Here is a 284,620-nt window from a genome sequence, read left to right on the forward strand (position 1 = left end):
GTGTTTAGTCTTGATAAAGAGATTTTAGCTTAAATCAGCTGTGGAAACTATAATTTATTGAACAACTGTATTAAAATAATTAGTAAAGTGGAAAATGTGAAAAAAGGGTGAACAAAATTTTAACATTTACTGAAGACTACAACCAAAGATCTGTCATGAAAAGTGCATGTACACTTATGCATAATAAAGAGCTGAGATCGTTAAAGTCTGAATATATACTTTCAAACATACAGCAACAAAATCGAAAAGTCTACGAAGTCAAATAAATACAATGGATAAATAAATAAAATAAAATATACATACACTTCTAAAATCATTACTTAATCTAAATATCCAGATTAAGATTAACAAGTAGTTATTAGGTATAATAGGGATTTATATTAAAATTGTGTATTTTTTATTTTATTATGTTTTTGTAAACTAGACTAACTAGACTAGTTAGTTAGGAATTTAGAAATAGGTTTTTCAAATATAGCCAATAAAGTACAGCCCCAAAGACTTTATTCAATAGCGCAAATACACTATGATGTTGGATATAATCTGTAAACCGTGGGTCAGCTTTTTTTAAATTGGGTTTCTGCAGCTAGAAAGACCTAAGTCGGGAGTCGAATCGGGTTTTGCGAAGGAATGTAACTTCATATGTGAAGTACAACCACTCAAGTAAAAGACTCACTCTTCGGGGGAAAGTTCTCACTCAATTGTGAGCGTGGCGTAAATTTCTCATTCGCCAGTGAGATTGCCTGAGTGGGTGGCCCGAAAGCCAAGGCAGCAGCAGCAGCAGCCCGCCCACGTCAAATGAGCAACAGTTGAATGTTGTTGGCGTCACGACTTGTTGCTCGAGTCGGCAGCGGTCGGTAATCGGAGTCGGGTCGCTTGTTCGTTGGTTCAGTCATTCGTTTGGCTTGCGCGGCACTCGGACGCCGTCGGGGCATCCATTCCACAAGTGGCCGCCACAGTCTTCGCTTCCGCGTTTCCGGTGCTTGACGTCCGCTCAGTTCTTCATTCGAGTCAATGTATTTCGGTTGTTCGGTTGGTACTGCCGTCGTTGTTTTGGGTTCTGGAAATTGATATTTCAAAAAATAAATTAAGAAAATAAATACACAAAATCGTTATAAAATCTATATTGAATTGCATATTCAAATAGATTTGGTGTGCAGTGAAGAGTGCAAAGTTATTCAGAAAATTGTGATATCGTGAAAAATGGAAAACGTAAAATGGTTGATTAAATGAAAATTAAAAACTCGCTGGTCCTGACAAATAATACTATTTGTTAATAATCCACACGGAGTTTTTTTGCATTGTCAGAAATTTAAAAGTAAGCTTAATTTATTTTATAACATATAACGAAAGTTTTAAAACACTAAAATAAACTACTAAATAAAACAATTTATTATTTATTTTGCGTTTTTCAAACGTTTTTGAAGCCATTCTTAATAGCCATCAAATGTATGCTACAGAGATTGTATCTGAAAGGTTATTTTAAAATTATATAAATAAGAATCAAATACTATATAATTTCTTTAAATATCCAGAATTTGTTTAAAATGTATTCATTAATCATTTTGGATAAAGTTTTTGTGTGGAAAGTTTTCTATATTTTTACAAGTTTGTTATTAATAGTTTATCTTCCATCCTACTCGCCTAAGCTTTTTTATCTGTTAGTGCTACTGAAAGGGGTCATTGAAAAAAGAAAACTATAATTAATTAAAGTAAATGAATTGTTAGCGTTTTAAAAAAATGCATGCATAAACATTGAATACAAAAACTCGAATAAATTCCATTTAAGAAAAATGCATGCAAGACAATTGAACACAATAATTCGAATTTTATGCTTCTATGATGACAGTTTAAAAAAAATTGAGTACCTTTCTAGAATTTAATTTTTAATTTTAAATCTGAAATATTTTGAAAATAAATAAATGAACATCAGTTTAATTTCTTGCTTATTCTACGGGTTCAATTATATAATCCCGCTTTTTATAAATCCCTTTTAGAATCTTAGCCCCAAAAAATAACTATTCTTTGCTTCCTCATATTTTGAAATGGTCTTGAAATTGTAGACTGTTTTTGCAATCTGCAGATACTGAGATATGTATATATCAAGATGATTTATGTTTCTTTACTTTCAATTATATACGGAATAATTTTCAAATTCTTTGAAAAATCTCTAATACGATGTACATTTTGTGTTAATTAAAAAGTTACTCAGCGCTGTAAAATATATAACACATAAATGTTATATAAAAATTCGAATTACTTATACACAAAATATGTAAATCTAATTCTGTTTTAACACGGTAGACTGGTTCCAGAAACAACCGTGTAAAAAAGATGTTGATCATATGCAAAAATAGGTGATTGGTTCCTTAAGTGTATATTGAAATTAGAAATAAACCAACCGCCCGTAGAATCTGCTCAGAGTTAAAATTATAAAAAAATTAATAATTTCAATACTTATCGTCAAAATGCTTGAGTATGTTCAACAATCGACAAATGTTTCTTTTTTAAATCCCTTTATTCACTTCACTTGGAAGCATAAGGCTTCAATCCAACTACCAAGGGCGCAGGCAGCTTTTACCAAAGGGGGGACCAAAAAATTAAAATTTTGATTAAATAATGCACGATGCATTTAAAAAATAACTTATGCATATGATCAATGAAAAAACTTCAACAAATCCAACTCAGATCCATTTTAAGGCGAAATAATGCAACATACTAATGAACGTGTGGTTGACTTTAATTGGGAAAATTTTTTTCTAGGCAATGGCCCCCCTGCCCCCACCCCCCTGCCTACGCCCTTGCCAACTACGACATCTAATTCTATTTAAAGGTAATGTTTTTTACTGTTCTTCCAATGGTAACCAATTCTGCTTCACGTTTTGTGGTGCCTTCCTCTTCTTCTACTTCCCTGGGGATTCCATTCTAATGCAACTCGACTTATATCGTTGTGGATTCTGTTCAAGATATATCCAATCCATCTTCTGATGGTAACAGCAACAGGCTCTTGATTTGTCAGCCAATTAATGCGGTTTAAAGACTTTGCTGCATACTTACTTAAAACAATTTTAATGTAATGTGTCGAGCCAGCCATGAACAAGCCAAGTCTAATGGAAACCAATGATCGCAACGATAAAAAACCAAGAGCCCCAATCATTTGAAAATACAGAGACCAGCGGAGGGCCATTGTTTGCGCCTGTTGCTCGGTGGCTTGTAGTCCAGGAGTCAATACATTGCATTGTGGTTGAAGAATCCAAAATGCGAGTATGTACAAGCACGCAGTAAATGTTTTCTATTTAGTCGCGCTGTACGTTGTTATGGTTATGCTCCTTGGCCTAGAGCATTTGACCGGAACAGCGGGGCGCATTTAAAGTGCAAGAAATGCGGCGACTGTAATGCGAACCGTGCACATTTCTCAACGCTTTGCGTTCCTTTGGCCGCCGAGAAAACAAAAGTGTCGCTATTATTTAACTGCATGTTGTGGCAACATCCTTTGGCGCTTTACGCACCCACGACTTCACGGCATCTTTAAGGGAAATGCTAAAAGAAATTGCAACAACATGCAGGCAAGTAAAGGCATGGGAAAGCATGCCATGGCAAGGAATAAGGTTATGGGGTTATACTCAGGGCAGTTGTGTAATGGCTCTTGGTTATAAAATCATGAACCTCAAACCGTTTTACTACATCTTTGTAAGCAGCAAGACAAGAGGCAGAAGCATGCGATTTGTCGCTCATAATGTGTTGGCAACTCGGCAGCATCTTTTGTTGGCATTTGGACATGCGATGTCGTCAGGACCGTCTGTCTCTCCAACCTTTTCAGCAGATCTGCAACATGTTGCTGTTGCTGTTGCTGACACTGAAAATGCACCGACTATTATGCATGTGTGTGTGTGTGTGTGTGTGTGTGAGTTGGTTCCATGCTGGAACCATCTACAACCCGGTGAGCGCCTTAAGGATAGCTAGCACCTGCGCTTGTATAATATTTATTATGCTTTCTAGAAAATAAAGCATACTTTTGTGCGCTGGAAAACGCACAAGTGTTTGGGATATGCTTTGTGTTGGCTTCTTATACTCACTATAGTCTTCCTATATTTAATTTAGCTTACTTTTCTATTGAATTTACTGCGTGGCCTACAATGCGCCATGCTTCTTAATTGTTGTGTGATGTTAGAGAGCGGCCTTCAAAAAATATTGTTCTTATCGCAGACATACTAAGCACATTGCAAGCGTTTCAACTTTCAGTGGACAAATTAGGCAAGTTACATTTTATCTTATTATTTTCAACTAATAACTATAAGAAGAATTCTTAGAAATGTAAAAAATGTGTAAATGGAGAAACTGAAGATCGTGAAATTTCCAATCAATGCTTTGTATGTACGAGTAAAGTAAGTTTATCACAAGAGCCTACAATAAGTATCAGTGTTTAATAGCAACAGTTGTTCAAATTAAGTCATTTCCATCAACATTTTATAATAAATAAGAAATTTCGGTCAGTAATAATGATTAAAAGGTGACTTCAACTTAAATTTAAGGCGGGAAAAGCGTAAATCTATATCAATCTATAGTAATATAGGTATGAAAATAAATGGATTTATTATTAAAATAGAAATAGAAGACTACTAGTTTTAAGAATCATATATTCAGGTGTTAAATGAATGAGAAAAAATTAGAGAAGTTTCACACGTATTTGCAAAATAAATTCTGGTGAATAACATCTATAAAAGGGTGTTTAAAATCTATTGAAGGAAACTTTGAGATGGTATCAGAAAAGTGGGAAGATACGATTAGCAGGATAAAAACAATTTCTTCAACTACATTAGACTGTTAGATCGGTGGCTTGCCAAGCGAATTTTGAAGTCAAACTTCGGCTCGAACGACAACCTTTTCTGAAACGCAAGTGGCTCCAGACAGACGCAAAAACAAAATACACGTAGTGCGTGGCTCGTTGATACTTTTTCCTTAGAATTTACTTATAACGCAGATGTTGTTGTTGTGCTTATATAATCACGCAATCGTCAGCAGTTCTGCTTATTTAGGATTAGTACACCAATAGCAGGATCACAGGCAAGCATAAATTTATAATTTGCGATTGTTAAAAATATGAGAGTATTTCAAGGGCATACGGTAACGAAGAGGGACGAAGCTGAATAAACAAAAAATTTGCACGAATGTGATAAAAGCGCAGGCGAACGAACACAAAGCTTTAAACGTTTTGCTATTTTTTTGTTTAGTTACTTTCATTAATTTTGCTGTAAAAATATATATGCCTGGGCCTCAGTCAGGCAATTTTGAGGCAATTTTCCCAAAAATAAAATCAAATAGTCGTAAAGCTGAAAAAAATTAATTTTCATTGTCGTTTTCGATAAGATTAGGCATTAATCAGCGACTATTTCAAGTAATAGTTTGTAAATTTAGGTATGCATTTGACTTTATACGATTAATCGACTCTTTAAAAACAAACAAATAAAAATGTTAAACATCTCACCTGACACTCACATTTTTTTCTTCTGATATATACACTTAATTATACTTTGTACTTTAATTATACTTTGAGTATTTAAATAACTAAAATTAAACTTATAGCAAATTACAATTACAACTAAAACTAGGAGCTTAGTCTTATTTACATTTCATATTATTTATAACTGATATTAACCTACATATTGGCTAGGTCAATAGGATGTAACCTCTTCAGCTTCCTGTTCATTATAAAACGTCCTTTTGCTAGAATATTGCATGGGTTCGAAGACGCTTGCTCCTAAAGGACGTCATCAACTTTTTGCATATCTATGTTTGCCGTTTTCATATACGAGGGACACCAGGTAGCAGGCGAAGAGCTTTGGCTTGCAGAATTCGCATTCTTCAGTTCGGATTGAGTGACAGTTTTTTGCTGATTAGGAGTCACCTCATTTTATTAACCCCACCTCATTTTATTAACTCTAACTTGGCGTCTTTGTGACACAGCATATGTGCTTATGAAATGTGAGACGCTTGTCCCAAATACTTGTAGCTGTGGGAATGATTCAATAGCTGGTTCTGGATATTACAGTCCGCTGCTTTTGCATGCTTTTGATTTTGAAACAAATTGTAGACTGTAAGTAAAGTAACGAAATTTTCAGATCGATTGACATCAACATTAAAGGCTTATCAGTCACGTGCTTCGAAATCCGAACACACAAGCTTTTTGATACCGCTCTATCGATTAAAGATAACACGTTGCTGTGTGTTTGTGGTGTATGTTTATAGCAATCGATGCTGATCTAGATAAAAATGTCAGGAGGAAGTCTATTTTATTATAGTATTATGATCTAACCAACTTAATTACGAACGGGCAGAAGAAATGCGCACTAATTTGACAGAAGACTGAAAGGATAATAATAGCAAAGTGTCCATCATCACGTATATTTGTTCGCAGTACTTCAGCGAGAAGCCAAGATGAATGCCACACAGTTGACTGAGTTGATGGGTACTCATGATTTTATGCAGCTTCAGGAGCAGCTGCAACATGGCACCAATAGCTACAACACAGACGGACACAATGGACTATCGCCAGAAACGGCGGAGCGAGCATCGCGTCCTGTCCGACGCGCTACGAGAAGGACCTCACAGGTGAGACAGCAAATGCATTTATTTGTTTATGAATATGCATAAATAAAAAGAGCTTTGCTTTTCTAAAGCATTCTTTATATATTTTCTTTTATTGTTTCCGGATTTTTGTTTTTTTTTTTTATTTGTATTAGCGTATAAATTAGTAGATATTAATTAATTACACCTAATTCTGTTTTTACACGGTAGATTGGTTCCAGAAAGAACTGTGTAAAAAAGACATTAAGACATACGCAAAAAGGGCATTGGTTCCATATCTCTAAAGAAATATATTTGAAATTTTCAATTTTCAAATCGTATAAAAAAGAATTAGGTGCATTAGAGTGTTTTTGTTCTTTGAAAACATTTAAATAATTGGCTAGGAACATTGTTGATGCGCTTTTCTTCAATTGTAGCTTTTAATTACACGCTTAAAGCGCTTGCATTCCTATTACTTAACGTTAAAAAATTGTGAAACAATTATTAGAGGACGCTTTATAGTGACCATTTGATTTTTGTTTACCTCTTTTTGGTTTTTTTTTTGCAGCTAAGCAATACTACATACGATCTGGAGATGACGGACTCAAGCTCCCAGAGCGATGACACAAGTGGCGGCGGTGGCAGCAGCAATGGCGGCAGCAGCACCAACAACAACAATGGCGGTCAGCATCACTCCTCGGCGCGTCCTTCGAGCCGTGGACGGCCCCAGCAGTTGCAACAGACCGCAGCTTCCGCCAACAATAATAATAATAATAACAACAACAACGGCTCCAGTGCTGCCAACGCCAATCGACGCCGCAAGGGAGCTCTGAACGCCAAGGAGCGCAATCTGCGGCGCCTCGAGTCCAATGAAAGGGAACGCATGCGCATGCACAGCCTGAACGATGCTTTCCAGTCGCTGCGCGAAGTCATTCCACATGTGGAAATGGAGCGACGGCTGTCAAAGATTGAGACGCTGACGCTGGCCAAGAATTACATAATCAATCTGACGCACATCATACTCTCTAAGCGAAACGAGGAGGCGGCAGCCATGGAGTTAAATGGGGGCGTTTTGCTCACTAGTATCTCGGCGGAGGGTAATGGCGGCGGCGGTGGTGGCGGGGGCAGTGTGGCAGCAACAGCCGCAAATGTTGTCACCGCCAATGGTCTGTGCTTCGATGATGCGTTGGCCAATGCTGGCGCCTACGATTGTGCATTGCTTGCTGCCTCAGACAACAGTTTGCTGAGCGCAGCTGCCAACAGCACCATGCAGCTGCAACCCATGCACCTACAACAGCAACAGCAACAACAGCAGCAGCATCAGCAGCAGCAGCAGACTCTATCCTTGCCACACCTTCATCATCAGCAGCAACAGCAACAACAACAACAGCAGCAGCAGCAGCAGCAGCCGCCGCCACAGTCCATGCAACAAGCGCAACTCTTGACGTCACACAATCATCTGGGCACAACAATGTTGCTGCCCCAGCCGGCGCCACCCCCTCCGACTCTAATACTCAATGGAGGTGCCTCTGCTGCCAGCTTTGCGGATGTCAACGATAACTTCGATGAGCCGTTTCGAGAGTTCTTGTAAGCTCCATCTATCGTGTAGGCAGCTAGCAAGAACGGAAGCTTTGTATATAGAATGTAATTGTAGCAGGACGATGAATTTATAGGAAATAGCGATCGGAGACAACTTTTCGAATCTTAGACAAATTAATATGGTATGCAATACCAGCTGAAGCAGTTACCGCAGCACAAAAGGATTCTCTCATAATGTCACATTCATAGCTTCAAATAGAAGGACGAACATTTTCGCGTATATCAGCAAAAGCATACATTAATTAAATATATTAGAAACTACTTACATTTACACGTAGAGTGGTCTAGAATTTAGCGCCACGAGTCAATTGTGTCTCCCAACATTTTCGCTCAAGCAAATATAATTTAAATAGGAACAGCATTTTGGAAAGCTTGTGCGACAGCTGTTCTAATTTTCCCATACCTTATTATTATTATTGTAACACTAAACTAAAAACTATATTAGGAATTTGGCTTGGTTGTGGAAGGGGGACTACAAAAATATGAAACTTTTATAAAATAACCACTGTTGCAACAAAAAGATTATTCTGTATTCAATTCGATTTTAATTTACTTTCATTTCATTTAGTTTATTAATGTTACTAAGAATTGATAAATTTTAGATTACCGAACAACAAAAACGCTGTCACGATGATAGACTCGCTCAAAAGAAACACACAAATAATTCTTGCCTCAACATTTTTGGAACAGACTTCTAGAAAACCTCACAAATATTCTACACTGGTTAAAATTTATTTCTTAAAACTAATATGTGTTTTCGTTTTCATTTTCGAAAAAGCATACCAAAAAAAAAAAAATGGATTCAACAATTCTCGCGATATGACAAAATGAAACAATTTTCTTGTTCATTTCATTTTTAATAACAAAATGAGGAACACTGAGTAATGTAGACTTCGTATAAGGACACAATCAAAATAATTGTAATTTATTGGCAGCTTTTTTGTTGGAGTGCTAAGAGTTATTTGTTCCGATATTTGGCTCAATTTTATTTTGTGCTGAGCACGGAGCTCGTGGCGTTATAAAGGCTTACGCCAAAAGTTATTCCTTAGTGCTTAAAACATAACATATAGTAGTACTTCATATTTGTTACATCTAAAAAATGTTGTTAAGAGTTTAAGAACTAATACTTATTAATTAGTTGTGTGTGTAGAATTAGAACAACAGAAACGAAACGGACGAATGGAACACCAAGGCGAAACGAGGAGATGAAAACGCGTAGTACTATGTGTATTATGTGCATACTTGTACATACATACATATGTATGTATGCTTATGCACTCATTGAGGAGCTATAAATAAGAGCAACAACAAGAACAACAGCAAGGGTAACAACAACACAAACAAAGCATCAATTACCGTTAAACAGCAACATTGAGCCAAAGATGGCGTCGCGAGCAAAGTGACGCCCGCTAAGTTAATTTACCACCCATGATCTTTTTAATGCACTTGAAATTTACTATACAAGTATAGTCCAGTCCATCGCATCGATAGGGCAGGGGTGGCGGACGACGACGACAACAACAAGAACAGCAACAACAAAGCACAACAATTAACACACAAAACCGTTGAATGGCGCATTGAAATTGGCACACTTCCGTTCCGGGTGGGTGGGAGCGAGACGCCAATACGTTCTGTTATACATACTCGTATATGTTGACGTTGACGTGCGAACGATAAACAGTAATAAAATAACGGTGCACAGTATGTGTCTCAATGCGTGGGTGCTTGGAAGCTTGGGTCTTAGGAATAATTAAGTGAAAAATAGCGCATACATCCATAGTTTGGATGGATGGGTGTTGTGATGGGCTGGGGTTATGGTGGTAGTGGCGATGATGGTGGTGGTGGAGGTGCGAGCTTAAGCTTGTTGATGATGTTTGATTAGTCAGGATTTAGTGTTTTGGGCATGGATGGGCTGTCGTAATAGCTGTATATTTCTGGGGGGTTTACCAGGTGGAAACTCAAGTCAAAGACAACGAAAGACGCGTGCTACAGAGCAATATGTATGTATGGGGTTTCTACAACGAATACGGGTCGAGTTAAGCCATGGTATGTATAATAAATAAGACGAATAAAAAACTGCATGAGTCGATCTAGTCAAATTCTGGTGCGCAACAAAATCGTAAGATATGTATATGTATGATACTGCAATATAGGCGCATAAATTAGTTGTGTAATTGTGAGCTTTTAAGCTCCGTTTAATATAAATGTTTACTATGCATATGTGTATGTATATGTGTGTATGTGTACTATAAAATAAAACCCATAAGCAAATACATATGTAACAAAATACTTAAACTCCCTACTCGTATTGTACATAAATTATAAGATTGGTTTAATAATGAGCATTTGGTGTGTACAAGCAACGAATTATATGTACATATGTATGTATTGAAATAGGTAAATACATATGTACATATGAACATTAGTTTATTGCGCTATCTTTGATGATAATACTTACATACATGAATGCAAATACAAAAGTTATTGAATAAAGCATACAAAATTACGCATTTCTTGTTCTTAATTGAGGGTACATGGCTAATTGAATTAAAATTGTTCGCTATTTTGGCGCCAACAGTTATGTTTATCAACACACATAAAAATGGATTTCATTCATTGGTAATACTAGCAAGCTGTCCAGTTTCTTAACGAAATACTAATTGTTTAATAAGAAAATGTTTAAATGAAATGTGAAGTATGTATGAATACATGCGAACGTACTATTTCAAATATACCGCGCAGCATATAGTGTGACCAGTTGGCCGAACTGTAACAGTCGCACTGCCTCCACTTCACAGCACTAGAGTTTGAAAATCAGGGCTGACAGATATGCTATCGACTTTCTATCATCGATAAATACTAGATTAGCGGCTAGCAATTGGTACAAAGTCACAGGTACGCTTACATCGGTTGGGACGCGGATTTTTTAGAGCGGACGAAATTTGACAAATAGTCGGTTTCCGCGATTTTGATTCGATTTGTTCTTAATTTGTATAAATAAAATAGAGTTTAACGTGCAGCAGGCAGTGCCAGTGCAACGAATTGAGAGATTTAAAAGAAAAGGTAAATTTTGTGTTATTACCAAAAGCCTGTGAAGGAGTTTGGGGTTTGTTATTGTGTGCGTTCTTGTATGTATAAGTTGTGTTGTTGTGATGCGCAGGTAGGTATGTAGCTGTTGACGGAGGAGAGAGAACGGGCTGCAGTTATTACTTCTTTTCAGGTTCACTGCTGCTGCTTCCGTTCTAGTTTGTTGGCTTTTGTTTTGCTGTCTTTTCTTCTATTCTCAAGAGCGCTGCGTAATAATTGCTTAAAGTAGTAGCAAACAAGTTGTGAAACCTTGCGCCTTGGCTTACCGTTACATTTGAGAGAAGTTACGAAAAACAAAAAGTTGCATTTCGATGCTAGACTTATGCATATGTATGTACAGTACATGTGCAAGCGCATTTTTATGCATAGACAAATATATGTATATGTATGGGTGTGTGTTTTGTGTATGTGTGTTAGTTTGCTTGCGTGCTCTTTTGCTGGTTACGTTCGTTACTGGCCCAGAGTTTATTAACCTTTGCCGTTGTCACTGCAATTTCGCCACACTGTGCGCGCTCAGGCATTGCAAACACTTTCGACTTTTGCGTATCAATTGAAATTTTGTCGAAACACAACACAGGCTGCCCTCCTCCCTAGCTCCCTAGCTCCCATTCCACCCACAAACAAAAGTATAAGGCGACGGTCAGTCAATCAAAAAGAAAACCAACGCCTGGTACTCTGCATCGTTAACCATGTTTATAGGTGAATTTCCGGAATTAGGTAGTTAGTTCTTAGCACGCAAAGTTCGAGTATCATTATGCACACACGCGTCTACAAATATACGTGCATATGTACAGTGAAACCTCAATGAAATGGAAGGCCAATAATTGTATTTTTTTATAATTTTGTCCACTTTTATTAGAAAATAGCTGAATTTTGTGAAACTCTTTTGTAGTTAGTCTTCTTGAAGTGCTTAAGAAGTCCTATTTCACTTATTTCAAAATTGAATTCATATTCTGAAAAGATGTTTCCAGTCAATTCAGAGGTGACAATAGAATAAATGATGAAAATACAGGCAATAAAATAGAAAAATAACTATTCAATCTGATCTTAATACATAGTGTTTATTTTTATTTTTGTGGCCTAAGTAAGCAAGGCTTGACTGTATCTGCAAACAATCACAAACACACACACACCACTATACATTTCTTACTGGCCAGCTACAACACACCCCAATGGTAGTAGCAACAGTAGCTGTAACACCAACAATAATGACGATGCTATAAAATGTGGCACATTGGTGCGCAACCTTTAAATCCATTGTTGTAATCCAACTCTGTCTCTGCTTAGCACTTGTGGGGTGAGAGAAAGTAGTAGTAGACCCTTAAAAAGGTAATTTGAATGAAATTATTGCTTCAAATCAAAACCTCTATCAAAATTGTTACTTAATATCAATTCGATAACTACTTATTAAACAATTGTTGGTATAAATATTACCTTCCTTTTGGGCATTTCAAATGGACTCTCTGACTATGGTTTGAAATGCTTATGATCCAAAAATATTCTGTAACCCACTGTGCCGTCTTTGCTCGCTCCAGCGATGACGCGGTGTTATGCTATTGACAAGGCGTCCTTATTGTCCTTTGGTGTGGGCTCTTATTTGATTGGTCCTTGTGACAGGTGAACTTTTTCACGTCAAATTTTCCGCGTTTTTTTTTAGGCCGTCACTTAACTATGCATGGCCAGTTGGCCCAGTGGCGCTATTAACCACTTAAAGCCGCTGGATGACACAATTCCTAGTCGATCGATTTTCTGTGTTTTTAGCTGCATTAGCTATATTTTTTCAACGCATTTATGCGCAACAACTGTTGAGCACTCAGCATTCCATGCTCCACAGGCACCATCAGCATGAGCTATCAAGTTAATTGGTAGGGCGACCTGCGACCACTTCTAATTGAAGAGTTCAAATTCTATGCTTGTACATTGCTCAGATAGTAGGTAGCCATAGATACATAATGTAGAACTACTTGATTAAATATGAACATAAATTGAAATTGTAGATTGTTTAAATGCGTCGTCATTGATAACAGCTTTAAGCGATAGCCTATTAAATAAATATACAGAAAAAGAATAGACAAATGATTCATTTTGCGATAAGCTACACAAAAGATAGGAAATCATTCATATAGCATAGGTGGTTTCAAATTTCAAATAGTCGTCAATTGACTGTCTTGTTTAAAGTTGTGCCAAAGTTGTTTATACAAAAAATGACCGTGTATAGCTTCAAGGAGTGAGTTTTAAAATATTTAATTTGCAGTTTATTAACTTTTAGCTTTAATCGTGTAATCAGACTTATTGCGTCCGTTAATATAAATGTTATTTTTCTTGTTTGCTGATTGCACGTACGCATGAAATTCAAATAGTGGCGCTTATTTATTTTCTTCGTGTGTATTAACTCCAAATGGCCGGAACCCCAGACAAGCTGCAACGCTGCACCCTTCCAGTGGTGGCAGCCATGTCTGTGGGGAGAACGTCGAGTTGGCCATCGACTTTTTATTGATTTTCGCGGCAGTTGCATTCAGTTGCGAGGCTTTGTCGGATTGCGTCCTTGTAACCATAACTATGCAAGTGGCGGCACTCAAATAAAATGTAATAACAAATAATAATGCAGCAAAATCTAGGCCAGCGTCGACAATAAGCATGAATTGCAAATGGCTGGGGGGAACTTTCGCTGGCCAATGATGTGTGGGAAAGAGAGTGGACATTTGTAGGGTTAAGCCAGCCAGCGAGCCAGCCAGCCAGACAGACAGGGGCAGTGGATTGCGTGCATTGAAGAAGGAGGTGGCCGCGTTGTTGGTGGTGGTGGTTTGGTTTCTCACATGTGTGTATTATCTGTGGGTGAGTGTGTGTGCGGTCAGTTTATTGATTGATGTGTGGTCGAGTTGGTGTCAGGTTTTTGTGCGTGTGGGGCTCACATTAGTATATATCCTTCCATTGATACGACGAGGTTTTGTTTTTTTTTTTTATATTCACAGTTCGTCCACATCCAGAGAAGCGCAAAGTCGTAGCTTTTGGGCTAAAATGGCATCAGGCGGAGTGACATGTGTCAAATACATAACATTCTTTTGTAATCTGCTCTTTGCTGTGAGTATGAGAACCCATTATATACCCATTGATTGTAGAGTATGTAAACCATTGCTTTATATAGCTCACGGGCCTCCTGATACTGCTCGTGGGGGCTATGGTTCAGCTGAACTATGCGCACTATTCGAACTTTGTGAGCGATCATATCTGGACTGCACCGATCATACTAATGATTGTGGGGGCTGCCGTGGCCTTCATTTGTTTCCTGGGCTGCTGTGGCGCACTGAAGGAGAGCAGCTGCATGATACTCAGCTTTGCCATATTGGCTCTGGTCATATTTTTGTTTGAAATAGGCCTGGGCATAGCTGGCTATATAAAGCATGCCGATTTGCCGCAATTGATGGAAACACAGTTCAATTCGACAATGAAGCACTATAAGGAACGCGAGGATTATCGCGATGCCTGGACCCTATTGCAAACCGAACTGGACTGCTGCGGCACCCATGGTCCCAACGACTGGGAGCCCATCTTTGCCAACAAGACATTGCCAGCTGCTTGCTGCACTGTAATTAATCTGAACGAGGCCAAGGAGTGCACCACCGTGCATGCCATACAGGAGGGCTGCCTGCGCAAGCTGCTCGGCATACTCGACTCGAAGACTTTAATACTGGCCGGCGTGGTTTTGGCTGTGGCGGGCATACAGGTAAGTGCTTGAAGTGCTATCTAATTACGTAATGGTAGCTAATTATTTATATACGTGTAGCTCCTTACCATACTCTTTGCCTGCTGTTTGTATCGTTCGTTTCGCCGCAACTACGATCACGTTTAATCTGCGTTCCAATGATCCCGTGTGCCGCCTCTGAGCTAGCGGCCTTTTATGGTAGTTTGTAGATTACATACGCATACGAAATTTGTTGTTGCCGGGTCTGCAACAAACTCACTCACACACCCACACTCTATAATCACATTCCACTCACACACATTATTCCATTTTCGAATTTGTTATTTATCTGAAAACCGCGCTTTTTATTTAGATTTACAATTTTAAGTCGTTAGAGTATCTTGGTCCTTGACCATAACATAAAGATATCCATCCAACTTGTGCAATTCAAACAGCTCATTCGTTTAAAATAAGTCCGTAAAGTTCACAGAAGAATCTTAAACAAATATCTCTTGGCCAAAAAAAGAATCAAATACGAATATATTATAAATATAATATTAAACCACAAGCAGAGAATGCTGCTCAACAACTCAGTTATCATCCAATCATATATCGCTTAAATGTAACTTTTCTAAAATCTCATAACATCAACCAATCATCAGCCCAAGCTTTTTTCATTATGAAAGTGTCCTTGCCACAATTGATAGGATTTTTGAGGAATTTTGAAGATTTTATATGTATATATACATACATATCCGTACATCCTGAATCCTGCTGAATCCTCGATGGCTGCCTTTTTACATTTTTAAAAATTAAGTCTTCGCAGCCAACCCTTGTAACCCACCTTTTATATATTTTTAATTTGATATATTGGCATATTTGCCCTTAAAAACTATTATTATTGTACCCCGAATTAAAGAAAGAAAATCTCATTTGATACACCCGCGCATACACATTATTACTACATATATAATACTGGAAGAAACCAAGAAATTTTAATTGATATTGATATTATTATCGTGTGTGGTATTTACCAGTTGTTTTCACAAGCCTATGGGACCCTTAATTTAAAATGCAATTAATCACAACCGATCTGATTAATAAAAGTAAATGCATTAGCATATTTTTACATACATACATATATGTATTTGTAAGTGTAAGTTTCTAAAAACAAATCTCAGAAAAAATAAAACAATTAAATGGAAAACGAATTGCTAAAATCGAGCATATGGCGGCATCGTGAGGCTTTAATGAAATGCGATTTTATGGACGATCACAAAATTGAATTATCCAAGTAAACTGAATGTTATTACCCACTTATATCACAAACGCAACGTATTGCAATAATAATTGTCAACAAAGTAATATAGAACATAATATAAAATTAAAATTATTTGTATTTGAATATGTGTAAACAACTGTGCAGCACTGAAAACTTAAATAAATGAACAATTTTAAAAGATATTTTTCCGTTTTTTCTTATTCTCAATCTTAAATATAAATTGGTGTTCGATTGGTTTAAAAATTGCGCGCAAGTAAATGCCATTTCCAACACTGTTTAGCTAGAATTCAAATTAACGGAATTTATAGCACGTAGTGTTTGTGAGTTTCCTAACCGACTTTCAAATGGCGGATGGGACGATTATTATTATTTTCTTTTAAAATGAGATTATCATATAAAACCAGTCTGAAGAATTAATTTAACAATGACTGTAGTAAACGAAGTTCTGCAGTGGATTTTAAGAACTGGTCACACCTATTTCAGTGTAACCACATTCCGGAAAGTACAGAATGCCAAAAGAGAAACAACAACATAGCGAAACAGCTGATTTGTTTATGTTATTGTTATTCATAATAAAGAATTCATGAGATGCAAGTTATAAAACAAATTTAAATCCACGATTTATGGATTTACAAATCGCGGATAAAGTGCTGCAAAGTGCAATAAGTTTAACCACAATGAACAATTTGAAGAACAATTTGAATTTGAGAACTGATGAAACAAATCCAAGTACAAGCATAAACGCAAAAGTGAGATTCCAAAATTAATTATTATTATTCATTTAATATAAGTATACGCTTCAGGTGGCAACTGACGATTGTGGCATTAGCGACGATGAAGAGTCTGGGATTGCAATGGATTTAAGCGATTATATTATTAAAGACGGGTCAAGAAATTCAGGCACAAACTCTGACACCGATACCGCCGACGAAAGTCAAGTCAAGAAATTTGAAATTAAAAGCCAGGCTGAAGCTATAAAATATCTGCGTGCCATGCAAAAATATGCGATGTGGCAGGAAAACTTTCAGGCTATTGGACTGCTAATGGAAGCCGAAAATGTTATAGCATACCCACCTGATCAGGCTGACTTCGAACTAAGTTAATAAAAGACGCAGCCTGAAAATAGTAAATAATTCCGAGTTCTAGATAAGAAGAGAGGAAATGTTAGTAAAAACCATAGGCTTAACTATTTACTATAAGTTTTGAACTGAATAAATAATAGTTGTGAAAACTGAAGTCTAAGTTAATGTAGAACCAGAAGAATAACAAAGCTATTATTAATACTACACTTTGTACATACATATAATAATAATGCTGCAAAAATCTTAATTCGATATAAGTTTTGTTGAGAAAAAAATAAAGAATAAACCAACACATTAATAGTAGTTATGGTGGCCTTTGGATGTTTAGAAAACACCAGGCGGATTTGTTATTTCAACTATATTTAATAGAGTCATAGCAACCGTGTGGAAGCTTATACTACTGTGTATGTGAAGTCCGCTTTGTTTGTTCAATAAATATCCACAACAGTAGGCACCGTGCTTATTGTGCGAAACATAATTTTTTTTGAATAGTCTGAGTGAGAGTTGTATAGAAAAACTGGGCCGGCTCACTCATATAAGTTGAAGAACCTATTTGAAAACAACCTACTACATTAATATAAACGATGGCTCAATGTGCGGGGCCATCATCGGCCCGTAAGGAAATAACCGGTCTGAATCGTATGACCCAGAAGGGACTGCGGGATTTGTGCAAACGTGATAAACTCTATCAAACGCCGCGTCTCAATGATGTTCTCTACTTGCACTATCAGGGTGAGTCGGGGTAGTGGGTGGGATAAGCACGAACATTAAATGTAATATTTAATGCCTGCCAGGTTTCCAGTACATTGAATGCTTGGAGGAGTACACTGAGCTAAAATGCCTCTGGCTTGAATGCAATGCCATTTCGGAAATCCAGGGACTCGATCAGCAGTCCAAGTTGAAGTGTCTCTTTCTACAAAATAATTTAATACAGCACATTGACAATCTGGGATGCTGTCCCCAGCTAGATACCCTCAATCTTAGCTCGAACCACATACGCAAACTTGACAATATAGGCTCCGATGTACTGCCCGTGCTGAACACTCTCAACGTGTCCTCCAATTATTTGAAAGACAGCGACAGTCTGTCCCATTTGGTCAACTGTAAGACTCTATCTGTTCTAGACTTGGCAAATAATCGCATTGACGATATATTGGTCGTTAAAGTAAGTACTCTCTGCTATGTTGCTGGGATCTCTCATTCTTTCCTTCCTTTACAATTGTATAGATATTCGAACAGATGCCGAACTTACGAGTGCTGGTACTTCAGGGAAACCCTGTAGTATCACGCCTTCCACAATATCGGAAGACATTGATATTGGCCTGTGTAAGTGAGGAAGGGGGAAGGGGGGTTAAAAATATTTGGGTATAAGTCTTAAATGCTTAACTCTTATGCAGAAAGAGCTCACCTATTTGGATAGTCGGCCAGTGTTTCCCCGCGATCGTGCCTGTGCTGAGGCCTGGTAACTAAGATTTTTAAATTAATCCATATGTACAGCTCATTAGTGTAATTTTTTAACTTTCAGGAAGGTGGGTGGCTATGAAGGGGAGCGAAAAGAGAATCATCGTTGGAATCGAGCAGAGCGCAAAAAAATTCGGGACAGCGTTAATTGTAAACACGATTATAATTAGAAAGTAAATTAATATTAATTGCAAATTACCTTCAGCCACCATTCGTCTGCGCAACCGACATCGCCCACCCGATCAGCAGGATTCACTCCTGACGTCTACGGACTCGGAAGCAGAGCAAGAGGCTGACGAAAGAGCTCACGCGGGTCACACGCGCGCTGCTCTGGAAAATGGGAGTGTTGACGACATTTGGGCGGAAGTGGAAGGCGAGAGAACCAAACAGAGCTCAGCATCTGAAGATAATTCAGATCATTCAGCCTCCAGTGATGAAGGCAGTAACTGCACCTCAGATTCGCTTGCAGATCAAATTGCTGAACAGTCCAGCAACCGGAATTTAATACCGAAATCTGTGAAATCTAAGCTCCAGAAGAACGATTCTAACGAATCACCAATTCATACCGAAACAAACGAAAATGAAGCTGAAGAAACTGAGGAGTTGGGATCAAATGAAGCTAAGACTTGCACCCAATTTGAGATTGTTGCCATAGAGGAAACGAAACAGGAAAAATCATCCAAAGAGAGCAATGAAATTGAAGAGAATTTACAAGAACAGGGGGTAAAGGAACTACCATCTCAGCCTACTAGCGAAGTAGAAGAGCCAATTAGTAGTTACGAATCAGACGTTGCAGGAGAGTTAAAAGAGATCAAGGAGTTGTACGCTGGCTTGGCGGATGATCTTGCAGAAGAAGAAACGATTAGCGACATTACAACCGATTTTAAGCTCGATGACAAGATGTGCTGTGCGGAAACCCCCAGGCCCTGTAACTTTGACCTTAAACAAAGTCCTTTGCCAAAAACTGCGGAGCAATTGGCTTATGAAATAGAATGTGCTGAAGCAAATGACAAGGTCGAGCAAGACCTTAGAGACCTCACCCGTCAAATGGATGAAGATATGGAGTGGGTAAGGCTGTCGATTGAGAATGAGATACCTAGCCTTGAAGAAGAATTGACTGATGATACGGCGAGTGCAGAGGAAGAAGTAGTACAGAGTTCCAGTGCTCCGAGGTCGCTGCGTCTGGAACAAGAGTTTGCGGAACGGCGTCAGCGCGAACTAAAACCAGCTGCTGCTAAGACTGATAGCGTGACGACTAATGTCATATCGGAGCCAGTAGTTGAAAAGACAGATGCCGATGACGACGAGCAAGCGATTGCGTTTGCAAAAGTGCTCATTGACGCTTCCGACGATGTGCCCAAGCGCGTGTTTGGCGCTGGCTGCGATAAGCCAGCTCATGATTGGCCGGCAGAAGAGCGCATGCTTCAGTTGAAGGTCTGTGATGTGCAGGAGATTCCAGAGCAAGCAGTTAATGAACTGCCAACACTTATTGTGACTGATGTTGAAGGCAAGGATTCGGAACCAATTATAGAGCCATTGATAAAGGAAAGTAGCGAACAAGCGGCCGCAAATATATGCGCTCGCAAATGTGAAGCAATGGCCGAAGAAGAGGCCTCGCTACGCAAACTGCTGCAAGAGCTGGAGGATGAAAACGAAATGCTCTATAAGGTGAATACAGCTTACGAGGAAGCCATCAATGAATTAAAGTCCCAAGCGACGGAGCCCAATCCGGAGGAGGTGTGTGTCGCCTTGTTAGATGAGCTTATCAATGAACTACAGTATAATGAGATAACCACTGCGGAGAAGCCAACAAATTTCGATTTTGGTCCGATTGAATCGGATGAGGAATACAGCTACTCTGCCGACCCGAAAGTGGAGAAGATTGTGCCACCAGAACTGGAAGATCCAGCCAAAGGCAAGTCCATACGAGAATGTCTGGATGTGTTCGGCGACTTTCTCACAGCTTTGTCAGATCCGAAGCAAACTTCGAAATTAGGTAAACGTGGCACAACTTGGTCTGAGAAGTGCCGTGCTGCGCAGCAGTTGCTCAAGTCCCCGAATCTGCCTGAGCTCAATAAAGACACCCCAGAGAGTTTGGATGCCGATATAGCTAAAGAACTAGAGAAACGCAAGAAATTTGTTTCAAAATCGGCAGGACGTTGCTTCGCTCAACGTGAAAAGTATGAAGATACTCTGGAAGTTGTAGATAACCGATTGATGGTAGTGAAGAAAGATACTGGCGCTCTAGAGGAACTGCCACCGCCGCCACCACTGATTAGCGACAGTGAGGAGTCTAATGATGACTATGACACAGCGAATGAAGAACAGGAAGAGCAGGCTACAAAGTTCGAGGATGATGGACAGCACACCTCACGGCTGATAAGCACTCGTGGCTTGTGGACCAAGCCGTATGTTCCAAAACCGAGAAAGTCTGCTGAGTATTTGATAGAAGAAGCGTTGCGTCGAAACGAACTACGACAGCAGAGTAGACTGAAGTGGATGGATGATAAAACCGGGTGTATTCAGACAGATGACAAAGATCTCGAATTTTACAACCAGTACAATAACAATCAGGATGACGATGACGATCAGGAGGATGAGGATCAGGACGACAACGGTCAAGATGACGATGGCGAAGAGCACTTCTATTCCTTGGAAACAGAAAAGGCAGTGGGCTGTTTAGATGCTGAGTTTCTTAAAAAGCTTGATCTGAATTTTCAGGAAATGTGTGGAGATGACGCCGAAGTGGCAGCCGAGTGCATGCGTAGTTACAATGAGTTAAAGGCCTGTCTGAAGGCAGGCAGTTCAGCACTTCAGCTCACTAATGAGGAAAACGAGATGTTGCAAGAAATGCGAGAGATGCCATGGGAGGCAGAATCTCACAGCGATGTGGAGCAGGAGAATGACCTGCTGAAGAAAATGATGCAACGTACAAAAGATGAGGAGCTGGCGGAACACATAAAACTGTGTACTGGCACTGAACGACTCTACGAACAACAGAGTAGACGTGGACTTTCAGATGAAGAAGAAGGCGACACAGTGCTGAAGAAAGGCGCTGATGAGATACCATTGACTTTTCAAAGTGAGCCACCTGCCGCAGAGGTTATTAAAGAGCCTTCTGAGAATCCCGAACCATCACTGGAGCAGGAAGTACAGCAGGACGCAAAGAAAGAGGAGGTACAGGAAGCAAGCAGTAAGGTCGCTAGCATTGATGATGATATTATCTCGGATGATTCCACCGACTACGAATCGGAGGAGGAAGTGCCTGTTGTGGAACCGCCCATGTTGCCGGAAGGTGCGCTCCAAACGCTAATATGTAATAATATTGATGATGGTCTGGAGCCATTACGGCCCCGTGAACAAGCCTCACTCCGCGAGATCTATAACCTACAGTATGTGGAAAAGAAAGAGGAACGCAAAAACTCAACCACAGCACTACGCGAAGCCCTAGAGGCCATTGGAGAGCCAAACCCCTTAAATGCTGATCCTGAGACACACGAAAAAATGCAAAGAAACATTTCTAAACTTAGAAAATCAAAAGAAAGTGATCCTTTTATGGAGCTTCAAACAGATGCTAAAGCAAAGTGGGCGAAAATAGCGAACAAATTAAATAAATTTATCAGCAGTGACGAAATGAATTTGCTAGAAAATGGAGAAAGCGATTCAGAAGAAGAAGATTATGAGGAACTCAAAAAGGACTTGGCAAACCTGAAGCAAGTCGATGAATCACAGATTGAAGTTCAACTCATCACTCGCGAGAATATTCTTGACAACGAGGCTAAGCAAGTCGATGTATCCGAGATCGATGCAGAATTGAGCTCAACACAGAAGATTCCTGACGATGGTTCAAGTTCGCTGAGAAACGAGGTTGCAAAAGTAGATGGATCTGAACATGATCTGAACTCAGGGCAGAAGATTTCCGATGGAGGCCTAGAGCAGACTGCTTGTAAAAGTTTACATAACAACGAAGCTGAACAAATATTTAAAAGCGATGACAAACTGGAAAAGAATGAGGACTATTTAGAGACAGAAAAGGTATTTTTCAAAAAAAAAGCCGTTGAAAATAGTGAACACTCTATCGAGCCGTTGGTAAAAGGCGAGGAGGTAGAAAAATTTGTAGGAGCTACTCGTATAAGAACTTTATCACAAGGTAGCGGCCCAGCCCGACCAGATATCGAATTAACAGAACAAGAGCATGATAATTTAGCAATGAAGCCTCCTGAAACTGCTAGTGAGGAGAAAAATGAATCCGAAATGGTTTCGAATTCTAATACGCCACAAATTTTCGATTGTACAAGTAAGATAACAACTGAAGATAAGCAATTGAGTAATGGGGCGGACGGTGATAAAAGTTGTGGCGTACTTAAAACTGAGGAGATAGGCTGTGATCTCGAAATCTTAAACGATGATGGAGATGCAGTCATGCAGAAATTGGACGTTACAGCTCAAGTAACCTATGAGCTGTAAATTTATTCTACAGATCCCTAATATTTTAATCATACATTGTGGATTAAATTAAATTAATGAACATTCCAAAAATCAAAACATATAGCTATACACTATTGTCTATCTATATTGGCATCTATATTTTCATAATTAATTATAAATATCTATTCTAAGCAAATTTTAAGAGTAAGTTATTATAATCATGCTTTATTTAACAAGAAAGATTTGACACTTTAAGAAACTTTAACACACGCCTAACAGCTGAATATTTCATCGAGTTAACCTGCTAGTTGAACTTAAAACAGACTGCATAAAAAAACATGTAAACAGTTTTTAAATTTCAGTCGACTTTATTACAAACCCTATTCCGGCTTAACGCAAACTCGTCTTATGCAGGCACAGGTAGCTATTTAAATTTTGCCTTTTCTCCGGAAGTGGCAAGCAAGCAAGAAAATAACAAGAAAAATAAAAACAGCAACAGCTTAATGCGCCCCCACCTGCATGTGCAAGCAAGCAACTCGCACAGACATGCACACGAACCATTATTGTGCCTTCTACGCGAGCTGCCAGCAAAGAACTTTTCACCACTAAAGTGGGTCAGATTCGTGCGGTTGAGCATTCGACAGATTAAGTTTGATATTACCCCATACTGATAGGATTCAAGTTGTGTATAAAAGGTCATTCCGATATTATAGTGCAAAGCTACTCTAGCATGAATGTGAATAAAGTTAAGGGGAAAACAAGTTAAATAAACCATTTCCTTTATGTAAACACAGGCAAATTCGAGACTAGTCGATTAAAACTCGGATAAATAATTTAATTCAGAGTCATAGAGCTGCATTTTTCATTTATACTTCTTATATGTATTTGAAGTTGAAACTTAGAAAAGTTCGAAAACTCCGAAATTATAGTGCAAAGCTACTCCAGGATGAATGTAAGTATAGCTTTGGGGAAAAGAAGTTAAATAAACTATTTCCTTTATGTAAACACAGGACAATTCGAGACTAGCCGATTAAAACTCGGATAAATAATTTAATTCAGAGTCATTTATCACTAATACTTTTTTTTATGTATTTGAAGTTGGAACTTAGAAAAGTTCGAAATTTTGTTTAGTAATTGCTTCCAACAATAGAAATATTTTTATACCCTGTACCCGTAGGGTAAAAAGGGTATATTAGGTTTGTGCAAAGTATGTAACATACAGAAGGAAGCATCTCCGACCCCATAAAGTATATATATTCTTGATCAGCATGACGAGAGAAATCGATCTAGACATGTCCGTCCGTCTGTCCGTCCGTCTGGATGAACGCGAGGATCTCAGAAACTATAAAAGCTAGAATAACCAAAGTTGGCATCCAGATTCTCCTAGATCCGAGTAAGGACGAGTTTATTTTTTTTTTCCCCCACTGCAGAATTTCGTCACTAGCGTCCACATTTCAAATGCTACCTAAACCAAACTTTGCACACATAAATAATTATCTACTGTTGTTTAAAATTTTATTCAATTCTATCAATTCTAAAAAAAGTTATTAGCGAAACAAATTCTCGCCAGTACAACCCCACAAACTGCAGCAACAAGTTCGCTCTTCTTCTTCATCTTTTTGCTGCTGCTTTGGGCGCATATAACTCAGTGACGGAAGTTTACCTGGGTACAGGGTATTACACTGTCGGGCTTGCTAGACTGTAGCGTTCTCTCTTGTTTAAAATAATTTGGTAACGATGGAGCTATTTGTCCGGCAAGCTATAGGTATTTGATCAAACTACCAAGCCAAAAGATTGGTGTGTGTGTCTCGATCTCCTATTTCTAAAATTTAAACATTTTTCAAATAATGCAGGGACAAATAGATAGACAAAAAGGCTTTAAAGAAGCTCAAATAGATCAATAATTTCGTAGAATATCATTTTCATAAATACAGAAGCCCCTTTGTAATCAATAATCCACCTAAATTTGATCGTCAATGTTTTTTTTACTTAAATAGGGAAAACAATAATAATCTTCAAAAAAATTTTTTTAGGCCAGGGCCTAGTCAATGAAATATTGGAATTAAATTTAAACGATTGAACTTATTCAATGCTTATTTTCCCTCAAACCTATAGGCCTATAGAACCAATAGAACTATATGGCAAACTGTGGTTGTCCCACAATAAATTTGTTTAACTATTGTATAAAATCGGTTGAGCTCATAACATCGACTCTGGAATTTTCACTCTGAAGGACATTCATGATTTCGTTATTGCTATTACTATTACGCTTTCGTGCTTTCGTTTTCCCTTTACTTTACTTCCCTAACCGGTTTACTTTCCTAATGCTGGAAATGGCCATAATTTAAATGTTTAAGACGAGTGGCTATCTTGAACGGTTTTCTGTCATTGCAGCACTATACATCACTTGTTTTCATTGCAACAATATGGGTGTGTGCGTGCTTCGAGCTACATCGCAAACTGTGCTACAGCTGCCACAGAGACGAAGAACGTTGAGTGACAATGGGTCGTATACTTAATGGCATGTGCGTGTAACATTGTAGCTTGTTTTTGTTTTACTCGCTGTTGAAACTTTGAGCATGTCGGTTGACCCGAGCATTCCTTGCAGTATCCTGAAATGCTGTAATTGAATTAGTTTCTGGGCATGTGTGTCCGTTATCCGTTGTCCAATGTCCATTGTCGTTTTCTTGTGGCTTCCGGGGATTTGTGCAGCATCGCATATAGTATATGTGGGTGTGTGTATGTCTCGGGTGTTAATTTTGATTGATTCATGTTGATTGAAGCGTGGAGGCAAACGTGGAGACAAACTGAAAATTAGGATGTCTTTGCTCTCCAAACAGCATAACAGTGTCTTTTCAGGGTATCGAGCATAGGATGTGTGTTAAGAAAAGAAAACTTTGCCACACAAGTAAGTCGTGTGAGGACATCTATATGTACACACATATATATGGTTGTGGTTATTTTTGGATTTGCGTTTTGGGAATAATGAAAAAAAAGCCTAAAAGCACAACATCATTTTGAAAGTAGGGTATGAAATGATGATTGCATCCTTTTTGATCTAGCGTTAGCCAAAGTCCTTTAATCATTCTGGACTTTAGGCTTTCAAGCTATATATAATTTGTTGTTTTTTTTTTTTAATTGAAAAATTTTAAAGTGATTAAATTAAATTGGAAATTGGTTTGAAAAATAATAACATTTGTAATACATAAGAGCAAGAAAATGAACACCTCTTACTATTAACCTAAATTTCATATATATTTTTCTATACTTATTTAATGAAAAGATATTAATAAATTTATTAATATTTTTACGAAGAGAATTCTTTAAAGGAGAATAAATTAAAGGAATGCCTATAAGTAAATAAAATAAAAATAATAAATAATAAAATAAAAAATATTAAATTAGTAAAAACAAACAAGTTAAAACAACTTGCTGATCTGAAACTACTTGTATTATAAAAGTCTTGCTAATTGGATCCACGTTTAAAAATGTACTTCTTTATTTAACTAATTTTAAACTCCTCACTATTTTTCAAGTATTTTTTGTTATCAGCTAAAAGGGGGCAACAATACTATACTCACTCGTTAGTGCGTATTAGAAGTGTTGTATATAAGTGTGTGTGCACATTCCTGTATGCCGCAATAATCGGCGCACTAACTTATGGTTATACAATCCATAAATAAAATGTCCTTCATTGCACAGTTGGGGCGCAAAAGGACATAGGCATAGCATACATAATTCATGGGTGGGGTATTGTTGTTCGGGACTCGACCAAGTATTAAAAGAGCGCTGCGACTTCAACGTAACAGTTGAGTCGTGCAGCATGCGAATGGTCTATTAAAAGCTTAGATAATCCTATTAAGTCTGTGCATGAGTGTGACTCCAAAACTGTGCTTGCATCTGTATGCGTGTAGTGGTTGTTGTATAACACTTGCTGTTGCCACTTGGCTTAAAAACAGCTGAGAAATGACGTAATTTATGCGTGTGAAAACCATCTGCCCACCAGCTCCCACACATACATAAAAATACATCCTCCGAAAAGTGAAACCCACCCAAACTTTTTGGACAACTGTCAATTAGCACGTGACGGCATCAGATTTCCTCTCAAAAGGGCTTTCTTGCCGAAACTTTAGAATTGGTTTTAAGCATCCGCAATGAAACTCCGTTTCGTAAACGAAAAATGTTTCGGTCCGCAGCGAATAATCAATAAATATTATATTACTGAGCTTGGGAATTAGGAGCGACAATTCTCAGATGCTCTTTGCGCCATTGCGCAAGCTGCGGCGAATTCGAAAAGTGGCTGGAAAACGAATATGAAAACTCTGGCTTTGGCTCTGGCTGTGGCTGTGGCTCTGGCCTTTGCACGCACTTAAATATTGTGCTCTGATTTGACTGAAATTGCTCGCAGACATAATATAGTATAGTATGTATATAGTATAGTATGTATGCCTGCAAGGTCTGAGGAGCTAAGACAATTGGCTAGATCCGATTTATATGCAATGTGGGCTAATGTGGTCAGCAGTCGAGTGTGAAATAGGATAATGGAAAGCTTAACTCTTGATTAAGTTTATAAACTAATCATACCTTTTAATGTCAGCACAGTTTTGGAGCGGTGCCCCAAGGGCTGCACAGTTTGAGAGCAGCTGCGCAACAAATAAAAATCACAGTTTTTAATATTCACAAAATTAATTCGCTGCCATTTCTCTTTGTGCCTTTCTCTCTCTCTCTCTCTCTCTGCTGCTTTCTTTGTCTCTGCTGTTAAATGACCGGCTTGCCTCAATGGACCCACTTAACAGATATTTGTATACCCTATATTTGTATACCATATAGCCATAACAGTTAGGGACACCAAACCTTTTTTTTATCTATTGAAATAGCTTAACAAATTTGCTGTTAATACTTATGTTTTGAAAAGTTCATTAACATATTTAAAAAATTTGCTATTTATCAGTTTTTTATAATGCATCCATATAGTCAGAAGATGTATCAAAATCGGTTCACTATACCATATAGCTGTTATGGGAACGATTGGAGCATTAACTGTAGACTGTGGCGGTGAGTCGAGCTGGCGCGACTTAAGCATGCTACAATGATTTTTTTTCATTGGCGCTCAGCTGAGCACAGGGCTGACAGAGAGTGAGAGAGAGAGAGAGAGAGAAAGAGAGCGAGGGAGTGTGAGAGAAAAAGCTGTGCAGCTCAACCGCCCCAACCGTGGAGCGAGTCATCGTCAGCGACTTTGTCGTTTTCGTTTCGTTTCGTTTCCGTCTAGCGTGTCGCTGCAGCTTGGCCGCTCGGGTACTATCATTGGCGTTTTAACTGTGGACGGTTGCTTGTCGTATGCGGATTAACGGCATATAAAATATTATGTACATGTCTACGTAGAAGAAGCAGAAAAGCGCTCAAGAAAATCCATCTGTATGTGTGTTTGTGCGCCGCTGCGAAAAAATACAACATTTTTCATGTATTTTCACAAAACGTTGGTTATATAAAAAGTTCGAGGTGATGAAACAAATGCCAAAATAAAAAAATACATATATAATCTACACATGTCTACATAATCTCAAAGTCTCCCGTTAAATACAAGTATCCTCACCAAAAGTCGCTTGCCGTTTTGGGTGAAAAAGTGTAGTAATATTCATAAAGATATGGCGTGAAAAGAAAAAAAGCAGGAAAAAAATGTTTGCGCTGATTACGTCGCTGTCGACGGCGCAGACAGCGGCGAGAACGTTGTGACAGCGACAGCAAAGATATCCTTGTAAAACTTATGTACATACTGAAATTCGATTTTTTTTTTCGGTACAACAAAAATGTATATTTGCGCAGAGCAGAATTTCTTGAAGAGATAATGTGCTAAAAGACAGCCAGAGATATGCCATAATGAGACAGAACTGAAAAGGCTTTATCTGCGATTAAGTAAAAAAGATTGGACTAGGCTTGAGTGTGTAATCGTCGATTCTAAAGGAAAAAGGAAATTCCTGAGACTGTTCCATGCAGACTTAAAGCGTTAAGCTTGGCTTGACTGAAATCTGAATTATGCAAAAATGCACGATTTTGTAACAGTCCCCCACCCTAGCGCCAATAAGACTGTGTGAATGTGTGTGTCTCTCTCTTTCTCTGTCTCTCTCTATGTGTGTTAGTGAGTGTGTGTGTGTGTGCGTGTTTGTAAGGCAACATATTATTGCCTACATTTGTGCGCCTTGCTTTTGGCTACACTTTCGCCTAACGGTCCCTGCCATGCCTGGTGTTCTTATTACCGTTTTCTAGCTTTGAGCTTTCCTCACCCACTGCGCCTAGTTGTGCGTCTCCGCCCCTCGCCCGCCCTCGGCCTTCACAGCCGCGCATTGCGCAATGTGTGTAAGCGAAAATAGCAGCACGAAACTAAGTCAAACAGGCGAGCGTGGAGTGTGGAGCGTGGAGCGTGTAAGAGCGACGCATTGGTATGAATGCAAGGGAATTCTTATCGTGGCAGACAAAAGGAGAAGAAAGGACAAAAAGGAAACGACATGGCATAATCAAAGTGGAGCGGATGCCATAATCAACATCATCGGTGTATGGCCTCGAGCTTGGCGCGGCTTTCTTCATTTCTTCTTCCTATTTTTTATATCTTTTTCTCTTCTCATTAGTTAGTCCAACAGTTGATGTTGAAAAGCCGACAGAAATGCCTTTTACGGTTAGAGAAAGTAGCCGATGAAAGAACAATTTATCTTGAAAAAATCGAGCACTTTGCAGAAACGGAAATAATCCCTGAAGGCAATCTTTGACATTATGAAGCAACAACAATAGCTAAGGACATTTCGGCCACTTAGGACGAACTGTTGTCAAGTCCAGCTGTCGAGTTTATGGCTTGGTTCTCGACCAAATTTGATTTCCGCCGCCTTCCAAGCGCACACCATATTTCTGGCTAAAAAAAAAAATTTTTCCTCTTGCCGCAGCGAACAATTTTCCAACGCAAGTAGTTCCAAGCGCCCTCTTTGCCCTCCTTCTCTCATTTCCTCTGGCATTCTCTCTTCCTCGCTCTCACCGTATTTGCTCTCTGCGCGCACTCACTTTTGGCAGACTGGAGGCTTTCGTTGTTGGACCGCTCGCTCCGCACTGCACTCGATTACATAACAGTTGGCGGTGTGGCAGTACGGCTGAAAGGCAGAAATAGAAACGCCTGCGATTTTTTACGTAAACTCAGTAGGAAAGCAATTTGGAAAAAAAATTATTGCCAAATATGAATTAAAAATTCAGAGGAAAATGTGGAAAATGCAATAAGTTTGTGCTCAGATTGTGAGAATTTGATTTGGAACCAACAGTCTAGTACCACTGAGGCTGCACGCAGACTTTTCCTCAAGTGTCCTTGTGCTAGTACAAAGAAAAAAAGAAAGAAAAAAAATATATAAAAAAGGAACAAGAATTGAATAAAAACTGCTAGAAGTGAAATGAAAACTGCGCCGAAGCACAATAACAACAACAATAATGTGCATATCTCCATTGTAAATGCCAAATGAAAAACGAAAAGTTTATATAAGCAGCCCGCTAGCCAATCAGTCAGCCAACTCAGCTATTGTTTCCATAAGACAGTTTGAAAAGTGCCCGAACTCCTGCACATACGACAGGTGGGCCAGACTACATTTTCGGCCGTTCTATATTTTCCATATAAAATCAATTTTGGCACGACAGAATGTGAGACTTCGAAGGAATCCAATTCAACATATGTTTCTAGTTCTAAGGGCATTTCAAAGTTCTTAAATAATTATTATCGATAATATTTCAATAATGTTTTCTTCTTCAGATTTTGGCATTAGGGCGTTACATATAATGTAGATCGATAGGTAGCTATAGGTCCTATCCTAACCACACATTTTTTACCATTTACTTATTTCTAAAAAACAATAATGCATGCTTTGGCATCGCTAATCTGAAATTAATCCTAATACCACTCTCTTTCTTTCCAATTTTATCGCTCTCCAATATCTCTAAACAGGTGGCAACAGCCTAAGCACACACCACACGAACATTCTCTTTCAGTGAAATACTAATTTAGCGCAAAACATAACCAATATACTGCTACCAACATTAAAAATAACCATAAAAAATGTTGTACCAACGATAAGCGTTCAAAATCTTACAGTAAAGTTTAAGCCATATAAATAAATAAATATAGTTTACGACTAGTTTAATAGTAAATTAAAAATATATAAAACGAAAGACATCCTCCCCAAAGTGCAAAGTACTTAAAAAAACCAAACCAAAAACAGTTACTCTAACAGACCGCAACAAATCACAAACAAAAAGGAAAAATGGCTGACAAGAAAATTGGTGAATACTACTCGCCCCCGCCAAAAATGGGCAAATGGGAGGGTTTCAGAAAATTCATATGGAACAGTGAAACTAGCCAATGCCTCGGACGTACCGGTTCCAGTTGGGGTAAGTTGAATATAAGAATTTAAACTAACTATATAGAATCTACTAAAATGATACATACGATTTGTCAAATTATAACTATAAAATCTACCTACCTAACTATTATTTAATCGTTAATAATTATATTTGGGCTTGAGGAAAATTTATTGCCTCTTCATTCTGAAAGAAAATGTAAAAAGTTGATACCTTCTTCTTATCAGATTAGTTGACGAAGTTTTTTATTAAAAATACATTTGTTTCGGGAAAAAGTAGTTCTTTAATTTTAATTTTAAATTTAACAATTGAAGTGCCTGTTAAACGGAAAATAGTTATGTTTTTTGAATATGTTTGATTCCTGTTCTAACAGTAACGTTTTATGATTATTATTTTCTTATTTAGGATTTGAAATTCTTTTCAACATCCTTCATGAACCAATATTCTTAGATTGAAAAAACTGAATTGAGTTACTTAGCTTTGCTTGAAGAGTAAGGAAAAATATTGTACAAAATGAAGCATAAACAAAAATCTAATTAGATAGTAGTATTTTTTAAAAGATAAAGAACGTAGAATACAAGTAACCTTCTAATTTGAAATGATTTGACTGCAAATAATCAGTTCTAGAATGTTGTATAGACCACGTTATAAGCGAGTTCACTTCAGCTGGAGAACCCATCGTACAGCCAGTCAGTCTGTGCGATTACATAACGATTATTATAGGCGCCAATGTGCCACATGCCACCTGCCACATACCACACACTATAGTGCATACCACTTACTGACCTCCTCCTTACACCCTTTTGTAAAGTACAAATTTCTATTGATTTTTTTTGGCGGGCTCCGCTAAAGGGCCTACAATTTTAGTTCACGCTGGCTGAGGAGGGGACAAGGAAAAATGACTAATCGTTTGATTTCGTGTGTAAACGCCATGACAACCGCCATAAAAACAAAATAATGCCATCAATTTTGTCGTATAATCGCTGACCTGGTCGCGGCACATAGACAAAAGCCAAGTATTATTTATTTTTAGATTAAGAGATAGTGGCAAGATACGAATTTTGTGGCTCTTCATTTCTTACGAGCACGCATTGTTTTATTTGAATACAATAAAACAAATGTGGAAACTAGCTAAGTAATTAGATAAAGCTATTAAATAATAAAGAGAATCCTTTACAATTGGAAAGCTCTTTTTCAGAGTCTGTGGAGGCATTTATTAGATATTATTTGATAAGATTTCTCCTACTTAGGCTTTTTTAGCTTATAAGGTTTTTTGTTAATAATCTTTATATATTATTTTCCTATGTCGACTGATAAGGCTTGTTGACATAAATAAATATAAATAAATATAAATAAAAATGATAATAAGGCATTTGCTTGTATTCGATTGTCATTATTGAATGTCAAATTCTCTCAAAAATTCCATTTTTGAACACATCCAAAATATAATAAGCCCCTGAGCTTTACGAGCTTTAAAGTTTCCATAAATTGTGTTAATGCACTCGATGAACTTCACCTGAAAAGTATCCGTCTGTATGGAAGGCTAGAGTGTATTCAACATAAGTGATAGAAATAGTTGTGATCAGAACACAACTTATTTCATTTGTATTTGAAATTGCTTAAGAAATTTTTCAAATCACATTATTTGACAAATGAACAATTTCATATTGTCTTATATTCTTTGCAAATGTTAATAATAATGCTCATTTATTTAATAATAATTGCTCGATAAATATAGGCTGCTTTCGAAGATAATAACAAAGGCGAAATGCGAAAATCTATTGAAATTATTGTGAGCTAAATAAATTATAATTATCTAATACCTCTTTTGACTCGTTAGGATAATTTTACAATTTAACAATTTCATATTGTTTTATATTCTTTGCAAATGTTTGTAATTCTTTCAATCGATTACACTGTGGCCAACCCAATTAATAAAATTGATTTAATAATAATTCTCATTTTTTTAATAATAATTACTAGATAAATAAAGGCTGCTTTCGAAGATAATAATAAAGCCGAAATGCGAAAATCTACTTAAATTATTGTGAGCTAAATAAATTTTTATGAATATGTAATAGCGCTTTCGACTCGTTAGTAATTGTATTTAGTAATTGCCACCCGACCAAGACCATATTTTAAGGTGTTAATTTTTTTTCGTATTTTCGTTATCAGAAAGCTTGCAAGTTTCGAAATCACCCTCACGGATTTGCAAAATCACGCGTTATTTCAGTGGTTCTTTTGCTTCACAAGCTCGCCTCACGGTCATCTGTGCCCGCCTGGCATTGACAATCAAATCCCCCCCCAATGCTTGTCTGGCTGTGATGTCGTTGCTGATTTACTTTACAAACTTATTGCAGAATTCCAAAAAAAGATATGGACACTGTATTTGAATCAAGAGTAGACAAGACCGGACACATTGACTGAGCTACAGTGATGAGTTTCGGAGCTCACATACGCACATACATTCCTAAGTATATAAGCACCAAGACATATACGGCCATACAAATGGCATATATGGATGTGTCGATGCTCGTACGTACATATACATATGTGGCTATAAATGATTTTTTTTTGTAGATTTTTGATTGATACGATACTCATGCTTACGAACAATTGAATGGTTCGCCACACCACGTCTCCATTGGGGGGCACGTGCTGTCATTTTATTTTTAGCATTTTCTCGACAGTTGCTCGATTATGTAGTGAATTTTAAATGAAATTGAAATTGGCAAGGAGAAATGGATTTTATGTCGTTGTCATTGTTGATAAGCTCTGTGGACCGGATTAACAAGCTCTGATCGGTCGATTTGATGGTTCGAGACATGCAAGATATAATCAAAAATACAATCAGACTCTGCAGTTTAAAAAATAATACATATCCTCAGCAGGAATTGCATGCTATATTATTATTATTATTGAATTTATAACCGGAATTGTTGCAATATTATCGATATTAGTGATACTCTATGTTTAAACAATGGATGCTAGTATCAAATGGATCCTGGATTCCTTCGAGCTTCGGAAGCATTGATGTGCATTCTAAATCAATTAGCTCATCTTTTCTTATAATTATAAAATAAATTGAAACAAATTGAACAAACTAATCATTAAAGAACACAAAAATCGCTGGCAGAGTCGTGCAAATGTTAGTGGATCGATTGTTGTGCAGCTCTACTAGAAAACCAATTTGTTTGGTATTGTTCTTTCAAATTGAAGACATTTTTAGAATCGAAGTGCCCGCGTAATCAAAGCTTTGCTAGTATGTGAGCCATCGGTATTATTGGTTTTGGCATGACATCTAAAATAAGTTTGAGAGAATTTTGGGGCCACAGACACACAAATGACAATTGTCAATTGTTACGCCCGTTTTGACCTTGTTTTACCCCCGAGACTCGCTTTGGCAAGCCAGTGCGATTGGCAATTGTTGTTCAATTGCCAATAGCCCAGTTAAGAAAAACCTGCGCTATCGTTGCCTGCGACGAGTACTTGGCTAAAAGCTGAACAAAAATCAATTTTAACCTCATTCCAAGGCACGTACATCTACATATACATCTACTCGTACATACATCTGCTGTCGAGGCGCCCAAGGGGGCGTGTGTGGGGCGCTCCGGTATCAACATGGCTTCGCTGTCTCTCTTGTTGTTGCTACTGCCGTAGCCGTTTATTTGATTGCTTTGTCTCTAACCTACTTAGGGCCCAAGTTGCGCTGCTCGTCAGTTAAACAGTTAACACGCCAACACACCAGAGGCCTCACTTAACTATTTATGTATGCATGAGTATGTGCTTATGTATGTATGTATGGGTGAGAGGCAGAAGGCTCTAGCTGCCAACTGCAACTAATGGCATATTGAAGTGACCCCCACAGCCAACACTTATTCGGAAGTTGGCGCCTTCCTCTCTCACATGTCTGCTGTGAGTGTTCTTCGCTTCGCTTCGCCCATTCTCTTATTTCAGTTTGTTTTTTGCCCAAACGAACTGCTGACCAGGAAAGTTTTTATGGTGCGGCACCATAAGCATTCCGGGTCTTAGAAACACAGCTAGTTTTGAAAACTGCGAAGGCAAAAACATAAAACGAAATTAGTGAACGAACTGTTAAGATGTTATATAAAATGTAGTACTTATAGTTCGTAGAATCTAAAACGACAGCTTCCGAATGACAATGTATGTAGAGGAAGTATTCAGCATAATCGATATGTATTATAAGAAGTGTTAATTCTTTTAAAGAACAAAATTAAAGCAACAAAGAAGTGAACTTGAAGAGCTGAATACCACTATGAAATAAATATGCGCATTGTTTAGTTGAATAATTTTGTGAGTTAGCTGACCAAACATATATTTAGAAACAAATAAAATAATGAAAAATAAGTAACCTTTTGATAATAATAATAATTACTTAATTATTATTAACATGTTGTGTCTTGATATCATAATTTTTTTCACAAAGTCTAAGATAGGCCCAAAATTAATTAAATAATGTTTGTTTGTTTTATCTTTCAACCTTACACTTGTGCTAAGATAAATGTATTCGATATTTATGGGATTTTTGGTTGCAAAAATCTGAAATTTTCTATTAATAATATTTCGTCATTCGCACCACAAAACAACAAACAAATCAACATTGATTCGTGTAAAAAAAGGCACATAAATTGTTCGCATATATACAAGTATGTGGGCATACATATATTGAGATATTTGAAGAGACTGCATTTGAATCACAGCGAATTTTTCAATTGCTGATCAATTGAAAACAAAGATTTCGACATCAAGATAGGCGCACAGACATACATTTGTACATTTGTGTAAATAATACTCATTCAATCAACGATATATATCTAACATACATGTATATAGTATGTAGTCTTGTCTGGGTATGACGATCTCAAATTGTGCAATAGAAATGACATAAAGTCATAAAATTCAGATGGGGGCGCTTAAATTCGCACTCGGTCACAAATTGAAGGCACTTCTAAATAACATGCCACATCTCAGGTGGCAAGTTGCAAGCAAACCGATGCGTTGTTAAACATTTTGCACTAGAAATTGAGTTTGAGGGCAAGCAACACGGCAATTAACACACAGCTCTAGACTCTTACATAAGCGAAGAGTGTAGAGCAGAAAACTTGATACAATTTACAATTTGTATGGCAGAAAATTCATTACCATGTTGCAGAAAATCTTTACAACTGACCCGGCCAGTCGAGCCGCAGAAAACCAGAGACTATTCAAATACAAGAATACAATTTCATTTCATGTCTGCTTCGGCAAGATCAAACTTTAAATTGAAAAACTCGCAATGTGCTCAATTGAAAAGCAATTAAGAAAGGGCAACAACTGTCGTGGCATGCTCAGCAAACTCATCAGTTGTGTTATTATAGACGAGGGGAGCGGAATAGACGACCGACCAAGGGAAGGCGTTCAATTGATATATCAGCGTCATCATGCGAACAGGAGGAGAAATATTTTTGACGCGCAGATGCTCTGAGAATTGCAATTTTAGAGAACATGGACTCTTTTTCTTGTTGTTTTTTAATTATTTATTGAAATGCTGACAGCTGCTATTCAATGATAACAAGACATTGGACTGAGGGTAGCTTTTTATTTGGCTTTCTTTTATTTGCTCTTCCATTTGACGGCTATAGCTGGACACTTAATTTCAGCATAATGGCTGAGAGCTTGTGGCTGACATCTCATTCAAAAAGTTTTTGAAGCCATTTTATAAGTTTATGCATCAACTTTTGAGTAGTTCATTTTATTACTAAAACCAAAAGAGTAAACGAAGAATAACTGGAATGTGTCATGAAAAATGTATTTATTTAAATATAGAAGAACGGTGTTTACTTCGGAAGAATTTGATTATATATATTCATGATTGTTTTGTAATCATTTATTTATTTATTTATCGACAAACAAAAAAATCGAATCAACACACACAAATAAACAATACAATTCATTTATTTCATTTTAGACTGTAATTATTTTTTTTAAATGAATCTTTTTATGCGATGATGGTAGCGCAGTGATTCGAACCGAGTCATACTCATGAAACGAACTCACATTATGGGATTCCTTTAGGGTCGTTGAGCTACATTTGGAGTAGAAACTAATAAGCCATTTATGTTTTTAAAACCATTTAATTTTTAATTCATGATTACTTTTACGGACTTCGATTTCACACTTTTTGAGCAAACTCTAAAATGGAATAAAATTGGATGTTTCTTTTCAAAGTGTTGTCGAAGAAAACTTGCAGCATCTGTGTACTTTAGATGGCTTTGCTTGTACCTCATATATAGGTGGTGATTGAAACTATACATAGCACTGATACTGCTATCCACATTTTTATAGCTCTTACTTCTAAGATGTTCCATTTAAGAACGTTTCCTGATAATTTATATAAAATATTAATCTAGCATTGCACACTAGCCGAAAAAACTAAAGTAGGGCATAAAATCAAAAAGTAATATTTTAAAATACAGAAAAAATCTCTTTTTATTTCGAAAGAATATACCTAAAGGGATGAAAATACAAATGAAACAATTTTTGTTGTGCAACTCTGGTATTTTTGCGGCGCCCTTAACGTCAGATGATTTTATGCTTCATTACTTTGAAATTATTTTGCTGCTACTGAACCAAATCGGAAGTCCTTGCGAATCGCATTTTATTTTATGCCTCAACGTTTGGCCAAGTCGAGGCAGACTATTGGCTTAAATCGTTTTTATAACAATGAGAAACGCCCCCATCTGAATTTTGTTTAATAATTACCGATGTGAGCAAATAAATAATTAATTAAATTGTTTTTAATTGATATATATATATATATATATATATATATATATATATATATGTATATCAGATGCTTAGCTTATTCGTATTAGGCCTTAAATATATCGTCTTCTTGAACTCATTCTACTTGTAGGTACATGAATCCGTTCATACATATACTATATACATATACTTGTATTCATATATTTAGGAGTGTGTCTGCCAGCGGCACTCTATTCATGCTGTTGACAGTTGTATGTGTGTACGTATGTATGTACAATGTATTTATGTATGTATGTGCAAATATGTATTTATGAGCGTACATGTGCTATGGGTATGTGTGTATGCGAAGAAGCATTTCTCGCTTAAATATGTATATGTTTTCTGCAACTGTCAGAATGTTACGCCAACGCCAGCAAACTGGCAACGGCGAGGTAAAATTGAAAAATGTGTGTTGCACACACACACACACACGAGCGCGCACACGCACAGATAAACATGCCGAGCTCGTTACATTATTGTGGCATAAAGTGCAGCCGCTGCTGCTGCTGCTGTCGTTGTCGTTGTTGTTGCTGTAATTTGGCGCACTGGCGCTGTGCAAATGTCAAAGTTCACAGCGCGAATGCGAGAGAAGCTCTCTATATTCCCCCGCCCCCTTATATTCACACACACACATTTATACACACAGCTCGAAAAGAGCGCGCACATGCGCACCACACTGCGTATACGTAATATAAAAAAACGTTTTTGCCTGCCAGGTGTGCGAATGGATTTTAAATTCTTTTTCTACTGCCACACACACACACACATGTAGGCTTGGTGTGTGTGAATAAATTTGTGAGCTCCTCGAGGCGTGTACCAAATGGCTGGACGAGCCTATTTTTTACCTCCCATGGTTGGCCTTTCAAAATTCAATCCTAACAGCAGAGCGCACCTTCAAATTAATGAATTACAATTCCCAGTCAGCCTCGTAGGTCCGTGAAGAAGTGAGGGGTGTGTACTGCTGCGCCAAATACATAACGTATTATGTGCATATATAAAAGAAAAGAGACGCACTCTTGTAGGTTGGGGTAGGTCCTGTTCTTTAGAACCCCAGTCTTTATTATTTTATTTTAAATTTCGAGTTTTGTAATTATTCTCAATATGCTCTGAATTCGAGTGTATATGAAAATTGCTGTTTTAATAATAATATTGGACCTTATATATTAAAACACAAATATAAAATAGGGCTTTGGAAAATTATAAAAAAATTGTTAAGAAAATAAAATTATATTTTGCAGAAAATTTGTACTTTATTTTTATTATTAAAAGAGGCATTTTAGAACACAATTTTATTTAAAAAACAAATTTTATAATCATAATAGAATTTGAAAACCAGGTTTTTATTTTATTTCTATTTCTATTTGAACTAAAGTCTGTAGCTTATAATTGTAGTTAGTCTGAAATAATACTTGTTTTTTATAAATCAAATGTTTACCAAATAATATCACTCTATCAATTATTAGATTGAACGCATTTGAAACTTTTAAAATAGCTTATAATATTAATAAGCGATTTCCTTTAATTATGTAAATGAAGTCTGCTAGTGTTCTGTCGTCCAATGACATCTGAATGCCAAGCGCCAGGTAGCCTAATGCTAAGAGAAGAAAAAATAATAAAACTATATCACCCACTCATGTCTACTAAAAAGGCAGTTATCCAGGCCTAGTCCTTGCCTGAGCACCAACACTCACACACCCAAAACATTAAGCTCAAGTAGGCAGCTCGTTAAGTCCACACACACATACACACAGACACACACACACACAAACAACAATATTCGCAAGCTGAAGGAAAAATAAGAGGAAGACCGGGGGAAATTTGTAATAAAAAGCAAAACAGCAAAAATGTGAAGCTTCCAACTTCCATATTACAAGCCATGCCACCTCCCCCCACCACCTTCAGTTGAGTTTAGTTTTTGTGTTACCATGCGAATATAAACCTAACTTTACTGTCACCCTAAGGAAATTATGTAAGTCTGCTCTGTGGAAAGCATATGGTTTGTGGCCGACGAATGGGCTTTGACTTTTTTCAGTTAATTTTTCGCTCGAATTGCCGTGGGAATGTTTGCGGCGGCCTTTAATTGCAGTAGAGCACATGATTTATTGCATTTTAAATGCTCAACGACAAGGCAGAGACAATGAAAAATTGCAATTAAAATAAAAAGGCCTAACCATTTTAAATGTACTTTTATAGAAGAAGATGTAACAAGCAGTATACACCTGCATGGTAATGATTTACTAATTAAATGGGGAATAATTCAATTTAATATTTGCTCTATTATGTTTATTTTTTCAAACTGGCACTAAGGTTACAATTCTATTTAACTCCAAAGAAAAGTTATCTTCAAATTAGATTAGAAAGTGAAAAGTTTTTTCCCTATTTGATTGTCAAATAATTAAGTATTAAATATGTTTTTATTTCAGTACAAATGCACTTATATTCGAAGAAAATATTCTCTTTGAATAACAAGTTTTCATAAGCGCTTTAATGAATGAACGCGATTTATTCTCATTGGCTTGTTACTGTTTTTCCCACGGGCAATTTATTTATGATTTATGACTGGCCATAATGTATGTGTAACGTTTATCTCCTGGAATGATTTATTTCATTATTTCCCGGTTGGCATGCTGATAAAAAATTAGCGCGAATCCCAATCGAAATTGCCGCAACCATGACGTTGGCGGCCAGTTGACCTATTTTGTGGTTAGGGGTCGAAAGCGCTTCTGCAATATTACTCACAAAAATGTCAAAGTTCAACAAAGCTGCGTCTAAAAATACTCACACTCGACCACAGATGCAATTAACAATACTGGAAATAGCAGACTAGAGCAGAACGCAGCTCAAGAGATGGTTTGGGTGAGAGGGTGGTGCCATGGGGGCAGTAGTAGGGGGAAAGGATATAGAGTGTGAGGAGCGCGTTGAAAAGAAGTAGCGAATAAAAATAAATGCAATTTCCTGCACGGAACGACATTTCAATCATTCCTAATTACAAAAAAACGAAATGTCAAAATGACAAACCAGTGAGCGCAGGCAGAAGAGAACGAACGCATAGAAAGGACTCGCCCATGTAACCCCAAACCCCAACACTCAACAATACGCACAGAAACACGCACCTCCAAGGTGAGTACGAGCCGGCAAGTAAATGTCAAAAGTCGAACGTAGGTGTGTGTCTGCTTAAAAACTTCTATTGAGATTTTCTAATGGTTTTATCCTTTTCATCTATCTACTTGTATATCTGCAAGTGTCAATTCGATTGACAGCTAAGAGCTTATTCAACCCAGCTCTTTTTCAAAGTTCCATGATTATTAAAAAGAGCACCTTTTTCTATTAATAAGTTAAATGAGCCAAGCCTAATATTTTTGAATACAAATTGAAAGTTTTACTAAGCTCTCTCTAAATCTACACTCATTCATTGCAAGGTTTTTAAAAGAAAACTTTCTCGTTTAATCTTTAATCTTGGCTAGAGAAAAGATTAAAAAACTGAACAGCAATTTCAAGCTCAGTAATGGAATTTAAAATGTACATTTATAGGAAACTTTGCAAGCTAATTATAACTTTATATACCACACACTCAAAAGCTCAGTTTAAAGAGCTCTCTCCTACTTTTCCACATTTTATTGAAATATATTTACAAAACAAAGTATTTTCAAGTAAACTTTTGAAACTTTTGAAAAAAACTTTGTAACTACTCGAAAATGTTGCACTTTGCATTGCATGCGAAGGCGTGCGTGATCAAATAGAACGGAAATTGCCCAAAGCGGAAGTGCACAAAATCTGTGATCATGTATGCCTGTGTGTGCGTGTGTGTATTAAGTTTATGACAAGGTCCGGCAACTATGATGTTGATGGCAGCATTTAAAGGGCAGCCAAAACAGTTTGAATGGCCTTTAAATAAAATACATAGTATACATACTTGTATGTATATGAATAAATGTATAGAATTACACTAAAAGCATCCTGAAATTAAACTACATTATACATTTTGAAATGAGACCCACGCACAAACACCCATGCACCCACACACACACACACACACACACACATAGTACGCCATGTATTATGGGCCATACAGAAAGCAGCCACAAAAAGCGCTTAGGGTGGTGGAGAACTAAAAAAAAATAATCATTTTATACATCATGTACAAAAGGCCGGGAGAGCAGAGCGCACACATATGGTAGTAGTGGTGCACACACACACACATACACATGTGCGAATGTGTATGTGTACTTGTATGTTGGCACAGCCATTGCGACTAAGTGGCTTTCACATGAAAAGCACATGAAATCAATGCGATGACAAAAATAGCTACAACCTCGCACAAGCTAACAAATGAAAAAGGGGGAAAGAAAATAACGCTTTTGTGTTTCAGTTTGTGGTTTCTGGCATGTTATACAATCTGTTCGTCCATTTTATTCCGTACAGTAACATTTTTTACTCACATTCAACTATAGTTTCTGTTACTATGTTACAATATTTTTATTAAATGCTGCCTGCCCTCTGGCTGAAATAAATGTTTATAAATACTTGAAAGAAAATAAATTCTCATGCATATGTTACACAATCGTTCGTTCATAACCATTTAATTAATATCGCAGATGTTTTCTGTAGAATCGCGACTGTGTCACAGTGTTTACTATCCTTAAATCAGGATAATGTTGAACAAGGGGCTTACGGCCTCCACATTATTTCTCATTTAATTTTAATTCCACATTCCGCCCAAGTGGGGGAAATACAAATAAGTATCTCTGCCACAGTCGCCGCGTCATCGTTATTTAACAGCACTGTCTTCAATGTGGACGCTTGTTATTAAACTTTAATTAGCAATGAAACGCGCGCATATATTGTTTGGAATGTAAATTAATTTTGACGTAAACATGCGGCGCCTGAAAGTATGCCGCGAAGTAAGCATGTGGGCTTGCTGCGTCTGTGTGTGTGTGAATATAATTGCTTTGAAAAAAACATTTTAACATACATACATACATACATGAATATATCTACTTGTATTATATAAATACTATAAATATTGAAAATATGACTAATTCTTCATATTTGTTTTGTACGCTGTTTTTATTTTTAGCAAAAATTCTACTATTCTATATAATATTTTATGCGGCGTTAACTGGATTCTTCGCTGCCATATTTGCGGTATTTTATCAAACATTGGAGGGTGACAAGCCCAAGTGGATGCTCGAGAATGGTTTGATCGGCTCGAACCCGGGTAAGTTTACGTTTCAACAACTCAAATCGAGTTCATTCAACTTGAAGAAAAATAAACACGCCCAAAATTAAATTAACATGTGCAAGTATTGGCAAGTTGGCCAACATTCGGTCTCCAGCCACATAAAATACCTACATATGTATGCATATTAATAATAATCAAGGGCCAAGCCCGACAAAAACAAAAAGGACGATAAAAAGCATACACGCCCAGCATTGCCGCAGGCCAATAAACATCAATGGACACATGTGCTGAATTAGAAATGAGCCGTCCAATAAAAGTGAAATGAATAATTTAGCCTAAATATAAAAGAATATTTAATTTACTAATCGAATGTGCCTAAGGCAACAACGCTAACCAGAATTAAGTGAAAGTAATAGAATTAAGTCGGTGCAACATCGCCTGTTCACTGTTAACTTTTGCCAGCTAGGCAGACTACTAGCCTGCGATAAAATAGTTTACACACTGACTCCACCTCCAGATGACCTTTCCCCCTTGCTGTTTCCGCTAAAAATAATATCGTTCGTATTAATATGACCTTTTCATCCCAAATGTGAATAACACAACTAGAACAGCCCCCTTGATTGAAAAGGGTAATCATGGCAGGATTGTTAGCATTTCCGAGTACTTTTTAAAAGTTAATCGGAAGCAAATGCAACTAATGGTCGATTATCGGTTAAATTGTATATTTGTTTAAAATATACTACTTGTATTTTAATTGAATTTAATTTGGTTTGATTTGTTTACAGGTCTTGGTTTCCGACCCATGCCACCAGAGGCCAATGTTGAGAGCACTTTAGTTTGGTATCAGTCATCGAAGGAAGATAACTATAAGTATTGGGTTGACGAAACTGCAAGGTTTTTGAAATGTAAGTATGCTAATACTTTTCAAATAACCAAGAGTGTTTTTGTCTTTTGAAATCCACAAGAATTTTTTTTAGCAGAATTATCTGCTCATAAAATATGGAATAGCTTCGTTTTTGATTGTTTATTATAAAGCTGAAACATTTCAGAGATATTTGAAATATGTTTATGTGTATAAATTAACAAAATTGTATTTTGTACTTTGTGTTTGGAACGATTGTAAATGTTTTCAGATCATAGTAAGTCAATTTATTTATAATAACTCAGTAAGCTAACGATTAGCGATGACTTGTGCTATTTAATTTCCACGAGTAGCATAAGCTAAATGCCACTTTGCTACTTAACATGCCAAACATATTGCTAGAAAGGAATGTTCATATTCGATACTAAATCCATTTGTATTCCTGCGCAGCTTATGAGGAACTACCCAACAGGAATCATGTGAACTGCTCCTTCGAACATCCGCCTCCAGAAGGCAAAGTGTGCGGCATCGACATGCTTGGATTTGCGCCCTGCACTCTGGATAATAAGTTTGGATATAATGTGGCCCGGCCCTGCATATTCCTCAAGTTGAATAAGGTAAATGGCATTCACTGGATACCCAATATCAACAGTTCTTATAATTCCACTTATTGCCGAACAGATTTACAACTGGATACCAGAAATTTACAACGATTCAAAATCTTTGCCTGAACACATGCCTGAAGAGTTGAAGAATCACATTAAGGAGAAGCAGAGCCTGCGACCAAATGAGGTAAATGGAATGTTGCGGGGTTACAAATTTTGTTTTTAATCGTCCCATCTCTATCACTCTTTTTATTCGCTCTTTCTTTTTTCTGTCGCAAATAGACTGGAGTTGTTTGGGTATCCTGCGAAGGCGAGAACCCCGCTGATGTTGAGAACATAAAGGCACGTGACTATTATCCACGCATGGGTTTCCCGCACTTCTATTTCCCATTCAAAAATATCGAGGGCTATATACCGCCAATTGTTGCCGTGCAGTTTACCGTTGAAAGTAAGTACTCAGCAATTTTCAGCATACTTGTAGAAACGAATGTTCTATAATTGTGTTGGTTTTTGTTTTTGTCCCAACAACGGACACAAAAACACAAGCGACCCAAACTGACCCCTCGCGGCACCTCGGCATGGTCGTAGCATTTTAAGTAGGCAACCTAATCTGATTTTTATGACCACGGGTGCCTCAAGTGTCGGGTGGAAACAATTTAATCCAAATTGTATTTTCTGCCTCTCCAAGCAACATTTTGCACCAGCTGCTCATATCATTTATTTATTTAATTAGTGGAGATATATGTACTTTCACTAAACTTGCAATTTGAATATTTAAAAATATAGCTATTTTTATGGACAAACAAATATTACTTTCCTAGCAATGTTTCTTCTCGAACTTTGCAAAAAACAGCCTTTTATTATATTAGCTATAGAAAAAGTATACAAATAAGCTGATCCTCGTGAACAAAGGGAATAGTATCAGATAATAACATCAAGTATATATATAGCATGTAAAGTGTATGTATTGGCGCTCCATCTTCTCATATTGTTCTAAACGTTTTAGTAGCTTTGAACGCTCCAATAATCGGCAAACAAAAGCCAACCCCACACCCATTCATCCCTACTAAATATTTAGAACAATAGGAGCTGGAATGCTTATCAAACTCATGACAAATGTCCTTTGAAGCGGATAACGGTAGCATAAATGGTTGCTCCCTTTCAATAGTAGTTCTACAGAAGAATCTATTCCAGCGCGGAACAAAATAGAGCCTAAAAATGTGAAGATGAGTGCCGAAGGAGCCGTTGGCAACCCAATTTTGCGGCACAATAAACATTAATAAATGTTTTCTGTGAAAGAGGACGCAAAGGAATAGAATAGTGCCATACATACATACAGATGTCTGTATATTGTGGGGCCACTTGTTCAGTAGAATACTCATAGTTCCGTAGTTTTTATTTGCTTAGCAAGCAATTGGGTTGAAGTCGGACTGGCTTGGGCGGCAGTTGAAATGTTGAGCGATGCAAAGGATATGTAAAATATGCAAGTAGGGCAACAAAAACCAGCTAAGCAGCTTTGAGAACTTTCAATTGTGTATTAACGCATGCTTTTTATTTTCATATAGTATTCATTTAACAGTTTAGATTGGTATGTTGCAATAAAGAAAAAAAATATACCTTCAAACGTGCTATTAGTAAGAATTTGGAAGTTTTAAGAAACGAATATTTTAGTTTATTCAAAACGAACATTATTTATTTATTACCAATTACAAGGTTTTTGTACCGAAATATTTGACTCTTTTCTCATCTTATCTGACATTTGGGTTGTGATATTTGGAGTAGTTATTCTTCAGTTAAAGTTTCGTTCTGAATTCAGAGAGTTTTTCCAACTTTGCAATTATCTTTAAAGGATTATTTAAGTCGAACATTTGGTTCGAACAGCTTCGTCAAACACTTAACCACCTGCTGTTCACATTGCGTTCATATTTATTTGATGTCCTTTGTTTGCATCAATCACACTCATTTCTAAATCTATTTGATGGAAATGCCTCAATATCATTTTTCAGGGCGCACGTCGAATTCGTTATGTAAGCAGTGAGTGGGACTGTTAAAGTATTGGGGTTAGTCTCATTGTGTAAGCCACTCCTTCGTAGAGTGGAGAGAAAAGAATGCCAAGCTGTGAAGGATTTTCAATTTTCTCATAGTTATGCCAAAGGGACCCTGGCAGGCTGACAGAAAGAATGGCGGGCAAGACGCAGGCGAAGGATAACGCGTAGTATGGCCTGCGAGGCCTGTCACTCGTCTGACACATTTCATATTTTACCCAAGTTGCGTCGCACAGTGGGGCCCTCAGCCTTTTTTCGTGCCACATACACAATTAATAGTACTCCAAAGAACGCAAATGGAAATTGCGAAAAAGAAACAAATTTTAACGCCACTTAATGCGAACAATGTATTTTAATTTTGAGTAGTTTTTTGTGAAGAAATTTCATGAAAATCAATAGTTCAGTAATGTCTTATGACAGTTTTCTTTTATATTTGTATTCATATATATATTTGTTTGCTTTCTTTTTAAAATTAATAAAAACGACATATTATCCCAACAGTTCAACAGAATAGTTCCAAGGCATTTAACATAACATAGAGAAGATACAATAAATTAAATGAGGACAAAAATATACATAAGAATGTTGTAGTTCACAGTTAGGTTGGGTTATATTGTCAAGAATTTTGCTCGTTAGCCAAACATCGTGAAAGAACGATCCTTCAAATGACAATTTGACAATTATGTTCAATTACTTATGTATTTAGATTATTTTGTTAGTATTTAAGAAAATCAAAGAACTATTTATACTGATTTATCTTTATCTCACTTTGTTTTTTCTAAATCCATAGCCGGCGTCTTGATCAACATTGAATGCAAAGCCTGGGCACGCAATATCATACATGATCGTTCGGAAAGGAGAGGCTCCGTCCACTTCGAGTTGATGGTTGACTAAGAAAAAACAAGGCAGCAGCAACAGCAACAACAACAACAACAGCAACAACAATAAGAAAAACCATTAAGAACGTAGCGAAAGCAATGTCAGCGCGCTAGAAATTAAAGAAAAAATAACGATTTAAAAAAATATTCAAAAAAAGTATAATAGTGAGGAAAGAAGAAAGATAAACCACACACACACACGCAGCCACTCACACATTACTACACACACCCACACACATATAAAAACACACACACACACATATGTACACACGTAAGTAGAAAAGGCAAAAAGCTTAAGTAATAACAAATCCCAAATGATACAGCAACAACCAAAGAGAAATGAACAAGTAATGGGCTACAAAAGAAATAAAAATAATAATAATAATAACAATTATAATAATAAAGAAGACAAGACACTAGCGCTATAATGGAGGCAAAACTAATTAACGCTTTCAACCACCAAGCTCCTTCATCTTTTAGGTAAATTTTATTTTAATACCAATTTAGGCGAAGAAAAACAAAATGAAAAATAAGGGCAAAAGCCGCAAATTGGCAAGCAACAAAATTTAGCGCAAATATTGTATTGAAATTGTTGTTAACAATTTGACTTTTTTGGTGTAATTTTTAAAGATATAAACGACAACAGCGCAGCGAACAAAAACTTAAAACAAAGCAGCAACTGTACTTAAAACCAGGAGAAGAAGAAGAAGAGTTAAACGTATTAAAATCAACACAATTATTTATATTTATAAAACTAAATATATATATATATATATATATATATATATATATATATATATATATATATATATATATATATATATATATATATATATATATATATAGATATATATAAATTGTAAAATTGAAGACGTATATATATACATATATATAAATAATGAATAGACCCTTACCACTACACCCAGAGCGAGGTAAAACGTAAGCAGAAGCAGCAATTGTTGTACATTTAAGCAGACTTTAAAGGAACCAGCAAGAATAACACCATAAACCGGAAGTAAAGGCAAAAAGAACAGCAACAGCGAAAGGAAAAGGAAAAGCTAAGGCTATGCTGGAAAGAAGGAAAGGAAGGAAGGGCGTTTCATTGAAGGATTTCTAAAGCGTAATATAATTATAGATTTTTAAATAATAAATAATGAAGAAGAAGATGAAGTAGCCGAAGCAAAAACGACGAAGTACAGTAACAGCAGCAAAAGTTAATAGGTGTAATAAAAAAAAACAATGCATTAAATAAATTAATTATAAAATGAAAAGCGCAGAGAGACATATTAAACATGAAAATGAATACTCTTCACTTATTATTGAAAAATGAATATAAAACTAAAAGAAATCCGAAGGTCAAAGGGAAAAAAATGAAAACATTATTGAGGCAACAAACAAATAAAAGATATAGCTGAACGTAAAGTACAGAGTAACTGGTTACAATAAAAACAAAAGAGCATATAAATTTAGAATATATTATGTATACAAAAACCCAAAGAAGAATTCATAATAATAAAGCAACTTAATTCCACTAAATAAAAAACAAAAAACAGAACAAAAAACAAAACCAAACCGTTTGATATTTTTCAAAAGAGCAGCAGCTTAGTTCCCAGCCAGCAACCCACTAACTATCCTGAGGCAGTATCCATCTGTGTGTGCTTAATGCAATGCAATCAGCAGCAGCAGTAGCACCGATCGACGTCTATAAACAGTATATAGTCACAGATACCGCTTCTAAAGCCCACTGATAAGGTTAACAAGCCCAGACACCCACCATCACAAAAAAAAAAAAAAAAAACACAAAACACGAAACGAGAACATAAAATATTTACGAAAATGTAACAAAAGTGCTTAGTTGATAATGAAAAAATAAAAAGTGTAGTCAACACTCAAGTTTATTTATAAATATATTGCATTTTAGTTTACCCTCCCTCCCCCCACACATGCTGACTAACATAAACTTTAAATCGATAACTACTAGTAGACTCTAAAAACAAAACAAAAAGAAAAAAAAACAAACAATGCTAGGCCTCAAGTAACTTACAAACTTTCTCGCTCTTCTTAAAACAAAAAAAATTCAGTAAAAACTCAAAAAAAAAAAAGATCTTAAATTGCATACCAAAACATAACTACTAACCCCTTTGTCCATCCACTCAACTAGTTTAATGTGTAAGAAGCAGCGGTATTAACTAAATAAATACTAAAACTAACAGAAAATGTTATGCAGTTTTGCCACAAAACAAACAAATAACAGCAAGAGCGCTATAAATTAGTTTACATATAAATATGTATACATATACGAGTATAATGCATAAAGATGTTTAATAAAATTCTTCATAAAACGAAATAAATTTCTATGTAACAACAAATATAGGCGAACCAAACATTTTCATTGATTTGAGGCGAACTAAAAACGGGGCTTAAGCCAGGTCCTTTCAGCTTTCGTTCAACCCCTCAACTGGAATTCCAATCCTTTAGAGATTTTAAAGCAAATTGTTCGAATATAAGTCCAGTGTAGGCTCCAGCAAGGCGCATTATATTATATGTTACTTTTCATTTCTTCAGATTTTTGTTAAATAAAAATGAATTTTGAAAGCAAGTGTCGTTTTCTGATTAAATACAATTCAAAAATAATAAATAATTAGAGTTTTTTTTTCAAATTGTGCAATAGAGCATATTTTTCATATGAATAAGCTTAAAAAATGAACAAATTAATAAATAAATGAATAATTGAATGAATGAATAAATGTTGAAAACCAATGAGAGAAGGCAACTAGTTTAGTAGTCTAACGAAACGCTGCGATTTGCATAGAAACCGAATCGAATCACGTGTTGTCGCACTATTCAAGCATATATACTATATGGTAGAATATATACATAAATGCATTAAAAAAAGAAAGAACAACATACATTTTTGGTGCAGTTGGGGCAAGCCAAACCTATTCCGATTTGCTTTATCCAAATTCAAATATATTTCGATGATTATATTCAATTGATGTTCGTTTTATTTGTGGCATTTGTAGCATTTTTTTTGTTTGTGTTTTCTGTTAAAAGGGAGGCAACAAATGTCTACGCACAAAATTCTATTTGAAATCGTTTTGACCCGGCTAAGTGTGTTCCCAAAACCGCCGATAAATATTAGTAGGTTATATAGGTAATATATACAACTTATAATGAAAATACATTTTATTATATATAAATATATAAAATGAGAAACTGCCAAGTAAATGTTTGACCCTCTAGCGCGTGCATCGAAACCCCCCAATAAATGATAAAATATTATTGGCACTCCACAACATTTTAGTTAGCGGCTAGCAACTGGCACCAAAAGTTAACAACACTTGCACACTTTGCGCTGTGCTGCCTGCGGCAAACTACTACCACACAATTAAAAGCATTATATTTAACAAAACAAAAGTATATTATATATATACTTATATATAAATATGTATACATATAAACTGCCATTTTTTACACCAAGTGTATGTGAAACACAGCTAAAATTACTTTTTGTGTGTGGGGAGCGACAGAAGACCAGTAACAGCAACAGCAACGACAGCAACAACAACAACTACAACAGCAAATCCAAAAAGGCCGAAAGCACCTTTGGTAATAATGCAAGTATCTAAATACATCTAACATGTTACTCGTACATACTTGTATAGTTTGGCTTTGCGCCGTTAATTCCCGCAATTATGCAATATGCTATATGTCGAAATACTATTTACTAGATCAGACGTGCAGGCATTGTTGACTGTTTTCCAATTTCGAAAGCGTTACTTTTCCCTTTCGGTCGACTCAACGCGAGTCTATGTTCGCCAGCATTCAACAGTCATGTGGCTACTAAGGCCGTGCCACGCCCACATTTTAGCCAGGCTAAGAAACCTATTCACCTGCAGCATACAGCGCCAAGTGCGCAATTTTCAAAATTCATCCAAAAGCGGCAAGCAACACGTGCGAGACGGCAGCAGAAAAAAAACGAAACCAAAAACAGCAAAGAAATTCAGCAAAAAATCTTATAATAAAAAAATATATACATACATATGTATAATGACACACTAAATTGTTTACAACTATGTTTGCATTTGGTTTTAGCAATTATATAAAATTATTATGGCAAAATTTAGAAGCGCTGTAGAACAACAAAACGCAATGCAAAATGAGAAAAAAAAAACAACAACAAAAATCACAATATATATAAATATTTCAAGTAAAGCTACATAGTCCTAAGGCATAACATAAAGGTATATATATAAATATATATGTAAAAGTTAAAAAGCAGCATGTAAATTATATTTAAGTATGAGTACTAATATTATTAAATTAATGAACAAATCTTGGCAAACTTTCATGCATGTATTGACGTTTCAAATAAAACCCACAAAAAAACGAAAAAAAAAAATTAAAATTGTTCAAAACAAAACGCAATACTTGCAACAGCTTTTCAATGTAAAACGGCTAAGTAAAACATAAGAAAATTTTAGTTAAAAGAAAAGAGAGAAAAGAAAACCAAAAATAACCTTAGTAAAATGCAATTGTAATAGTAGTAAAGCTTACATAACCTACGAGTAAATAAATAACTAATTTCGTTATAATTTGAGATGCGCCGGAAAGTGCAGACTACTATACAAGCGAACATTGATCAAGTTAATAAAAGGGGTACACAATAAAAATGAGAAAATTTAGTCACTTAAAATTATAATTCAAGTAAATGAATAAAAAAAATTACATGAAAACTAATTGCTTTAATTTAAATTAACTAAATTAAATAATACAAAGTGAGAAAAGCTACATAAAAATCATAGTAAAAATGTGTAACAAAATGAAAAACTGCTTTTGTATTAGTTAAGTTAAACAATAAATAAAAGAGAAATTTAAAAAAGAACTTAAGCAGTAACATTAACATGAACATATAAATATAAATGACAAGAAACAGAAGATTAAACATCAACAACAAGAAGATCAACAAAAGGCAACATAAACATTAAACAAATAAAAACAAACAAACGTGTATGACTAATTTAAAATGAGAAATGTTTAAAAAATTTTACTGAATTTAATAAAAATATTATGTTGATATGGAATTATGTAATTCCAAATAAACAAAAAACAAAATCAGAGGTGTTTTTATTTATTAAACTACGATTTTCATAGAAGCCTGAATTTTCTTGCTGAATTTTAAAAAGTTACTATTGCTTGCGCGCTGTTGTTCTATCGATAACCGCACATTGATTCGATAGTTTAAAAGAGCAGTACTCGAGTAGTCGAATACAAGTCGATTATCATGAATCAGCTGACAGCTGTAGTTGGTGCATAGTTGGAAGAAGAAATAGAGAAAAACTTGACAAAGAATAACAAATACGAGTATATTATAATTGTTTTCGTGTGAATCGTGCGAGTCGCACATATAAGGAAAATAATAAGATAATAATAGGCAGCTACTAATATAATCCTGCACTATGTATGTGAAAGCTTCTGCAATATTGTTGTTGCTGTTTTCCTGCTGCTCTAACTGTAAGTTAAACTACGCATCAACTAGCGATAAGCTAAATGTTTATTGATTTGCATAAATGCGGAACCAGTTTTTGCGCATCCTAAAATAATCGTATAAGTATTAGATGTGAGTTTAAGGATATTCACATTCAATTACATATGCATATGTACAAAATAGAGCTGCAATTGTGTATGTGTATGTATGGGGGTGTGAATATATTCTAGAATTAATTTAAAATAAAGTAGAGTTCAAAGTTCAGGACAGATGTACATACATATATCACACATCTGTGGGGAGGACTTGAATATGGGTGTGTTCTGATAAATATCATTACTTTCATAGGTCGGGCGCAGTCTGCAGTTATTGTGCAGCCGTCGGAGAAGCCAGAAATAACAACACCTAAGAGCATGTCCACATCGACTACTATTGGGTCAAATACAACAACCACACCTAAGCCGTTGCCTACAACCACGCACAGGCCACAGCCCTTTCCAGCACCTAGCACGGGCATCTGGAACTCCTCCTGCATAGCTTTGAGAATGGCTGCACAGCTTAACTTGACTTATGAAACTAAAGGTTAGTCAGTAAAATACTTCTACTGTTAAACCTAACTCTATCGCCTATTTATACATAGATGGAAAAGTTGCCACAGCTCTTTACAACATACCCAGCGATGCAAAAGTAGCTGGCGATGATTGCAATAGCGAAACTATTCAGAGAATTGCACTTAATTGGGGACCTGCGCAAACTCCAGCTTCGTTGGCCATGCAATTCGATAAGAAAAACATGAGCATTGTGCTCTCCATGATCAAGATAAATCTACCAATAACGGGCGACAACTTTCCAGATGCTAAGGGTATGCACAAAATTGATTAAGTAAATTAAATTTGTGATGAAAATTTTTCTTTAATACAGACAACGAAACCGTTCAGTTGCTACACTGGGGCTATGAGCTGCGCACTCCCAACAATAACTCGTACCACTGCACACGCGATCAGCATTTCAATTTGACCGAGACAATACAGGATACTGAGGTCGTGGGCTGTATTAGCATAGGAAAGGTGCAGGTTGAGGCCTTCCGCAGCAAGGACAAAGATTTCTCAACCGTATACGATTGCGACAGCTCTGGAACCTCAAATGTGGTTGCCATAGCAGTGGGTGTATCCCTGATTGCTCTGATTTGTATCGTATTGATCTCATATCTATGTGCTCGTCGTTCCACCGCGCGTGGATATTTAAGCTTCTAAGTACCGGAAAATAATTAGATTAGTCAAATGGGTTATGTGTAATTAGAGAGAAATGTAAGATTGATTGACAGAAAAAGTCATCTAAATTTTATGTATGTATAACCAATGTATTGTATCGTACTTTTCTGTGATGCTAAATTCACGAATCATTTTTTATTATGTGTAGTTTTATGTGTGTTAATGTAGTTGAAATGAAATAAAAATAAGTATCACTTTTTCTTTCACTTAACAGAACAGCGATCAAAATGAATGCAGTGCTGTTTTAAAATGCGCGCCATTGGGACAAACTGTTTCGCAGTTGGCAGTACTGCGTTGTGCTCGCTTATCAACACTGATAGCAACGGTAAAATTGCTCTATTGTGAATAAGAAGAATGAAGCCTGAATTTTAATGCGTCTTTTTTTTAATTTTTTTTATTTGTGTTAAATAACAATATAAAGTGCTATATAATATATGTATGTAAGTGTTCTAATCGTGAGGTGAGTGTAACAAATGTTTAAAATACACCAGCACGTTCAAACTGGGGAAGCGTGTAACGAAAAGTATCAACCAGGCGCTGCGATTGAAACATTTGCTCAATTTTCTTTTTTGCGAACTCAGCATCGTTAAAGCTATCGAGATTGTTATCCCCTGTTTGGGCTTTGTCCTGGCTAATGGTTGGGAAGATTCCATAGTTGGCAAAGAATCCGTAACTCTCCCGCCGCTGCACCTCCTTCACTATCTGCTCGTAGGTGGGCACGCGGACGCCCATGTCCAGGCCCAACAGGGTGTCCACCAACCGGGCGTGGTAGACTTTCAAGAGTTCGGGACGCTTGTGCTGCAGTACGTCTAAGCTGAGGCTTGTGTAGAAAAAGTAGTTCAAATCAATGCCCGGACTGCCCCAAATGCTTAATTGAAAGTCAATAAATATCAAATCCTGTGGCTTATGCGCGTGATCATATTTAAACATCATGTTGTTGACCCACAGATCTCCGTGATTAAGCACCTTTATTTCGTCATCAATTGGCGCCTGACTGCGCACCAAGTTTGCGCGATGGTGCTCCAAATATTTTGCGATTTTGTCAGCAATTCGTTCAAATCCGGCCCAATTACTGACCATCGAGTGTAATTGGTTTCCATTGCCGGCAAAGAAGGTCATAAGAAGGCCATCAGCTTTGGCCAGACCCCGCGCCGAGAGCATGCCATCAGTATAGGCATCAAAGATTGTTTTGTTCTGAAAGCAAGTAAAGATTTTACATTATTTTATTTGGTTTGTGTCTTTGGGACTTACGACAGAAGCTAGAGCCATGGATGCAGCATGAAACTCCGCCAGATGTTTCATAACTAGGCGGCAGTGTGTCTCATCTAGACCGGATTCGCGCGAGGCCATTGTATAGCCTAGTTGACTGAGATCCTCAAACACAAGCGAGTTCTCTGGCCGCTTCAGGCAATGAAAGAGTCTGAAAAAATGCCAGCGAATGTACAAATGTTTGTAAATCCGTTTTGAAACACACAATATCATTTATCCATAAGTTTAAAAAAGAACTGCAGTTTTGAAAAAGCTTTAAAAATAATGATGACAAACAGTAAAAAAATTTGTTTCTGAATAAGCTACTCAAGAAATATCCGCTCTGTGTGGAATTACTGGCATTCCCTTTGAGCTGCTTACTCATTCACTCACTTTGGTCCAAAGCGTCGCCTGCAGTGCAGCAGCACCTCCAGCTTGGGCAGTACCTCGTGGTAGGTAATCCTCTCCTTCAGGTAGACTTGCAAGTCCTCTATAAACTCCACGGACTCTAAACGTGGTATGGACTTCACGATTACAGCTATCTCCTCGATTTTATTGCCATTGTTGTTCCTTTCATATTTAATACGCGTGCGATAAATTTGACTGCAATAATTATCGCCAGGACTGCTGCCCAGGGTAAGGCTGATGCCTTTTATCTTGACGAAGGCCGTGCGCAAGGCCGTTTCAACTACTTCCTCGAAGAAGGCCACATCCAGATGCTTAGGCGGCGCTTCTATTAGTTTGTCGTACTCAATGTTGCACATCTTGCGATTGTAAATTGTTTGAAAAGCAACCCGAACGATGTCGGTGCTTATATAGAAATCGGCGGCCTGCTACTGGTTTCATTGAGCGTTTAATCCGAGGTAATTAATAAAACGATCTGTGTTTCATTTCGCTTAATTGCCATTCGGTATAAATCGTACTAAAACGTTGCATTTTTTCGTAATATTCAACATACTGATGCCTTTTATAAATTTTGACGTGGACACACGCAACTTTAGGCTTTCTGTTATGATTGCTTATTTTACTATATTCGTGACTACTTTGCTTTTCTATTTCCTTTTATGACAACTTCCCGCTTGTGCTCATCTTCTTAGTGTTCTACCGGCATATTTGTACTATGGGATCAAAAGACGTTATTTTGGATCCCAATTGTTACATTCGTCATGTTTCACCTTCTCTCTAAATATGCATTTCTGTTCAATTGAAGGAACTGAATTAAATATTTTCAAAATATAATAATTGAAATGGCACAAATTTTAAATTTCAGTGTACAGATTTTCGAATAAAAGGATATTTCACATATTTAATTTACTCTCGATTTGAAATATTTTCACGATTTTAATTGAACTTCAATTCAAACCTAATTAAATTTATGTGACAAACGAAAATTACGAATTCCATTAATTGATGATTATATTTTAAAGAATCAACAATGAAACGGTTATAAAATATAAAAAATAATACGAAAAGATAGTCTCTGCTGAGGTAGAGGAAGTTTTATTAGCCAGTAGAAGTATATATAGTTTTCTTCACCTTTATTCAGTCTTACTACAAAAAGTAATGACTGGATAATAAAATAAAGTAAAAAATAGGGCTTTTGTACGAAATTTCTGCCATCTACCCCATAGTGTTTCGGTAAGTAAGGTTCGCTTTTTAAAGATACAAATAGCTGGGAAGTTGTTAATTGGCGAAAATTACAGTGTATCTTAAAATGGCAAACATATACGAGTACAAATTATTATTATTATTATAATTATCTTATCGCCGTGTCCGCCCTCCGCTTTTTGATTACCTCAGCTAAGTATGTACGTTTAATCACACACACAGTCATGCAGAGCGTGTGTCTGCTTTGATTTCTAATCAATAGTGGATGGGTTAGGTCTGGACTTTCGTAAGTGACGCCTATGACGCGCCCATAGAGTCAATGTATCGGAGAGCAATAAAAACATTCAAGTAGCACGAGAATCTATTAAAAATTCAAATTTATTAGTTTCGGCTCTCTTCTATTTTAAAAATCCGAAAAAATGCTCAATTGAGTTAAAGGGGGTATAAAAATAAGTTTTCTGTTTACACGTATGTTTATATATTATTTGTTTTGATATTTGCTCTCTGGCTTTTAAAATCTCTCTCTTGAGCACGATTCACTGCGTTAAAAACCTCAGACGTATGTTTGTTTTAATTGGTTTGGTTTATGATTTAGGCGGCTATATTTGACATTTTTACAAAAGCGAGAAGTGAAGAGTCTTGATGTAAGGAACCTGTTTTGAGGCCCAGCCGAACATTATCATATTAAGCATTGACATGACTTTATGAAATAATTCACGAGCGCTATAATTTGCATGAAATGCAAATACAATGGAGCATTTCGTTTTTGTTTCTCTAAGGCGTGAAAAGATAAATGACAGCTTTCAATTAAGAGCTAAGTGTATGTGCATTTTATTCTGACGTCTGTCTATTTTCTATTTTGCATGCAACACATACCACATGTGGAAATGATTATATTGAAATATGGCATTGCGTTTTTAATCAAAGAGCTGCAATTCATCGAGACGCTTCAGCGTAAACTTGAGGCTTTCCAGAGTACGGGCATTACCCTCAAACATTAGTTGTACCTTCTGTCTGGCGAATTCCTCGTCGTGAAAATTCTTCAAAGAGTTATCCTCGGAATCAACGCCAATCATGCTCATTAGTGGAAAGAATCCGAATGCCACAAAGAATCCGTATGCTTCACGAGCCCGTATTTCTTGCATAACCGCATCGTAAGTGGGCAAAGGTTCATTAAATGGCAGTTGTTTCAGGCAGTCGATGAGTGCATCGTAATAAGTATCTATAAGATACTGCCGCTGTGTTCTGAGTACATCTAGATCGAGACTGGTGTTCAGAAAGTAATTGATGTCGAACCCCAGACTGCCATAAAAGCACAACTGAAAATCAATCTAAAAAGCGCATAATAAATGAATATGACGTTTAGAGTTTAGTGTTTCTTGTTATCTTCGTATTTCCACACTCACTATCTTTACATCCTCCAGTTTATACTGCTTGTTGTATTTGAAGAAGATGTTGTTGATCCACAGATCACCATGATTGAGAACGTTCAGTGTGCCCCTCAAGGGATAAACGGCCTTGAGTACGCGCTCCGTAAAATGCTCGTGATAGCGATACAGTTTGTGGGCAATGCTGCCGAAACCGTCGCAGTCGCTGACCAGGCCTGCCAGCTTGAGCAGTTGGGTGCCGAATAGCAACTTAAAGGGCTCCGATTTAATGGCATCCATATGCAACAGCCCAAAGGGGTAGCGATCTATGATGGTCTGTGGCTCTCGCTCAGCCATGACCATGGTCAAGGCATGGTATTGGGCTAGTTTTCTCATAACAAGCGAGGCGTGGGCACCGTCCAAGCCCAATTGCCGGCATTTCAGCTGATAGCCGTCGCTGCAGAGGTCTTCAAAGATAATTGTTTGCTCCGGTTGCGTAGTGGAGTAGTAGTGGCTGGATTGTGCAAAGAACTAAGCTCTAGAATAATGCAATACATTCACTTAGGCAGGCGGTGCTCCCTTACCCAGCACCCAATGACCATGGCTCGCCTTTCCCCACATGCCACATAAGTGTTTCCAGCTTGGGTTTGATGTTCAGATAGAACATCGTCTCCTTGTTATAGATGTGCAGACGCGCCAATATAGCCTGCTTGTCCTCCGGCATGCACTTGACTATAAGCGACGTCTCCACCCGCTCGCATTGCGCATTTTGGTACTTGATCTGTGCCCTATATATATTACTGCAGTAGTTCTCTCCGCCGCGCGTCAGATCTTTGAGCTGGACATCCAATACCTTCAAGTCCTGTTGCTGCAGTCCGTGCTCCAGAGTTCGCTTAAAGAACTGTGGGGTTAGGTAGAGCGGCAGCTCCTCCGTTGTGCTCGACATATTGCTCAGAAATGAACCAAATCGATTGCCCTGCACTGCGCTTTATACTTACGAGCCCATTTGAATATTGCACAAAATCAAAGTCGGTGCAACGGCGGCGTTTTTTAATTGGTCTTAATAGGTTAGGCCGATAGGCCGTCTGCATCTTGAGCGGTTTGATTGCCGCAAATGAAAAGCAGTTGGCGCGTCGGATTTGTTCGGATTGTGAAAACTATTTTAGGAATTATTAGTCATAAAGATTTTCGAAAACTAGGCAAACTAGGAACAAACCAAACAAGCGATACGTTCGTTGTGGTATTGTACAGTGAAAACTCTCTTAATAGACACCTCTTTTCTCCAAACACCCCTCTCAGGCGAAAACTTTTCCTGCTGCATTCATTCGGTGTACTAAGTATTTAAGTATCCCTCTAAGCGGACAATCTCCTTGGACGGACAAAGGTTGGCCAATAGAGTTTTCACTGTACAATACCACAACGAACGTATCGCTTGTTTGGTTTGTTCCTAGTTTGCCTAGTTTTCGAAAATCTTTATGACTAATAATTCCTAAAATAGTTTTCACTTTAGAGACTTTAAATGTGTGCTTGTTTTAACTTTCCTACACTTAATCGCTTTAGCTTCTATTTTGAATATATATTACCTATATATATAGTTTTCCAAACTCACTTGTTCAATAAAAAAAAATTATTTTTCTCTTTAATCAATTGCAGAGCTTAATCGTACTTTTAATATTGGTGTATTGTCCTATAATTAAAGCAAGTAAGTACCTGAACTCTTCATTTAGCATATCAAACTTTTAACACATATTTCAAGAGTGTTCAAGTAATAAGTTCCATTCAGCTGTAATTTAGTATTGCAAGTTCAAATGTTCCTATTATTGAATGGGATATTTTGAATTAACATTTTAATACCTCTTAACTTTAATGTATATATTTACAAATCATTGGATAATTGTATCACAAATCTCAATCCCATTTGTTCCCCTAGTAATCGTTGAATACGCCCACTTCCTCAGCGCGCTTTAGCGCCCATTTGTGATAGTCGTTGAGAGTTTTTTGTGCGAAAATTGCTTCGAACTTTTTTCGCTTAAACTCTGGATTGTTCATGTTCTCAATGCTGTTGTCCTGTGACAGCTCTTTGGGCATCGTGATCATCGGCAAGAATGCGAAAAGTCCAAACAGGCCATAGGTCTCTCGACTACGCAGCTCATAGAGCAGATCCTCATAGCTAGGTATTTTTTCGAATCGCGCATATTCTAATGTGTCTCTAAAGGCTTTGTAGTATACTTTGATAAGTTCCTCGCGACGTTGCTGGACTAACTCCAGCTTTAAGCTGGTGTTCAGGAAGAAGTTCAAGTCACAGGCAGGACTACCGTAAAAACTGATCTGGAAGTCCACAAAAATGGCGCGTGTGGGCACCTCTGTTTGAGAGCTGTCGTCGTAGGCGTACATAAAGTTATTGGTCCACATGTCTCCGTGGTTTAGGACCACATAACGGTCGCCCGGCTTTGGCTTGGATGCGGCTACACACACATCCCTGAAATTATCCTTAAATCGCTGCAAATGCTTAGAGATGTGTTCGTAGCCCGGCCATTTGGCCGACGTTTTTACGAGGTACTCCAAGAAGCCACCGAACATGTTCTCGAAGCAATCACTCATCTTTACGGTTTCCTCGCTCAGCATACCTTTGGCATATTGGCCAACAATTGTGGGGTCCTGCAGGGAAAAAGAAGCGTTAAATTAAAGATGTTTTATTTTATTTTAAATTACGATAAATACCTTCTTGGCCAGGACCATTGAGGTGGCATGAAATTTGCCCAGTTGTTGTAGAATTAATGAGCCATGCGCCCAATCTAAGCCGTCCACACGCGATGCCACTTTATACCCGTCCACTTTCAAGTCATTAAAGACGATGGTTTGAATGGGCTCTTTGATTGCGTAGTAGTAGCTTTAATTGGGTCAAATTATCTCCGTTTCTTCATATTATCGTTTTCCCACGCAACTCACCTTGCACCGAACTTGTCGCCATTGCTCAAGACCTCCAACCGAGGCAGCACGCTGGTGTATGTCTGCTTCTCTTTCATGAATACTTTGACATCTTCCAGAAACTGTGTGTCGGGCGTAATGGGTATGGTTTTCACAATCAACGATCGTTGTTCTTTGTGATCCAATGGTTTTCCTTCGGCCCAACGCGTGAAGCTCACGAGCACACGATAGATTGCCGAGCAGTAATTGTCACCTGGATTGCTGCCCCATTCGAAATTGACTTCGTGTAGTGTTATTTTCATTTCATGCAAGCCCTCCTCGAGCGTTTGAATGAAGAACTCTTCGGTAAGGTAATCGGGCACGGTTATGCTCTGCAGGTTCTTAACCACCACCATCTTGCTGATTAGACTCTCACGTTATCCCCAAATTACGGCGCAGTATTTTGGTCGTGTTTCACGAGCAACGCTTTCTTTTCGACTGTGCCGCAAACGACATAGTCCAGCATTATATACTTAATAGTTTATAGTTTTGTATTTTCGGGCACAATTTCTGAAACCTGCGCTCCCACTCTCGCTTATCATCGCACAAAAAAATTGACGACTTTAACAATGGCAAGGCACAGTGGGCTTACGATAGAGAAAAAATTTTTAATAATTTAGTCATCACACGGAATCGAAGAAGTGACAACCAAACTGAATAATAACTCCAAATAATAGACTGGAATGTGTGTCACCTGCAGAGTGGAACTAGTCATTCCGACTGTTAAAAATAATTGAAATAAATTGCTGGAGTTTTTATATATCTAGCTAGTTAGTAATGTACATGAAGATCATTTTAGATAGGTGGACTTGACTTAATTAACATTTCATTCAATTTATTATAAATTAACTTTTGCTGACTCTACTGCTAAGATTTCGCAACAATGTGAATTGTTATCTAAATAACAACGATCTATTTTCGATTAATTCCTAGCAATGTCGAATAGTAAATATATATATATAACTGGAGCGTTTAGCTCACTGTGCAACAAAAAGTTCGTGTAGAGAGCAGGTTTTTTACGCTCTTCACTTTAGTTTTTTTTGTCGCTTTAGCGCACCGTCATTGTTTAAATAATAAAACAATACACTAATGAGTTTTTTTTCGAAAGTATAATGCGACTATATTATAGTCCGTTTGGCATAAAAACATGCTGTCAACTACCAGACTTGACTACCAATTAAAAGTGCGTGTAAACTCATTTATTTCATTCATGATTGACCGAAAAATATGGGATCTATCGGCAATCTCTGGATATAAGTCAAAGTGTCGCCGACAGCTATAGGTCAATAAACACTGATTAGCAGCTACACGATAACAAATTCAAATGACAAAATAGAGAGAGAGAGAGAGAGAGAGAATTGTCGGGCGCGTGCAGGAGAATTGAGAATTTGTCTGGCGATGACGTGACAGTTTCACACGATCTCTCAGTTAGCAATCAAATCAAATTACGTTATGGTACCAATTGTTGTGTTTCTCGCACTGATAAGTGCCTCAGCATGGTACGTAAGCGGTCGATGTTGAAGACGAATATGCATATACTATACTCGTATGTACTAGAAAATTAATTCCGCGTGTGTTGTCTACATCTTGACAATTTTTAGACCATCTTTTGCGATATGAAATGACGTAATAATTGCTTTATAGTCAAGATTAGGACTTGTCGTTATATAGTATGATAACTGTAACTGTACGAGTATGTGCGAATCGGCCAATGATTTCGTGTTTTGAAATATAACTGTCTATATGGTAGCATAAATTCATAGCTGTAGTGTGTATATAGTATGTCATAACGATATGGTAATGAATACAGCATAGTCCAGTTAGGCCAGAAACTGGTTGAGATATTTGTCGGCGCGTGTACCTCCAAAACCTACCCTCTATGTTTGCTCTTTAAAGTAACGCCTAAGTAGTTAACACAAGGTTTTGCTGTTGTTTGCTTTTTTTGTACCATATGTTGACTCATGTTATCTTTTATTGTTTTTTCACATTTATTACCTGAGTTTTTGCAGAAACTTTTGATTACACGTATATTAAAGGTATTATAATTATAACTTTGGTTTAATGTTTGTTATAAACTTTCGAGTCTACGAGTACGTTGCAATCCAAGACTTGAAGTGTCTAGATAAGCGCCTCTGTTTGCTTGTCTGTGTGAACGTGTGGTCGGTTGATTTGTATGTTGATTCGGCAAATCAGCATGAATTTATTTAATTTTTTAATATTTCCCACCTGTCCTTCGCTAATTAATTTCATCGATACTGTAGACAATTATAAAACAACAGATTAATTTATTGCTCTTTTAATTTTAATGAAAATCGACTATATTAGCTATCGCAAGTTATGGCCGCTTTCAAAGCATTGTTGTCATTCTGAAATGGACGCCACGTAGCGGTGAAATATTCGACTGATACAAAGTATTTCCGAGTCGGGAAATATCAACTTTAATTTATATAATAATACATGGAAAACGGTTTGTAAATTTCCCTTTTTTGCCAATTTTGGTGGTGTTCCGTTCTATATAATATCTTGCCCAACCACCCTTGTGCAAATTTCGGAGTTTTACCAGCCAGGGTGCATTTATACGAAATGTATTTCACACTATTTTATGCACAAGGTCGGTCCTTTAATATCAAAATGTCCACCCATTATGAATTTCATAATTATGGGGAATTTTTGTATAAGAAGAAGCCACTGGGAAATTCTTGAACAAGGGTCGATAAAAGTCTAGTACTTTTTAATTCAAGTTTTTTCACTTAGCTGTTGACAAAGTAATGGATAAATCAAGTTTATATTATGTACTTGTATAAAAATCATATTACATTATCAATATGCAGAAAAAATGAACTACAAAAAAATGTAGTTATGCACGCAAATATGCAAAAAATATGTATATACTATTCGCATGATGTTGAAAATCAATTAATTTGTAAAGCAAAGATAATAAAATACATTTTTGATGTAGAAATTACTTAAATTTTACCAATATTCAAAATTACAAAATATTTTAATTTAATAATTTGATCAATTACTTCTTTAAATTGTAATTTAAATTTATTAATTGGAGTATATCATGAATGAAATCAAGGAATATTAAATTGATCAACTCAAAGGGCTATAGTCAGTTATGACATTTGATTTGCATTCATAAAGTATTAAAAAGCACAATATTGGATAGGTTTAGTAGTTTAGTTTGTTTTCATTCCTATCAGATGTACTTATGTCTTTTAAGTTTTTCATTATTTGATTATTATTCATAGAATCTCATAAAATTTTTAGTTTTGAATTTAAGGTTTTAATTTGAACATTGTGTAATCCGATATTGATATAAGAAATTAGATTCGAATACGTATGCTTGATAGTGCGAGGCAAAAAACCAATACCAGTGCATTTTTAAACCATCTCAAAATGTTCACCAGTTGCTTTTTCTGGCGCATGCCGACCGAAGCCATGTGAAAGCCAACTTGTTTGGCGCTTTTTCCTTTGACTTGCCGCAGGCTGCACACACTCACACACACACACATGCATATGTAGATGTAGCTCCATGTCACGTGTTTTTTCAGTTCATGACGGCTTAATTAACTCGCGTGTTTTTTTTTTTTTAGTTTTCTCTTTTTTCCTCCCTTTGGTGTTTTCAGTCTATGGCAATGAATGCTGAAGAACGTGCGCGGCGAGTGCAAATAGTCAAAAGCTATGGAGTAGGGGCGGGGGCGGGGGCGGGTTCTATTACACTCTCACATGCGAGTGCATTCAGATTTGCAGTTGTTGTTGCTGTTGGTGTTGATTTATCAAACAGCGCCGAAAGTTGCAGCGTAAATTTTTCATTACATTGACTCGGTAAACGAATGCATTAATAAACAACAGCGCTTAAATGCGCGATTGCACACAAATTAGTGCCCAGCCACGTTTGTCTGTCTGGCTACTGCTCTGTACCCATACAGCTCCCGTGTCCCATGCATACCACTAACTCCAGGGCCGTGATGTATGCGATTTTAATCGCGCTTTCAGACACAAACATGGCAGGCTGAAAACCGAAAATCCATAGCAACCCTTCGCCCCTGCCACAAACCCACACACATGTAGCGACAAACTTCTGATGCATGACAAACGAAATGGCAGAGTTGGAGTGTGTGTTTGTGTGAGTGTGTGTGTGTGTGGATAGAAAAGTAGACGCACAGGCATAGATGCAAAGCCAGCGAAGCGGCAGCCCAGTAGCAGTAGCCTTCGAAGTACAGCACAATAAATGACCATAATCAAACACTTTACGCCTGAAAGCATGCTAGCAACGACAAAGAAAGCGGTTTAAGTTGGAGTAGAATCAAAGCTTATGCGCCTATCTGTGCATCACTGTCGCCGATACAGACGCCGACGCCGTCGCCGTCGCCGGTGGCCAAATTTAATTAGCAGCCTCTCCTACTTGCTGCTGTTAAATTAAACTTCGTTTGCACGTACCGTAGGGCGACCCTTTAATCACAGTTGGCGCAAAGCAAACACAAACAAATGTCATCATAGTCATCATGGTCATCCTCATCGTCACTGTCATTGTCATTGTCTGCTATTTCTGCTGCCAGTTCCAAAAACTGTTGCATACCATTGGGCGTCGGCGCTGTGCCGCATGCTTTGCATACTTTTTAGCTGCGTGGCCAAGCGAATGAATAATTGATTTCCATTGCCATCGCGACCCTCGCTCTCTATATCTCTCTTTCTCGTTCCCCCAAAGTCTCGCATTCATTTGTCAGTGTTGATGGGCTCCACGTTGGTCGCTCCTGCTCCTGCTCCTGCTGCTGCCACTGGCCCTGCCCTTGCCACATGCCTCTACTGCCACAGAGCACAAAAGAGCGTCAGTTTATTTGACTGTTTGTTTGTTGGTTGGTTTGTTGGTTGGTCGGTTTTGCCGGCTGTGTTGTTTATTTGTTTGCCGTCGTCGCATGCAACATATTTTCACTGGCCAGGACTTTTGCATAATTCGATGCCAGTTGGGGGCTCACTCGCTTGAGCCCCAACGGTCAGCCGACCATTGTTGTTTCAGTCTGTCGCTTATCAGTTTATTTTTGTGCATACCATTTGCGTGTTGTTGTCGCTGATCCGTTTCTTTATTTTTGCACCCCCACACCCCAATTTTAACTCCAACTGCCCAACTACCCATACTGCACTCATTTTATTGGCATATGTTTTGCTGGTCGCGTGTCTGCGAATCAGACCCGGTCCGCCTTAATCCTCGGCAACGCATTTTGCTATACCAGTTGTCATGGCTCTGGCCGCGGCTTATGTAAGTTGTTTTTGCTCATTTCTGGCTAATATATTTGTGCATTATTTATATGCCAAATACAATCAAAGCTATATAGTATATGTTATGCTACTTATACATACCGTACATTTAATTCTATAAGTGCCATTTGGACTTTGGTTGCAGCACAATGACGGCTGATTGCCGGTACTCTACTGTGGCATTAACTCGAGAGTTGATATTAGAGTGCCGTAATTGTGATGGGAAAAATGTCTGGGAAAATGTTGAAGACTGTGAAAAAGAAAAATATGTAATTATCTGACAAAATGCCAGAGCATCAACCGTTAACGATTCTGTCAGTATTAAAACGTTTAATTATCGTAAATTTAAAAAGTTATTGTCAGTCACGTGATGGAAATAGTCGTTTACAAAGTGATGCTAATTCATAAGTTAACTGCAGTTGATACCCTTCAGTAAACGGGACTGCCTAAAAGCTGGGGATGTAGTCAAATTATAAGCACATAAATAAATTATTACGTTCCAAACATCAGATGTAGAGAACGGGGTCTGGCATAGCTCGTTCGTTCTGAGTTTGTTCCTTGAGTAGGCACTCGCTTCAAATCACTCTGCAAACATCATGATTCTTTTATAATAATTTAAAAAAAACGTCAAAGTTATCATAATATTTAATAATTGTCCAACCTAGGACAGATCTTATTTAAATATCTTAAAAAATATATAGAAACTAATTTTAAATAAATACTAAGAAAACTTTCATAGAATTTTTATTTGAGCATGGAAAGTTTAAGGCAGGCACATTAATCAGAGAGGGTCCTTTGTGGCCAGTTGATGTTCACCAAAGGGACAAGTGTGGTTCTACCTTGCTCATAAACGATATCCAGTATCGCCTTATTTATGTATATTGCATTATTCTGGCGAAGGTGCGTAGTACAGGCTTCAATAGTCATAAACTATTTGCCTGTTTCAATCCTTAACTTAAATCTCTATAACGCAGCACCTGCCTTTTTTGAACAGTTCCATCTGCTTTCAACTACGTGTACGAGTAAGTCATCAATTTTTGTGTGTCGTCGCCTCGTCGTTGACAATCTCCGTTAAGGTTAAGCGCAGATCTCGCCAAATGACACGCAAGTTATCACGACAGCTTTGGCGGGATATCGATGCCAGTGCGTCGTTAGCTCCGGCACGGCTAGACAGGTTTGATGTATGCATCGGTACTTCCTGCCCGACTGCATGATGTCCCTGAATGACACACTGGACAGCAATAAATGTCAGGCGGCAATTAAGTCAAGGTACATTGGCTGGCATCCGTGTTGATAGCGCGAATATTTTGTTTATGTCCGTTTATATTCTAACAACCCCTAAGAGAACTACCCCGCAAAATTGTCCATATGACGTCAGTGTTTGAAGGGGTGGCAATAATATCCTGTCTACCCCTTGGCGGGGTATTTAACACCCTCTTCCACTGCGCAGGCTCAGTGCAACTTCCAGTTGTTTTGGGTTATTTAGCTGCTGTGGCTGTGTGTATTTTTCTTGCCGCCAAATGCTTCACCACGATTTCACTTGGCTAGCTCATTGGCTCTTTGTGCGACTATGGCTGTGACTACGACTATAGAAAGCCGTAGCGGCCTCACCGCGGACTTGTTTATAGACTGCATGGCAAAGTAAGTGGCAGCAGCTGCAACAACACTAACCGCCAGCCAGAAACTTGGAGACAGCCGCAGGTGAGAGTGTGTGCTCGTGTGTGTCCTCTATAGTATGTTTAATGGAAACTGAAACACCAGTTGATTGCTAGCCCGCTGGTGTTGCATTTCAAACCGAGCGTCGGAGTATATTGCATGTGGCTTTTGTGGCACGTCCTGCTCTGTGTGGCTATGTGTGTGAGTGTGTGTATGTGTGGGTGTATGGATTGCTTGGAGCGAGTGCTATCTAATTTCTTATGGCAAACAGTTTTGACAAGCCCGTATTAGTTCGCCGTTTCACGTGGCAGAGCATGAGAGCAGAAAATTCCGTCGAATGGTCTGCATGCCAACCAACGCATAACTCGCGGCGTTTCGAGCTGCGCTTTTTTATTTTGCCGCCTATGTGGAGGCCCATGCCAGAGCACAAAATGTAATTAACATGCGATTTGATGTTTGCATTTTAAGGTGTCATAAATCAGCGCATTGTTTGGCTTGCTTCTCCATGGGGTGGCGTTGCTCATGAATTGACGGAGTTGAGAAGTTATAAGGGCGTAAGGGCGTTAGCTTCATTAAAAAGCTCACATTACCGTTGATTTCCTGCAGGCATTAAATCGGTTAACATGTGAATATGAATAGAAATGAACACAGAGGCGTAGATAAAGTTACATAAAATAGATATAGGCGTGAACGTAAAGGCTGAAGAAACATGTGAGTTTTATATCGAAACATTTTAATGAAATTTATTTATTCATTAAATTAATCGACAAACTAAAAGAAATGAAGATGAAGAAATAGAAATAAAGAAGATTACAATACTGTGTTTGATTTTATGTAAAACATTTGCTAAATAGTTCAGCTTGTGCTGTTTCGAAAAAGTTGAATGAATATAAATAAATAATAATAAAAAATGTTGTATATATACTATCTATAATATGGCATGAAAAGTGAATCTGTTGCTGGTAGGATATACTGCATTAGAAAATCATAAAAAAGAGCTGACCAGGATAAATTTAGTGTTATATTGATATTAAAAATGTAAAGTTATTGTATGCGCCTCTAAGTATGAAAACTTCACTTGAAAAAAAAGAAAGTATTATACAAGTCTTAAGCAAGCAAGACTAATTTTATCTAGTGTGCTGTCAGCAGGAAATTAGAAACCTTATTTTCCTAAACTCCACTAATCCCCAAAACATATACAAATATTTAAGTACGTCACTGCTGGGGTTGTCGGTTAATGCTATGTATGAGTGTCGTAAATTTTGCAAATATCATTGATAAATATTTTGGCACTGCCGATAAGCGACGACAGCGACATCCCCCCATACAGAACGAACTAATTAGGTGTTAGCTTTAGTGTAAGAGTCTGTAGTCTGGGAAATCGTGGCATGTTAATTAGGCATTGTCATGCTTTTCAGTCCATATCTTGTTAAGGCATTAGGCGCGATGTGCTTTAAGGCATGGTGGCTTTTAAATTGAATTGTGCCGGCAAGCCAAAAACAAACACACACTCAGACACTTCCGTCTGCTGCTTGCCATTTCCGTTTCCTTTGCGGCGCGTGTCTGTATAATGCAGCCGACAACGTAAGCTGAAAACGCGCTCTGATTTTGATTGCTTTAGCAGCGGGGGCAGCGACATAAGCAAAAACAAAAAGTAAATTTAAAACATGAAAAGCAACAACACACAAGTGGGGCTGGCCGTCTAAGATGCCAGCACCAAATGTCAAAAACACAAGACACAATCAAAGCCTTGAATGTCTTAAAATTTTAAGAGTGCCACTAAAAAAGGCGACTGTAGCTTGGCACCCCTACACTTAGAAAAAATCGTTACAGTCGATTTGAAAATGTCAATTTTTCATATCAAAACATTTCTATTCTATTTTGTTACTCGTATTTCTATTATATTATAAGCAATAGTAGTAAACAACCGTTTTATGAATAATTGCGCAATTTATTTTTAAAATTAAATTAAGTTGCTTTAAAGTATAAATAGTTTTGTAGAAAATAAGGATAACAATTTCTTTCAATAGAAAACAAATTTCTAATAGTGTTTCATGGAAACTTAAACCTAATTTAGGTAATTTAACCTACAAAATAATCTTATATTTAATTCGTAGGAAAATTGATAGTGAAACAAGAACTAGCTTAGATACATTTTCTGTATTTTTGTTAGTGTAGTCAGTACGCTTAGGCGAGAGCCAATAGAGCCATGCCACTAATGCAAGCCCCCCGGCCAAACAACTGGCTGTCCTTCATTTGGCTTAGTGTGAGATCAAAGGCATCAAAAGCATTAGGCAGAGACATTTTTTTAGCTTCGAATTCTCTTTTGTTTTTCTGCATAAATTTAGGCTTCTTGGGGCTCCAACTAAAGTGTAAGTAACAATAATTGTAGCATATTTTCGCTCAGCAGCTTTAAGTTGCCTTGATTGACGAGGGCTAGGACCTGGTGTGTTTACTGAATATTCATAGGTGTTGCGTGCGTTGCGAGCCGCAAAAACCAACAAATGCACGCACACACAGACACTTGAAGTCACCTGCTTGAGCTCTGTGTTGTGGTTTGACTTATGGTTTTGACTTAACTTGACAGGCTGCCTGGCCAGCCCCTACTGCCTGCTTCCACATCACCTACCTGCTGTGAGTTGTTGAGCTATTTTTGGCATATCTTGCATAGCAACATGCAAACCATACTGCAGTAACAACACAGGCAACAGCAACAAATGTTTATGACACATTTTACACATGTGGTTGAACAGATGTGGTGGTGTGCGTGTTACTTAGAAGCCGCACTGAAACACACACACACGCACACACCATGCTAGCGTGTAAGAAAAACCGCCTCAAAAATCATTTGGCAACGCACAACTTCCGGTGCTCGAGCGGAAACAAAGTAATTTTGTAGCCCTGTGTTGTCGGCATTCAAGCGGAAAATTGGCGAAAAATTGTGGCAAATAATTCAAAATGATATAGCATATGAAAAGTTATGCCATATGCAAAGCTATTTTTTTGATAAATGATGCTACGCAGATTAACAGTCATTTGAAAGGGATTAGCCTGGCGGTGCATAACATTTGTCCCAGATTAATAGACAAAGTTGCAAATGTCGCCAAACTTTGTGCAATTATGGCTATGCGCCCAAAAATGCGACCTGTTTTGATGTACGATTATAGAGTCATGATGTGCGGCTAAAAAGAAAAGAACAAATCATTTTTGTTGATTGTACTAGAAATTTTGGCGAGATGGGCTTCAATATTTTGAGGAAAGTAGGCTCGAAAGACCTAAAATGTGTACAATTCTGGTTGTTGTTGGTATATCAGGCTTCTGCTTGATTCCATTTCGATTGATTTTGATTTGACTAGGTGTTTCCATTTTAAGAAAATGAAAGCATGTCAAAAAATCATAGATGACCACTGTATCTATATATTCTTACATACCTATTAGAAACTTGATGCCTGAAATCGGTGTTTCAGTCTAAAATGTATCAGTTTAGTTGCGACACTAATAACATCTCTTTCTCTTAAGTCGTCTGCTTTCGGGCTAAGAATGTTGCATTGTAATTCATGTTTTGACTTGCAGATACATCTCTCGTGTCTGTTAGAGACCGTTATAAGTTTGCCCTTGTGCTCTATTTTGTCCTTCTTACAACAGTAATAACAACGAGAACGGAAAAGGCCGCCATTGCCATTGCTGGCCAGGCGTTGCGACGTCCTTGTCTCACTGGCAGTGACAGTTTCAGTGGCATTCGCATGCGTCTGGCTCGAAATCCGTGATTTAATGGCGTGGAAAATTAGAAAACGTTCGCCTTACTTGCTGACGATGCTGCTATGGATTGTGACTGTGACTGCCTTCTCTTTTTGGACATTGCGCAGTAATGCAAATGGTCTGGCATTTAGACAATTGCTGCACTTTTGAACCGATGCCAAAGTGCCGGTGTTATCGTTGTTGTTGGTATGCTAACAGCTGAGCAGCTCAGGTGGGCGCTTGCCAGTTGAAAATTGCATTTAATGACTTAATAAATTAAAGACAAGTTTCAGGAGTCAGCCACGTGGGCGTTAATGCGTCTCGTAACTTCATTTAAATGAAACTCACAAGGCTTTGTTGCTGCGGTTACAACAACAAGAACGACACCAACAACAGCAACCACTTAGGTGTGCATTTTTAATGAAGTTTGCAGCCAGTTCTTTTGTGGCGCCCACATCTTCAGTGGTTTGCATTTGGCAAAAGGCTTAAGTTTCTCAGTCGCCGTTGCTGCCACTACAGCTGCGTCTTGTTTGCTAATAAATGCGTTGCTGTGCGTGCGTTAAAAAAGTCTACAAAGTGGTTTTAATTAGTAGTGTTAGCTTTCAGCTATAGACGTGTAAAAACATTTAAGCTACAGCTACACTTTTGTAAGCTCGGCTGTTAATTTTATTGAAAGCTTTTTTTAGCTGCATCAGTTGAAAAAGTTAAGCTTGTTGATTAAAGGGGTGATGAGTAGTAGAACCAAATTAATATATTTATTTTGAATAAATACTTAATCCCTCTAAAACAAAGTCAATAATTTCTGCATTATTATTATAGATAGGAAGGAACATACATACATACAAATTATATTTGCCATCTGGCCAGCTATGCTAACGATTCATGATATAAAAGGTAAATTAACGTAATTGTTAATACAAACTACTCTTAAAATGGTTAGAGGCAGAAATCTAAATATCAATTAATTCATTTAAGACAGAATTTAAAATCTTCGAGCGGAGGGGTAAAAATGTATTAACCAGTACGTAAAGCTATGTCGCTATATAGCAGCACAAATCAGTTTTGTGTTTTTGGAAACAAATGTATAAAAACACAACTAAATACAATTTAAAAAAGCGTCCACCAAGAATGGTGTGAAGTGCTGTATCTGTATTTGGTTTTTAAAGGTTAGTTTACGCAACTTTAGACCATTCTCTCTCAAGTTATCTGCACAAACAACCGAAAACGAAAAGTTACAATTTATTGTCTACTTCTTAGCGACCAGCCATACTGACCTCATCTACGGGCTCTGTAGACAATGCAATGAAAGAAAAAATCAAAACAAAAATAAAACGAGATAATTTTGTAGCAAAGCATTAAAAGAAACAAGTTTTGTACACCTTTTAATGTCTGAGGGAAACTTTTTGGTTAGCCAGCAACGTGACGGCAGACGGAAAAGAAAATTTGAAAGAAAAAACGAAGTTTTAACACGTTTCCGTTACCTGACACCCTCACGCTCACATTCACATTCACACTGACAAAGACTTTCAAGGCAACAACTACACCAATAATTTCGTCTCATTATGTCACAGACACGGCAATGCAATTAATTGTCGACGCTCAAAATGCACGCACCGGAAACGACGCGTCGTGGCTTCGTCGTAGACTTTGGAATCATTTGGGCTTTCAAGCTAGCTCTTTCAGTTTAATTAAAAAACTTTCCAATTGACCGAAATGTGCAATTAATATCAGCAATACTCGTTTAGTGCTTAGTCTATCAGCTAATGACATTGAAAATACGGGTGTGAAAAGAGTTTGATCACGAGTTTGCACGAAACTCGTTTCTAATGCTAATTAAAAAAAAAAAAATTGATTGGTTTAATGGGATGTTTTTTTAGGAGTTGCATAATATATTTTATTCTTTTCTATTTTAGTTTACTGTTATTATTATAAATTACATTAATGTGCCTCTAAAAACAAAAACACAATCAACTGAAAGCAAATGATGGAAGTTAATCACTATAGATCTCTCAGCCTTCCCGCCACCCTGACGTCTTTTATTCTGCGCTGACAAGTGCGTTTGGATGGTTTCTTAGGCAATCCATATAATCTTGAGATTGAAGCAGTTTTGCGACTTTTAAATCCGACGCGCATGTACCAAGGAGCACCAGAAAGCAAGCGCAATGTCTTGGCCTGAAGTATCCTGGATTGATATATGATATAATTTTAACTTAATGAATTTGTAGAGTTTTAAAACTTTTTGAAACACCAACACCTTCATGGCTTTGTCCACACTTCTGTTCCCTTCTCATACGCAATACTTGAAAATGTGTTTCACTTAAAGATGAAATGGTGCTTCAGGAACATCTTAACAGCCAGATTATCATCCATAACTGCTCTCTGACTGAGCAGCGAGATTTTTTGAACCATAACAAATAGTCATAATATTTAATATTAGTTATTTGATGTACATGTCATACAATCGATACTATCATTACACTTAACAAAATTTATAGAATATATGTATGTTGCGAAGTTTTCTCAAAATCCAAATACTGTATCTTTCAAAGGATCAGAAAGTAAGTTCGGTAACTTAATAGTTATTGATATTATTCTAAAGTTCCATTAAAATCAGCTGTAATTGTATTTAACGTATAAATTTTGTAGTTAAAGTTGTTTTTTGTGTCTTTTGTGTGTGTAGATAAAATCTTGCAGTACCAAAGAGCAATGAATCAATATATCCTGGACTTGAACATGTGTGGCAATTAACATTGGTTGCTTCATCATCAATAAAAATTGCGACATTGTCAGCCTAAGCGCTGCAACTTGTATGCTTCGAGCAACATTGCTGCTCGTTGGTTTTGCCAAAGTGCAATTCAGCGACAACTTGAACTTTGTTATAGTTGTTGTTGTTGTTGTTGGTGTTTTTGTGTAGTTGTTGCCGCTGTAATTGGTATGCTATGTAGTTGTTGTAGTTAAAAGTTAGACGACGAGCTTGCCGTCAGGTGTAGCTGGCATATTATTTACAGGATCCCGAAACAGGGTGGGGTAGAATGGAAAGCGGTAAGTGGTGAGTGGCGTAGGGCGAGAAGTGTGGGATAGGGGGCGTCGGGTGCATTGTGCACTCACAGGGCACCTATAATTTAGCGCTGTTTATTTGTAAATGTCTGTCGCGAGCTCCTCACGTTATGCTAGGGCTGCGCCACTGACAGGATCAAGTTGCAGTCATCGTCACGCTTCATGTCAACGACGGCAACTTCATTGTCTCCCGGGTGGGCTGTTGGTTTGTCCTTCACTCTCTCTCTCTGTCTCTGTGTGTGTGTGTGTGTGTGTGTGTGTGTGTGTGTGTGTGTGTGTGTGTGTGTGTGTGTGTGTGTCAGTGACATTAAGTGCAGTTGGTTTCGCTGGAGCGTTCACTGCCTGTTTTTGTAATTGTTGGAGTTGTTGTTGTGTAGTCGATTCGCAGAAAAACGTTTTGCAATTTATTAACTGACGTCTGAAGTGTTCGCAGACAGACTAACGGATGGACAGACAGATAGAGAACGACCCTATAGAACGTATGACACTTATTAGAGTGTAAAAACGCCGCTGCATGCATATTTGATTAAGCATGCGGCTAGCGCCGCAAGGTAGGCTATGATATTTGGCCCAACACAACAAAAGCTGAGCAGAAACTTTGCAGACTGCCGCCCGAGGGTGTACAAGCGATTCATATATGCATGGATATACTTATAGCTTGGGCGCGGGTTTAAATTTAAACACACGACAAACAAGTTACAATAATGCGTAAGTTTTTGGGCCACCGAAGAGAGCAAACAAACTTTCAAAACTAGACGTGTGTGTGTGTCTGTGTAAAAGGCACAGACAAAACGGCCGGAAGGCAAAACAGTTTGGTTCATTGCTAAACTTGATATGTAAAAGGCTAAGGGGCGTGTGGCTCGAGATCGACTGAGTCACAAGTAAATCGGTCGGGTCGGTTATTAAGCGCTTATTATGTAGGCAGTTAGTTGAATGGCAAAAATCCGCCGGTAAACGGAAACAGAAATACAACAGAAAGCTAACATAAAAGACAGTGCAAAAACATTGTAGACTGTGTAGAACAGGCAGCTGGCAAAATGCAAACAGCTAGCAAAATGGTTTCTGTCGCTGTTCTTATAGATGGGCATGAGTCCAAGGGGCTTAATAGTAGTTGCCTGTGAACCTGCACAAATGCTCCATGCCGTTGGCCTAATTGTTTATTTATGAAGTGGCATTAGGGACGCCTGTAGGTGTAGTAAGCTGTCCATAGGCGGGCGGTTTAAAGATATGCTTCTTCCACTGGCAAGCTTAGTATCTAGAGAAACAGAGCGTTTCTGTAAATAGTAAGAGGAGTGCGATTTGAATGTCAGGGCCAGTTTAAAGTTGTTTGGAAAACGAAAAACATACAGACGAGTTGATAACCTCCACCTTTTTTGAAGTCGGTCAATAAATAAGTTATAGTTACATAGATATTTTTTAAAATAATGAATTGACAAGAGAGTTTAAATTGTATTTTATTTTAAAAATCAACAAATTATACTGTCGATATAGATATTTTATATTGCATTACAATGAAAATATAGAATAATATTATGTTATAATTTCAACTTGAAAAAAAAACTAAGAAACCCTCAAGAATACATATAAAATACAAATGTCTATGAATGCCTCCTACACGCTGGGCGAATTTTATCTGCCATTTGGCCAGCAATCCTCCTATTTACAGCCATATTTGGTCAGAGACATTATAGACTTAACAAACTAAAAAAAAATAGTGGAGGAGAAAAATGAATTCCAAGAGCTAATTAGAAGAAGTAAGGAGAAGAAAGAGAAAGGGAGAAATCTCCAACCGGGTTGTTACTATTAGTGGAATCTTAACTGAAAAGAAATTCTCATTGGGCTAAGCGTTTTTTCCTGAAAGTTCATCTCAAGCAATCAACAGAAATAGTTCATTTTGTTGTTAAACAATTTTAATAGCAGTATCATCGTTCACAATAAATGTAGCTATATGTGGTGTGAGCGACTTCTTTGACACACTGGAATATATAAGAAGTTATTTTTGTTTTGTTTTAAAAACTGGTCATGCTAATACAAATTTTCTAAACTTAATTCTGAAAATTTATAAAATTCTTCATGACCCATTTAAATATAACTATCTGTATCTAAAACAACAGCTTTTGTGATGTCCAAACATGTCCGCTTTGTGTTTTTCGTTTTGTTCAAATAGCATATTTGTATTCCATCACCTGTTCCCTCATGCCTATTCGATGCAATCTCAGGTGTCATATTGCCGCTCTAATGACGTGCAATCACAAACGAGCCCCAAAAGAGCATGGCCATTAATTTGATATGCATGGCACGGGCCAAAGCGACAACTGAAAGAGCAAACAAGCAAATGCCATTTAACACTTTAATGTCACCGCACAATCGCACATACGAGTACATGCGTACGAGAAGAACTTCAATTAAAATGCCAACGTAACAAAACACAATGGCAATGGAAAGCGTCGGACTCGCACTACCGCTTTTGGTCCACCTTTCGCTTTTCATTTGCAATTTAATGCAAAATAGCCGTAAAGCCACAAAAACAAGCAAGCCATCGACCATGGCGAGCGGGGGGAATGTTGGAAACGAGGTCGAGAATGAGAATGCTTTGCAATGCGCGCAATGTCATAAAACGCAATGGAGCCTTTAACTGTTTGCTGCTACAACACACAACAAAATGGCTGCCTGAGTGACGATGTACTGACAATTACTTCCGGTCGCACGCTCCGCTCCTTCTCGTTGCCACTTGTGCTGCACTCGCAGGCTTGGCTTGGCTTGGCTTGCCTTTGTTTTGCCACTGCCACTGCCTTTGCGCAAAAAGATGCCATAAAAATTTACACTTAAGTGATTTTGTAGCAATTTGCAGTTTGTTGGCATTATAAGTGCGTTGTGGTGAGCAGGTGAGCAGACTGGCGGACTAGCGGACTAGCGGACTGGTGGGCGGACATACGGGCAGTGGGTCGAGGCACGAGTGCCTCGTAAATCTTGAGCAAATGTTTGCCTTGTGCGCGCAGGTCGCGGCCACTGTGGCAGCCAGCCTGTTGGTTGCTGGGCCTGTCGGTAAATTCAATTTATTTAAAAGCTTGTCAACAATAAGTCAAATGAAATATGTGGGTGGCTAGGTGGTTCGGCGGCTTAGTGGTGCTTGCTTAACTGTAAATATGGCGGACATATAATAAAGCTGATTTATTTGTGCAGCTGAGATTTACTCACATAATTGCTGGCCCGGTTTCGAATAAATTGTAAAAACTAAATTCCTATGCATGCATGTGTTTAAGAGAACAGAGCGAATGAAATGAACTAAAATAAGTATACTCGTATAGTACGAGTATGTATATAAGCATACAATTTGTGGTTATTGTGGCAATAAATTTGAATTTAAATTGAAAGACATTTGTTGGCAGCACTTTTTGGCCCAAGTCAGACAAAAAGATAGGGACAGCATTTTAGTATTTCTAATACTTCTACAGTAAATAAATCTTCAAGTGTGCAAGAGTGTGTGTGTGTGTGTGTAAGTGTGTGTTTAAGTGTTTGTGCAACGCAGCAGATAAGCGCTCAAAAGGACAACAATAACAATGGAAACAGCCATAGAAATTGGCTGCATGCTCAAGCTGGCCATCAGTTAGTCCTAACCGTTTCGCCACATGTGCTGCTCAAGACTGACTGCAGTCGCCGGCCCATTTGGCAAACAATATTAAGTACGCCAGCTTTGTTTTTTCAACTGAAACTGTAACAGCTGACAAATAAATAAATGTTGGCTTTATGGATGCTCAAAAGAAAGAAAAAATATAATGATTACAAACAACAATTTTATGTAAAATAAATATTTCATAGGTTTTAAGTGAAATTTGTCAAAACGTTTTTGAACAAAAATGAAATCGCTGTCTTTATATTATTTTAATCTTTTAAAGATATATTAATATTTTAGATAAAGACATATTTTAGTGTACCATTTGTTTATCCAATTATTTGATATATTAAGTATTCGTTCAGTCTACGATTACTGATAAAAACTTATTGCCAAACACTTGCTTTATTTATTGAAATGCTACTGAACCAGTTTAGCTTCCTCACAAAAAGTTATAAATATTAAATTTCTAATGGTGTCACCACAAAATGTGCAATTGAAAATGTTTCATTTATTCTAGAACATACCATTTACATACTTGTATGTGTTGCATGTTCCACACATATATGTATTTCCGCTCCTTGAATTCATAGTTGCAAGTGCAATTTAAGTACAATTGCACATATTAAAAAAGTGGCGGAAATAAAGTTGAAACAATGCTATTGATTGCATAAAATACGCTTGCTGCGATTGACTTTTACGTTCGCTGCCACATCCAGCACTTGCCGCTGCAGCCACTGTTGACTATGCTGCTGCAAATGCGCTCATAAATCTATACAAGTGTTATTGACTGTGCGAGCGTATCTGTGTGTGTGTGTGTGTGTGTGTGTGTGTGTGTGTGTGTGTGTGTGTGTGTGTGTGTGTGTGTGTGTGTGTGTGTGTGTGTGTGTGTGTGTGAGTCTGCACGCGCCGCTTGACGGCTCGCTCAGTTGCATCGACTTAAATTATTGATTATTTTTTGTCGCGTTGCTGAAAAGCCATTGAAACTTGGCCACAATTCAACTGTAGCGCCATTACAAGCGGAAAAACTAAAAAATAAAAAACCAACGACAACATGGGGAGAAGTACGGGCCGGAAGTTCTCAACTGGCAGTTTATGCGCGAGTTTCCGCTTCAATTTGCCACATGCATTGTCATGGCTTTGTGTTTCCATTTTCCATCTGCAACGCGTCTGTTTTATGCATTAATCAGTGCACTTCATTAAAAGCAAATGCTCAAAGTACACTAAAATAAATGACTTTTTGCACTAATTTAAAAAACATGTGGCACGTACGAGTCATACATACGTACAAATGTGTATGTACGTACGTATGTGTGTAATGGTCAGTGGCTCTTAACATCCACGGCCACACCCACACCCATAAACACACACGCTTTGGCTCTCCTTGTCCCTTGACATGTGCGTGTGCAGCGGAAAGCATTCTGTAGGAGGAATACGACAGATAGGGAGAGGAAAAGCGCTCTCTCTGTCCAAAATAAAAAAATATATCCCATTTACAGTTCTTGCCCTGTCATAACAAACAAATTCCCAGCATGTGTGCGACGTCACACTGTCAACTTTGGGGTCGGTCGCTGTTGTACGAGTGGGGGGATGGGATGGACGTGGGAGTCAAGAATTTAATTATACTTTTGATTTTAATGAAAATACAAGCGCACATGCTGCCATTTCTGAGTCTGCCTGTGTGTAAGTCATACATATGTATGTAGAGATGTATCTCTTCGGCTGCTTCTTGGCTCCTTTGGTTCCTTTGCCTTATTTGAAGTCAGCGTTGTCGTCCCATTTGTGGACTTTATTTCATTCCAGTGAATGTCAACGCAGTCGTCAGTGTTAAACATTTAATCATTGTTTTTTTAACATTTAAACTTGGCCCCCAACGGTATTTTATTTTTATATTTTTATAATATATTCAGCACTGGCTTACAGTAACAGAGCCACAGCTTTTAAGCATTTATGTTTGAATTACTGTTTACTGTCTGCCTTTTTAAATTCTTGTGATACGCTCTTAATTCTCCATCATTAACACAGAGATATTATTTCTACGGTTATTTAGATAAAGAACCATTCAGATCATCTATTATAAAGCAACATTTAATCATTGTTTTTTTAACATTTAAACTTGGCCCCCAACGGTATTTTAATTATTTTTATTATATATTCAGCAGTCATTTGCAGTAACAGAGCCACAATTTGTAAGCATTTGTTTTTGAATTACTGTTTCTGAATTACTCTCTGTATTGTTAAATTGTTGTGATACGCTCTTAATTTTCTGCTATTAACACGGAGATATTATAGTATTTCTACGGTTATTTAGAAATTTAGATCATATATTATAAAGCAAGATTGGATTACTGTGGGAGCAGTCCTTTTCAAAGTATATTTGCCAGCATTTTGAGGACAATCGTTGGCATCTTTGTTGGTTTTAACAGCTTTATTTTCCTTACTAGCAAAACTGACTAAAATGAAGCCTCAAAATATTGATTTATATTTTTCTTCAAGTTTATTGAATGAACGGAATACGCACACCGAGTGCTTTCACCTTTTGGGGTACACTGTATGCACGATTAAATACATGGTCCGCTCATTTGGCGTTTTCAACTGTTCCTGCACTTTGTGGTGCACTTTAGTTGCTTCTGTAACTCCAACCCATATAAGGATATTGCACATTGAATATGCAGCCCATGTCTTGGCATGCATTGCCGCGCGGCTGGTCACTTGGAATGCCAAGTACAACATGCACTTGTAATCAAACATGTCGACCGCTTGTGCGCGCGCCATTTGGCAACATTTGCTTACACTACAGGAACAACAATTGGGAAGAGTTGGGGGCAAGACGACGAATGCCGTGCTTATTTGCATATAACACTCCGAAGCATTGTTCGTTCAGAGGGAGCTCCAAGCATCTACAGTGGCAATAACATCATTCATTTTTTGACAAACATATTTAGTGTCTATTTCGTGTAATTGACATATGAACTAAGAAAATACTCTTTAAACGGCCTTGTTCCCGGCTATCTTTATATCTTTACTATTGGGTTTTTGAAGAAATTGCTTATTTATTAACACGAGTCTGTCTGTTTTTAGAAATTGTGATTCCAAATATGTAAGTGGATATCATCTCGCAGGCTTTTTTTTTGTTAACTGCAACAATTTTTTTTCTTTTGTATTAGCAGAGTGTTTATACTCTGTATTTTATTTAAAACTGTCCATCGTGGACAATCATTAACTTGGCTAAATAAACTTGACAAATAATTTATTTCATTTATGATAAGGTTGTAGTATCAGGCTAGTCCCAGGGGCGGTCCAGGTCCTGAGCAGCCTCAGGTTGATCGCCAAATTGTTGGGGTTACACGACCATCTGCATGTACCGCTTGCTGCTTTTCTTATTTTCGTTCCCCACCCAAAGGAAGCTGTTATTTATTAACACGAGTCTGTCTGTCTTTTGAAATTGTGATTCCAAATATCTAAGAGGGCTTTTTTTTTATCAACTGTCGGTATTTTTTTAAAATCTATGTTCCATGCTCCCTTAAATGAATATAAACTACCTGTCAGCCAACGTTGAAATAAATGTTGGCTTGATAACATTAAGTTCTCTTGTTAATACATTAACAACGAATTTTAAATTGCTTTTTATTTTCTCCCAGTTATTTGCTTAAGACAGAGCCTTAATGCTTTGAAAAACACTTTGTATTTTTTAATAGCCACAGAGACAAGCTAAATCAATTTTAAATTTGCAAAAACCAAAAACTGGAATGGAATTGGGAAAAATCTACTAGCTAAATTGCATTTTGCGACCACTGTTCAGCCGTACACAGCCGGTAGAGCACATACTGTGCGGTGGTAACTTTCGTCCGCCATCCAACCACTTGACTTGAGCACTAATTAAAAGCAAATTTAACGATACTCAGACAGACAGGCACACAAATTTGCCAAATGATTACGATTACAAACGGCTCAAGCACAGTGAGTTTACGAGGCGTATGAGTGATGCGGGCCTTGAGTAGAGCGATTCGCACCAATTTTAAGGTGCTTCTCCCTGTAACTATGTATGTGTGTGTGAGTGCTCCGAAATGAGTGTTAATTAATACGATTTTAAGAGCTGGCAACGACTGCCTAGAAACTCGAGTAGACAATCGAACACTGGCTGTTATCATCATTAACCCATTTTGGCAGCAAATCCAATTAGAAAATGGCTGTGAATTTGAAGCCGCTTTGCGCTCAAACAAAGTGAAATTCGAGTAGATGTTGAAGCTAGCAGCGTTTGAGCAATCTGCGTTCCGTTAATTAATTTTGCCTAATTGTGGAGCATAGCAGGTGACATTTGCCTTGGATCTAGCTATAATTCCATAGCTCTTTGAATACTAGACACATTTCATTATGTAACGCACATAAATCATTTGTTTTATGTGCATTAAGCAGGAAGACATTCCCAGCGCCTCGAATGCTAAGTGAAAATCTTTTAAAAGCGCCAAGTAATGTACATAAATAATAAATACAGAGGAAAATTAACTTTCCGGCGTCAGTCGTGCCCTAGACGAAAAAGCGAAAAACCCACAATAGCAAGCGGTTTTTGCTTCACCTGGACGATGGCAACTATTTACGAATGCAAAGCACATTGAAGTTGAAAGCGAGCGACGAAGGGCGCTCGTTGGTTTTGGTTATGGGTTTTTTGCTTTTAGGGTGCCAAAACCAAAGCCAGCGGAAAAAGTGGTAAGACTCTCGATGAACTATGGAATACTCTGTTTTGGTGAACCTGGTTTATCATCTTATGTATGTAGTTGCTTTTCCGAATATAAAATAACATTAGTGAAGGGATTTGTTTTTTTTTAGAAAAGATTTGATTGAAGTATTTCGTTTCGGAAATACAGAAATACGATTCTCAAACTACAATTATTGCACATATTCGTATTAAGCTTTGCACAGGATGAATGCATCCTATTTTCCTAGTTAGCTATGATATTTTAAATCTAGAGATGTTTATTGTAGCAGACTTTTTTATCTTATCCTAACTTATCCTATTTTGTGTTGCTAACAGTTTTAATTGCAGTGAAGAAATTGGTGGGCGATGTTATATTTAAAAAAAGAAATCATATGGAAATAATAATATAAAATTTACTCACTAAAGTGGCTTTAAGCATCTTCAATGGGTGTGTGACCAACAAACCAACTTCATCAAGATGCCCATTTTGCCAAATTTCCGGGCTTAGGGTGTGTAAAATGCAAACCAAGGAGAAACTGTCAACGTACGCGTTAAGTTGACAGCCGTGCGAGGAAAGGCGACGCGAAATCTCAGCCGCCGGCCGGCCGGCCGTCTGGCAGTCTCTGTCGTCTTGGTCGGAGTAAACTGCACGCCCAAGTTGTGTTGGCAGCTATAAAAATCATAAATTTTATTATGTGCAAATGTCTGCGGGGCTGTTAGTAACGATGGCAGCGGCGCCAGCGCCAGCCATGACACTTTTTGTACATTTTGGTGGAAAATATTTTTGAATTATTCAAAAGTGGCAACCACAGTTGGCAGGCGGCTGCCGCTTAGCATACTTTTGGGCGCGTGCGATGTGGCATAAACAATTTGCACGGCGCGCAAGTTTAAGGTCAATAAGCTGAGCTGGAAAACAAATGGTGCATGCTTTAAAAGGTGCATTAGCAATGCCAGTGAGTGCGACTGCATATTTGACAATTTTATGAGATTAAATTTCACATAAATGTGTTGATAATGCCCGCTAGACGTTGTCTAGACTAAGCACACACAAAGAAACATACGGTAAGACAGACAGACAGACAGACGGAGAGACAAAAGAAGCGCTGACATTTGTGACATTTGAGACGAGACCAGACGAGAAATTGAGAGTGAAAGGTGTATGCGAGCACAAGTGGCAGCCGCTGCATGCATAACTTCTTCATTGCATCGCTGCCGCAAATGCCACAAAATCCGCATAGCTCGAGCAATGCAAAATTAATAGTTCCACTGCTCACTGGCTCAAGGTAAATCAAAGTTTGTCTGCAGCCAAGTATGCAAAAAAAAAAACAAGTCAGCGAGCGACTAGCTGGCTATAATTTCAACGTCATCATCATTTAGCAAAATGTCAAGGGCAAGCGTTGCCACGTACGTCAGTGTGAGTGTGTGTTTGTGTGTGTGTGCTAAGAGTGGTGGAGTTGATGGCCGTGTGATTTATGCGAAAGAAATCATATTTGAATTTCCTTAGAACTCACTTCCTAACAATTCCTTATAGCGATTTCTGCTCTGGCTGCATTTGTAAGACTTCAATGTGTCTTGCTAAAAGTGCAGAAAAATTGTGGCAGGAAATTGAATGTACAGACTTTTCTTTGGCAGGCCATTTGTTTGGGGCAGGGTGCCTTTTGTTTCAACTGGCAACAATCGGGTTCTAAGTAGCTGAGGATGGTTGATATATTTTAATTCATCGAAAAATTAATACGAGTATGTTGGTTGAAGACTGATGGCAAAACCTTTGAATTTGCTAAACTGAATATACGTTTACTTATTTTAAAGTTTGCGAAGGACTGACTAAATGTAATTAAATTAAATAATCAAATAAATCACGCTATTGAAATAAAGAAATTGTGGCCGTGGTTTGACATATGTATTCCATTCTTCTATACTAAAATAAATAATTTTGCATTTCTTAATATATTAAATTGGTATAAAACTTAGCCCACACAACTATATGTGATGCATGCAGTAATGCTCTTTACTTCAGGGTATAATAATTATTATTAAATACTAATATGTACACGGGAAAAAAATATCAGAATTGTATAAGATATTGGTCTTTCAATACTTTATTTCTTATAGTTATTTATTTGGAATTTCTATCCTGTTAGCGCTTATTTATCCTTAAATTAGATGTTCATGTTTCAGTAAAAAGTCAACTCTAAATTTAAAAATTGAAATAATATTTTAGAACTCTATATAAATAAATTTACTTTTTCTATTGGAAAATACAATATTAATATTAGACAATAATGATTTGAAATAAATTATTTATACCTTTTTCATAACATTTCTTGCTTTTCCTTCGTTTTGGTAAATCTTTGGTAATATCTTTTTAATTAAATAAGATTAAAATCTGCGCTGCGATAACATGAATCTATAAATCTATAATATTATAAATAAAACTCACCCTGTCTGCCTTTTGACCAAGCGACATTTGCATTTTATTGTTGCATGCCGGGCATTACAACTCGAATTTGAGGCTAAAAGCTTATTGTGTTGCTTCCTCTTTTCCTTTCTCTGCCGTTTTCCTTCTCCTTCTCGGAGAGTGTCTGCATGAAATGGAAGTTAATCTTGCGTCCACTGGGAGCTCACAACATGCACACACATCCGCACCAATAGTCGACTCGCTGGCGTCTTTGAGCTGTAACAGATGTCCTTGATTTTTCATTTGAAGCATAGGGAAGGAAACGCTTACGATATTTCAAACGCAAATACCGGCTGCTTTATTTGGCTGCAATTTTGCTTTTGTACGTCAAGCAGGCACCCCTCCCAGTAATGGGGCTACCATGCGACATCAAAGTGCAACTTCATCAAATAAATCCTCAAACTTAAGCCGATAAGGCGCTCGAGGACATCAGCGAAAGTGCTGCGACGGCGACTGCTTATTACATGCGCTTCTGGGTAATATGCCACAAAGTATGCAATAATATTGACACAATTGAATTGTGCTTCAAAGGCCCCACGGCCCACACACTAGCTGTGCTTTTAATAATATTTTGAAACCAGCAGCCAACCAACTCACACACAATATCATTTTTTCCTAGACTTCTTTTTGGGGAGACTGTTGGGCTTTTTTCATGTTGTTTGAATTTTTCGTATTTATTTATTTTTTTGCTGGTTACCTTAATGCATGACACGCGTTCAACTCCGGCGAGACGTTTTGATGGATGATGTGTTACCACAGCAACAAAAATATGTGACCCTGAAGCATGGAATGGTAGAGTTTTGTAATGTTTTTCTCAACAACTTCTGTATCATAAATCATATGTGTTGGTTGTCCCATAATTATTCAGGACATGATGTCGGCTGTCCAAGCAAATAGTGTCTGCATGTAGATGATGCCACTTGGTGTCGTGTGGCTTATTAAATGTCTTTCCTTATACTTTGTGGCAGTGTATCATATTTTCAGCTTCACTGAAGCAAAATAATTGGGCTAGGTGCCGTTGGCAGGTAAAAGCTGAGACACTGTTGAGGTCAACAGGACAAATAGCTTGTTAGGTATTGATAAATAATATGTTTTTCATACAGCAAATGATTGCAGACGTTTGTTAAAATAACTCAGCTTCTTAGTCTTACAAGTATGTCCAGGCATATGTTTTTATTTGTAGTGGCAGTTTATTCGCAAATAATTAAATTACCCAAAAATAGAGAACCTGCTTAAGCTGCTGTTTAATAAAAAACAGTGAACAGCTTATGTAATATGAAATAAAGAATATTAGAAACAACATTAATTTGAAATATTTAAATAATACTATATGGGTTTTCTTCAAACTGCATAGTTTGGCGCTTCTCCCCACATTAGTAAGTCGTTTCTCGTTTTCTTTAGGTGTATATACTACTCCTGTGTCGCCTGTTTTCAATCTAGCGCTGTAATTGCCTGTGCCACAGCAAAAATGGTCTGTGATAAGCACACTGTCAACAAGCACCAACATGGACGTTAACAAGTACTGGCCACATTCATTGGCCAAACGATAGAGGGGCTCTGTTTGACAAAGCGAGTAAAACGATTGTGAGAATCTTAGCAATTGATTAGGAAGATAAGCAATTTTTACTAATACAACTTTTATCCAATATCGTTTCAACTGTAATCGGATTTAAAATATTGGATTATAAGAAAAAATTACTTCAATTTCAAAATATTTACTTTTTTAAAGAACGATTGTAATACTATTTAATATCTGAAAGAATATTTCGTATGCTTTATGTTATGTTGTTATTTATCAGAATAAATAAATAAAACGTTACTATGAAAACTACATACATACATATTATAAGGAATTGAAACCGTATTTAGAGCCTATAGTAAATAAATATTTGAGCAAATACAATTATTTTAAAATAATACAATCTTTAGTTTAATCTTATCGCTTAATAGTATTGCTTCGTTAGAGTTGGTTAGGCACAAGTTTTCCCAATTTGCACATTGCTACCCATTTCTGTTGCATCCTACAGGATAAATCTCGGCTGCGCCCCTGTTTAAAAGTATCATGAAATGGCTTGTTTTGGGTCTGTTGAGAATTTCATTTTGTCTGCAACGACAAAAGTTTAAATTGCATGCCAAACCGACAAAATCTGTCGCGCTCGATTAACGTTCAGCCGGCGAGACGAGCCATACGCCCAGGCACACATGAGATACCCGGGGCAGTGAGTGTCGGCCTTTCCGAAAACTTTCAATGGCCGTTGCCTTATTTGCATTTTTAATTAACTAACAAGTGCTTGCAATTAAGGCGATGTGTGTCTGCCACACACTCCCATATGCACTTTGAATTTGGCTGTAAATCAATTATGTGACAACTGTACTTGGCATAAATATGGCTGGCCCCGATGCAGCATGTTTGCCAACACTTGCTTGCCCAATTTCATATTTTAATTACTTAGCATTAGCGTTTTATCAAATTAAGACTCATTTGTCACGGCCAAACTGTCACATGCTGGCTTGTGACGCTTGACGCTTTTGAGGCTCGTATCCTGCTTTTTGGCGCATATGCTGCCGCCATGTTGCTTGCATGTCAGCGTGTCATATCGCGTCATGAATATGTTAAAATATTGCCACTCTGACAGTCGCGACAGCTTTTCTGCCTAAGTTGAGGTTGCTTGTTTTGACATTTATTAGGCCCACAGAAAACTTCGAGCGTTGAGTTGAATTTTCTCTCGTAACGAGCTAACACAATTTGACAAGCTACGCGGAACTACGCCAAATATGCGATGACAGCGCAAATATTTAAGCTCAACTAACTTACCTGACTGCACGGCTTTCCTACTGCCTGGCAAACTACAAACACCACTCGTACATGTATGTTGCTGTTCAGAGCCGCCATTGTGTGCTCTGCTGGCGCTTCGAAAGAACTTCCTTGTTGAACATTTCGGTAAATCCATTTCGACGCCTGACACAAATCAAATGTGATAATATTTTTTCGTTCAATAGAGTAAATCCTTCCCTTGATTTCTGTATATTTGTTCGTGCGTAACTAATTTGGTAATCAATTACAGTTATTTCCACACACAGACGTTTTGAATTTCAATAAACGTCAACAATGTGGCCATGTGGCACTCATTGCTCTGCGGTTTCTTAAAAATTCACAACTCGGTTAGGTAATTTTTTTCGTTTTTTTTTTACACAAACCAATGTGGGCGGTAACAGGGAGAAGGAATATTTGAAAATACACGTAATCGGGGCGTATGCTTAACATTGCCGCACTCTATCAATGGTGCATGGAAACGTTGGTAAAGAAAAAATTAATAAATATTTAAATGCATACTGAATTTTCAGGACGTTTTTCCTAATCCGCCGTACATTTATCAGTTCATTTTTAAAATTGAGGATTAATTTATTCACGTGCCCTACTTATATTGAATGCATTGATTTATTGCACAAATATTTGTAAATAAGTTACGGTTAGTGGAAAAACGCTCATATTGCGAAATTTGATCTTCTTTATTTAAAAGTTTTGTTTTATCCATACCAATCGAATGGTTTTAAGATATTGGTTCTTCTGCTTAACCTCACAAAATATTTGATTGCGATCGTAAAGTGCCATTATGAGAATATTTATTCTTGTATTTAATTATGTTCTCGCTTGACCAATAACTATATTAATAACAAATTTGTAAATTATTTTTAGAAATACCTCAACATAATTAAGATAATGTAATGTTTGTTGTTATATATTTGGTAACGTTGTTTCTTTCTTTATTTCCAATTTTTCTAATCTATTATATATCTATTCGTGGTCTATGTTTAAAGTCTGCACATCGCATGTATTAATAAAATGGCACACTTGTTCTGTTGGCGTATTGTACAGCGCATTATATTTAATTTAGTGCCCCTTATACTTGTAGCTTCCCAAGGGAGTTTCTGGTCGCCTGACCTAGGCCAACTTCAATATAGAAAGCCAAACAAACAAACTATGAAATGTGCTTAATTGCTAAGGGCTGGTCTATGCCAGAGAGTCAAGTAAATGTCTCAATAAACTGCAAAAGTTGCCACAGCCAGCGCCAAGGCACTTGGGAGCACGACTTAACCTCAATTTTGATTAACAATGTCTGGCAATGAAGCTGTCAACGTACCCCGTGCGGTTGAGAGCCAGGCAAATACTCAGTCACTCGGATATGCCGAGGGAGATGCAGACACGCAGACATGCAGACAGTCAGGTCGTGTAGGGTTGTAGGCCGTCTGGTTGTGGGTTGGCTGCGACAAATTGCGAGCCTGAAAAATGAGCACAATTTGTTTGTTAGGCTGCCAGCTGCGGCTATGGCTGCGGCTACCAAGTAGCCAACCACTTAGGCTCCCGTAATCAACGCCAATTTCGTTCAAATATATATTTTATTCCTGTACATTATTCATTTGGTAATAGCCTGTTTACTGGGGAGCTCTTGACATTGCTTTTAAATTTCACCTTAGAGGTGTGAAGCTCCATCTGGCTACTCACATTTCGTCGGATATTCGGGGTTGGAGTAAATACGAATCTCATGTTGTCTAGTCGGCAGTGAGATACACAAAAGGAACAATAATCATCACTTAGTCCGTGAATTATCGGGCTTTGGCCAAAGCGAGTGGTAATTGTCAGGTAGATCGGATAAAGCCGTAAACTGATTTACTACTGGATTTTTAGTTCTGCTTTTATGGTCGATGAGTGTGTCTTCAATAGCTTGCGTTGTGCCTCGATTATACCCTGGTTACATTAAATTTAAATTTATATTAGATTCCAAACTTTGGTTCCATTTTCATGTTCAAAGTTTGCAGAGAATTTGAAAAGATTTCCCTTCGTTGTGAGATGATTATTTAAATAACGATTTCATTAGAGCTGTGATTGTTCAGAATTGAGAAATGCACGTTTTTATTGTATTTGTTTGAATTGGAAAAAATAAACAAGTTTGTAGAATAACGTTTTCACGTGTGCACAGGGCTTTAAGTTCGCAGTTTACGTGCAAACCGTTCATTAAACAAGTAAAGTAGAACATATTTATATGGTCAGTGCTCTAAGGACCATATAGAACAGTTTAATATCCTAACGGGACAACAGAAGCAATTGCTAAAAAAGCGTTTTGTGTAACAAATCGATAAGTGAGTAGTCCTTCTCAGTTATTAACAAATATGGTTGCGCACAGAACGACCTGACATTGTGCATGGTTCCAAATGACATTTAATTAACTAACTATAAAACATTTTATTTACAAAATCTCTGTCAATCTCTACGATATCTTAATAAAAGAACGGTTCTGTTTTATGAAACGATGGATTCAACAGTAACTGCTTTTAAAGCATAGTTTTTGTTTGCATACATTATTCATTTGCCAATGTGAAATTTTTGGGCCAGGTTTTGACGTTGTGACTTGCCTAACTTCTTGGTGTGCCTTTGCATGATGTATTGCTCCAGTTGAGTAGACAGGTCGCTCTGTATATTTAGTGTGGGTATTGAAGGGGACATTGTTGCTTGATTGTTCACGCGTCTAGCGCGCCACTTCAGTCGTAGACCCTGCAAAGCAAATGCCGGCACTTCGATGCACAGAAAGTAAGCGAGTTCCATGCCGCTAATGAGCGAACAGCCTAGAAAAAGGCCGGCGATTCCGCCAAAGCTAACTGTGGAGCAGTTGAGTTAGATATAGTGTCGATTGGGCATGTGCTTACTTACCGATCAAATCGACCCAACCAATCACCAAACTGGTACGATAGACCATAAGTGTCTCGAAGCGGTAATGGGCATCCACATCAACATATGACACATTACCGTATACCTCCGGCGGTAGAAAGGAGGGTCGCACGTCGCAGATGTAGTTCAGTGAATAGCAGTTGCGAAAGCACTTGCAAACCATGCCATCGTGGTAGCTGTGCACAAACCGTTCCTCGCCAGGTTGATGGGAGTAGCGAAAGATGTCTGTGACAGAGGGAACCAGGACTAGACCACCAAACCATCAAAGATGCCATGCTTGCTTAATACTCACTGTTATGTTCGCCTAGGCAGGGCAAATCCTGGGCGCGGCATGAGCGATATTTGCCTGCAGAGGGCAAGCTTTTGTGTTTAGAGTGTTTGTGCGGTTCTGAAAACGTGCTTACCCGGCGGAAAGAACAAATCCATCGTGCAATTACAGTAACGCACTAAGTATTCTTGATGGCACTCGGATTGACAATTTTCAATCATATAGATGTATCCCTCCAATGATTTGAAATCGCGACTGTGTCGCTCGTTCTGTGCTTTCCAAAAAGGACGTTAGTTTGTCTATTCTAAATGAAATTCTAATTAATTAGCTTACTTCGAAGACACACTCTCGCTGGTCGGAACTTACGCCTCGCGTATCATTGTCATAAAAATAAATAATTGGTTCCAACTCCAACATTGTTTGAGTGTATGCGGGTATTAGAAATGGATTCTTATGCCACACGTTTGGCTCAGTTACCATAACGCTTATGCCCTTCTCATTCTTCCTGCCCGGCCAATGTTTCTCTGGATGTATCAATACTCGAATAGTCAGCGCGCTCATAGGTCCTGCACTCCCTGTATGCCAAGGCCACATTGGATCCAATAGTTGCATACGTTTCCCCTCAGCCGTCTCAAGCGAATTAAAGGCCCAGCAGAGTCCGTGCTTGCTGCGTCTTTTGGAGAATATTTCGCAACAATTGTAATTGGTGTGTCGCCAAACGCAGTTTGTCAAGAGCTCATCGCATCGCCAAGTCATAAAGTCGACGACTAAACTAAAGTTGATATGACTCATCTGCTGCAGTGGCTGATTCCGCAGTCTCGCAAAGGCCTCAAAACCGCCGAAAAAAATGCTATCGTAGCTACTCAGAATCTGCTCGAACAAAGCGAGCTCAGCTGGATCGGTAGTCTTGTTCATAAAGATCCGCTTGGCTTCCGGCAAACGTTGCCAGTTCAAGCTGTTCCGATTGCAAATGGTGATAACGGGAAAGGGTATTCGATAAACGGGATAGCGAGTGCTGTCCACCACTGTTTGAAAGTGGCCCTCGTTGTAGCGCTTTGAGAGTATCAAGCACACATAAACTGCACCCAGAAAAGCACTTATGAATGTGCACAGCCAAATAAAACGCTCCCAACGAGTGGCGCCCGTGGCCAGTAGTCGATCTAATCCATGAATTGTCGTACGCTTCCCAAAACGAAGTGCCAGCTGCCATCCGCTCCGGCCTAGCTGCGTAAAATACCGACTTGGTTGCAACTTCCATATAGACAGTTGCTTTTGTGGCGCGGTCGCTGTATAGAACAGTGTCATGGCTTCGTAGGGCAGAAATGACTAACCGCTTTCCGTGCTAGAGGACTGCTTTTATATCTGGTTGGGGCAGCAAGCCTTTGGGGCTGCGTTTACACAAAATAAATTAGTTTTTACAAATAATTTGAAGTAGTGGTGTTTTATCATATAAATTGCACTAATAATTGCTCGTTAAAAGCCCTTCTCTTTATCTACATATGTATGTTTATGGAGGTCCTCTATACCTTCCAACGTACCAAAAGCATTTTCTTTCGGTCCGAATATGCAGAAGGTGCTTCAATCAACTAAGTATTTTCTATTTGTAATAAATAAAGCTAGGTATGTCCATGGCTTAATTTTAGCCGCCTATAATTACGAGCCAATAGTCGAAAAGACTCAATTGACGACACAAACTGCTAACAATCTTAACACAAATTAAGTGCGCAGAGTCTAAAGCTATAGATGTTGGTATGGCCAATCCAATCGATGGCATTGGACCCCAGGGACTACCTACAAGTTGATAAGCTGCACAAATGGCGTGTCAGGCTAATTGGGCTAACAAATTGAATGGAATTCAATCAGAAATCAAATAGCAACGATAAAATCTAATGTGCAAAAATCAAACAAAATTAGATTTGCATGTGGAGCTATAAAAAGGGTGGAAGCTACAAGCAGTGGCACAGAAATGAGGACGAAGAACGGCCAGGCAAGGCGCACACGCCTGCCAGTTGTCAAATGGCGCGAGTGCCAGCGTCCAGATGGCTTCACCGCTTGGCTACAATTACTTCATAGCTACACCAAGAGACTGCACATACATGGATTGAATCAACTTCTTCTGCCCACAATGCGTCGACGCATGCGGTAAGCGTCTAAAGATTGTCTATAGGATGCGTTTCAAGTTGCTGTCCATCTGTCCATAGCCTGCTCTGGTGTCTGGCTCTGGTTTGTGCCGGCACGGTTCTAATTTCTGTATGCTACTTACTGGCCGAGCGATATCAACGCAAGCATTTCAGGACAATTATCGCCAATGCGCATGCCCCCATGTATCACATCGCCTTCCCCGTCGTCATCGTGTGCAACAAGAATCGTCTTAACTGGTCGCGTCTAAAGGAAATTAGCCAGAAATACAACATAACTGGCGCTCATCAGCCGTTGTTTGAGCGTGTCCTCACAGCCTACGATGCTCTGAGTTTTCGACACTTTCACGTATTCGACAAATTGTCCAACGATACTTTGCATTCACTAAATCACCTGAACTTTACGGAAATTGTCAGCGAGCTGGCCTGGCGCTGCGATGAGATAATGCTGGAGTGCATCTGGCAAATGAAACCACGTGATTGCTGCAAATTGTTTCGACCACGTCGGCAACCCCAAGGCATGTGTTTGGCGTTTAACGAGCTCGAGCAGAGACATATAGGCGATTCTGGGATTGGCACTGGCTTGATAGTACGTCTGTTGTTGCGCCAAGAAAGCCATGCACCGAATAATTACCGCCCCAAAGGGTTTGTGGTAGGTACACATAGACAAATAGAATAACTTTAGAAACTATATCGGTCTGCTCTTGTGATAAATATGTCCGTCTGTGTTATAGCTTTATATTATTGATCTGACAGCTGGTGTGGTTGAAAACTCGTCTGCTAAATAACTCAGTACTTTCACATTATCTAACATCATGAGGATAATTCCAATATCGATAATTCCAATATTTTCGAATTACATTGGTTGATCTTACCTGCTGACCGCTGTGATTTGTTATTCGGATAAGTAAAAATGTCAATCGAAATTACAAAACACAAAATCTGATACATAGTCAGAATTTTGTCGAGTCCTTTGAGGAAATATATAAAATGGCAAAATGCACCCCAGCAAGTTGTAACTGTTTTGACCAAAAATACTAAAATCAGAATATTTTCCTAAAACAATCATTACAAGCGGTCGGCAGAGGCAAATCGACAATCGATAATCAAAAATCACAAATCGCTACGGCATGCTGGATGCACCCATTGAAATATAAATTAATTATTGGGTCTAAAACTTTCAGTTAAACATTTTGCAATCTTCTGTATGGTCTGGATATCCCATAGAGCTTTTACCAGAGTCAACCACGCGCACCAACATTGGAGTTAGTGCAGTCCTCCATTATTTCGATGAAAACACTTTCGATCTACCCATTCATTGGAGGCGCTGTATACGCGATTACGAGCGGAATAGTCCTGAATTTAGGACGTTGCTTGGTCACAAGTATATGTTGGAAAATTGCATAGCAGAGTGTTATCAGTTGTATATGCTGCGTTACTGTAACTGTACGCTTGACCTCTTCTATCCACCATCCAATTATCCGCCCTGCCGACTAGTCGACCTGCCGTGTCTTGCAGCGCACAACGGCGTGCTGCAAAACTATGAGGAGGTGGGGGAGCGTCCGTATGTGCACAGCTCCAGGCCGGGAATGGTCTGCGAATGCATGCACAATTGCCATTCCCTTGAACTGCTAACCGACTTGCGTAAAAGCGTCCTGATGCCATGGCAGTTTTCGAATACAACAAAAGCTATTACCTTCAATATATATTATAATCGCGATGAAATGCTGATCTATAAAACCGGTCTGATTTATACCTGGGTAGACTTATTGGGTAAGTGGATGGCATTTACCAGGTGGAACTTTCTTTCTTTATCCATAGTTGCAGTCTCTTTTGGCAGCATTTGCCAGCTCTGTCTAGGCTGCTCCCTAATAAGCCTCATAGAGTTGTGCTATTTTGGAATAATTGCCGTACCTCGACTCTGCTGGCAGCATCAGTGTCTTTCCTAAAATAAATGTGTAATTTTTTTTTAAATCTCACCCAATTTTGATCAAATTATTCAACTGCCTTTCATGTTTATTGAATAAATAAATTAAAATGTTAGTTATCTCGCAAGCTTAGCTTGGCTATAATTGATCTACGAGTATACTATTCTGTACACCAAATTTTGTGGCTCTGTCGTCCATTGTCGACTTATCTTGTCGTCAGGCTAGTGATTTTTTCGAGTGTAAAATACAAACGTGGGAATTTCATGCACCATCATACCTTTTTAAGCTTCAGGATATGTACACTGATGCACTGTACTACCGATGGCTTTCGGGAGCTTTTCAAAAGCATTTGCAATAACAGCTCAAAAGACACCCTGAATCCAAACACAAAGCTTTGAACTGCTTTATCATGACATGCAGTATAAAACTTTATACAGATGTACAAGTGAGCAAGCAGTCAGCCACTTTTCACAAATATAACGTGAGATACCCTGAAAACATAGAACACATGAGTAATAAAACATGGAATATAGAACATAGAAAATATTGCAAACATAAAACATAGATAACATAAAGCATAGATAAAATAGAGTGGGATAACATAGAACATAGAACATCGAAAATAGAACATAGATAACATAGAAAATATAAAACAGATTCCACAAATCAACGTAATATCATCGTGCAATTATAAAAATAGTCAACACTGCATGCTTGTGAACGCCTGTTGCCCTACTGTACTACCGACACCGAACATTATATCGTAAATCCTATGAAATAGCCTTACACAGCTAAGGAAGCAGTCGAGTGGCAGTACTATGTGAAGTACGAGTTTGTAGGTCCTTAACTGAAATACTTATTATTTCTTTAGAGATATACATTTGTTTACTGTTCTGAAGTTTTTATTAAAATATTGTAATTTTCATAAATAAATTAAAATGCATAAATATATATAAGTATATAAATCTTTGTCAATTATAGTACAAATTTTGACTATGTAGGTAAAGAGTACAAAACAGCCTTTGAAGTACTTGTGTTAACAATGATTATTCCTACTTCTAACCACGATTTATCGTACTGATTGCACAAATAACTCATACGAGTTTCGGGGTAAAAACTTAATATCCGACCTTGAGTTTTGCAAATCGCCGAATAAACGAGCGAGCAAAGGTAGGCGCCTTTTCTCCTCTACTTAGGTCCTTGTATCAGTCGCAGCAAGTGACTTGTGGGAAAAGAACGTTGTCGGATAGCAGCACCTACAAAAGGAAAAAACGCCGGCTATCTATATATATAAAAATATACTATAAGTTAAATGCAAAACTATTATGAACTTCTCTCTCCCTCTCTCTAAACTTCAGACCAACAACTTTATTTTCTTATTACACTTCTTGTTGAACTAGTTACTACGCCATAAGATTAGGCAATGACTCATCAATTGTAATGGCATTTGAGCACCAATTAGTCATAGACTTTAAACAAGAGCCAGTTCCAGTTCGTCTTAATTATATACTCATTAAAATACGAATTTATAAGTTGAGCAAGATAAGAATTAGATTTTATATTGACGTTACCTTTCGTAAACAAATTACAGTTTCAAGCTCAGTGCGAAAAGATGAAATGTCTTGGGCTGTTGACTCAATAAAATAAATTGTGTTTTGTAAGTGCAGCAACAATATCTCGACTACAAAAGTTAATAAGCAGCTGCGCATCATATGCCAGAACGGAGTGAAGCGGCTCTCTTTCTGATTATCACCCAAATTACGCATAATCACCAACTGTCGGCCAACACACCGACCTACCGTCGCGATTTTGCTTTAACGGACACACTTCCGCTTGAAAAGGCAACGAAACGTAGCATGCTTAGGACTGCCACAGCCACAGCCACAGTCAAGTCCGTGCCACCGATGCGGCTAATCTGTACGTCTCTCCTTCGACTTCTGCTGTTTGAGTAAAATTCTTGAAACGTTTGCGCGCACACCTTGCGGCTGAATTCCTATGTTTAATACTCTACAAAAGTCGGTTGACAAACACATCGTAATTGTATTGAATATATACAATATTATTGATTTTGGTGTTTTTTTTATTATAAGCAATAAAATGTTTAATTCATTTATGCCTATATACTAGATATAAGCGATAATGAGCAAATAATTTCATACCCAAACAATATGAAATTTATACGACAGTATATATAAACTTTCGTTCCGATTTCAGATTTCGTATACAAAAATAATATTTTAAAGAACACATTATAAAAAATTGTAATTTTCCAGTAAAAACTATTAAAAGTGTTAATGTTCCTTTAAATATTATTTTTGGGTATGCGTATGATTGGGTATGCTAAGCGGCATTTTGGTCGAATCATCATTACTGCAGTTTTATAAAATGCCAGTATATGCCTTTTTCGCTAAGGTCGTCACTCAATGGGCCATTCAAATAAATGCCATTTAAGGAGCTCGAATATTAAAAGAAAATAATTTTAACTGAAATGTGTATTACGACTGTTTCCAAAATACTACCAAAATATTGAAGATGTGTGCCAACAAGGACCAACATGGTTCAAAGCCATATTGATAGTCGTTTCAGCATTATCCTTATCGAATGTTGGAAACTTGCTTCTCCAGGGATTTATTGATAAATCTCCTGCATCGCCCGAATACCCTCCTACCTGTAGCAAGGCGAAGTCTTGGCTCTCCTCAGCTTCAAAAGAAATTGACGTTTCCATGAATGCGCCGTTGAATGACAATCCAGCCTACGCCCGCTATTTTGGTATCCCAAGCGACCTCAAAAGGATTTAAGCTGGATACTTGAATTGTCTGAATTCCATCTGCACTGGATAAACTTGGACAAGACGATGAATAGTTTTTTTGCGAACCACCTGCATTCGTTTCCAGAAGCTGTAGAACAATGTCTGCTATGCTGACTTCTTCTAGATAATCATTTTTATTATTGGCTGCAATGTACTCTACTGCTTGGGAATACAGTCCATCAAGCTCGATTTTCAACCTAGAAAATTATGTATTGTTTTCAAGATTACGCCGATTTACATTTTTACCTGACCGGTGTGAAGTCAAATGGTTCAAGTTTCGGTACAACGGAAGCATTATTGTCCTAAAATATAATGCAATCAATAAATCGAATCAGTTATCGTAACATAACTTCTACATATGCAATTGGTATTTAAGAAACTGAATTTTTATAATGGCGAACATTGCAGGTGTATTTTTATGTCCTTTCCACTCTTGGAATGGGATGTTGTTTTGGAAAGTAGTATTTCTTTTGTCTGATTGCAATAAAATAAGTCAAATAGCCCAGGGTCTTTTGGGCAATAACTTTTAACTAATTGTTAAACATATTTCTTTAGAATAATAACAATCACTCATCTTTTTAATACAATTTCTAAGCTTACCGATATTGATTTTCCTGACACAGAAAAAAGGATGCTTGCAACCCACACAAGCGCCGAATGGAACAAAAGTGTTCTCATTAAGACGACCAAATTTCTACTGAGTTTTTCAGTAGATTACTCAAGTTTATTTTATTAAAAAATAAAACTAAGCAATCATATGAAATAATTGCGTTTCCGTTTCTGATACACTTACGAAAAAATATAACTAAAGATTCAAAAGGAATTAACTTTTGTACCCTGTACCCAAGGGGTAAAAGGGTATATTAGTTTTGTGCGAGTGTACATGGAACACACAGAAGGAGGCGTGGCAGACCCCACAAAGTATATATATTTTTGATCAGGATGACAAGGCGAGTCGATATAGCAATGTCCGTGTGTCCGTCTGTCTTTACGAACGCAAGGATCTCAGAAAGTATAAGAGCTAGAATAATTAAACTTGGTATCCAGATGCTCCTGAGCCCAAAGAACAAGAGTTTGATGCAATACTTCGACCCAAAATCTGATCATCATTATTGGAAAAATAATACGAATATTAATTTGAAAACATTTTGTCATAAGGTAGAGATTTTCGATATTGAAAAGTTGTGCTTAAAACGGAATTCTTTTGTGTCCAAGAACGTATAGCTACAAAATTGGAAAATTGTTCAATAATTGAATTAAATCTTTCAATATCTTGAGTACAGCTTTTTCGTGTCCATATACTATATATTGTCGTATTGTGAGCTGGACTTAAAAAACATGCAGATATTGTTAAAGTAATTTTATTTCCTTCCAGTTTTGCTTGCGCATTACAAAAATGCATACAATAATTTTTGTTAAAAAAGCTCAAAAACACAGTTTTATGAATCTAGAATAGACCGATATTTTTCCATAGAACATGAATCTGTACGAGACTAGATACAAAAATACTTATTATAGATTGTATAAAATGAGAAGTTGAGTATCGTTGAGTTTGAAAAGAGTATGCGAGCATCGGTGGGTTGGGGACATCATGCTTGCCTCATATTCATATCGCGAAATCCTGCGCCTTTCATGCTTTCGCTCGTCTGTCCGTCCATCTGACTGTCTGACTGTCTGCCTGTCTGTCCATTCGGTTCTCCGCATCGCGTTCAATGTCATTTATGACTTGGTCTGGGTGTTCTTGTTGTTGTTGGTGTATTTTTAACGGTTTATTGACTGGCCGCAGGCTGCGACTTAACTGCTGCAATGTCGCGCTTTGCCCTAACAAGCGTCATCCGGCCGAAGGAGAGGTGGGTGGATAGGGGAGCTGGCAATAGATGCCGGATCGGACCGAGTCGTTGTGCATTGGTTCTATCCGCCTCTCCTTTCCAGCGCGCTGTCGAAATTACGCTCATAAACGTGACTTGACATAATAATCTCTGGCGCTCTGACTGCGCCCCTTGGCATTGTCTTTTTTCCTTTCTTTTTGTTGTTACTCATTTCTTTTTTGCGGCACGACAAAATTTTTGGCGTCCAAGTGGCGTTAATTTTTGCCACCGCGCTTTGTATTTTCTTGCAAACTTTGCAATGGCGGGGTCAGCAGCCGTCCCCGTTGCCGTTGCCGCTCTGCTTCGGTATCCGGTTTTTTATCTCCCTTTTTTATCTCGTTTTTCTCTAACTAATATTGCAAAAATTTCATTAGTTTTACAAACAAGCAAACAAACAAAGCAAGAAACAAATATTTGTGTTTGAATTTTTTAACAGTTTAGTGGCAGTTGCTACTCTTTTTGTTGTTGTTCTTGCTGTTGCTGTTGCTGTTGCTGTTGCGGATGCTGTTCTTGTTGTTGCAGTTACTCCTGTTGTTACCTTTTGCGTCTTTTATCTACACACGACCAGAAAAGGTATGCCCTGTCAGCTGGGACTGGGTCTGGGGCTGGGACTAGGATTGTGGTCCTTCGACGAACTAAATCTCGGCGCCTTTCTGTTTCTATTTCTGCTGCTTTCCGAGTAAATAAATAGAAATACAAATGGTGGCTACACTTTTTACATTACTTTCATTCTTTAATTGAAAACTGTACGGTTCAGGGTGCGACTTTAAAGCCGCATTGAAATCATTTCGAATGACCACTAATTTGCTTCTCGTAGTTTCCCGAGTATGGCCGGAAGTTAGCTGAATGGTGAAATTGTTAGTCTCATGATTTTACAATTTCCAAACATAGAACGGCATGGGCCTAGGTAATTAGAAGCGTTGAGTTTCAACTTGCCAGCCTCACACTGCCCGCAGCCAATGACAGCGAGCAACTTGGGCAACGGTTTTTTTTTTTTTGTGTGCATGCCAATTGTGCGGCATTTGGTTCTGACTAGAAAGCTTGCAACCCAGAATTTGTGCGGGAAAGCCACTCTTTTTCAATGGCGGGAAAACATCAACAAATATTTATTAAGGCTCTTTCTCTTCTATTTCTAGATAGTTAGGCTTGCATTGGATTGCTTTGAAAAAATTATGCACATAAAAATGAATAGCATTTTGTTTTTTGTGCATATTGGGCTTACAACAGAAATAGGCTTTACAAAGCCTCCGGTGTGAAATATATCAGCTTACCATATGGCTGTTTCAACATTAATTATCAAAATACTTGTGTTATTTTGGAAAACAACTAAAATGGAAAAAAAAGATAGAACTAAAGTTTGTCCGCTCAAGGGGTTCAGATTTCACAAAATTGCTCAGTATATAGTATAGTATTTCAGATTTTCTTCAAATAATATCCCTATTCCATATTTTGGTTGGCAAAGCGCATTTTAAAAACGCTGCGACCTAATCAAAAATCTTGAGGGCCGTTTTTTGTTGCCGTTGCCCCTTATCACCCTAACTCATAAATTATTACGAAGAGGTTACTTTGTAATCAACCAAATTAAGTTTATAGCCGGCAGCGCATTATAAATACATATAAATACACACACACACACACACACACACACAGACATACATATACACATACAGATACGCACAGAGCGGACATGGACATGGGCGCCGCTCTCCTTGTGACCGTCATAAAGCAGACCAGAAAGTCAACTTGTCGTTGCTGTTTAAATGAATTCGCCATTTGCCGTGTACGCGGCACATAAAGCGCAATTTTAATAAATTCATGCCTCGACAACGGCTACGCTAGAGAGTGTGTGTGGGCGTTGGTGGTGTTGCAAACGCAAATCAGTCATTAAATCAGGCAGCTATTTGCCAGTTGGTGGCTGCTCCATTGTTAGATAATCGAAATTTTAATGCCACACTGATGTTGTGCAAACATTTTGGGCCCCCAAAGAAGGCAAAACGCACGCGCCGCTGGATGCAGCATTACTCATACGCACCGTCGACCGCAGACGCCATTTCTGTCGCTCGGTGAGAGTCTGCAAAATTTGCGGCCTTTCGTGGCTCACTTGGCATTGTTTTGAGTCGAACACCCATACGCATACACCTAGCGAAATACTTACATATTTCGATTGAGGCGCAATAAAAATGATGATTTTGAATAAATACAAATCATCTAATAATTAATGCAAATTAAAGTTAATTGCAATAAATATATAATTTAATGAACAGAAAAAGTCAACTAGCCAACTAATTGTACGACATTTTAACAATCTGAAAGCTTTATATAAGCCCAAATGGTGGATTAGTTTACACATTTAAATACCAAACTGGGTCTAATGATTTAAGAAAAAAACAGCTACATTTTCTGAAAGAGTTACAGCAATGTGATTATGTTTTAAAATAAGAAATTGAACCAAAGAAATGGCTGCTTGGCGGCCTGGTCTTAAAATTTGTATATCAATGTTTGAAACGATTAAATGTTTCCCTCAATGTTTATAATTTCTGATGCCTGTTGTACCTTTGAAACAGATTTTTAGTGCACAGTAGCATGCTCGAAAGCTATTGGTAATAAAAGTTGTTGCCATTGTTGATAACTATCTCCAAACAAACAGTGGATTGCGTATTCACCTTTCCAGATCAGCTATCCCTCCCACTTGATTCCAATTGTGGGTCAAATATTTCTCTTAATTATTCCATAGCTGCTTTGTAAAACCTATTTCAGACTCGATAAACAGTTTATAATCCACAATGCCAACAACTTTTAACTTTTTTTTTTTTAAAAAAAGGAAAGATTTACAATTATGTGTTACAAAATGATTCCATGATCACTTGAGTGTATTTATAATCAAAGAATCAATACTATTAAAAAAGTTGGTGGAAATAATAATAAATGCATGACAATTTCAAAATACCTTTTCTAGTTTCTACTATTGAGATTTTGCTTTAAGTGCATAAGCATTGCTTGGTATTTATCGGTCGTCAGCCCTCAGCTGGTAATTTAGCTAATTTTCAACGCTCGTGCTACATTTACATGATAACCAGTTGGTGGGAATGTTGTTGTTGGTTTTGTTGCCGCTGCTGTCGCCAACGCCGATAGTCCTGATTAGATTCCAATAAGTGCTCAACTGTGGAGCTAATCGAATGTTGCCTTTATGTTGTCGCGCATTTGATGAGCTGCCTGTTTGCATTTGATTTTTGTCTTCGTCTCATCTTGTTAAGCAGCTTTGATCCACTAATTTGCATGGCCGTAATGCAATTTTGAAGCATGCAAATTTGCTTTTTATGAGAGCCAAACAAATTCGTTTGAGTGGCAATTTTCATTATGCATTTAATATTTGTCCCTCCCTGCTGACTGCTGACTGTTGACTGCTGGCGAAGCTAGTTGGGCCAAAGTTTACAGCTTGTTTGTTGAGCGTAAATTTTGATCAAAAGTGGCGCGTGCTTAGCGAAAGTTGCCACAAGCGCTTCCAGCACGCCTAGCTGGGAGCGCCCTGCCTGTCCCTGATCACAATTTGTTGTTGAGTTGCAAGAAACGAGCAACATGTGTCATGACAGCTTATGGCCATAACGAAAGTTTATGAAATTGGTCATTGAGCCATGAGATTGGCACAAACCAAATATTTATGCTGTGATTAAGAAACAACAAAAGTCACTTGTCTTCCTCATGCTTCACACGAACGACACTGCTCATATTATTTGTGACAGACAATTCAACTGCAAATATAAAGTAGAAAGGTGCTCCTTTAATAGACAGTTTATGCATTATTTTTGGAGTCAAACATCGGAATATACTATATAGTAAATGTTTTAAAATAATAGTTTTCTTTCAGTCTCATGAAGATTGGATATTTTTGTTTTTCAATGTTCGTGTTTTCATTTGCCCATCATTAGAACTTAATATTAATAGTTTAATCGAAAGTTTAGCAATGCTGCTATACGTAGTGAAATGAAAATGATTTCCCTGCCGCTTACCAATAATGCACTGTATTTATTGCTATCCTTTACTTCTGCTCTCTGATAACTCACACAATTAATAATATCCTTTTAAAATTTCTATAAGAAACTAAGGCTTAGCGCCCAAAGCACATCTGCCTACAACAGACTTCATCCCGACTGTCTGATAGGATCAATTGTCATCCCTCGTCGTTATCTTATCAAGCGATTTCCTTACATTGGTTTTGCTCAATTAATAAAATCCAAAAACCTCTGGCACAAAATTGAAAATCAAACAACTGTCAAAATGTCATGCCATGTGATTTCATTTAGTCTTGGGTCAGGCCATATGCAGCATATATAGTATGTATGTACATACATAAATAGTATGTGCACCTGCCAGACCCAACTCCAGGCGAATGCCAGGCAGCCAGTTGTGGCCGTTTAATAAGACAAGGATTATCGCTTGGCATTATTTCAATCACATACCAAGTGTCGAGTATTTAGCAGACAACAAACATGGGCAACGATAGCGTAGCTGCCTTTTTTTAATACACATACAAACATATATATATATAGTATATACTATATGTAAGGCTTTTTTTCAACGCCAGCAAAAAGCCAATAAAAATACTTTGTTTGACAAATAAAAGCCACAGTGAGAGCGTGGCGATAAAATGTTGTAGATACGTAAGCAGAGGCGACAGGGGGTGGAAGAGGAGCTATGAAGGCGGACAACTGGCAATGGCTGTGTAACTGACAGTCGCATAAAGTAACATGTGTGTATGTGAGTGTGTGTGTGTGTGTGTGTGTATGTCCGTGTGTGCAAGTTCTTCACGTCGTTTGACTTTACGAGGCTGTCGAAATGCCCGTCCCGCCTGCTGTTGACTGCCACTGTCGCCCGCTTTTCTTAGCTCCTCTATTTGACAATAATCAACGCCGACGGATTTCATATGTTTGCCAACACGAGCGGCCGTCAGTGATATGTTTAGCTATCTCACATATTTGCTCATGTGTTTTAAGCTTTAAGATCACATTTAACTTAAAGCCGTTTGCAAAATGGATCTGAAAAAATGGGGTTCGGGCAACTCATTAAGTTGACAGCGACTCAAAGGAAGCTCTCCCTGTTTGGCGTAGGCGTTGAGCCTGGCTGCGTGCTTATGCGCGTTGCTGTCAGATTTTGCTTGGCCAAAACTAATTAAAATTTGTTTGACAGTGTAAATAAATAAATATGTCTATGTACTCGTATGTGTGTGTGCGTGTGTGTGTGTATGGCAGTGTGCAAAATCAAAGCAGCCTTTTGGGCGTCGCTATTAAAATGCAATCAGAGATGAGACACAGCACTCAAGCACGTTTCGGGTTTCAGAAACCGTTGCAGGACGCGCTGTGCGTGCTGTTTGCTTACATCCCCATACACATGTACACACCCGTGTAGAACACACACACGCACATACACAGCCATATATCAGACTTGCCGGAATTATTAATCAACTGACCAGAGCGCAGGCAAAACAACGTCCAGCACCACACACACGAACTGACAGAATGTAATAATGGGCATTATTGCTCATTTGAATATGGGCAGCATTGCGTAATCGTGAATGGCTAAAATATCCGTGAATTGCGTGAACGTGACAGCTGCCACAATTATAATCAATTCCGTGATTCTCCATTCTACGGGTAACTTTTGAAACAACGTGTACACAAATCGTATAATGGTATATAAATAATACTAAGTTATGTGAATGGTAAACAGATTCCTGCTAATAATATAATTAAAGAAATTTTTCTGTGCTCTCTCTGAAAACAAAATGCAAATTAAAACTCTCAGCCAAAAATGTATAAAATAATTGATTATTTTGAACTAATTGCGTTAATAATAAACAAATACAGTATTGATTAAACATGTATGTATGGTTGCATGACTTTATTCCATTTAGCATTTTTTTACACTACTTTTTCTGGAACTAAAAACAGAATTAGGTGTATATATTTTTTGGTATGTCCTGAAAAACAGAAGACCTGAAATAACATTTTTCGTTTGTTTAGTAAAAATTGTTAAAAGCAAGTGGCTTAGCAAGGAAAATTTTATTAACAATATAAATGTGTAATATTTAAAGAGGTTCTCGAATGCCCATAACTTTTGTGTAGGTTTCGAACATCTTTAATATTCATTCACAGCTTGATATTTCATTGGTTTTTTATATTAATTTGACTGTTATTATTGCAATAACTTATAGATTCGATGTTTCCAAAATGTATTTAAATAATTGAGAGAACAGCTCTATTTACCTGAACATTAGTGTATGTGCATATGTAGTGGACGCCGTTTAATGTCGTCATCATCATAAAGTGGCTGCCATTTGGCTGTTATTTAATTGCATATCCTGCATATATATATATATATATATACACACACATGCGCGCGCGCACAGACACACAAGTGGCAGCCACAGGACATGCGTTCGATTCTCGTTTGTGCTCACTTGCTGGAAATTCAATAAATGATTGCATACTTTGAAGCGCTGCAATATTTGTCGGCATTGCAAATATGTTTGCTATTTCCCTCTCGGAATCGTATCGCCACCATCGACGTGGCCACTGCCATCACCATCTACACTGCCAGCAGCGCTTATTTTTGTCCTTGTTGTTTTTATTACTGTCCGCTGTTGCTTTTGTTATTGTTTTCTCTGATTTTTTATATTATTTGATTTTCATTTTTTCATCACCGCAGAGCTTTGTGCAATGCCCTTCGCCACATCGCGGGCACTTAGACTTCACACTAAACTTTGCAATTAAAACATCAGCATGACTATAAATTGTTGGATGGCAAATTTTTGACACTTACCGGAAACAAATTAAAAATTATGCACACTTTGTTGTACATTGTATTTTCTTATTTGTGCTCTGAATCATAAACATTCAACTAAGAGTAAAAACTATAATTGAAATATATCTGAGGCAAGCGGTATCTTATAGCGAAAGAAAAAATACTATGTAAATGGAAAGTTTATTTTTTTTGAGAGTGACGTTTGTACAGGACATAATTTTGAAGGAATTGTTATGCTTTAAATAAGTTATAAGAATTTGTCATTTGTAATCAGAAATTTGGTTTCATGTGATTTTTTAGTGATTTAAAGTACATTACATTTTATTCGTTAAATAAATTTACGAATAAAATTCAGAAAGTTCTCAATTCTGTCTTATGAGTTGTATGTAAGCCTAATTAATTTATTGTCCCTGACCCCTCGGCCAGAATTTGTTCGCACTTCAAAGCAAATAAAGTCAGCTTGTCTTTTTTCTGGTCTGAGGGCATTCCTACGTTTATCAATGTCGCAGTTACCCAATCTCTGCTAACTTTTTATTTACATTTTCTGCCTTTTCTTCTTCTTTTTTAAATAGTATATATACCCATATAAAAATAGCTCGCGCCAGGCGTGTGAATTGCAGCACGTGTTTGTGCTGCTGTAGGAAGAAGGTGCGGCTTTTAGGCGCTGTGCAAACTAACGAGACTGTCTCGCTTGACTCCTCATTTTGCACGGCTATGTGTGTTTGTATTTTTTTTAAGGCATAACAATGACGCCACTAACAATAACAGACAAACAGTCAGACAGATAGACACGCCTTGCACAGTTAGGTAAACATCAACAAAAAACAACAATGAACAGACGCCAGCCGAAACATTTTCACACACTGTGGGAAGCCGCAAAAATGCTCTTGTTGACTTTTTGACCATTGGTTTGGTGTTTGGTTGTGTGTGAAAGGATGGGGAAAATAGTTGTGTCAAATATATACATACATACATACATATATGTATATTCATATTATAAACACATGCTACTGGACAGCTGGGCTTTAACGTCGACAATGTCGAACTTAAAATGTGATATTTCATGAAAATTTGGTTCATTGTAAATCAGTTTCGCAACTCTTTATCAAATTATTTTAATCATCATCATATTTAAAATGTTCTTCATACACCGTACCCGTAGAGTTGAAAGGCATTATGCGAAGGTTTATTTTTATTAAAAAGGAAAGTAATGTTTATTTCGATATTTAGTAATTTTCTTGCCGGCAGGTCTTAAAATTTATTGTAATAAAAAAATGTCCTTAAATGCAATTGATTGATAAGAGGAATACATACTATAGTAAGAGGAATTTAGGCCTTTCAACAATACTTCTACGAGTACCAAATCAATACAATCAATACAATATGCATTGCATACATGGGGGGCTTTATGGTCATTGTGAGCGCCTAACTGGAAAAGATTAGATGGATAGTGCAGCTGGAAAAGAGGAGAAAGGTCAAATTTAAATATTTATAAATTAAGAACTAAGAACTAAGGTTACAGAGAGAGAGTAATTGTATTGTATTGAGAGTAAGTTCATTATTATGAGGAATAATTGAAATGAATCTTATACAAAGCTCATCCCACTTTTTTCCATCAATCTGGCAAGAAGCAGCCGACAACAAGCAGAGACACGTGACAGAGACGGTAACTCGTTCACTTATTTGGTCGCTTAACAGGCTAATTGAATTGAGAGTCAATTGCAAAGCTTGTTGCAATTTTTGACTTCGATTGCGTCACTCAAACACGCGTTCCCGCAGTTTAAAATAAAATCGCCTCGGAAGCAAACTCTGGTCATTTGACTTACATGAATGAATGAAATTAGCCGACGTATTCGCTGCTGATAAGAGCAGACGAAGCGACTCACAAACGCACACACACACACACATCAGCCAATTACAAAAGCCACATCGCATCGAATATCAATTCATATAGTCGGTAGCGCGAGCTCAAACGCAAAAACAAAAACAAAACCAGAAACAGAAACAAAAACAGAGAAATACATATGAAAACCGCAAGCCCAGCATTTGCGCGCCAAATCGTCGAGTCAGCACAAGGCAGCGGGAAATACGACAGCTACAAATGTAAATATGTACTCGCATGTATATACACGTATGTACGAGTATACGCTTACATAGTATTTGCCTGCATATGTACGCATAAGCGATTTTTATTTGCAGCAGAGGAAGCCGCTGTGGCGCGCCGTCTGGGTTGTTGTTGTTGGACTCGTGGACTTTTGTTTAGGCTGGCTGAACGGCCATGCGCTCGGCTTGTCATGTGGCTCACGTGCCGCACCGCCAGCGAGCTGTGGTTAATGGTCTATTAATGCAGACATGCCGCACTCACACCCCACCGGCCCGCTGGCCTGCTGCCCAGGTGAGGCATCGGTGGCGTATGAGTAATGTGGCACGACCTTCAACAAGTTGCCAAGCGAAAAGCGAGAACACAGGAAACGTGTTAATTAGCAAATAAATAAAAAGCGTGCCGGCAAGTAAAAGCCCACGACACAGACACACATACATATATATGTATATATATATATATATATATATATATATATATATATATATATATATATGAGAATCAAATTCTGACACACACACACACAAACACAAATCTTCATATACATATGTGTGGCCACAAAGAATTAAGAAATCTGTTGCTGTGCGAGCCTCGCTTCGTACGCCGCACAGTGTAAAGTATACTGAGTATAAAGGTTGCCGCATAGCAAAATCAATTTTGACAATACATGTAGAATTTATTTTTAGGTATTTATTTTTAGGTACAATAATTTAAATGGCAAAGTGTTCAAAAAGATCAGTTGGTAACAAATACATTTTCTTCACCAATTTAACTCAAAATTAAAAAAAAATCTTTTCTTAGAATAATATGTTTGTGTTTTATAACGACGATAACTCCAGAGAAATTTGAAGATCGCGAGACATAAACACAACTTTGTATTTCACGTTCTCAAATCGAATAACAGAACTCTTGCCAAAAAGAAGAAAATGGCTTTACGTTTGTTTGTTTCACAAAAACCCGTTTAGGCGCTGTGAGGTCGAGATATTCGGAAGTTATCCTTTTTTTAATGCTTTTCCCACTGTGCGCCTTTGATTCGAATGCATCGTTGATGTTGTCACAACGATGTCGAAAATATTCTGCTGTTTCTGCATTTTTTCTTTGAAAATATGTATTTTGGAAACGCCACGAAGTTCGCAAATGAACTGCCGAAAGTCGAGCATATGTGACAGAAGAGACCATATGTGCCTTCATATACAGATTTATATACTCCTAAAGTTGATCCTGAAGTATGAGCGATACTTTTAAAAAAAACAAGAAAGGAATGCTAAAGTCGAGCAGGCTCAACTCTTAAATACCCTGTACCACCCCACAAAAAAGTAATTAAATTAATTAATTAATTTAATTAAATTAATTAACTACATTAATTTAATTAATTAACTAAATATTAACTAATTAAATATAAAATATTCCATGCATGCATACATACATTTACATTTACATCAGAATCGTGCCTTATGCGTGTTTGTGTACTTGTACATATGTATGTATGTGTGCATTGGGCCTGGTTATATGGCTATAACTTTCTTTTTGATCATTCTATCATAATGAAACTTGGTATACGGATATATAATTACTAACCTAATGTGACTACCAAATTTAAGTTCAAAATTCCAAGAATTACGGGAGTTATAGAAAATTGGTAATAGGGGTGGAGTGGGGGGGTGGATCAGAAAAAATGAACAAACTCGTCCTTTCTCGGTCTCAGGAGAATCTGTATACCAAGTTTGGTTATTCTAGCTCTTATACTTTCGGAGATCCTTGCGTTCATACAGACAGACAGACGGACAGACGGACAGACAGACGGACAGACAGACGGACAGACGGACATGGCTATATCGACTCGGCTTGTCATGCTGATCAAGAATATATATACTTTGTGGGGTCTACCAAGCCTCCTTCTGTGTGTTCCATGTGCACTCGCACAAAACTAATATACCCTTGTACCCTTTGGGTACAGGGTATAAAAACCTTTGTATAATGGCACATAAACTGATTTAATAATTTTCCTTTTTGGACAAATCTTAAATAATGCGACACTTTTAAAGCGAATTTAATTGAAAAAAAAAATTCTGCAAAGGTAAAGAAATTTAAATACATATGTACATGTGCGATTAATTGCATTAATTCAACTAATTAGGCCAATTATGCAATTAAATATGGCGTTAGAAACTGCAGAGATTTCTTTTATTTTAACTACCAAGTTGTACATGGAAGTGCGCTAAATCTACTTCACGATTGTATCAGCAATCAGGTTAACAGTTTCAGACCCACAAGCGCAGACCGACAAGATGAAGAATTGTTTCCTATTTTTGGTTTATGAGAAGGGTAATGTGCTGCCTGTTATGTCCTGCTGTCCTGTATTGCATTAGAAGTTCCAGTGAGCCAGCCCGTTTCTACTCGTCCGACTCTCACGTTGCGCACGTAATTGAAAATTAACTTGTCTTCACTGATGTTGCCACTGCTGTGGCTGTTGCTACTGTCAAAGATTTTTCAAAGCGTATGCGTGCCGCATATAAAATAGGAATGGCGCATACGTGGCGTATGAGTGATGCGAAAGACTGGGTATGAGGCTTTCTCATATTTAATTAATTTTCACATTTTATTTACAATACTTGGCGGCCTAACTACAAAGTTAAAGCTACTTTTAAACATTTACACGCCTACATACATATATACATATATTATTAAGTACTAGGCTGCTACCAGAAGCGGCAGCGTTGCGGCGGATTCATGGGCGTGCCCGCCGCACAGCCGAAAACCTCGGCAAATTCTGGCATCTGTGCGAGCGTATAGTTCAAGCGTTTGCTGCCCGCATCATGATACATATCGCTGTCGTTGCCACAAAAAAACTGTGCAAATTGCAGAAAGTACAACTTGCCATTGGCGCGTCTAAACTCTGGGTCCGTCATATAGGTGGCCAAGGCTAGACGCGTTCCACTAATATCAGACGTCCGCTCGTTCAGCACGGGCACAGAGCTGTCGTTCAGACAGTTTACATTTGACACATAACGATCGTTTCGCAGCAGATTACTGCTATAATCGCGCATATTTCCATGTTCGTCGTAGTCCACGAAATATGTATCGAAGGAGTGCAGCAATTCGTGGCCGAGAGTGTTGGCCAAATCGCCGTAGAGCAGGGCGGGCCAGAACTGTGCATCGTAGAAGGGCAGCTGCAAGTAAGCGTAGGGTATAATGATAATACTGCCCAGACAGTAGAAATAGGGCGTGGCATCTATATTGTCCAATAGATCGGGCCCATGGTGATTGAAGCTGTACCACAGCCCCTCACGATCGCCCTCGCGCTCCAGCTCCGACAGATGGGCAAAATAGTGTAGCAGGCTTTCCAGGTGATTCTCATAGAAGTTTTCGCCCACATGCAAATGCTCAACGCACTCGGCAAAGAACTGAAGGCTGGCATTCAGCGGCATGTTACCCACATTGAGGCGCACTCCCTCCAGCTTCCCGAGCATGGCCTGCAATCAAAATTTAGAGTGGGTTATAAAGCATTCGTATAAATCAATAATCATAAGATAAAAGAAAGTTCACATTATAATATAAATAAACAAAAGTACTTCTTCCCTTCTTTTGTATGTAAACTCTCTCAATTTTGTACTTTTTAGTCATTGTTTTAAGCAGAATTATGCGTTTAAAAGAAAAATAGCTCAGACTGCTTACTAATGTTAAATGTTTTCGTTTAATTATAATACTGAATAATACAAGTACAAGTACAAATACATTTCTAAGAATAAATCGTTTAAGAAAAATAGTAAATTTGAAGCACTAATCATCAGTGATAATCAGCGATACATTTTTTATTGGGAACATATATATTAGATTAAATGGGACGAAAAGAACTTGAATTTCTTTTGCAAGCTAGATAATATTTGGGTTTTATTTTCTGTTTGTTCAGACATGACATTATTACAGTTATAATGTGTGTAACTTTAATCAGACAAATTATTTGAATTATATAATGAAATGTCTAATGTTTTACTTTATTTTAAATAAATGCAAAGATGTCGTTTCATTCATTCATTCATTAAAATCCCCCATATCCGATGTCGTTATTTTAACAAATTCTTACAACATTATTACATTTCTGAATCCTTACCTGCAATATATCCGGCATAATTCGCATCTCATTGGCTTTCAGCGTGAGTGCAAATTGGGCTTTGAGCTCAGCAAATACCGCGTGGAGGATCCTCTCATCTGCCGCCCGCTGGGGGGCATAGTAGAACTGTTCGTAAGCATAGTTCATGGCCAGATAGAGTGTCTTTCGCATGTGTCGCACACAGTTGTAGGGATTGGCGCCGTGAGCCTTGGCGAGCGGATTGTGCGGACGCTGCAGCAGATAATGCAGAAAACGCGCCAGCGAATAAAGTCGAAGCAATGTGGGATCAGCGTGGTTTAAATACTGCGCCAGTTTTTTTATTGCTGGCAGTTCGTCCACCAGCAGTAAATGCTGGGGTGCCAGTGCTTGTCCAAACTGTATGCTGAAGGCTCGCTGCCAGTTCAGCTCTCCGCACCCTCTCACCAGCTGCTCCACTGTGTAATAACTGAGGGTCTCATCGTCCGTTTGCTGCGTATTCTGAGTTACAATTAGAGCGAGATCCGCCTCCAGCTTGCCAAACTCCGAGCGCAGCGTGGTTAGATTCAGTCTCGTGGGTATCATGTAGTGCTGGAGTGCCTCAAACAGTTGCTCTGTCAGATTCAGAGATGTGTACGTCTTATGCGGCACAATCACCACATTATGCTGCGTGGTATTGTGCTGACTGACCGCAATACGCACAAAATGTTCGCCATAGCCATAGCGACCGAGCAACGCTAGTAATTCCAGCCAATGCAGGTGAGCCATCTCCGGCAGCTGCTCCAAATAGCCCTGCAGCTTCAGCTTGTCGTGCAGTTCGCTGTTCTTGCAGGTCTCGTAGTAGTGCAGCAGCTTCTCATAGACGGGCAGTAGAGGCTGCTGCGCCAGCTTATCGCGTGCCAGCCGGTCAAAAAGCTGTACGTAGCGTTCGTTGATGCGACGACCACTCAGACTCATGGCCGAATGCTCCTCATTGCCGTGTAGTGCACGCCAATTTCCACAGGCATAGCCGTGGAAGTCCTGGCAGGGATCCACGTCGGGTTGCATGTATTGCTGCAGCTGCTGCAGATGTTCTAGATTGATGGCGTCATTACAGTTGCCCGTCTCATTCAACCGACAGGTTTTCTGCACTCCCAATTCTAGCAGGAGGGGCAGCATTTTGCCCTCGAGCTGGGACAGAAACAGCCACAAGAGTGCTATATAGAAATTTATATAGCACATTTTTATGCTTATCTAACTTGATTTCAACTGTGATACTACTTTTAACAGACACTCTATTTAATGTTGATATCCTGGGTATTTACAATTTGATTAACTGGCTAGCTTTGAGTTCCTCGCGCTATTCAGCAATTCTTGCTCTAGAAACTTGTTCTGCTCAAACATGGCAAACACTTGTCGCGACTTCTTTGCGTTTTCGAATTAGCGCACACTTTGTATTTCACAAGATTCTTTTATTTTCAATTCAATTTCTTGATGTGTTAGTCTCACTCGAAGTGTTGCGCGTTTGCCGGTTGCTAAAATTCAACTAAAAACTCGTTCCAACGTTTCACACGATTTCGATTTTGATGAAATATGTTCATTATACCCTATACCCGTAGGGTAAAAAGGGTATATTAGGTTTGTGAAAAGTATGTAACAGGCAGAAGGAAGCAGTTCCGACCCCATAAAGTATATATATTATTGATCAGCATGACGAGAAAATTCGATCTAGACATGTCCGCCCGTCTGGATGAACGCCTGGATTTCGGAAACGGTTGACCGCACATTAACCAAACCTAGTACCTAAGTTACACGGGTTTATTTTATTTTTCGGATTTTCCCACCCTTTTACCACGCTACAGAATTTCGTCACTGCTGCCCAGATTTCAAAAGCAACATAAACCAAACTTTGCACACCTAATTTATTTACAAATATCTACTTTTATTTCAAATTTCAATTAAGTTCGCTCTTCTTTTTTTATTGCTTCTGCTAGGGGCGCATATAACTCAGTGCCGGAAGTTTGTCTGGGTACAGGGTATTTCACTGTCGGACTTGCTCGACTGTAGCGTTCTATCTTGTTTTAATAATGCGGCTGTGTGTGTGCCCTTTGGTGTGAGTAAAATTCTTGCAGCGCGCTTTTTTTTTTCTTTTTGCTGATCGTTTGCTCAATTATCAGCGTTTTAAATACGTCTTTTCTTTTGGTTCGTGTGCGGCGGCCTTATCGATTCCAACAACAGCTTACACAGTGAGAAAACGCAATGCGAATGTATTTAGCATATGGCACAAGCCAGAAACAAGAGAAAGAACAAACATAACAAGCCATAGCTCAGGAAAGAAAAATTAATTTTCACAAAATAACAATAATAACAAGCAAAGAAGGCAACTAGAAAATGGAACATATATAAACATGACTTGTTTAAAAATTACGCAATCACAAAGTTTTTGCCTTAAACTATTTTGTTTTCAGAACAGAAACGAAGAATTCGAATATTAAGTTCTGAAGCTCTTTAAAATCGCTTGTTAAGGAATAATAATATTTGCAAATTAAATGCTGATAAAGTTCTGAAATTAAATGAGTATGAGGTTACAAAATAATTAAAAGGAAACAAAAATATTAAAACGCTCCGTTTTTCAACAGCTTTTCTAAAAGCGAAGTCTTACTATGAACTAAATTTGTTTTCTCAGAGCTTTGTTTGAAACATTTCCATAACAATTTGGACAACCTTTAAATTAATTTGGAACATTAAGTGATAAATGGTCCGCAATTATGTACTCACAGTGTATTTTAATGATTACTGGTCGACTCATATTAAGAAATTGTTACAATTCATGTTTTAGTTATTAATTGTCGTCGTTGTCGTGGTTCTTGGCGATAAGCCATTGAATTTGTGGATGACGCAATTTGGCGTTGCAATTAATGAGTAGATTTAAGCACGAGAGGTCTGACTGGGGTCAGAGAACTGCGCTAATGATAAGCGTTCTGCGTGGGCTTATGTATGCCATAGCAGCGGCACATTCCTACATACAAACAGCCACGCAGACTGGCACACAAGAGTGAAATTCTATAGGCTATCGTTAGCTGTACATATAGGGGGCTTGGCACTTTGTACTTCTGAAAACGATGCGCAGTTGTTTTTATGTTACATCCCCTACCGATAGGTGTGATATTCCAATATCAATAAAAGCTCCGGCCCATTTAATTGTACAAGTGTTTAATACGTTTCATATTTTTTAAATGCAAATGAGAGATAATCGGAATATATAGCTAGTAATTCAATAAAGCTTTTAGTCTCGCGTTTTTCCCTACTCGAATGAGATTTACTCGCAATCTTCAGCGCTCGTTGTTTTTGTGTCTACCCTTCCTCTTTTGCTTTTGCTCTCTCTCTTCATACTCTTCTTTATTCAAAGATTAAACACATTTTATAATTCATGAAAGCTAAATGCATCATTTGATTTAATGAATAGCATTTTAATTAAAATGCAGTTTAGTGCACACACATAAATCTACTAGAAATCTCTCCGGCAAAAAAGACCAACCATAAAATAAATTAATATATTTCTGAGCTCTGCGACACCTTTAAATGGTAATTGAAAGCTATTTGTCGAAGTTTACATACTCTTTCAAAGACCTCAATGGCCTTCTTATCGCCTTGGTTTCCGGAAATTTCGGGAATCTACTTGTTTTAGAAAAAAGTTATGCAAATATCTGGAAGTAAAACTAGTCATTTTTATGATAGTTATGTCTTCATTTTAATTTAATCATATACTCGTTATTACCCTCACTTAGTTATTAAGCAAAAAATGTCAGGCGTTAAAAAAACTCTGCAAATTACCTTTCTATCAAATATAATGAGTTCAATGTTAAGTGCAATAATAATAAAAATTAATCGAACACGTACAAATCTGAAGCCTTGCTTTACTTTTTCTTTTATACAAGTATAATGCCCGTTTCCATTGCCCGCTGGTTAAGGTAGAAATAAATAAAATACTCTCCAAATAGTAGAGTATGAATTTCAGTTGAAAAAAGCGATTCAAAATTATTTAACTGCTTTAAAAATATTTACCATGCAGATGCGGTGGCATTTTCCGTGCGTCAAAGTGAAAAAGGCACAAAAATGAGTATTATTAAAACGTTTCACTTTTTTCGGTGCAGAATTCATTATGGGAATGTAAAACAAAGTGGCAAAGCGGTTGCCGGCCATAAAGAAAAAATGCCAATTTAATTTATTAATTTATTAACAGGGAAACACGAAAATTAATCTTTCGCATGCTTCGCATGTCTGCCCATATAGTATATCGCATCTGTCCATATCTCTCCGTATTCTCATGCATACGCAAACACATACACATTAACATACATACATATATGTACATATGTGCGAGCCTGTTAAAAACGCCTTGAACGCTTCAATGGCAACAATATTCACTACCCCGACACATCCTCTGTTCTTATTTACATCCACTCGCTTTGCTTCCACCACTGCCTCGTCGAACTTCTGCAAACTTCGGACCGAAATTTTCATATTTTCATATTTTTATTAAACAGAAAAGGCGTTGCAACCAAAAATGAGAAATAAAAGACAGAGACCAAAACGTGGGTGAATGTCAACTTTTCAACACTTTTCGCAAACAGACAATGTGGCTTACCATTAACCTAGAAACCCCGCAACTATAAGACCATGCGAGTCTAACATTATAAATACTTGCTATGGATTAATACCAATTTTTATTTGTGTACATGTTATTTAAAAGTTCTTTACATCCAGTTAATAAAAAATGAAAAATATTCTTCCAACCAAACCTATACATATCATTAGGTCAAGTCAAGGTAAAAAAAATTTGATTTACAAAATGTCATCGTGGATTGTTTGCATGACAACAAAAGAGGTATTTCCATTTGTCCTGAAATAGCATAGCTCCCACTTTTTTTGTAGGGCAATATTGAGAGTAGCACGTAACTGTTAGCCCAACTATTTGCCTTGTTAAATGTTCACTTACGCGTACAGGCTCTTTCCACCCATCTCTTCCCGACCCGCGGCCCTCTTGAAACCAAATACTGCTTGCTACTTTCTCTATAGGGCGCATTAAGTGTCTGCGGTCGGATTTTTTATTACTATTTTTTGCTTTTAAAGTAAGCAATGCATATCCCTTACTCTTTTCTTCCAGCTACTATTTTTCCCCGGAGCCACTCGAGCTGCTTACACTTGAAGTAATTCAATTTCCGCTGTCTGGTTTATGCTCGCGCTCTACACAAATGATATTAAAGTTATTGAAAGCCCTTTTATACAACAAATGCACAAACAACAAATAAATGAGAGAGAGTGATGGCAAGAAATGTTTGAGAAAAATAATAATAAAAAAAATCAAGAAAATAAGAACAACCTTTTACCCATTGAGTTTTTGTGTTCTATTTGCTTGGCAAATTTGTTGTCTAGACAAAGTTTGGCTATGCATAGAAATATGCCACGTACCTCTTAGTAAATTGAAATTGTCCATTTATAAGGTAAGCTTCGGCATAGCTTTCCTAAGTTCCATTCTAAATACAAGTACATATTATAAACGCGAGATGTGTGTATGGATGTTGTCTATTTTCAGCCGCCAAAGCCATCATCCACGTGCGTCTTAACACCTGCGTTACAGCTTGACTGTGATTTGCATACGATGGCAACAAAGTCTCAGCTCACTCGACAACGCTGACAACAACAATGAAAAGAAGATGACGTTGAGGTGAGTTCAAATCGACAGAGTATAGAGCACGCTATGAAATCAAAGCCCACACCGCCCTCACCAGGAGCGTAAATTTTTGCTTGTGATTTTTATTGTGGGTGAGAAATCCTGTGGGTCTTGTTAGCGGAGCTTCAGCACACATGTGGGCTCTTCTGTGTTGAACCACGTTTGCATTAAAATGTGGCATGTTTCGGGGCACTGCAACTGCAACAAAAATTGCTGTCGAGCTAAGCACTTCAGGAGCTCTTGAGCAGATCTACTTAAGAAGAAGGTGCTTGAAAAGATTTCAGCAGCTTGGCATGCTTGACACACTAATTTGCGAATGTTTGAATATGTTTGTTGCTCAAAATTGTTTTATTAGGAGTATAATTGACAAAGGAATGACGACAAAGCCAAACAAATAATCTGCAGGCTGACTTAAACTTATTCACTTGAAACGAACTTAATTATTATTTTGCATGCGCCAAATTTTATTGCATTTTTTTAAAGAGTTCTTTACAAAAGTTTTCAGTACCATGTGCTCTGTTTGATTTAATTTTAATTAAACGTCATACTACAACTTGTTCAGGCTCACCTGCAGAACAAAGAGAAAATTCTTTCGCAACTTCCCATTTAATTTAACAGCCGGCAGTATTTAGATTTTTTGCAGGATTTCTAGTTTGTGAAGATTGTAAGTTCATTTATAGAAAAAATTTTACTAGCTTCAGTTTATTCGTATTGACCATTTAAATATATAGATATGTATACGAGGGATTAACTGATTCCACGTAGAGATTTTGTTTTTGTTTGTGATGTCGCAAAGGGCCGGATTACCAAATGCCGAATTATATTTTGAGAAGCCGTAAGCACATTGCGCTGCCTTCGATTACCCAATTAAAGCGAATTCTCGACAAACTTGCAAAGGGCACTCGCCGTTAACTACCTGCCCACAAGTCAGCAGCTGCAGAAAACTCGCGACCCTAATTAAATTCTAGTTAGTTGGCAGTGTGAGGAAAACCCACACACACAGCTGCTATGGAAATCCACCCCACAGGTCAGGCAGGCATCGTTGGGCGGATTAGCGGGTCATAAAAATTTGCATGGCGGTTGCAACGGTCGGCATAACATGACCTGCTAACAGTACCGCGCAATATATAAAAACCAAACACTTATCGCCTTTCATCACAGTTACAAACTGCAACGTCTAACGTGCACACACACTCTATATTTCCTTTAAGCTATAACGAAGAAAGTAACAATACTGAAGCAAAAATGGTGCTCAGCAATTCTACGCCAAACAATCAGAAGCAAAACGAATTCAAAGTAGACACAGCTCACATGAACAGTGCGGATCTCAGCGAGCTGCTGCAGTTGGATGCGGAAATTGAAGAGCGTCGTCAACACCGCTATTCAATAGCTGGCGATGGTAGTGGCCTGCTAAAGGCCAGAATGACACGTGAGGAACTCTTTGAGATCTCCTCATTGGATGATGATCGTTTTCTCACAGCACTAGAGCATCAAAACTCCTATACAGTGCCTTCACGGGTACAAGTTACCGATCTAGACTTGTCCAGCATTGAGAATCTGATGAAGTATTTCGATGAAGATGTGCCAGTTACGCCAACAAAGATGACAAACACAACGCTTCCATGCCAGGGTAAAGTAGCTAACGCCATAGCCACATTTAAATCAAAGGCGGAACAGCCGGCCACACAAAAAACTTCGCCAGCCAAGCCCTTGAATAGCGCGATTAAGATAAGCGAACTGAAGCAAAAATATGAGATGAAGGTTGAGCCCGAGCCATTGGCTTCGTTGGCAGCGACTATAACTCCGTCACGTGTCACTAAGCCAGCCAGGCTACCGATGAAGGTGAAGGAAATGGCGCAGCTCTTCAACTCCAAAATCAGTCAGGTTATGCGGCGCACCTCGGAGGGACAACAATATGCGCCTTTGCAAAACGAAGACTCACCAGAAGCAAAGCTGCCTCCGAAAAGACCACCACAACCAGCGCCGCGTTATAAGCCAGTCAGCTACCGATTGCCTGGGCTGCCCAGTCCAGTACCCAGTCCTCGTCAACGCCGTAAAGGTAATTCGATAGTCGCCCACAGTCCCTGTCTTGTCGCCGAAGATGTTTTTCGGGAATTGAGTGTCAAGGACAAGGCATTGCTCTTCAACAAATTCGTAGGCGAAATGTCCGCCAAGCATCCAAAATTCAATGCCCATGCTGAGGGCATAAAGGAGCAAGTCAAAAAACAGATTGCACGTGGCGAAGTAGTGACCGAGCATCAGGCAAGTGTCAAGCAAATAACCCAGGAGCTGGAAGCAAAATGCGTCCTTAATACAACTACCTCGCCACCACGCTCCTTGCCCGGCCACAAATCTGTGGTTTCACCATCATCGCCAGTATCTCCGAAATCTTCAGAAAACCTGCATATTAGTACTCTGACCGTGGTACTCAAGCCAAGTCCAAAACGTCGTTCACCATCAAAGAGCAAGCGTTGCGATTTGTCGGTTGAATCCATAACGCAAACTCACAAACGCAACATTTCATCTATTCGAAGTGTACTGCCCACGGAGGCATATGCCCCACCCAAGAAAATTCGGCGAACTCGGAACGAGCGTCTTAGTGGCGATAGCAAGTTGTTTTTTCCAAACGAGCAGCTGGAGAGTCTATTTTACAACTGGCTGCGCGAGGAGAACGGAGTGCTCTTTGATATTACAAGTGCATGCAATAGCGAGCAGACCATTGAGATAACGCTCGAGGATGAGGAAGAGGAGTCAAGCCAAGTAAAAGACAATACAGCAGATGTGACTCAAAAGTCAGCTGTAGAAAGATTGCTGGAGGAAGCTATTGCCAAATTGGAAGAATCAAGGAATAAAGAGCTAATGTCATTTGAGGAAAAGGATATAGATACCGTTGCTGGAAACGAGATGTTGGATTCTGGTACGCCTTCTTCCCCCTTGATAGATACACCTTCAACTGTCACACCTTCCGAGTGCACCCCCCGCAAGGCTAAACGGCGTGCACCACCAATTCCCAAGCCGCGCACAAGTTTACAGACACAGTCGTCTTCCATATCATCGAGCAGTGCATCTGTGTCGTCGTCCTATAAGCCATCCGATGCTGAGGAAAGCGAATCGGGTTTGTCAACGCTACCAAAGGTAAGTCCCTTAAACATATACATTTAAACTACGGGGATAGATAGGTCACCCGATGAAATGTTTAAGTGTTAAATATAAATAAATTATTATTAACCTTTTATCATAAAATTTTTGTTTTGCGATAACCAGATAACCAGCGACGACTCTCAGCCGGAAAATCAGCAAAATCAGGAAACTCTTTCAAAGGACTTTGAATTCGTGAAGCCTTTGCGGCCGCCGCGTAAAAAGAAAATGAGGCGCACACTCACATGGAAGAAGGAAAATTCAATTGTGGAGGCCACGGCTGCTGTGACTAGCACAGATTCCGATTCAGACTATAAAAAGACGTCAGCACATCATATCAAGAAAAAGGCACCTTCGCCTCCCACTACGGAGCAAAGTTACATTGAGTTGGATAAGTCACTGATGCGTCACGTAAATTCGCCGCGCAAAATTAAATCGGCCTATACCTTGACGGTTATGTCTTCACCATCGCCACCGAATGCTGGTAGCGACCATGAACAGTCGCAAACGCCTCGCCCATCATTGAATCAATCGCTTAAAATCGAGCCAAGAGCTCTGGCCGACAGCTTTATAGATCAAGGATTTGAGACAGGATCTAATGAGCCAGACCAGAGTCCCATGCGTCGCTCATCAACGAGACAGCTGGAGAACGCATCACCAGCCGAAAACTGCTCACCACGCAATACTTTGGATAACACCAAGCCATCGTGCTTCTCCACGCCCGTCAAAGGTCATGGACTTCGCGGCTCCGGCCATGCCGGCAGCATGGCGCAGCAACAACTATTCAGCCCCATTCCTCAATCTGCTAAGCAGCAGCGAGAGCCGCGACGCAGCTCACTGGCCATGCAGGTAATACGCGAGGATCATCCGCTGGAAACGCATTTGGATACAACAAACAGCGCGCCTATTACACCTTGTAGCTTTAGCGCCAGCGAGAGTGCGTTCTTTGCCAATGCACCCACGGCTGACATGCCTTCGAACCTGGATGATCTGACCACCAGTAAGCCCGTGTCCATGTTCTGGATAGCTGCCGGCGATTTTACGGTCTCATTGGAGATCTTTCACAATGCACCAGAGCGACTGCGTCTACTCTACGAGATCTTTACACAAAAGAGTTGCGAAACACGCGATCTGGCATTTGGCATCGACGGTCACAAGTTTACGTTGCAAAAGGACCCATCAGATCCTCAATCGCTTCCGCCGCGCCCACCCGGTGTCAAAGGTTGCTCGCACTATTGGTTTGCTAGTGGAGATCTGGCTGTGCCTTTCAGCGGCAAGTTGATGACTGATGAGAAGATACAGCGCCTGTTCCAGTTCCTAAAAACGGAGTTAACCACTTCTGGCAATGAGCAGGAGCTTCGTTTCGGCGTCGACCACATTGAGTTCTCCAGCGTGCCCGAGTTCTGGCTTAACACGCCAAAGTTCTCAATTGAGAGTAGCTACAGCATGCTTGTGGGTCTACAGACGGGGAATAGTAATGGACTTGAGGGACGTAGCAAGTACGCCTGGCCAAACAACAATTCGAACGCCATCAAGACCAGCGATCTCGATCACTCGGAGTTTGAATCGGACAGTTTCAGTAACAGTGGACGGCTCTCCTTCTCGCCAGAAATGTTCAGCATGGACTATGAAAATGTCCCCCTGGATGAGCTGTTCGAAAAAGCGTCGCCAAGAAAGCTGTCTTCGACTGATTCCTCCAAGCAGACATCCATATGTATGCCCCAAATGCTTGAAACCCTACAGCAGCAAAAGTTAAAACTGAAGAATGTGGAGCAGCGCATACGAAGCTACGCCAAGCCGACTAATCTGACCGATGGGTCCCTAAGCCATAGCCGCGAATCGCCGGAATATATCCACAAGTTACGGGCCATCATTCGGGCTATCGACAGCATCGGGCTCAACAACGGATTCCGTACTTGCTCTATGGAACAGCTGGAGAGCTTTATGTATTTCCTTAGTGAGTATGCGGACGTTTGTTTGACTAACTGCAGCGAGCACATGGACAAAATTCTCGACACCCTACTGGATCGACGCGCTGTGGCTGTCTAAATTGTATTATTAATTAATGTTTTATCCCGAGCACTAACATTTAATGTTAAGAATATGATTCGATTGTAATAAACTTCTTTATTTAAAATAAATATAATGCAAACAGAAAACATAAAGTTTTTATTTACAACTATTCAAAAAGAAAATACACTTAATATATTAAGAATATGTTAATGTTTAAATTTAAAGAAGTTAAGGGCAATAATGCTACAATATGTCGGTCATTGCTTAGGCTCGTGACAAATTTAAGAAATTGTGTAATTTGTATTCAAACGCTCACTCGACAAACATCAACAAAATAGCTGCGATGTCGTAGCCTTCAACTTGGGCCCGGTTTCGATTTCACCAGTTGCCCCGGCAGTGACCATAAACAACAACTTGAGCATTAGGATGAAGAGCAGACGGTGAGCGACCGAAAGTAAGCTCCCAGCTGCTTTATCAGTAGCACCACCTCGGCCCGTGAGGGGTGCTCTTCCTCCCGATAAGCCGTGTGACAAAGTCGAGTGGGAAGCGTCAGCGGCGCGCCAGTTTCGTGGCTGTAACGTGCGCTTGCGGTTCGTTTCGTTTTGATTTGGTTCACTGCCTTGATGTGGAATACTGTAGTGCTGCTGTTGGTGGTACGCATGGTGCGGATCGAAGCGGAAGATGTGAACTCGGACCTGCTGCGCACCATGTTCAGCTACATGGACTTGGAGCAGCCGCCGTGTGAACGCTTCTATGAGTATGCCTGCGGCAATTGGGAACGGCAGCAGGGTGAGAACAGCAGCAACAGCTACGTGGACGTCATTGGCAGTTTGGAGTACAACGCCAATCGGCAACTAGCGGAGCTAATAGAGGAGCGAGCCCGGGCGCACAAGATCGAAACGCTGCCGTTGTACGCGAAAGTGCGCGTCTACTACGAGACCTGTCTTGAGAACAGCATCCAAGCTGGACAGGAGCTGGAGCGCTACCTGGAGCTTTTAAAGCCGGCGCACAATGTGGAGTGGCCGGTGGTTGGGGCTACAGCGGATACGGCCAACATTGCATACTTCCGCTGGACCCACACATTGGGGCGTCTCCGCGCCATTGGACTGAATGATGTGCTGATGCAACTGAAACTGGAGAATCGTAATGCCAGTTCGTACATTCTACAATTGGGCCGACCAACTCACATGTCTTGGGACAAGCATGCGCAGCAGGAGCTGTCTTTGCTACAACCGGCTGCGCTGGCCGATCAAGTAAAACAGCTGAACCACAAGCTACAGCAACTATGGCGCAGCACATCTGCATCGCAGCCCCTAACCGAGTTGAGTCTGAGCGAGCTACAGCATCGGCTGCCAATGCTGGATGTGAGCGACTATCTGAAGCAGCTTTATGGTGCACCACTGCCCCCAGAAACGCCCATTCTGGTGCGTAGTCTAAGCTATTTGCGCAAGTTGTCCGACCTGCTAAGTAAAACCTCTTCGGAGACCATATTGCATCTGCTGCGCCTCCAGCTACTCGTTTATCTGAGACGCGAGCAGCCACGCAGCAATACACCTGAGCACTGTGTGGGACATCAGCGCGGACTCATGTCGTTGGCTTTAGATTACATAAATGAGAGAGAGCGCTATCGTTATGTCCGTCAGGAGACGGATGCAGTCATTAATCGCATTTTTAAAAGCATACAGAGCAAATTCATTGAGTTCCTCGAAGAACACACTGCGGATTTAAATGAGGAAGAGCTTGAATTTCTGCAAAAAAAGATGCAGCACATGCAGCTGAACATTGGTAATCTACCCAAGGGTGTGAATGCCGACTATTATTCCGAATACTATGCCGGCTTGGATGTGCTACCGGGATACTTTCAATGGAATCACTTGAACGCCCTGCAACATCGCGTGTTCCGGGAACTGCAGCGGCTGCTCCTACCGTCCACGGCGCCGGAGCACAGCTTCAATATGTGGCCGTATGGATCGCCGGCATATGACCAGCAAAGGAATCGTCTCCTCATTCCACATGCATATTTGCAATTACCTATTTTCCATCGGAAATTCCACGAACTGTTTCTCTATGCCGAGTTGGGCAACACCCTGGGACATGAGATCATGCATGCCTTCGATCCCATTGGTCTGCAGTACGATGCCGATGGCGCACCTAGCATGCTCTTCATGGACGCTGTGCGGAGAAAAGAACACTTGCTCAACGCCCTTCGATGTTTGAGTCGCAATCCCACCTCTAATCTAAATGAAAAGTTGGCGGACTTTAGCGGCTTTCGGCTGGCCTACGAATCGCACTTTGGGCGCCACGGCTTGGTGCCCAAGTTTCGAGCCGAGGGTCTGGAGGAGGCGAATGGACTAACCAATCAACAGCTCTTCTTCATCAAATTCGCTCAGTTCTTTTGCGCCGTCAGTCCGCAACGTATTGTCTATGACAGTAGCCATGACACACCCTTCGAACGGGTGCCTCAGACCTTGGCTAATCATGTGGCATTTGCCCGAGAGTTTAACTGTGGTGTCCACTCTCGCATGTATGTGAACGCTTCGCAGCGCTGTATAGTGTGGTAGGCCCTTCTATTTGTAAATAGATATAATAACAATAATAATGCATGGATATTTATTGCACATAGTCTGCAAATAGTACACTGCTAGTCGTTACTCAACCCTTTGGCGACGCCAAGTAGATTGCAAGTAGATTGCTCAGCAATCGCTGGCTCTAAGTGGCCAAGAAAGGGATGGGCTGTGATCGATGAGTCGCAAGAAAGTTCACTGCCAGAAAAAAAAAGTTAGAAAATTAAATAATTAAATAATTAAAAACAAGAAAGGCAAGACTAAACAAATAAATATAAAGATATACCTTTGAAAGGTGAAAAACATTAATGAGGGTTGGCGCAGGGTGGTCCGAAATCGAGAATGCCGTTTGGTTCATTTGCCCCTGAAAGTATGCTACAAGAGTGGTGTTGCTTATTCAGAAATATAGGCGAGAATTTAAAAGAGAATTGAAAAATAAAAAATAGTAGTAAATATTAATTGCTTTTCAGATCAATAAAAAACAATGAATTAAAGTGTTTGCATATGAAGCATTTATTCTGATTTGTATTATTTTGCTTCGGTCTTTTGATAAATCTTAGTTGTAATGTACATTATCACTCTTACCAATTACAAACACAAACTAAAGCCTATGATATAGGTATGTGTATATATATATAGTTGCGTACATAATTATGCTCATGCATGTATAAATATGTTCCATATAAATACTTATGTCAATCAAAATAATCCGGCAACAACAACACGTTTTGTGTGATGCTCAACAACTTTTTGTATACTATCAAAATGTGTTGAGTTAAATGGGTTTAGGGTTTTGATTAACGCCTAGCAAGGGGCTGCTCCTCATATGTGTGTCTCTGTATGTGTTTTTATGTATATATATAATTAATTGTTCGCTGCCTACATAATTTCATACAAATTAAAGCACAATTAATTGTAATGCTTAATACGAGTAATTTACAATTGCATTGTTTGTTTTACTGTGTGCGTGTTTATTTACAATATGTTTGTGTTTCTATGTGTCTGTGTGTAGGTGCACGTATGCGTGTGTTTTAACAATTTGGCAACATTTTTAATATATAAATAGTGTCTGAATACTGCGTTTATTTGTGTGTCAGACACCTAATCGTCTGTTTTTACTTGGGCTTTGTTTTCAAATACGAGTATGTGCCCATAATTGCACATTTATTTGCATAGCGTATTTATTATTTGTCATACCCTCTCCAAAATCGGCCTTACAATACAATATACAATACCTACATACTATATATTTGTGTATGCAAATTCGTCAATTGAAATGTCCATTAAAAATTTAATAAAAATCTAATTTGTTCAAATGTTTCTCATGAAAAATGTAAATTGTGAAAAATACGAATTAAGGTACCTTCTGGAAAGGGTATTCAGGCGTCGTTATTTAACTATGTTGCACAATAATAATGGACTGTCTTTAATTGTCTAAAATGTTGAATATCAATGTCAATTTGTGGAAAACCGAGTTAACGCCGGGTGCTAGGTAGGTCTGTTTGTTAAACAAAGGAAGCCAATACTTAATAATGTTGCATTTGTTTAAGTATTTATGTACGTTACTTTTTTCGAATTTTTTTCTCGGTTTGTTTTTGTGTCGAGTTTAGTTGATTTAATGGCACTTTAATAATGTAATTCAAATGGAATATTTAAAATCAAAAGTAATACTCAAGAACTGTGTCCGTTGTCCTTCCCGAAGCCGCTTACGCTGCCACCATTAATGCAAATAGCAGTCCACAGAAGACGCTGCCACCCAAAGCGTTTTGCGTGCCACTACCCTTGCCTTTGGGCCAATCGTAGTCCTTGTTATTTTTGCCAGTCAGCTTCTGCTCAAATCTTTCAATTTCATTTATATTCGATTGGTACTGTGTGCCCGCTGAAAAGAAGATAAAACAAAAGTCAAGCGCCTTGCCTAGGCTCGATAACGGCCAGCTGAAGAGGCTTCTTATAGCCGCCACTTACATTTGTCAACGACAACTACGGAATTTGTGGGCGCGTCGCCGCCCTTTCCGCCAGCTCCATTACTTGGCGTGTTCTGTCCATCGTACGCACTTGCTGTTGTTGCTGTTGTCGTCCGCTTCAGTGTTGTTGTTGTGGGCGGCGGTTGCGTTGTGGGCGGACTGGACACTGCAAAACCGGAAAAGCAATGAAACTTTCATATGTGTGATATATTACTGAATAATTGCGCTCATGAAATTCATTATCATGGTGGAGTGCAACGATGACAAATTGTACAGTTTATTATACTATAACACCTGTAAAGGCATATTTGTGTGCTTTTGATTTATTGTTTGTTTTTAGTAATATAATGTAATTATAATAAAACCTAAATTTCATTAAAATTGTTAGCTAAGCTTTAACTTTGATATTAAAAGTGCAGTTTTTTGTTGCTAATCAATAGTCTTTTGGGGCGAAAAGTCAGTTTTTATTTTCATCGCTGTTGAAAGGTGGGAAAATGTGTATTTATGCAGCCTTTTAAGCTCTGCCAGCAGCTGTTGTTGTTGCTGCTTTGGTTCAACATACTCACAGTCTACCATTGAGGTGTAATCGATCATAATTTTTAAAATTTTTATAAATTTATAGATATAATTATTCCACACATAGGTATAAAGGATTTTAACTTCGGAGCACCCGAATTTCTTAACTTAACCGTTATAACTTAAACCTTATCCATAAGTTAGATCGTTTCATGAATGAGAGACTAGGCCAGTAATATAAGCTATATATAATATTTTCCCCAATTATTCCTCTATCGATTGTCAGCTATTTAAGCAGGTAAAAAGCTATGCTTGAAGTCCTTTTTAAATTAATTGTTTTTTGAAACTTGGTAACAGTTATATACCATAACAGCATTAAACTATGTCACGATCTCCACTCTTTTCGCGTTTTTAAAAATTTCGTAGTATTTCTCTATAATCGTATTTGTCTATAATCGTTAACTCAAGACGTATTGTTCAAAACTTTATTTTTGCCATTCTAATACAAGTACACATAAGTACTGCTCTTTTACACTCTTTTAAGTAATAAATTCCATTCTACTTTACTGACTATTTATTGCTATACATTCAAGTAATTCCTTTTCTTAAAGTAGAAGTGCGAGATGCTGAAATATTTCTTCAATAGCTATCAATTTTGACAATTTAATTTTCAACTGGTTACCCTTCATAAAATATAATACTTGTATGTATGCGTTTGCAATGAATAATAGCAAGAAGAAAATTCCGATGCAACTTTATATCTTACACTTCTGGCCAATCTCACTTAACTTAGCTTGCTTTACTTTCCATGCAACTCATAGGAGTCCTGGTTTCCTTTTCTGCCCGCTTTTTCTTCGCCTCTACCGGCACATTCTAGACGACAATTTGTTGGTCAAATTTATGGCGTCAGGCACTTGGCCTTGCCACTGTGCTGAGGGCTGGCTGCTGGCATAGAACGCCACAAATTTTTGGATGCCGAAGGAGCAGTTCGGCTGTCCACTTAATAACATTGTCGAAGGTTCATTGTTCTCATTGTCGTGTGTGTGTATGTGTGTGTTTGTTCCAGAGGGTGTCATCATTATTGCAGCCTTATTATTATCAGCCACTATGCTTCGCTCTTTGTTGTTGGTTCACGCCGGCCGTTGACTTTCATTGTTACCTTTAATTGGTAGCCGGACCTCCCTCCTTGTGCACCCCGATTGTGTCCCGTTCGACCTCCCACAGTTTTTATCGCCCAAAAAATAAATTAACTTGTCGCATTTTCACATTGACAATTTCGGCAGCCATTGGCCGTGGCTTTTTATTGGCCGGGCTTGCCGGCCATTGAACACATTGGTTATATTGTATTGTATATTATTTTATGAACTTTTGTGTCCGACTCGACGTGATATTTCGCAGCATGCTGCTTTAATGGCCCACCAACAGGGAGTGATTTAGCAAATTGACAGATTATGGGTATTTTATAGCATGCTTTCGAATCATTATTAATTGCAAACGCATTGCTAAAAAAAAAGGAATCATAGCATACGAGTATGTTTGTAAATTCTGTCCATGCACCAAAAGGATTAGTCAATATTATGACACATTTTCTTTTAATTGTAAGAGCTCGTTAATTTAAACTATTTAAACACTTATATTTTAGTCGAAAATAAAATATGTTGAAAATATTATAAATATTAGTCGGAAGAATAGAAATTCTTTAAACGAAGTTCTAATCGACTACAAACGAATATTCACAGGAATTGCGTGCTACTACTTCTATTGTTATTTATTTAATAACAAATCCATTGCGATACTTGTTCATTACTGGCGTCGCAACTCTCAGACAAATAATTTATACTCTTTAATCTCATTATTCCCGCCTTTGGCCAAAGTGTAGCTGAAGTTTATAGGGTTATATGAATGGTAATATAAACTGGAACCAGACACAATCTAATCAACTATATACGCAGACAAAGGCATTCACACACACGCACACACACACGCACACACACACGTACACACATAGAGTCGCAGAGCCGCCGCATAATTAAAGCCACAAAATGTGCAGTTTTGAATTTCCAACACAGAAAATATTTAGGCGACTCATGTAATTTATATGTATGGCTATTCCTGGACATGATGCCGACTGCATCATGGACGCACATGCATAGGAGTGTGTGCGTGTGTGTGTGTGTGTGTGCGAGCTGGCTTAATACAGTTTCGGTTTGCAGGCCAATATTAAAAAGTATAAATAACCCATTGCGGCACTTACTGTAGAGCTTTATATTGCCATCCATGTCGCCACGAGGATTTTTGGCGACGCACTTATAGTTGCCATAATCGCTGGTCTGCACGTTGCTGATGGTGAGCCGCATAGTTGCCTTGTACGATGGATTGCCGGGTATTGTTTCCGTTCTGTGAAATCAGAGGAGAGTTAGACCTTTAATATAATAGTACAAGTGGTAGCTGCAATGCTGTTGGCTCAACTACTTAAATATAGTAGCATGGGTTCAATGACTGTCAGCAGTTGCCGCTGTCCACTGCCTACCGCCACTGCCGTGCCAAAGGTCAGTATTGCGCTCTAGGTCAGTGGCGTGAGTAAAAATTGAATGAGGCCCAATCATGAATCAAGGCCAAGGTGAAAACGTTTAAGCTGCCGGATTGATAAGCCGCAACTCGTCGTCGTCGTTTTTGCCTCACTTAAGTCTAATCAAAATGCGACCTGGAACGCAGTTGCGATCGAAATGAAAACACAAGCGATGCGAGAGCGACCGATGAAGACTGACAGGCCAGACTTGAGGCACATGGCAGGCCAATCTTAATACACACAATCTATACCAGAGGGCAATGGAATAGATGTACTTGTATGAACTTGCTAGAGATAACAATTTCTCGCATACGAAATATAACTCGTAAGCTATTAATTACATGAATTAACTTATCTTACATCAAGCAAATCAAATATAGTAGTCCTCTTAATTTAGGCGATTTCCTAATTTATTTTTTAAATCTTAATTGGGTTTATTTTTATTTCTACATAATCTTTCGTCCGAAAGTGTAGTGATGCCGCATTTAATTAATTTAATTTAATTTACTTACAATTAGAATTGCATTTATTTTGTCCACAAACAGTTTTTAGGGAACGTCATTTTGGCATACCTATTTGTATGACCGTCACTGTGTTTGTACCTAGGTAGTGGGTAAACAAGTGCTCTGTTGATAAAGTCGCTCCAAGACTAGCAGATAGTTGCGCAGCTGTTATAGATTTTGCAGAGCCCCCAGTGCGCAGTTTTAATTCGCAATTCGCAAAATGCTGAAGCTCAGCCTGATCGCCTGGCTGCTGTTTTCACTGGCCTGGCGCACTACGCCCACCAATTGCCGACAGACACGGCCCCCGCTCAGCATTCAGCAGCTGCTGGCCCGTAATCTGCAAAGCTATATGGATACGACAGCGCGTCCGTGCGAGAACTTTTATCAGTACGCCTGCGGGCGGTGGCAGCAGCAGCACATCGATCAGCTGGAATTCGGAGACACTCTGGGGCTGCTCGACTACGAGCTGAATCGTCGAGTGGAGCAGCTGCTGCGACGCAACGATACGGAGTTCAATGGCGTGTATCAGAAGCTGCGCATCTATTATCGCTCCTGCAAGAAGGTGAAGCCGTACAATCTGAAGAAGTATCTGCAGCTCATCCAGCCCTGTTTCGAATCGGGCTGGTATCTGCTGGCACGGAATGGGGCGCGTAATTGGCAGGCCTCGAAGTTTGATTGGCTAGCGGCTATTGCCAAGCTACGCCTCTACGGACTCAATGGTGTGCTGATCAAGGAGGAGGTCTTGCCGCGCTGGGATGAATCGAATAGTTACAGCATCTATCTGGACAAGCCGTTTCTGGTCGAGACGGCACCGATGGGCCAGGGCGCCATGATCGAGCTGCTGCTAGACATTGGACAGACGAAGCGCGTGGCCAACGAGGTGGCGCGGCAGGTGGATGCCTTTGAACTGCAGCTGCATCGCCTGCAAGAACTGGAGGACGATGAGGGTCCCAAGGAAATGCAATTGGGTTACTTGCAACAATATATGCCGCAACTGCAGTGGCTGGACTACATTCGCCAGCTGCGCGGACCTGATGCGGGGCTGGACTCCACAGTCATCATACAAAATATACCGTATATGAGGGCGCTTTGCCAACTACTGGAGCGCCTGCCACGCGAGACTATTTGCAATTACATAATGTTGCGGTTCCTGGCCTTCCTTAAGTTGCAGGGCCCAGCTGAAATTTCTCGCCCGGAGTGCGTAGCCAGTCTGAGACGTGCCATGCCGTTGGCTCTCAGTTGGTTCGTTGGCGAACATTTCTATGCGCGTCAAGCCGCCTACACGGATGCTGCAGTGCAGCAACTCTTTGTGCGGCTTAAGCAACGTTTCGATCACGTCATTCGTGAGAATCGACTGCAGCTGGAGCCGCCCATTGTGCTGGCCCTGCGCCAGAAGTTGCAGGCCATGCGTTTGCAGGTCGGCAATTCGCCCAGGAACAGTTCACCCGAGTACTACGAAGAGTATTACGAGCGCGTGGAGCTGCATCCGCACAATTTTTATGTGAATCAACTGAGTCTTTTGCGTCTCAACGTGGAGAAAAATCACGAACAGCTTCAGGCGGTGCGTCTGAATGTCAGCACTGAAGAGCCGAATGGCATTGTCGGCTTCAACGATGTGGCCGGCAATTCGAGTCACATGCTAGCCGACTGGCTGGGCTCCTCATCCTCGCCTTTCTATGTGAAGCCACGCAACGTTATTGTGGTGCCCTACGGATTCCTGCAGGTGCCCATCTATCATCGCAACATGTCTCTGGTGCAGCAGTACGCGGTGCTGGGTTTCACGCTGGCTCACGAGCTGCTGCACGGCTTCGACTCATCGGGCATTGATTACGATAATGTAGGCAACATTATGGGTCCCAGCGAGGAAATCGCTGCAAATCAGCGCTTTATGCAAGGTCTGCGCTGCATGCAACAAGAACTAGCCACCGGTTCCCGTTCACTGAATGAGAAACTGGCCGATTACGAGGGCCTGCGCCTCGTCTACGACACATACTTCAATATGAGTTCGGGACGCACTTCCGTGGAGCCCCGTGACACCTTGCTGCCACAGTTCAGTCAACGACAGCTCTTCTTCATTCACTTTGCGCAACATTTCTGCGGTAAAGTGCATCGTAAATTGCGTCCCAACTCCTACATGGAGCATGCTGTAGACGAGCTGCGTGTGATCCAGTCTTTGGCTAACTTTGAACAGTTCTCTCGAGAATTCGGCTGCGAGAGACGCACGAAAATGCAGTCCAAACAGCGATGCAGATTATGGTGACCCAACTATATATGTACATTTTGTTCCTTAGTTCTAGCGCATAGTTTTGTTATCAATAAATAGACAAACTTTCTCTGACTATATGAAACTAAATACTATACATTTAAGTAAAAAGTTAACAAAAAAAAAAAAACACTTCTAAAAATGTTTAGTCGAATTTATTGATTATAATTTTATTTTAAATAACCATTACATTGTATTTAACGCCAAAGCCGACATTTCTCTGCTGGATGCATGATGTCCTGGCCCTGGCGGCAGCCGTACGTTTCCGCAAAGGGTGGAAAATTGATCAGTAATTGCTTTATACGGACATCATCTGGGTCGTGACTCATAAAAGAAGTGTCTAAACTGCCACAGAAAAACTGTGCCAGGTTCAGAAAGAAAATCTTCTTCAGTGGTAGGGTAGTGAAGGTTGGATGTGCTTGACTGTACTTAGAGCCCGGAGCAAAGTAGGCATCGAAGGCCAAGCGAATGCCCGATATGTCAGCTATTCGCTCATCCAAATTGTCCGTCTCATTGCGATTAATACAGTCTAGAGCTGCAGTGAAGTGCATGTTGGAAATAATATCGATGCCTAATTCATTTGCATTACCTTTCGCATCGTACCCCAACCCCGTGGAGTCGAAACCGTGTATAATCTCATGAGCGATCATAAATCCTAGCAGACTAATCTTGAATATATCATGCATATCGGCATTGAAGACGGGCTCCTGCAGTAAGCCAAAGGGCACAACAATTAAATTGAGCTGTTGCAGATAAAAAGGCGAAGAGCTCATGGCATAATCACCGTCATCGTTGAGTGCGAATTTCGTGTGTGATGGCTGTTGCTGGTCGAGTTTCTCAATTAATCGAGCCGCTCGAAACTGCAGCACCTTCAAATGGTTCTCCTCATAATCAGACTCACTCAGGCTTAATTCTCTATAGAAATTGGTGACAAATTTACGATGATTGACACCCTTGGGCATATTACCAATATTAATATCCATGCTACGTGTCTTGTTCCTCAACAGTTCACGTTGCGTTGCATTTAAGTTAAAAACATTGCCATCCATCCCGGTCAGGAACTGAGCGCGTAGTATCTCGAAAAGTGCAGTCACTTCTTCGTTGTTCTTCTGCCTATTAGATTCGTAGAAGTGCTCCTCATAAAGTAAGTTTATGGCCAGATCCAGGTTGCGTCGTACATCCTGTATGCATTCGATTGGCTCGTCAATGCCCATGCTCTCCTCACGCAGAAAAATTATGAAGCGCACCATTATATAGCTGGCCACCACGTTAGGTTCTTGTCTGCTCAGAAGTTCGACGAGAGCCTCAAAATAATCGACATTGCTTATCTGCACCTTGAAGTCTCGAGGCACACTGTGGCCCAGAACAATTTCAAAGTATTTGCGCCAAGGTGCTTGAATAGTACGCTCCAGCTCATGCAAGGCTAGGTTGTCGTTAGGCAGGTCCTCCCCTTCGGTCAGGTCACGCACCAGTAATTCGAGCTGATAAACTTTGCGTGCCAAATTTAATGCACTACCTTTAGGAACGCCCAGCTGGAGCAAGATATTCTTTGTGCTAAAGTTGCCTCTTAAACGCTGGTTCTTCTCCTTGAATACGGGTCTATCGAGATCAATCACATACTTTCTACTGTTTTTATAGCTTGGTACCACCGTGCTACGCATGAGAACGTTGTTGAGACTGTAGCGTTGAAGCCGACCAAGCGTCTCTAGCCAATTGAACTTGTTCTTCGGCCATTGCTTGCTATTGACGGCGAGCTGAGGCCACGGAACCTGCTCTCCGGGCTGCACAAAGTCTAGATAATGCTTCAGGTTACGCGTGTCCAATGATGCGCCACGACAGGTCTGATAATATCGCCACACTTTGTCCTCCACGCTGTTCGAATCGTCATGGTTGCTGTTCTGCAAACTGACCGCCAACTTGTCCATGAGCTTGACCAAATTTTTATTAACTTTGAGATCCACTTCCCCCATTATCTCGGTATAATAAAGACTCAGATGCTGCTCACTCCAATTGCCGCAGGCATAGTTAAAGAAATCGTCGCAGGCGTCGGCGCTCTCGTTCATATAGCTGAGTATCTCACTCAAATGCTTCTCATTTACATCGACTTGAGCCGTAGGGCTCGCTGTGGCCGCCACCAATAGTCCGACTAGACCAGCGATAATCCAGCGATTCCCCATTCTATGAATCGTCGTTGTCGTCGTTAGCAAGCGCACATCAACAACTGATAGATTGAATTGGGAAATACGTCGCATTTAAGCGACACGGCTTATACTACTTATATAAAGAATAGGTATAGTCGCTGTGTATTGCTGATATTGAGACAACGTCAGCTGCACCAGTCAGTCAAGCAGTGCTAAAGGTGCCTCGATTATACTTGTTTCAGACGTTATCAAATACTGATATTTTGCTGTTCACATAACGGACTGAATTGTTGTGACATCTGTATGTAATTATTGTAATTATTTAAAACTATTTGTTCCGATGGGCCATGGGAACTGGATGAAACCAACTAGAAAGGAAAAGGTACTGCTAGCTAGCTTAATGAAGAACTCTTAACACGACTGTTAGTAACCTAAGCAAGAGGAAACGCTACAGTCGAGCGAGCCCGACAGGGTAATACCCTGTACGCAGACAAATTTGCGGGACTGAGTTATATGCGCCCATAACAGAAGCAAAATAAGAAGATGAAGAGCTAATAACTTCTCTTAGAATTAACCGATTTAGATGAAATTTGAAACAAAAGTAGATTATATTGTGTGCAAAGTTTGGTTAAGGTAGCTTTTGAAATGTGGACAGTATTGACAAAATTCTGTAGCGGGGGAAGGGGGGGGGAAAATTCCAAAAAATAAAATAAACTCGTCTGGTTATTCCAGCTTTTATAGTTTCCGAGATCCTTGCGTTCATCCAGACAGACGAACGGATGGACATGTCTAGATCGGAGATGCTTCCCTCTGCATGTTACATGAGTGACATGAGAGGGTTTAAGCGTAATCAGTAATATTAAATCAATTAATGAATGAATGAGCAGCACACTTTTGCAATAAGTTCAACAGGCCTAGCTTACTTAAATTAAAATTATACTGAATACCATGTGCTATTATATTCAATGGCTTATTTAAGACTTACATTAATTGGTTTAATATTTGTAAATTAATGTATATAAGCTATTAGACTCCTTTGAGCACTTAAGCTAACCGCATTCCTTTGAAAAATGAAACTCAACTCACTTGTATTTGGGCGACTCGGTTATCATTTGTTCGTTCTCGCGCGTCCAATAGTTAAGCGATGTGGGATTCGCCTCGATAAAGCATTCGAGCGTGACGTTGAAGCCCATGGGTGTGCCCACCAACTGATGGGGTATCCAGACCATTGGCGAAACTGAAAACGCGCCGTAGGATTAGAGCAATCGCACAGTGCTCTGCTTCGGGCTATACTCACAATCAACGCTGACTTTAATGCGCTTTGAGACGCTCGGCGGCACGCCGTTCGATGCAATGCAGAGATAAGCGCCCATGTGCAAGCGCGAGATGCGCTCCAGCTCTAGAAAGTCCGCTTCCAGGTCATTTACTGTCAATGGGGAATGAACAATGAATGGGGACGGTGCTGGGAAGCAGGGGCCGAGAATTGAGCTTACCTTCCAGTGTTTTGTTTATGACGATTTTATTACCATCATCTCGTTTCCATTTGATGGCCGGCTCGGGGCTCCCTTTCGCCTTGCAGCGCAGCGTCACGTTGTCGCCCTCGCGTACAATGACGTCACTGGAGGTCAGGGCATCGTCAATGTTGGGCGGCACTGGGGTGGAACATGCAAATGCATATCATTATTATTCTCATTCGCATTCGCTTTCGCATTCTTATTATTTGTACGAGACGAGAGCAACATAAACTCAAAACAAAAGTGCGGGCGAAGAAAAAAAAAAGCCTGATGTAAATGTAAAAAGTTTTGCATTTTGGCAGACATTGCAACTGATGGCACTTGGCGTCAACTTGGCAACGAGCGAAGGAGCGAAGGAGCGAACGACGAATGTAAGCCCGGCAGTGGGTGGATGGAGGGGGCGGGGGGATCCACTGGGCAGGAGAGTTACTAAAAACATTTCACGCATTGTTGACTCCGACTTTTCTGCAACTGTCCGCAGATACTCGTATACGAGTACGTATCAGACAAATGCAATGCCAGAGCTTTTCTAGTTTAAGCCCAATTAACTTTTCAGCACGCTCCGCTTCATTTCAGTTTTAGTTTCAGTGTCAGTTTCAACTTGGGCTCAGTGTTTTTTGGTGGTTTGTTATGCCAACAGTTAATTTAAAAATCAATGCAGGAACCTTCATCAAATTGTCATCAGTCTTTGGATCGGCATTGGCCCCCAACAAAGCATGCAAATGTGTGCCCGTCGCGCTTACATCAAATGCCATTCAATTGTTGGGCCAAACCTTTTTTTTCTTAACTCTTCTCTTCTTTATTTCAGCTACCCTTTCCAGCTGAAAATCTGTAATGAAAAATCTATGCAAATCAAAGCACACAAAGCGTGAGGCGTTCGCATAAAGATGCTAAAGATTTGGCCAACTGATAAACAAACAGACAGATGGACGGACGGACGGACGGACGGACGGACGGAGTGACGGTTGGACGAACAAACACATAGCTATGTAGTTGGACATATGGAACGTTGACAGGCTGCAGTTGGTATAGCTTGTTCGCAACTTTCCTCATTTCATATTCAATGCGCCGCCTGTAATCAAAAGTTATCGCATGCGATTTTCCTCATTTCACAAGAAGGAAAGCCTGGAAAGCGGAGAAAAATCACGTGCAGGGCGTTCAGATGTCTACTGCGGCTCATGTCTTGACCTCGATAAATCAATAATGCAGCAGTGTGTAAATACAAGGGTAAGTAAAACAATTTAAGCCACTCTTCAAATATTAGACTTATGACCTTCTTACACTTGACTAACGACTGAACTCATCAAAACTAATAGTTCAGGGAAAACATTCCAAGAATAGTCCATAAAAACTATCTGTGGCTATACAAGTAAGTTTTTTTTCTTTTTGAACACTGTACCCGGAAAAGTTTACAACAAATTAAATTAGAGAGCACCTACTTATGTAGGTCTAACAGTTTATGCTTTTGAGAAGACAAAGAACGATTAAAAAATTCAATTTAGAATGCAAATCAAAAAACAATACATATTTTGTAAAAACTTCAGGGGAAATTGCAATCATTTCTCATTGTTTTCCTGTTGAATTAATAACTAATTCAAACTCACATCTTTTGACAAATATATACCCTATTGTTTAACCGATCAACATTATTCTTTCAGAATATTTGAGTTTGTTAGTCATAAAATAAACGTTTTCGTTTAATGTGAATAATTAACATTTTAATTACATTGCTAAACTTCATAAATTTAGTGAACAATATTAACTCAAAATTTTTGTAACCTTTTTCCTATATGTGATAAATTTAGGGATTTATGTTAATTGCCGATTTCCCCCAAAGAATTAACAAAACGTTACTCTTATCTATGAATCGACCCGCTTAACGTAAAGTTTCCCGCTAATTCAACCAGCGTTTTTCCATGCAGCCTTGTGGGCTGCGGTGGTGGCAAAAACTAAAGCGTTGCACAAGAAACGAAACTGTAATTAAAAGCTGCAATCACTTGAACTTTTTCGCTGCGCTCTAAACTTTTGTCTTAAGCTCTTCTTCTGTTGTGCTCCATCACCTCCACCTCCCCCTCCAACCAGTCCACCCCCCCTCCAGCTATTCAATGCTCTCTACCGGGCAATGACAACAAGCCCATAAATGTGTGCCCTTTATGACCCAAGTGGAAAAAGTTTTTGTCCTTTCAGTTTATACGTATTTGTTGCCTGCTGCCGCCTTGTGTGCTATTAATAAACGCTTGATGTGCTAATCGCGCTGCCACCGCAGCCACCTTGCCTTGCCCTGCCCTGCCCCGCCCCGCCCTGCCCTTCGCCCCCACACCCTGATCGCATGCAGCTGTCAGCCGTGTGTAGTTTGACATATTAGTTTCTTTATTGATCCTTGCCAGCTGACGACAACAACGACGAAGACTGTGACGACGACGGCGACGACGACGACGATGAGGATGACGATGACGATGACGTTGCAGCAAAGAAAGTTTAGTCGGACCAACTTTGCGGCAGCCGTGAAGCAGACGTGAAGCGTTTTATATTGTTTAGCAAAACTTTTCACATACATGCTGGAAATTTAATTAAGAAAGCACACACACACACGCACGCACACACACAACGTCTTTACAGGGTCTGCAGTTGAAATCTTCTGAACAAGTTGTGTGCGAGTCTGTGTGTGTGTGTGTGTGTGTGTGAACAAGTGTTTTGCCATGGCAATTAAGCATTTGTCGTCGATAAGCCTTCACTAGCAAGCACAAAAACGGTTTAATCGGTCAGTCGATCCCCTGGCCAGGAACTTTCTCTCTCTCTCCCTCTCTTTCTGCGTGTGTGCGTCTATTTATTTGCCATCATTTTGTATCAAATTAGCAATAGCACTTTTTATACCCTGTACCCAAAGGGTACAAGGGTATATTAGTTTTGTGCGAGTGCACATGGAACACACAGAAGGAGGCTTGGTAGACCCCACAAAGTATATATATTCTTGATCAGCATGACAAGCCGAGTCGATATAGCCATGTCCGTCTGTCCGTCTGTCCGTCTGTCCGTCTGTCTGTCTGTCTGTCTGTCTGTCTGTATGAACGCAAGGATCTCCGAAAGTATAAGAGCTAGAATAACCAAACTTGGTATACAGATTCTCCTGAGACCGAGAAAGGACGAGTTTGTTCATTTTTTCTGATCCACCCCCCCACTCCCCCCCTATTAACGATTTTCTATAACTCCCGTAATTCTTGGAATTTTGAACTAAAATTTGGTAGACACATCCAGTTAGTAATTGTATATCCGTATACCAAGTTTCATTATGATAGAATGATCGGAAAGAAAGTTATAGCCATATAACCAGGCCCAATGCACACATACATACATATGTACAAGTACACAAACACGCATAAGGCACGATTCTGATGTAAATGTAAATGTATCTATGCATGCATGGAATATTTAGTTAATTAATTAAATTACTTTAGTTAATTAATTAAATTAATTTAGTTAATTAATTAAATTAATTAATTTAATTAATTAATTTAATTAAATTAATTAATTAATTTAATTAAATTAATTTAATTACTTTTTTGTGGGGTGGTACAGGGTATTTAAGAGTTGAGCCTGCTCGACTTTAGCATTCCTTTCTTGTTTTTGGTTGTAATTTCTTGTAAGAGTTGGCAACTTTTGGCAGGACAGCGCCAATTTATTTAATGAATGCCAACAGCCAACAATAAAGTGTACGTTCACTATAACGAATTTGGTGTAATTTCTTGTCCTTGCGCAAAAGGGGAAAATGGTCGAAAGCGTCCAGCTTGTAGAGTCTAATATATAAGTATGGAGGTTCCATTAATAAACTTAAGGGAGATTTGAGATTGGTTATTGGTTATTTGATTAAGTCTTGTAAGTCTCAATACTCCCATGACAATTGTTGCATCAAATATTTTCATTAGTAAGCGGATTAGTTAACGGGAGGGATAACAAAAGCCGAAGAAAAGAGGCTCTGTTATGGTCCAGCAGGCCTCGAATTGTTCCTCAAGGGCAATCCTTCCTAAATCAACCACCGGTGGTTGAAAACGGCGAGGATTTAACAAACCCAGGCATCTCTATGGCATCTCAACCAAACCTAACCCCCTCCTTTCGCACTTCTTAAAAGCAATGAAAATATTTAAAGAACATTTAAGAGCTTATTGCACATATAATTTAAATGCAACTTTGCTTGTTTCCTATACCGAATTCTCACCGTATTAAATCTTGGCGAACGTAAAATTGTCACGTATAAAATGTGGCATATGGCCGACGCCAATTGTCCTGGCGGTCGCTTCCTTTGCTGTCTAATGAACGGCAATTAGTCTTCATATCCTGCGCCGAGCAGTTCAGTTTATCATTTGGCCAATAAATTTTGTGGCTGCACAAAAGTTACTCATACGCACCGTTGTGCTACATGGCCAACAATAAGCACAGAGGCGGGCAAGAACGAACGGAAATGGGGATGAAACATAGCGCAAAAGCGAAAATAAATGCACACCACTCTTTTTAATGTCAACAAAATAATTGAATTTAATAAATTGCCTCATTATGTGAGCGCAAAAATTAAAAATTATGAGACCCCCGCGCCGGTTCTTGTTGTTGTTTGCTTTGCTGGGCCTGCATTTGTTTTGCATTTTGTTGGCGCTCGGACGTGGACCGAGTCCGCGGACATTTGGGTGCCGTTGTCGGTGTTGGTGCTGGTGTCTGTGCCGCAGCTTTTGTGGCTGCATTTAAATGCATTTTGTATGCGTGGCTCATAAATTCAAACGCGTTTAATGTTTGTTTGTGCCGCCATTTTGTAATTTCGTTTTGTACGTGTGCTTGTGCGTGTGTTTCGTTTGGAGTGCGCTGTGCACTCAGCAATTTAATTTACAAAAATGTTGCCCTCGCGCTATCCAAAATTTATTTATTTATTTACTCGCTTGCCTGACAACATTCTGCTTGTTATATTTCCGGGCCTTGCATTTTTATTTAGACGACAAATGCAACGTTTTAATTTCATTAAATTTTGCCGCACAATGTAATTATGCATGCTGTTATTGTCCTTGTTGTTGTTGCGCTTAAATTGTTAAATTGACTGCCTCTTCTGCGTTTGTTCGTTCATCGAGTGCAACACGGGGCATGTAGGTGGGCGTGTGTGTGTTGTTTAGGCAGCAGTTTTTTTTTTTTTTTTTTTTTTTTATTATTCTCTTGCCGGCATTGCACGCCATTTAATTTTGCACTTTTAATTGGATTTGTCATGTAAATGAAATGCATTTTATGTGATTTTATAATGTTGCATTTGAGTATGGAATTAAGAATGTGGCTCCAAAGGAAATTCGACTAAATGCCATCCAATGAAATTAGATTAAACCAGTTTGCATAACGAGATATTGTTATGTCATCATTCGGCATCACATAGCATTGCAAATTATACTCGTGTCTATGTATGTACATAGAACGGCGTACGTACAAAAATAATTGCAAAGCTGCAATACGATAAATCGTTTAGATGTGCTGAATGTGCTGACAAATCACTATTAAAATCACAACAAATTCCATCGGCGACAACAACTTTAATGTAATATCAATGCGTACTTTAATTGGAATTTGCACAGCTTTTGCTCTTTATACTCAATGTCCTTGAGGCTCTAATTTTAAATGAATACTCCCGCTGGTCATGACCAGCTAAACTAAAATATTTAGAATTCTATAGAGTTCTTTTTGCAATGACAGTCATCATTTTTATCAAGAGTGTTACAAATAGATTTATTTGTAGTTCTTGGAGTACAAAATACACTTAATATAAACAAATATTTTATATTATTTGAAAGTACATTCTATTAAAAAAAAATGGTGGTCGCTGAAAATTATGTGGAATTATTTATTTAAAAAATCAGTCACAAGTGTCGACCGATGTGAGCAATTCTTGTTTATCAGTCAACTTGTGCAGAGCTTTTGATTGATTTTAATAAATTCACATCTTAGGCAAATAATAACAAACGGCCCATCAAGTCATCTCTATTTTAACTAACACAAGAAAGGGATATTTATAAGAAGTCCTGTTTATTTTTAAATACTTGTTGTGCATTAATAATTAATTAATTCATCAACAATACTGCGAATTGCAAATTAATAATGTCTAGTCTCTTACATATATGCCGCAATTGTAAGCCCAATTTCTTTTTTCAAACCCTGAAAGTGGTTGCAAAACTAGACTCAAACCATAGTTAAGCACTTTTCCACTATAAAGATTCATTCACACTCTTAAGTGTTGAATATCATTAATTTTAGTTGGGTACTGAAGACCTGGTAGTGACTTTTTACTTTGTTTAAACAAATACAACTATTGCAATTGCTCATTCTACTCAATTTGAATATTAACAGCATTTCATGTCAACGTTCTGTATGTGTGGAAACGAAATTCTTAAATTATTTACGTATAATCAAAACGAAATACCACTTGCCCCATACATTTTGTCACATCAAAAAGCGAGTTGTGCGACATGCATGCCGCAAATTGTTTGAGGTTTGTTTTGGATGCAAACAAAAGGAATTCATAGTCGATATTTTTTTTTTTGGAAAAAGAAGCACAATAAAAAAAGGTAAACCAGAGCAAATGCACGATAAAAATGTTTCGTGCCATTGTTTTTGTTTTTGATTTTCCCATTTGCATTGTTGATTGTTTGACTATTTGACTATTTTCGGGCAACAATTTTCGTGTTATTTTTTACCGCCTTCTGATTTCATATTTTGCATGCAATTTTAAATTTTTATCAACTCAAATTGCATAAAGTCAATAGTTGGCATATAAATCTAATAACATTTGGTCGAAAACTTTTTATTGGCTGTGTACGGGCCTGTGGGAGCCAGCTCCTGCGCCTGCATGGGCGAGCGAACGGGAAGGAAATGTAAGAATTTGCACGAGATCCGCTTTTCAAGTTGACAAATCAACATCATCCGGTGGACAAACATAGACAGGGAACACAGTGTGGGACACTCATAAAGTTGTACGGGTAGAAATGGTCGATAGGTGGCGCTCATGCACATGCTGACCGTTGTCTCTTGCTCAGCTTGGCCTCGTGTGTGGTGTGCGTGTGCGTCTAACTGTGCATTGCACATAAATCAGTTTTTGTGGCAAAACTTGAAAAATATGTGCGCAAACAAACGGCGGCGAGGCCGAGCAAAAAGCTATGCCATGCAACAGTTAGACTGGCCAAACAGACACAGCAGCGACATGCAAATGTGGGCACAACACACACTCTCACACTCACACTAGCGCACACATTTAGATTTCCATACACATTAGGGTGACCATAATTGCCTTAGACAAGGAATGCCAAACAGTCTGAAGGATCCATTTATAGTAAAAGCGTTCTTGAAATTGTCTATTTCTGTTTCACTTCAATATATCGTCGTCTAGAACTGTAAGTAGGCGAGGTATTATTTTCTAAAGTGTACTTTTTCAATAATAAAAATATTTCATTTATAAAAAGACTACAGAAGACGTTTTAAAAAACATTTTTGTCTCAGCCGAATAGTTAATAAAAATGTACATCCTACAATGCTGCTTTAAATTGATTTAAAATCTGGTCGGTTCTTTTAAAGAAATTGTTGATCCATGCTTACCTTTTTTATAAAAATGTACTTTTAGGCTCTAAGTTAATTAATTTTATTTTAAATATTTTAAACAAAATGAACATATCATAAATAATTAAGTATATAAAATTATAGTGTTGCTTTAAAACAAGAATCGGGACATACTCCATTTGTTCTATATATTTTCTGCTTAGAAATACCTAAACTGTATGTGAGGGCCAAGTATGGTCACCCTGTTGCGCCCCTCGTGCACACATTAGCATGTGGATATGGACATAGTGCACATATGCTGCACGTAGCAGTTTTCATGAATCGGGGCCAGCGGACTGAGCTTAGGCCGCCGACGGGCAAGGCTTTTACTATTTTTTCTCTGTTAAATTTTGACCGTGGCACGCAGCGCTGAAAAAGTTGCAAGTGTGGTCAAAACTGCCGCCGGCATATTTTAATTTTTTTTGTTGTCTCATATATTTTTTCCCTTCACTGGATGTTTTATTTTTTTTTTAGTTTTTTCCCAGCCACGACCAGAGTTGTCATATTTTTCACTGTAAATTTGCCTCGCATTCGCAGGCTGTCGTTTTTGCCACATCAGCAGCAGCGTGCATGAGCGCCACGTGTGTGTGTGCGTGTGTGAGTGTGTCTGCACATGTGTGAGATAAACGTAAGCACCGTGTGTGCATGGTCGAAAAAAAATACACGATATGGTGACAACGTTGCACAAAATCCGTGTAACGTCCTAGAAGTGTCCGCGCTGGTCACGCCGCATCAAATTGCTGGCTGTGCGTGTGAAGCGTGCTATTTGAACATTTTACAACACTGAAGCGTGCTTAACGGCTTTTTGAAAATGCAATCACAGAGCTAAAAACACCACCAGGGTGTTACAATTTTGTATGGCAACAGCAACAAAAAAATACAAGACAGATAACATATGGATGGATAAAAATGTCGAAATAATTACAACAAACTCGTAGACGCACTTTTCATACGCTACACATATAAGCATACGAACTGACTAATATCTGTTACTATTGTCTACGAATTTAGTAAAAATTATTAATCAATACGAGAAAAATAAAAAATAGTCTTGGGATAGAAGATCAGCTGCACTCAAGGAAAGGGAGAACTAAAGGAGGAATGGAACTAACTTTTAATTATCCTGAATATGCTATTATGGTGTTAGCCACGAAAAACCTAGAATATAGATCTACCCGTCGTTATTATAAACAGAATTAAATTTAAATCAATCCTTTAATATGTAACAAACAGTCTTATGGTAAAAGCTCATCTACACTCATGGACTTGGAGCCAAATTGTTAGTAGGATTTGACGACTTAGGTGAAAATGAAAACCCATGTCAGTCTCTTCAAAATCACAATTGTCGAAAAAGCAAAAACGGACTTAAAACTGTATAGATTATTTGAAATATTTGGAGGTTCCCAGAAAAGTTATTCGATTTGTCACTTTGCACATTAAACAATTATTTTTTGAACGAATTGCTTACAATTTTAATAAAGATTAGATTTAGATTTTAGCCAAGGGAACTATTAAGAACATGTTTTTTTTTTTTAATGATTTTAGCACCTCTTTTTTTAAATATTAAATAAAGCTTAAGAAGATTGCAAATTACCATTTAATTCGTGATGGCCGACAGGGAAAGGGTATTTGCATGGCCCCCACACACGATGCGCTGAAGCGTCACAGCGACTGTCAAGTGTTGGCAGGCACATTGTCCACGCTGGCCTGGCCACATAGTCCACAGTCAACGTGGACATGGTGTACACAAACGCACACACACACACACACACACACACACACACACACATGAAAAATGAACAACAAAATCAGCCACACACGCACACAAATGCAATTGTTCATGCTAAAATGTCAGGCATCGGACGTGTGTTGGGGCTTCCATTTGCATGGTGGGGGCATACAAATATTTTAAAGCATACTTTTTTGGGCAGGCGAGAAAACAAAATTCTGCAGGCCGTAAGTTGTTTACTTGGCTTCCTGAAAGAAAGGGGTGGGCCAGTATATTCGCCTCTAATAGAGTGTTCTGAGTGGAATTTCATTATGTGTGCGGCCGACTTGACAAAGTCGACTCAGTGGACATCTTGTCAAGGGCTGCTAATTCCTAAGCGGAGCGCCTTGCTGGCAAATGAAATGAAATATGCAAAAGACATGTGTGTTGGGCACAGCATGCACAACTGTCAGCCGCTCGATTCCCGCCTTTGTGCAACTTGAGACGATTGCCGGCTTTTCAATGCCAAGTGTCAGTGGCGGAGCGGGATTTCGAGTTGGCGGGTCGGCGTGTTGGCTGGCTATGGTAAAGACTATAGTTTCAGTTGACAACTCAAAGGCAACTTACCGACAACTTTGACAAAGCCGTATTGGGTTTTGGCCGTCACCGTGTTTATTTGGCACATGTATCGCCCCTTATCCTCCTCCTGCACGTTGTTGATGTGTAGGAACCAGGTGCGATGCTTGTCGTGTTTGTCGTGCGTCACGCTAATGCGTGGATTACGCGTTATCACATGATTGTGCACCGTCAAGATGGCTGACTGCTCAAAATGCATCCACGCCACCTGTAAATATGCAGATACAGAGAAAGAGTGAGAAAAAGTGAAAGTGAAAAGAGTGGGAAGCGGAAAGTGGGAGACAGTGAGAAGTGAGTGCATATTAATAGTTGTTTATAAATCGCTCATCACGAACATCAAATTATCATTTATTAGCCAGCCGCTGCCCCATCATTAGACGACAAATTCTCGTTTTATTGTCTTTTCATCTTTTCGGGAGCAAACTTTTACAGCTGGAGCTAAAACTGTAGCCGAAGCTGGCCAACTTTTTTCCTATCATCATCAATTTTTATGAAGGATTAACGCTGTCTTCGGTCAAATTGCCAAAGTTGGCGATGCCATCACATGTGACAGCTGCCGCTGCGTGCAGCAAGAAAGTTTCCCAGCTATGAGGCGTTCGTTATGACCACCATCAGGCAACGCCTGTGCTTAGGCAATAGTTTCCTCCCGCTACACCCCACCGCTGCCTTCTGGTAGAACAACAAACAATTTATGCAAATTTAAGCGCAAGACGTTGCCGCGGCACACGAACAAACAAAAACACATTGACAGCGATGCCATTTCAATGATAAATTTTTACAGAAAGCACCAATGCAGCAACAACTCACGGAATACGAGTAGTAGAGAAAAAAATGTGGGACCAGTTCTAGGGTTGGTTGCAAAGCAGAGGCGCGAATAAGGGGGGCTATCATATCTATCATATCATATTAAATACATCTAGCAATAGTTGCCTCTTGGAAAAATCTATATCTAAAATGAATAAACTTTTATTTTAAGTACCTTAGTGATATTTTTCAAAAGAGAATGATTTAAATTAAGTTAGTGTTATCAAAATTAAAGACATGAAGTGTTAGGCATTTTTAAATCATACAGAATCAGATGCATTGTTTTCGTTCGTTATTTATTCGTTTTATTTCCGAAATGATTCATTAAAATAATTTCGAAAGAAACCATAAAAAAGAAAGGAGCTTTCAAAAAACGTGATTCAATAAATAAATAATATCCTAAACATATATTAGAGCATAATTAGGATCTTCTCAAAAAAAAAGCTTATGATTTTTTCAAATTTGAATAAAATGTCTGCAGAACTTGATCGTTGGCAGTTAAGCAGCTAATCAACTGTTCCCTGTAACAGGTTAAATGATGTTGGTATTGAGAAACCAACCTATTTAGCTCAACGGTCATCTGCAATACTTAAGACTAGAAAGGAATTATTTAGCATACATTTTCGAAGCCTAATCAAAAGCCCCATTATAAGACGACTCTGCCGCCGCAGTCGCACTGACATGATTGAGCTGAGCTGAACGGCGTTCGGTTGCCTAAGTTAGTTGAGTTGAGATGTGTTGAATGCCATCCCCAAAGTCAGACCTAGTGTAGGATAGTGGTAGTTCCATTGGCAGCACAGTGTCAGCAACATAGACAGATATCAGTTAATTTTTCAATGTCTGCAATGCTCCGGCGATTGAAGCAGACGAAGACAGGCAGGCAGGCAGTCTGTCGTATCCAGGCTCTCAGCTGGACCGACTATAAGACTAAGAGAAGGGCCTGGAAATGGAAATCGGCATGGGTACGGGTGTGGGTATGAGCATGGACAGAGGAGCAAGCCTCACTGGCACTGCGCTTATTTACATTGGCTGACTTTCTGGCTGGCTGGCTGGCTGGCTGGCTAGGTGGCTGTTGCCTGACTGCCTTCGCCTGTTGTTGCCTCGCCTGCCAGTCGCTGTCTGCCAAGCCTCTGCTGCTCTTTGGCTTCCAGCATAATAAAAATCAAGCAGCTGTAGTTTGCTTAAGTAGTTGCCAGTTCGCTCCGTCGCTCCACGCTCGCCACTCGTCTGCTGCATCAACAAAAAAAGTCAAATATTAATGAAGCCACGTTTATCAAGTGCTGTAGGTAGGGCGGCATGAGTTGGAGCTGCGTATGCACTTAAAATCAATAAAACTGCATTTGCACTTTGTTTGTTGCTGCACAGCTGTGTGTGTTCTATTTTTTAAAGTCTAAATTCCAAACAACGAAATGGCTGACACTTTAAACTTGCCGCAAATTATGCTGTATTTGCATTTGAGGACACGCACGCACTCATGCACTAGGGCAGGACTTCTGCTGATGATCGTGAGCTTCAACAGTCATTAGTTCTACAAATCTGTATATTTTTGTTACTGAATAAAACTACAACTGACATCTTTCGAGAATTGTTGCTAAAGCTTATATTGCAATACAAATGTACTATTAATGGCGGGTGAAAAGGCCATAGTTTCTCAGGCCTTCGCTGGTTTAAGTACAAACAGATTGCATTTCGATAAAACATTAAACATTTTAGAAAAAATCGAAGCATGAGAACTATTCCGAGTATTTTCATTCACTTTTTTTTTCATTTCATTTATTCACAAAAATTGGCTCATTAATTTGTGTGTTTCCATAATTTGTAAACAACAAAGAGTTCAGGTTATACTATAAAACCTTATCTGGGCATTTAAATCGTGTACATCTAGGTAATGCAAAGTTGTGACAAAAACTTGGAGCTATTATTATATTCAAAAGCCAACCTTAATTTCGAACTGTTGTTGAAATTTATAATTAATTTGTGGGGCCTGGCATAGCTGAGCGAGCTAGTCCTAATGTGAGTACGTTCTTTTTAAGATTCGGTTCGAATCTCGTCGCTGCCAGCATAACAGAAGCATGATTTAGAAAATTTATCGTAAAATTTAATAATTGTCCTACCTAGGCCAGATCTTAAATAAAGGTTAAAGATCTAAACAAATAATAATAATAATTATAATGAATATGTGTATTAGTTAGATTTGATTTTAAAGTGAACATATATTTGCAGTCAAAATAAAACTTTTTTCAGCAAAAAATAATAATAAATTTAATGAATATGTATATTGGTTAGATTTAATTTTAAAGTGAACATATATTTGCAGTCAAAATAAAAGTATATTCAGGACCTATATACATACATATATTACATCTGAATGCGATCAAATTATGTGAAATCGGTCCACGCATATAATCCACATATTCAGCAATAATTTGCGCCTATTTTGGAAAAGGCAGCTCTTCTAATATACATGCTTAACATAGTCTTTGCAATGATTCAATAAATGGATATATCTAATATTTCTTGAAATGAAAGCTGTTACAATTTTTTCAATTCCGCACGTGAGACGACGCCGTGAAATTAAACTAAACTCGTTGACACTCATCTCTAAGACACACACGGACACAGAGCGAACGAACGAACGAACGAGCAAAACTAAACACTTTTTGGGGTCATTTGAATGAAATTAATTAGGCTCATGTAAGGGCAACCAAAAATGTTGAAAAGCCGCAGCGTCCTGACCAGTCATGGACACATTGCAGTACGGGCTTCCGTGCAGTTCAGATGGCGCTCAAATGCGCCAAATGTCACACTCCTGAGTGTGTTAGTGGGTTGGTTAACTTGCCCTCTGACTTTTGGCTTAATAATTTTTGTCAAATGTCAGCAGAGCATTTGAAAGTCAAGGCACTCTCTGGTTGACTTTTTATCGTTTGACTTTTTTGTTAAGGACCGAGTGTGCTATTAAAATGTTACGCATATTTAAGTCCATTCACAGATAAATGGCAATGTTGGCGCAGCCGTCTACCTGCCTAGGATTAGTGAGCGGCTCTACAGCAGCATCCCTAACTATGGCTGTCGAGGCTGGCACTCAACTTTCAGGCCACAGCTTGCATGAATTTCAATTTTGAGTTTGCCTAATTCAAGTTATGACAATGGACTCAGTTGCAACAAATTGCTTGCCTAGTATGTTGGGATTTACTTGAAGTTCATGATAAACTAATGAAAATGTAGCTACCGCACGTTACAAAGTCGTTCTCAATTTAAAGGCAGACTTACGCTGAATATAACATTTAAGCATGCTCCCTGACATTTTAGTTATTGTTGGCTTGACGCTTTCTATTCTAACTTCTAATTTCCTTGACGACCCAAACTATCTGGGTTATTACAAAATGTGGTTTGTAAGCTACGTTAGGTTGCGATGGCTGGTACGGTTGGCCTTAGGCCTTGTGATTCCATATAATCTGTCAATATCAAGGAAACTTCTAACGTTTTTTTTGCTTTCGAAGCTTATATTCCTTTGGTGTCCAGAGCTGACCAGGTCAGTTTTGTTCGGAAAATCAATGCTCTCCTTGCCTGAAAGGATACATACGGCAGTTCCCAATACAGTTCCCCTCTATTTTCCGGTGTCCCGGTACCCATATGAGTTTGCTATTAACATACTGGGTCATCCGTTTAGAGATCTACGGCAGTTGATGATAAACTTTTATCCACTGCAGAGATGTGGAAGGCGGAAGGAGAGTCTTAACTCCAAGCCCGGTGATGGCAGTTATTCAGTTTCTAATTGGAGTTTTATTAAAAAATTAAGGAAATGGTAATAGAACTTATAGGCAGGGCGTAAGAGTTAATTTTTTTCCTTTTGCATTGTACGCCAAATTGGGACTTAAATTACATTTTATTGCAACAATTTCTCGGCCTTTATTACAGAGTAATATGCAAATGAACACGGGGCTTGATTTCTTATAATGTTATAAAAAAGTTTCAAATATGAATTGAAGTATGATATAAACGAATTAAATTGCCTTTTAATTTATACATTTATCTTTGGAGCATATTAGTTGGAATATAAGATTTGTGCAAAGATTTTGTCGATAGTTACGAAAAAAAGTACACGTCCCTCTTTAAAAATTCAAAACAAAAAGGAAGGAAATAAAACATGTTCTGCTTTATTCATTGTTTTTGTTAATCAGAATGTTTTACTATTTGATTTAAATTGAATTATTTTCAATAAAGTTGGATATATAAAAAATTTACTCGAATGGAGCAAACTTTCAATTGAATGTTGGATTCTTATACTTGTATTCAAACAACATACATACATCATTTTGAAATATAATTCTAATGACTTTCGAAGTTTGTATTTGAAGTTCAAATACTGCTGCTGTATTATGATAAAGATTAAAAATGTCTGCCTGTTAATAATAAGTTAAATATTCTTCATTTTTCTGAGATATTTATGTATATTTCAAATTTATTTATTTATGTATAATTTAAATTAAATAAGGAAATTTTGTAAATTTTAAACATGGATAGCAATTATTGTCAAGCTCCCCACATACAGTTTTGAAAGCATTGGGAGTGCAACCAATTTACATTCTGATATTAACTTTCAATTTTAAACGAAATACATTTTAGGCACCGATAGCTATCGTATACATTGTTTCTTGCAAAATAATCAGGAATACTCAGCTTTAACAAAAATCTCATTTTCGCCATTTTTGGCATATCCACTTATCTGTTTTCGCACGCAACACACGGCCCCGGTCCGCCCCACCCCACCCTGCCGTTGCTGAGCTGAAATGCATATGCTACAAATCTGATCATATTTATCTAAATTTCCTCAGGCTACAATGCCAATGTGGCTTCTGCCGATGGCATCAGTCGATAGCAAAACAAGACAACAGACAAACTGGCAATTTGCGTAATGGCTGAAACAGAATCAACGTCTACACTACACTACACTACAAAGCACTAAATGAAGTCATAAAATTTTAAAACTGAAACTACGAGTACAAAAAAACTTTGCACGCCTTGCTGGCAAAGCAAAGAAGTAGAAAATTTACCAAGACAGTAGACAAACGCAGACACACGCACAGATAGACAGACAGACACACATACTCGTACATATGTACATGCAAACAGAAACAAAATAAACACAAACACACTTTATTATGCTGGAAAATGTTTATGGCCCAGCAAGCGGCAGTTGCCCAGGGAGATGGAGAGAGAGAGAGGGAGGAAAATCTAGAGGAGAATGGGTTAGGCATAGTGCGTTCATAAACAAACCAAACTTATGCTCATGTTGTTTTCTTCAGTACTGTTTTGTATGCGTAAGTGTTTGGTGTTTGTTTTTGTAGGCGTACATACATTCGTCTAAGAGTATGTGCGATATAGTTTCCTTGTTGGTGTATGTGTGTGCAAATTGAAATACAAACAAACGCACCACACTCACACACACACACACACACACACACACACACACACACAGACACACTCACATAAAGACAACACATATTAATAAGTCACGGCGACGACAAGCAACAGCCTTGGGCGGTCTACACACAGCCACTTGGCAACTTAAGCAAATTAAAAATGGCTGCCGTATACAAATATTAACAATTTAAGAGCAAACGTGTTAAAAGACCATCCAAGTGCGCGAGTTAATTTACACGCAGCTCAAATATTTGCCAACTGCCGCGGCTAGGTAGAGCAGGCGAGTAGGCGAGCAGACGACGGCGATGCCCCGATGCCGGGCTAAAATCAATTCCAGAGCCAACCATGGGGCGCACGCGACGGCTACGCAACTATTTTGCATGCAAAGTCACGTTTTATTGCCGCTGCGTTTTGTTGTCGTTGCTGCTGTTGCTGCTGCTGCTGGTGCCTGAAGCCGCCTCTTGTACTTGTTTTTCTTTTCTTCAATGAGCATACCTGTGGCAACAACTGCTGTCCTTTAAGTTTTGTCAGGCGAAATATCATAAAAATTATTACGAGCACATTCTCCGTTTTCTCAACTGCTGATGATGCTGGTGCTGCTGCTGCTACCGCCGCTGCCGCCGCTGCTGCTGTTGTTGTAGTTGTATTTATTGTTATTGCCATTTGTTGGTAATGCGGTTGCTGTGCTTTGCACTCAGTGTCGATGTCAAATGAAATTTATGCACGTTTCACTCGCGCGATTTTTGCTATTATGGAAATTCAATTCGATGCAAATTTAAATTGCTGCCACCCCCAATACCCCACTCACATATCCACACGCACATAAAGCGGCTATGCATATTAAGCGCAGCCTAAAAGTATGCCGCATGAAATGCAAAACTCAATGCTGGAGACAATGAATATTGAGTGAGGTGGCGCCACCTACTCACCGGTTCACTGCTCTGGCTTATCTGTTGTGTGTATGTGGTATGAGCGAGTCTGTAGCTTAACACATGCACTCAGTGGCTCAGCTTGAGGCACAGCAAAAACAACAAATAGCAGGAAGAGTGACAACAACAATGACAGCAATAGCAGCGGGGCGCACTAAATGAGTGGGCGTGACAGTCACACGCACATCACACACTGACACACACACACACTCACACACACACATACACCAGAACTTGGGAAACGTGCCTAGCATGGCTAATACATTTGCTCGAGGTAATGGCTGTGGATTAGTGGACAACACTGACTTGTGACGTGTTGGGTGACCGTTTTCACATCTTTTTCAAATCTTCAGTACTCTACATGGCACTCTACGACATTTTTTCCTGGTTTGAACTGCCAGAAATGCTTTAAATAATAATTAAAAAGCCATAACTTTAATGAGGAATATCAAGGACTGCCAGCAAGGCTTTAAGATGTCATTTAGTATGGAAATTGCTATAAAGGCTTTATCAAATTAATTTATGTTATATTCAAAACCAGATTTTTAATTCTGCCAAGCTAACATATTTTTTCAAATTATAGTCGCAGATGTGGCATTGGCCAAGAATACTTTAAATAGTAATTAAAAACATTCATAGAGAAGACTGGCAGTATGGCTTTAAGAAGTCTTTAAGTATGGGAATTGCAATTGCAATGGCTTTATCAAAATAATAAATTATTTTATATTAACAACCAAATTTTAAATTCGGCCAAGCTGACGTATTCTTTAAAATATAAAATTCGTAAACTTTGAAATAAAATTACTTTATAAATTGCAGAACGCAGGTTGTTGCTTAGAAAGAATCTCTTTGTTAGAAAATATCAAACTTATCAATATTAATGGAGCCAATTATTTTTTTTTTTAATTTAAAATTTTAAAACAATAAAATTAGGAGTACGCGGTTACAAAAAGTTACATTTATTCTGAGCTCACAGTAGTAAGAAAAGACTGAATAAAAGAGGCACATGCACATTTTTCATTCTAATTTTTATTGATGGGCACTCTGCTTAGGAACTTCAGTTTGTAGGCGACATTTACAGCGTACTTGTATTTTTTTTTAAAGACTAGGCTTCACGTAACGGTCTGTGGAATCGTTCAAGGGCGAGTCCCGTTGCCTTGATTAAATGGAACAGCAGCGTACAGAAAGTTACTTAAATGACTTAATTAAAGCAACTTTAGCTACTGCTGCTCGAACTGGCGCTGAGTACTGGAAACGGAGCAAAGCAGGCAACACACGAACGCACAATGTTTTGTACAAACAATGGCAGTAGCAACTACTAAAGTAACTACAACAAACGACAACAGCAACAACACAAGTCCAAGTCAAAGCAAACTTGCATTGCAAGTCAACAAGTTCAATGCGAGGCATGCGATGGACCCGAGGCGCCTGTTGCTGCCCAGCCCTTGGCTTGGCATGTTCGGACTTGTTTTTATTTGTATAGTGTTAGCTACGAATATTCCTCCTCACCCCACTTCCAGCGCCAAAATATTAGAACTTGTTGGGCCTGGATTGTGCTGTGTGCTTGTCACATTCTTGTGTTTAATTATAATTTCTCATTTTTGTTTCGCCTTTAAGCAATTATGTATAGTATGTATTATGGAAGTGTACTTACCTTATAAGAGCCCAAATTCTTGACCGAGCAGGCCAATTTGACATTGCGTCCCGCAGGCACGGTTATGTTGTCAATGACGTCCGTGAATTCGGGATCCTCGCTGATAACTGCAAAGACACAGGACCAGATAATTAGCGTACAACTCAATTAGTGCGTCGAAAATAATTTGTGTTTATGTTTCCCCCAACTCGAGCCTCAGACGCTTTTGACAGCAGACTTTCTATAAATACTTCACCCCACACAATTCCAAAACGTGACTGTATTCAGCTCCAAGTGGAGGGAACTACTCCAAAAATAGCTAGGAGTACAGCGGCGCAACGTTTGAGGCTTTATTTTTATGTTTCCCACTTAAAAGTTCAATAAACATAGAAGGGCATGACCAAGGCGATTATCTGAAGTTTTGACAGCTGGGCGGTACTAAAGCATCGATGAATTATGCACAGCACCATTAGTAGCTTTTAAGTTATTGCAAGACAAGCAATTTAAAAAATACGAGGGTAGTTCAATATGTAGTAAGAAATTCTAAGGTACTGCTATTGAAATTTTGAAACATAGCAACGTCTTTCAATGGACTGCTGTCATTCTTATCTATCCACTAGCGGCTCGCCGCTGCATCGCACAGGTATTTAACAAAAATTTAAAAAATGTAAACATTATTTGACGTTGTTTTATTTTGTGGCAGCAAATAAATTTATTTTTTTTAATGAGTAAAACATTCACGATTCCTACTAATTCGAAGGTTTGGCCTAGGGACTTCTTAATAGTTAACGCGAAAGACATTTTTACCGGATATTGAAACGATTTAAATGGGATTGCCAGATCAGATTCATGAAGGGTTAAGTGAATTTTAAAATTCCTGTGGAGAATGGACTGTGTCTTCGATATTAGTCACGGTGTCGATCGATTAGAAATTATTTATTTGGCCGGGGACTTTTTGAATAATCAGATTGTTTATTTCGTTGACGGTATCATTCCTACAGCGTTAAAACACAACCAAAAAATTCCTTTTTAATTGAGATTTCTAAATCATGAGATATTTCGCTCATCCAGAAGGATGACAGAATTTCTGCTTAAGTTCCCCTAGTTTTTGCACTTATTATGACATATCGATAATAGTTAGATACATAACGATGTGTTTACTTTGTTCTGTCATCAATTATTTTCACAACTCACGCGATATAGGGACTTTTTAGGAATTTAGGATTTTTTATACCTTGGGTTACCTTATTGGCGTTTTAGTAAAGATCCCTTTTTTTTGCAAATATAATATAGCCTATGTCACCCGTTAATTAATTCTTTAAATCGGTCCAGTAGTTTTGGAGGCTATTCAATCCAAACAAAGACTCAAATTTGTCCTCTTTAAATATTAGTCTAGAAATATAGATAATAAATTTAACATTTACGCTTCGATTTGTTGCCTTATTCCCCAAATGTTGCTCAGTGTCATCTCTTTTAACAAAAAGTTGCTGTTCGAAAGTAGATTTCATTCAAATGAAACGTTTTATTTCTACCTACTTTGAAAGCCTCACGGAAACGGAAGCTATGAAGCAAGTGGGGCTATCAAAACGCACTGACCAGTCGTTATGTTTATTTCCTTTTGTGATTTTTGACCGAATTCGTAAATACAAGAGTTTCCAAAGGGAACGTCAAAACGCAGCTGAAAACACCACATGGTTTGACAAAAGAGTTATTAAACCAACCCCGCAAAAAGGACAGAGGTGGCAAACAATGATCACAAAGAGGTGTGAGCTTAAGCCTCGAGATTGCCACACTGACATCAAAGAGCTAACAAAACAATAAATCATAATTACATTTCACGCCAAGTGCCCTTTGGAATGCCGTGGAACGATTGGACCGATTGGAGATAACACCAAACGGCCAAATGGCCGACCGGACGGACACACATCCGTCTCGCCCTGCCGTCAGCCATTTCTGGCCACTGCTGCCATTGCAGTTCAGGCTTCTGTGAAATTGCATTTTATTGCATTGTTGTTGGCCATTGTTGTACAGTTACTGTGAAGCCAGCTTGTTATAGCCTTTGTTTTGAGGCCCCCCATGGGACGCATTAATTCGTACTGCCGAGAACTTACTGTGCATTAAAGGTGATAAATAGCGTGCAAACCGTTGGCAGTCGGCAGTGGTAGTTGGAAGTTGGCAGTTGGAAGTTGGCAGTTGGAAGTTTGTCAGCTTGGCAGCAGCGAATGTGTCTCGGTGTTATTAATTTATTTGTTTGAGAGCAGATAACAGAGGTAGGTGCGGGTTTTTCTAGTGCACCAGCCGCACCATATCTCTTTCTTTATGAGTGTGAACATGAAAATAAAGCCCAAATGGTTTTGCAAACAACGCAAGAATCCGCTTGTATGGCTTCACATTCTTTGAATGACGAAGTATCCTCAATAATTGAAAAATACATACATACAGGCGCCAAAACGAAAATGTTTACGTCAAGTCGTTATTGTGAAGATTATCGAGAAAGATGTGGAAAGCGCACTTAACTCGATCAAATTAGTTATTCGAATCGAAACTTATAAGCAAGTTTTGTTTATATACATACTTGTATATGTTCTTTGATAGTTGAATTAGAAAAGAATATCTAAAGCAACAAACAAGTGGGTCTCTCGTCTAGATGGGGGAGGGTGCTTATCTGTAAATTTGTTAAATTTGAAATCTATTAATTATTTATTACTGTCAGGCACATTTGCATATAAATGTTTACATTTTAACAAGCGGGTTTTAAGAATTGAATCCCAAAGATGTTCTGGAGTTAGAAAACTACATTTTAGTTTAGGATTCCTATCGATTTACAGGATGCGCCATCTTTTATGTCGGCATGTAAACATTAAATATCTTTGAAAATAAACAACCGATTTTCAAGTATGAGATATTTTTATTTAATTTGGTTCTGTACAATTTCTTGAACTGAGGTTTTCAACACTGGTCTACTCAAGTCAATCGGTTCACTAATGACAAAGCTATTCAATGTTTACATGCCGACATAAAAGATGGCGCACCCTGTATATTCATGACATGCTTATGAAATTCGGCAATCTATATCCCTGTACGATTAAACATATTGAGGAAAATGAAATAAAATTATTGGCATGCGTGTTTAAAAAGCATATGCTTGCTACAAATCCTGTGGAATACTCAGCTACCAATGGATTTACGATGCATACTACAAGTGTTTGCTTCATCATGTTTGTGGAAGCCAAGTCCAAATTATGCACAAATCTGCATCAAAATTGCAAAATTGAAGTTGTATATTTACAGAGAAGCAGAAAGAGAAAGAGGGGGAGTGAGGGCACATTTCCAGTCATTATAGTATCGTATTTACCTTTATCAGTTGAGGAGCCACATTGGAGCATTGGATACTAACGAGGACAAGCAACCTTTGCTGCTGCTGCTGCTGCTGCTGTTGCAACTCATTTAAGTTCTAATCACCTGCAACGACGACAATTAATTAGCTGGCTTTGGCCAACGACACCAACAGCAACAGCAACAGCAACAGCGACAGCAGCAGTCATTAGTTTTGGAGTGGCAGCCAGATGGCCAGAGCTGGACCACGACCAGGGCCAACAAGTCTGCCAGCAGAACCATCAGATAAACAACAGCAACAACAACAGCCGCATAATGCGGCAATGGCAAAGGACAGAAACGGCAGGCCGGTTGCCAAGCGCTATTAAAACGACATCCGATGACGATGGGGCGATGATGATGGCAATGCAGCCATGACATGTTGCCGCCAGCTCGGATATTACGGATATTACGAAATGCCAGGCAACAAGAAAATATAATTAAGCTGGAATAGGAGCGACACAGAAACAGAAAACCAACAAAAACCAACACCATTAAGAACTTAAAACATCAACAAGCTAATTTTATTTGCACTCAAAGCCACTCCTTGCACTTGGCCTTGATCATATTAAAAGTAACGCTGCCCACATTTTGTGCCGCGTTGTTCAGCAGCTCAAAGATATGTCGATTTTGGTCTCCCTGCTCCACTGTCCGTTCGTGGAGACGTCGCAATGCACCCACATAGGCCTCATACTTGGGCGCACTCTCTGTGTCCAGCTTGAAGCGGTCGTAGAGCTGCTGTATATCGTACAGCTCACGGGTGTTGTCATCGTATAGAAGACTGGAGGTCTGGGGCAACATCAGCACCCATTGTTCGTGCACATGCTCGAGAAACTCAAAGTTGCTGAAGAGAAAGATGACGAAGAGATCAAGTCCCTTGGACTTCAATTGATCGAGCAGTTCCCCCAAATTTCTCTCTTTAGTCTCAGGATTCATTTGCTCGTAGTCCGCCATCAAATGACGCTCCAGATAGTCATAGAGGCGCTGCCGTTTCTCGTACAAGTCGCCAATGGCTAGAATCTCCTCCAGATCGTTCAGCACCTTCAACAGCTGTGGATTGCCGTGTCCTGCTTCCAGAATATCCTGGATAAGTCCACGCAACATCTGCAAATAGTTGTCTATGATCTGCGCCCCATTCACCTTCACACGCTCGTACAAATCTTGACCGAATTTGTTCAGCTCCAACGTGGAATTGCTCTTTGTTGAGTTCAGTTGCTCGAGAGCGGCCTTCAAGGTTTGCTCGTTAATTAAACGGCTGCCTCCAGATGGACTGCCGCCTGCCGGCCGCTCAAACTGTTTGCACAAACGATGCAAACGCAGCTGTCTTATCTCCTGAGCGCTAGCCTCGTGCATTTCCCGCATCTGCTGCTTCAGTTTGCGCAAAAACACCAAATTGCGCAGCATGCTGGTGTGCTCCAGATCCTCCTCCACAGATCCGGCTACGGCGCGCGCATCCAGCAATTGCTTGATTAACACCACCTTGGCCTGAAGCTTATGGGTTTGCTTGGCCGCTGCGAGCTCAGCGCTGTAGTTCCCATACCTGCCCGTATCAGCCAACTCCTGCAAATAGGCATTAAGACTAAGCTCCGCACGTTGCTCGGCCACGTCGGCAATGGATTGCAGGAATTGCAGCTGGAAATCCTTGGCATTTAGTGGCAGGGCTTGCTCTGATTTCGCCAGCACCAGTACGATCCCAACCACAACAAGACTCAAAACAAACTCCAGTCTATTCATGTTTGTTGACACGCTTCTGTGCTATTGGATTGCGCTCAGTAAACTGAGCGGGCGATTCGCTGGCCGGCCATGTAAACAACGCAACTATTGCCAATCGTCTAGATTGTGCCCCACAACCGTTCAGTTGGGTTCAGCGCATGGGTCAATCGTTTCGGCGATTGCGCCGACGGCTAATGAATGATGAGATGTGTGGTGGCAGAGCCGCCTTATCGCAGGGTCTACACTGCTAGAACTTGTTGCCCACTCGTGTACGCCACCCTCGACACGGCTAACCAACAACCAAAACCAATTTAAGTGAATCTGCCCAACTTTGCAGCCAACCTGGGCAATTATGTATCAAGAGACAGAAAGCAGGTACGACTAAACGTGCCCTCCTTTCTAACCAAAAGTTACTCCTACAAATAATTCAAGCTGTGCCTCTGAAAGTGCTGCCGCTTTAGCCTTTTTTCTACACCCTCCTTTATTTTCAATCTCATATATGCAGGAATGGGGCTGGCAGAGCTCAACGAGCTAGCAGGAATCCCACAATGTGAGTTCGTTCCAGAAGCATGTCAAAGATATCATAAAGTTTAAGTGACATATATTAATTAAAGATTAAAGAGAAATGAAAAAAAAATTGGAAACAGTCTAGAGAAGAGTTTTATTATGTAGTTTTCTGACTCCGTATCATCAATTAGGTCTTTTACCGCATAGAGGGGTTCGATGATATTCTGAACTTAACCGCGATATTCTAATTTAAGCAGAGACTAGAGAATACGAAGCATGATCTGATTTGAACATTGTATTCCACAAATTATTATTCTCTTCTTATAATTATCAAAGAAAAATAAATCTTACAATTATTTACAAATTTGGTAAACAGTCATAAATTATGGATAGTATTCAGTATTTTCTAGTTAAGAATTTTATTTATTTATTTAATTTATCAACAAATATAGGCTTCATATAATTATCGAAAGAAAAATAAATCTTACAATTATTTACAAATTTGGTAATTATGGATAGTATTCAGTATTTTTTTAGGTCAGACTTTTGTTTATTTATTTTATTTTATCAAAAATTAATTAGTTCTTTTATCGCATAGAGGGGTTCAATAACATTCTGAGCCTAAACGCGATATCCTAATTTAAGCAGAGACTAGAGAATACGAAGCATGATCTGATTTGAAGATTTTATTCCACAAATTATTATTCTCTTCGTCTTATAATTATCGAAAGAAAAATAAATTTTACAATAATTTATAAATTTGGTAAACAATCGTAAATAATGGATAGTATTCAGTATTTTTTAGTTCAGAATTTTATTTATTTATTTAATTTATCAACAAATATAGGCTGTCGATGCAGATTACAATAAATTATATTGATTAAAAATACGTTATCATTGAAAAGATAAGACAGCCTTAAAAATAAATGCACATACAGTTATGTCTATTAAGGTCTCCTGACCTAACAAACTAAAATTAATAGTGAGAAAATGGAAAATATTAATTCTAGATAGGAGCTAGTTAGATTACTTAAGAAAAGAATAATTTTCCATTCTTGGGAAATGTTATAGGCAGTCGAGCAACAGTGTCCTTAGGATCCCAGCTTTGTTTAATTTTTCTATTTATTAGAAAATGCCATTCTAGTGCCAAAATAGTGCTATTTATTAAATCAATTACATAAAGTTAGTTTTCTCTTTCATTACTGAAGCTGTAGTTCAAAGAATCTTTTAAAGAAAAGGAACTCAACACATTTTGCATAGACTGGCAAAGCTATTCGCCTTTCCCAGTAATTTCCACAACAAAAGGCTTATTTTTAAATACTTTTCTGGTACTTGAAAGGTAACTCTCTCATGCATTACTCAAAACAGCTACTGCTGTTACACCTGAAAATTGTATTTTGGCTAAAACGACATTACTAGTCGAACTTTCCAACTGAAATGGACGCTTAGCTATTTTCTTAAATTTAATTTCTGGCTTTTTGACCCATTTATCCTGTGAACTGGCACCATCACCAGTGGACCATTCGACCGTCACTTTGTCGGACTCCCTGCGTGTGCAAACGAGTCGACAATTGCTGACCAAGCTCCCCCCTTGCTGGTTGTCTGTGCGTGCTCGCCTCACAAGTTAAATAAAAGTTGCAGACGCTTTTCATTGACAAAACTCCAACAGCATCCTAATTGTGCCGTGGCGTGACTACACGAGCGAGTATGTGTGTGTGTGTGTGCGAGTGTGTGTGTGTGCCTTCTGCCTGGGCATCTGCCTGAGCTTACAGGCTGGTTAGTAGCGTGTGCCACTTTTTACCGCAGCTTGATTGAAATTTGTCAGGTTGATTGAACCCTTTTGGCTGAAAGGATGGATCGACAGAACTAGGTAGTTAGTTCTCTGGACTGTCAGGTAAAGCTGACAAATGTCTTTCCTCTTCTTTCTTTCTTTTTTTTTGGGCCGTATCTCTTTTTGCCTCCATTTAAATCATTTAAAATGCGAAACGAGTTTAGTTGAGTTTAGTTTGGCTTGTAAAACAAAACACAAAACACAAATGACAGAAGGCTCTATTGGCAGTTGGCAGTTGGCAGCGTGCCCGTCTTCTTCATTAGCTTTAAATATTTCATCAAAGCAACTAATGGTCACGATGCACACGGGCTGAAAAGTGCGCAACAAAAGTTTTCTCGGCCCCGGCTGCAGTCTAGGACCCGGGAAAAGGCCGTGGCTAAGGGAGGGCGACGGCGACGGGTGGCGGGTGGCGGGCGGCAGCGCCGCTTCAAGTTGCAACCGCAGCCAACTTCATGATTGCCAACACCTATTAAGACAGCAACAACAAACAGAGCGTAAGCCGAAAAAGGCAAGTAAAAAGTAAGATTTACCAAAGCACAGAAAAGTCAACGTGCAAGTTTTTTGCTCAGGAATTTTTCCAACAATTGCACAATTGGCATTCGCTACGAACGTGGCTGACTGGTTAGTCGGCATTTTGGGCTTAAATATGGCCCAGACGCTTAACTTCAGCTTTAAGTCGACGAGGACAGTTGCACTCTTGCCAGTCAAAGTTTGCCAAAGCAATGCTCAATCGAATCAAAATAATTTCTATTATACCTAAATACTCGTACTGCAAAGGCATTTGTTTCCCCATAAAAACAACTTTCAGCATAAAACTTAAAGTTTTATATACAAATTTAAATTGAATTAAAGGAAAAGAGCAGAGTCTCGGAAGCTTCGATTTTTAAGAATATGTTTCTATTTGAAGCGGGATTTGAGGGTTTTAATTTGTTTTTAATAAATCTATAGTGGGAGCTTGCCAAGCGTTTATTAATTGAAACGAGCTCTAACCGCTCTGTCTACAATCCTACAGATCCTAACTTAAATGGATTTGTTTAAGGAAGGTAGCTTCTGGAGCTTCTCAATTTCTTTCTGAATAGGGAGATCATCACTCTTCCATTTTCAGTTCTCATTTCACTTTTCCAGTTCTTCTCCTCATTTGTTTTAGATCTATAAGTTATCTTACTCTTCCTTAAATTAACTTCTAAAGCTAAACATATTATATATTATTTTTTAAATGGAGTAACAACAGGATATTTTAGAGATTGCACAAATTGCAGCTGCAGGAATGTCTGCTAGGGGCGCACAGCAAAATGAAAAATGATCTTTTGAAAATGTCTCTGCGCAAAACTAATCACATATTTCAATTTTCCAATTTGAAAATATGTACAATATTGTGGCTATTGGCATTTTTAGAATGCTTTAAAGGAATTGTGGTGGCACTTCAATTTTCAATTTCTTTCGAAAAACCGGAAGTTTGCTGCAGCGGGAGATCCTCATTCTTCAATTTCACTTTCCCTGTTCTATGTATCTTATCTTAAAAGGAATTTCTAAAGCTAAGCACATTCTATTCTTTTGTAAATCGAGTAACAACAGGATATTTTAGAGATCGCACACATTGTAGCTGCAGGAGTGCCTGCTAGGGGCGGACAGCAAAATGAAAAATGATCTTTTGACAACGTCCCAGCGCACAACTGATCACATATTACAACTTTTCAATTAAATAATATGTACAATAATGTGGCAATAAGCGTTTGTGGGATTTTTTAAAGGGAAGAAAACTTTAGAGTTCGACTTTGGATCCCCTTCGCGGATTTGAAACCGCTGCACAGTTACACGAACAAAACTTTGCAATTTTTTACATGGGCTTTGGCATCCGACAATTTTTTCACAAAACCAAAAACTCCGCACTGTTCTCTGCAGGCAGAGTTGGCAATCAGGACTATAAAGCAGCACACGAGACGTCCCTGAAGTTAGGGAACAAAAACACCAAAAACCAAAAAAAAAGCAACAATAAGTTACGGAGCGAAAGGGATGGATGATTCACATGCCAGGCGTGAAAAGCGCTAAAAGCGTTTAAATGAATTTAAAAGAGCAAAAGTTTTGTTTTTCAAACAATTTTTTCGCTTTCTTTGTTTTATTTTGTTCTCGTTTTTGTTACTCGTGTTTTGTTGCGAATGCTGAAACATTTTGTGCTTTTGTAAGCGCCAGCGCGTTGTGCATTGTTTCATACTTGTATGCCACCCCCTCCCCCGACAACCTCTATTCAACCATCCACCATCGTTAACTTAGACAGCTCAGATTTTGGCGAAAGTTGTAAAGTTTGCGTCGCTTTCTAAAGGGGGTAATGAGCGCATTTCAGAAATTTTAAGTACTCCATGCAAATGATGAGTCGGCTTTCTGGTGCGGCCAAAAGCCAAGCTAATTGATATGCTTGGAAAGAACAACAGTGGCCGGATTAGTTCTGGCTGGCCAAACTAACTTTGAGTGACACCCATAGCCGGCTTCTAGTGGAAATGTAGCCGACAAACTTTCCACTGTCGCAGTCAATAGAGTCGCTGTCGCGCTGCGACACTGGCTCGCTGACTCGCTGACTCGCCGACTTGTTGTAACCCAATTCCCAAGTTATTCGTATACAGAAGGCAAATTGAGATGCATGCGATCCGTAAATGAAACTGAAAAGCAAACTGGCCTTTTTGTTTCGTTTCCATTCGTAGTTGGCGTATTAAGTGATAACTTGGGCGTCATTTTGTTTTGCAGCTTTATTTCTTGCTTCTGTCAAGTGCACTTTAAGTTTCATGCGCCATAAAGTATGCTACGAATGCAGCTGCGCTTCGGCCGCTCTAGACGAGACTATACTAATGTACATATATACGTGTACGAGTATGCGGGCCAGGGTTGTCAAGCTTTGTGTATTTAGCATTGCATCGCCCTGTTTCGGCCAGAATCAACGACTTGACTTAACTGGACTGACAGCCAGGCAGGGAGAGAGAGAGAGCTGATCAGCTTGGAAGCTTTCAGCGTCCCCCCCTAAAACTAAAACTAAAACACACACACCAAGTTCAATCAAGCAAATGTAATGCTACCTCATCCTTTGCCTTCGATCCCCTCCGATAACACGATGCTAATGATGCCAATTGCAAGCGAAAGCACAAAACAGAAAGATTGAAACGAGAACTGACAGCTTGACTGAGTGAATGAGTGACGTGCCAATGATGTGCAGGCAATTGCACATGTATCGACGAGGAGAGTATGAATTGTTTAAGCAGGTCCCCACTTTTAATTAATAACTAAGCTAGCTAACTGACTGGGCTCGAATCAGTTCACCATCAATGCCAAATCTGGCATTTGAATATAAATTGAAGGACGTACTAATTGAAAACTAATGCTATACTAACCACAGCCATCTCCACTCATCTGTGAATAGTTGAAATAAAAAATATTTAAATAATCAATAAATTCATATGAAAAGTCTGATTATAGAAATCATTTATTGTGGATAGTTTGTATGAAGAGAAACATATGGAGAGGTAGGTAGAGTAAGGCTTGACCATATCAGAGAGTTGGAATAATAACTTTACCGTATAAGGTGCACTAAAAATATCGTTTAAAAGTCAATAAACAAATACAAAACAATTTTAAATACGAAAACAGCTAATAATTAGATATATGAGATTGGCGTTGGATCTTGCATATTAGATTCAACTGCTTTATCATTTTTTGAACTTAAAAATATTTTTCTTTTTGATAAGATTAATCTGTTAATGATAAATATTTAACACTTGGAGTTACTTTTTGTCAGTTTTGAAATTGTTTGGACCTTTAAAACAGCGAAAATTTAAACAGCAAAACTTTTTTTTGTGCATATATGGAAATCTAGGAACATAGTCCCATATTTTCTATGCAGTTAATGTCTTATTTGACAAGATTTCGCTTAACACGAGTAACGCAACCCCGTGCCGTGCTAGACGAGGGCTAGGTGTAATTTGTTATCTTCCGAAATTCTGAATAACTTTTAAAGATAATCCTGCTATGAGTATGAAAAGATTATAAATTGCGATTCATAAGTTAAAAAATCGTAAATGGCTTCTTATTTAAAATACAAATATTGTGCAACAAAGTGGATTTTTTTAAGTTGTGCCAAAAAAAGAGACACATAGTTTTTAGCCTATTTTATGATTTCAGACTGGCTATATTTCCGATCAAGAACTTGCCATTTCACCCACGGGAGCTCTCATATATCGTATATGTGTGTACGCAAGCAGCTAGGAGCTATTCAGTCGAATATGCGCATAACTGCATCACTGCCACTACACACACACACACACACACAAACGCAGATACACACACACACACAGATGACAGGAAAACTATAAGTAGCTAAAGCAGCAATAAGAAGAGCAACAGCCCAGCCATGGCTATGGGTGGTGAGCATCATCAAGAACTAAGTGCTGCTTTATTAACTAAAGGACAACAACATCGCAGGGCACACAGAAGCAACAGCAAACAACAACAACAATCGGGAGTGGACGCAGGCAACCAGCTGGCCAGACGACGATGTTGGCGTTGACATCGTCGGCGACTGCCACAACAAACAACATCGAAGCCAACAAACAAACTTGCAGCAAGTTCCCTCACCATCGAGGCTTCAGCGTTCACCATTCAACATGTACTTAGCCCAAGTGGTCCACAATTTGAAGAAGGTTTGTGCACTCTGCTAATGCCGCCAATATTGGCCCGTGTGGCTAATTAAATGGACCACGATATGAAGCTGTAGACCCCGCAGAGTCTTTAAATTTTACATTTTAATTGCAATAACAACGGCAATTTAACGGACTCGAATGAGGCATAACGCAAGACGAATCACTGGAAAAGCCATATTTTATGCCCAAAACGGCTTTAGTTCTGTGTTGGTACTAGTCATGAACGGAACGAGGAGACTAGCCGAGCTGGGCGTATGGATTTTCAGCATCTTTCTACCAGTAATCAGCGTCAATGGGTAAGCATTTTTAAAGGTAGCAACCAACCCGGCTTGAACTCAGATCATGTCAGAATTTAAAAGTCGAACAGACTTAAAATTTGAACGGCTACACCCAAAATCATATCTTTATCCAACATCGAGGTCGTAATCTTCTGTACCCGTAGGGTAAAAAGGGTATATTAGGTTTGTGCAAAGTATGTAACAGGCAGAAGGAAGCATCTCCGAAATCGATCTAGACATGTCCGTCTGCCCGTCCGTCTGTCTGGATGAACGCCTGGATTTCGGAAACGGCTGATCGTGCTTAAATCAAACTTGGTATGCAGACGCTCCTAGTCCCTAGTCTATACGAGTTTATTTTACTTTTATGAACTCTGTTATGGTAGTAGATTCTCTCACGAAACTGGGGGTTGTCTTCCAAATAACCCTTAGAGTACCCTGAACAATAAACTATTGCAGTCAGTTCGTATTCTAAATTCCTGCAAATTCATCAATGCAGTCAATACATTAATCGAGAGAATACTCTATTTAGATTTGAAGAACTAAATGACCCTCCAAACTCTATTGCCAATCCCTTTACAGCTACTATGTTATAGCTTCTGCTGGCAGCATTTATTCGGGTCGCTCTTACGGCATCGCTCTGGGAATCCTAAACTCCAATAAAAGCTCGAAATGCGAGGTGCGTATTAGCGGACCCAGCTACAATGCTAGCGCAGAAGTTGAGCTAACTCCTCAGGAACCGGTTCAGTATATCCAGTTTAATGTGCCGGAGCTAAAGCGCGGGCTCTACGAGTTACAAGTGCGGAGCTTGATTGGCGCACCGTTCTACAATAAGACGATGTTGTTTTGGAACAACTTCAAAAACTTGCAAAAGATACAAACAAGTAAGACGCACTACAGGCCCGGCGAGAGGCTGCAGTTTCGCGTCCTCTGGTACGATGAGCTGCTAGTGCCCGTGCAGCCAGAGACCACAGCCGTGGTCTGGATTGAAGATGCGCAGGGCAATCGTATAAAGTTTTATAAGCAGATGAGGACCATCAAGGGTGTCTTTGAGGCGCAGCTGCAACTGGGACAGCGACCGGTGCTTGGTCGCTGGCGCATATGCGTGCAGAATGGTCCAGACACAGTGGAAGAGTGTGCCTACTTCGAGCTGAGCGAGTACCAGGCACCGCCCTTTCGCGTTCTTTTGTCGTCACAACGTAAGCTATCCCTCGCGGATAAACAGCTGCTGGTGCATGTGCAGGCACGCTATAGCTATGATGGCCCCGTAGAAGGTAATGCCACGCTCTTCCTCGAGTCCTACACCGATGAGAATGTGGAGCACAGTGCACAGCGGATGACTAAGACAGCGTTTTTGCACCGAGGCCAAGCCCAGTTCTCTATACCCTTGACGAGCCTTGGAGCAAGCATTCCAAAGGGCATGCAGTTGCAGCTTGGTATCACAGTCCAAGTGGAGGAGCGATTCACCGGTGTAGGCCAGAACGGGAGCATAACGGTTACTCTTTATGGGGATCCCTATACAATCAGCTGCATCCGCTCCAATGGCTTCTGTCGCAATCTTAAGTTGAACATAGAGCGTACTATAGGCTTTCGAATCAAACATGTGAACGGCACCGCAGTGCAGGACAAAAATGGGATTGTGAAGCTTCTTTACACGCCCGCTAATCCAAAAGACCCCACACCTCCGCATGTTTACGAGTCACGGCTAAACAGTAAGGGGGCGGTCTATTTTAAAGTGAACCTTACACGACCACAGAATGCAGAGGCTCTGGACACAGACCAGACCGTCCAATACTATACCCTCCTCGAGTACAACGGACACAAGCAGGATCTGTTGACAACCAACGGACAGTTGCGGACAGCCGAGTCGCCCGGTGAGATCCCCGAAAGCGACGAATCTGTATCCGACTATGACGACGGGGTGACAAAGGAAAGAGAGTACGTAGACAGCATAGAATCAGGTGTAGTGCAGCTTAGAGACGATTTTGCGGACATGGACATGAAAAGCAATGGCAAGGCACGGCAACAAAAGTCAAAGACATCGAATAATGTGTAAGGTGTTCCCAACAAAATGTTTACCATAATCTTTAGCTAAGAATCTTTAGAGTTTACTTCGAAAAGGGCATCCCGACAGGCGCGCCGCAACTTTTCAATTTCAAGCTGATGCAAGCCTTCGACTACGCTATCTGCGTGATCTTGGTGAATGGGAACGTGATTGCTGCCACTCGAGTTTTTCCAGACCACAGCAAATTGAACTATAACATAAAGGTTCAGTTTACATTATCCATGTGGCCCTTCGTGCGTATCTATATCTATGGTATGCAGGCGACAAAAACATACTTGAGTGTGGCACAGAGAACAATTGTTGTTAAGCGCCCTGAGAATACTGTAAGTACTATAACAGTAGCTGTCCAAAGTACAGTCAATACTTGGCGTTAACTCGACTCATTCTGACAGATTCAGATCCAGGCCCCTGCTGCGGTTAGTCCGGGCGAAGATATTACCCTAAATATCAAAACTATACGTCATTCCTACGTGGGCCTTTTAGCTGTTGAACAGAACACATTGCGCTTAGCTATGGGAGCCACCAACGACCTGAACGTTGACTATATGGAATTTCTTAAATATCAAATCCGTGCCTACGCACCTAATACCCAACATTTGGAGCCACAACCAGGCGAGGATAATGGTCTGGTAACGCTGACCAATGCAAACTTTGTCTTAAATGCGGACACAGGTGAGTTCCTAACCATTCCAAAACATTTTTTATTAGTTTATTTAATTAAATGTAATTACAGTTGATACAATACCAAAAGGCAATCGGAGGAATAGTCCTTTATATCCGAGGACCGCTAGTGTGGGTCCCAAGGTACGCTCCCAGTTCGCAGATGTTTGGATTTTTAGCAGCATTGAAGAGTGAGTGCATCGAAGGGCAGTGAAATGAAATGAATGTTATTTAAACACCTTTTAAAGCACAAAGGATGCATGGACTAAATGGGGAACCCGTGTCCCCGATAGCATCACCAACTGGCAACTAAGCGCTTTTGCCATGCATCCCATAGCAGGACTATCGCTTTTGAGTCCACCCATCGAGATTATAAGCAGCAAGCCTTTTTTTATGACGACCAACATGCCCGATTCCATTAAGAGGGGTATGTATTCTTTAATCAAATACGTATAAATTAGAAAAATATAAAACAAATTGAAGTATGGAGCACTCTTCCAGACCTGGCTCAGACACACTTTTTCAGCATCTAGTCTTTCCCGATCTTTATTAACAGACCCTTCCACTCTTTTTTTTAGGAGAAATCTTGAAACTACCCTTAGTCTGCTTCAACAAGCGAAATATTAGTATAAACGTGATTATAAGTCTGCGGCGGGCTCCAGCATCTTTCGATCTGCTTACCGAAAAGGGCAACCTGTTGCCCAACGCCTCCTCTACTCTACAGCAGGAATTGCTTATCCCAGCTGACGACTCAAGCGTCGTGTTCTTTTACTTACGCGCTCACAGTACTGGTATCTTGAAGCTTAATTTTACCGCAAAGTCCACGTCCACCTTGGCAAAGGATCAGGATATACTATACCGTACCCTGTCTGTGAAAGATGGGGGCTTTCTTATCGCCAAACGGGTGGCTACAATTCGAAGTCTGAACACGCCACTTACTGTTGAAGGCAAGTTAGAACTGGAGGCACGACCGCAACATCGAATCCACTCTGTAGAATGCCACATAAGCCGCAATATTTTCAGCCCAAAGCTGCGCGAGCTTTCGCACACCACTTCGCCTGACAATGCCGAGCAACTCATCACAAGATTGCTCGGCAACCAACATCTGTGGGAGTTCCTGCCAAGCAGCCAAAGAACTGATAAGTTGCGTGAACAACTTAGTGTTGACTTTCAGAGTTTCTTGGCCCTACGACACAAAGATGGCGGCTTCTGCTACTACGCTCATTTGCTAGAACTTCCGACAGCATCCTGCAGCTCCACTTGGTTGACGGCCTATGCACTTGAGGCTTTGTATCTGTTGCAGGCACCACCCCTGGAGGTGGAGCAGCGACAACTCAAAATTAGTGTGCGGTTTCTCCAAACCCGTCGGCGAGGCTTTTATTACGCCGAGCAGGGACCTACACCCACGCGCTCCCATCTAACACAACTGGAACTAACCATGGAGGTTGTGCAGATTCTGCAAAAGCTGCAACCAACTAAACTGAATAGAACTGTGCACCATTTGTGGCACCAACTGAACGCTACGACAGACTCACATTTGCTGATCAAGGGAATCAAGTTTGTGAAGAGAAGGCATACGGATCTGCTCAGTTGGATACCCTCGCTATTCAATTCAAGCAGCAATACCCATCGCCAGCTGTTGGAGACCGCCGGCCGCTTCTTACTATGCTTGCTATCCGAGAATCTTGAATCAAGCAGCGAATCGTCGACGCTTTTTCAATGGCTGGTTAGTCAGCTCTACGGACGAGATAGCGTGGCAGAGAGTTACGAGAGTTCCTTTGCGCTGCACGCCATCTTTGCTTATGTTGCGCGAATCGGCTATAACTTCACCGAAAATTTAAAAGTTCAACTATATGCCCAGCAGAAAGAAGTGCTCTTAAGTTTTAATGCCGGGAATGCATGGATGGTGCAACGAGCCACACTGCCTTTCGAAACACGAGAGGTGCACTATCGAGCCCATGGATTGGGGCAGTTATTGCTGCAATGCTCATATAACTACGATCTGCTGGAGCCTTATGAGCGTCGTAGTCAGCGCACATTCATTAAGCGATACGAATTAAAGGTCAGAATTCAAGGACTCTTGGGTACCTTGACCCTCTCTTTAGATATGTGTATACATCTTCTTCCCTATGTGGATAACACAGAAGGCAGCGCATTGGATTTGTTGTTGCCCACAGGCTATGCACTAACTGATGGCAACTTAAAAGAATTACTTAACGACAAGGCAGTACGGGTGAGTGGACATTTTTCCTTTAATATTTAATCTTGGCTACGCCTTCCGAAAGAAATCGATGTTTTCAATCGAAATTCTGAAATTATTTTAAAGTATTTATTACCCTATTTATAAACGAAATTATGGATTGTTGGTCGAACCAAACCGTTTAAAGCAAGGACAAAAGTCATGCACTCACAGTAGCTTTGAGAAAACGAGGATTACAGCAATACACCTAATTCTGTTTCTACACGGTCTGTTTTTACACGGTTTTGACTTCACACGGTTTGAAAATTAAACATTTTTTATGTGGTTACACGAAATTATTCCATTTAGCACGATTTAAAATAACATATGCTTTTCTGATTGGTAGATTGGTTCCCGAAACAACTGTGGGAAAAAAGACATTGATCATATGCAAAAATAGGTGATTGGCCCCTTATCTCTAAAGAAATTTTTACTTTTCGAACCGTGTTATATCAAAATCTTGTAAAAAAAAGACCGTGTAAAATACAATTAGGTGTATTCTTCTTTTAGGATTATCTATGCATATTCACCATGATTTAACAAATTTAATTATCAATTGTTCTCTCAAAATGTAATGATTAATTTTGAGATATACTTTACAAATCCACGAATAATCTTCTTTTTAAAGGAAATTAAAAAAACGCTGTTTCTTTTTTTGTAATTTAAATTGTCTTTTTCATAGGGAATAGGGAAAAAATGAATTTATTTGTGAGTTTTCTTTTTTTGCTCAAAAGAAGTTCGATGAGTTGTAAAGTAAAACTAAAAATTAATCATTATATTGTAAGTGAATGAATAAATTTTAAAAAGGAATCCCTTTTTTTGAAACATTTTTATAATAATACTTATAATGATTAGAGTCCCTGGATTAAAGAGCGCGGAATGAGAAATCGCAGAGATTTTAAATCTGGCTTCTAATAACGATTTTATTGAAAGAAACTATTTTAAATGAAATCTTTTTTATGGAATATTCTACAAGTACTTTTAGTCGCATGCATCAATTATTATATCCAAAATTATTACGATTTGTTGGTCAATTAAAACGTTTGTAAAGTGCCTGGAATGGGGGATTGCTTCTACGTTAAATTAGTGTGATGTTTTTAAAGATTCGTTTTCTCAAATTAACATTAATTTGAATTTTTATGGAATTTTGGTGAAAACAACACCAAACATTTAGGTTACGTTCGGAGAGACATAACAATTTGAGGTACTTTTAAAATTCCAGTACGCAAAGTCGAAGGAGGGTAAAACCAGGCTTCACGTCGAGCTGCTGCCTCTGTCTAACAGCAATGCGAAATGTCTGACGGTAGGATTGCGAAAGGAACACGAACTTCCGAGTCTACGAAACGGCACTCTGATTGCCTACGACATCAATGACGACAGCGGGCAGGAGCCCGAGCTGGTGAGCTTCAAGATTTAAAAGGGAGTGGTATGCAGTTGTGCCAAAGTTTTGTCGTTGCCAATTGCTAATTGCCAATTTCCGAAATATACATTTGTAAACTTTGTGTTAATTATAATGCGTGCGACTCATTAGCGAGCAAAAGCGGAGTGGATGGGCGCGTACAGGCAGCTCGCATGTGAGAAAGTTTGTCTCACATCAGGAAGCAAGTGTAAATGTTAAAATGTGCTCAGTATTTGTCATTTAACTCCATTCCAACATCACCTTCGCGCTCGTATCCCAGCAACCGTGCCCCTTCTCTCGCCCTCTCGTCCTTCGCTCCGAAGTTCAAAAGCAACCCAATCCCCGAATTCCGCTAACGACTGTCGCGTGGCATTTTTGCGTGCATGCGAATCCACCCCATAGGCAGTACTTAGCTATACTTTTGTCTTGTATTTTTTTGGAGTCTTGCAATTAATTAATATAATGCCACATATTCGAATGTCGACAGCATCGAGGGCCAAATCCCTCTGCCTGCCCAGTACTTGAGTTGAGCCCAGAAGCGTGACGTTTTATTCTGCATATTAATGAGCGCATAAGTGCATCAAATAAGAGCCCACTGTAGCAGGTGGTGTGGCGCGTGTGCCTCAATAAATACAAATAAATTATAATACTTGTATATCGTGCTGGCGAGTAATTCTAAAACGCTATGTGAGTTTTTCAAAAAGGTGAACATAATATCAGCGCAACATTAAAAACCTGTACTTTTCCTAAATAATAAATAGTTTAAAAACTGTTATGTAAAAATAGATATAGAGATGATAATAAATATTTAATTAACTAGTGTTCAACTGTTTACTTTGATTAGTCTTTAATTAATTCAATACAAATGAGGAAATATCAGGACTTGTGGTTAGTCTGGCTGTGGTCTATATATGGATACTTGATTAATAGCAAAAAAAAATATCTTTAATTCCACAAATAAAACTTTATAGCCTGGTATGTAGTTATCCTTAAAATAGGTTTCAAATTAAAAATGCAAACGTCATTTTTAAAATGAACTAAAATTTCAAAATTTGTAATATTGGAGAAGTTTAGTAATTTGATGTTTTTAATAACAAAAGAACACGAATAATATCTCCATTAAATGCCAGTTATCTACAGCTTACACAGACTTCACAAAAGCAAACAGCTTAACCAAGTTAATATCAATATCTTCATTAACATGAAAACACAAATTCCAACAAAGCTATTGGAGAAGCTCAAAATATTCATTATATCCGCCCGATGACGAATTGAAAACAAGTACAAGGCCATGATCATAGCACTTACGCTTAAATTTATTTTCACTCAATTGAATAACTTAACAATTGTAGTCCTTCATTTAACAGAATAAAATTCTCCAAACATACTTTAAGTAATTGTTAAGTGTCTATGCCTTTGTGTGTGTGTGTGTGTTTATAGACAATCGTCTGTAAAGTAATTAACAGGCTTAACCTCAATGGCAGACAAAATGAAGAATCACCACTTGTCCAGACATTTTTAATTAAAATAACTCGAAGCAATTGAACAAAAATTCGTTCGACCTTCACCATCAAATTACATCAATCAAAATTGGCAAGTTGGAATTTAGCATAGGAGCTGGCTCACCTAAGAATAGAACTATACCCAAATGACCTCGACAGGCAATCAATATAAATAAACTGAACTTTTTGCTATGAACTTTTCTGGCACAACAAACAGAATGGCTGGCAAATAAACTTGGAGCGTAAAACGCAAAGAAAAACCAACTGAAATGGCATCAAATAAAATAAAAGTTCAAATAAAATGTGATTATATGTTAGTGCCGAGCCGTGCTCCTTTCCTGCTGCCTGCTGCTGGCTGCTGGCTGCGACTGTAGCTGTGGCTGTGGCTGTGGCTGTGACTGCCTTCTGCCCCAGCACGCCATATAGGAAAAAAAAACGTGCCGAGATACAAAAGTAAACTTAGAGCTCAACTGAAAATCTCAGACGCAACGCGGTTGCATTGAGCGGTAGCGGCAGCAACAATGCCACTGCTTTTCTTTCGACGCAGAAGCAGCAACAGCAACAGTGCGATAACGTAGTGAAAAGTAGAAAATTCATTTTAACAGCAACTCACAAACACACAAGCATACAAACACACGCAAAAACGCATATGAACAGGAAAAAATAGCGATAACTCAAATTGAATGCCAATAAAGTAACATATGCGGCCCTCCGCTGCACACACACACACACACACACGAAAGCAAACTGACACGTAAGAGAGTAACTAGGAAGGCGTTGAAGGACACGCCATAGCCAAGGCGCACTAAACTGAGGGGGATACCAGAGAGAGAGAGAGAGAGGGGCGGTGGCGGACGGCCGCCGGATGTTGGCAGCGTCATGAAAAAAGAATACGCCGAGAGCAAAACTAACGAGCTTGTTGTATTTAGCAACAGCAACGGCACCAAAAGTAATGCCAATATATGTATATACGTACATATGTAGAAAATAATACAATATGGGCCATGTCCAATTGGTTTGAGGGGAAATGATGTAAATGGAAAAAATATGGCGATAACGAACTGCCACGAACCAAATGTGCAGAATCTAATGCAAGAAATTTCTAAAAAAAAAAAAAAAAAAAAAGAAGGTAGCAGCATTGTCAATATGTGTGCTTGTGCGCTGACCAGGATAACTTACTGTTATATCAAATAACAACAGCAACAACAACAGCAACAATGTTGCGTTGACAACTATTGACACTAACATGCTATTACTTATGCATAAAGCCAGCCGTGAAGTATGCAACATGAACAATATAGACTCGAGGATGGGACGAGGGACGAGGGCATTGCAAACAGTTGTCCCCAAGAAAACGCATAACTTGGACACTTCTGTAATTGGCTACCTACCTAGGCAGCCGTATGGCGAGCATATTAAGACATCACCAGACACGGCATTGGACTCCCAAAAGATAATACACTGCGTTCGCTTGTCAGATGCCAACAAAAATCTACTTCTATTGCTTTGTGGTGACATTTCTATCGGGAAATTAGCTGTTTTGGCAATTTGCGCAATCAAATGGCAACTCGTTTTGTAAACACGAAAAAAAAGCTGAAACCTAATCCAGTGGAACGGAGCTTTTTGTCAAGTCAAATTGTTTTCTGTTTCTTTTATCCGATGTTGACATATTAATTTTACAAAACATAAACAATAGCGTGAAATTAAGGTACTTTTTGTGAAAAATATTAGCGACCTTAGTGGTGAATAAAAAAATACCTCATCTCCGAAATATGTTCAGTAGGCAAGTAATATATAATTTTAATGTCTAGGCTTATGAGCTATTAAAGCAATAATTGTACTATCTGAATTGATATCGATCGATCTTACAAATATCGCTCTTCGTCTAGGCTGCAATCCCTTGGGAATATAAATTCCAAGTTTACATTTAATAGGAAATGCATGTTTTATTAAAAAAACAAACCAATATTTTTAAATTTTTTTATAATTATATATTATTATCAATTTTATGAATTTAGGCTTAAGGCCATAACATAATATTTTGAATTAAATAAATAATTATTAAATTAGATAAGTATACATTGAAACATTTATGCTGAAAACATTACACTATTTGGCTTTAATAATAAGATCTGGCGGAGGCTTCGTACAAATACTTCCCCCACATTTGTAATTACAAATATGTAGCATACTTTTTTGGGTAGCTTTTGCAGAATTATTAACGGAACGGGATTCTGGCAAAACTATTGAGAACAGCACTCGAAAAAAACAGTCTTCATTGAAAAGGTGTTTCATTCACGATATATTGTTTTTCCCCCAACGTTTTTTAACACGTTTTCTCTCATTGGTTCTTTGTTTTTTTAAAGCACTGGCCTTAGAATTCATGCACTAACAAAGTCAAGCGATAGCTACGCAAAACTTCTCTTCATACTTATTATGTTATTTTCGAAATAAAAATACAATTTGTGAAACTAACCTCGCACTAACTACACACACACACACACAGACATTATTTTAGGTAATCATTTGCTTCAGTTGTCCGTGTTATTTTTGTATATTTTTGCACAATTTTTCATTTTCATGTTGTATTTCTTATAGAGATTGAAAATTTTATAAGAAAAGCGAAAACTGTGCAGGACACAGGAATGAAAATCTCCGGCATTGGCTTTTCATGGTGCTGTGTGCGAACGTTTATTAACACTCCTGGCCATTTGGGCATTATCATATGCTTTGCATATTGAACTGCGTTGGGTGAGGCACACATACGAGCATACAAACATCCATCCATCCATACATACATACATACATATGTAGTCGCATGAGTAAATATTCTCATGGGTCCACAATTTAGTTGTTTTCTTTTTCTTTTTTTTTTTTTGGTATTGTTGCCACATCAATTTCCATGCATTTTAGCTTTTTATGTAAAATTTTCTGTTTATGCAGCAACTTTTTCTACCTGAAGGCATTCCCCACTTGTTTATTTTGTAGTGCTGGTGTATGTGGCATTTTTAGTATGAAAAGTGCCTCACATCTTTGGTCTGAATTGAACATGTAATGCTTTTCATGGTCTGCATCAAATATTTTATGTTTTTTTTCTGTCACTCACGTCTTGGAACATCATGGTTCAATTTTGTACGAGTATGAGCGTGTGTTAGAAAAATAATTTTAATTGAAATTATGATACTCGTAGGAAAATGTTTCCTCTCCAACAGTCTGCAGAGACGAGTTTGAGAACCATCTCAAGTCCAGCTGTCCAGAAACTTTTACCTTATCTTGCACTTAAGCTGATTGCCAATGCGTCGCTCTCCCTCATGCCCCTCACACCGCAGCTGGACCCAGACCTATTAAAGGCTGTTACATAATTAACAAACCGCTTAGTTTCTGCCCATTGTAGTGCTGCTCGGCGACCCACTCTGATGGTTGCAGGCTAAACAAGAGCCACGTGTGTCGACTGCCTTAGCCTCAGATGGCTGACTTAAAAAGTTCTACACAGAAAATCAGTGCCTGGCCAACCTGCCACAAACATGAACGGCAGTTGTGAAGGCGCGCCTCGTTTCAGCTCCGCGTTTAATTAAATTAACAACTCGGATTGTCAGAAGCAGCCGCTGCTGCAGTATTGCACGACCGTCAGTCAGGCACCAGGAAAAGCATAACAGCAACAGCAACAGCAACAACACCAGCAGCAACCTTATTAAAAACGTGTCAAATACATTTTCATAAATATTTCAGGTAAAAGTTTTGCGACCACCCAACGCTTGTCAAAGTGCCAGCAAAGTGCCAAAATGTGTTTTGTGCTCCGAAATCAATAAGCCAGAGACCGTATGATTGGAGTTTGGCCATCCACCTACCAAACATAATTGGGGTTTGGGTTCGGTTTTGGGGGATCTGTGTTCTGTTTTAGACGCAACAAGTTTATAAACAGAAAATGCAATAATATGCAAATTTAAAAGGCTTATTTATAACATCAACTCAAATTGAAATATACGGGAAAGAGCAGCAGAGCTGCCATAGCATCCATTTTATGGCTGAGATTTTGGCCAAAGTTTTAGAAGTGCTTGTCTATTTTCAGTGCCCATTGTTTAAATATGAAATATTGAGAATGGGGGCTAGACTATTTAACTGAACTATCTGATAATAACAACAAATTCTCCGCAATATATGGGTTCCAGGAAACCTGAAAACAGATCTATTTACCCCTTTTTGGCTATTATTTTAAGGAATAGTTAATGAAACCTGGCAATGGCCTATCAGCGGGATTGAATTCTAGCCAGTGACAGCACCAGATACCGCAGGGACTGGAGCTCATAACATTTGTGCTGGCCTGGTCATAAAATTAAGTCGGAAGTCCGCTGATAAGCCGCACGTTTCTGCCTTCTGTTCGTTTTATCTAGGGGTTTGTTTCTAATAAAAACACAACGATATCAATAAGTGAAACGAATAAAATCAATTGTTATGATGCTATAACATATCACGCCCCCCATCTCCCATACCGGCAGGCCATCAGACTGTCCATCGCTGTTGCAGTGCAGGGAGTTGGGTCTGAGTTGGCGAAAAGTTGCTTCATAGAAAAAGGAAAAAGATGTGGATGGGGGTGAGGGGCTGGGTTAGCATTCGAACAGCATGCAGAGTTTTTATTTTTCTTGCAAGACTTGGGGTAAACAAAGCCATAATTCAAGCAACGTTGCTCACTAGCTGAGACTTGCATAAACAAATTGTGCTCAAGTGCGTGTGGGCGTTCAGACTTGGGCCATGGGAGGGTCTAAGGCTTGGCGCTGGTGCTGGCTCGTCAAGCTTTGGTCGACATGGTTGTCGTTCCATCTCAGCGTAAACATGATAGATTTATAGTTGGCTTCGTTGCTCTGTGGTTTCCTGGGCCATTGGCAAGTTTGTTGTCGTCCTGCTGGAGAATTGCAGCGCAACGTGTAGCATACCTAATGGCGCTGGTGCTGGTGCTGATGCTGCTGATGCTGATGCTTCCACAGCTATTCAGCTTATCGGGCGCCAAGGCGCGTAAACACATGCTCCATACACACACACACACACAAACACACACACCCGTACACAGATACATAGATACTGCACAATCTCAGCTGTTGTCTAGGGTTGTAGTTTTGCTTGCCCTTTTTTTTCGCTCGTCCAGCACTTGACTTTGTTTTCGTACATAAATTTTTTGCACTGAACGCTTTTGGGCGCGTCCTCATCTTTCCTGCTTACGGCGAATGCCAAAAACCGCACAGACAGACAACTGAACGAATGAGCGGACAAAGTTTTTGTTTGCCTTTTGTTATTTCTATCTGCTGTTTATCTGCTGCTGTTTTGCGCTCACGCCCCCAAGTAGGCGGCTGTTGAAAATTTGCGTTTAAATGGCGTGTTAACATTTAAATGTTATTTTTACGCCTAATAAAGCTGTGCCAGACTAGGTCTCTAACAACAACTAGAAATAAAGAGGAGAAGACGGTCGTAAAAAAGTTTAAAATGTTTTGATATTTATATGACGGCTCGTTGAAAAGTGTATATATGTATATACTTGTATGTGTGCTTCGCTCCTTCTGCCCACACTTTATGCAAATGTCTGAACTAATTTAGAACTGTGCACAAAAATCCTTTGCGTGCATGCTATCCAACGCTTAGACGCTTACAGACCCTTTGTCTGCTCTCCGCCTTTGTTACAAACTTGTTCAACTCGTCTGCTTTTCCTTTTGATTTTCATACACACATACACACATCCCGGACAGTGCCTGTCAATTGTATATGTACATTTGAAATGAATACTTGAATGGAAACATTTACTATTTTCTCAAGTTTAAGTGGAGTACACTTTTTTTTTAATTAAATTATAATTTTTTACATGAAATGCATTTTGTCTGATTTGAAAGCTGCTTTTGCTTTAGATAAAAAATGCTAATATAATATACGTGTTTTTCGTAATATGAAATTTTGTAATTTTTTTGAATATTTTAACAAAACAATTGTTAGGGGCTAAACAAGTTTCTTCTATTTAATTTAAATGAATATTTTAAAAATATCATTCCATGCAGTAAAGCATAATGCGACCCCACATTTATCGCATTCAGTTTGTGAAAAGCCATCGCAATTCGGAAGTATTCATCCTATTTGACCTTTGAAATTTATTCGGTGGACCCTTTTTTTGACTGAATTCTCCATTGGTCGAAGCTTTAGCTATTTCAAGCCGAAAGTCTGCAGAATTCAAAGGTTTTCGAGGTATCCCTTTAGCCTTTTGAGCCCTTTTATATAGAAGCCATGCAAATGGGAAGAAACTCGGACCTGCCATCTGTTGCTTCAACCTGAAATGTTGTGTCTTTCAGTAATACTATCAAAAATATCCACCCCACCCATATAGGATAATATTGCGATACACTAAATGCTCGTACGAAGGGTTAACTAATTTTCCAATAGGCACTTCTTTATTTCTATATCCTTTTAGACATAACATATATACTCTTACATTTCCATTTATTTCAAAGTCTGCTAAGAATCACATTCCTGCATATTTAATTTAGAAGCTCTTGCTGAGTGAGTTTACTTAAAATTTTAATAATTATCTGGCATGAACTCCAATGATATTTCTTTATCGTAAGTTCAACATTACGCCCCTATTAAAATAATTGAAATCTATTTGAAAGATATATTCTTACAGTCGGTAGCCAAAACACGTCTTGCGTTTGATGATTCTTCAAAAGGGTTGACCTATTTATGTGCGAAGTAGTGTAGCCACAGTACAAATGTACATGCTGGCGAAGTTTCTCAGCTCATCGGTTGTTCGCCTTGTTGCCATTTTTCTAAGCAAGTTTATTTGCGCTTAATACGCTTGAATGAATTATGCGTTTTGTTTGTGTTGTTTGTGTAGCTGGGTTTATTGTTTTAGCATTTTTCGCACAGATTTCTTGGGCTGTCCTGACTCTTTCTGATATCCTTTCTGCATAATAGCCCCAAATCCTAGGGGCTCGCTTTGTTTCCTTTCGTGAATTGCATTTGTTTGTGGCTTTCGTGTTTTAATGCGATTCTTATTTTATTTAGTTGTGTTGTTGTTATTTTATTTTTTTTTTTTGTATTATTTTATTTAAGGCGCTCTAGAAATGTGGCCCCATTTTAAGTTCGGCTTTAAAACAGCACAACGGTGGAAAGTATGTTATGTATATTTTGCCATGCGGGTTTCTCGTATCAAGAACAGACACACACACAGTACAAGTTGCCTTTGAGGTATTTTTATTCGTGGGAGAAAGTCCTTTTTCACAAATGTGACTGCAGTTTCTATAGCCAAAATTTCAAATTGTTTGCAACAAAGCATAAAGAATGATTTCGGAAATCATGAAAAATGATTTAATAAGGCTTTGAAATCGAATTTTGATTTAAAAAAACTAGCACCGAAATCATCAATGTTAAATCAAAAAATTGACACCAAATTTGTGTTTGCTTGGATACTTTTTGTTCTCATTTATATCTCCAATCAGTATCAAGTATTTCAATAGTTTATTTCTTTAAGCTTAGTTTCCAAATAGACAGATTTTATTCGTGCCATTAAACAGATTTCCGATATTAAAGACTAACAGTTGCTGTATTCAAGAGCATTTACGAATTGATGTTTAACACCATATTAGCTACTTTAGGGAACATAAGGGCCGTTTGGGGGTGAACTTAACAGATCAACTAGATCAGTAACAAGCTACGACGCGTCCATTGCATGTATGTTCGACTGTACTTACCTAAATATACATACATATATACGAGTACATATGTATATGCGCGTACACTAGTCGGGGGCGCGCTTACTAGTTTTGTGCCTGCTGGCCACGCTTCGTTGCCGCTTAAAGGACTCGACTCGACGCCAAGGTCCTTTATCAAAGCAAAAGTTGCACAGTTGCATGGGCAACCCAACTCAACCACGGGCGCTGACACACACACACACACACACACACAGACAAATAAAAACATAGAGATACTGGGGCACAGGTCAATTATCGCGCTTTGCCCACCACGCATTTGTTGTTGTTGTTGTTGTTGTTGCTGCTGTTGTTGCTGCTGCTGCTACTGCTGTTGTAATTTTGTTGTTGCTGCTATCTGCTGGCAATGCCAAAAAAGCCACAGCAACGAATTTGCAGCTTCAAGTTGGACCGCTTCGTCTGTCCGACTAACTGTCTGTCTGTCTGGCTGTCTGTCTGGTTTTGTGTGTTTGGCCCGCGGCTAGCAGGCAGCCAGATTATTATTGCTGTGTAAACTTTTTTGCGCTAATTAGGCATGTGCCATAAAGTCTTACAGCGCCGCTAAGTATGCAATGCCAAAGGTTTCGTTCGCACTAAATTGCGCTAATCATAGAGCGCGCGCATACAGGTCGCAAGGCAAAAGTCAACTGCCTGCACACTCGCACACTCCCACACACACACACACACACACACACACACACATGAACACACACGAACTCGAAAAGTCGTCCCACACGCACGGCCTTTGTACGCCCGCAAGTATGCTTCGTTTTGTTTTGAAGTGGTGCGCCGCTATGTAAATAATGCCACACAACTGACGGCGCGTCCCACTGCAAGAATTGTGGCAATGTGCACTCACTGCAGCAGCAGCAGTAGCAGCAGCAGGCATTTAATGCCACGCCCCACACAATTTCACACACCCACACATATACTCGAACAAACCCATTCGCATTCACATGAGTACGAGAATAACTTATGGCAGCGCGCGCACTGAAGTGACTAAGTTGCATGTGTGCTAGCTGGTGTGTTGTTGCTTTGTTCTCTTTTATTTCAGTAGTACGAGTGCGCTTTGTGCAACAACAACAACAACAGAAACAGAAACAACATCACTTAAGCTCATGAGCGTTGTTGGCCCGAGGAGCAGCAGCATAAACAATTGCCAAGCAGCATTGTCCACATATAGCTTAGAACTTTGCCATTCAAATATACGTATGTATGTAGTAGTTCTATAGTAGTTGTACGCATGCATTGCCATTCAAATCAAATCATTTGTCGGAGGCAGGGGGAAGGGGTGCGCTTACATACTAGTGTACATCCATATGGGCATGCGGTGTGTCAACTCTTTGATCCAGCTTTGAGATGGATGTCTTGGTAAATGTCATAGCGTGGCTCTACATTCCTCATAAAGGTATATGGCTGATTATATTTATAAATAAATATAATAATTTATATATTAGAAATATGCACACACTATATATCTATATATACTCGTTCTTGTATATAAAAATGTACATTCACAATACTATTTTTTGTATTTTGCCAGATTTGTTCAAATTTAGAAGATAGGTTTTTTGGTTTCGCGAATAAGCAGAATGACCTAATTTTGTTTTTGTTTTCGGGCTTATTAAATGCCACTTATAATATCAGTTCAAAACTGAAGGGTAAGCTTAAATCGGTTACAGTCAGTCGATTATAGAGATTATGCAATGAATGTTATCGTTAACGAGTAGAGGGACCTCAAATAATGTTTATTTTGTTTTTAAACGACCAAATCATTCACTTATTGTTAATTTGAGAAAGCGAGCGATTTCCCAATATCCTTTATGATTAATTTTGAGTTTTACTTTACATTTTGACCTAATAATACTTATTTTTGAGAAAAAAAATAAAACAGATACAATAATGATTATCATGATCATTAGTTGTAATCAAAAATAAAACTCAAGCTGTAATTTTGGCTGAAAATATTTTATAAGGACCATTTTTTTAAGACCAAAACTCTACTAAAACTGTTCGTTCTTATTGTTTAAGGATATATGTACATAAATTTCGTCCTTATTTCCTATTGAAAAACAAAAAAATGAAACTTAAAGATATATAATTTTTGTTCGTTTAATTTTTTTGCTCAATAATAATGATTATTAGTTAAGTTGTAAAGTGAAACTCAAAATTAATCATTATATTGTGAGCGAATGAATAATATTCAAAAATAATCATTATTTGTACATTTTTATAATAACACTTAAAATGATTACTCTGAGCACTAGAATGTATACTGAGCCACAGCAACGCGTAACCGGGTCAGCTTGTGGTTTACTCATATATAAAACCGCAGGCTTGTGTTTAAGCAAACCACAACTAAGTACACTTTGAGTATTGAATACTATATTGGTATTTGTCATTGTTAAATACAGGCGAATTATAAATCAAATACTACCTTAAAACCTTTAATATTAACTTTTCAAAACTTTGCTTTAAATGAGGATTTTTAAAAGTTATTTACAAAAAAAGAGTAAATTTTTAGAACTGATTCTTTTATAAATTTCAAAGTAGTCTCCTTTTAGGTGAATAAGTACAATACGCCCTCTTTCTTTTAATTTACTTTCAAAGGACTCTGTGTTAAAAAAAGAGAATAAAATAGCTCCTCTTTCTATAAAAATCTGATTCCCATGCTTTCTGTTATTGAGAAACGGGATAAAGGAATTGCTCTCTGGTTGCAGCAATGATTCAAAGAATAATATACGAGTTTTTACCTTAAAAGGACATTCCGAGAGGCTTCCATTATTTGTGTATGTACGTACATGTCTAAATTAAATTCAACAATCAAAGACAGTATCCCTGTGGGTTTAGATATGCCGTCAAGTTTATTAAACACACCGCTGATTTCATTAAAATATGATAGTATTTGTCTTCCCATTGGTAGAAAATAAAATAAATTGAAAGATATTTATATTATTCCTTCGTATTAATCTTTAATTTGATTCAATCACGCACAATTTGAAGTAAAAAAGACTTATGTCAGAATTTTTAAATCTATTCTCAAAATATATATTTGGTTGCTATTGTTTAAAAAGAAGAACGTCAGCCCCTGCTGCTGTTACTCTCTTAGTTATTAGTACTAAGTACTAAAAATTGTATGATTTATGGGTACTACAATTATTTTTTTGCAAACCATTTTGAAATTGAATTCAATTGAAACGATTTACAATTATACTTGTGTGTTAAACATTTTTATTCATTAGGCCTCAAACCGGCTAACGACCAACTTTTCCCGAATTAACTATGCAAAGGGAAGGCGGGTTGTTGGGCGTGGCCGCAATTTGTCATTCAATATTTGACAAGAACTTTGAAGCCGCTGCCAAGGACTTTTAACAATTTGTGAAGAACTTGTAGAGAAACAAAATAGCACACCAGTCTACAAATGTTTCACGCAATCAGTCCGCATGTTTGTCAAAAAATCATATATTGGCGCCGTACACTCACACACATAGACACAAAGAACAGAGCGCACTTAACTTCATTAAGCCTCAGTGACTTGGCAGGAAAATGAGTTAGCTCGACGAGACACACACATCCACACACTTGCACACACACATATGCATAAAATTACATAAACAATTACAAACAACAAACACTAATGACAGCCATGAGACGCGACGCGACCAAATTGAAAGCGACGACGCAGAGACGGGGAGCGACGAAGGATGAAGACAAAGTTGGCAGAAGGCATCAGGAAGAGAAAATCAAATTTGTCAAGTGCATGTAAGAGTGTGTGAGTGTGTGTGTGTGTGTGTATGTTGGCGTTGTGTTGTCGCGTTGTAAACACAATAAAAATTACACTTAATTTGACATTTAAGTGGCGACGATGGTGGCGGCGGCGTCCTCTTTATTGTTGTTGTTAACAATGCCAAAAGCAAAACAATAAAACTCTTGACTGTCGACTCTTGACTGCCACAGTCGTTGCTCTTTAGTGGCCCACTGTTAAGTGTCATTATGTAATGTGTGACATTCAAGATTTGCGCCTTGACGGCTTTGTTGACGTGGCGTGTGAAAATGTCGGCGTCGGTAAGTGTGAGAAATGCCTGAAAGCCGCAGCCTACTCGCAAGTGTTGTGCATAAGTAGTTTCCTGTGACGCAAGTAGAGATGAGCCAAGGTCGTGACAACACAAAAATCCACATACATCTAATTCTGTTTTTACACGGTGGATTGGTTCCCAAAAAAGTCGTGCTAAAATACCGTGTTAAAAAAGACATTGATCATATGCAAATGGAATCGTGCAAAGTGGAATAAAATCGTGTAACTATATATAAAATTTTTAATTTTCAAACCGTGTTAAATCAAAACCGTATAAAAAAAGGGCCGTGTAAAAACAAAATTACGTGTTACATAGTATATTATGATAGATCCCCAACTGTACCCTCAAAGGTGAAAAATATTCATTCAATGTCGGAACTCTAAGAATAGTGTAAGTGTTGGGCATAAGTAGTTTTTCAACAACTACTACTAACCTCAATTAGCTGAGGTTTTTGTTACTCGAATTCTTCTTTCAATAGAACATAAATACTGGGGAATAAAATATATTACATATAGAGACATCACCTCATTCTTCATTCGAAAAAATGCAGAGGTTTTTAAATTAATTTTAAAATGGCATCATTTTAGTTAAATATATACTATAAAGTTATGAGTTTAAAAAATTCTGTACAGCGCATCAAATCGATTTTACAAATTTATTTATTGCATTCAGAGCTAGGCACGAAGTATTAAGCGAATAAATTATGTTTCACAAGATTATAAAAAGCTATGCTTAAATGAAAATAAAAAAAAAAACACGACATTAAATTAGAAATGAACTTTTTTTCATAGCATTTCTAGAAAAATTAATAAGTAAATAAATAAATAAAGACATTTAATTGAATTTGAGAAACTTGATGGAAAGTACTTATAAAATAATGAACATTAAACGAAATGAAGTATCACTTTTAGAGATTCTATTTAAAGCGGTTGGATTTTGTTTAAAATAATATAAACAATGAATTGAGTTTGAGAAACATGATGGAAAGTTCTTATGAAAGAACAAATGTTGAACGTAATGAATTAATTATTATTTTTGGAAATTTTACTTAAAGCGGTTGGGCTTTGCTTACATAGTTGGATATCCTTTCATGAAAATAATATAAACAATGAATTGAATTCGAGAAACTTGATGGAAAGTTCTTATAAAAGAACAAATGTTGAACGTAATTAATCACTTGTCATTTTTATCAAACTCTATTTGAAGCGGTTGAGTTCTGTAACCTTAATTGGGAGTGGTGCCTGAAAATAATAGGCCATCCCTAGCAAATGAAATTGAACCGGAAGTGGAGGAGTGGAGGAGTGGGGGAGTGGCGCACAAATGACCCTGACAGATGAACTAAAACAGCAGAAGATTTCCATAAAGAGAGATCATTTGTCAGACCACTAATGCATCTGCCAAGCGAAGCCAAGCCAAGCCAAGCCAAAGGCACAACATCGAAAAATCTGTTGCTACATTATCCCCCCAAATAAGCACAATCCAAATCACAGCCATGGGGTGGAACGGAAAGACAGATGGACAGGCGGACACTTAAAAATGACAGATGAGCGATATGATGAATCCCAGAGCGCACTTTAAAACTGTGATCCATAAAAATAACACGCTCCACTTAATCGCCTAATGTCTGTGTGCATGCGTCTTGTGTCCGATGCGAAGCATATGTTTTGTGCCACGCCCAACACACACAGACACACACAGGCACAACACCACAGACCACTGTAGCCTGCTTATCTGCTTGATTAGCAATTAGCACGTGTCTTTTGTTGCGCTGCGTGCGTCTCCGAGCCGGCAACAACACTAACATGGCCACTAACATTGAATTATTATGCTGAAGGTCAGGCTGCCTGTCCGCCTGTCCGCCTGCCTGCCTGCCTGTCTGCCGGCCGACCATGCCGGCCATATCCCGCATGCTGGAGGGTGCTTGGTGTAGCGCCTTCGTGTTTTTGCTGAGATTAATGATGTGCCTGGCAGGACAGACGAACACACACACTCACACACACACACACTAGTAGGGTAAGATGAACATTATTAGCTGGTCATGCATTCGGGGGGTGACTATCCAATTGGCCGTTTCCCGTTGTCCTGTGCAGGCGCATAAATCAAGCAGATTATCAGGTAGCGATAGTCAGGGCCAAGGATTTGCATATGAAATTTAGTTGACAGCGACAAGCAGTTGCCTTTTTTTCTACACAAGACACAGAGCAACGAAACTAACAGAGCTCGTTAGTGGCGCATTGTAACTACGTTGCTATATGTCTGATCATAATTTGTGTCCGCCCAATTAGTTGCCAGTTTAATGGCCTATGCCCTGACAACGGTGATAAGCCTGGGATGGCTGGGAAAGGCTGCGGGAGCGCGTATCGCCTGCTGCTGAAAGAAGAGGGCGTAAGTAATCCATAAATATTCGCCCTGAGCATCTTTATAGTCGGGCCATCATCATTTCCAACTGTCGAGTACTTTCTGTAAGTGCACAAGCATTTCCTGCTTGTCACTTGCGCGCTTTCGATTCCATTGTGTTTAACTACCAGGCTCCTTAAGAAGCCCACGGTACAGTGTCATGTATTAGCCGTGAGGGTATACAAATTCCTAATTAAAATGTTTTATATAATTGTAGTTTGGATTTGTAGGCAACAACTACTACTAGCCTCAGTTAGCTGAGATTTTTGTTATACGAATTCTCCTTTAAAGAGAACATAAATGTTGACGAATAACATAAATTATGGAAAGCGCTTCATTCTTAATTCGAAATAATTCAGCTGTTTTTCAATTATTTTTATTAAGGAATCATTTTAGTTAAATACTTGTATATATAATTATGAGTTAAAAAATGTATTAATAGATAAATATAAATTTGAATAAATTTAGGTTTGAGTTTAAGCATCGTTTCGAATTTTGCCATTACATTTAATGTTTGTAGAATGCTTTCAAATATCATATTTAAAAAAGACACTTTTAATTTGTTTCTAGCAGCCGTTCTAAAAAGTAGTTTTGAATAAATTAAGGTTTGAATCTAAGCATCGTTTAGAATTTTGCCACCACATTGAATTTTTGCAGAATGCTTTCAAATATCATATTTAGAAAAAAAGATATTCATTTTTAATTTGTTTCTAACTGCCGTTTCCCTTAAAAACTACTTTATTGTGTTACATTTTTATATGATTAATCGTGCGTTAATAACAAAAGATTTTGCCCGTTCACTTTTATTATAAATCTTTAAAGAGAAGCAAATATTGTTTCCGCGCTTTATTCCGAATTATTACACTGTTGTGGGGCCGGAAACTGGATCAAACGAACGCCCTATACTTGCCCTAAAGAACTTAAGGATGAACTTTTCAGACGTTTGTCACTTGCCAGAATAGCCAAAATATTTAATTGGCAATTTGGGTGCGTGAGGATGTCAGGATCCGAGCGGCAATCGGGTTGACTGCCGTAAAACGAACTTAAGTGGCCTCATAATTGTTAACAACAAACAAAAGCCAGCTGCAAGTGAAATGCGCAATTATTAAGCCATCAAAAATGTGAAACAAAAAACGGCAAACAAACGTCATAATAAAGTTATTACACAGCGACAGCGCGACAGACACACAGACACACAGACACCCAGACACCCATACAGACAGACAGGAAGGATGCTGTGCCAGCTCCACAATGGAAATATTAATAACGTTAATGAAATTCTCATTTCTCTCATTTACAAACACCAGCAACACAGGCTCACACACACACACACACACACGCGCACATACACTCGGAAATATACAAACAAACAAACTGCGTGGCAAACAATAATGCTAATGAGTAAATGTTTGTGGAAGCTAGCTGGCTTTGAATTGGGGGAAAGGGTGCAAGGGTTAAATGACATGCTGGGCTTAAGAAATACCAGACAGCACAGAGCCACCTCGTTCTGGATATATGTATACATTATGTATGATTGCTTATGTATATATGTGTGTGTGTGTGTGTGTGTGTGGGTGTGTGAGTGGGCAACAAATTATTCTCCGACATGCTAAATATTTGCGCTGCTAAATAGGCAACAAAAAGTGTGCGGTCGGTCAGCGGCACTTGGGGGCGGAATTGGCATGCATGGGAGGTGCCGTTGTGATTAGTTCATGAATGAGTAATGCCACTGTGATGACCCTCGACTATTGCACTTCACAACTGGTACACCGCTAGAGGAGTGTGCCTGACTTATCAGAGCTAAGTAAGCAGTCAAAAGTTGGATGCTGATGGCAAAACAGCATTTGCGGGGCCAGACAATGCTCTTAAAATGTTAATTACACACAAAAGTTGCACTTGACTCTTGTAAATAAATTTAGTGGCAAGTATTTGGATCTAAACAGAATCTAGTTATAGTATTATTTCGTCACTTAAGAATTATTCTAGACCAACTAATTTCTTGGAAGCAACTCACGTATTTCTGTTTCTTCGAAGAACTTTTATTTGTTGAGTAATGTTATTTTTTATGAAAACCTATCACCTTAACAAATAAATTAATAAGAAATGCCTTTATGATGGCTCTCAACAAGTGCACTTTCCAACTGGTATATCGTTATCAGTATAGCTTATCAGAGCTAAGTAGGCAGTCTAAAGTTCGATGTTGATGGCAAAACAGCATTTGCGGGGCCAGACAATGCTCTTAAAATGTTAATTACACACAAAAGTTGCACTTGACTCTTTTAAATAAATTTAGTGAGAAGTATTTGGATCTAAACAGAATCTAGTTATAGTATTATTTCGTCACTTAAGAATTATTCTAGACCAACTAATTTCTTGGAAGCAACTCACGTATTTCTGTTTCTTCGAAGAACTTTTATTTGTTGAGTAATGTTATTTTTTATGAAAACCTATCACCTTAACAAATAAATTAATAAGAAATGCCTTTATGATGGCTCTCAACAAGTGCACTTTCCAACTGGTATATCGTTATCAGTATAGCTTATCAGAGCTAAGTAGGCAGTCTAAAGTTCGATGTTGATGGCAAAACAGCATTTGCGGGGCCAGACAATGCTCTTAAAATGTTAATTACACACAAAAGTTGCACTTGACTCTTTTAAATAAATTTAGTGAGAAGTATTTGGATCTAAACAGAATCTAGTTATAGTATTATTTCGTCACTTAAGAATTATTCTAGACCAACTAATTTCTTGGAAGCAACTCACGTATTTCTGTTTCTTCGAAGAACTTTTATTTGTTGAGTAATGTTATTTTTTATGAAAACCTATCACCTTAACAAATAAATTAATAAGAAATGCCTTTATGATGGCTCTCAACAAGTGCACTTTCCAACTGGTATATCGTTAAAGGAGTGTGCATAACTTATCAGAGCTAAGTAGCCAGTCAAAAGTTGAATGTTGATAGCAAAACAGCATTCGCGGGGCCAGACAATGCTCTGAAAATGTTAATTACACACAAAAGTTGCACTTGACTCTTTTAAATAAATTTTGTGGCAAGTATTTGGATCTTAGCAGAATCTAATTAGAGTGCTATATCGATACATTGTTTATTTTTTTTAATAAAAATGTTTTTTATTTTGTTTTTATTTGTAATCTCTAACATTGCCTTACAAGTATTAGGTTACTTTAGAGTTAGTAGGCTAGTCATTAAACGCTTTAGAATTATTCTAGAGCAAATAATTTCTTGAAAGCAACTCACCGATTTCTGATTCACCGGGGAACTATTTATTTATTGCTTTTGAAAGTTTAATGCATTGTTTGAAACCATTTTAGTTTAAAATCTGAACACATATTACCTTAACAAATAAATAAACTATCGTTTTTCTTACCGTCTTCAAAAATAACCAGCACAAATTGTAATTTGCTTCGAGGACTTTTTATGCATTTTCGTTCAAAATCTGAACTCCTATTGCCTTAAGAAGTAACTTGACTTATCGTTGTTCTTACCGTCTTCAAAAATAAACAAAATAAAGTCTTTACAAATTGTTTCATTGCAAGTAATTTGCTTCGAGGACTATTTATGCATTACACATGCATTTATAATTAGAATCTTTGGCAATTTTAAATCTACTATATTTTAGTTGGATGAAGTCTAGAATAAACTTTTTAAAACTACGTATAGGTGTACCATAATTTTGTAGCTCGACTCTGCAAAGCATTCGCGATTTACAACATTTTAATTGCCAGGACGCTGTCAACGAGTTGACACATTAATTTAGTTAGTGCACCAAAAGGTAATGTCCGATATAGCCAAAATGTCATGTTTGCATATATTGGTAAATATTCCGAAGCATACTTTTTGGCTGGCGCCACGGTTTTTTAACACAATTACAAAACCAACAGTCACCACAATTTTTGCAACAATTAAATTAATAATTAAACATAATGCGACGGCAGACAAATTACGGCAATGTCAAAAATCGCCGCTCATCGATATGCAATTATACACACACATATATGTACACATATACATACAGATATACACGTGTGTGTGTCGTATTCGTGTGCATAAGTACACACTGCCAGTCAACTGAATAGGTAAAGCATGTGTCGCTTGTAATTTTTAAACAAAGGATTATTCAATTGGAACTTGCAGTGCGATTAAAAAAACAACCGAAATATTTCTTTTAAATCGACAGTATTATAGCAATAATCGGCAATTGAAAGTGCATGTATTTTTACAAATATTTTAATCAGTTATTTATCTTTTTGTAGGCGTACAATTTGATTATTAACTGATCGCACTTATAATATGAATATAAAAACAAAAGTTCTCGAAGGATATGGTATTAGAGGCGATTGTAAATAATTGTGGATAATATTACAAGTATTAATGTTAAAAGCTCGTTTTAAAACCACGACAAGTAAACAAATTAAATAAATGCAACCAAAGCACTATGTTTTTTTTTGTCCGATTTTTTTGGCAGAAATTCGAAATATTAAGATATTTACCCCAAATTTATAGCATACTTTGGTCTCTCAAGACGACATACCAAGTTTGGTTCATTTTTGGACCTCTATTTCATATAGCTGCCATATAACCGATATGGCCGACCTTCACCAACTTTGTTATGTTTAACTGTATCGAACCAGAAACTGACCTATAATTTTATCCCATGCAATTTATTTTAGTTCAAAGAATACACATAATTAAATGAGCTTTTTATTTTTTTTATTTTCCCCTTTCGTCTCTCCATCGCTACAAAATTTCGCTCATTCTGTCCTCATTTCAAAAGCTATACAAGTATAAACACAACTTTGCACTCGTAATCTATTTCCAGTCATCTATATTTATTTTAAATTTCATCCAAATTGCAAAGTAAAGTAAAGAAATAATGGCATGTGCCGATCAACTATCATGCTGAAGAGCTGTAGAATGGCACTGTCGATATTATCGATGATTCGTAAAACAGCAAATAAAAAGTTATATCCAAGTTATAATCGTAAAATGTTTCACCAAAATGTTCTTTGATTTAGTCTTATCGGAAAAAATGGCCTTAAAGTCCAAAAACATAGAACCAAAACTGTTTATAAACATTTGTTTATTGAAAAGAGAAGTTCACTGAAAGAAGTTTTTGGATCCAAAACTGTTTATAAACATCTGTTTATTGGAAAAAGAAGTTCAATTCTTTAATCTCGGACGTATATCCTTTCAAGAGTATAGGGCACTGAAGTGGCTGGCGATCACTTACTAGAAAAAATTCTCTTAAAAATATGTATGCCCTAAATTATTTGTCCGTAACTTTCTTTTCTTTTTGATTGAAACATTTGCGAAACTATAGTCAGTTGAACTAGGAGCTATCGTTTATTTCGAATAGTTTGCCAGATTCTGAATTCTTTCAGAATGATCTTCAAGTGTGGCCGAAAGCCGAAGAAACTGAAATCACTGGACGTGAAATGAAATCTCCAAGTGTGACAAAACACAGAAGCAACAGCACTTACTGGTTTGCTTCTATTATAATGTCCGGCAGTGCATGTAATTGTTGTTTTTGGCGCTGGCAATTAAAAATCCGGTCACAAAAATCATATTTGCTCACTTACCATTGTTGCCCGACGAGCCACCACTGCCGACGACCCCGCCCCCTCCCACACTGTTGGGGCTGCTTGCGCCCCCACCACCACCTCCAACCGCATCCGTAGAAAGCGCGAGGGCCATAAAGAGGCGGCTCATCAGCATCAGCAGCGTTCCCACGGCGGCAACGGCGACTGTCATGTGTGGCACGTGGCCCGAGTTGTGCGACATGTTGCGGACGTTACTCGCTTGTAGTCCGTTTTATGCTTGTTTTAATTTATTCCGCTTTTACTCTTTGCTTTTTATTATATTTTTTCCTTTCTTTTTTTTGTCGTGTTCTTTGCTGCTTGCTATCTCACGTGCAGCAAGTCGTGATTTCAATTTTATGTGCCTAAAATGTTGCTCGGACCGGGTTATAATTAACGTGCGTATTTAATTAGTGCGCTATTTGTTATTATATTCTCTTGATTTGTTGTTTTTGTAATAATTTACGCAGCAATTTGATATTATTTCTGCATTCGCAACAAATTTCAATTTATTCACTATTTTTAAGTATTTTATAAATCTAAATAGTACGTTATGAAATCGTTGCGGGCATGTTTAATTGATTTTTACTGTAACGAGAAGAGGGGCGGAGAAATGGTGAAATTATTTTTAAATTCTCTGCCATATTTTATCAATATGCTCATAAATTGGAGCCAAAATAAAAAGCGTGCTTTAAGCCCGACTGAACTTATTTGCGTACGCACAACACTTACATATATACATATTTGTTCATAATATTAAATACAACCACTAAAAGCTAGCCAGCTGATTTATTTGTCGCGGCCAGCAACAAAAAATTGCCGCCAACACAAGCAGACAACAACAAAAGCAACAACAAGAACAAAAAACTGTGCAAATTCTTGATTGAATTTTCCCTGACGTAAGCGGATTAAAAATGAAATCTATGAACAAAAAAGCAGAGAACAAAAATAACGCTTAAGTCATAAAAACTCAAAAGCGAACAGAGAGCGAGCTCCGGCCCGTCTGCTGGCCATTTTCCCAGTTGCTTCCGGCACGTGTTTGTGTCCGGTATGCCAAGACAAGACGCGTCTAAGCCTAACTAAGAGGGGCGTTCAGGAGATCGTAGGACTAAGTGCAGTGCGGGGATGCATTCAAGTGGATACTTGTAGCAGACCAGAACCTCACTTGAACATTTCAATTTGATTCTCCATAAGTAAATATGCTTCAAATGAAATAACAAAAGGTATAGTTTTATAATCCTATTGAATCATTTTCGATTTAGAAACCCACCCAAACTTTTACTCATTCAATGCAGAAATTTCAAAAATCAAACATTTAGAGAAAGAATCCATTCCAATACAAATAGAACTTATGATTACAGCAAGCGTTCGCTTAAACATAAAAGAACTGTGTAGACTTAAACACTGTTTTTATTAATAAAATGTATTTGATCATAATTTATTATTATCTAGTTTTGAAAAAATTGCCTTACATTCCAAAAACATAGATCCAAAACTGTTTATAAACATTTGTTTATTGAAAATATAATTTTCATTCTTTAAGACATTTGTGTATCCTCGGATGTTTATTCTATTATTATTCTATTAATTATCTTACAAATATGTATGCTCTAAAATATTTGACTTCTGATATTATGTTAGGTAGTTACGCATTTCTTTTTATTTTCGATTGTAAATTTGCTGTACTATAATCAGTTGAAATATGAGCTGTCGATTATATCGAATAGTTTGCCGGACTCGCTGAATTCTTTCGCAGAATCTTATATTTTATTCATGAATGCACCATGGAGAAAAAGAGATCTGACAAATCAAAAAGAATCTACTCCAAAACACATAGAATTTATGAATACAGCAAATGTTCGCTTCAATATTAATATAAACATTTTTAAACTCAATGTGTGTGTGTTCATTAAATAACTTTGCTGGCTTGACTATAAAACTGTTTTTATTGGTTAAATGTATTTGTTCATAATATACTTGTAGATTTTGAAAAGGCTTCTTGTTCCCAATAGCTATACGCAGTTACCGAAAGGTATTTAATAATAGCATATATCTAAGCTTGATAGCTTGATAGGATTGGTATCGGCGAATGCCGAAACTAAATATTTTCATTTCATTCATTCATAAAAATTAGACTCATGTATTTCTGGGCTTCTACAATTAATTAAAATACTTGTAAATAATTCAGATTATAAAACTTTTACTTTACTTTATTAAATATAAAGTTTGTTTTCACAGTTTATGAGTGAATGGGCAGTTTCTAATAAGTAAAAAAAGCGGGGGAAAAATTTGATCAAAAACCCATGACTTAGTAGTTTACTTTCAAGTTCATTAAGACTATACTAACACTTAGTAATAAGAATTTGAAGCAATGCTAACTTGCGAATATACAGAACAAGTAAATCTATTAGGAAAATGAAAAATTAAACGTGTTAGCCTATCGGCTACCATTTCAGTACGTGATACGTGATAGCAGATTAAAAATGTATTTTAAAATGTTGTTTTGGATAACTTGTTGTTTGTAAACGTAATACATCAGACCAGACTAGAGCTACTAAATATTGTTGTTCGTGAATTAAAATAAATACTCCCATATTTTTATCCCGCACCGATTCAATACAATGTGCTGAGTGCATTGTCAGTTTTATAATGCGAGATCTGTCAGACTCATTTTTATTTCGGGCGTAATGGATTCTGGGCTTTTAACACAAGACATTAAAATATTCTTTTTATGGATTCGTAGCAAAGTTTTTATAGACACGGTTGAATGGCGTTTCGCTTTCTACGTTTTAATGTAATCTTTTCCACACCTAGAAATAAACAACCAGCATCCCCTTCAAATTTGTAGTCGTGTTTTCAATCAAGTCCAATTCGTAATTCTTTATTACTATTGTTACCATAAAGCTGACCGCATATTAGAAACACAAATCAGAGCCAACTGCTCCGGCTTAGCACCTCGCAGGTTGAAATGCCAACACACAGAGCTCATCCCTCCAGCACTGGCTCCTTCGTATTATTTTTCTATTTTTTTGTTTTCTGTTTCATCTTGTTGGTGTCATAAGCGTAAACCAATTTTCCTCGTCTGTGTTGTAGGCGACGTTGCTGTTGTTGTTAGTGTTGTTGTTGCTTCTGCTGCTGCTGTGGCTGTTTTTGTTTTTCACCAACTTTTGTTCGAATATGAATTGCATTTTAATTAAAACGATGCGTCTGACGCGACGCGAGGCGAGGCGAGGGCGAAACGATGCGACGTCTTTCTTTCTTTGCTTCCTTCCTTCCTTCCTTCCTGCCTCCCTGCTCCCTTCACATGTTTGGGCGAACGGCAAGGAGCTGGCAGCAGGCAGCAGCTGTTGTGGCAAAAGCAATAGAAATATATGCATTTCTAATTGAATTCGTATGACGAGAAGCTGGACTGTGTTTCTAAGCGCCTTAAAGCCCCATCCAGACCGAGCAATTTGGCTAAAAGTATGCCACATGCCACATGTCGCGTACATGCAAACGACAACATCATGTTTGGCATGTCAATTAGCCGGGGCACCGAAACCGAAATACAAGAACAACATCTACATATTTTACATTACATTTTTCACGCCCCAACAATTTGGTACAAGGGAATAGAAACGGGCCGCCCCCACTCTGGGTTTAAGCCATACATAGTTGTCGTGCACTCAAACAAACATGCTTTTTGTATTATTGCCAAAAGTTATCATAGTGAACAATATTTTATTTTTTTTGTTCGTGTTGCATAGCCATTGCGCTGCGGCTGGCTGGGAACTTTTGTCAGAATTTTGTGGCGGCCGTGGGGCACGTGAGGTATGTGAGGCATCGGAGGCATGGAAGGCATCGGAGGCATGTGAGGCTGAGACTGGAAGCGCGTGATTTTTGCAATTTTGCTAATAGCAAAAAGTCGAGATGGCTCTGATTGCATTGACAATGAGTAATGCAACGTATGGGTGCATAAATGCAGACATAAATAAATACAAACACACGAGTATGCACATAAATAGTACGAGTATATACTTGTATATAGTGTATGCATATGTGAATCGTCTTTTCAGCTCATTGCCATTCAGCTCATTCTCAGCCCCCTGCCACCTACGGCTCGGCGGCTTGCAAGCCAATTCTTGCATTTAAATCAATATTAATGGCGATGTTTACGCCTTGGCGCTGCAGTTTTTACCTTTCGCAAAATGCACGCACGGCTGCACCAAAAGACCAGATCCAGTAGATGAAGATGGGCCCGGCGGCCGGTTGGCTGGTTGGCTGGCTGGATGGCTGGATGGCCGGGAGGCCCGTCGGGTTGCCTTGCCGTTCATTCGCTTGTGCATAATAAATCAATTTACATTTTATTTTCTGCTCACTCCTTGCTTCTTGCTTGTCCTCGCCATCCCCACCACATGCAAATAATGGCAACAAACCATGAACGATGGCGGCAGCTCACAACACTTTTCACTACAGAGATTTACGCGCACTTAAATCACAGAACGAATTGATCTGATCGTCATCAATTTATATACAAGTACATACATATATACATTTGTACATGCGAGCATACAGAAGGACAAGGCGAGCACTTTCCCAAAGGAACCACACTGACCGCCGGTGTTTGGCGCCATCCGTGGTTTGCATGGCCACTGGCACTTAATGAGCATAAAATATGCTAACCGCAGTAAAGTGTCCTGGCAGCGTATTAGTAACATTTTCAGCTTGTGGCAATTCATCACTTTCACAACCACCTTTATACCTACTACAAAAACAAACAACTAAAATTAAAAGTAGTTAGACCTCGACTTGGGCATAATCATAATCTCAGTTGTAACCCCCCCCCCTCCGGACCAGCTGCCAATCCAACAATATAATTTATTTGCAACACATATGTGTACTTACTATGTGAGTATGAGTGATACACAGTTAAAACTAAAACTCTTCAAAAATCTGCAATACTTTCAAGTTACTTAAATATTCAATTAAAATCTTTCTCAAAGAAGCCAATATTTACCAACAAATAGAACTTCTAACTACTACTGCCATTATTTGCATTATTACGAGTACATTCTATTATTTGTAAAATGCAATAAAACCACAATCATTTTAGAAATGTTACAAAACAAGTAAATCATTTTAAAATATTTAGACAAACTGAAACGATCACACATAATTATAATGTACGAGTATGTACAAGTATGTATGTGTGCGCGTAGGAAAAACTCACCGGGGGCAATGTCTTTCGGCGAAGAGGTGTATGACGAACTGTTAATTTATAAATAAAGAAAACAAAGCATTTCTTGCTCTACGCGTAGAACAGGCATGGCTAAAGAAAACGCCGGCAAACGCAGCACTCGCGATTATACTTGTAGATATGCATACGCACAAAAATCATGGACCAATTTCTTAAAATAGCACACACTCACGTATATCAGGACCTACACACACATGCATGCGTGCGTTAATTAGTAATTAATATTATTATTTGTGTTATTGCTGTTAAAATATATTGTTTGCTTGATGCGCTAAAGCAGCTGGCAAGTTGACGGACGAGACAAGACGATACGACCACGCGCGACGAAAGCTGATTTGGCACTGAAGCTCAAACGAACGCAGCATGTTGAAACGAAGGGGACCGAAGTCGGCACGAAGGTCGACTGCAGTTTTCACACGATGATGCTGTCCTGGGGGTGGGGTGGAGGCATGGGTGGGAGTGGCACTGTCGTCGTCTCGTCTGGCGCTTCGGTTGCGGCATGTTAAAAAGGTAAACAAATGTTGCGGTTAGCCAGCAACTGCGCAATGTAATGACATTTAACATGAACATTTGCTGTAATGCTATAAGTACTTTCGTATGTATGTTAGCTTAGCAGATGTTGCTACTAAAAGCATTGCGAGTTATTTAAATTACACGCCTACTCTAACATTCTTGAATTTATGCTTACATTAAGTAATGTGTGTTGAACACACATGGAACAACATCTCGCTGCAAAAAGAATTTAATGTTTAACATATGAACAAATGTGTGAGAATGGGATTAAAAATTTTTGACTACACAATCTTTTATATACGACTAATGATATTAAAAAGTCAACTATAGAACAATGGACACATTGTTTTGTTATTTCAACTTGTATTAACATATAAATGACACAAGAAAGTCCCAATGTAACCAATATGCGTACATTCCGACTTCAATTAAAGCTTAACAGTTAAACTAAAACTAATTATCTTATTACTATTTGCAACATATATACTCCTTATAACTTCTGCTTTACAAATTTAGTTATATTTTATATTATTTAAACTATATTTGCTAACAAGTGTTAAACTGAACGGCAAGGGAGCAAGTAATTTTAAAAAGGCTCTGTTGTGAAAGCAAATGTTCATGTGTTACCAGAGAACTGGCCTTTACTGTTAGTTAATATAACAGAGATGTACCCCACCTGCAAGCTCAGTTCACAGCTCTGTAAAATGAGTTTCTCTTTAAAGCTTCAAGTAAATATGTTGTTGTTAAATGTTATGTTACCAACACTGTGCATGTTTAACATACAGAATAGAATGTGTAAATGTAATGTTATAAAAATAACCGTTATTTCCCCGATTAAAAGCCACATCCGCCAAAGTTTCATGGCAGCTTTCTAAGCTTAAAGTTTGGAAGTTAAAAAGCTGTTAACTTTCTACTTCCTTTTTAACTACAAGGCCCAAGTGCTTCAAACTGACAAGCAAAAGTTAAACCAAATGAGTATTGCTGGCAAACAGCTGACTGTCAAAAGCAACCGAACCCCGCTTCGTCCGTCTTCAATACATACACGCACACATACACATATGTACGCAGACAAATACAACGGGACTACCTTGCGTATCTGTCGCTTTTGGTCGGTCGCTAAGTTTCAACTGTTTAGTTTATACACCATGCGGTGCGTCACCAAGTGACGTCGCATTGTGCTACGAGCATGCAAAACAGTTACGCGTGTGCTTATGCGATTGAGAATCGGTGTGCGTTTGTGTGCTTGCCTCGGTGTGAAGTTGAAATTGAAAAGCATTTAACTGTCGAAAAAATGAACCTTGACCCGAACCAAGGCAACGCGCATTTGCAAAAAAAAACTCACTAGTAACCAGAGAAAGGGGCAATGCAAGGCAAGGCAAGGAAGGCAGACAGGCAGTCAGCTATGAAGCTTTGAAGCCATAAAGCCCGCACGACGCCAACAGTCAATTAGAACTATTGCAGTAACAGCAACAACAACAACAATAGCTTGAACTATGACACAAGGAATTTTACGCGCATAAAACCTAATGTCGGGTAATTTGTAGGAAAAGCAAGGAGACAACGGTAACAAAGCAACAGGAATAAAGAAACTGTGGCCTACTTTGCGGCATTGTGGCAATAGAGCATGGGTTCATGCCTCGGCGGCTGTGTGTCGTCGTCGTCGTCGTCGCCATCTTCGTCAAAGGAGTCCTACTCGTCCACATCCCCAGCCAGCTCCACACACCGTACATTTGCAGCAGCAGCTGCCGCGGCAGCCTCCAACAGCTGGCTCCTTTGGTAAGTTGGGACCACAGCTACGCCCTTGCCCCCTAACCCACACACACACACACCGACTTACTGTTAATTAAAATTTAATTTTGTTGACTCTGCGAACGCGCGTCTAGTGTGTGTGCTCCACTCTATTCAATTTAAGCCACAAAAGTACGAATACGCTTTTGCAAATCCAATAAGTAACGCTATAAAGAGGGTTGTCGAGGGGCGACTGCTGAGTTTGCAATCAATAAAATGTTAATAGGCAGATGCCAACGGGCCGGGAACGACGGTGGTGTGCATGCCACTTATTAGGAAGCCTACCCGCTTGCTAATTAGCGCAAATTCGCGGCGCTCCATAATACGGCTAACCAAAGAGCAATTAGCACGGGTTGTAGGCTACTTGCAAAGATTTTTTTTATTCCTTCTTAGCTCGAATTATTACCATTTGTTGTATAGTATAGAACTAGCTTAGATATCAAGCTATCCCAGCTGTGCTACTACTCTGAAACCTAACAAAAAAAAGCCTTCAAATTGTGTTCTTATTCGGAATTTTCCTCTTTACTTTCCCGCTTCATGCAACCTTAATCATTCAAAATAACTGTTACAAATCTCCACAATATATGTTTATTTTATTTACAAGAATTTAAAACTTTTGCAATGGAATAGCTCGGTCGGTAGCCAAAACAACGACCATGCAAAAAGAGATTCTTAATAATTTGAAATACTTGTACAACCCATGTTCAACATTTAAAAAAATCTATAAACTATTCTTGAAAATAGAAGTTACTTGGATTGCAACCCTCGGGTTATTCATTGGGGTTTCGACTAAATTGCATGGGTAGACATGAGTTACCACCCAGACAAGCAACGCATAAAGGTCGACAGCCCTAAAGTATGCAACGCTTGAGTGCGTGCTACCGCAAACAAAGACTGCATGGGCTTCGCATTGTGTCTGTACGTTTGTTTGTGTGGAAGAGTGTGCGCTATTGGGGATTGCTGCTTGGTTTTAAAGAAAAGGCAAACGGGAACATAATAAACAAACACTTGCATTGCTCACTTTTAGGCGTCATCCACAAGCCTCACGTTCAGCATGCGCAACAGATGAACAAGACGCCGAGCTCATATCGAATGCCAGCGAGCGTTGTCGTCATCGCGGTCTTGTCTACCGCATACTGAAGTTCAAGCGAAAGAAAAGGTGCCCGCAATTTATAGACAAGTACTGGGACCAGCAGCAGCAGCAGCAACAGCAATCTCCCAGCTACGCCAAGTTGCAGAACGAGAGGTAAGCAAAGGGGAATGAAAACCCGATGTGTTGAACTACCACTTGAGCTTTGCAGCACCAATGCGGACATACAACTGCAGAATCTCGACGTTTTTAAATTGCTCAATACAACAACACCCAACAAGGAGACGGAACTGCAGAGCTACACACGCATCGCCAGCTCAAGGGCCAGCTCCTCGCTAGATCTGGAGTGGGAGCATGAGTATGCACAGCTGCGGCAACAGCAGCAATACCCACAGCAACAGCAGCTGACAATGCACACCCCACCGCCGATGGTTAACCCACAGCAACACTATACTTCCCTGGACCAACTGACGACGACGGCCTCGCTGAATGCCAGCCAAGTCCGTCTGGCGACACGACAACAACGCGCGGGAATTCAGCGACAAGGCTACTTTGCACGCACTTCCTGCGGCTCCTCTACACAAAACTCCTGGTCGCACATATCGACGCCCGAATCACTGGAATGGGACATAGATGCCGAGCAAGAGCAGCAGCGACAGCTGCGGCTGGAAGATGACAATCTAGACGACGAGACCTTGAAATTGCTGCACCAAATAGAGCAGCTGAAGAACCATGTGCTACAAGAGACCGGGGACGGGCTAAGCACAAGTGCGGGCCTGGCAGCCGAGGAGCTCAGTGAGGGCTTGCAGCTTCGAGCTACGCATTTTGGTGTTGGAAGTGCTGCGACGGAGCTGGAGGCCCATATAAGTTGATTCCCGCAACGCCTTACAGGCGTAGGCGTGTATATAATTAGAAAGCCCGACGAAGTCACAATACAAATCATGATCACTATGAGTTATGCAATTAAGTGCCTAGTGTTAAACCAAAGTACTCGATTCCCTTTCACAACACCCACTAATGGTGCTATTTCCAGCCAAAGTCCCCTATTCTAATCCCTGCTTGACATGATCAAAAAACAACGCATATCGCCACATACCGTCAGTTGTAAAATATAGAGCCACAGGCACCCTTTATACATGGATATTTATGAACACGAACTATACATAGTCCTATTGTTACGTTTAAAACTATTCACGCAAGCAACGTACAGTTGCGATATAACATTTAGATGGTTGAATGAAAAGCTAATTATTTTTCAGAGTTTATTATGCAAAAAGAACAAATAAAGTACGTCCTTATAAAGAAAAAGAGTATTACATACAGATGTATGGATATTTAGTAGTAGCGGTACAAATGTGACCTTTAGTGGGGGCCTAACCCCAAAACTCTTGTTTAAGACTAAACTACAAAATAAAAAGACGTTTTATAAAAAAGTAACCAATTTGTTTGTTTCGTTTTCGTTGACTTGAGGAAGTCTTAACCAATATGGCAGTTTGTTTTAATGTTTTAACCCGTGAAATAGTCTTTGAATTTTCCCCACGTTGACTTGGGTTCCTCGCTGGTCTGTACCTCAACCTGTTTAAAAAAAAAAACAATTAGTTGTTGTACTGACTTTTTAACAACCACTCCTACTCACCGTTGCTTGTGTTACAGCTCGCAATGGTTGCTGCCGGGAGCTGCTCAGTCCAGAACCGTAGCGCCGATCGCTCAGGTCCTCGACTTGTTTCTGGCCAAGAAATACATCCTCTTCTACCTGCTGTTGTTGACCACCATTCCAGTCTGTTTCTTCCACCTGAACTTGCTGTCCACCGTCCTCATCCTCAACTTGCACCAATTGCCCATTCCAACCCAGTTCTACTTGTTGCTGCTGGCCAAAGTCCTCGACGTCCGACGGAGGCTTGTGGTGATCCACAGACCTCGTCAACGAACCTGTGCCCCACTTGTCAAAGCCACTGCCAACACTAGCACTAGCACTAGACGCAGTGCCGATGGGTGTGGCGCTGGCCGCGGCAGATGCGGTGCCTACGGGCACTGTGAATTGGTACTCTTTTTTGCGATACACAAAACCTCCATCGGCACCAGCACCACCATTGCTAGGGTATTGAGGTACCGCTGTGGGATATGGGAAGGGTGCGGGAGTAGATCTGATGGGCGCAGGCACTGGCAGAGGTTTCTTGGTTTCACCTTCTAGTCCCGGCTCATCCTCGTCAAAGGTTTCTTCATATGCATTTGGCGGCTGGTCACCGCGGTCCTTGGAGAATATGGGCTTGGGCACAAAAGTAGCATTAGTGCTTCCGTTGTCCACTATCTGTCCACCACTGCCGCCGGTGTTTAGATCAATGAGTCCTTGGGACAGCAGGTACAAGGTGCGACGCCACTCAAGCAATTGCTGGCCCGACAAGCCAGACTTACGCTGCAATATCTGACTGCGGGCAGCCTCATTTCGCTCCCAGCTCTGTATCTCTTGTATGGGACTCGTTTTCTTATGTATGACATAGGTGAGGTAACGCAGCTCATTATCTCTAAATTCCTGGAGCTCAATCAACGACATTTGGTAGTACTGTGCCAAATCAATAATCCTCTGGAACTCCCGCAGCTGCCAAGCCTTAAGATCGTACACAGATATGCCGTATTTAAGGGCAAACTCGTTAAGCAGAACATCTTGGCGCTGCCATTCCTTCAGGTTTCGGAGAGTAAAGTTCTGGTTGCGGATGAACTCATAGAGACGATCGCGCTCCAGCTTCTGCCAGGGCTGCAGCTGGTTCAGGGTAAGCTCCTGGAAGAGACCCTCTCGTTGCATAGTGTCTATAGCAATGCGCTGGTAGGGCGCCAACTTGTCCAAACTCACACGGTAGAGATTGGAAAGAATCTTCTGGTAGGCATTGTCATTGGAAATAAACTCGAGAAGTTCATCCCTCGTAATGGTTATGGTAGAAGCTATTGTGCGCAGGCGCGCACGCTCCTCTTCTTGCCAACGATTATTAAGCTGTGAATCAGAGCCGCCTTCGATAATTAAGCCCAAGTCAGCTAAACGACGCAGCTCTTGGCGTATAAACAATGTCAGCTCCTCCACTGTAATGCGGTAGGTTAAGGCTAGACGCTGCAACGCCATTTTGTTGCCTAGTAAAAGCTCTTCCAATACCACACGCGTGGTGCCCGGATGCTGGACAGCAGTAAGGTAGATGCGTTCCTTTTCCAACGTTTTCCACTCCACCCTATTGCCTGGAGATATTTTTCGTTGATCGAGCAGCTCCTTTAACTCGCGTCTGTACCAGGCCTGCAGCTCTTCAATTGTCACATTGTATTGGCGTATCAATTCCGCCAGATGCTTTTGGTCGTTAAGCAGCTTTAGTTCCAGTTCTTCAATAGTCCACTTTTGCTGATTGCGCAGCTGCTGATTGATCAGATCCTTGACGTATTGCTTCTCCCGCAGCTGCCACTCCTCTACTGTTATCGTACCGGTTATGAGACCTTCATCAACCAGCTTTTTAGCTGATTGATTAAGCCATACAATGACTTCTTCCACGGTGATATTATATTGACGTGCCAATTGTTCGAAAGCAGGGCGATTTTCAACGAGATATATCTCGAACTCCTGCCAAGTCATAGGCCTTACCAGTGCTTTGCCTCTCAACTGTGAAATTGCTTGCTGCTTCCAACGTTGTTCGTTATTGCTAATGCTATTGATAACACTGCCAGAGCCAGCATTGTCCTGACGCCAGACCTTTATAATCTCTTCATAGGTTACATTGTCTTCGGGACGTTCAATGACTCCAATTAGCGACAGACGCGCGGCCTCCTTTTGGACCCACTTCTCAACCTCCTCAACAGTTATGTGATACTCTTGGGCAATGGTGGATAAGCGTTCCTTATCGCGCTTAAGGAAATTCAAAAATTCATTATAAGTAGCACCGTTTTGTTGTTGCTGCAGCCAGACATTGAACTCTTTGCGCATCTCAGTCTGCCAATTAGTTAGCTCCTCCACATGGACCAGTCCCGAGTTCTTCAGTCGCGCCAGCTCATCCCGCATCCATTGTTCAATCTGTTCCACGCTCACGTGATAGGTTTGCGAAAGACCTCGTAGATGGGCGCGATCTTGTTGCAGCTGTTGTTCGAATTCTTTGTAGCTGAGATCCTGTTGCTGCTTTAGCAACAATTCGATCAGACGCTGCTGCTCAATGGCCTGCCATTTAGTGAGGTTTTCCACTTTAATTTGGCCAGTGGTCTTCAGGTTGACCAGTTGTTGACGCAACCACTCCTCAATCTCCACAACACTGAGCGAGTACTGTTGGGCCAGTTGTTCAAGGCGCTTGCGCTCCTGTTGCAGCTCGATTTCGAACTCTACGTAGCTTAAATGGTTCTGCTGTTGCAACAGCTTTTGCAGACGCTCCACCTCACCCTTCTGCCAGGTGGTCAATGCCTGCAGCTGCGTTTCGGTGTCGCCACGCAGACGCTTCAATTCCGTTATCATCCATTGCTCAATCTGCTCAACACTGATGCGATATTGATCGGCAAGCTGGTTCAAATGGACGCGATCTTCCCTCAGCTTTTGCTCGTACTCTGAGGTCGACAAGCCATTATTGTATTGTGCTATTAGTTGCTTTATGTAGTCTCTCTCCACCAGCTGCCAGGTCTGTAGCTTCTCAATTTCAAACTGACCCTGCTTCCGCAAATCCTCGATAACCTTCTTAATGTAGGCTTCAATATCCACTACGCTCACGTGATACTGATCAGCCAGGTTGACCAGGAACAAGCGATCCCGTTGCACCTTCTCTTCAAACTCCTCCACGGTAATGCTCGATTGTTGCTGCAGCAAGGACAAAATACGCTGCTGCTCCGCCTTCTGCCACATAGTCAGTTGCTCTATGTCCAGCTTGCCCTGTTGGATGAATGTGAAGGTATTTGTAAAGAAATTTGATGCCTCATCTGCTTAAATTTGAGCTTACCTGCTTCTTCAACCTCTCGATTTCAGACTGAACCCAGCGTTCAATTTCCTCCACGGAAGTGTGATGTTGGAAGGCAATGGTCTGCATATGTTCGCGATCATTGCGAAGTGCAGCCTCGAATTCCTCCACGCTCCACTGTTTGTTCTGTTTGACCAGAGCCTCCAGACGCTCGCGCTCTGCCAGCTGCCAGGTGGTTAGATTATCTATCTGCAGCTGACCCTCATCGCGAAGACGTGCCAGCTCCTGCTTCATCCACTTTTCAATCTCCTCCACCTGCACGCTATACTGACGCGCCATTTTCTCCAGTAGCTCCCGATCCTGACGCAGTCGCTCCTCCAGCTGTTCTGTAGACTTGTACTGCTGTTGCGCGAGCTGGTTGAGGTACATGCGTTCCACCTCCTGCCAGTTGGTCAGCTTCTCGTATGGCTTCAGCAAACCCATGCTCACAAATCGCTGCTCTTCGTGCTTAACGAACTGTTCGATTTCCTCAATTTGAACATTGTGCTGCATGGCTAGATGCTGAAGACGTGCGCGATCTTCCAGCAGCCATTTATGGAACTCCTCAACTGTGAAATCGCGTTCCTGTACCATATTTGTCAAATTTCCACGCCACTCAAGCTGCCAGTCCTTCAACTTCTGCATTTCTATGACGCCATCGGCTTGGAGTTTAGCAATCTGCTGTTTAATCCATTCCTCGATCTCCTCAACACGCACCTGGTGCTGCTGTGCGAGACTATAAAGGTGCACCTGATCCTTCTTAATGCGTGCCTCCAGCTCTTCGATGGACAGATTGTTCTTGTTAATTAGATCGAGCAGACGCTGACGTTCGATCTTCTGCCAGTTGTTCAGTTGTTCCTCCATGTGGAGCTGGCCTTCGCGCTGTAGACGCTCGCCCTCAGACTTAATCCAGTGTTCGATTTCATGAACTTGCACGTTGTATTGCTTCGAGAGTTCCTGCAAGTGACGACGATCTGCCAGCACTTTCTTCTCAAAGTCTTCGATGCTGTACTTATTTTGCTGCACGATTCTCATAATCTCATTGCGTTCAGCTTGCTGCCAGTCCTTGAGGGCCTCAGCCTTGATTAGACCCTCACTCTGAAGTCGGAGGAGCTCCTTCTTCAGCCAGTCCTGTATATCCTCCACGCGTATCTGGTAGGTGTTAGCCAACTCGTAGAAGTGTGTCTGATCGTTCTTGATCTTTTGCTCCAATTGCTCGACAGTCAGAGAACTCTGCTGTACAATGTGTTGTAAGCGTTCACGTTCCCGCTGCTGCCACAAGGCCAATTCCTTCTCCACTTCTTTGAGCAGACCTTCCGACTGGAATTTCTTCATCTCGCTCTTTATCCAGTCCTCTATCTCTGTAACCTGCACCTTATATGTGCGAGCCAGCTGTTCAAGTCGTGCGCGATCGTTAACAATGCGCGTCTGGAACTCTTCCAGCGTCAGCTCGTTCTTGCTTACAATGTTCTTGAGATGCTCTCGTTCGCGCAGCTGCCATTCCTTAATGTTTGATTCCAGCGCTTGTTGACCCTCCCGCTGCAGTCGCTGTAACTCCGTGCGCTGCCATTTCTCGAGCTCTTCAATCGTCACGTGATATTTCGAAGCCAAGCCCTGAAGGTAGTTGCGGTCGCGCGCCATTTGCTGCTCCAAATCGGTCACAGAGCCCTGATGTTGCCGAAGTATAGACTCGAGGCGTGTTCGTTCCGAACGCTGCCACTCTGTAATGCGGGACATCTGCTCGGTTTGCTCCCTAATTAGACCGCTAATACGCGCCACTTCCTCCTTGAGCCACTTTTCCATATCTTGCACATTACCCTGATATTTGACTGACAAATCCCTGAGCTTCTGCTGGTCCGTCTGTATCGAGTTCTGCAGCATGGCGATTGTTTCATTGTGCTGGCGGATAAGTTCATTCAAACGCTGCTGTTCCTCGTTAGAAACCAACGAGGCTGATCCGGGCAGGGGAACTGGCGCGGGCCTGGCTGGTGCCATTGAATTATTGATGTTATTGAAGTACACATAAATCCTTTGCAATTCCTCGCGCTGCCAATTCTGTAGCTCCGCAGGTGTAATCCTATACTGCTGCGCCAACTGATTCAGCTTGAGGCTATTCTCACGCTGCCAACGCTCAAAGTCGTGAACGCTGAGACTATTCTGGTGTATTAGCCAGTCCAGACGACCACGTTCCAGGCGCTGCCAAGCATTGGCCCCGCTGCTTTGTGTCTGGTACTGCCGCAAAAGTTGCTGGTATCGTTCGAGTTCCCGGCGATGGAACTGCTCAATGGCTTCCACGCTGGTATGATGACGCAACGCCATGGCGCTGAGACGGTCCTCCTGTTGCCGCTGCCAGGCTTCCAGGCGCTGTGGCGAGGTGGCTCCTTGATTCAAGAACCAGAACAGATGCTCGCGCTCCTCGCGTTCCCAGTTGTTGCCGCTTGGCCCCGTCGACTGCCCGAATGGCTGGGAGCTATCAAAGACAAGTTTGCCGTCGACCCAACGTTGCTGGCTTTGTGAACCGGCAACAGAGTTGGTACCATCGGCATTCCTATTGATTGTTTTATTCACACGCGTTATAACCACTTGAGATGTGGGTGCGTTGATTTCAGTGTTTGCGCCTCTCAGGCCATCTATAGTAACCACCGGCCTGTAGCCAACCACACTGGGCTCCCAATTGTACACGGTATTCTTGCGGGTGATGGTCGTGGTGCTGGGACCCTGGGCGTAGAAGCCGCTGTTAAGGGCGGCACCCGTGTTGGCACCGCCTATGACCAAACTGCTATAGCTGGGCGTAATCTTGGTAGCCTCAGTACAGTTTCTGTGCACCATGTAGGTCTTGCCATTCACGACCTTGATCTCGGTGGGGTAGGCATAGTTTTTGACCTCGTCATACTTGCTCAGATCGAGGGGCTGACCGTGGTCACTGATGTCCAGGGTATGCTGTACACTGGACGTATATTGATCTAGAACCTCGGCTGCTTTGGACTCAAAAAAGTTGGGCTGAGCAATGGTTGTGTAGCTGATCGCACCGCGATTCATGTCACTGACCAGTTGCTGAGTAATCTGTCGGCTTAACGCGTTCAACTCGCTGGAACTCTTGCCAGTCAGCTGGAGTATGTTAGCTAGAAGAGAGAGATGTGAATAATGAATTAAATGATTCCGTACGGAGTTTCTTAACTGGCACTTACAACTCCAGGAGGTTCCAATGCCGAAACTATTGATACCACGCGATAATTGATTAAATTCCTGCTTCAGTCGATTGGCAAACTCCACAACCTCGACCGAATGGCTCCGTAGCTGTGCGCCGCCATAACCAGCGGAACTGGAGCCCAGGGATGATGATGAGGAGGACGAGGAACTGTAGCCAGAACTGTAGCTAGCCTGGCTCTGATAGCCGTTCGTATAGCCCGCCAAGCCGCCCCGTTGATAGGCGCTGAAGGCCCAGCTGCTTGTGAGCGCCAAGAGCAGCACACAGCAGACGCCGAATGCTCTCATTTGTCTATTACGGATTAGATAGAAAGAAACTGTGTCATTCATAAATCGATTTTGTAAATACAACGGCATGTACTTGTAAGTAATACAAATTGTAAGTAATCATCATTCTTTGATTGTATGTGTGTGTGTGTGTGTGTCAATTTTTTCGGTGCTCGGTGCAGATAAGCGCGCAACTTAAATCTAGTTCAGACAACGCGACGTATTATCGCCGGATCGGGTCAGCAAAGGTTCCTCCAGCCTGCCGCCGATAATTCAAATACCAATACCACTGGTTTGCTCAACTTTAGGCTACCAGCCCGCTTTATGGTGTCATTGTCGAGTTGTGTTTCTTCTTTTCCTTCTTTTTTTTTTTGGCACCCAATTATTATTTTTAAAAATTATTTCATCTATATATGTATGTACTCGTACGTGTATGTGCTCCATCCGGTGCGCAACGGCCTGCTATTGATAATTCATAGTCTTTAGACTTTACAAAATATATTTATAAATACAAGTATGTGTGCTCGTAAGTGGATTTATATGGCCGCAATATGTGCCCGGTATGTTGTATGTTGTTCGAGCAGCATTGGCCCATAAATCAACACCTGGAATCTACACATCGTTCAATTAGGTCACATATTCCTGGCCGCTTCTCCAAAATTAGTTGCAAGTAGCAGCTTCGGAACGAGCTGCGACATTCATGCTGATCATCAACTAATTTAGATGCTGACAACGTCCGTCTCTCTGTTGCAGTCTATTTTTGACTTGCATGCGGACAGTTTCAGCGATATTCACATTTACGCCTAAGCTACGAATATCAGCCATTCATGCTATATATTTTCGAATAATCTTACTCACTTTCACTTGAATGGACTGCAAACGCAGCCGCGCACTTGTATTCGTGCAAACACAGTTCCAAATAGAAAAGAGTTCACTGTGCGGTCACAGGATAACCCGAATGACACGAATTCACTTTTACAAAAGCACCGTCACTTCCACTTCCACTTCCAATTCAAATTCCAAATCCACTTCCACTCGCTTAAATCGTAGCGCCTCGTCGCGCGACCAAACAGCAACTGACAACTGAGTGCCGAACGTTGCGCATTTATTCGAATCATCCAGCTTCCGCCGTCTTATGTCACTGCGCAACAAAAACAAAACGCGAGTTCCCAACATTATTAACTCACACTCGAAACATAAACAAATTTTTGTATTTGAATAAGAGTTGTGGATTCTTGGCCATTCTGTTTCAGTAAGCTTTTATAATAAAGTTTCTCCTAAGTCCGATGATAGCTACATTTTATAGTAAACTAGTCGGTTAGTCTACGGACGAACTGATTTCCTAAAAGTTTTATTAAAAATATTTAAAATTTTTTGCCTGCACTACCTGAGAGAGAAGTGTATTTTTTAATTTTCGTATTTTATTATTTTCAGCCCAATAGAAACACTTTTTACGATTCAAAGGCCTTAACAATTTCAAATCTGTTCAACACATACGATTAAATAAAATTTCATTATATTTTCATCTATTTATGCAAACTAAAATATATCTTCAGCAGTAAGCAATTTTTTTTTAAATAATTAATCACTGATGGTTTTAAATCGTGAAAAAAGCAATTCAAAAATGCGATTCAAATAAGGCCTCTTTTCTTTTAACATAATTATGCAAGTATTAATTGCTTATTTATTTATTTCATCGACAAACAAAGCTGTTGATGTAAAAAAAGAAAGAAGAAAAAAAATCAATAGAGAACTTCAGCTAAATAACTAAAGAAAGAAATTGCTTATGTAGGTGGAATTGTTTTAAAACCATAAACTGCTATCATATTTCAAAAATTACTATTTAGCTGCAATTCGTTTTTTAAAACACAGCTAATTGCATCTTAAACGTGTAAAAATTCAGTTAAATTTTCCTTAGAATCTAAAAAGGCTGGTATTTCTCAAAATTCAAAAAGAGATATTTCCCATTTTCGATTATTTTTTTTAAAGAAAACTCTCCTTAAATTTATAGAAAATGAAAGAAACGCTATTCTTTATTAAAAGTGAAATAATTTTTTTCGAGTGCAGCTAGAAAAACGGTTTGCAGCATTTGAAAAATTTGTTGCCTAGTGTAGAGTATATTCTACGAAACATCTTATTCAGAGAGCTGAATAGGGGACAGATGAGAAATGTTTGCCGGTTCGACTGCTGTTATCAGCATCGATGAGGAAAACATTTTAATCGTGGTCGTGTTTTTTGGAAAATACGCCAAAATATTGTTATTCAAGACACAGCCTTGAGCGGCGACGTCACAGGTAAAGCGTTATGCCGGTTTTGCGACTTATATTATAATGACTTCATAGCAGAATTTGTTGATCGACTGCCGTGATTCACAACTGCTTCGGTTTTGTTTGCAGCTTCTGGCAATAGATCAACAAAAAACAGAATACGACTCGCCGATTTGTATTTCAATGCGTGATCTCATGCGTTGCAGCAGAGCTTGTTACATGACTGGGTCGAGTGTAGAGAACATGTCATACCGACTATACGCGTGGGGGTCAATGCAGCGCCCGCAGTCAGTCTCCGGGTGATTCAAAACAATCAGAGGAACTGCAATGTGCGAGTGCAAACGCCTCTAAATCTTCACCTAAGCTATAGCCGCAGATATATATGTATAGTCGCCTTCGAGCTTATATAAATTATTCGACGAAAGAGAAACCAAACTAAAAATCCGCAATTCCCAGTTTTGTACGTCGAAGGAAGAAGTATACAAAGAAAAGCTTTGAGTGCAAGCCAAGAAAACCCACACTTCAAATTTCTAAAGTTCCCAACTCAATTTTAATACCCGGTACCCTAGCACTAGAAAGGCACAATCCATGTTAAAGGTACAAATATGGTACAATATGTCGAGATAAATCGATATAGAGATGTCTGCATGAGTTTTTATAGTTCCCCTATTATACTCGTAGTATTATTAATATTGGTTGATCATATCATTGCCAAAGAAAATATCGGTAAAAAAAAACCAAATATTTAGTTGCATATTAGATATTGTTGCGAAATTTTTGTGTATTATAGTGAGAGAGACACTGTTATCATTATACTACTATTTATATTATATGATGGCCTTAGAAACAATCGGTTCATCGAGCTGGCACGATTTTAACTTTGTACTCTTCATTTCATTATTATATTTCTATAAAAGAGAATTTCAAAAAGCATTTATTATTGAAACAATTCTGTCTTCAAAATTCGAAAATTCTTTAATATATTTATTTCTTTAATATCATTTAAGTTTGGTAATGAATTATATTGAGTTAGAATTCGATAAACAAACATATTCTACATTTCATTCAAAAGCTATTCTGCGCTCACAATTGTAAAACATTCCTATATTCACATTTATTCTTAAATTTTGAAATTAAGCGGTGGTGGTTTCGTAAAATTTAAATGAAGCCTACAATTTCTAGTTTCAGGATAATTAGTTCTTAATATATCACATTTTTACATTTTAAAACGCTTCTACTTAGTTTGGTTTATAATTCATGAATACATGTATATTATAATTATAATCATATCACTATTCTGGGCCCATACTATTATCATACTTTTATAAAGAAGTTTGATGTTCCAACCATTATTGTGATCCTTTTAAGGTTTTTAAATTTTTCAATGATTACACAATTTATTAAATCTTTACAATGCTAAGAAGAATTATGTTGATATAAGTTTTGAAAAACTATTTCTAATGAAGCCATTATACAAACATAGGTATATGCGCAAAAAAATAAACCAAGACTCTGCAATAATATCGGTAAATGTGAAATGACCTTTTTAAGGCATAAAATCAAAATAATTTTGTCATTTTAATCCAAATTGGTAGCCAAAAACCTGCACAGCTGGGGAAAAACGTGCATCCTATTTGTGGCTTTTACTCTTGAAATTAGAACCAAAAATTAGCATGCAACCACAGAAATGTTGGCATTAAGCTTGCGCGTATTTAGATTGTTAACGCAAAAGAAATTCAAGTGTTTTTCGTCATAAATCATTCATTGACTACCTATGTATGTTTGGCAAGCTGTGAGAAATTGTTTGTTGTGACAGACAACACAATAGATGTTGTGGAATCCAGGGGGGAATTATAAATACCCTGACCGGGGGACAAGAAATAAGTGTGTTACTCATAAGCAGCGTAGTTTCTTGGAAATTCGTACGTTCATTCGGTGCTACAGTTCGGACACACGAAAAATATTGCAAAACAGACATTGAATTAATTACTGAATGAATTGATTACCAGCCGGTTTGCATGAAGCTCGATTCTAAAACAATCTATGACTAAGTATTGATTCTAATATCAGTCCATGCCACCTAGCGTTTATGTATGCAAGCTAAGAAAAGTGCCAGCTGGTGTAAAAATGTGAAACTAAAGCTTGGGCAACTTGGCAGCACTGCCAGTTTTTGCCAAGTACTTGGTTACACTGCCCCTAGCATAAGCACAAATAAATACGTGGTAGACGACTGACTGATTGGCTGGTCATTGGGACTTGTGTGAAAATGTGTCTTTTGTGTAACGTGTTCAAAATTAATGTGAAACATAAACTGTCGTAGAGCTCGAGCTCAAACAACCACAACAATGGGCATTGTGGGCAAAGACAAAACGCCGACCACGCTTGACAACTGCTCTGACGAGTGCTCCGTCTCCGGCCCAACACCGCCCACTAACACAAACAAAGTATATCCCCGCAAGCGAAGTGCTGGAATAGAGCGAAAGAGTTTCCGAATCACACTGTCCTACAGATTTGCACTATTCATGATTCTGGGCAGTTTCGTGGCCTACGTTTTCCATACAGTAACACACAGCCAAATGGGCGTGGGTGGCTGGCTTGGAGGTGTGTGGCGCCTGCGCCAGATGTATCGTCTGCCGACGGCCCACTATTTGCAGACGCGGGATGAGTTTGCGGTTTACTCGGTGGAGGAGTTGAACGCCTTCAAGGAGTACTACGACAAGAGTGTTAGTGACAGTGTTGGCACAAGCTACACGGAAGCGGAGCAGACGAACATTAAGGAGGCGTTGGGTGCCCTGCGTCTGGCTCAGGAAATGCATTTGGCGAACAAGGACGAGAAGGCGCTACGTCTTTTCGAACATGCACTAGCACTGGCGCCAAAGCACCCAGAGATATTGTTACGATACGGCGAGTTCCTCGAGCACAAACAGCGCAACATAGTGTTGGCCGATCAGTATTACTTCCAAGCGCTTACCATTAATCCTAGCAACTCAGAAGCTTTGGCCAATCATCAGCGCACAGCAGGCGTTGTGCAGTCGCTGGACGAGCGCCGCTTGGCCTCTTTGGATGCAAAACGAGACGCCCTCTCCGCCATACACGAGGCCAATTCTGCACTGCGTCGGGCCAAAAAAGAGGCTTATTTTCAGCACATCTACCATTCTGTGGGCATCGAGGGGAACACCATGACGCTGGCCCAGACACGTTCCATACTCGAGACGCGCACAGCCATCGATGGCAAGTCAATAGACGAGCACAACGAAATTTTGGGCATGGATCTGGCCATGAAGTATATCAATGCCAGTCTGGTGCAGAAGTAAGTCGATATATAATGCTATGTAATTGGGGAAAACCCTCTATAAATGCCATTTTTGCCCCACAGAATGGAGGTGACTCTGAAAGACATTTTAGAGATACATCGACGCGTGCTCGGCCACGTGGATCCCATTGAGGGCGGCGAATTTCGTCGCAATCAGGTGTATGTGGGTGGGCATGTGCCGCCTGGGCCTGGCGACCTGGCATTGCTAATGCAACGCTTCGAACGCTGGATAAACTCGGAGCAAAGCATGTCCCTGCATCCTGTCAAGTAAGCCTGTAGTTTGGTGTCTCCAACTGCGTTTTGTACATTGTTCGCCATTGTTCTTCAATAGCTATGCCGCCTTGGCCCACTACAAGCTTGTCCACATCCACCCGTTCATCGATGGGAACGGACGCACCTCCCGCCTCCTCATGAACACGCTGCTCATGCGCGCTGGCTACCCGCCGGTCATCATTCCCAAACAGCAGAGAAGCAAATACTATCACTTTCTCAAGCTGGCCAATGAGGGCGACATCAGACCCTTTGTCCGCTTCATTGCCGACTGCACGGAGAAGACATTGGATCTGTATTTGTGGGCCACTAGCGATCTGCCGCAGCAAATACCGATGCTCGTGCAGACGGAGGGAGGCGAGCTAACTAAGCTGGAACAATACGCGCACACAATGCCCCCAGAGTTCTACGAGTCCGGTTCCGGGTCGGGATCAGAGGCCTCACCTCCCTGACACTCGACGCACAGAACGGCCTTCTGGTCGTCGCAATCGCTTAGTAAAATTCTTCTGTATCTACTGTGTTTTAGTTTATATTTTGATAGATCGATATCGTATGTACATAACTTATTTAGCAACATCCACGCCGTTTTTTGACTGTGATCGTACGTAAGATTAAAACCTAACCAAATGTATAACAATGATTTTCTATGAGTGTAGTAAATAGTGATAATAATGCACAAATCACCCGTGTTTAAGCATTTAAGTAAAGGGAATAACGCCTACAAATACTCTGGTTCACAACTTGGCGCGTTTTAAATAATCTTTGTATGTGACTTCGCGCCACCAATCCGGACGCTCGTAAACGCCAGGCGTGGACACAATGGTGCGCTGTAAATGCTGGTACACCTAAAACAGGAAATCAAAGGCATTAGCACGGACGTTACACACAACACCTTCCTCCACTCACATTGCCGTCGCTCATGCCCAGTGGCGAGTTGAGTATGAAATCTGTGGGCGCAATGGCATCCACCAGCGCTATGGACTGATCCTTCAGCACAGGCAGTAGCTCCAGTATGCCCCGCTGGTAGAGCTCGATGTGCGCGTTGTTGCGGAAATAGCCACCTTGGTAGAAAAGTGCCGAGTACTTTGCCACCAAATTCGCACCGTAAAAGGCCAACACTTTCACCAGAATATCCTTCTCAGCGGAAGCCGGCAGCTCGGTGACAAATCTGTGGAACACATAGTACATGGTGTGCTGGAAAGTAAAGAATAGAAGTGTTACTCGAAATCAGCAATGGTGGGTACTGGATGCTCGCCCACCTCTGCGTAGATGATGGATAGTTTTTGTGCGGCAAACACTTGAATGTTGTTACGCGTTTCGAAAGCATCTCGGCCAGCTTTGCGAAGCTCCTCGAAACGTTCGACTGTCTTATCCAACTGCCAGGCGGTCAACCAGTTAAGAGCTTTTAGAATATCTACAATAAAATAATAAAGCCAGAACAAGTTTAGTTTGCTGCGAGGCCGAAAGCTTATATAACCAATACACCTATTAATTACATGCATTTTAATGATTACATTAAAAACACAGCCCTTCTCCGCGCTTCTAATTAATTCTTTTTTAAAACAAATGTTACAATCAATTTATTTTTGAAAAAACGGATCATTTTTTCATTTTTCAAACACGGCCCCTCTCCGCACTTCTCACACCAAGCAATTAACTGAAGTCAATAATTCAATGCAAAATCGTTGCAATTAATACTTTTTTAAATAAATAAATTTAAACCCGCCCTCTGCGCTTCTCACATTAAGTACTTAACTGAAGTCAATAATTTAACGCAAAATCGTTGCAATTAACTATGTTTCAAAAAAAATAAATTGAAAAACCGCCCTCCTCTGCGCTTCTCACACCAAGTACTTAAACGCAGACCCTTTATGCACCAAAAGCTGCCTTTCAGAACAGACAGATGGACTGATGGAATTCTACTTACTGTTCACATCCAGGGCCTCCAGCACGCTACGCTCATTAGCCTGAGCCTTTAGCAGAAGATTGGCGTCCTTCAGGAACGCCACAGTGCCCAAAGGCGAGACATCTTGGAAGTCTGCGTTGCTGCGACGCAACCCGACCAACCAGTTGGAGGCCTGCTGTATCAGAGTATTGTTCTCGCCCTCGTAAGTGCAATTGGCATCGTTGTCGTTGCGCAAATCGCCCAGACCGCTTGCCCTGAGATAGCCATGACCACCACAGGCCTCGCGGCACTCCTGAATGCCATCCCGGGCCGCCCAGGTGCAGGCTGGCTTGAGAGCCGACGAAATGGCGTGAATTTCCATGCCCATCTTCGAAGTGTCCTCGCCCATGAACCCCTTCATAGTCATGTTTGTGTTCTCGATGCCAATCCACAGTGTAACGACGCGCATCGCGATCGTGGTGGCCAAATAGGGCAGCAGCCGGTATTGCTGCGATTGATACTCAATGACGGGCCACTCCTCCGCCTTGTCGTTCGGAGCGAACTGGCGGCGACTAACCGAATAGCGCGTAGCTATGCTGATCGCCTTGTTGAGGGCCACGTACGTGATGGCGCAAATATTGACACGTCCGGCAGACAAGGCGCCCAATGAAGCTCCCAAGCGCTTGCGATTGTCCTTAATGGGACTGCTGTAATTGCCGTGCTCGTCAATGTCGCCAGTCTTGGACAACAAGTTCGCCTTCGGAATGCGATAGCGATCGAACATTACAAAGCTAGAGAAAAAGGAGATTCATATTTAATGGAATTATAAAATCAATTGCCCTCTTACCCATTATCAATGCCATTGAGGCCAATTTTCTCGCCGAGATCACCGACTGTGACGCCCGGGAAGGGCAACAGCGTGCGCTCATCGCGAATAGGCACCAGGAACATGTTCAAGCCCTGATGCTTATCATCCGGCACATAGAGCTGCGCATAAACAATGGCATGTGTGCAGGTCTTGCCCAAGTTTCCCACCCAACACTTGGCCGCTTCAAAGTCCGGCGTATGGATAATAAACTCCTGCGTCTTCACATCGTAAGTCGCGCGTGTCCGCATGCCCAGCGCGTTGGTGCCATGTGAGATTTCGGTCAACGCGTAGGCGCCCAGTATGCGATTATCTGCTATCTTGGCCACATACTTGCCCAAGCGTCCAGTGCCATTGGACACCAAAGTGCTGGGAAACATGCCATTCGAGAGAGAAAACTTGACCGAGGCGCTGAAGTCATAGCTGAAGATGGCCTGTCCAAATGCCAGCAGCAAATGTGGCGTGGAGAGGTACTAAAAGAAATTAAATTATTAATGCGAGTATGAACATATATGCAAGTAGTATATGTATTTGTAAACCCACCTCGTTGACGCCGAAAAAGTTCTGCTCCCAGAGCAAATGGTGCCTCTTATTGGCCAACTGACGTGTTCGCTCCAAACTGGGCACCTCCGGCTCTCTCTGAAAATCGGGGTGCTGTTCCATCCATTGCCAGACCTTGTGCTGGAGGGAGGAGGAGACGTTGTAAATAGCTCTTTATTGATTACATTCTAAGAAGACACTCCAGAAGATAAGGCGGTTTCGCGAGTCTAAGTCGCCGCAAACTGATAAAAAGGGGCGATAATGATTTCGTCGGCTATGCAAACATTGACCTTTAAACCCAATACTTGACCATTTATTTGTTTCACTTACATTTCAATGTGTACAAGTATATGTATGTGTAATTTGCATTTAATTGTGGCAATTACGCTTACCTTCAGCCGGATGTGGTCGGCTCCCTCGAGCACAATGTTGAGGCGCTTGTAACAGAAGCTTGCTTTCTTTCTATATTCGTCCAACGGGCCGCTGCGAAAATCGGGAAAGATCAGCTTGTCCTCCAATATGTTCTCCTTCTGTTGGCCATGCTCCAGCTCCTCGCTGTTGTTGTTATAAGAATTAATAACTTCATTGAGAATTTCGGACAAGTGGTCCCCGCTCTGTTTAGCCATCGCAGAAACGATGCGAGTACTAATCGAGTGTGCAAGTGTACTCACTAGAGATGGGAGTTCTCACTAAGTCACGTACACGCTTCTCAGTGTATTTTGAATTTCCTTTTCTCACAGTGGAAAATACAAACTTGAAACTTCTCAATGTAAAATAATTATATTTGAGAATATATTTGAAAAAATTAATTAAAATGATTTGCAAGTCATCTCCAGCGGTTGGTTTTCAACTTAATTAATGCAGAAAACCAATTACACTGCTCGGCACAATTATTTTGACAAGAAAAAAATCATACATTTATGTCAATAACCGTTATTGGTTTAAGATATCAAAGGAAACTTTTTTTCTCAAATACATATTGGTATTACAAGCTTAAAAATAATTCAAAGGAGATATTTTTATGAGAGCTTTCAAAATATAAATTAAGCTACATACATGCACCTAGTTCTGTTTTTACACGTTCTGTTTTTGCACGACCTTTTTTAACACAGTTTTGACTTAACACGATTTGAACATTACAAATTTGTATATATGCTTACACGACTTTATTGCATTTAGCACGATTCATTTTGCATATGATCAAAGTCTTCTACACGGTTTCAATTTATCAGGACTTTTTTAGGAACCAATCTACCGTGTAAAAACAGAATAAGGTGTAGTATAACATTAAATTTTAAAACAAAAACCCCACGATATTTGTAGTAACAAGTTTCAAACACACAGACAAACTATAATAGTTGTAAAATAAAATTTGTTCTGTACTTTGAACCAGTCCGGAAACAGAATTCAGTCACGTATTCCCCCACACACATTTTACTTTACATATAGTATGTATTTATTTATACACTCACTTTTTAATGTTGAGTACAACCATATTGTCAATCCGTTAACTGGCAATGTTACGCTCGAACTGTTCGGTTGTTACCAAAAACTTTTCTTTTAATAGGCCGGTCATTAGGTGATAAGCCAAATTTAACGCTTATCCGCAATTTGCTTTTATGGTTATTGATCAACTAGTGGCGAGAGTGGTCAGCGCCAGCTCTTATACTTGTATTTCTGTGACAGTCGTGTAGGCCCAGTCGTCTACTCGATTTGTTCAGATAAGCGTCAAGATAAGGATGTACATATATTCAGTATTTATTATTGGTATTTGTGTTCAAGGGAAAGTTTCGTAAAATAGTATTTTTAGGGTTTTTCCGAAACAGTCATTGAGTGAGATTAAAGAGAGAAACACATTGATTTGGATTCGTTTATTTTAGCTTATACACTTAGTTAACATGCACTGCAGTTTGCATTTGAAATAGATTCCATATAGTTACTGATTATCATGTTCTTAGCTTTATATTGTATAATATGCGCAGCAAACTTCGTACTCTAAAAATGTGATATAATAGGTTTTGCAATTTTAAAATTATTTTAATAGGCTAAAAATTTCTTTTGTTCTTCAGTTTTGCCATAATTTAAACTAATTAGGTAACATGTAGTCATTGGTTAGATAGATCTCATAGGTTGCTCGAGCGAGGAATAGCCCAAAACATTTCTAGAATAAGTATTTCAATTTCGTTTAAAAATTATAAATTATCGTTATAAAAAGCATTATAAAATCATCTGCTTTACAATTATTACGTTGTTTGTATCTGTGTATATCATATACGTATGTATCATATACAAGCATGCAGCTACTACTTGCTAAAATGGACTAATTGACTTGCTTGGAAATGAATGAGAAAATTGCGGCAGACGTGCACGCTCTTGATAAGTATATTAATTGAAATTGTTGTACAACCTCACGTAAAAGTCGTTGCTGATTGGCGTAAGACTTAAAACGCAATTCACAGGTTCAACACTTTAGGCTTAACATAGTTACAAAATATAATGTATACTTTCTAATATAGAATGAAAATATAGTAATTAACAAACGAGTGCTACACACAATTGATTAAAATAGTACATAGGTGTCTTCAAACTAAAATTTTACTAAACTGCTAAACTAAACAACTGAGATTGCAACTTTTCTGGCTTAAAAAAATACATCCGACGAGTCAAACAGGTTCAACGTCTTCTCCATTAGGGTGCCGGAGAGCAGCCCCATATCGGTCACCTCATCTGCCGGGGGCGTCGTAGTGTGTGCGTTAACGCCCTGCCGACTCAACTCGTATCATCGACTCTGACATGAGCTTGCCGCCGACGAGTTCGATGAGAAGGCCGACTGCAAGCTGGTCATGGAGCCCTTGTAGTTGACCGAGCTGAGCACCTCGTAGAAGAGATTGAGCTGAGCCTCCGACGGGCTGAACCAATGCATAATATAGCTGTCGTTGTGATGCATAACATGCGAGCCCTGGACGCTCTCCTTATGCCGACACACCAGAGTCGGCTCCTCCCGGAAATAGTTCACACCCTCCACAAAGTCCGGCAAATCAAAATAGGAGACAGCCGAGTCTGAAAATTACGAGATGGACATGGATATTAAACACTATGTAAAACACTCAGTAAAAATATCCTGAAATCCCCCTTTAAAAACGACCAAAGGCAGCAGCTAATGCCTGTATCTGGAAAAGGACTCACCACTCTTGTCCGGCAGGTCCTGTGTTACACGATAGAGCGTGAAGTGCAGATCGTTGCGCAAAACATCAAAGTCCCAGGTGAGGACGCTTTTCGGATCCTCGTTGCGTATGAGCAGCTCGTGTGTGTATCCTGCCTTCAGCTCCACCGTCTTGTAGAGATTGCGATGGTCGTGATGTACACTCGACAGACGCTTCACCTCCTCGACTTGTGTGCGCGATATCGCCGGCGTCTCATCGTCCTGCTCCTCCAGCGAGCCCATCTTGTACAGTGTCTTGGGTACGAGGCTGCCTTCGTGGATCATTGTCTGGGTTGGGAAGAGGACGGAGACTATAGTTGTGTATTTGTTGAATAATCTAGGACAGAACATTGCAACTGCTTGGCCAAGCTTTTCAAAAAGAGTTTTTGACGCAGAGAGAAAGGACCAAGGACACATATGTATGCATGAACGCTATGGACAATGAAACGGTTCTGTGGATGTCACGGCTAAGCCAAAGCGCAGCAAGGCGTCGCACAACAAAGATTAGGAAGGAATAAAACGCTTATAGACTTGACATACATACATAGTTCATACATATACTTGTAGTACTTAAAACAAAATAAAGGCGACAAAAAACATGTGTGAGGAAAGAAAGAATGAACGGCACGGCACTTTAGATCTAAATAGGTACAATGTCGTTGCAGTTGCAGTTGCTTTTTGATTTTTGCTATTGCTTGGCATAGAAGAATAGGAGCTGCTTACACAATCGCATTCAGCTAAATAACAATGCGTTAGGTATTTTTGATTGACTTGTTCCACATGCGACATATATGTCTGAGCGCCAGTAGTAGTTGAAGGAATGAAAACAAAGGCGCGGCAAATACATGACAATAAAAGAATACATATACAAAAGTAACTGTTATTGCTGTTATAACCGATTTCGCAGAGAACACACCTACAATGCCCCAACCAGCACCCACTAATAACTGCAACTCACCTTGCAAGGTCCGCCCAAAAAGTCGGGAACGATCTCCTCATCAATGTACTGCGTGAGCCCGTCCTTCATGTGCGCACAGTCGGGGCCATAGAACAGGAACTTCGAGCGGGTGTTCTCGTCTGTGAAGAATCAAATGATATATATGAAATGAGAAATGTTGTAAATCTTTTGGGCTTACGCAACATAGCAACACACAACAAGACAATGCGTGGTTGGGTTCCCACCTTATCTTTTTCCACTTAAGATAGAATTTGTTAACCAATTGACTTATTTGAAGCAGTTTTAATTTTTAGACACTATCTCTGAGTACCTAATGAGTGGAACCCTAACATCCGACTCGATTATACTGTCTTCTTCAGTCCCTACATCTGAAAAAACCTGGCAGCTATAAAAAGCGAATTGCATTGCAATATCTTTCCCACTGCGTGTGAATGCCGACGGTTAATCGGACCCTTAAACTAAGGATAACCTACAAACCAACATCTAATTCAATATTTTATATGGCTGTGAAAATAGTTTCTTATAATACTTAGTCTTACTCGTACCTATGAAAGCGCTCACTATAGTCCAGGCAATGGGAAACACGCGTGGGGCACGCACCACCAGCACACGGCCCATTGTTTCTGGATAGTTCCGCTCGACAGTCTCAATGATGTTCAGCAAGGCCTTGATGCCTGGGCGCCAGAGGTGGCGCATCGAAAGACCCTCGAGGTCAACGAGAAGGGACCAGTTGAGCACAGGCTTGTCGAGACGATCGGCCGATTCGTTGATTTTCTGTATGCCCTCCTCGCAAATGTGCAGGGCCTGAGAGAAAAGCGACAGTGGGGAGCTTAGTAAGATCTATTAATCCAATTATAAGTTCGCACTCACCAAGCGCAGCAGACCCTCCATACCCAGGGACTTGAGCAAACCCTTCACATCCATGTGTCCCAGTCGCAATATGTAAATAGGCCGACCATCCTTGTCGTGATGGTGCCAGCCGCCGGGAAAATGTTCCACCACTACCGCCGGCTTCATGTACTCCTCAAGCAAAGCGTCGATGCGATGCTCGCGTCGCCATTTCAGCGAATCGCACAACATCGCAAAGGCCTGATTGACATGCCAGTCGCGTGCTGACAAAAAACGCAATATGGTCTGATAACTGGGCATGCGCTCCAGATCATCAACACCATCGAGCATTTTTCGCAGCTCCAGCAGCTTCGACTCCTGCATGGGCGACAGCTGGCCAAGACTGCGAGCTATGAAGTCGCCGTCGAGAAGAATGTCGTGACGCTGATCCGCTGTCAGCGATGTTGCCGCCACTGCCGCCTGCTCCTTCAGCGGCGACTTGGGGCCATCTATGGGCGGTGTCCAACGTTCCACCTCCGTAACACCCTCTTCCTTAAGTTGGTTGATGAAGAACTCAATGATTTCTTTGCCCTTCAGCGTTGTCTGTGTATACTGCTTCATGCCCATCTTTTCCATGGAATGTTCGAAACCAAAGAAATTCTTGATGTCCAGCGTGGCAGTCTGATCGAAGCACGTCCATTCGGCATTGTCCGGATGGGCGTAGTAGCGACAGCGCTCGAAGATCTCAATGCGCGAGGAGAAGCTCTCGTTGACGGCCTCTATGCTGAGCGTACGGTTCGCCATATCGAGATAGTTGTGCTGCAGAAAGAAGACGAAATCGACGCCGATGAGCTTCTTGAAGATGTATGGCGCATCCACGGCCAATTTGCAGCGACGACTGGTGTTCCGTTTGGCGCCATTCTCCAAGGACTCGTCCTTGACGATCTCACAATCGAGCACGATTGGCATTTGTGGGCATTTGGGGAAGCGACGCTCGTAGGCCTGTGTTAGGAAATATAGTAGATAAGATTTTGTGTACAATTTATATGAGAATTGTTTCAGTATTGGTGGCCTAAAATTTAGCTAAATAGTTGATTTATAACTAAGCCTATAGACAATTTTACTATACTTAACATTCGGCTTATAAAAAGGCTTGTCTTGAGTTGTGATACATTTAAAGGAATTTTTTATTTACTTATGTTTAACAAAGAACTGATAACTTTCCAAAAAGAAAAAACAATATAAAATAATAATGAATATAAAAAAACTTATAAATATAAAAAAGAATTGCATATAAAAAAAAAATAATAATAATAATAATAAAAATTATAAATATACAAAAGAATTCAATATAATACATAGTATAACTTAAAATGAAATTAAAAAAGTGGAACAAGTAGTGAAGTAAGATGGGATTAGAGATTGTCTGAATCAAGTTGCAAGTGTATTAATGATGAAAAAGTCTTAATGGAGTGCTTGTCAAAAAAATATTATAATTGGAGCACAACACATGAAATGTTTAGATCCACAAATTGGCAATCGAATGGTACGGAATCCACGTGTAAATCTCAAGGGAACGGCCAAGTCGAAGAGACCAAGAAGAAAAGAGGAGTCTTTATCACCGGCAAGAAGTTCGTGAAATAGGGCAGCAGACTCCTGAACAAATTCTACGGTGATGTAGCGATTTATAAATTAGGAATAAACAATAATTCTATACATTTAATGCGGGGAATCAATGGCATTCAAAACTAGTTTTAACAAGAAAGAAATGCTAGACTTTAGCGGGCTTAACATTTAAATACCCATTACCCACCCCACAAAAAACAAGTTTAAAAAAAATTTGAATTCGAAGAATTACGGGGGTTATGGGAAACACAAGAATTGTGGGGGAGTGGGGGGTGCATAAGAAAAGATAAACAAACTTGATGTGCTTAGGGCTCAGGAGAACCTGAATACCAAGTTTGGTTATTCTAGCTCTTGTACTTTCTGAGATCCTTGCGTTCATACAGACGGACAGACAGACAGACGGACCCCTTGGGTACAGGCTATAAAAAGCTTGCAGCAAAGGGTTTTGAAGCTCTTTAGGTACACCTTAACTAAGCTTCAAGGTCATCATTTCCCTGTCAAGATTTCTGGGCATTGTTCTTAATTTATTTACAGGTATTTTTGGCACTTTTAGGCCATAATAAAAATTAGTTAGTGTTCGAAAATGCTTCTTATTTGTGGGTAGGCAATAAAACTTATGCAATTTGAATTGTATGCCCTAAGAAAAGTGCAAGTAGTACAAGAATTGGTGGTACCCGCATGTTCGCTTGGCCTTGAACATCAGCCAATTGGCAATTTATGACAACCCGCCAACACACACTGCATGTTACACGAATTCAGCGAAATTCACGTTCGCGTTCTCGAGCTTGAACTTGGCCCCCATTGGATCTGGCAGTATGTATAAGTATTGTTTCTGAGAGTGTGTGTGTGTATGACCTATTTATAGAGGTGCCGTTGTTGGATGACCGTGCCAAATATTGCTAAAAACTGTTTTGCATGTATATCTAAGCATTATCTGCGTACACATTCCATACCACAAGGGGTACACAATTTATTGGCTTTCTCTTATTAGCACGCTGATGAAAAAAATACGAGTGCTTCATTTGTTTCCACACAAATAATTTACGGCATTGATTTTTCATTTCAATTACGCAGTAAAGGCAAAATTTAAATAGAAAAGGCGTTTACTATTTGTATACCCTTCCCTGAATAATGTGTTGTATATCCGTTTCGTTGTTGTATCATAAACTTCTATTTTTTCTAAAGATACGGGTCATGCTATGGTACAGATAATTAAATGCTTTATAAAGAGAGATAAGATAGTCAGTGTAGTGCACGGCCCATGACCATGGAGGAATTAGGTTTTGTTGTAAGACCCTGTGCCAAATAGTTACATCAATTCTTTGGTTTCTCTCAAATTATTTACAAACAACGATCGAATTCAACTGTTAATATTTCATTACTTTCTAAAACTTTTAATTATACAAGTCAGTGGTAGCCTCTTCCGCCTACTACAAGTATCCCAATAAATAAATATTTGATGATGAAATTAAATTTTTCCACTGATTCCCATCGATTTTTGGGCCGACCTTTGGGGAATGATATAATTTAAAGTTACTCTAAAATCGATCCTGCGTGTGGTGGTTGACCTGTTTGTTATTTTGTAGTGGAAGCGCATTTTAATGGTAAAGTTCAAGGCGCGCGCCGAGTCGCGGCTCAGCCCTTTCGCCGGAGGAATCAGCACGTGCTGTCAGGCTGGTGGGAAAATAAGTGACCCACACGCACAGGCAACATGTTGTCGGACGCAATTTTTGGCTTATACTATGTATAGGGTGCTTAATTATTCAGTGGCCGAACGTGTGAAAAAATACAGAATGTTGGTTACGAACCACCCAACCACTCAGCCACCCAGCCACCCGTTGGCGTCGCGGCCAAGATTTATGACCACTGCAGCCATATAAAGCGGCCAATTCGCCTGTTGGCCTTTCGCATGGTCGAATTTATGGCCAGTAGTCGCACAAAGACAATTACAATGCAAACATCGCCCCAGAAAGTCCCACATGTCTCACAACAGCGGCTTTCCTCTCTCTCTCTCTCTCTCCCTTTCTCTCTCTCTAGCTATGCTCCCGTCGCATCCTTCCGAGGCATATAAAATGCTAATTGGCTATTAAAAACTTAGACTGCCTCACAGACCAGAGCAGTAGTGGCATCGTTGAAAATTTGATTATGGAGCGCCTTCAACCTATAAACTATATAAAGTGGGCTAAATCGGTGACACATACTAGTATGAATAACGTGTGGGTAACAACACTTGTTGTCAGCCATAAAAACTTACAATTAAACCTAATTGATGGCCTTGATTCCCATCAGGGTTGGTGCGCTGATAAATATGCAAGAATCATACATTATTGCACACAAGGACTTTCCTTTCTATAACCTTGACTTCTTTCTGCTGGAATTTACAAAGCTGTATGTCATGAATAAGGAATCCAGATGGAAGAGGAACTTCATTGTTTATTAAGCAGTTTGGCGCGAATTGTTTGTTGTCACATCTGACGATGTTCCATCAGCTGTGGGTTAACAGGTTAGACTCATTTGTAGGGGAAGATATAGCCTAGGAGGCATAATTTTATGTAAGGCAGCTACAGATATACACTGACTGTCAACTGAAAAACTGTGACAAATGCCAGTACTCAGCAAACGAATATTTTAATATATTTTATAATCTAGTTTTTTGTAAAAAAAAGATTACCATTTTAAATGAATGCCAACAAAGGAAACAATTATTTCAATAGCTTTACCCAGTTTATGTCAAGTAGTTTTGTTATTCATGAAATTGTTGTTGGATTCAATTGATTTAAAACTTAATTCTAATTTACAATTATATTTATGACAATTAATAATAATACTAACAGCCAGACAGACTTGTCGCATTGCTATTGCCAGCACGAAGTGAAATGGAATTGGGTGTGAGAATAAATTATGTTTTAATATTTTTGAAATATCTGCATAAAATTTAATGATAGGAGTTCCTATAATTAGTGACCTTTGTCCGAACAATGTTACCAGCTGTACAAAATTATAATATTAATATTAAGTAAATGGAAATATTATAAAATTAATCCTTTAAAAAATTGCCAAAGCAAATCAGCATGAATACATAGGTAATCCTTTAATTTCTAAAGTTTTAAATATTCGTTTTCCACCAAGATTGGATATGTATCCATTTATTATTACAAATTTTCATCCAATTCAGATTCCACATCCCCTTTCTCTTATAAAGATCACGTTTTTACAATATAGTTTAAAATATCAGTGTACTATAAATGTACAAAGCTATGGCTAGAAATACCTTTGCAGTTTTCAAGATTATGTTAACAATATAATTATAATTATTTTTTGAATAATGATCTTGTAGCATAATAAAACACTAGAGCTTAAAATTCGTAGTCGGAATATATTTAAATATGTATAGAGTTTTCACGCTCCATCGTTGGTTGTAAAGAGTAGAAATACTTATAAATAGGATTGTTTCTAAAAACTGAACTAAGCACCAGTAGAAAGAGATTGTGATAGTTGGTGGAAAAGAGCGAAAGAGCAAACATAACACTAATACCAACAACCGGTAGATGATGATGATAATGATAGACTGTACTTGTGTTTTATTGTCAAGTTAGACTCTATGTTTAGTTTTAAGTCTAGTGTCAGGCCCGTAAAACGTTCATGTACGAGAGTATAGAATAGTACGAGTAGTATAAAGTACGTAGTATGAGAAAAATCTGTTCAATTGAAAATAGCAATTTGCGTTTGTTCCGATCCCACCTTTAATAACATGAATTGAAATTGAAATCACCCTTCCAGCAACGTGACTCTACAATTTATGCGATATACTAGCATATGCATATGTACATATGTATGTATATAGTATAAAGCGATTATTTACTGTTAAGCCAATTAGTTCGACTTACTAGGCGATATGTAGTAGACAGACAGACAGACAGACAGACAGACAGACAAAAGCACAGAGAGACAAGCCAGACATTGCGCAGTGGGTTAGCAGTTTATGTTTGTTGTTTTTGTTGTTGTTGGCCTGTCATTGAGTCAATGACATTAGTAAGTATGAAAGTATGAATGTGTGCATGTATGTGTCCATGTATGTGTGTGTGTACATATGTATAGTAAGTAATTATGCATTTTAGAATATTCGCAGTCGTCGACAGTCGGAGACTCGTGACTCTGACGTGGAGAACAATTCCATAGATAATGACTTTGTTGCTGCCGCCGCTCAATTAAAATTAAATGTGTTTATCATAAGCCAGCGAGCGATATATATAGTACAGAAGAAGGGGAGGGGCGAACATATGGCAAATTTAATTAAATTGAGCCCTTCCCATTGATTCCGATGTATTATGTACTGTACATACTATACATATCTATATGTATACAGATTGATGCGTCACGGAGCTTTAGTCATTTAAGTTCTGTCACAAATTTGGCTGCCATTGTACAAGTAGTCTTATCAGTGGCAGTTGTTTTGACAAAACACACACACACACAGAACCGGACCCAGACAGACACCCACATGGGAGCTTCGTGCTAATTTGTGGCTCAATTGGCTGTCTGATTGAACAATGCAGCGGTATAATATTTAATTTCCTGCCTGATCTCCTAGCAGGCACAATATAAGCCTCAGCTCTCTGCGGCCACAATATCTATGTATATACTCGCACGAGTATGTATAAAGCAGCCATAGAAGGCGAACTACGCAATCACAGGCACTAGGTTTTTATGTATTTACTAGGTCCATGGGCGAAGCAAAGGGGAGCAACGATCCCCTCCCACAGTTCGAACATGGAATTCCATATGTTAGTTGTTTATAAAGGCATCTCTACCTATTCTCTAAATTTTAGAGTCTAAAACGTTACTTTTGTGCTCCAATATATTCAAAAAACTTGCTAGCTCGCCTTTTTTAAATTCTAAACTGAGATCATTAATTATTGAATTGTTTGTAAAAAACATTTTGTTTATACTAATAAAATAGTGTGAATTAATCCATTAGCCTAATTTTTAATTTGAATTATTTCCGATAAGATTTAGGGAACATTTGAAACTATCATTATAATATCTACGAGTATAGTATATTATTCTTAAGTATTGCTATTATGAACCTTGTTCGTCAGAATTAATATAACTTGCATGTTAAGATACCAAAGAGTTTGTGCAAATCATTTAATATCCGTTCATTTTCTTCACTTACTAGTTTAGTCATAATTGCACAGATGATAGCCATTCATTGTATAAAGCATGAAAAACAACAATATCTGATCATTGAAGAAAACCTTTACCCCCCAAATCAGATGCTGTCTACGTCAATGCTTATGTACATACATATGTATGTGTGCATATACATATGTAAATGTAAGTTTCATTCATGAAATTACATACGCGTTTGCAATTGCTAGAGCGAGAGAACACGTTTAGTCCAAAGAGAGTTTGCCCAAGAGAGAGAGAGAGAGAGATTGAGAGGCGGAGAGAGGGAGGGAGAGAGGAAGAGAAGACAGTGCGGGCGTGCGCTCGAAGCGACAACTTGAAGGTTAATTTTATTTATTTTCGCAAGCAACACGACATACAGCCAGCTAGGTAGCCATCCAAGAAAAATGTACAGAACAGGCGGAAGGAGAGTTCCGACTGCGTTGCAACAAATGTAGATTAAAGGGAAGCTGAGGGGGGCTGACTGAGAGGAGAGGCTGCCAGCGACAGCTGCTCGCAAATTTAAAATTTCTGTGTTATAAAAAGCATCGCCATAAACATTAAGCAAGTGAACTGACAATTCCACCCACACACATGAATTCGCACCCGCAAAAAAGCAAAAAAACAAACACAAAAAAAAAAAACAGGGTAGCACAAAGGAGAAAGAACTCGGCTTGAAGCCCAGAGCTCGTAAACAAGGTCGAGAGAGTCCAACTCTTGCACAACCATTATCCTTCAAATCAAGTAGACTCTGTTGCATCAAGCCTTCCGGTTGCAGTTATGTACGATAATGTTATGGTGCACAGATTTAAATAAAACTGAAGATAATGATGAGGTATTCTAGTAAGATTGATTCTGAAGCATAATCAAAAACGAATTAGTATTTAAGCATGATATATTTTGGTAGTACGGAGTATTTTTTAACCGATCTTTTCTATGGCAGCTATAAGATATACTGCTCCGATTTCACTTAAACTTTAGATGGTGATGGTGCTATACAAATGCTACACTTATAAGATTTGTATATAACTTACTTCTCTTATGGATAAGTCTTTATATACGGTGTTTGGTGTTTGTAGTTCCTAGTTTCTAGTTATGATTCAAAAGTTACGCCCACATTTAGCGTTTATAGTTTCTAGTATACCCTACCCATGCAGCCTTCAAGCAAAGATGTGGCAACGAGAAAAAGAAAGGCTTGCAACGCGATGTTATTCCTAACCGTGTGTCGCGAGGAGTGTAGGTGTGTGTGTACGTGAGTGGAATGTGTTCGTGTGTATGTATCTTTACCAACAAAATAAAAAATAAAAAAGCAAGAAATGCTGTTAATACGTACCATCATCACAAGTTCGAACGGATACTTGTAAACACGCACGGGTGATTGATACTTTTGGACCATCTTGACTCTGGGTGTGTTGTTGTTGTGGTTGTTGCTCAAAAAATTTGTTGATTTGTTTTTACTGTCACTTACTTAGTTGGCCCGTTTTCGTTGTAAGCGTCGCTGCTGCTGCGCTTGCAACCTGGCACTGACACTGGTAAAAAATCAATTTTTCGCTCTTTATATTGCACTTTTTCGACTCATGCACACACAGACGCACACACACACACACAGAGAAGAGGCGCGTTTAATTACCAGTCAGATTTATAGCACAAGTTAACAAATTTTTTTTATGACAGGCAACATAGATGAAAAATAAATATACATACATATGTATGTATGTATATTATAGCGAATATATTTCGTAAACAACAACAGTTGAGCGAAAATTGCGGTTATAGTTGTTTTCGTTGCTGACAGCCCCAGGCCTTTTGTATGCAGCTGGCTGAAATTTGTGTATTGTTAGTTCTGAAGAAAGGCTTTCTTTTTATCTACTCCATAAGGCGGTGTGGCAGCTACAACAACAACAAGCACGACGACGACGGCAGCGACAAAACAAACGCGCAGCAGACGCCACCAGAAGCTGAAGAGAACTGAACTGAGAGCTGAGCAGACATAGTGGCAGCGGCAGCAGCAGCGGCAGCAGCAGCAGCAGCCAATTGCCAGCGATTCGCCCGTAAAAAAGCGAACTAGTTCCGCGCACCCACTCTGCCATTCACAATGGACAGCAGTCACCGTCGCGCTTGTGTAACGTACGTTACAACTTTTGTTCTGCTTTCTGCTTTCTTTTACTATCTAATGGCGGACAATAGTAATAATAATAAGGGAATCACGCGGCTGCGCGAAGATGTGGATGATATATCAGTAAATTGCATGACTGCAAGTATTTCCCAATACCAATCTTAACCATTTAAATTTCGCAGCACATGCTCCGTGAGCAACAAAGGCAAGGCTGCTCCTCAAACAAACAGCAATCTCTCAACAAGTTCAGTTGCCTGGCCGGAGATTCGACTAATGCCGCTGAAGCTGGAAAATGCGAGGACTCTAATGCCATGAATGCCTATGTGGACGCTTTGGTAAAGCGAAAAATCGGCAACCTTATGGACGATGTGTACAATTTGAAGAAACAGATTATGGGTTCCGGATGTGGATTTTATGGTGGTGGTATAAGTTCGTCGAAGGCCAGCGAAGCAGTGACCACAGGCAAAAACCGCATCAACTACGCTGCAGAGGAACTGGGAGCGCGGATTTCAAAGGTACAGGCGCGCCCCATTGGTGGCACTAATCTGTTTAAGTCGCTGCTCGGCCTGGACTTCAGCTCGAACCCGCCAGTGAATATGTTGCGACCAAGCTTAGCCCCCGGCGCTTGCTTTGGCTATAGCGGCACCAAAGCAACTGCAATGCTGCATCTGGCCAAACCCATTATTGTGGAGGCAATAGCACTCACGCATGTTGCCAAAGAAATGACGCCCAGTCTCTGTGTGCAGAGCGCTCCCAAGGATTTTGAGGTTCACGTAAGTAATGGGTGTATTTCTTTTGTACAGGTCAGCCTCTTGTAAAGATAACGCCCCCTGGCCTATAGGGCATAGCTCTCAGTAATCAGAAACCTAAGCTGTTGGGCAAGTGGAAATATGATAATTCGCCAAACAAACGGACCCAGAGCTACACAGTGCATTGTAAGTGCTTCTACAGGGAACTAGAGTTTATCTTCAACTCTAATCACGGCGCCAATATGACCTGCATTTATCGGTAAATTTTTCTAATCACATAATTTATTTTAATTTAACATATTTAACTACACAGTGTCGAGGTATTTGGGCGACTTCAATAAAGTTGTTTGCAATTTTGTTTTTATTTGAAATTGTTTGTTACTACTCGTGACTGTCCTTGTTAAACATTTAAATTGCATGTTTGTTTTTATAAAGATGAAAATCCGTTAAAATAAATACCAAAATATTGTTGTTGTGTCTACGCCGTGTCTGGCAACGTACCATTATGTTGACTGTGTGACCGTGAACACAATTTGGTTCATCTCTGCGAAAGCCGTGAAATTTGTGTCACTATAATAATAACGAACTGCGTAGCAATAGAAACAAATACAATACAATCTTTGTTATGTTATTTGTGTTATTGCATTGACCAAATTATTGAAATTATTTATTTATTTGATTTAACGAGTAGTATTTAAATACATTTTCATCCATATATTTGGTGCTACTTAACGGATAATATATAGCGATACTTCGTAACCAACTATTCACAATTCTGTGCGTGACTGCTGCATTGCAACTAATCGAATAAGTAACAGGCGCATAGATAAACACATCCCTAGGACAGACACAACAATTCATCACACACATCAATGGAAGATAAATGGCGATTAAGTCTCAATATCAACAATAATCTAGTGGAGACTGGCGCTGTCCATAATGCGGAGGAGCAGCTGCAACTGCACAGGCAACAAATGGCGAAAAATACTTGTGCTACCCACGTAGAGGACAAGGGCGGAGGAGTTGAAGCAGCAGGCGTACTGGTTTTAGACTCGGATATTGCGATTGGAGGAGCAAGTGCGGTAGAAGGGGCCTCCGTAGGCGGTGGGGACATTGATAAGGCAAGCGAGTTCATGTTTTTACCGCAACTCTCTCCTCCCAGCCAATCAATACTATTTTCCTTTGTTTTTGATTTATACTTATAGCATGCGCGGCAGCTACAACAAAACGGCGCCGCCTACGCAGCGACTGCGCTGTCGCCGCTAAATGGCGATTTGGACTTAGCCGCAGCCATCGGCGGCATTAGCTCCAGTCGGACATCCATGAATAACTCGACGGAGAATCTGAGCTACGCGAGCGACAATTACTATCCCGATGATCTCATACTGCTCGACGACGACGATGTGGAGGCCGAGGAAATTTCGCTAAACTCGGACGATTGTGTGTACGCCTATCGGGGTGATGCCGCTGACTTTGACTGTATCGGTGGACACCAACTAAATTTTGGCATTGCTGGCGGTGCAGGTGGCTTGGTTGACGGTGATGATGAAACGGAATTCCTCGAAATGGACTTTGAACCAGACCCACCCTCCGAGCTGGAATTTGCCAGCGGCCATCTAGACGACGCCAATGTAGACGTAGATCACGCCAACTTGCTGTTGATGCAGCGCGATTACAACCACTTGAGTGGGCGACGCTCCACCAATAACATGTTGCAGGCCACGCCCACACAACGCCAACTTTACAGTTCCCCCATAGACGATTTGCCCCCTCAGGAGGCACTCCAGCATCAGAAGCTGCGCCTTAGCAAAACGTTTGCACGCATCAGCCTTAACTTGGATCAAATCAAAGATGGCAGCGTCGCAGATTTGGATGCCTCGGCAGCTGACGATGTCACTGTACAAGATTCGCAGGCCCACTCACTCCCTAACACGCTATACACAAGCTTCGGGCGCAGTACCAGCGAGCCGGCTGCTCAGCAAAGCCCATCCAAAGTGACAGGCGCTAAGCCGAAGCGCCTTTCCACATCGTCTTCTGTTTCGTCGAAAAATTCCTCATCGAAATCGCGCAGCTCGCTGCGTTCGGCATTTGCTCCTGCCTCCGGCACTGGCAACAGTGCCAGCTTCGATGAACGCTGCTATAGCTGCACAGACTTTCGTGCCAATGTGCAAATGATTCAACAAAATGTGGATACGGTACCCATGCTGGTGGCGCACTTTGATCTCAACAACACCGAGGAGACTTGTCTAGACTGCCTGGAAAAAGAGTTTCTAGCCAATACCATTGGCAAGGCTATGGATCTAAGTAGCTGTGCCAAGTGCCGCAAGCAGCGTGGCAGTAGCCTTTCCCTTTATGCGCGTGCGGAGCAGACGCGCTGTCGCAGCGGCTCCCCCGGCTACTTTGATGAGTTTGGCGGGCACTTTGGTGCTGGTGCTAGTGCCGCATCAGCATCGCGCAAGAGCATCGGTGATGGCTGGCATGGCAGCAACAATGTCAATGTCAGTGGCCGCGTTAGCGCCAGCGGCACGCTCTTCAACCAAAGGTTTATTTCGTGTGATAATAATTTCGGCGGCATGCAGGTGAGAGAGAGTTGAATTTAGACCTTCAATAACGATAACTGATAAATTGTATTTGCAGCTGCTCAAGCAAAGCTTTTCGACTGAACCAGAGCTGCTGGTGGCACGGCTCCACACGGCGCATCTGAGTGAGGAGCATCTGGTGCAGGCGCTAGACAAACTTCACATTTCCTACAATGCCGCTCTGGTGCAGAGCTATTTCCAATCACTGTCAGCGCCACCAGTGCGCGCGCTAGCGAGTCTCAAAAAGTTGCTCCTGCATGCCTCCAAGCAGCACTGCAATCATCGCAAGATCAAGAAGCTGATCGAGCTGGTCACTCAAAACCAGGTGAATGTGCAATTTAAAGAGGTGAGTGCAGAAGCCAACCCACAGTCTGGCAAACCTCTGCTAAGCTGCTCTTCTTCTCACAGGATATGGGGAACAACACAGCCTCTGCCCCAGCTCCAGCCATGGTGCCCGTTAAAGTTAGCGACATCTTAATCTCGTGGTCGCGCCACAGAGATCTGTCCCAGTTGCGTGAACTGGACAAATGCTTTCATCGGGCAAATATACTGGGTAAATCTAGTCTTAGAAAATAGATTACAACATTTATTTTTAACCAAACTCGAAGTTTCCGCAAATGCGATGATTGTAAAGAATAAAATAGTTCCTTAGATGTGTATTTTCCGTTAGTTTAGGAAACCCCTTTTATGATATGCGTTATGTAATTAGTTTGTAATATCTGAACTTATGCAGGTTTGTCTATATATTCGCAGGTAAAATCGGTCACATTGTGCGACAAGCCCAGCAACAAGAGCTTCAACAGACAAAACAACCGGCGGCCTCTTCGTCCTCCTTAACAAGCAACATGACGCGGCGTGCTCTGCCAGAGTTTCTTATGGTACCGCAGTATTATGCTTGTGGCGAATTGACGTTGACACGAAAGTGTTAGGAAAGCACTAACACACAAAATCACACACACATAGCCGCTGGAAGTGGCTGCTCTCATCATGATCGTAGCGTAAATGTTTAGCGCATGTTTATGTGTATATCGTTACTCAATAACCGTTAACCGAATCGCAATATTATATACTATATGTAATCCACGCCCCCTACGAACGCCTAAGTGGGCAGCGGTCCTGCCCCAATATATATATCGTATATAGCTTAGCTTATATACAACACAAAATACAGCATCTAATAAACTGTAAGTAGCCAAGTAAACCAACATAAGAAGTACACATTCATCCACACAGATACATTCATACGTAAATATGTACTCCAAACACACATGTCTGGGGAGTGAGTTCAAAAACAGCTTTCAACCTAGAAACACAGAATAATTCAGAAGCTATCAGTTCGATTTGGATAGTGGAGAAAGGTTTATCAAGTCTAATATTTGTGTATGCCATCTCTGATCAAATCTGTTGGAATTCTATCTTTAGAAAATTGTGAATCCTTTTCTTAAGGCGGCTTTTAATATCGATCCATTCTCATAGAATATTAATAGTTCTGTAATATTGGCAATCTGTCTACATTAGACAATCTTTAATGCTCATATATACTATATGTATAAACACACATCTAGAATTCATTTTGTGGTGTAGATTAGGACTGAAAAATCGACTATATTTGAAAATTAGACACGATTTTCTTTTCTGTTTTTTTCGTAGTTTTAAGTTGTTATTAGGAGTTGGGTATTTAGTTCGTTCATGTTTTATTTTGTTGATAAGTCTTGGTAAGTTTGTCTTACAGATCTTGATATCTTTCTCACCCAGCGCAGAAGTTCTAGTAACGTTTATCCTCGTCCGAGGCACAAAGCTGTGTTCAATACCCTTACGACTTACGTCCGCATTTCGTGCAATGTCGCTCATTGAAAAGGAGCGGTTCGTCCGCATTTTTTTTAAACCTTTCCTTATTTCGGAGTCGTTTTATTTAACTTTCAAAAGAACGATGCAATAAACAGCTTTGTTTTAAATTTGGACCAATTTGTTGTTGTAGAAGACAGTAAAAAGTTTTCTAGATTTGGCGTAGCCAAAAATAGCTTCTTATTTGTTTAAAACATTTGCTTTTCTTACTGTTAATCCGTTAATTCCCTAAACCGACGTGAAAATGATTAAAGAATTCAAAGAAGATTAGGTAGTCTCGACATTATTGAGACAATGAATAGAACTTATTTCCGAATGTTTCCCGGTTGAAATCTCTTTTAACGCACTCCCTCAGCATCCATCACATAATAATGCTGTTCATCGATGGCCCAGTGGTGGCGATTATGGCCCAAAGCCCAAGCGCATGGTGAGAGAAATAATAGTTGTTTTAATAAAATTACGCTTTATTAATATAAATGTGAGTGTTGAATTTGATCCTAACAATAATATAGACATGACAATTTGCATAATATTCCTAGGCCTGATCTGATCTTCTTACTGTCTATTGGTATCGTGGCTGTGGCTGCTGCGGGCGTCCGGCATTGTAGTAACCCATGTTGGGCGGCACCGCAGTGTAGTGTGGAGGCGGATACGGCGGTGCTATAGGCGCTGGAGGCGGAGGCGGCGGAGGTGCGTGGTACATGTGATAGTTTGCATTGGTATTGAGGGTAACAGGAGGCAGCGTTTCGACGGGCACTGCACTGGCTAAAGATTTAATGCTCTGTATGTTGTTCAGCTCGGCTGCGGCGTTGTTTGGATTCAGGCCGCCATTGTCACTGGGCGGACACGCTGGGAGTGGTGGCGGAGGCGGCGGTGCTGCTTTGGTTTTGCCCAGAGTCGTGGAGTCGACGATGCTGCTGTTCTGCGGCAATGGCAGCAGCAGCGACAACACTTTGTTGTTTGTGGGACTGTCCGCTCGGCTGGGCGGCTTCTGTGGCGGACTGTTAGGTTCCTGGCCTTCCTTTTGCGTCGACTGATATAAGTCTAGTACCTGATGGCAGATGTCTTCCAGTATTTCCATGGTCACGTCCGAAACGAACATGTCCCACCAGCGTTGATGGCTTGGCTGTCTACCCAGCCAATCCAGTACTGTGAACTTACTCAGCTTACTGGCCAGATGAATGAGCGCCACGGCTATGATCTCAGGCTCCCACTGCAGGCACACCACCGTGCTGAGCGAATCGTTGACGAAGTTCCACGCCATTTGTACCATTTTTTGCAGCTTCTGCTGGTCTCCCTTAAAACACTTAGCGTATTTCAGGAGAAATGTGTACGGGTGCTCTACTTGCAGGTCAAACTTGATGGTCTGCAGCAATATACGCTCCAGCGTCATCACCTCCTCCTTGGGATCCTCCCCGAAAGAGACGAAATAGTTATCGTTGAGGATACCGCGCGCTGTTTTGATAATGTCTCGACACTTCTTTGGCGTCTCCTCCACCTTGCCGGCCAGAAAGAGACAACAGCAGGCGGTCACGTAGCGTGGAAAACTTTTGAATGAGTGGAACATGTAGAAGCGATGAAAATACACGACGCCGGTGGCCATCGTGTTGTGACCCAATCCCATTTTCGTGCCGCATTCCATAATGAATCGCGCTCCCTCCTTCCGGTAGCGCCGCTCAGTCTCAAATGTGACTCCATCCAGGATTGAAGGTGTTTCACGGAGCTCCTTCTTGTCATAGTACCAGCAAGGCATCTTATTCCGGTGGATCAGATAGAGATGTGAAACTGTTTATCGATGGTTCTCGTAGCGCGCTAGAGAAGAGCGACATTACCGTCAACGTGACTTTTTCACGAGCCACGTTAGATCTGTGACAAGTTATACAAATCGAATAAACTTACAAAAACTCACACAATTTCAAATTAAAAAATGGAAAGCCTGTATTCCATACCTTGTCCGTTTTTTCATGCAAATTGTGCTTGTCGATGTTTGTATGTGGCGAGCGAAATAACAGTCACTTGTAATAGTTATTTTATGTAATTGCTTAAACTCCCACCACTAATTTGCTTGGTGAGTCACTGTTACAATTATCGCTGTGAAATCTAAATCACAGTTTGCTCATCTCTAAAGCATCTGCAGTAAATGTCATAAAAAATACCGAATAAATAGCTTTAAAGCGCCAACTGATAAGAAATATTCAAGTGCTTGAGGAAAAACTATCAGTGGACAATGCTGCCAATTACGTGAAAAAGGAAAAGTTATCCCAGCAATAATATTGCAGTGCAAGTCGATGGAAACAAGTACAACAATACACACAGGTAGGGGCAGCTTCCTTATCTCTGCATACAAAAAGTCTAAGATTTAATACAGTCCGTCCCGTTTACTAACAAAATTAAAATTAAACTACTAGGTCACCGTTCGGTCGTAATTGAGGTGGTTTTGCATGAGCTAGGCTTTCCAGTTGATATATGTGTGTATGTACATAGTACAGATACATTTGTCATATGTATGTTTGTGTGTTACTAATATGATCGCTCTTTTGCAGACGCTGCACGAAATGCGGTCAGCAGCATACAACCGGCTTACGATCAACAGGAATTTGGATGTGCCGGAGTTTTCTATTTTTCGAGCACACAATGTCACGATGCATTTTCTACTGCCGCTGGAAAAACCTTTTGCATAACACACAAACTAATGTCCGTTAGCAAAAATGCAAACTTCGAAACTGGTTTTCATTTTTAGTCGAGGAAGTGCCGAACGTTGCGGCAACACGTCAACACGTAGCCGCAGAACAATGCACGCCCTAGGAGTGCCCCCCAGTCGATCAGACAGCCACCACCACCAACAACAACAAAGGTCGGTTGCTTTTTATGTTTTTCTCACAAGCTTTAAATTATGGTAGCTTCTTTTTTTTTTGATTATACCTGATGCGCATTTCATAAACAATTTCGCCTTGCTGCTGGCAGTTGCTGCGTTTGCTCATTAACGGTAAACGCAACAACTTACAGCTTACAAGTTGCCACTGATGCGACCGACCGACCAGTCTGCATTTTGTCTGCACATTTTGTTGTTGTTGTTGTCTGCCTATTTCAATGCTCAGACATTTCTTTCGTATAACGATGTTATTAACCTTGTCCATGCGGCAACAAACTAGTAAGCAGCAACTAGTAACTGGTCCAAAGGAGCTGGCTGGCTGGCTGGCTGGCTTGCTGCTTGCTTGCTTTCGGCTTCCTTTCCATTCTTGCGATTCCCAATTCTGGCAAGTCAGCAAAGTCGCTTTAAAAGTCAACAGCAATGAGAACAGAACTGTGCCGGTTGTGCCGCGGCTTGTGTCCAGCAGCAGCAGTATCCATTAATATCCAAGCGCATAACCAGTTTTAGCTCTTGTCTTTCTTTGTTAGCTTTTACTGGCGCAAAAGTTCACTCCGCTCGCAACACCAACAACAACAGCAACAATAGCAACAGCTGCAAGATCGTTTAAGATCGTATAATGGCATATAGAAAGATCAAGGTATCGCTACGCTGTCCATGGCATTCGCTGCTCTCACGAAAAAAGAGGGAACATGACGAATAGTAGAGCTTGGCGTACAAAAATCGTATTAATGTCGATATAGAATATTTAGTTTAGGCATAATTTTTATTTCAATTTTGCTTGTTTGCTTAACAATTCTTCGTTATATCGATTGATTGGATCAAGCATTAAAATTGCAATTACTGTTCTGCTTTTTAATTCTCTAATAATCTAATATACCTCTCATCGTTTCAGATAACCCATTCACTTGCTTCTCACGTAGATGTGGTTTCTTGCGTTGCTAAGATATGTGACGTCACGGCCTCGCCTAAGCAGTTTGAGCGAAGAAGTTGGACACTCTGCGGCTATACCTCACAGAGCTGTTGAACTATGGATCGCTGGCTTATGCGCTCGCTCTCGCTCTCGCGCGCTCTCGAGACGACTCTCCGGCCCGTGGTTTTTACCTGGGCCGCGCGCACACACCTTTATGTTTAAGACACGTTTGCAGCTTCGCTGCGCTTTGTGTCGGTCGCGGGCTTCAGTCACTTTTGAAACGTCGCCACGCCAAGCAGAGCCAACCAGCTTGCCAGTCAGCCAACAGCTTAGTCAGACAGGCAACCAGCCAAGCAAGCAACCAGGCAGTCGGTTACAATTGTGTATCTGTATCTTTTTGCCTTTGGTGGCAACTTAGTTTTTTTTTATAAAACAAACTATATGCGCGCTCGTTTCGCGTACAATAAGAGAAGGAACAAAACGGCAAAAACAAAAGAAAAAGAAAAAAGTGGCTATGTGTGCTAAACAAAAAGTGCTTGCTTTAGCAAAAAGTGTTCAATAGCATAATAATCAGATGAATAAGTGTTTTTATGAAAATGTGCTGCAAAGTAATTGATTTAAGCAAAAAGTATCTATAAGTTCGTATTGTGCTCGCGCTCTCTTTTCCTCTCTAACGCCAACTCTACATACGAACATATTGTTTCCATATCGCGCGCTCCCCTCCAACCACCTCCGTAACCCTCTACTACATGCATTCCTGCGCGCCTGCGCCCGGAATCATTCAATGTGGATTAACCTCAGTCGTCCAACTGCCCAAGCAGCGTAGCGTTTTGGAATATTTTTTACGTTATACGCCCGTTTATAACGCTAAATAAGTGAGTATTGCATTTCATTTTGATTTCTTTCATTATTCAAAATGCACTTCAAGCACACCCACACACACCCACACATGAACACAAAATCGAACATATATTTAATAAAAATGTTTGTTGTGCATTTTGGCATGATTCAGAGCCCACACTCATAGTTTTACACTAGGAATTAGCAGGCGGTGCAGTTGGTTTTGTGATTTATCATACGGAGTGAATCGCGCATCTCTCAATTAAGTGTTAAGTGCCGAGCTCGATTAGATCATCCAGCCACTTGCGACACATGCGTTTGGGCCCGCGTCTAAGCCAATGACTGTTCAAGCCGCAGTCCATGCCTGAACTTGCCCCAACTGCCATGTGGCGTGCTGTGGGGGCAGCTGTTGCTAAACCCCCCGACCACATATTACTGAGAGAAATAATAAATAAAGAAAGAAGAAATAAATAATAAAACTCAAGGCTAAAAGCGTCTGGGCCAAGCGTGCGATTCCCTAAACCATACAAAAATATGCATTCTGTCTCAGATCATGCTATATCTGTTGAAAAATCTTCGCGGTAGCTAAACATAATAATATCTGTAGAGCAATAATAATAAAAGCTATGCTCCTATTCCAAATAGACGCACGTGGACTTCGAATTATTTATATTTATAAAAACTAACTTATTCAAGAAATTAGATGTTAAGCTGCTTTCGCTTTCATGCATCCGAGATGTGAAGGTGAAGGCTTGGCAGATTTTGGCAGGAGTCGTCTGTTCATATCATTATACATACAAGTATACTCGTATATTGTATTTATGGCCATTTCGCAGACTGTACTGTGTTGGAACTCTTCGGTTGCGGCTTTGTATGCATTTTCCACACGTTTCATTCGTTCATGTTAATTTTGTTATTACCAAGTTGTTGAGCTGTGCTGATTTTTTTCACAATATGTTAACATTTTTGATTGGCAATGCGTCGTGTTTGCATTGTTTTACCTGCCGCTGTTGTTGTTGGTGCCGCTGTTTGTTGCATGTTGCAAATTGCTGGCAGCGCCACAAAAACAAAAACAACAACAGCTGCAGCAGCAGCAGCAGCAGCAGAACTGTAATTGTTTTGTTGCCGCCGTGAAGCGTAACCGACCAACCAACAGACAACAACAAAGAGGAGTAAACCTAAACCGTCGTTGAACTCTCGGGCCGTGCACGACTGGGAGCATAATTTTAAAAATTGTTATTATTCCCCGACGACTGCGTAGACAACATAGACGTAGACATTACACATTCTTGGGCAGCTGCCACAGCCTCATCAGCAGCTCCAACCACACGCAACAGCCAATGTGCCCATAAATCACGCGTCTCTTGGCCATTTTGTGGCTTAGGCTCGGCCACATGGCGGCCGGCTCCCCAAATGTCAGCTACCTTATAATTGTTGTTTTTACGCATTGCTTTTAATGTATCTCAGAAGTAGTCTTCGCCATCTTTGGCAAGCACACGAGTGCTCGTAATTTCTGAGCGTTTTCCTTCAAGTTCCTTGTCGCTCTTCGCGTGCTTTCGAACCTCAAACAAATTGTTTATGGACAATATCTATGTTTGTAATTGGCTCGCGGTATTGAAACAGCTTTAAGCCATTTCAAACATAACTGTTTATTATTATTATTATGATTGTGTTGTTGCTCAGCAACTGCGTCAACAGCCGATGCAGCAGCAGCAGTAGCTGAGGAGTTTGGCAGCTGTTTGTTTTGCTTGGGTTTCACCGTTTATATAATTTAGTTAACAAGTTTTTCTTTCGCATTTAATATGCAGCTCATTATTGTAAATCATACTAGGTGGTAAGCTGGAGCATTGTTTTCAATGCGATCTTCTTTATTAGAGGCTGATCTTCAGAAGAAAAAACCACTAAAAAGAAATCGAAATGGTTTCATGCTGATCATTAAAGATCATTTTCTCATTTCATTTCATTAATTTCATTTGGTGTTTTAAGTAATGTTTGGAAATTTAAGCCATAACTGGTGTAAGAACTTGGTCATATTTATATGAATACAAACGTAATTTCATCAAACTAGCTTCTGTGGCATTTAAGGCAATCAATTAGACAGCCTCTCAGAAAAGACGCATTTAAATAATAATGAGAAACAAACAAGGCTTGTCGTTATTGTTATTTACTTTTAAATGTTTCTAAATAACTATAATAACAACCTCTTTGACAATCATACAAGTAGTAGTTGCATAGTTTTTAAAATGCGCTTCAAGAATAAACATAACTCTGGAATCATTTAGCTGAACATTTCTGCCATATTTATTGGTCATAATTATTTCATATATTCTTCATTATGTGATGAAACTCATTGCTAATGTGAAAACTTGTGCAATCGTATATCTAACTATATCTAACTGTAACTATAAAACCAACCTCTTTGACAATCATAGTAGTTGCATAGTTTTTAAAATGTGCTTCAAGAATAAACATAACTTTGAAATTATTTAGCTGAACATTTCTGCCATATTTATTGGTCATAATTATTTCAAATATTCTTCATTATGTGATGAAACTCGTCGCTAATGTGAAAACTTGTGCAATCGCATATCTAAGCTTTGTTGTTCCGTTCTCTGTGGCTTTTTAGACGAAAAATCCACCAGCTACAACAATGGGCCACGAAAATTACAATCCAAAGGTAAACACATAAGCGTATACGAGTATGTGAGAAAATTCTCAAGTTTTTTGTGCCATTATGTTAACATTTTAATAACAATTTTTTTGTGAAATCACAAGCATAAAAAACCAAAGCCAAGAGAAGCTTTCAGCGAACATTTATGGACATGCTTAAAAAGAATTAAAGATCTCAGCCACCTCGTATATACTTGTAGTATATAGTATGTATATAAAGTTAATTTCTGTTATCTAACGCGTTTATTTCTGAGAAGTTTCTCGCAAGCTTTTAAGATCATTTGGAGGGCGCTTGCGTGACTTATTTGCTTCTAGATACAAGTACTACTCATATAGTATGTCAAAGTTGAAGAAAAGTTGATAGATCTTTGTTTATCAATTAAGCCTTTGTTGAAGTAGTGCTCTGTCATGGCTAAGCAGAAAGTTCAATAAGCCGTTTCGAGTCTCAAGACATGTCAAAATAATAATAAAAAAGTGCGGCCATTACTCTGTAGACTTTGGCTACGAGTGGTGGCCAAAAGAGAGTGGCGACACTTTCTACATTTAAGCCGGGCTCCGTGTGCGTGTGTCTGAGAATGCTGTCGCAAATCAGGTCAACATATATACTATACATACATACTCGTACATCCATGGCTGGCTGGCGCAGTAGAAGTAGAAAAACGTAGAGAAATAAAAATTATTAATATCTTTGGCCGAAGGCTAACTGGCTGATTGCCCGAATGACTGACGTACGTGTCTTGGCTTAAATGAAATAAAATGAATTAAAAGAAATTTCGTTATAGGAGTATGTACGTAGGTATGCTTGGATATATAGTATGTATGTATGTGTTCGGCGTGTTAATTAGAGTTGCTTTTGTGGCTAAGCTAGGGCGCCCGTAGCGCTACACTGTGCCTTCCTCTTTAAGATTGATGCGACTGCCACAAAGATGTGGGTCAGCGTCTTTATGTGCCACCAATTCTCAGGCAGCCGCATATCAGATTAAAATAATTGTAGCACATTCTAAGCCACTCTTCAAATAATTTTCGTAATTTCAGCGGCCCACAAGGGAGCTTACGTTTCAATGTGGGTCGCTCTGTCTGTGTTGATAGTTTCCAAATTCTATGGAACTTTCGATTTGATCGCCATCTTATTGAAATGCAACTCGAACGAATAGTAAAAGAAATCACTTTCTGAATTTCAACGCCCCATTTTGGGCCGCCCATATTTAAATGATTTGCTCCGCTGGTCGCAGCGTGAAGGCCGTCGGGCAAGCATTTACTATTTACTTTTTTGCCATTTTAAAATGCTTTATAAGGAATGCACCCAAGTAGAACCTCTTAAAGCCATTTTTTACGTATTGTACTATACTATATACTGAAAATCGAAAATAGCATGTGTACGAACACAAATAGTTGTGTAAATAAAATGAATACCTTCCGACCAACAAGACTCCTTCTAACTCCTTTACAACAATCTTGAATCACTTCTAAAATAGTCTGATCGTTATATGATCTTCTTCTTCTTCTAAACATCAGCTTCGTTTTATTTTCTTCCTAATAATCTTTATACTTTTTCTGTAATCGATATATGAAATGTAAATATGTATGTATATATGTTCGCTATGGACTCTGAAACCGCTCAACCGATTTTGATTAAATTTTGCGGCGATATTCAAAATAGTGGGTAAGCTTCTTGGTGCTTCGTCAATGCGTTTTTCGGCTCATTTCGTAATTCGTAACTAAATATAATTGTAAAATCGAATTCAAAATAAAAATAATAAAATCTATTGGTAAAAGAAAACAATAAAAAACAAGAGAGAACGCTACAGTCGAGCAAGCCCGACAGTGTAATACCCTGTACCCAGGTAAACTTCCGTCACTGAGTTATATGCGCCCAAAGCAGCAGCAAAAAGAGGAAGAAGAAGAGCGAACTTGTTGCTGCAGTTTGTGGGGTTTGTACTGGCGAGAATTTGTTTCACTAATAACTTTTCTTAGAATCGACAGAATTGAATAAAATTTTAAACAACAGTAGATAATTATTTATGTGTGCAAAGTTTGGTTTAGGTAGCATTGAAATGTGGACGCTATTGACGAAATTCTGCAGCGGGGGAAGGGGGGGAAAATTAAAAAAAAAAAATAAACTCGTCCTTACTCGGATCTAGGAGAATCTGGATGCCAACTTTGGTTATTCTAGCTTTTATAGTTTCTGAGATCCTCGCGTTCATCCAGACGGACGGACAGACGGACGGACAGACGGACGGACATGTCTAGATCGATTTCTCTCGTCATGCTGATCAAGAATATATATACTTTATGGGGTCGGAGATGCTTCCTTCTGTATGTTACATACTTTGCACAAACCTAATATACCCTTTTTACCCTACGGGTACAGGGTATAAAAATGAGCGAAAAGGCGAGTCACGTTTGCAATATCTTTGCGAAAGAGCATCTACATTTATATATACATGCCATAGAAACGGAACAAGAACGGTAATCACGGAAAATTCTCGAAAGGGCATCCACATCTAGAGCCATAAAAACATTAAAAAGTCATCCTTTCTTCTCATATTTAATTCTTATATAAAATTATTTCACGGTTAAATTAAAAGAAAAGCGCAAATTCGCACTTCTCCTGCAAAGGATCTAATCGAAGGCAAACAAAAATCAAAGGAGGTGTTGGGAAAGATGTGAAGTCGGAAAGCTTAAACAGCACTACGATTCAGTGGCGTTTTTAATATAAAGTACTAACTATAATATGTAGTACATATAGTATATAGTCTAGATAATTCAAACAAGCTTCTGAGAATGCCTATATTAGTTGCAAATCTTTACGAATCGGATGCGGCAATTGTTACCAAAGAATCGGTTAATAGCCAAGTTCCACGATGAAGTGTTTGCATACACTGCACATAGCCTGTCAAATGGCCAGTAATGCCGTCAATTTGCATGGCCAACAAAGAGAAACATTTTGGCCCAACTACAATACTCGAATTGGTAAAGCTGCATTGGCCAAACATGAAACGTTTAAACTGGTTTCCATGCACATCGGATTGTGTTATGTCTGTATGTTTGTGGTTATATTATTATTCACTTTCTGTGTGCAATTAATTTGAAAAATGAAACAATTGACAGCTGCCTAGATCCGGCAGAGAGGGAGAGAGAGAGAGACTGCGAATGCCAATTATCCGGCTATGGACAGCCCTGTGAATTAATTGCGATCGCGTCTTAACCGCTTTGACCAATTTGGCTAATAACGAAATCGGATCGCGCAAATTACTTAATTCCATTTCTGACCAGCAACACGTTCCACACGCTCCACAAATCCAGTGTCGACTAATTTTTGACCGTAGAAGTAAAGTTTGCGCACGCGCGACTGCCAGTGAGGTAATTGTTTTTTGGTTTTGGTTTTGGCTCTTTTTATCGCCTTCCCATTAGCTTTAAGCATGGGTTCAATGAACGCTCCCAACTGTTCTTTAGACTGCCCAGTTAGTTGGCCAACTTGCGTCGATTGGCTACACTTTTACGGGCCGGGCTGGGCCGTACTCGTACACTTGGCATTGCAAAATCATTTTGCTAATTTGCAGACATTTAAGTGCATTTCAATTGAGTCACATGTCGATTGGCTTGCATGCTGCTTGTCACGACTTTCACCATTCAAAAAAGGCATTAAATATAATTTGGTAAGTGACTCGACTCCTGAGCCGCGTCCACAATGAATTGTTGAATGGACGTCTGTCCGATGTTATTGGCCACGTCTGCCAAGTGCGTCAACTTCAAGCGTACAAAATGACTTTTTGTTTGACTCTTTAGCTCTCAAGCAAATATGCAAAAAATAACAATAATAGAAAAAAAAAACACCGATTATATTGTAGTTTTTATGTTGTTCAGTTTTGACACCTGACCGTGTAGGTGCGACGTACGATTTCTTCTTGTTGATTAGCGGCTTTTGTTTTGATTTGAATTTTTTATTTTGTTCCCCTTTTTTGGATGTGTTGGCCCAAATCTGCATAATTTATGTAATTTGCTCCCAATATTTTGTGTTTTTTGTTCAACCAGAAACAAACATTTTCAAATTTTTCAAATGCTATACAGTTTCTCCGAATAGTGTAGCTCTCAATGGGAATGCCTAAATATAGACACGGTGGACAAACCACTTTACAAATGGCGCTTTACAATTGTCATTCGTTGAATATCATACTGGTAGTATAGCAGATATTTTTTGAATGTGAAGCACAATCGGTTTGATTTATTTATAGCGTAGCGTACATTCCTGCATTGACACTTAAATAAATACAATATGAACTATTCGCATACCCGCTCAATTGTATATTTATGGCGCGTACGTGCCTGCGTCATTATTTTCTTTATTCCCTATGCTATTACCAATGTAAACAAATGCAACTTTATAATCAAACGTAATAAACATAAAGGAATGACACACTTCATTTAATCGAATTGGCGTCCTACAATGTCAATAATTAAAGACCGCCTTCGTGAGCAGAAGTTATAATAAATATTTAGTAGAGAACGGAGCGGAACTCCCATTCTAACTTAAAGGGCCACCATTGTGGCATTGTGGAGCTCGAAGTCAGCATTTAATTACCAGCTCGAATGCGCAGTGACCTTGTTCCCACAGAACTGTGCACTGGCCCCGACCGTTGGCTGCCCTACCCCATTTGCTATGTGATTTTTGTTTGCGGTTTCATTTTACGCAAGAAGCTCGAACAGCAAAATGTCGTCGCTGCGCATACAAAGAAGAAGCCGAAGCCGAAGCTCAACTCAAGAAAAAAGTGAAAAAAATAAAATAAAATAAACGAAAATAAACGACGTAGTCGTGTATACCAGGCTTAATCAACAAACCACAAGAAAACCAGAAGAAAGGTGGCGAGCCCAGAAAGTAAAACAGCAACAGACCAACACAACAGAAAAATTCAAATCAAAGCAGCGTCTAATTTATGAGCCGTTCGAATTACTGCCCACAGCTGCCGTTGCCCAACACTGGAGCTGTAGCTGCGGAGCTGATTGCTCTCCTCTGTGCCAATCTGCAAGCTCCACACGTACCACAAAGTCGACAGCGTTGCAGCGGCGGCACCCACGTTCCCAGCTAACTGCAATCGAGCGTAGAGGTGCCGCTGATTAAACGCCCACCTACTTTCCCGCTGCCTGACAGCAGGCCTTATCATTTGGGCCCCGGCTTACTGGCCTCACTAACTGAATAACTGACTGACTGACTGAGTGACGTGCATTCATTCAAGCCATTCGGTCGGCCGTTGGGTTCTTAAGTGCCACTTTGTTGCTGCCGATGCTTGGATGAGTGATGGTGACGCCTTCTGCGCCAGTGCCTCAGCGTCTGTCTCGATTCGCTGACTGCAACTGCCACTGCGCCTGCTGCTCAACAATTGCCCCTCTCCCCATTTGTTAATTTGGCCATTTTCCCGCCAGTTCTGAAGTCTTTTTTTTTTTTAAATTCAAATTACAGCAATTCTAGAAGTTCAAATGATTTTTTATGCAGCATATTGAAGGATCTTTATATAAAAAGGCTTGTGCTTTTACTGAACTGGTTTAATTAAAGGTATATATTACGTATGTATATGTCCTTATCTTAATGGACCCAAGAATTAAAGAAAAGAATTGAAGAATTTGTAGCCCAAAGCCCTGTATAACTAAACCTAACCAGGTCAGAATACCTAGTACTCTTAACACGAGTCATGTCTGGATGTAAAAATATTTGTGGTTTTAGAATGAATTTGTGTAGCTCTTCAACAAAAGCTGAAATTAAAAACTCTTTCAACAGAATTTGCGAAATTGAACACAAACATTAATCCTTAAGAATAATCTATTAAATATTTTTCAGCTATTTCTAGCATTTGTTATTAGTGGTCTAGCTTTTTCGATCACCCAAGAACTGGCAGCACTGTTGCCATTTCATTTCTGCTCTCCCGTACTGAATCAACTCTGGCTGTTGTGCTACTTCCACATGTATTTGGCACACAATCTGCCGACAGATCTCTCTCCTGCAGCTGCAGTGCCTCTTTTCAATTCATAAAAATGTCATGTTCTTGTCGTCTCTCTTTGTCTAATGCGATTTATATGCCGCGAATTGCAAATTGTTGGTTGTTGGCTGCGCATGCGGCGAACTTTGTAGTCATGACAACAATCTTTAATTGGGAATTTGCAAAGCGTTGGCCTCTGTGGAAGAGAAAATAGAGTCGACTCTTTTACTGTTATATGCAAACGAAATCGTTGCTTTTTTTTGCAAGGGTTGGCTGTTTTGAAAATATACAACGTCTACCGTTATAGGAATACTAAATGTACAGTGAAAAGTCCCTTAATGGGCACCTCTTTTATCCGGACACTCCTCGGCGGACACTTTTTCTAAAACATTCGATCGGTGTATAAAGTATTTAAGTATCCCCTTGAGCGTGAGTGTCCGGCCCGTAGAGGAACATATTTTTGATCATTAGCAGTCTTTGTACAGAATATAACATTTAATTAAAAGTTTCAAATACTCCATTCAAAAAATAAAAAAAAATGCTTATACAGGTTTATATAGGTTTTATAAAACACTTTTTTTTTAGATTTTGCGATGGCAACAAAAACCAACAAACTATGATTTAAGAATAGATTTTTCATAGTTTAAGCCCCCACATAAAAAAGTAGTTTGTGAAAAAAGAGTAAGAGTTTGGCTATTTCATAAAAAAAATGTCCTATTTCTTGTCTGGAATGGCAGTGTTTTGATGTGTGATAAATATATTCTACTATATACATATGTATGTATAGTATGTGTGCCGTTGAAACTGAAATTAAATTTAAATTTATTCATTTTCAATGCTTTCAAAAGTATCTGTCCGAACAGGCTCATTGATGAATAAACTTTGATGGAATTTGTGACTAATTCTTCTGTTTTAATATTCGCAAAACCACGCCTAAGATACAATATTTACAACGCATTTAGAACGTGTTACCATTGGTAAAGCAATGTTGAGATTAGCAAATTCTGGCATAATGAATTCGGTTTCAAACGTTTCTCAGCGAATCCACTAAAACAAATACATCATTTGGTTATGAATCATCTGAGGTTTGTTTTTGCGGGTTGCTCACGAAATCGTTTGAGAAGTGATTTAACGATTTGTTAGCCAATTGGCCCATTTACACAACCATCGTACAGTCGTGAAATGTCGAAGTACACTGCCAGAAATTAGGCAGCCTTCACTTGGCAATCAGGAATTAATCAGCAATTATAGAGCCCGATGCAAAACTAAACCAAGTTATTAGACCAAAACAAAACGCAAGCGTTCAGGCAAATTTTGCCAGCAAGGTTAGTCTTCTGTTGTTGTTGTTGGTGTGAGCAGAGCTGGCAAGGAAAAACAACATACTTGTAGTATGTATGATTAATAATAATGAGCCAGTCGATTTGCATAAAAGTGAAAAAGGGGCGGGGCGCGTGGCCAACACAAAGCACGATAGCTATTTGAGTTGCCTGCGCTTACATAAAGCGTTGGCTGATTTATTTATAGGGTTACCCACTCACTTTTTTCCGTTGGCTTCCTGTTGCACGTACCGAAAAGTGTGCTGCAGCCTGCAGCCCAAGACATGTTGCACAATGCCTGAGAACGGCAGAGAGCAACATCAATAGCAACAGCAACTGCAGCAACAACAATGAACAATGAATGAATGAACATTTTTCCAGCTAGCGCTAAATTTCGTAAACCCTCAAAAATAGCCAAAAGGCAAAAGCAGATGAAGAAGCAAAAATAAATTCAAAAATGAGACTGCAATTGTGCAAAGTCTGAGGTTGTTTTTGTGTAGGAGTTGTTGGTTCGCGTATCTCGCAATTGTTTCCACTTTTGTATTTAATTCGAACAATCGAGCAAAAGAGCGACGCACTGACGGACGGTCGGACGGAGCGACGGACCGACCGTCGACACTTGGCAGAAAACTAGCGCATGAAGACTTTTCAAAAAATGTTAATGAATCTTTAATTTTGCGGTGCTGCAAATCAAATGGCTGGCCGGAAAGTGAAAGTACATCAAAGGTAAGCGCAGACTGTGCAAAAAGTGAATGAGTTGGGGGAGCCATAGCCATAGTCAGAGCTATAGTCGGAGTCGGAGTTGGAGTTGGAGTCTTGCCTTTTGTTCAATTTTCGTGCGTTTCTCACGCAAGTTTATTACACTTTCAACTTTGACTGCCGCTTGCTTGCTGGCTGCACTCCGAAGTGAAATGCAAATTCAAATTCAAATTAAATGAGTTACCTGTGAAAAGGAAAGGTATGCAAGTCACCTCAGGCAGAGCTTTCAGCTGAGCTCCAGCACTCATCGCGCAATTCCTAGAAGGGTAACTATCAACAGCTTCAACTTAACTTCACTTGACAATCTCTCTCTCTCTCTCTCTCTATACTTACATATTTGCGATTTTAAATATTTATTAGATCTTGAGTTAAAGCTTACCTCTCGATTATCAGCTTCATTTCCTAATATTATGGTCGGATTCTACAAATAACAACCTTTCCCCTTCTTTTGGGGATTTTCCATGACTATAGACATTCTACCTATGAGTACTTAAGTTACTTTGAATATTAAGAGAGAAAGTAAGAACTAGAAAATTGTAACAACTAACTGTCATTCCATTCGATTTTTCCCTTAAAACTGTTTTTTGCACCAATACCATTTCATTCATTTCTTTAATCATGAGTTGCTTTGAGAACTAGCTTTCAATTTTGAAACGTGCGTCCATAGTAGATTGTTCTCAAATAACCATGTTGTAGTGATGTGCGGTGAAATGAATTCACTGAAGCCGATTTCCCATGACTATTGACATTCTTCTTTTTAATTCTTATGTTACTTTGAATACCAAGAGAAAATAAGGAATAGTAACTTGTTACAAATTAAATTTATGTTTATCCTTTTCTCTTTGAATATCAAGGGACAGTAAGGACTACTAACTTATTACAAATTACATTAATTTTTATATTTTTTCTTTCTACTTGTTGCAATAATATATAGTATTCAATGGATAGTCCATTCATTTGAATCGCTGTGCTTATCAAATATTTTATTTGCTCTTGAGTTGCTTTGCCTTCAACTTTAAAACGTACATCCATAGAAGATTGTTCTCAATAAGTAAGAGCATGTTGTAGTAATGCGAGGTGAGATGAATTCACTGGTGGCGATTTCCCAACACTATAGACATTCTTCCTTTTAGTTCTTATGTTACTTTGAATATCAAGAGAAAGTAAGAAATAGTAAATTGTTAGAAATTACATTTATTTTTATCTTTTTCTGTAAGACTATTTGCAATAATATATAGTATTCTCATAGTATTCTCCATTCATTTGAATCGCTGTGTTATCAAATATTTTATTTGCTCTTGAGTTGCTTTGCCTTCAACTTTAAAACGTGCATCCATAGTGGATTGTTCTCAATAAATAAGAGCATGTTGTAGTAATGCGAGGTGAAATGAATTCACTGGTGGCGATTTCCCAACACTATAGACATTCTTCCTTTTAGTTCTTATGTTACTTTGAATATCAAGAGAAAGTAAGAAATAGTCACTTCTCACAAATTACATTAATTTTTATCTTATTATTTTTTATTAAGACTATTTGTTGCAATATATACAAGTAGTATTCTCATAGTATTCTCCATTCATTTGAATCGCTGTGCTTATCAAATATTTTATTTGCTCTTGAGTTGCTTTGCCTTCAACTTTAAAACGTGCATCCATAGTGGATTGTTCTCAATAAATAAGAGCATGTTGTAGTAATGCGAGGTGAAATGAATTCACTGGTGGCGATTTCCCAACACTATAGACATTCTTCCTTTTAGTTCTTATGTTACTTTGAATATCAAGAGAAAGTAAGAAATAGTCACTTCTCACAAATTACATTAATTTTTATCTTATTATTTTTTATTAAGACTATTTGTTGCAATATATACAAGTAGTATTCTCATAGTATTCTCCATTCATTTGAATCGCTGTGCTTATCAAATATTTTATTTGCTCTTGAGTTGCTTTGCCTTCAACTTTAAAACGTGCATCCATAGTAGATTATTCTCAATAAGTAAGAGTTAGTTGTAGTAATGCGAGGTGAAATGAATTCACTGGTGGCGATTTCCCAACACTATAGACATTCTTCCTTTTAGTTCTTATGTTACTTTGAATATCAAGAGAAAGTAAGAAATAGTCACTTCTCACAAATTACATTAATTTTTATCTTATTATTTTTTATTAAGACTATTTGTTGCAATATATACAAGTAGTATTCTCATAGTATTCTCCATTCATTTGAATCGCTGTGCTTATCAAATATTTTATTTGCTCTTGAGTTGCTTTGCCTTCAAGTTTAAAACGTGCATCCATAGTAGATTGTTCTCAATAAATAAGAGCATGTTGTAGTAATGCGAGGTGAAATGAATTCACTGGTGGCGATTTCCCAACACTATAGACATTCTTCCTTTTAGTTCTTATGTTACTTTGAATATCAAGAGAAAGTAAGAAATAGTCACTTCTCACAAATTACATTAATTTTTATCTTATTATTTTTTATTAAGACTATTTGTTGCAATATATACAAGTAGTATTCTCATAGTATTCTCCATTCATTTGAATCGCTGTGCTTATCAAATATTTTATTTGCTCTTGAGTTGCTTTGCCTTCAAGTTTAAAACGTGCATCCATAGTAGATTGTTCTCAATAAATAAGAGCATGTTGTAGTAATGCGAGGTGAAATGAATTCACTGCTGGCGAACTGACCATCGACCATTGATTACTCACGTACTGGATTGAGCTGAACAGTTAATGGGCTAGAAATGGGTACGATAAACCCGTACATGGTTACTGATAGGCTCGCTATCGCTGCACTTGCTAGGTCGGCCATATCAGCCAGAGTCTCATAGGCAATATCAGAGTCTCTCTGCTCTCCAATTGAGCGTTTTGCCATGCAAATAAATCATTTGCCCATTTGTTGTTTTGTCTTTGGTGGAATCAGAGCGGACCACCCCCAGCTTCAGTTTCGGTTTATTTGTTAGATACAAGTATTTGGAGGCACTCGCCTGCCTGCCTGCCTGCCTGCCGGCCTATCTCTTTCAACAGCATTTGTTTGCGGGGGCGTCGTGGCTTCTGCTGCCGCTGCTTTTCTTCTGCTTCTGGTGACTATACGAGTACGTGTACTTATATACAGACTTGTTCGTAGTATGTGTGTACATACAAGTATGTATAGTATTTTATTTTGTAAGTGCTTTGACTTTTGTCCACCGCCTTGCCTGCTGATTACGCGGAACCATTGCCATGGGCGGCTGTCTTTTGTTTTTTGTACGAAATTTATTTTCAAATTACATATTTACAATTACAATTATCTCTGTATGTTCTGCCAGCTGGCTGGGCTGCCGTCGCCTCGCTGCTTTGAAATAATAAATTGTAAATAAAAACAAAACAAAAAAGCCCAAGAATTATGTTCGTGTCGCCGTTGCCGTTGCCGTTGCTTTCGCCGTCGACGGCCTCTGAGTGTTTTTGCTATTCCCTAGTACTCGTAGTACTCAAGCGCACCTCAAACGCTGCGGTCGGCGGTCGGTGGACGGGAATGTATTGCTTTTTTATACCGGCTTCATGCTCAGTCAGAAGGCGTGCTTTACCGCCCACCCAATCGTGCTCACCTTTTAGCCATTAGTAAAAGCAATTAACGTCGCAACGCCGCGAAATTGGCAACGAAATTGCAGCCAATTGTTGTACGTTTGCCAATGCGTCAGTGGGAAAGGCAACAACGATGTGTTTGTGTATAAATAGAAAATAAAAATATAATCTTATCAGAGACCGCGAATGTTTTATCAATTTACAAAATAGCAACGAATTAAATACGAACTAGAAAGAACGAACAAATTAGTGCCTTCGTGTTAAAATCAAACAATTTTAGCACACCTTGAAAGGATTACAAAACGAACGAGAGTTTCTTGACGAAATCAACAGGTGAGAAGGGCTGGTACTAATTAGTAGATCTTCTAAGTTACTCGAAAATGTGAAGTAATTGTTGAGTATGACAAATAGAAGAATCTATTTAAGATAAGGGGTTATATACATATATATATATTTATGTTCAAAAATTGTAAATAGGAAATGCCTTTAAACTTTGAATGTCTTGCGGTAGCTTCTACAGCTGAGACATCATATTGCTTCATTAAAATCAAATGAATACATATAGTATGTATATATGCTCCTTTTTCATGGTCAGTCTTTTGTAATTCTATTGTGAAATGGCCGTTTTTGAGGAGCTCAGCCAGCAACACACAAAGCCGCTTATTATTGCACTCAATGGCTTCGAAAACAAGCAGCCGATCTTAAAAAACAAACAAACATGTCCCATAGCCAAGTGAGAAACCAAACTAATTGTAGTATAGTATGTTTTTATTATATTTAACCGGTTTGTGCGATATATCCAGCCTTGCCCTTATTTGATCGCCTTAACCCATTCCCAGCCAACGTATGATTGGCCGTACGGTGACTTCCAGGTGTAAAGAATAATAAAATTAAATGTTATGTTGCGACTAAAATTTTTAATAATTATTAAATTGACAATGATCGATAACTTTTAAGGCAAGCTAAATTTAGATTCCAAAATTGTAAAAATTTTAAATTGCATTATAGAACGTTTATTATTTCAAAACTAATAACATTTTTAATTGCGAGTATTTAAATCATTAAATGGGGGTCCTTTTTATTGGACTTTAAACTAAAACAGTTTTAAGCAATCAAGAAATGCTGAAGAAGATCCAAGCCAACTCTTAAATACTCTTAAATATTAAATTAAATTAAAATAATTAAATACAAAATACTTATATAAGATGTACATAGACAAAGGCTTATGTCATGGCTATAACTTTCTTTATAATTAACATTTCATCGGGTGTTTTTGCTAAATAATTCTAAGAATTACGGGAGCTGTGGAAAATTGATAAAAGCGAAGGAAGTGGGAGTGGTGCATCAGAATAAAAACAACATAAACTGGATCTGTTTAGGGCTTTTGGGAAACAAGTTTGGTTATACTAGCTCTTGTACTTTCTGAGATCCTTTAATTCATAAAGACGGACGGACATGCCTATATCGACTTGACTTGTCTTACTGATCAGGAATATACATATATTATGGGGTCTTCCACGCCACCTTCTGTGTGTATATACATTCACACTAAACTAGTAATACCCCCTTAGTCTTTAGAATTTCATTTGAAAACTTTACTTCTTTGCAAGCAAATACCAATTCGTAAATAGGGAACTATAAAATGTAAAGACCAACAGATATATAAGTAGTTAGTATAAACGATTACTTTTTCGCTGTGTGTGGTTTGTAAATAATGGGTTAAGCGAAAGCCGCTCGGCGAAAAATGAATCATCTGGTACTCATAGCCCCATAATACTGGACCCCTCTGCCACATACGTTTTCCATGTGAGACTCTTTTGTTTATGAAAAGCAACAACAAAAGCGCACAAATGTATTCAAAGCAAAATAAATAGAGTCAGAAAGAGATTGGAAACAATTCCTTAACAGAATCTGTAGCTCTGCCTTGTGGTTCACTTTTAATGTGCAATTATAATTATAATTATTATTTTGTTCAACTTTTGCATTAAAAGCACACGAGTCTTGTCGAAAAAACCACATGGCTGGCACAGTTTTTAAAAATACGGCGATAATTGCCAGACTGGCCAGATTTCCGCAATTCCTCGACTGGCCCTCCCATAACACACGTACACACACCTATGTACGTGTGTGTGCGTATTTAAGAGTGTGAGGGTGTGTGTGTGTGTGTGTGTGTGTGTTCCGACTATGTAACGAAATAATTTATGATTTTCTGAGAACGCTTTCCTGCCCTTCTATTGCGGCTGCTGTTATTTGTTTCTAGCGGTTTTTTAGGCATTTTATTTTTAGATGCAAAGTGTGACGCATTTCGTTCAATTTGTTTTTAAATTTAATTTTAATTTCCTTTTCGGCTGTCTGGCAAGTGAACTTTTTCATTGCCTTTACGTTTTGTTTTCAAGTGAATGACTCTTTTGGGTTCTTTTTTTTATATTTTTTGTGCCTACTTGTGACAATTTCTGAACTCACAAAATATATAAATAAATGTATGTACAAGTATATGTTTAAATGCACACATATTTACACTTGTGTCATGTTTTTTGAGCCAACATTTTGCGCATGTTTCAAAGTTCAGGTTAATTGTGCCCTCAGTTGGCTAATGCCATGGACTTTGATTGATGCATTTGGCAAAGCCGTAGGTAAATAACTTCCGATATAGTATATATGAAGCTATAATTATATGACATACAGGGTGTCGGCGGCCGGTAACTTTCCGAACAGTCATTGGCTTTACATTATAGTTCATTATCTTATCAACTCCTCAACTTCCCCACTAAAAGAAGCAAGACATTATCATCTACGAGTATACTATATACTACATATGTACTTGTATATATAAATGCTACCTCTAAACTCTATTTCTTACAATATTTGCTGCCACTAGCCTTGTTGTCTTTTTGTTTTCAAACAAATATATGAGTTCTCAATTTATTGTCTGCGTCGATAGGCTGTATTTTATTTTTTGTTTTTTGCTATACAGATTAAAGCACAGATAATGATTGATGTCATGTTGTTCAGTTTCGGAATAGAGACTTGTCTGTTGCACACTGGCGATACATGTGTCTTGGTTTCCTGATTGGACAGCTGTCAAAGGTATTGTTCGCCTTCTGAAACTGAAGGTGCAACATTTTTGAGGCAACAGTTTCAAGTTATAATAAAAGATTCTAATACATCAGTAGTGGCAGGTTTTACTTGCAGTTTAACGACACTTAATTGGAGAACAATTATTAATGTTATGGGAAATCTTATTGCAATAAAAGGTTGCTCCTTTCTTAACCTAAATCTCAAATTAAAATTCGAAATATCGAAAATGTATTACTAATTTGTGTGGAAAATCTTCGCAATGTATTTTACAAAAATTTAAAAAATTTTAAATTTTATGACATACTCACACACGCACACCCTTCTTTTTGCTATGAGTTACTAATAAAGCAAAATTATAAACTGCATATTATTTTAATGATTGTTTTGTTCCTTTTTTAGAGATTTTGTTAATTTTTTTTTTGAGTTAGAGCTTCTCAGTTGGTCATGAGTAAAACATTTCTTTCGTAGATCGATCCCTACTAATTCAAAGACTTGTTCTTGGGACTTGATAATAGTTGACGCGAAACATGTTTTTACCAGAAATTGAAGCCGTTTAAATGGGATTTACAGATCAGTTGGGATCATCGGTATGCTCGGTATATGAGCTAGTTGACCAGCTGCTGGGCCGTTGATAATGGTGGGGTGCTTTAATTTCTCAAAGGCATGAATGGAATTCCAATTTTTAACTTCATTCATGTGGCGGCAGTCCAGAAAGGGCTTAGTCTCGGTGTCGACCGATTTGGGGTCTTTTGAATATTATTGCCTTAATATTAAGAGTTACATAATGTTTCGAGATTGATTCTGAACTAACATCAGCGTGTTTCGAAATTTTTTTTACACAAATAATATAATTGGCTTTTTAGTAAGGATCCCTGCAAATATAATATGGGCCATGTTAACCGGGGATAATGTAGCTTCCCAACAGTAAAAGAATCCTTCAAACCGTTCCAGTAGTCTCGGAAACTATTCAACTCAAATAAACAAACAAACAATGAAATCTTTCCTCTTTATAATATTAGTAAAGACAAATATTTTGTACAATTTGGTTGGAATTCCAAACTGAAAGCCACTCAATAGGGCTTTTTCAACACATTGTTCTAAAGAAACTGGATTCTGGAATAACTGAAATATATAGTACTATGTCTTGACATATTGGCGCAATCGATTTCGTGTGAAATCTTATTGCCACGCTTATGCGCCACACATTTCCACATTTGTTTGTAAATTCTGAGGCATGTGTTTCGCAATTTGTATTTTCCAATCGTTTATAAATATTTTCAGTTTACACAGCACGAGTTGCGTTGTAAACAAACGCAATGACGTTCAAAAGAAATCGACAGATTGAACTACAGATTGTTACAGACCTATATACTTGCATATATATGCTATACTAGGAGTATATAGTGCCCCTTTATGACACCCTTTTGACATTGAAATCGACGGCGTATAATTGGGTTATCGTCTGGCTGCTTGCGAATAATGCCTAATAAAACAATATCTACGGATTGTAAGCTATGTACAGATATACAAAAAATGCTATATACCTATGTAATCGGTAGGTGGCTGAACATAGCAAATGCGCTGGAGACGCCGAATGCACGTTTCATGTTTCTTGGGGATGTCTGGCTATTTTTGATTTATTGATGTACATATTTATTATTTATTGTTTATTTGCCGTGCAAGGCATACAGAAATGCTTATTAGTAATGGCATGGGATTCAGCAATTAATGTGGAAAACACCCACGGTGCGCCGCTTCAGTTGCCAGAGTTGTTTTGGCTGCTGCACAAATAAATAGTTTAAACTATATACAAGTATGAGCATACTATACTCGTATGTATTTTAGGTGCGATAGTACATTTTACTTTGCTACCTCATGACAGACTCTTATCTGAACGTTTTACTAACATATTTACCCTTGTCGCTTCCAGATATCGTTTTCGCTTATCGAAAATACTACAAAGTCTGTACGAATGCTGCCACGGAACTGCACAAGAGCTGAGAAACTTTGTGATACGGCAACTGGAAGGTGCTATGCCGAGTTGCATTCATTGAGGAAGTGTGTGTGTGGAGAGATCGAGAAACAAAAAACGAACCGATGTGATACTTGAGACTTAGCATTGCAACGACGATATTTATGAATACCTTAACCTAAGTATAAGCCCAAGCACAAACAGAATTCGATTTAAGTCGGTGCTAAAGACTTGCCCAATTAAAAATGGAACACTTGGATCTGGCGGGGTATCTACATACACCAACGACCTGGAATTTTGGGGCCTTTGAGCAGCAAGGTGAGAAAAACATTAAGTCGCACTCTTTCGACTATTTAAGTCCACAAAAGTTATTCCAAGACTTACCCTCTATCTCCTATTCCTATAAAAGGCAACGAAGCTTTTAAATTATGGCATTCAAGTACATAAAAGTGATTGTAAATTATAAAAACTATCAATCAAATGAACCATTCAACTATATTTAAAACTACTTTCCGGTCTTACCCGAATCTTTTCTATAACTAAAAGGTGTTTAGTTCTGCAATACTTCCAATACAATGTTTGTTGTTAGCTAATGCATAAAATATTTGCTATCAGGTGAAGCTCATGCCTGAGAATTATAGGAATTTACTTTGTGATTTATAAAGACAATAGAATATGCGATAATTTCGGTTTGGCATTGTGACGCATTCTGCCCAAGCAATCGCATTTCTGCCACATTTGCTAGGCTAGGCGACCCTTTAGCCGATACCGCTGGTCCACTTATGCTACGTCTATGCGCAATTTATTAATAAATTTCATAATTAAGCGCAATGAATCATGCTCAGGCCGCAAGAACCGGTCTAATGTACGAGTATAGTAGTATGTGCTCCTCGTATGTGGCGATAAAATCGCGACTGCAGCTGCGACAATAAGGAATTGCAGAGCAGGGAGACTGGCGATGACGCTCGCAACGAAGTCAGTCAGTCAGTTTATAAATGCGCCCAACCAGAGACGTTGTGCCGGCTTGCTGTCAACGCAAGATGCGCAAGTGGCAGAGTTTAATTCTGAGTGGGCAGAGCAATGAGGCGGAAGGGGACTGAACAAACGAATTCATGAATCTCTACTTTTCTCATTTCAGATGCCATTTACTTGTCCAATTCACGGCAAATGCTGGAGCCCATCATGGAGGAGACGTCCGAGGATGAGGAACATGCACAGAACAGCTGGACGCAGTTTGAACAACAGAGCTCAGGAGGTGGCGGCTTTTGGAGCTCCGCAGAGTCCGAAACCGGTTCGGTTATCCGCGTTGAAGTTAACAAAGGTGAGTCTGATTCGCTGCAATAGCATCCAATAGTTGGACTAAATATGATGAACTTATGCTTCAGATCTCGACGCAGTATCCGAACGCGACTTTGTCTGTCCGCCCAAACGCGCACGCCGCTCGGACGAGCAGCAGCCACACAGCCTCGACGATGTGGTGCAGCTACGTCGCGCACCACGCTACGACCCCGACTCGCACAACAGTCTGGAGCGTTTCCTTTCATTAGAGGCCAGCACTCGCGATAGCTACGGCAGCCAGGGCCAGCGTAACAGCACGGGCAGCCGACGTTTCGATGAGTTCTATTCAGACAATGATTCATATCACTCGCTTTCACGTTCCTCATCGCTGGTGCAGTTCGAGTCGCTGGAGAGGCAGCTGACACTGCAGGAGCAGCATCAGAGCATGAGCAGTCTGGGCAACTCCTCGCCCTCGCTACTGGGAAGCGAGACCAATACACCGGAGGCCAACTCTGGCAGCAATTCGGGAAACAACAGTCGTCGCGGCTCCCAGAGCTCTCTAATGAAACGCTACGAATCCTCCGATGGTCGTCTACATCAGACCTACTATGAGCTAAACAAGCTGAACTTTGGAGAAGAGGAGAGGAGCACAGGCGCCAGCCTCTTCAGTGCCTGCAAGAGTCTGGCCAGTGCAGAGCTTAAGTCTGATTCGGAATCGTCAAGCAGCAGCAGCGACAGTTCTGGCCACAGCATACTCAGCGCTTCCAAGCCAACATCGGAGTATCTAACAGACTCTAGCGCGAGCACGCGCGGTATACGCATTGCTGCCTTCCAGGCACGTGGCGGCAAGAATTCCGCTGAGAATCTATCCGAAGATTCCGGCTACTGCGAGCCTTCGACGTTACGACGCGTCAAGTCCAAAAGCATACCAAAGAATTTCGACAAGTTCTGCGAGGAGGAGGAGGAGGACCAACAATTGCCGACACTGCAGCCACAGTGCTTGACAGATGGGCAGCCACATTCCAAAAACTCCAATGATTTGTGTCAGCCAAAAATAAATGCCAACGTTGCCACGTTTCTCTTGGAGTCGCGCGTGGACGACGACGACGACGACGATGATGATGAGGAGCACACGACGACGACAACGACGACGACGCCACCACCACAGTCACCGCCTTCATCGCCAACGTCATCTATAAATAGCCCTACGGGAGAGAAGCGCAGACGCGGCCTGGCACACTCGCCATCGCCGGCGTTGTCGGATATCTCCAATACCAGCGCTAGCTCGTGCTCATCCACAGCCTCTTTCACTTGGCTGCCACAGAGCGCAAACGTTGTGATGCTCGGCAGCAGTTTGCCAGACATACGCGAGGCGTGCGGTTCGGAAAATTCGGGAAAATCGGAAAATTCAACGCAGCCAATTGCCCATTACAGCCCACCATCATCTCCCCCCTCTTTGGCAGTGTGTGCGCCCCTCCAACGTTGTCGCGGCGACGTTAACCACATCGGCGGGCTGGCTAGCAACCGCGCGACCTCTTCCAGCAGTAGCAGCAGCTCTGCTGATTGCTCCCCTGTTCTGGGAGGCCCACGTGCTCGTAACGCCAGTGTACCCAACGAGCTGCATCAGCTTGGACGCCGACGTCGCCAGCAGCAACGGCAGAGCAGGCACAGCAAGAGCAGTAGTGGTGGCGAGGCGGGTGATTTCAGCTCCAGCGACGACGCCAGTGAACAAGCGGATTTCTTCGATCTAAACAGCCTGCAGATCCGGCGCAGCTGTAGTTGGTCCGAGCGCAGGGCAGAGCGTAGCTTGCACAAGTTCGAAGGAGCCTTCGGGGACGGCCCAGAGCAGGCCAGTGCAGCTAGTGCCGGATATCTGAATGCCAGCTATCAGAATCTAACACTCTTGGACTACACCAATAAGCAGCCTATCGCACAGAGCTTGGAGGCGAATCACAAACGCAGCGATATGGCAGGGCATCGCGAAAGCGACGACTACGAAGGCATCATATGCAGGGGAAATTTCTTGCTCGACGAACTGTCGCAGATTTATGACAGAAATGCCTCCATACTCAACGACCAGCCTGTCGAGGAGAAAGCGCCTGCCAATGAGAAGCCGAATCCGGAAGAAACAAAGGCAAATAGAGTGTTGGCACCCGCTCCGCCTCCACGCCGAGTGTCAGCAAAAGCAGGAACGGAATCGCAATCTGTGGAACCACCCCAGGTGCAGCATGTACAGTTGACGATACGCAAACCACCTGCTCGTCAGAAGCGCGATGCACAACAGCGACGGAGCGAGGAAGTGACAGCGCCCCCAATGCCAGTTGCTCCCCCAGCTGCTGTCATAAGCTTCAGCACCTTTGGCAAGACTTTCGATCAAGATCCTACCAACCTGCGCACATCCTACGCTCAGAGCCTGGAGCAGTGCAACTTTGATCCCAAGGAGCTGTCGTCTGGCACCGATGTGCGCGACTCAGCCTGTGCAAATTCCACGCCGCGCTCCCTCCCAAAGCGTCGTTTTCAATCGCAAGCAGGTGCCGCCAAGCAACGCAGTCTGGTCAGTAGCACGCCCAATCTCTATGCCTACGATGCCCGTGCGGATGAGGTCGAGGACGATATGTACGTAAGCAGCGCGCACAACTCGATGCATCAGTTGCCGCAGACAGCAACGCAGAAGCCATTGGGCATTCTGCTTCCCACCGGATCACGCACTTCCATCGGCAAGGAGGTAAGCTTCTGTCCAGTGGTGTCCAAATATTGTTGGCAGGAGCAGTCATCGGAGGAGCCCCAAGAGGAGGCTGAGGAGTGTCAGGCAGAGAACGACGATGACGACGAACTGTTCGATTGCGCCGATGCTACGGTTATTTATAACACGAAAGAGAACGAAAACATCGCCGTTCGCTTCAACGAAGAGCAAGCGCAAAGAGAGTCGCAAAGAGAGCCAGAAACGATCGACAGCGAAGAGAGCGACGACAACAACGAAAACATCGCCGTCAGCAACAACGCAACACTGTGTGTTGCTGAGAAACCCGTTTCAAGCGTCGTCGTCGTCGTCGCCGCCGCCGCCACTGCTGAACAGTCGAACGAAGCAGTTAGTCTTGAAACGAATCGCGCCGCGTCCGTAACTACAACGCTCGCGTCAACGCCAACGCCAACACCAACGCCAACATTAACGCTTGCGCAGCCATCGCCAACAGTAGCAGTCGAACCAAAGCGTCCTCTGAGTCTGCATTTGCCAATTCTTAGTGAACCGCCCACAAATCGCGCCCATCATATACTCTACGCCTCCCAGCAGCTGCTCGATCGCTACGCGACGCAGGACGGCGATATGTCCAAGTCGAACTACGCTGTCAAGTGCAGCGAGCCGGAGCCCAGCATCAATAACAATGAGCTGGGAAAATCGCGACACAAGTCTGACGAAAAGCATCCCAGTTCGAAGGGTTTTCTTTCGCGTTTCGCGCACGGCTTGCGTTTCTCGCTACGACGCAAGAAAAAGCAACAGCAGCAGCAGCAGCAACAACAAAAGGAGCCGGCCAAGTCGACAACAACAACAACAGCAACAAGCGCCAAGGATAACAAGAAATTAAATGGTACCGCTGCCAAGAAGCCGCAGTCGCCCGACTTTGTTTACATACCCCTCAAGGGTCCGACGCAGCAGGAACATGAACAACACAATGACAGCAATGCCTCCACAGCGAGTGTGCAGAGCTATCGACAAACCACAACAACAATAACAACAACAGCTGCAGCAGCAGCAGCTGAGCAGCCGAAATCGTCAACTTTGCAGAAGCTGGTTACCGGCAAGCCACCGTTACCCAAACAACCACCCCGCGTGGCGGCACATGCGCAGACCCTGCCACCGGCAAAATCGTCGTCCAGTGCTGCCCATTCAAGCGAAGCTCTGTTGGATGCGGAACGCCAACAATATGCAGCCTTCGCCGAACAGTTGACGGCGGGCATGCAACGGCATCAGTTGAATGGGACGGCAAACGCGGCCGGATCCGAGACCGGAATCGCTTCACCCTCGCGCGCCACTGTCGCCCAAAAGACGCAAATGTTCAATCAGCTAGGCGGCAACCGGCGAGCCACAATGGTCACAGCCGTGCCGGTGGCTGTGGCTCCCATGCCCGATGAGGAGTCCAAAATTGGACTAATCGAAACCAATTTGGACACACACGAGACCGTGATTTCGGGCAAGACGCGCTCCCTCATGGACATTACGTGTAATCCGGGCAACCAGCAGCACAGGCGCTACATTGTGAAACGCTTGAATGTGGCCAGCGCGGCCTATGACGATCCGCGGCACATATATGGCGATGATGATGATGACGACGATGTTGACGGTTCTGGTGGTGATGGAAACATCAAATGCTCGCCACAAGCGGGCGGTGTTCAGATTGCCTCGATGCGGCGACCACACAAAAGCATGGAATTTCTGTTGGATAAAGAGAATCAAAAGAATGTTTTGGTAAGTGCCGACACACCCCTTTCCCCGGCCCCACCTCTTTCAACTTTCTTTGTGGCACAACCACCGCGCTGCTTTTCACACATGCCCAGCTATCTCTGGGTCTGGGGTTTCACGACTAGTTTTTATGTGTTCTCTGCACAGAGCAAGCCAAAATCCATCCCCCAAAGGCCGCTCCCAATGCTTTGCTTCCTTTTTGGCCTCATTGTTATGTTTTTCATGCGCAAATTATGCAAAATCCGTCCATTACTAACATTAATATATAGTATAGCTCTGCTTGTTTTCACTTCATTGCACAGAAAATACGCGGAACAGGGGGTTTCTACTTGTATTTAGTGAGAAATTCTTAATTGCTGCTAAGTAGAACTACTTGTATGTTTCCAAAACTTCTGCTTTCTGATTTGCAACTTTTTGTATGAAATCAAATAATCACATAATTGTAAAAAAAACTGGGAATATATCTTACAGGAGTAACTCTTCAAATCGTTCACTTTAGTGGTGAATACTTATTTGCAAAGGTGGTTCATTTAATTAGGGGTTTTGGGTTGAGGATTGTAGAGTAATCTTAGGGGTATATTGATTTTACGTATTTTCTTTTTAGAAACACGCAAACTTTGTTGATCTCTTCAGTTAGAGAGTAAATTTTGTGGTTTCAAAATATTTACTCATAAAGAGGAGGAAAGTAAATAAACACAAAATATTATCCATGCTTACATTGGCATTATTACGCTGTATTCTGATCAATTGGGGTTTATTTATTAGTAATAAATGAATAAATTCGAAGAAGTTCCATTAACTTAACTTAAGTTACTTAAGCAAATGTTTTTCTTTCTTGAGACAGCTGCATTGCCTCCTGCTTCTGCAAAGTCAATCAAATCAAATGAAATGCTTGTGGTCGCCCTATTACCAAGTTTGTTGACTAATTCGCTGCCTTTCCAGCTGCTAATCGGCTTAGCTGTTGGCTGGGCTAGGAGCGCGCGTTTTAAGTCGCGCACAAATCGCGCGATGGATGCTATGCGTTTGTTTTGTATTTTTTCGTGCTACAATTTGATTTATTATATTTTTATCGCTCTTGTCGCCTCCCCGCTTCCCTTACACTTAGTCCTGCTGCTACATAAATCAATGCTTTATACTGAGCTGCTTCCATTAAATATAATTCCTAGCACTTGGATGTGTGTAGTGTGTTGGTCTCCACTGCGATTTTATGGCTCTACAAATTACTTTAATGCCAGCGCTGCAGCGCACAGACAATGACCACTTGACCTTAGTTTCATAATGTGTCGCAGCCTCTGTTAACCCACCACACCCCACACCATTCCGACCCCCCTTCAGCCCCGACCCAAGCCATTGTCTTCATCATCTTCGAGCGCACATGTCGTTGCTGCCTTTGTCGTGTCTTTGTTTCTTCTGGCTTCTCCTGCCTTTTGTGCTACAACTTGTTACGATTTTCTTTCACTTTTTTCTCAGCTCATTATGCTAATTGACTCGATAGCTGCGTAAGAATGTACATACATATGTATGTATGTAAGTATATAAGTCTAAGGGTCTCGGCACTTCGTTAAAACTTATTAATGCCAACAAATGTTGGGCGCAAGTTTTTCTCCAGCTCCATGAACTGCAATTGATATGCATATACATATGTATGTGTGTATGTACGTATATGTGTGTGAGTTTGTTGGTGAATTAAGTGTAATGTGCAGTTTACACTTTTGACGCTGTCTAACAAACATTACAGTCTATTCGCTGATAATGGCAGCAAAGCATGCTTCTTATTTTTGCCACCAATGTTGCGCCGGCTTGGCGTTCAAGTTGCTTGCACGACGAGTGCCACTGCCTTGATCTACATAAGTATATACGAGTACGTGCATATATACATACATGCATGTAGTTGTATGTGTGTAGTAAGTAGACCCACTCGTCCCTCAATAGCACATGCAGAGTCAATTTGTATAGTCTTTAATAAAAAATACAACTGACGTGCTGCACCCTTTCCCAAGCTCTTTTGCTGAATGGTGACGGAGTGTCTGGCCTCGTGGTCGTCATTTCAATCGCTACTCCTACATATGTATGTACATATATATGTATGTATATATAAATATACACACACACACACACACATAAGCAAAAAGTCGGTGCTCGCAAAACTTTCGCCTTGATTTCCGCTCAAATTTAACTGCGACTTCGTTCGCTACGTTTTGTTTTGTAGCTGAGCCCATGGTTTGGTATTGCGGAAATGTCTTCTCACAACGCACACCCAATTCTGGCGACTTATATAGTCAACGTCGTGCTTCAGACTTGGCGGCTATAATAAAAAATAACTGCTCAAAAATAAAAGCAAACTGTGAGCTGCCCACGAAATGAAAGTAAGGCAAAGCCAGGCAAGGCACACAAATTACTGAGATAATGCGTAGAGCGTACAAACATAGAAAACTAATTAATCCAGCAACTACAATCACATCTTCAGTGTGTCAAGATGCACTATTAGTTAACATATGTATGTACATATGTACGCATTTATGTAAATATAAACAGACGCTGATAAGCAAATGCACTTTCTGTTTTCTTAATTGTACCCTGCGGCATATTGTTTTTGTCAAACGGCTTGTAACATCTAAAAAAGCAAGACCAGATTTTTAATCTCCCTATGAGAAAGACCTACATTTTTGTATTCATTTTAATTATCTTAAAAAAACAACCTTCATTTAATTTCATTTTGCTCATAGTTTTATTTATTTGCCTTCAAAACTATTCAATCCCATATGAAACTGCTAGTTTTGTGTTTACAAATTGGCTTTAAATTCTTTGCGCTCTCAGATATGAATAGCATTGATAATTCATTATCTTTTTCGCAAGCTATCAATATTGTTATGCTGACTTCATTCACATAAAATGTAAGATTACCCTACTTTTACGATTAACTTGTCTAGAAATTCCACAATTCGAATAGCTTATCTATTTTGTATAAACAATAAACGCAACTGAACTGATTATAACGTAATTATTCAAGAATTTCTAATCGAAATACAATTGCTGAATCGAAATACCTTCTTAAGAAGGCATGGCCTCCGAAGAGTTCAAAACCGCGGCCAAAGACAAATCTTCCAACTGACTCATTCGGACCACTATTTTGTATTACATACATACTATAATTATTTTGCTTCTACTACGTCTCTATTTGATGTTTGCTTATCTTTATGCGCTGCCTGCCTTGTTGCCGCCTGATAAAACACAATCGACAATAAGTGTTTACAAACGACAGCCCCCACTCACTCTACACACACACACCTACACCAAATTATTGTTTAATATGCCCAGCAGCGCGGCCCGCTAGCCTCTAAAGTTTGTCGTGCGCATTCGGCTCATCACATATTTGTTGTTGGCATTCATTCAGTGCTCTTTCTCGTACCCTGTTCCGAAGGGTTAAACGCCCAGTGTATGTAACAGCAGAAAGGAAAACAAAAAACATCGCAGCCCGCTTGAGAGGCTGTCAAGTGCTTAGATCTCCTACAGCACTGCTTAAGAGAGCGGACCGTTAAAAGAGCGAGCTGGGTGCCGCTCGTACATGCGAGCATAATAAATAGTTGCTGTTGCTTTTTAGAGAGACAGTTTTACCTGTTAGTTGGCATTTACCTGCATTCATCTTAAGCTGAGAGATTTCATTGCGAGCAGTGTGCATTTGGAAATTCAAAGCATTTTCTTTGCCATATTTGGCGCAATTTGTTTTGCTTGAATGATCGGTGTTGTTGTCATTAGCCGCCACTCTCATCCGCTGCACCCGCTCACTCTCTCTCTCTCTCTCTCTCTCTGTCTATTTCACTCTGTGCTTGCACACCTTAAATGCCAGTGTGTTGGCGACAAAAATAGCAAAAATGCAACTACACACACTTTTCACACACACACACTCACACACGTGCATTCAGATAGAAAAAGTCAAATAATTCGACGTAGCGGCTGCTTTCTATCACATTTTTGTGGAGGAAGCCTCACAGTAATTACAATAACAATTTTTGCGCAGCGTTTTCAAATTAATTAAAATACTTCACTGTTTTTCGAGTGCTTAGCTCATGGCTGTGGCATTTTCATTGCCTTATACACAATATGTATGTAGTAGTAGTTTAAATCGCACATGTACGCTTGTGAGTCTATAATTTATTCAAATTAAAACGGCATTTTGTCTAATGTTTAGCTTTGCTAGAAAACTGGCCGCTGGCACAGTGCTGGCTAAAATAGTGCGCCCTCCTGCCACCTACCACCTGCTAACAAGCGAAAGTGCGTAAGCAGCCAGTGCGCGTAATTTAATTAATTAGATTTGTGTTTTAATTCAGCCCATTTTTGTTTATAGTTTGTTTTATTTGTTCGTTGTTTGCACAATTTATTTTTGCGCCAAGCGAACCTAACTTTTTGGCTTTGTCGAGTTGTTAACACCTGCATGTCGGATAAACGTAAATCAATTCGCACCGTACTGTGTGTTGTTTTCCCCTCGATGTTGAGAAAACTCCTCTTGCGAAATTGGGTGCAAGGGTACTTGAGCAAAATTGATATACAAGCACCTATAATATTGCATAATAATAACCAGAAATAGGGCGTGGATTATAATCTCCAAAAGATGTTCTTGGTAGAATACAATACAATATCAGAAAATCCTCGCACTGGAGTTATTATTTTATAAAATATATTTTGAAAACAATTTATTTTATTTGAATTAAATTGAATACCTTATATTAAAATATATATGTTTTCATATGATTTTTACCCGCTGGTTTGCCGTAAAATACAAGCTATAATATTACGCCGCGTTTGTTTTTCGCAACTTTTCACGAGCTGTTAATTTGCAGCCCACTTGTGAAAATGCGCGTTGGAATAATGCATAAAGTATTTTATATACATATGTATGTATGTATGTATGTATGTATTTAATAAATGAACTCGATGTCTAAAAATACTTGCCAAAAAGTAAACAAAATATGCAAAATATATTTGCCAATGCCATAAAATGTGGAAAGGCAGCATCTTTAGAGCTTTTGTATGTATGTGTGTGTGTATGTATTGTGTGTGCAGGAATTTCAAACTAGCGGCGGAGCACTGTGTTTACTGTTGTTTTGTTGGCCATTTTGTTTGTTTATATAATGTAGCCAGCCGCTTTGATTTGTTTAACAACGACGTCGAATTTTGTAGCTCCGTGCCAAAGTGGCCACCGCCCCAAACTTGTTCAACTTGCGGCTATTTTTAAAAGGCAGATGCTTCTCTATCTCGCAAATTGTCTATAAAAAAAATTATGATAAATTATTGTATGGCCAGCTGTGTTTTTTTTTGTTTGTTCTTTTCCATACCCCCACTCATATGTACAAGTATAGATCCATATGTCTAGTCTCATGATTCACATTGATTTGTCGCGCGGCTCATCAGGCCTCTGATTCCCTACCAGTTGGAAGCTGCAACGCGTTTTGTTGTTGTTGACTCTGCTGTTTTATTTACGACTGACTGAATGAGTGAATGACTAAGTGACAGCGCGCTGGTCTGTCCGAGTCACCACTTCCCTATCGATTAATGTTGCTCTCTAAGGATAAAATATAGCTTTCAAATTATATTAAACACACGTTGTGTTAATTGATTCCCTAGGGTTATTATTATTATTATTTTTACTGAGCTGCCTTACTGGCATTAAGACATTCTTGCAATTACATTTCAATTTCTACTTAATCGTAATAGTTACTTGAATTCATTATCTAGAAAAGTTAAATCATTCCATTATATTTTTCCATACAATATCTGACACATAGAAAGTAGAACTAAATGCAGACAAAAAGCAAAATATGCGGAAGTTGCAGAAAAGTGGAAAAAGAAAAACTCGAGCAAAAGGTTAAAGGACTTTATTATGCTGCGAACTGTGTGGAACGCTGTAGAGATGCAACCCTCGGCTAGATTTAGGCTACACACTTACAAACACACACACAACCACACACGTACTCGTACATGCATACACATGCTGCACGTGGTTGTGTCTAGTGGCCTTTAAATACTGTTGGCAGCTGCATTCAGTGATTGTGTGAGTGTGTGTGAGAAAAACGTTGAAGTGGCTGCGCAAAAAAAGATAAAAACCAACTGCCACATCGATGTTTTCATACACTTTGCAGGCATGAAAATGCCATGGAAATCTGCTAAAATCTAACTTTAAAAAGCATAGTTCTTCACGAAACTACGACCCACCAAATTACAAAGAAAACGCTCCGAAATGGGCCCCTTCCGGTGCAGAAGTATCAGATATTAGAACAAAATAGTAACTTGAAGAAGGAAAATAAAAATTATAAATTGAATTTCTCTCTTTTGTTTCACTGAAATCCATTTATTATCCAACTGACCTCCATTGAGTTTGCCTTTTAAGAAATTAATCACATATTTTAACAAAAGAAATCTTACCTTTCAAAGTTTGCTGTAGAAATGATCTAACTAAGGGCAACAGAAAGCTATTAATAATCATTTGAGGAAGCCTAATCTAGCTATGCAAACATATTAAATACTCGTATAACAGAAATGCCTCCACTATTTGTAAGGGTATCAAGAAACGCATGGCTTAGTTGCGTTTAAATTTGCATGGGCAAGAGTTTTCAGATTCAAAAAGAGTTCACACATTTATATTTTTATGTGGGCGCACTACAAGAAGTCTATTAAGTTCTTCAATCCAATACTGGGCTTTGCATAATTTGGTAGACGATAGCGCCGCCAACACACCACTCGTTTCTCATTAAAATTCCAGCCGTGTGTGGACTTGAAATCAATTGAAAAACGCGATGGCGACGTTGCTGGAAAACTAGGTTAGTTAGCCCTCGTCTGGCCACGTGGGTGTGGGCCAGAAACGAGAAACAAACAAATTAAGTTAAGACCCTGTTCGATTGGTGGCAAGGTGAGGCGACGCGGTCAGAGATTAGACAGCCAGTCGAGTAAGGGAAGAGGCATACATACATATGTGTCTTGCGTCAACAGCTCCCCAAATACACACACACACCTGCGTCAGCATCAGCAGCAACAACAACAACAGCAACAGCACTCACAGTTACGCACACAGCGGCAAACAAATAATGCGCACTTCCTTTTCCGTCGACTCTCGTCGTCGTCGCCATCCCGCTGTGGTGCTTTGTGGCACGGTCTGTCCCTTAACCGCTGACTCAGTTGCATTCCAAAAATAGTACAACATAAATAAATCACATTTTAATGCGGCGCATCTCTGACTGGAACTCTCATTTGCTTCCTTCCAGCAGTGCAACGTTGTGTGGCATTTTGTTTACCTTCTGGTGTGCTCTGCGAGGCATGTCGCACACACAAACATACATCATATGTATGCTCACATACGAATGCATTATACATACATACGTACAAGTATGTAATGTAAATAAATGCAATCACATCAATGCCATTTGAGTTTACAGTTCTGTGGGGCTCTGGTTTAAATATTATTTTGGAGCAACGAACTGACAAAAAAAATATGCTAAACGCTGATTGAAATTGAAAACCTCATAGCACAAATATAAAACCGAAAGCCCGGCTACAGTTTCGAGCTCTTATCGGATTTAATTTTGTGTGTGGTCAGATATTTTTGATTGCAAATAGTAAGCCATAAATCGAATGATTTCAATGCTCGAGAAATGAGACTTATATTACTTATCTGAGCAGATTCCAAATTGAAAAGCATTCCGATTAACGATTACAAAGCAATGTCAACTCAATTGTTATTGGCAGCTGAGGCAGCAATTAATGGAATAAAATATTCGTCTATTTCTGAAAGTGATTCACTGATTCAAGTCTGCGGAATAATGACAGCTTTGACTCATCGAATTGTTTCTGAAAGTAAAACTTGTTACCATTTTATTCACTAAATGGACATGTGCCGATGAAGTGCATAACATTTTCTGTAGCTTCGAGATTGCACTGGCCACATGCCCCGATTGAAATGCGAGGCACGTACTATAGTTCAAAGGCAACATTCCAGAGCGTGCTTACAGATGGAGAATTCTATATATTGCACAAGTATCACTGTGTCTGGCTTGGCACCATCCTGGCTGTGACATTAATATTGGTTTAGGCCGCATTATATTCCTTGGGTCAGGTTCCGCCATGTTTGAAAGAGTTGACTTGAATCTCTCTGCAGAAATGTTGTGATCATAAGCATAATATTGGTTTTTGTACTATATATGTTGAAAATGAGCATCGATATAAGGAATTGAAAAACCCGTTTTAATGTAAGTTGCATAATTGGAGTTGTTCTAATATTTATTTAATAAAGAAGCGCCCTTTTTTTCGACTTATTCATAATACTGGTGTCCTCATATCTGTGCTGCATAAAGCATATGGAACCCACCGCAGCTCTAAGAAGCTTGAACTTTATACTTGGTAGTATTTTTCATTTTCCAAGAAATGACTACCAAGTGCTGATTACGATTTTTATAGAGCTAGAAAAATTTAGGGGCCTGGCAACGAGCTAGGAGGAATCTCATAATGTGAGTTCGTTTCATGAGTATGACTCGATTCGAATCGCGTTGCTACTTTATGCCATGATAAAGCATGATTTAAAAATTACTAGCTCTTTTAAAAATTTTGTAAGAGTGGTCTCATATCTAATATATGTTAATCTGTCGTGTTTGGCCGATTCCGCAGCATAGAAAGATTTAGCTTCAAGTGTGCAGAGAAGTTGCAGTTTTGAGTTATTCCCAGATATTTAAACTCTTTAATTATCTCTAGTCTCTTCCCATTTCTCTTCCTTCACAGATAACCAACACCATAGTTTTTTTTATTTATTTTTATTTTTTTTTGACTAGGAGGTTTCATTTCTAACATTAAACGAAAAGAGCGTTAATCATCTCTTACAGCTGTTGAGGCGTTCTTCCAAAACCACCATATCATATGGTTCTTAATGGTTCTATTTCCAAAAGACTTTACCTCAGACAAGAGAGTCCTCTACTCGTATATTGCTTGCTATTTTAGGATCCCCTTTTTTAAATAGTGGCCAACTTATGCTCTTTTTGTAGCTCGAGAGTACATTTAGAAGTTCTGTTCCAATTCCTTGGGGCCTGGCTTCAGTGTCACATGCAAATGAAAATGCTGTGGTATGCAACGACTTCCCTATAGCGCGTTTAAGGTCAGACACCACATGTGGCACGCTTTCAAAACTGTTTTCTTTCGAGGGAGGCGTCCCTTTTCGGACACTGAATACATCAGCTGCATTACTGGAATATATGTATAGGATTGTCAAAAAAAGCGAGGGGTTGCCTTATCAACAAGTATTTGGTCCCTTGGGCGGGGGTAACGGTTTCTATCGCAGGCAGTTAAGCGTGAAATGCCTTTGATAAATAGGGGGCACGTGTTGCAAGGGACGCGCATAGGAACGCTGCTTACAGTGCCATGACCTACGTCACATACTATACGAGTTGAAATTAGCTGAGTTGTGCCCGACGGAAGAGTCATTCTTTCGTGCCATTAGCCGCTACACGAAAAACTTGTTTTTGTTACGAACGCCATTTCTAGGCCTTACCGTTGCCATTATCATAACATGCAAGCCCTATTTGGCGACATTCGCTTGAACTATCAACATACTGATATAGCTGCCGACATCATCAATGCACAATGGAATAAAGGGCTGAAAGTCGCACTAATAATTGGGAGTTGGAGTGGAAGTTTTCTGTCGGTATATATTTCAATATCGCTCAGCTTTCAAAATAATATTCTTTATTGACACTGCGAGGATTCTTAAAGTTAAAAGAGTAAACGTTGTAAAGTGAATTATTATATTTATATTTATAATCTTAATTCTAATTCTTTTAAAATTTACGCTTGGATGTTTTTCATCAGTATACATATATTTTAATATCGAAGGTTCCAAAATAATATTCCTTATCGACACAAAGAGGATTCTTAAGGTTAAAAGAGTAAACATTGTATTATTTATAATATTAATGAATTATTAATCCAGAAAGTGGTATTATTATTAGTATTTATAATCTTAATGGAATCTTAATCTAGAAAGTGGAACGATATTTAGTTTCTGTATTTCTGTAAACAATTAATCCAAATCTTTTTTAAGTTACGGTTGGGAAGGCATATATTTTGCTCACAAATTCTAATGAAGTGGATGTTTTTCATCAGCATATATTTAAATTTCAAAGCTTCCAAAATAATATTCTTAAATGACACTGAAAGGTTTTTTAAAGTTAAAAGAGTAAACGTTGTAAAGTGAATTATTATTAGTATTTATAATCTTAATTCCAGTATACATATATTTCAATTTCGAAGCTTGCAAAATAATATTCTTTAACGACACTGAGAGGATTCTTGAAGGCAAAAAAAGAAACGATATTAGTATTTATATTCTTAATGAATTCTTAATGTAGAAAATGAAACGATATTTGGATTTTTTGTAATCAATGAATCTAATTGTTTATTAAGTTACGGTTGGGAAGGCAAATATTTTACACCCAATTTGCTCATCCAAATAGAATTGCTGGATTATATGTATTTTGTTTTGTATTGAATCTTTGAACACTTCAAATGCTTGTAAAATTGAACAAGTTTTTGAGCAAGCTGCAAACAGCTTTTATTCACTTTGACTTTGACTTTTAGTGCAAATTTGGAGGTGCTAGCCCATTGTGCCACTGCATTAGAATCGTGCTTGGTCGTGATTCTACTTCACACAGTAGGCCAGATAGATTACCGCTGTCCCCTCACCTCTCCATTCTGCATTCTCCATTGTATATCTTTCCGGGCTCGTCGTCATTTGCAGTTGTCATAATTACCTTTACCTGACATGCTTGTCTAATTGCAGCCGAACAGGAAGTTCATGTGCTGTTATGGCCAACTTGGCTCACATAATTATATGAATGGACAGCACTTTTTTCTAGCCGCGACTGTAGAACTTTTTGCCCATGCGCGCCCCGCATATTAAACCACTTTTGGCCGCCCTTTTGCCGATACACTGCCACTTCCGTTTGTCGTTTAGCGCTGCCGTGGCAACGGGACGCCCCTAGTGGCCAGCCGAGGGTTAAGTTCAACAAATGTCACTACAACAACAAAATAAGAAAACAGGAGAGAAATTAAACTCCAAGTACCGTGCAGGGTAGTTGAATGGCCCCGGGCTAAATCAATATGAAACTTTGTTACTCGGCTGCTTGGCAACCCACTGAGGCACCAATCCTCGCAATCCATCAAGCACATCCATACGAGTATGCAGGCGCCAATCCAATGCCAATGAACCCTGTGACCCATTCGCCAATGTCGTGTGTACCTATCAGATGGTCACTGACCACAGCCAAATGTGCAGGCCGTTGGACAGGCGCCTTTGATGTGGACACTCAGTGTGTAGTCAGTCGCCAGGCAGGGGCAGGTGTGCGCACTTCTGCAGTTGTTGTTGTTGTTGGTGCTGGTGGTGGCGGCGGCGGCGTCGGCAGCACCACTAACAAATAATCAGTGAGGCATAATTGACCAAGTTCTGGGCAATCGCGTGCTTTTCCTCCTCCTGGCCTTTCTGCCGGGCAAATGCATAAATTGTTGCGGCCTAGTCACAAAAGAAGGGTTGCAACGGAGGCAGTCAAGTGTGAGGCAACAGGGCGCAGCTAAAGTGCCAACAAAATGTAGTATATTCTAAATAGAAGAAACACTTCATTGTTCCTTGTGTTTTCGTTCAATTTATTAAATAATTTTAGTTGTTTGTTCGTTTTATTCAAGAACGTTGTTGTGTATATTGTTCTTCTCTTCTCGTTTCGTAATGTTTCTTTCAATAAATCCTAATACTGCGCAGTATTAATTAGTAGTGGCAATAATCAAGGGCGTAGGCAGTACTTGCCAAAGGGGGGGCCAAAAAATTTAAATTTCGATCAAATAATGCACGGTGCGTTAAAATGGTCAATAGAAAAATTTCAACAAA

The 284,620-nt window shown here is 39.5% G+C and overlaps 28 protein-coding genes across 37 annotated transcripts in view; 16 read left to right on the plus strand and 12 right to left on the minus strand.

Annotated features, from left to right (window-relative positions):
• The first annotated feature begins 6,432 nt into the window (after window positions 1-6,432).
• On the plus strand, window positions 6,433-8,152 carry LOC115626090 (protein dimmed). The gene is made up of 3 exons (XM_030521343.1): window positions 6,433-6,606; window positions 7,130-7,810; window positions 8,048-8,152. Exons 1-3 carry the CDS (start codon window positions 6,433-6,435, stop codon window positions 8,150-8,152), a joined length of 960 nt encoding a protein of 319 aa, XP_030377203.1.
• Window positions 8,153-11,066: 2,914 nt separating this feature from the next.
• Window positions 11,067-16,393, plus strand: LOC115625869 (CD63 antigen). The gene is made up of 4 exons (XM_030521079.1): window positions 11,067-11,223; window positions 14,220-14,328; window positions 14,393-14,971; window positions 15,032-16,393. The coding sequence occupies exons 2-4, from the start codon at window positions 14,266-14,268 to the stop codon at window positions 15,095-15,097; spliced, it is 708 nt and encodes a 235-aa protein (XP_030376939.1). The 5' UTR covers window positions 11,067-11,223; window positions 14,220-14,265; the 3' UTR covers window positions 15,098-16,393.
• Window positions 16,394-16,820: 427 nt separating this feature from the next.
• Window positions 16,821-17,585, plus strand: LOC115626129. The gene is made up of 2 exons (XM_030521382.1): window positions 16,821-16,960; window positions 17,015-17,585. Exons 1-2 carry the CDS (start codon window positions 16,835-16,837, stop codon window positions 17,312-17,314), a joined length of 426 nt encoding a protein of 141 aa, XP_030377242.1. The 5' UTR covers window positions 16,821-16,834; the 3' UTR covers window positions 17,315-17,585.
• Window positions 17,586-17,867: 282 nt separating this feature from the next.
• Window positions 17,868-23,287, plus strand: LOC115625778 (dynein assembly factor 1, axonemal homolog). Its single transcript, XM_030520949.1, has 6 exons — window positions 17,868-18,025; window positions 18,088-18,458; window positions 18,521-18,619; window positions 18,691-18,755; window positions 18,819-18,904; window positions 18,960-23,287. Exons 1-6 carry the CDS (start codon window positions 17,878-17,880, stop codon window positions 23,219-23,221), a joined length of 5,031 nt encoding a protein of 1,676 aa, XP_030376809.1. The 5' UTR covers window positions 17,868-17,877; the 3' UTR covers window positions 23,222-23,287.
• Window positions 23,288-28,524: 5,237 nt separating this feature from the next.
• LOC115625835 (sodium/potassium-transporting ATPase subunit beta-2) lies at window positions 28,525-48,666 on the plus strand. 5 transcript variants are annotated; one of them, XR_003995553.1, is made up of 10 exons: window positions 28,525-28,681; window positions 31,152-31,594; window positions 43,446-43,586; window positions 44,336-44,455; window positions 44,684-44,689; window positions 44,863-45,029; window positions 45,094-45,204; window positions 45,300-45,465; window positions 47,853-48,420; window positions 48,571-48,591. XR_003995553.1 is itself a non-coding variant. In XM_030521030.1 (9 exons), the coding sequence occupies exons 2-9, from the start codon at window positions 31,468-31,470 to the stop codon at window positions 47,954-47,956; spliced, it is 942 nt and encodes a 313-aa protein (XP_030376890.1). In that variant the 5' UTR covers window positions 28,525-28,681; window positions 31,152-31,467; the 3' UTR covers window positions 47,957-48,666. The 5 variants fall into 5 exon arrangements, 4 of the variants coding, with proteins under 4 accessions (XP_030376890.1, XP_030376893.1, XP_030376892.1 ...); XM_030521030.1 differs by having other exon boundaries at window positions 47,853-48,666; XM_030521032.1 differs by having other exon boundaries at window positions 28,581-28,597; window positions 47,853-48,666.
• Window positions 48,667-53,281: 4,615 nt separating this feature from the next.
• Window positions 53,282-54,835, plus strand: LOC115625966 (lysosome-associated membrane glycoprotein 1-like). Its single transcript, XM_030521208.1, has 4 exons — window positions 53,282-53,454; window positions 53,777-54,010; window positions 54,069-54,290; window positions 54,350-54,835. The coding sequence occupies exons 1-4, from the start codon at window positions 53,400-53,402 to the stop codon at window positions 54,679-54,681; spliced, it is 843 nt and encodes a 280-aa protein (XP_030377068.1). The 5' UTR covers window positions 53,282-53,399; the 3' UTR covers window positions 54,682-54,835.
• Window positions 54,836-55,075: 240 nt separating this feature from the next.
• On the minus strand, window positions 55,076-56,711 carry LOC115625715. Its single transcript, XM_030520861.1, has 3 exons — window positions 56,341-56,711; window positions 55,951-56,119; window positions 55,076-55,893 (listed from the first exon to the last, which is right to left on the minus strand). Exons 1-3 carry the CDS (start codon window positions 56,709-56,711, stop codon window positions 55,177-55,179), a joined length of 1,257 nt encoding a protein of 418 aa, XP_030376721.1. The 3' UTR covers window positions 55,076-55,176.
• LOC115625718 lies at window positions 55,139-125,010 on the plus strand. Its single transcript, XM_030520864.1, has 5 exons — window positions 55,139-55,159; window positions 60,576-60,624; window positions 119,667-119,798; window positions 121,016-122,939; window positions 123,069-125,010. The coding sequence occupies exons 3-5, from the start codon at window positions 119,788-119,790 to the stop codon at window positions 124,989-124,991; spliced, it is 3,858 nt and encodes a 1,285-aa protein (XP_030376724.1). The 5' UTR covers window positions 55,139-55,159; window positions 60,576-60,624; window positions 119,667-119,787; the 3' UTR covers window positions 124,992-125,010.
• Window positions 58,317-59,868, minus strand: LOC115625716. The gene is made up of 3 exons (XM_030520862.1): window positions 59,507-59,868; window positions 58,962-59,436; window positions 58,317-58,886 (listed from the first exon to the last, which is right to left on the minus strand). The coding sequence occupies exons 1-3, from the start codon at window positions 59,866-59,868 to the stop codon at window positions 58,473-58,475; spliced, it is 1,251 nt and encodes a 416-aa protein (XP_030376722.1). The 3' UTR covers window positions 58,317-58,472.
• LOC115625714 lies at window positions 60,707-62,314 on the minus strand. Its single transcript, XM_030520860.1, has 3 exons — window positions 61,872-62,314; window positions 61,644-61,812; window positions 60,707-61,580 (listed from the first exon to the last, which is right to left on the minus strand). Exons 1-3 carry the CDS (start codon window positions 62,243-62,245, stop codon window positions 60,849-60,851), a joined length of 1,275 nt encoding a protein of 424 aa, XP_030376720.1. The 5' UTR covers window positions 62,246-62,314; the 3' UTR covers window positions 60,707-60,848.
• On the minus strand, window positions 91,732-93,667 carry LOC115626091 (pickpocket protein 19). The gene is made up of 5 exons (XM_030521344.1): window positions 92,696-93,667; window positions 92,499-92,631; window positions 92,387-92,440; window positions 92,077-92,319; window positions 91,732-92,024 (listed from the first exon to the last, which is right to left on the minus strand). The coding sequence occupies exons 1-5, from the start codon at window positions 93,665-93,667 to the stop codon at window positions 91,732-91,734; spliced, it is 1,695 nt and encodes a 564-aa protein (XP_030377204.1).
• LOC115626093 (pickpocket protein 19) lies at window positions 94,329-96,449 on the plus strand. Its single transcript, XM_030521345.1, has 4 exons — window positions 94,329-94,504; window positions 94,564-95,152; window positions 95,685-96,273; window positions 96,328-96,449. The coding sequence occupies exons 1-4, from the start codon at window positions 94,329-94,331 to the stop codon at window positions 96,447-96,449; spliced, it is 1,476 nt and encodes a 491-aa protein (XP_030377205.1).
• On the minus strand, window positions 112,625-115,588 carry LOC115625713 (endothelin-converting enzyme 2). The gene is made up of 2 exons (XM_030520858.1): window positions 114,116-115,588; window positions 112,625-113,477 (listed from the first exon to the last, which is right to left on the minus strand). Exons 1-2 carry the CDS (start codon window positions 115,310-115,312, stop codon window positions 112,704-112,706), a joined length of 1,971 nt encoding a protein of 656 aa, XP_030376718.1. The 5' UTR covers window positions 115,313-115,588; the 3' UTR covers window positions 112,625-112,703.
• Window positions 125,011-125,578: 568 nt separating the features above from the next.
• On the plus strand, window positions 125,579-127,586 carry LOC115626094 (membrane metallo-endopeptidase-like 1). Its single transcript, XM_030521346.1, has one exon. It carries the CDS (start codon window positions 125,579-125,581, stop codon window positions 127,514-127,516), a length of 1,938 nt encoding a protein of 645 aa, XP_030377206.1. The 3' UTR covers window positions 127,517-127,586.
• A 422-nt stretch (window positions 127,587-128,008) lies between these two features.
• On the minus strand, window positions 128,009-159,849 carry LOC115626095 (neurotrimin). The gene is made up of 9 exons (XM_030521347.1): window positions 159,843-159,849; window positions 157,753-157,859; window positions 148,933-149,149; window positions 138,969-139,127; window positions 138,773-138,901; window positions 138,562-138,712; window positions 132,254-132,396; window positions 129,485-129,649; window positions 128,009-129,398 (listed from the first exon to the last, which is right to left on the minus strand). The coding sequence occupies exons 1-9, from the start codon at window positions 159,847-159,849 to the stop codon at window positions 129,226-129,228; spliced, it is 1,251 nt and encodes a 416-aa protein (XP_030377207.1). The 3' UTR covers window positions 128,009-129,225.
• LOC115625711 (endothelin-converting enzyme-like 1) lies at window positions 133,230-135,412 on the plus strand. The gene has a single exon (XM_030520856.1). The coding sequence runs from the start codon at window positions 133,292-133,294 to the stop codon at window positions 135,329-135,331; it is 2,040 nt and encodes a 679-aa protein (XP_030376716.1). The 5' UTR covers window positions 133,230-133,291; the 3' UTR covers window positions 135,332-135,412.
• On the minus strand, window positions 135,471-137,535 carry LOC115625712 (membrane metallo-endopeptidase-like 1). Its single transcript, XM_030520857.1, has 2 exons — window positions 135,924-137,535; window positions 135,471-135,869 (listed from the first exon to the last, which is right to left on the minus strand). Exons 1-2 carry the CDS (start codon window positions 137,509-137,511, stop codon window positions 135,532-135,534), a joined length of 1,926 nt encoding a protein of 641 aa, XP_030376717.1. The 5' UTR covers window positions 137,512-137,535; the 3' UTR covers window positions 135,471-135,531.
• On the plus strand, window positions 139,800-177,310 carry LOC115625710 (CD109 antigen-like). The gene is made up of 9 exons (XM_030520855.1): window positions 139,800-140,216; window positions 169,322-170,135; window positions 170,697-172,166; window positions 172,220-172,502; window positions 172,572-172,851; window positions 172,913-173,030; window positions 173,088-173,266; window positions 173,418-175,072; window positions 176,301-177,310. The coding sequence occupies exons 2-9, from the start codon at window positions 169,978-169,980 to the stop codon at window positions 176,493-176,495; spliced, it is 4,338 nt and encodes a 1,445-aa protein (XP_030376715.1). The 5' UTR covers window positions 139,800-140,216; window positions 169,322-169,977; the 3' UTR covers window positions 176,496-177,310.
• Window positions 161,601-162,864, minus strand: LOC115625717. The gene has a single exon (XM_030520863.1). The coding sequence runs from the start codon at window positions 162,838-162,840 to the stop codon at window positions 161,641-161,643; it is 1,200 nt and encodes a 399-aa protein (XP_030376723.1). The 5' UTR covers window positions 162,841-162,864; the 3' UTR covers window positions 161,601-161,640.
• Window positions 177,311-204,720: 27,410 nt separating the features above from the next.
• Window positions 204,721-207,530, plus strand: LOC115625672 (putative mediator of RNA polymerase II transcription subunit 26). Its single transcript, XM_030520808.1, has 3 exons — window positions 204,721-205,292; window positions 206,332-206,550; window positions 206,606-207,530. Exons 1-3 carry the CDS (start codon window positions 205,141-205,143, stop codon window positions 207,264-207,266), a joined length of 1,032 nt encoding a protein of 343 aa, XP_030376668.1. The 5' UTR covers window positions 204,721-205,140; the 3' UTR covers window positions 207,267-207,530.
• Window positions 207,531-207,642: 112 nt separating this feature from the next.
• On the minus strand, window positions 207,643-215,858 carry LOC115625671 (tiggrin). Its single transcript, XM_030520807.1, has 5 exons — window positions 215,670-215,858; window positions 214,526-214,836; window positions 211,341-214,459; window positions 208,031-211,273; window positions 207,643-207,969 (listed from the first exon to the last, which is right to left on the minus strand). The coding sequence occupies exons 2-5, from the start codon at window positions 214,830-214,832 to the stop codon at window positions 207,901-207,903; spliced, it is 6,738 nt and encodes a 2,245-aa protein (XP_030376667.1). The 5' UTR covers window positions 214,833-214,836; window positions 215,670-215,858; the 3' UTR covers window positions 207,643-207,900.
• Window positions 215,859-219,304: 3,446 nt separating this feature from the next.
• Window positions 219,305-221,341, plus strand: LOC115625925 (protein adenylyltransferase Fic). The gene is made up of 3 exons (XM_030521162.1): window positions 219,305-220,388; window positions 220,455-220,658; window positions 220,723-221,341. Exons 1-3 carry the CDS (start codon window positions 219,424-219,426, stop codon window positions 221,111-221,113), a joined length of 1,560 nt encoding a protein of 519 aa, XP_030377022.1. The 5' UTR covers window positions 219,305-219,423; the 3' UTR covers window positions 221,114-221,341.
• LOC115625924 (peroxisomal acyl-coenzyme A oxidase 3) lies at window positions 221,173-225,556 on the minus strand. 2 transcript variants are annotated; one of them, XM_030521161.1, is made up of 8 exons: window positions 225,424-225,556; window positions 224,344-224,506; window positions 223,955-224,092; window positions 223,394-223,884; window positions 222,589-223,337; window positions 221,921-222,075; window positions 221,568-221,855; window positions 221,173-221,506 (listed from the first exon to the last, which is right to left on the minus strand). In XM_030521161.1, exons 1-8 carry the CDS (start codon window positions 225,444-225,446, stop codon window positions 221,396-221,398), a joined length of 2,118 nt encoding a protein of 705 aa, XP_030377021.1. In that variant the 5' UTR covers window positions 225,447-225,556; the 3' UTR covers window positions 221,173-221,395. The 2 variants fall into 2 exon arrangements, with proteins under 2 accessions (XP_030377021.1, XP_030377019.1); XM_030521159.1 differs by lacking the exon at window positions 225,424-225,556 and having other exon boundaries at window positions 224,344-224,608.
• Window positions 225,557-226,419: 863 nt separating this feature from the next.
• On the minus strand, window positions 226,420-237,663 carry LOC115626203 (protein real-time). Its single transcript, XM_030521486.1, has 6 exons — window positions 237,068-237,663; window positions 228,982-229,941; window positions 228,657-228,915; window positions 228,112-228,230; window positions 227,138-227,441; window positions 226,420-227,011 (listed from the first exon to the last, which is right to left on the minus strand). The coding sequence occupies exons 1-6, from the start codon at window positions 237,128-237,130 to the stop codon at window positions 226,731-226,733; spliced, it is 1,986 nt and encodes a 661-aa protein (XP_030377346.1). The 5' UTR covers window positions 237,131-237,663; the 3' UTR covers window positions 226,420-226,730.
• On the plus strand, window positions 237,604-239,475 carry LOC115626206 (SUN domain-containing protein 2). 3 transcript variants are annotated; one of them, XM_030521488.1, is made up of 4 exons: window positions 237,604-237,973; window positions 238,033-238,623; window positions 238,692-238,858; window positions 238,913-239,156. In XM_030521488.1, the coding sequence occupies exons 1-4, from the start codon at window positions 237,830-237,832 to the stop codon at window positions 238,938-238,940; spliced, it is 930 nt and encodes a 309-aa protein (XP_030377348.1). In that variant the 5' UTR covers window positions 237,604-237,829; the 3' UTR covers window positions 238,941-239,156. The 3 variants fall into 3 exon arrangements, with proteins under 3 accessions (XP_030377348.1, XP_030377350.1, XP_030377349.1); XM_030521489.1 differs by lacking the exon at window positions 238,913-239,156 and adding an exon at window positions 239,346-239,475 and having other exon boundaries at window positions 237,616-237,973; XM_030521490.1 differs by lacking the exon at window positions 238,913-239,156 and having other exon boundaries at window positions 238,033-238,365; window positions 238,654-238,760.
• Window positions 239,400-242,344, plus strand: LOC115626202. Its single transcript, XM_030521485.1, has 5 exons — window positions 239,400-239,720; window positions 239,805-241,178; window positions 241,237-241,524; window positions 241,587-241,731; window positions 241,932-242,344. The coding sequence occupies exons 1-5, from the start codon at window positions 239,472-239,474 to the stop codon at window positions 242,105-242,107; spliced, it is 2,232 nt and encodes a 743-aa protein (XP_030377345.1). The 5' UTR covers window positions 239,400-239,471; the 3' UTR covers window positions 242,108-242,344.
• Window positions 242,345-243,466: 1,122 nt separating this feature from the next.
• LOC115626204 (cyclin-K) lies at window positions 243,467-244,923 on the minus strand. Its single transcript, XM_030521487.1, has one exon. It carries the CDS (start codon window positions 244,774-244,776, stop codon window positions 243,586-243,588), a length of 1,191 nt encoding a protein of 396 aa, XP_030377347.1. The 5' UTR covers window positions 244,777-244,923; the 3' UTR covers window positions 243,467-243,585.
• Window positions 244,924-261,844: 16,921 nt separating this feature from the next.
• Window positions 261,845-284,620, plus strand: part of LOC115626140 — a 52,238-nt gene continuing 29,462 nt past the window's right edge. For all 3 annotated transcript variants that reach the window (XR_003995567.1, XM_030521402.1, XM_030521399.1), the window contains exons 1-4: window positions 261,845-262,255; window positions 266,931-267,290; window positions 268,111-268,293; window positions 268,358-272,715. Coding sequence is in view for 2 of the 3 variants with exons in the window: in XM_030521402.1 (XP_030377262.1) it covers window positions 267,218-267,290; window positions 268,111-268,293; window positions 268,358-272,715 (4,614 nt within the window). In the remaining variant the exon portion in view is untranslated. The remainder of the gene's footprint in view (window positions 262,256-266,930; window positions 267,291-268,110; window positions 268,294-268,357; window positions 272,716-284,620) is intronic.

Source organism: Scaptodrosophila lebanonensis, unplaced genomic scaffold (genome assembly GCF_003285725.1).
Source record: "Scaptodrosophila lebanonensis strain 11010-0011.00,11010-0021.00 unplaced genomic scaffold, SlebRS2 tig00000080-arrow-pilon, whole genome shotgun sequence".
NCBI lineage: Eukaryota > Metazoa > Arthropoda > Insecta > Diptera > Drosophilidae > Scaptodrosophila > Scaptodrosophila lebanonensis.

What these genes read in the sequence shown, in the direction of transcription:
- LOC115625717 (XM_030520863.1), bottom strand. Translation starts at nt 162,840, where the DNA reads ATGAATAGACTGGAGTTTGTTTTGAGTCTTGTTGTGGTTGGGATCGTA.
- LOC115625710 (XM_030520855.1), top strand. Translation starts at nt 169,978, where the DNA reads ATGAGGCATAACGCAAGACGAATCACTGGAAAAGCCATATTTTATGCC. An exon ending in TGTCTTAAATGCGGACACAG is followed by an intron (nt 172,852 to 172,912) that starts GTGAGTTCCTAA and finishes ATGTAATTACAG; the next exon opens with TTGATACAATACCAAAAGGC. An exon ending in TTAACGACAAGGCAGTACGG is followed by an intron (nt 175,073 to 176,300) that starts GTGAGTGGACAT and finishes TTAAAATTCCAG; the next exon opens with TACGCAAAGTCGAAGGAGGG.
- LOC115626203 (XM_030521486.1), bottom strand. Translation starts at nt 237,130, where the DNA reads ATGGTCCAAAAGTATCAATCACCCGTGCGTGTTTACAAGTATCCGTTC. An exon ending in TATAGTGAGCGCTTTCATAG is followed by an intron (nt 228,231 to 228,656) that starts GTACGAGTAAGA and finishes GATTCTTCACAG; the next exon opens with ACGAGAACACCCGCTCGAAG. An exon ending in GGACCTGCCGGACAAGAGTG is followed by an intron (nt 227,012 to 227,137) that starts GTGAGTCCTTTT and finishes CGTAATTTTCAG; the next exon opens with ACTCGGCTGTCTCCTATTTT.
- LOC115625672 (XM_030520808.1), top strand. Translation starts at nt 205,141, where the DNA reads ATGGGTTCATGCCTCGGCGGCTGTGTGTCGTCGTCGTCGTCGTCGCCA. An exon ending in TCCAACAGCTGGCTCCTTTG is followed by an intron (nt 205,293 to 206,331) that starts GTAAGTTGGGAC and finishes GCTCACTTTTAG; the next exon opens with GCGTCATCCACAAGCCTCAC. An exon ending in GCCAAGTTGCAGAACGAGAG is followed by an intron (nt 206,551 to 206,605) that starts GTAAGCAAAGGG and finishes TGAGCTTTGCAG; the next exon opens with CACCAATGCGGACATACAAC.
- LOC115626093 (XM_030521345.1), top strand. Translation starts at nt 94,329, where the DNA reads ATGAGGACGAAGAACGGCCAGGCAAGGCGCACACGCCTGCCAGTTGTC. An exon ending in ACAATGCGTCGACGCATGCG is followed by an intron (nt 94,505 to 94,563) that starts GTAAGCGTCTAA and finishes ATCTGTCCATAG; the next exon opens with CCTGCTCTGGTGTCTGGCTC. An exon ending in TACCTGGGTAGACTTATTGG is followed by an intron (nt 96,274 to 96,327) that starts GTAAGTGGATGG and finishes CCATAGTTGCAG; the next exon opens with TCTCTTTTGGCAGCATTTGC.
- LOC115626095 (XM_030521347.1), bottom strand. An exon ending in CGGCTTTGTCAAAGTTGTCG is followed by an intron (nt 139,128 to 148,932) that starts GTAAGTTGCCTT and finishes GTTCCACCCCAG; the next exon opens with TGCCGCCCAACATTGACGAT. An exon ending in TGGCAATATAAAGCTCTACA is followed by an intron (nt 129,650 to 132,253) that starts GTAAGTGCCGCA and finishes CCGGTTTTGCAG; the next exon opens with TGTCCAGTCCGCCCACAACG.
- LOC115625716 (XM_030520862.1), bottom strand. Translation starts at nt 59,868, where the DNA reads ATGTCGAGCACAACGGAGGAGCTGCCGCTCTACCTAACCCCACAGTTC. An exon ending in CCATGGTCATTGGGTGCTGG is followed by an intron (nt 59,437 to 59,506) that starts GTAAGGGAGCAC and finishes TGCACAATCCAG; the next exon opens with CCACTACTACTCCACTACGC. An exon ending in AACTGGAGGATGTAAAGATA is followed by an intron (nt 58,887 to 58,961) that starts GTGAGTGTGGAA and finishes TGCGCTTTTTAG; the next exon opens with ATTGATTTTCAGTTGTGCTT.
- LOC115626094 (XM_030521346.1), top strand. Translation starts at nt 125,579, where the DNA reads ATGTGGAATACTGTAGTGCTGCTGTTGGTGGTACGCATGGTGCGGATC.
- LOC115625925 (XM_030521162.1), top strand. Translation starts at nt 219,424, where the DNA reads ATGGGCATTGTGGGCAAAGACAAAACGCCGACCACGCTTGACAACTGC. An exon ending in AATGCCAGTCTGGTGCAGAA is followed by an intron (nt 220,389 to 220,454) that starts GTAAGTCGATAT and finishes TTTGCCCCACAG; the next exon opens with AATGGAGGTGACTCTGAAAG. An exon ending in ATGTCCCTGCATCCTGTCAA is followed by an intron (nt 220,659 to 220,722) that starts GTAAGCCTGTAG and finishes GTTCTTCAATAG; the next exon opens with CTATGCCGCCTTGGCCCACT.
- LOC115626202 (XM_030521485.1), top strand. Translation starts at nt 239,472, where the DNA reads ATGGAAGATAAATGGCGATTAAGTCTCAATATCAACAATAATCTAGTG. An exon ending in GCGGTGGGGACATTGATAAG is followed by an intron (nt 239,721 to 239,804) that starts GCAAGCGAGTTC and finishes TTATACTTATAG; the next exon opens with CATGCGCGGCAGCTACAACA. An exon ending in TGAATGTGCAATTTAAAGAG is followed by an intron (nt 241,525 to 241,586) that starts GTGAGTGCAGAA and finishes TTCTTCTCACAG; the next exon opens with GATATGGGGAACAACACAGC.
- LOC115626091 (XM_030521344.1), bottom strand. Translation starts at nt 93,667, where the DNA reads ATGACACTGTTCTATACAGCGACCGCGCCACAAAAGCAACTGTCTATA. An exon ending in GGATTTGTTCTTTCCGCCGG is followed by an intron (nt 92,441 to 92,498) that starts GTAAGCACGTTT and finishes TGCCCTCTGCAG; the next exon opens with GCAAATATCGCTCATGCCGC. An exon ending in CTGCCTAGGCGAACATAACA is followed by an intron (nt 92,320 to 92,386) that starts GTGAGTATTAAG and finishes CCTCTGTCACAG; the next exon opens with ACATCTTTCGCTACTCCCAT.
- LOC115625835 (XM_030521030.1), top strand. Translation starts at nt 31,468, where the DNA reads ATGGCTGACAAGAAAATTGGTGAATACTACTCGCCCCCGCCAAAAATG. An exon ending in TATTCCTCAAGTTGAATAAG is followed by an intron (nt 45,030 to 45,093) that starts GTAAATGGCATT and finishes ATTGCCGAACAG; the next exon opens with ATTTACAACTGGATACCAGA. An exon ending in AGAGCCTGCGACCAAATGAG is followed by an intron (nt 45,205 to 45,299) that starts GTAAATGGAATG and finishes TGTCGCAAATAG; the next exon opens with ACTGGAGTTGTTTGGGTATC.
- LOC115625966 (XM_030521208.1), top strand. Translation starts at nt 53,400, where the DNA reads ATGTATGTGAAAGCTTCTGCAATATTGTTGTTGCTGTTTTCCTGCTGC. An exon ending in CTTGACTTATGAAACTAAAG is followed by an intron (nt 54,011 to 54,068) that starts GTTAGTCAGTAA and finishes ATTTATACATAG; the next exon opens with ATGGAAAAGTTGCCACAGCT. An exon ending in CAACTTTCCAGATGCTAAGG is followed by an intron (nt 54,291 to 54,349) that starts GTATGCACAAAA and finishes TCTTTAATACAG; the next exon opens with ACAACGAAACCGTTCAGTTG.
- LOC115626206 (XM_030521488.1), top strand. Translation starts at nt 237,830, where the DNA reads ATGGACAGCAGTCACCGTCGCGCTTGTGTAACGTACGTTACAACTTTT. An exon ending in AAGATGTGGATGATATATCA is followed by an intron (nt 237,974 to 238,032) that starts GTAAATTGCATG and finishes TAAATTTCGCAG; the next exon opens with CACATGCTCCGTGAGCAACA. An exon ending in AATATGACCTGCATTTATCG is followed by an intron (nt 238,859 to 238,912) that starts GTAAATTTTTCT and finishes TTAACTACACAG; the next exon opens with TGTCGAGGTATTTGGGCGAC.
- LOC115625924 (XM_030521159.1), bottom strand. Translation starts at nt 224,577, where the DNA reads ATGGCTAAACAGAGCGGGGACCACTTGTCCGAAATTCTCAATGAAGTT. An exon ending in CTCAATGGCATTGATAATGG is followed by an intron (nt 223,338 to 223,393) that starts GTAAGAGGGCAA and finishes CTTTTTCTCTAG; the next exon opens with CTTTGTAATGTTCGATCGCT. An exon ending in GGAGGCCCTGGATGTGAACA is followed by an intron (nt 222,076 to 222,588) that starts GTAAGTAGAATT and finishes ATTTTATTGTAG; the next exon opens with ATATTCTAAAAGCTCTTAAC.
- LOC115625671 (XM_030520807.1), bottom strand. Translation starts at nt 214,832, where the DNA reads ATGAGAGCATTCGGCGTCTGCTGTGTGCTGCTCTTGGCGCTCACAAGC. An exon ending in CATTGGAACCTCCTGGAGTT is followed by an intron (nt 214,460 to 214,525) that starts GTAAGTGCCAGT and finishes TCTCTCTTCTAG; the next exon opens with CTAACATACTCCAGCTGACT. An exon ending in GAGCTGTAACACAAGCAACG is followed by an intron (nt 207,970 to 208,030) that starts GTGAGTAGGAGT and finishes TTTTTTAAACAG; the next exon opens with GTTGAGGTACAGACCAGCGA.
- LOC115625718 (XM_030520864.1), top strand. An exon ending in GTTTGTCAACGCTACCAAAG is followed by an intron (nt 122,940 to 123,068) that starts GTAAGTCCCTTA and finishes TGCGATAACCAG; the next exon opens with ATAACCAGCGACGACTCTCA.
- LOC115625711 (XM_030520856.1), top strand. Translation starts at nt 133,292, where the DNA reads ATGCTGAAGCTCAGCCTGATCGCCTGGCTGCTGTTTTCACTGGCCTGG.
- LOC115626090 (XM_030521343.1), top strand. Translation starts at nt 6,433, where the DNA reads ATGAATGCCACACAGTTGACTGAGTTGATGGGTACTCATGATTTTATG. An exon ending in CTACGAGAAGGACCTCACAG is followed by an intron (nt 6,607 to 7,129) that starts GTGAGACAGCAA and finishes TTTTTTTTGCAG; the next exon opens with CTAAGCAATACTACATACGA. An exon ending in CAGACAACAGTTTGCTGAGC is followed by an intron (nt 7,811 to 8,047) that starts GCAGCTGCCAAC and finishes TTGCTGCCCCAG; the next exon opens with CCGGCGCCACCCCCTCCGAC.
- LOC115625714 (XM_030520860.1), bottom strand. Translation starts at nt 62,245, where the DNA reads ATGGTGGTGGTTAAGAACCTGCAGAGCATAACCGTGCCCGATTACCTT. An exon ending in GGCGACAAGTTCGGTGCAAG is followed by an intron (nt 61,813 to 61,871) that starts GTGAGTTGCGTG and finishes ACCCAATTAAAG; the next exon opens with CTACTACTACGCAATCAAAG. An exon ending in CAATGGTCCTGGCCAAGAAG is followed by an intron (nt 61,581 to 61,643) that starts GTATTTATCGTA and finishes TTTTCCCTGCAG; the next exon opens with GACCCCACAATTGTTGGCCA.
- LOC115626129 (XM_030521382.1), top strand. Translation starts at nt 16,835, where the DNA reads ATGGATTTACAAATCGCGGATAAAGTGCTGCAAAGTGCAATAAGTTTA. An exon ending in GTACAAGCATAAACGCAAAA is followed by an intron (nt 16,961 to 17,014) that starts GTGAGATTCCAA and finishes TATACGCTTCAG; the next exon opens with GTGGCAACTGACGATTGTGG.
- LOC115625715 (XM_030520861.1), bottom strand. Translation starts at nt 56,711, where the DNA reads ATGTGCAACATTGAGTACGACAAACTAATAGAAGCGCCGCCTAAGCAT. An exon ending in AGGCGACGCTTTGGACCAAA is followed by an intron (nt 56,120 to 56,340) that starts GTGAGTGAATGA and finishes GCATTTTTTCAG; the next exon opens with ACTCTTTCATTGCCTGAAGC. An exon ending in CCATGGCTCTAGCTTCTGTC is followed by an intron (nt 55,894 to 55,950) that starts GTAAGTCCCAAA and finishes ACTTGCTTTCAG; the next exon opens with AACAAAACAATCTTTGATGC.
- LOC115625869 (XM_030521079.1), top strand. Translation starts at nt 14,266, where the DNA reads ATGGCATCAGGCGGAGTGACATGTGTCAAATACATAACATTCTTTTGT. An exon ending in TTTGTAATCTGCTCTTTGCT is followed by an intron (nt 14,329 to 14,392) that starts GTGAGTATGAGA and finishes TGCTTTATATAG; the next exon opens with CTCACGGGCCTCCTGATACT. An exon ending in TGGCTGTGGCGGGCATACAG is followed by an intron (nt 14,972 to 15,031) that starts GTAAGTGCTTGA and finishes ATATACGTGTAG; the next exon opens with CTCCTTACCATACTCTTTGC.
- LOC115625713 (XM_030520858.1), bottom strand. Translation starts at nt 115,312, where the DNA reads ATGTGCTATATAAATTTCTATATAGCACTCTTGTGGCTGTTTCTGTCC. An exon ending in TTATGCCGGATATATTGCAG is followed by an intron (nt 113,478 to 114,115) that starts GTAAGGATTCAG and finishes TTTTGATTGCAG; the next exon opens with GCCATGCTCGGGAAGCTGGA.
- LOC115625712 (XM_030520857.1), bottom strand. Translation starts at nt 137,511, where the DNA reads ATGGGGAATCGCTGGATTATCGCTGGTCTAGTCGGACTATTGGTGGCG. An exon ending in GTTGGGGTACGATGCGAAAG is followed by an intron (nt 135,870 to 135,923) that starts GTAATGCAAATG and finishes ACTTCACTGCAG; the next exon opens with CTCTAGACTGTATTAATCGC.
- LOC115626204 (XM_030521487.1), bottom strand. Translation starts at nt 244,776, where the DNA reads ATGCCTTGCTGGTACTATGACAAGAAGGAGCTCCGTGAAACACCTTCA.
- LOC115625778 (XM_030520949.1), top strand. Translation starts at nt 17,878, where the DNA reads ATGGCTCAATGTGCGGGGCCATCATCGGCCCGTAAGGAAATAACCGGT. An exon ending in AGACATTGATATTGGCCTGT is followed by an intron (nt 18,620 to 18,690) that starts GTAAGTGAGGAA and finishes ACTCTTATGCAG; the next exon opens with AAAGAGCTCACCTATTTGGA. An exon ending in AATTCGGGACAGCGTTAATT is followed by an intron (nt 18,905 to 18,959) that starts GTAAACACGATT and finishes AATTACCTTCAG; the next exon opens with CCACCATTCGTCTGCGCAAC.